At 40.2% G+C, this 288,358-nt stretch overlaps 2 protein-coding genes across 16 annotated transcripts; one reads left to right on the forward strand and one right to left on the reverse strand.

The window, feature by feature from the left end:
- Positions 1-6,014: 6,014 nt before the first annotated feature.
- On the forward strand, positions 6,015-206,620 carry CALD1 (caldesmon 1). Of its 10 annotated transcripts, none has more exons than XR_012633385.1 (16): positions 6,015-6,289; positions 89,398-89,491; positions 112,756-112,867; positions 174,110-174,256; positions 175,706-176,771; positions 177,429-177,512; positions 182,479-182,627; positions 187,382-187,637; positions 189,236-189,376; positions 195,785-195,828; positions 195,922-196,000; positions 198,229-198,366; positions 199,338-199,433; positions 200,113-200,168; positions 201,617-201,697; positions 202,024-202,054. XR_012633385.1 is itself a non-coding variant. In XM_074902189.1 (16 exons), exons 3-16 carry the CDS (start codon positions 112,797-112,799, stop codon positions 203,673-203,675), a joined length of 2,418 nt encoding a protein of 805 aa, XP_074758290.1. In that variant the 5' UTR covers positions 6,015-6,289; positions 89,398-89,491; positions 112,756-112,796; the 3' UTR covers positions 203,676-206,620. The 10 variants fall into 10 exon arrangements, 8 of the variants coding, with proteins under 8 accessions (XP_074758290.1, XP_074758294.1, XP_074758296.1 ...); XM_074902189.1 differs by lacking the exon at positions 200,113-200,168 and adding an exon at positions 203,644-206,620 and having other exon boundaries at positions 202,024-202,057; XM_074902193.1 differs by lacking the exon at positions 200,113-200,168 and adding an exon at positions 203,647-206,619 and having other exon boundaries at positions 202,024-202,057.
- Positions 206,621-206,913: 293 nt separating this feature from the next.
- LOC141959002 (aldo-keto reductase family 1 member B10-like) lies at positions 206,914-216,046 on the reverse strand. Of its 6 annotated transcripts, XR_012633387.1 has the most exons (11): positions 215,892-216,046; positions 214,952-215,119; positions 213,768-213,884; positions 212,968-213,045; positions 211,976-212,098; positions 210,173-210,279; positions 209,890-209,971; positions 209,546-209,633; positions 208,727-208,810; positions 207,751-207,833; positions 207,374-207,405 (listed from the first exon to the last, which is right to left on the reverse strand). XR_012633387.1 is itself a non-coding variant. In XM_074902201.1 (10 exons), the coding sequence occupies exons 1-10, from the start codon at positions 215,958-215,960 to the stop codon at positions 207,363-207,365; spliced, it is 954 nt and encodes a 317-aa protein (XP_074758302.1). In that variant the 5' UTR covers positions 215,961-216,045; the 3' UTR covers positions 206,914-207,362. The 6 variants fall into 6 exon arrangements, 5 of the variants coding, with proteins under 5 accessions (XP_074758302.1, XP_074758300.1, XP_074758299.1 ...); XM_074902201.1 differs by lacking the exon at positions 209,546-209,633 and having other exon boundaries at positions 206,914-207,405; positions 215,892-216,045; XM_074902203.1 differs by lacking the exon at positions 207,751-207,833 and having other exon boundaries at positions 207,293-207,405.
- Between the last annotated feature and the right edge of the window lie 72,312 nt (positions 216,047-288,358).

Genomic DNA, 288,358 nt, shown 5'->3' on the forward strand with positions numbered 1-288,358 from the left:
TATTTTCCAAAGCAATCCAGAAGAGCATTTTTTGGTGTTGTGGTTTTTTTTTTTTTCTTTTCTACTAATGAGTAAAGGTGCTGTGAAGTCTCTGTTCTTTGGGGGGCACTGTGTACTTGTAGCTAGGCTTAGTTTTGTAGTGGAAAAGTGCAAGTATTCTGTTTTCTTTTGAATATGGGCCATTATGTTGTTTGTTTTGCTTTTAGTAAGGCAAAGTCACCTGTGTCCATGATTAATTTTTTTTTTTTTATTGGGGTAAAATGTCTCTTTCCAGCAGGTTTTGGGATCCCCTTTTTTTAAAATTATTATTATTTTTAGTATATAAATGTGTTTTGCGTATATTTAGCTGGCTAAACAAAGAGAAATAAAATACAACAGCTAGCAGAGATGGGCAGATATGACACACCAAAATCAATGGCAATGATACATAGTTATATGCCTACTTTTTAATTTCTTTATTCCGAGGTGAGGGAATGCTGCTCTTGGAAACATTGGACTGATCCCTACTCTCAGGGTGCTAGGTAAGTCTCTATCCTAGCTGAAACTGGTACCATCTTCTGCCCTGCATTACTTGCTTGGTTATGATGGTGTGCACTAATGCATGGCATGGTTTTTGATTCCTACACCTGAAGCAGGATCCATTGTTTTTTTCACTTATTGCTTTTGTTAGCACCTAGAAGACTTGTAATGCTTTTCAGGAAGGAAAGAGGACACAGCACTTGCTGCTCATGGAGGATTTGTGGCACTTTGAGTGGGAGGCTTGGTGCCTTGGATTTCCTATTTGTCAGTGCAGCTTTTCTGGATGTGTTGAACATCCATGACATGAATAGCCTATTGGAGAGCTCCGTCTTCCACTGGATATACATGAGTCCTGGGGAGACTGAGGCTAGCATCTGTGTTTAAGACATGCATCCCTTCTGGTATCTACATTCTAGCCTTTGTTATTGTGTCTAAGCAGCACTAGCTTTTTATTTCTGGTTGACTGACGTCGTACTGCATGCAGTCCTGCATTTGAAGAGATGCTTGTATACCTCTGCTCTCTTTTGTGGTAGCTTTTACACCCTTTTTGAGTACACTGGTGGCTTTGAAGTCCTATGGATTGTGCTTTTCCAGCCAAAAGATATTGCCTGAAGCAGCATGTGTAAAATTTTCCTAAAAAGTTACCTCTGCCTCTCTAACATAGACACATCCTGTGCCCAGGAGGTAATCATAAGGATGACCAAATCTGCTCACAGTGTGTGGGCTTCTCCCTCACGCACTTCGAAGCAATTCACCAGACAGACCTGCCAGCTGGGTGGCTCATGCACAAATCTAAGCTTACTCACCTTCATGTCAGACATGCACAGCTGTGAGCACCACCATCTGGGCTGTATCCTCTGTATATAAGATTAGGCTGATTTCAGATGAGCTGTGGAAACAGCATAGCCATAGTATCATTTAGAAATCATCTGCGGGGGGGGGGGGGGAACCCACACTGTGCTCTTTTTATGTTACAAGGGGGTATGAGAAAATGTGCAGAGCCAAACCATGCTTTCCACTCTGGCCTGGAGCAAGGGAGATGTGAGCTAGCCCAGGGTTCAATGGCACATTTCCTGCCTGCTGCTCTACTGCACCAAGGAAGGAAAAAAGCAGTCTGTTGGAGAGGGTGCCCCTACCTATTGTCCTGTGTCTGACCAGGGTACAGATGGCAGAGAGCATAAATGTAAGTTGGTGTCTCAGTTGCTCCTAGTGCTGACTTTTCTTTGGGTATGTTTCTCATCTGACTCAGTTCCTACGGCAGAAGTATCCTTTGGGGCCCAATGGAGGCTTAGTCCTCCTTCCTTTCTGTCCATGCAAACAAAGCAGGTCTCATCTATCTTGGTAAATGCAACAGGACTTCCTGCAAGATCTTGCTAACCTAGACATCTTCTTGTGTAATCTCACAAGAGTTCCCCTCATCTTTGATCATGACATTCCACTTAGAGAGCACTTATATTTTGGAGGGCTGAAGGTGAAGAGTAATGAATTTGGGACTGGTACTTCAGGGGTCCTTGGAGATATTCAACACTGTGTTGAATGCTCCAATATAAGGTGAGGAGCAGGAGAGGTTTGTTTAATGTGGCCAGGGAAGGGAGTCCTACCTCTCTTCACAGGATGTAATCTTTTGATACCTCCTTTAGCTTGCCACAGGGTTTACAGGGTAGGACCAAGGCTCTGCCCCTGCCATATGCAGACATGTGACTCTTCAAGGATATATTTTGTCATTGGAAGCGTTAAAACTCCCTTCACTCCCTGTCCTGCTCACAGACAAAGAATGGCAGACTTCTATTTACAATAAACAGTTGCACTGCATAGCTGTGCAGGGAACTCAACTGTGACAGACAAAAGTGCTCCTGGTCAGGTCTGAGGGCATTTGCTAGAGAGCAGTGTTCAGCTGTAGCTGTGGTTGCCAGACGTAATGGATACTGACCTGTGCTGCTGACAAGATTATAACCGTTTGTATCTGTGACCCACTCCAGCATGTCACACCTTTGTTACTGGTGCTAGGTTTGGAAATAAAGATTGCTTTCTTATCAACAGGGCTGAGTGACACATCTTCATTACCCCAGTGCAGGAGGAAGCCTGCTTCTTTGTGTCTATCTCTGTGCTAGGGAATAAGATTGGTGACTCCTAGCACTGACCTTGTTACCGTGATTCTCCGAAGCAGAGCTTTGGTCTCCCAATCTAAACAGAGCATCTGTGCTAGTCACGGGACAGAAGCTCCTTTCTAAAGATTTCTATCTTTATGCTGTGAACACTAGGACAGTTTGACCCACTGTTAGCTGTAAAGATGACCAAAAAATTAGATTTTGGGGGTGTGAGGCAATGGAAAAATTGGTTTGGTACAGATGAGAAGAATGGCCTTCCCCATGGTGTATTTGATGCTCTATATGCATCTTGCAGTATTGTGGGAATGTGCAGGGGTGGGGAACATATTTCCTCTGTTTCTGAAATAGCAGCTGAAGACATTGCAGTGACAGCGGTGGCACTCAGTGCTACTCAGTAATGGCCATGTGCACCGTATCTAATAAAGAGAAGAAAAATAATTTTTGGAAGCTCAATAATAAAAAGCAACTTCATTTTGAAAAGCAAAAAATTATCCCTCCCTAAATACCCTGAAGACTTTTTCCAGGCAGGGAGCACAGCTCTGCTATCACAGCTGCTTTGAGAAGGCAGCACTCGGAGGTCTGGAACAGCAGTAATACAAGTGGCCTCTTTGGCCACTGTTGCCTGCTGAGTCTTGAGGGCTTTGTGGTGCCAAAATGCAAGTTCTTCAGAGTGGCTGTACACAGCAACCAGACCTGCCTCCCAGTGTTGATTTATAGTGTACTTTCTAGACCACAAACTTACCTCAGCTTTAGATTGTAAATTTTGTAGGAAAAATTGATAAACCTGTAAGAACCACGGTCTTGACAGAGATTTCCAGGTACTTCTAACACAATTCTTTTGAGGGAGCCACCCCGGGCTTAAATCTCCAAGAACGCACTAACAGCCCAGCACATACAAACTCTTCGGCTCTTATCGCAAGCAGTCTCACCCTTGCCCTGAGTTATTGAGCTCAAGAGTTTAGCAATGAGCACTTGCAGAGCCTGTGATGAGGTATCGATATTAAAATTGTGCTTGGTTTGGGGGTTTAATTTCTGCATGTGCTATTTTTTCTATGTTTTACATGTGCAATCATAAACCAGGAGTTGGGTTATTCAGCCCCCAGAAAGGTTTTCAGCTCTGTACTATGACATAAAGAGTCTCTGATTGTTAAAGCAAAGGTGATAGGAAGGTGTGACTAGAGTGGCAATCCTGGTGATGAGGGCAAGGACTACCATGATAGCTCCCTAAATTCCTAACTGTGTATTTACAGCAGGCATTTACAGGTGGCTCCTAGTCATAGGATGTAAAGGGGCACTCACTAGAATTTAACTCTGCATTATCTGTAACTCAGGCTTCCAGTAATATTGCAAGGAAAACTATGGTATCTGTGCCAGTTCATTGGCTTTGAAATATCAAGTCATGGAATTAAAAAATTTCTCTAAGTGAAATTCAGTTCATCAAGAAGGATGCAAACTTTACTTTTCATGATGTCATTTCCCCAAAGCAATACTGGTCTTTTTGCAGAATTTTAATGTAAAAGTGACTTAGAACACAAAGAGTTTGGGTACATCAAAATTCTGGTATGTCTCTTTCAAAAAAACCTCTAGTTGCTTTCAGTTCTGGGTAGTGTATACCTGCTAGCTCCCTGTTGCAGTGGACACTGAGATTGCAGAGGTCAGTGGCTATGCTGGAACAAGAACCTGAGGGTACTTCTAACATTCAGTTTTATGTTCTGTCAGCATCCCTTAAACCTGTTTATTCCTCAGCCTCGATTCTTTAGTGTTTTCTGTTCTGAAAATCTAGGGGATGGCAAAATCCAGTAGATTTGTAATTTCTTCCTAAATGATGTCACTACCTCTTTTTATTTGGTCATTGATACATAGGCTAATAATATTTATAGTTAATGGAATGACTGAGAACAAGGATTTTGTTCTCCCTTGTCCAGTAAATGCTGCAAAACAAAGTTACGTATATGCTGCATATATGACTTTTAATATTTAAAACCATCACAGCCACATCATGGGAGATGTCTGGCTTTAGAAGTTTCCAAAGGGTTGTTAAAGAAAAAACCTCACCTTCCAAAAACAAACCACCACTTTTTACTTCATCTAATAAAGCTGCAAAATTTAAAGTGACACTAGAATAATTATGATTGCTTGCTGTAAACCTGCATAGATTTGGCTCTCTTTGATTTTTTATTTTTTTTTTTTTTTTTTAGTGCTAGAAAGATTAGTTTACTGTGGACTGAATCCTTCTTGCATTACACATGTGACTAAATCTGTGAGGCCCAGTGGCCAGAAAAGACCCACAAAGGCATTAAAATAGTTTAGCCCATCCAGCTGCAAAGTCATCTTACACATATTTTCTCCCTAACTGGCTTTGTGTATGTTATTGTCAAATATGAATCTGCAGAATATCTCCTGGTCTGGAATCCTGTCCCCTTAGAGCAGTCAGCAGTTCTCCTGCAGCCTTGCTTAGTGGCTGGTACATGTGTGTGTTAGGATCTATGTACTGTGCTCTTTTCCCAGGCAATAATTTTTATATTTATTTTTCACACTTTCTTAATTAGTTTATGTAGCTCATCTGTTTCCAGCATAGAGCTGCATCTGTTCTTTCATTTTTTTCAGGTGTCTGCATAATTTGGAAAGTTATCAATAGTGTGCAATCACTAAAGCAAAACAATGAAAGATAAAAATTAATGTTTACTTTATCTCTGGTATTCAAAGACAGAGAAAAGTATTGTTCATAATATGTAGATGTAGAGCTATCCTCATAGTAGATTAATCAATTTTAATGTCTAGATAAACAGCTGTATACCTGTAAACAAAACCTGTATATCCAACTAGTCCAACTTGCTAAGTATCATCATCAAAGTTTTGAACCCTTTTTAAAAGTTCTTTTTCAGAACACAGATATTCTATATGTAACTTCTGTTGTACTATTTGAAATGGAAACGGGCTGTGAAGCCTGCCAACTCATCTTTCATGTGCGTTTCCCACTGGTGTCTCTCTTTCTGCAGAATCAAGCTGCACAGCAGAGTGTTTCTGTTCCCTTTTACATGTGGTCCTCGTTAAAAAAATACAATGAAGTTTAGCTATGGTGAAATTATTTGATTTTTTTTTTTAACTGGTGCAAAAAAGTAAATATGTTTACTGTGTTCCTTTCCATTCAGTGTATTTCCTTTTTTAAGCTTCATTTGTGTTCAACAAGACAGCCTCTTTCTCCAAGATTAACATTTCTTATGATTGTTCCTGACAGAGGATTTACTTTCAGAGGCCCTGCTAAGGATAACCAAAAAAGGGCATGTAGCAAGACAGTTTTGGCAGCTTGCACGAATTTTCGGAGCTTTTTAGGTCTTGGTTTTCTGATGAGTGGCTTCCTGAGCATGCCTAGGGAATGACAGGCATCTCTGCAGGCAGGCTGAACCCACCTTGGCTTGTGTGTAGTCATTGGCTGCCTATTAGAATAAATTGAGGACAATGCATACCGCTGCCTGCCAATTGTAAACATAAGGGATATGTATTCACTTAGCATTGACTTTTGGGAGGGGCCAAGGAAAAGCTGTAGTTTTTATTCAATAGGGCTGTGTGTGAGGCTGCTGGTGTGCCTTTCTTGCTGTGCTCCTGCCCAAGCAGCCAGTTATTCATTTCCTTCCTACTAGTTGAAAACTTTTCAGCCAGAGGTAAGGGCTTAAAATATGTATTTGTTTGGGACTGAGCTGGTCTGACTGCATTTGTGTTATGGCTAGAGATTAAGCAGCACGCGAAATCTAACGAGCTGTGGAAATAGTGCAAAAGTTCGGATACTATTTTTCCTCCCCTCCTCTCCCCTCCTCTCTCTGTGCCCCCCCCCCCCCCTTTCCAGATGTTTGCAGTGAACTAAGGGAGATAACTGTGCCGGGCGGGTGGAGGGGGTGCATGCTTGCCTGCCTCAGTGGGGGACCCTAATGAGGAGGTGTGGGGACAAGGCTTTGGGTGCAGGGCAGGATATGTGCTGGTCCCACACCATTTGAGACTCTGCAGCAGGCTTGTTAGTGGAGCAATAACATATCTGTCCTTTTTTTTTTTTTTTATTCCCCCCCTCCTTTTTTTTTTTTTTTTTTTAAAAAGGAATTGCGATGGAAAAGTTTTTACGGTGGTAATGGCTGCTGAATTGCTTTTAATTTTGCAACTTAATACCTGGGCTTTCAGAGCAGCCCAACTGTAAGGGCAGTCTCCCAGTGTAACTGATACAGATACAGTAAAGCTCTGGTTAACGTTACTGATCTGATACTTGCTGAAGCTGATGTCCGTCATGGCAGCCTTTCATAGAAGTATTGTTGACAATACATGGCATCCGTTTTTGTCTTCAGCATTCAACATCCGCAGCCGCGTATTGCCAGAATGTTTCCTGTGAAGTTGTCTTTCCTGTTAAAAGAGGGAGAAAAAATGCGCTTGTGTGGGACTGGAGCTCTTAAAAGTCTGGATGTGTGTTTGTGTCAGTCAGAGCACTGCTGGGGAGAGCCAGTGAGCAGGCTCTCCTTCCCAGCTCCTTTGACATGTTCGGACAGTTTCAAAGTGTTGTGCAAGGCTGGCTGCTGATAGCACGATGTTCTGCATAGCAGGGAATCTCTCAGAGAAGGAGCTGTGAAAATGAAGGGAGGGGTGAAGTTAGCTGCAGATGGATACTTGGGAGCAGCAGACATTGACCAAATTAGTAACCTCCGGCCAGACTTGCAGCCATAGAATTGATTTTTAATTATTTTTTTTTCATATAACATACATTGTTTGGAAGAATGGACAAGATAACTGTGTTTAATTTTTTTTTTTTTTTTTGCGAAGTATTTGTTTCCAGAGAAGTACTTATTTTCAGAGTATGCAGTTTTTATGCAAATTTGCCTAGCTGAGAAGACTTCTCTTGCTAAAAGGCATACAGGAGAATAATTTGTGAAAATAACACATTCGGTCCTTGGCAGCAGCTCAAAGAAAATAAGGAGGCAGAGTGTTTCTTTTGTGAGAACAGTGTATTTATTATAATTTGTCTATTTTAGGTACCATACTGTGAATGATTGTACTTGTAAGGTTTGCCATCAGAGAACCCTGGGACCCTGCATCCCTTCTTTCTCTGTCTCATTAAATGTAGCAGTAGGTTCTGTGTGAGCATATGCATCTGCAAGCAAGTCTCATACCCTTTTCTGCTGCCATGGATAGGATGGGGTCCTAAAACTACCCATGCCAAAACTAATGATATAGACTGTTTTAATATAAACTACAAATGGAGTGATGCTTTCAAGGAAGTGGTCCATTTGCTTAATTAAATTGCCTTTGAGGTAAAGTGGGTCTGAACTATTTTTTCTCTACATATTTGAAGAAAGTACAGGTCTGCCTTTCTTGGAAGGCTTTCTGATAGCCAGGTATCTTAGTCAATAAAACCTGCACATGTTAATGTAATATCTAAATCATGACGGCAGGGAAGAAACACCTGATAAGATGTCTGTGAACAGGAGACAAAATTGAAATAACTTGTATTTCCTGAAAACTCCTCTTTGTTGCAGCATGTAATGACAAGAGGATCAATTCTACAGCCTTCATTCACAGGATTAGCCTTGTGAAATCAATACCATCATTAATGGATGCAGGATCTGATGCAAGGGGAGTCCTATGTACTCTGAATATGCTTTGACAGTGAGTGATGTAAGCATGTATTAGAATAAGGGTTTTGCCACAATTGTTTCATGTGCTCACAGGATTATTCTGACATGAAGTAGCCTGACAAAGGAGTAACTTCCCTTGTGCTTTTTTTCTTGTCTAGCACTGGTACACAATGCAGCAGTGACACTGAAAGCTAGATGATTTGAAAGGGAAGGGGGGATGTAAATTCCTCTGGATTATGTTAGATGGAAAATTAAAGTGGATCGTGATGGAAAGTTCATTCTAGGTCTCATTCATGGGCCTTCACATGTCATGGAGGCATTCTGGTCAGCATCCGTCTGGACCCACACAGGGTTAGTGTGCAGTGCTACTGGTTCCAGGTAGTGAGACTAGAAAGATAGAACAAGGGTTTTGGGTTTTTTTTGCTGGTTGCCTGCTGGGAGGTAGCTTCTGTCATATGAAGAGGAAGATGACAAAGGTCTGTCAAGAAGTCCTCGTTTCACCCTTCCCTGCGTGCAGCTGGAGTGGCCCTGCCTACATAGGTGATTTTTTTCATTACAGAAAAGTGAGAGCCTTCAGGTCTTCCATCCTGCAGGACAAACAGCATTTGAATGTCCTGGTACTATTTAAAATACTCTGATTTCTCCATAGTTGCTTACATGAGACCTATTCTGTTGGCTGCCTGAGTTATAATTTATATGAAAGATCAGTGGAGTTGTTAATGCCTATCTGCCAGGCATACAACTTGGTACGTTTGATTGCTGTGTGTGAACAAAGAGGGACAGGAAACCATATATGTGTAAGAAAGAGAGGGCCAAGAGAGCAGTGAAGTGCTTGTCTGGACACTTTTGGGTATCAGAGAAAGCACCAAAAAAGGTAACATAGTAGAATAGGAAGCACAGTCCTGTGAACATTTCATTGCCTTTGAGAGGAGCTTTATGGGGAGTTAGCAGGATTGGGCTCCAGGTGTACAAAGCCTGAGGCAGACAGGCCTGTGACTGCAAAGAGTGGGAGTCTATCTTCAAAGCAAGTTTTCATTCTTTAAAAATTGCCTTTTATTGGTAACTACCCCTTGGCAGCTTGTAACAAGAAAGCTGCTTCCTTACTAGAGCTCCCACTTTCAGAAATGTGCATGTGCAGAAAGTCTGGTTTGCTGGTTCTGTTTGTAGCTCCTGGGTCGTTTAAAGCCCCATGACCTGGTGAGAATGGATTTTGGGGGCGTCTGTACTGGAAACAAGGTGCCTATCTATATGCTGGCACTTACTCTTTCAGCACGGGTGTTTGCTGGGAAGCTGTAGCTGTTGCATGCCTCCAAATGGTTTGTCAAGGATTTGATTTGGCTAAGGCTGAAATTTGACTCAAAGGCATTTGAAGATCAGACTAGATCTGACCTTTCAGGATAAAACATTGAGGTCTTAGGACAGTTGAACTATGTACCAATTTCTTTTTGCCTTTCCTGATGCTTTTGTACAGTTCAGCTAGCCCAGCTAGGAAGGACACTCAATACATTGTAATTTGGGATCCCTCCCACCCCTGGGGGAGCTTGTTCCTACTTTTGTTGAAACAGATTTGATTAACCAAAAAGATTAGAGCACATAAACCCATTACTTAGCTGTAGCACTGGTATGTTAGCTGCAAGGTTTACATCCTGCATAAGAAAGTGTTTATTTTGATGTTGATGTGTTTTTTCTTTGGAACTGCACTGAGTGCTGATAAATGGTGTGGGACTGGCAGTCTGTCTCTCAAGCAGATACCAGCGTTAGCAGCTTGGTCCCTACTGTTCCCCTCTCCCTTAGCATCACTAGCTCACCCTGTGAGAAATGCAGCTTTCTGGACTTTCTCACTTGAAAAACCCCCAGGTTACTGCTTTGTCCTGCAGCAACTGCTGTGCATCCAGATACAGCAGTGCCCAGGCTTGCTGGGCTCCCCAGTGGAGAGGCGAGCGGGCTGTGAGCTGGGGCACCCACCTCCTCCACCTATGGACAGGAAGAACTACTGTGAACTGATGCCTCTTTTCCCTTCCCTGGTCTTTGTGTCTGCCCCCGGAGAGGGGAAAACTGTCCATCAAGCATAGGGGCACCTCCTGATCAGAAGATCCTGCCTAAAGCAATGTTTATGGGATTTGGGGATGAAGACAGGAAAAAGGCTTATGGGGACTGTCCTGCTGGCTTGCAGTGAGGGCAGGAGCAAATAACTGAGGAAGCAAGGGGAACAGAGAAAGGAAAAAAGTGGCCATATCTTAAGCCAGTTTACCCAGTTGGGGTAATTTTTCCTTTAAATTTTTTCCCGTGGTCGTAAATACCTGGTGACTCACTTAATAGCTGTGTGTCTGTTTCTGTATCTTCAAGTAAAGGATAATCCATGCCTTTTTGTATTTAGTCCAGGGGGCTGCTGGGGCTTATTTCATTAGTGTTTATAAAGAATATGTAATGCTAAAACCTTGGTTTTGACTGATTTCCCAGCAAGAACATACAGGGTTTTTGGTTTATTCAGAGATATGTATTCTACTAGAAAGTAACTTCTTCTAGATTGTGGGTATAAAACTGCTGAAGCCCAGTGAATGAGGTTGAAGATGGGCCAGGGTCAGTAGTGACAGTGTACTGACATGTCTGGTGGGAATTTCTTGGGTGCTTGCAGATTTAACTGTGCTTGCTGCGTCTGAGACAGAGCCTTCCTGTGAAGTTGTCATGCATGTAACAAAAATGCAGGGTGAGAGTTTTTGCTTACAGATGTGCCACAGTGTCTTAAACTTGGAAGAGAAGCTACTAAGCAAGCTGCTGAACCTTACCTGCTTGTCCAGTTTCAAGTTGATGAGAGCATTTGAAACTTAACTCCTGGGGCCAGGCCAGGCTGCAGTGGGGAAAATATTAGGGAAGGATTTCGGGCAATGGAAACAACATTACATGTTTCCACACCCTCTTGTGTACAGAATACAAATAAAGAGCATTTCCCTTGAGATTTGCTGTGGAGGGTGTGAAGCAAAGTGGAACCCACCCGTTTGCACATTTTCTGGTTTATGTCCTTAAATGGCAAAAAAAATCTTTGGAATTTAGCTCATAGAAGGGTTATAAATAGATTTGTGGAGATAAATTTTTGCTGTACATGCTCTGGTTTTGGATCTATTCAGAAGAGTAACTCCGTAGGCCAACAAATATGAAAGGCGGCGGGGGGGGTATGGCTAAATGCAGGAAGACAGTTTCATTGCATATAGATATGCAAGTACGTGTGTGTTGTGTGCACCCCTCTCCACCTGCACTGACCCTCCCAATCTTCCTTCAAGTATGTGGAGATCTAAGGGGCATGAAAATCGCTGTGTGCACTTTAAAAAGTTAAATAACTGGGGTGAGGGAGAACTAGCATTCATGATTGCTAAGGGAGCCTGAATTTAAGACAGCTCTGTAAACAAAGGTCCTGAGATTTGTTGGCAGCTTGGTTTATGTCCTTCTCTGAAGCAGCTGGCTGCAGCTAGGGAGAAGCTGTGCAGGGCTGGACAAACGGTCATGGAGTGAGAGCAGGAGCAGCGGTTCCTGTGCTCCTTCAGAAGTCAAGGTTTGGTCCTGCAGACCGGTGCCAGTTGGATTCCAGTCATCTTCAAAGGGAGCTCTGCCCAAGTGAAGGAGACTGTGATCAGGCCCTTGTTTGTTTCTTATTTGCAAGGCTTTGATGTTCCCTTGTCTTTCTGACTGCCATAGGGCATGTTACTACCCTTTTCCCACTTCATTCTTTTCTTTGACAGTAAGCTCTCTAATGGTAAAATGGTCCTCCTCCCCCATTTTTTTTTTTTTTTTTTGAGCCACAGTGTTCACCCTGGTAAAATCTCTCTCACCCCAGAAACAAAGGCAACGCTTTTTCTTTTTTGCTGTTTCTTTTTTCCTTTTTCTTTTTCCTTTTTCTTTTTCCTTTTTCTTTTTCCTTTTTCTTTTTCCTTTTTCTTTTTCCTTTTTCTTTTTCCTTTTTCTTTTTCCTTTTTCTTTTTCCTTTTTCTTTTTCCTTTTTCTTTTTCCTTTTTCTTTTTCCTTTTTCTTTTTCCTTTTTCTTTTTCCTTTTTCTTTTTCCTTTTTCTTTTTCCTTTTTCTTTTTCCTTTTTCTTTTTCCTTTTTCTTTTTCCTTTTTCTTTTTCCTTTTTCTTTTTCCTTTTTCTTTTTCCTTTTTCTTTTTCCTTTTTCTTTTTTTTTAATTTTCACTGTTTCAGAGGACCTAGCAGTGTTTGTTTTGATCGCCCAGATCATCGCTTTCTAATACAAGCTGTTTTACCGAGGACAATTTCTGCACAGTCTTCTGGGATCAGCTGAAAATACTGAGGACTTTCTGTCTGCATCTTCCTAATGACCGAGTGATAAGCTGCTTTCTCTCAGCAATTTCAAAAGCTATTGAGCCAGGGGATAATTTGGCATTTGCTCTGGCCTAGTTAAGGCTTGTAGGTTTGGAAAGGAAATTCCTAGAGCTTGGCTAGAGTGTTTGGGCATGGCAGCAGGTTGAGTTAGCTCTGAGATCCGGGTAAGAGTTTGGTCAGCTCTCATTTATCTGCATAGCTTAACCTATTGGTGTTGCAGGATGCCCCTGGTCAGCATCCTTCATGGGAGGCTTTGGAGTGCTGCACCCACCCCTGGGTCCTCAGGAGAGCGTGTGCTGCTTTGTATGGCTTTGGGAACTGCTTAGCCCCATCCACAGAGCCAGCCACACCCCTGCTATGAAAATGAGGAGTTTCATTCAGATGTCTGATAAGCCACAGCTGTTGCTTTGCCACTTCAAACAAAACTTGGATTATGAAGACTGAAGTGCAGCATTTTAATTGCTGTAAATATGAATAAGAGTGTTTAGACAATCCAGATGATACTGAGCCAAGCATTTCTGTGGCTAATGTATATTACGCTGACAAAAGCAGGCCAGCTGAGAATTTCCCTACCGCTATCCCAGTAAGTTAAAACATCAGTTGTCTTTTTTCTGCTGCATTGGTGAAAATGAGGGAGAAGTTTTAACCTGGGCATCAGTTGGCCTGAATCTGATCTTGTTTTCAGCAGCTGTACAGTGATATAAACCGTATTGTTAGTGAAAAAAAAAAAAAAAAAAGGCCTGATCTCAATTATCTTAGTGCAAATCTGTTTGATTTCCTTGAGTTACTTGGAATTCACTGGGCTGCTTGCTATCAGAGACTGGTCTTTTATGTTTGCTTTCTACACATCCCCTAACAGACAGCAGCAGCAGGAAATTGGGTCAAAACCCCAGCTATGAGCATTCACTGGGAAATGATATTTCATACAAGAGAGGGCACTGCAAACCTAAAAAGCTAGTAAAATTCCACTGCTCATTTGCTCCCTGGTGATTAAAAGGCTCTGCCATATATGGGAAAGGTCTGAGCTTCATTCACTGCAACCACAATAGTAAATGGCTTATTCACTGGACACAGTATGCAATCAAGGAGCAGTGCCTTATGACAATGAAAAGGAGAAGCAGCAACTTTTACTTGCAGTTTGTTTGCAGTTTTCTCTGCTGTGTTATTAAAAGCTCTGTAGCTATTTTTTGTTGTTGTTGTTGTTCCTTTATTTAGATCCCTGTAAACTGCAAACAGTTGGGTTTGCCACTTAACCCTCCCCCATAAAACCAGACACACCAGTCTGTTTCCTCTCCTTCCCCCCTATACAACCCAAACAAGAAAAATACATTTCCTCTACCAATATATATAAAGCATAGCTCCTCTGTCTTCAGTACATCTACTGTGGATTTATATGACTAAAGACTAGGATTAGCAGACAAAATCTTATTCTCACCATGTATAAAGGACTAACAAAAGCAGTGATTAAATGTCAGTATTTCAGAGTCAGTGATGGGACTGCAGGAGTGAAGCAAATAGGAAATGTGTGTGTATATGAATAGGGATGAGTTTTGGCAGAGGAAGGGAGTAATGTGCTTTGGATGGGACTTGCAGAAGGGGTCCCCAGTGCTCCACACACTCTTCAGGGATTTTACTTCCACCACATCAATTTCTGCAGTGAAACCTTACACAGATGGCATTAAGATGCAAAGTCATTGAAGCACAGTTGTGTTTACATTCTTGCTTTTCAGTTTATTTTGTTTAGGGATCAGTACTCTGCCATCAAAATCAAGTAGTTGGTCTAGTTGCATCTTATTTCACAAGGAGAAAGATAGTTAAGTGACTACGTGGAGATACGTAAGGTTTTCTGCTTGCTGGAGATTTTCTGGAGTTTTTATTGTTCATTTGTGTTACACTAAATACTTTAGAAATATGATGTTTGTGTCATATTGGTAGATTTAGAGATTATGTCTGGGATCATACCCCTATGTAATTTCAATGAAAACCCACATCTCTGTGGCCAGAAGGATTGATAGATCAGTCTTATCTCCCAGACTACATGCCTCATTGCACACCATCCAGTTACTCATGTTTTGGGGCCACTGAAGATGACACAGTTAAAATGGATGTTGTAGTCAGCCACAGGACATCTTGGCTGTATTTGAAGCCAGTCTCCTTCTCCTTCTCCAGAATGATGTTGTGCCTCCCAGGAAGGATGACATCTCTGTGACACAGGTGTGATTCATCCTCTATTTTCATATACATCTGGGTGCCTCTACAATTTTCAAAAAGTGTAACTGATAATATGAATTTTTGTCCATGTGACCATTGTGGGTGACCTGCTGTAGGGCAATAACAGATTTACCTGGCAGTTCAGGCTAGCTATTGACCAGCAGCCTTCAAGTGGTTTGGCTTCTCAGTACCAGAAAATTGCTTTCTGACACATGGCACTGCTTCTGTTTCTAGTGTTAAGGAAAACTGATCTTTCTGTTTGGTAGTCCTTTGTCTGATACCTCTATTTAATGAGGGTGGGTTTTGGATGTTCTTATTTTGCTAAAGGTGAAACTGGCTTCCTTAACTGCATATGAAAGGTCAAGATCTTTTAAGTCAGAGAGGGAGGTTGTAAATTAGGCCTGCTTTGAGATGTTGCTGCTTTTAATGTCTGGACAGCAGTACTTCGAAGATGTCATTTGACCATTATCATAAAGTCATGCTAAGACACACCCACTGAGGAACCCTAATGTGGCCAAAAGAAGCACTGTCAGGTTGTGACAGCTAGGTAGTGCAATAGTAATGCATGTAAAGACTTCTGTTTCCAGCTCTTAGAAGGATCAGAGATAGCCTGTTTGGAAACCAAAACAACTAGATACTTAATCTATCTCGTATTTCTATTTAGATTGTGAGAAACCTTGCATTATATCAGCTTCTTAAATGGCATCTGGAGCCCCTGGGAAAAAGTCCTTGAATAATCACATTGGATGCAATAAGTATTATTGCATGGTTGAAAAAACTTTTTATTCTATTTTTACCATCTTTGGTCTTCCTGAGCCCAAATGGAAGATGTAAGTCTGCTTTGTTTTTCTTTTTCCTCTTCAAAGAGGAAAGTGTAAATGACGCATGCTTTGGAGTAATTTTACCCCCATTTCCCCCTCTGCTTAGTGATTTGTGGCCAAGCTTACTGTTTGTGCAATCTTGTTCTGGCTACCTTTAGAGAAGCTTTGTAGAAGTTTGTGTTCAGCTGTGCTGCTCTGCACTGTCCACAGCTGGGAGTTCCCCTTCCCTTTGGGGTCCTTCAGTAAAGGCTGTCAAAGTCGTCATTTTACAAGATAAGTTTTTTGATTTGTGTTAATACTTTTAGAGCAGCACCCTTCCCTGTTGTGCTGCTTGTGGACTGCCTTAAAGCCTTCAGTCCATTGTCTAAGGATTTCCATGGTCAGTAAAGATGTGTGTATTGTTTCACCTGTCAAACTGAAAAATTAGGGTGTCATTCTTGGGCCATCTACTCCGACAACCCAAATGTTTTTCCAAAATAAGCTTTTTTTTTTTTTCCTTTTCCCTACCTTCTGTAATAGATGTGAGCCCCATTCTTGGAGTCAATATTTAGCTAACAATATTAACGAGAGGGGGTAATGGTTTGCCTTTGTATCAAAGTATCTGATAAAGATCGGTTCATCTTAGTAAAAAATGAAAGGAATTTACTATATGTGCAGGAAGTATGTTTTGTTATAAATGAACAGATTGAAGTGGTGACAGACTATGAATATGACTTATATGACAAAATACGGTTATACAGTTCTGAAAGCTTGGAGACTGGTGTGATGAACTGGAAAGAACATTATAATCTGAGTACATTTTTTCTGTCTCTCCTGTGACCCTTCAAGGCAATGGAAAGGCACTGATGGAAAGGCTGTTGGCATTAGCAGGCATAGAACTGGTTTCATCGATCTTGGGTTCAGTGCTTACAGGTCACTGAGGCTGAATTTAAATATTTACATTCAAGGCTTTTCCCCGATTTAGAATTAAATACCAGAAGCTACAGACATGCACCCCCCTTCCCCAAACCAAACTCAAAACTAAAAATGAAAACCTGCTAAGGACATATTAGGTCATCTTGTCCTTTTCCTCTAGGCAGTGCAGGATGATTCCCTAAAGTATATTCACACATGTTTTGTCCATAAACACCTCTGTTTATTAACAAAATACAATAAGCTGTAGTTTTTCAGTGAGGATTGGGATAGTTTGCTGCACTTTCTAGTTTTTAGCAAGGGGAAATAGCTATCATTCTAAAATGTGTTTTTTGGCCCACGGATACTGGTCATGTGAATTCAAGCAAAAAGCCCCTAATGAATGGAAACTTGTAGAAGAGTTAACAGCAGCTGGTTTTATTATGGACCATGGCTTTGACATGATCGCATGTGAGTTTAATACAAGTGTTACCTCACTGCGTTCAATGGAACTGCTTTCTATTTGCAAGGGAATAAATGAGACCAAAATTAGACAGAGACCTAGGGAGACTCTCTGGGAGAGGGTTTAAGTTTGGAGAATGTGCTTTATATACATACAAAATATATGGGCATATCTGCACGTTGCAGTAAATGTGTCAGACCACCTGGGAGAAAGGGGCCAAATTCTGCTTTGCATAACACCTGTGTAAATCCAAAATGGAACTGTAGGACTAACGTGCCATGAAGGGCCAAAGAAATATCTAATTTTTCTAAGTGCTGCACTGAGTTTCTTTCTTACTGAATCTCTGATGTTTCCTTGATGAAATGATTTGGAAATATGAGAGACTAGAGTGTTCTGCAGGGAGCTTCAGGTTATTTTCTTCTTAATTTCAACCATATCAAATTAAAAGAGAGGTGGTGTTGACTCCTATAAAGCCAGTTTAGACAAAAGCACCACATGTGCAGCTATTCTGCCTTGAAATTATCAAAGTAAGCAATGAAATAAGAACCATGTATTTCAGGAGTCAAACCTCTCTTCAGAACTTTGAAGAGAACTTCAGAACTGTGAAGAGAACTCCTTCAAGCTCAGACTTTGGTTTAGCTACATCTTGCAAAAGTGTAGGAAGGCAGTTGTGCTCAGCTGAAAGTGTACTTTTGGTTTCAAAAAGAGAGAAGAGCTTTAGAATTCCTTGAAGTCTAGCAGAGGTGTTACTTTACAAGCAAGGATACTCAGGTGCTAGAGCAACAGTCTGCAACTGTGAGATGGGCTTTGCTGTTGCTCTGTGTATGAGGAAATGCAGCTGAAGGTATGGCAGGTATTGATTAAGAGAGAAGAAATACCAGGGAGAGATATTTTTTTGTCTTGGTTTCTTGCTGCCTGCATTTTGGTGGTCCTGCTTGCTGTTCTCCTGTACAGCAATGCCTGAGGTTCAGGCACGTCTGCAGCCTCTTCAGTATGAGTTTTGGCATGCTGTTTAGATTTAGAGTTTAACATAGCTCCCTTGATTTTAGCAGGATTTCCCACCAGTATAAACACTGATTTCAGATGCTTTTTCTTTGCTCAGTGTTTGAGATGGTGATGTTTACAGGTGTGTGGTGTAAAGGTTCATTGTAATGTGGTTTGCAATGTGATGCTGTGCACTCCCACTGACAGAGGGAAAACGTTTTAAGACTACACAGTTATTTAGTGTTAACTTTCATTTTTATTTTACTTGAGGTCTTGAAGAAAAGCAGAATGATGCAGAATGATCAAGGGGATCGAGTGCACCCTCAGTCAGTTTGCAGATGACACCAAGTTGGGTGGGAGTGTTGATGTGCTCGAGGGTAGGGAGGCTCTGCAGAGAGACCTGGACAGGCTGGAGCCATGGGCTGAGGCCAACTGGAGGAGTTTCAATCAGGCCAAATGCCGGGGGCTGCACTTGGGCCACAACAACCCCCAGCAGCGCTACAGGCTTGGGGAGGAGTGGCTGGAGAGCTGCCAGTCAGAGAGGGACCTAGGAGGGTTGATTGACAGCTGGCTGAACAGGAGCCAGCAGTGTGCCCAGGTGGCCAAGAAGGCCAATGGCATCCTGGCTTGTGTCAGCAATAGCGTGGCCAGCAGGGACAGGGAAGGGATCTTACCCCTGTACTCGGCACTGGTGAGGCCGCACCTCGATTCCTGTGTTCAGTTTTGGTCCCCTCACTACAAAAAGGACATTGAATGACTCGAGCGTGTCCAGAGAAGGGCAACGAAGCTGGTGCAGGGTCTGGAGCACAGGTTGTACGGGGAGCGGCTGAGGGAACTGGGGGTGTTTAGTCTGGAGAAGAGGACGCTGAGGGGAGACCTCATCGCCCTCTACAGCTACCTGAAAGGAGGGTGCAGAGAGGTGGGGATGAGTCTCTTTAGCCTAGTAGTAAGTGACAGGACAAGAGGTAATGGCCTCAAGTTGCGCCAGGGAAGTTTTAGACTGGATATTAGGAAGCATTTCTTTCCAGAAGGGGTGGTTAGGCGTTGGAACGGGCTGTCCAGTGCAGTTGTGGATTCTCCATCCCTGGAAGTGTTTAAGAGTCAGGTCGACATAGCGTTGAGGGATATGGTGTAGTTGGGAACTGTCAGCGATAGGTCAATGGTTGGACTGGATGATCTTCAAGGTCTGTTCCAACCTTGACAATTCGGTGATTCTGCAATTAAGCTTGATCTGTAGGCCAAAATTGAGGGGTAAAATGCAGTAAAGTATGGGGAATGTTTTAAATGGGTCTATCTGCTTGTTTTAAAGGGAGTTCTTATGGAGGTGTTACAGGTCTCTTCTCAGTCTATGATAGGATACTTACTGTTCACTAACTGAGCCAAAGCTAATTTTATTGTCCACAGAAAAAGTGCGGCAGAAGCTACTGTCCCTGTGGTTCATGCAAGTGCTAATTATTCCCAGTGGTGATGCAGGAACGTATTCTTACAGAACTGGTCTGAGATCACCAACTTGTTTCACATAGGATGCTGTTCTGCCATCAGACAGAAATGACTTCTGCTAGTTGTGATCATTCATGTGGGTAAGCATGAAGTAGAGGCCCCGTTGCTAGAGGATTTGTGATGAGATCTTTAGTTCTCTCTGGATCTTCCTTCTTAGCAAATCATGTACTGCTGTGAGAGAACACCACCAATGGGAGAGCTCTTATTTGAACACAGTACCTAAAAGAGTTTTTTTTCCTGCTTGCTTCCTGTGTATTTCTGTCCAAACACACACCCCCCACCCCACCCCCCATATTCCTATTTCAATACTGTCTTTGACTGAACAGAGCTTGCCAAATTCAGCCTGACTTGTATGTGCTAAATAATACTGTGTAGATTGTATGTCCCTTCACTGAGACAAAAATCACTGAGTTCATGGGGAAAGACAGTGAAAGAGGTAGGAGCAGACACCAAGGCTTCTGACTCCTACAGCAAGATTCACAGCTCTAAAATATGCTGTCATCTCAGGTCATACTATTCATAGGTCTACTATTTACTTACCTTTTTTCTCATAGCTCCTGGGACTACTATATTGACAACAAAGGAAGAGAGAAGTAAGCAGGGGAATTTTTGTCTGTAAAGAATGATTAGTATTTAAGAGCTTTTAAAACACATTTAGAAGTGCTGGAGGAGGGTTAAATGCTGTATTCAATTTCTTGGGCATCTGCTGAACAATCTCTTATGTGAAGAAGACCTAAATATAATAGATGTTGTCTAGTGACTTGGATATTACAAGATGTGATTCCTTTTAATAGATGCTGAATTTCCCCTTTGTTACTTAGTTAAGGTTATTATGGAGTATTACAGTATTCTGTTTAAAGTAGCCTGGCCACCCTTGATTAGTTTTGGTTTTGATCAGTAAAAGTACAGAGTAAGAGAAGCTCAACCAGATTTCTGCTGCTGGATACTTGCTGCTACTGGGAATACTGAAATGGTCTATATCCATGGAGTTGTATTAGTTACCACACTTCCTCTGTTGGACTGCTTTTATGAAATTATTTTCTTTATAATTTCCTGGAGGTATTCTTAGCAAATGGGCAGTAGACTCTGTAGGCAGTGCATCTGTTATGCTGGTTTCAGAAAGTAGAAGTGATGCAAAGTTCTCTGGCACTAGAACTGGAGTTCAGTGCAGGAATGAAAACTGTGGGATGGAGAGTAGCAAAAGCTCAGATGGTGTTACATCCATTTTTGCCATATCTAAAAGTGTCACATTGTTGAAATGAGTGTGTCAGAAATGAACAATTGTAATTTTTATGTGAAACATGTTTGACAGAGAAGGACATGAGTCTACATAGAAATAGCTGTGTTCCTCATACAACTTTGCTGCTGCACAGGGAGCATTAAACTATCTGTCTGAAATACCAGAAAGAAAAGCTTTATGTACCACGTGTGACTTTGCATTTACACAGGTGCAAGTGGCTTCAACTGAAGGACCGTTTTGATGAGAGATGGAAGATCTCATTTATATCATTGATATAAATTACATTTTGACACTTAAATGAGTGGTAGAAAATAAACACACTCCACTTGTGGTGTTCTTGTTGTGTGCATAAAAGAAGACCTGTCCTCTTTACCTGTACGAATTTTCTGTAAGGACATAATGCCCCTATTCAGTATTGATAAAGGACGGTAGTGGCTACCAGAGTTGGCTGCTTGATGAAGGGAGGCAGTTGCAGAATTCCACCCAGCTGAAATCACTGATTTTTGCAAATGGAAATTGTTTATATATTTTTTCTTTGTTAAAAAGAAATGCAATTAGTGGTTTACAATGTTTATATGGATAGCATCAGCTAAATCTTTTTCCAGTCCACTGCATGATGTTTTAACATGACCTACAAATACGCATTACGCAAAAAATCTGACTGGGATACCCAATGTTAAGTGCACATTCCCAATGCAAATATGCAGCTTTGTCAAGCTGAATTAAGCTCCTTAGGCAATATCAGGAAGGGTTTTGTTGATTTGTTTATTTTCTTGCAAGGGATAGAGGTGAAGGAAACTGAATAGAAGATGGTATGCTGCTGCTCTGAAGTATTAGATCTTGAATTAGACTTGTATTAAATCTAAAGACTTAAATCACTGCCCAGTGTTCACGGTTTCAATTCAGTAATCTCTAGAAACACTTTTGGGGAGCCAGCTGTGCTCTCAGCAAATTTCTTCCTAACAAGGCAAGGGTGCTTGCACTCCTGGGTGTGCCAGCAGTACTAAGAGGGCATCAAGTCTCAAATATGCTTGTTTGTATGAAACTGAGTCACAGCGCTATCCCAGACTGTTTCCTCTTTTACCCGATTGCTTTATTTTGTATGTGTTTTACTTCAGCTTTATTGATCAGATATTACTTCTGATTTAATAATGTCACAGCAACATAAGGCTCCTGGATGATTTATTTAAGTCATTTGGGGGCAATTATGCTGTAGCATTTTACTGCTTATTACTTTTGAAACCTGAGCAATTTCAGGCCAGGTTGAAGCTTATTTAATTTCTAAACACTTGTCATATTACAGAATACATCTCTGGAAGTGATGCAAAAATAGCAGTTGTTTCCTTCCTCCCTCCACATTAAAACAAGCTATTGTGTTGACTAGAGCACTAAAGAAAGAGTTGAAAAAAAAATGAGAAAGAGAATGAAAATTAGAAAGAGTAGAGAAAAAATGCCTGTTCTGAAAATCCCCAGCACATTATTCAGAGACGAACCATACAGACAGTGAAATACCTCACTAGAGGTGTTGCACATCAGAAGTGCGATGTACTCTCCTATTTATACTCTGAGGTGTGATATTTCCAACAACTTTATAAGTAATCATTTCAGTTTTGGGGTGTCCCATGACACATGCACAATAAAATCTGAATTTCCCCAATAGAGTGCTTTTAGGAAATTTTAATTGTTGTAGTTTTGATTGGGAGTTACTCTCCTAAAAGAGCAGTTCTTTGGCGGTTGTGGGGGTTTTCGTCAATGCCTGTTCAATTCTGTTTCAGCATTGCTTCTCCTACTAACAGCTGTTGCTACTGCCCAAAGAAACATGTGCCTGGCTTTGACTTTTATGCATCTGAATGTGGTCGGTGGCTTTACAGTTCCTAGTTTGTAGCTGTAGTCACCACTGGTGACTGGGGGGAACAGGACTTGAAATTTAATTCTGAATGCTGCTTTCCCACTAAGCAGATCAGTCACTGCTCTATTGCCAGAAGTAACAGGTTTTGTTAGGAACCTCAGAGGTTGACTCAGAATAATGTAATTGCTTGCACATAAAATTATGTGGATTGGAAAAAGCTTGATTTAAAGGAGACCAAAGATTTAGACATTTAGGTAATTGCTGTCTAATTATCATAGCCTTGTTAATGTGACGGGGCAGACAGAAAGGAATATAAGGAACTTTGAGCTAGCACTTAAGAAATATAGATCCTGTAGTACATGCTAGCTATAGTGTTTTGTTTTTTAAAATGTATGTATGGTTAGCAGCTTTAAGCACTGGATGCTGTCTTTGATTGTAACAGTGCGGAACTTTATCTGCAAAATTGAAACCTCTGATTTTCTAGTACATGTCAGTGAAACCTAAGCACATTTAATCTGTAAAAATAAATGTAATTACTTTAGCAAATGTATTACAGCTGGCCAGGTTTAACGTTAAGATACCTCTTTCTTAGAGCTGACTAGTGTCAGAAGACAGAGGTGATGGCTTGGGCTGTGCTGGACAGACAGAATGAAGGAGAAAAATTATTGCTTTGCATTCTGCTACGTGTACATTAAAGTGAATTAAACTGAGTAGCAGTTCTGACCTTTGACATTTCTTCCCACTATTTTCTTCTGCTTAAAGCATCTTGGTGAGAGTAGCTTTTTTAATTTTAAAAGCTCTGGTAAAATTATAGCTAAGTGGATTGCTTCAAAATTGAACACTTGATAAAATCTTCAAGACATCTGAAAGCTGTCACTGATCTCTTTCAAGGTGGTGTGCCAGAGCAAGAGATGGGACTGTGTTGCACTCCATTTCTGGTGCTGCTTTTGTTTAGCTTTAATAGATGTTTTGGCCTTGTCTTGTTTACTTCTCTATAAACCATGTATTTCAGATTTTTTGCGTGGGTCAGTGATTGCTATGGTGATAATGCTAAGCTCATGGCAGGTTGTGGAAGATCTCTCTCTGGTCAGACCACTGGCACAAGGCACTGCTTGCATGGGTGTAGCTCTATTCATTATTTTACAGATTCTTCCCAACAAACTTTGGCATCAGTTGCTATAGTGACCTTATTCATCTGCTACAAAAATATACTTATTTCCTGATCTTTTAGAAGTTTCAACGACTAAAAGTCCATTTGCTCACAGGAATGTTGTGGCTTGGGACTTAATCAGTGTCTACAAAGTGTTCAGAGGTCCTTTAATGAAAGGTGCCCTGGAAGTGATAAGTGCATTGTGATATTGTTAATTAAAGTGATGCCCCCAAGAACTAGTGGCTAGATAAGGCTATCATCAACTGCTAAGCTTTTTCTGTTCCTGCTCTTTGATCTTGCAGTTTTCTAATTTTTCCTTTTCAACAGTTTTAAATTCCCTTTTGTAAAGAATGCCTGTTGCTGAAGTAATGTGGACCAGCTGATTTTGGGTCACCAGTCCAAACAATTGAAGCAAATTATTAGGTTAACAATTTCAGTCTCAATTTAGAGCACTGGGATTTTTAGAATTGTATTCTGGGAGGTTTAACAACTTGTAGAAATTACTGCCGCGAGGAGCCAGTGTAAGTTACAGGACAAGAATGCTACTAATAAAATAAATAAATTACTCCATCGATCAATTCAAGTACACCTGCCCTCTTGGAAATAGAAAAACCAGTGTCAGATTTAAAAGAAGCAAGGATCTTGGTATTACAGCCAGGTCCAGCTGGGGTGTGATGGCTACAGGAAGAGAGGACTCGGAGGGACTTCCTATGAATTTCAGACCATTTCAAGCAGCAGCTATAATCTTAGCATCTGTACTCCTGTGGATGGATGTGTAATCATCCCTCAGCATTACACTGGGAGGGGGAATCATCATTCCTGCTGTGCGGTCCACACTGAGGGCTGGGTGTGAGGAGTTGGTTGCAACCCTTCATTTCCTACCCCTACAATAATTCTGTTTCCTGAGGAGGCTTTTGTGGCAGTAACATGAGTAGTAACAGTCCTTAGGGGTCTTCTGTCTCTGACTCAAGGGTGCATAAGTTGCTACCTCTCTGTCTTTGCTCCAGTCTTGGCTCTAGGACCAGAATGAACTTGGCCTCTGGTGCATAAGAATTGAGGCATGTATGGCTTATCTCTCTTTGGGCCACTCTGTAGGGAGTTAGAGAGAGAGTACACATGGGACCTTGCTGAGAGGTGGTCTCATTCTTGTACTCACATATTCTGGTCTTTCCAAGAGTTGTTTTCCTCCTGTGATTTGTTACTGGGAGTGTTTTGTGGTGTTAGTAACAACTCTGTATCTTGATATTACCCACCCCCCCCATGCCTCTCATGCAACATCTGGAAATAAAAGCTGCAGTGGAGGCCTAAACTATATGAGTGTGGGTTTTTTTGTTTTGCTTTGGATTGGTTTTTGTTTTTGTTTTGGTTTGTTTTTTTTTAAGAAGAAAAAATGTAGGTTTTGCATGTTGACCTGCAGACATTATGTGGGCAAAATTCCTGCTTCAAATTGTTCTCAGGGTAGTCTGCATTGTATATGGCCCCTAACACCAAGCAGCTTGTAGCTGAGATTTGTTTTGTTTGCTTGCAAAAGAAAATTAATATATCAAGATGGGCAATGCATGGCACGTAAGTCAAACTACACAAACCACTGAGGATTCTTGTGTTCTTATATCTGTCCATGGATAATATTTAGAAAACAAAGACCTTTAAAAAACCTTAAGGAATTTTGGCTGCCTTTCAGAAATGGTAGAGTTAAGTCAATAAAATACTCAGTAGAGATTGTATGTCCCCAAACATATTTTATCTTGACAGGTTATACTGTTGAGAGCTGCAGCCATGACTTGAAGCCAAGTTAGGAAAAGAAGACTTCTATTACAGGGCTGCATTTGATGGGAATCTGAGGAGGGGAAGGGAAAGAGTAGTGTGTGCTCTGAGAACACCAAGTGCAGAAAGCTTCTCTAAGCTGAACTCCTGGGTTGTGTAAATCATTGTAACTCCGCTGGCATCAGTAGGTCTTTGCTGATTTGCATCTCTTGGGCATCTGGTTTGTTTTTTATTTTACACAAAACTTATTGCTCTGGATGTATGAAAGCATGGGTTTAAATAGAAGTTATATTGATGGGTTGTAGCTTGGAGTCTAAGTATTAAAGTTTTTAATATCATTTGCCTTATAAATAAATAAATGAAAATAAAATGGACAAATGGGGTAATGTCTAGCCTCTAAGACCTTTGCCTGATCCAAATCCATACATTTTGTTTCTCTGCACTGATGTTGCTTTACTGAAGTTTGCTCATTAAAGAACTTGCTTTTATACAAGAGTATGACTGGAAAGAATAGGCTTTCTGGGTAGGAGACAGGGTGTTACAGATAATTTATTGCCCTTTGGGTCCTCTGACCTGAAAGGAGCATGAAGAGTTCATTCTAATAGCAAAGTGGATTAAATCTGGTTCTCAGTGATACCTGTTGAATGAAGCTCAATACATCTAGTCACACTATTGCATGATTATAACTCTCTGGGTGTGTAGAGACAGAAAAGTGGGTTTGTGTAACAACAAATTGCCTAATCTCTGTTTCTAAAAATTATATGCAGACTGTACAGAAAGCATATGGGCCACAACAGCTTACTGTGGAGGGTAGCGAAGAGTATCTCTGTGAATTTGGGTGGTATCTTTTGAGCCATTTCATTACCAGAAAATGGAATGGGTTTGAATTAAAGTAGTGAAAGAATTACAGAGAATTTAAATTCACTTCTCAGTCATCCCATACGAGCGTTGACAAGACTTTTAAGAAGGAAGTTAAAAAATCTCTGACTTTGAGAGAGACTGCTGCTGAAACCCTTTGGTGCTTTGGGAAATATTTAGTTTAGATCTTGTAAGAAGACAGTGGACTGTTGATGGTTGGTGACTTCTCCTTTTGCCTGTCTCCTCAGAAGCTTGATTTCTAAAAGACTCTTAATGTAAGAAGGAGCTGTGATATGAATGTTTATCAAGCTGAGTGTCTTAAAAAAGTATGATCATAAGTCATACAGCAGTATTTATTGCCTTATAGCATCATGTGGAAAATTTGTATTAAAAAATCAAATTATATTTACACATGTAGGCTGAATTTGTTTTCTTTCATAAAAATACCTTGAGAAGATGTATTTTTGTGTTGCTACTATTAAAATAGATATTTTTTCCTTCATTTGATTTTAAAAAGTTGGAAGAATGTTTATTTTTTTCTTCCTTAGATGTTCCATCCTTCAAACAGTGGTTTGAAGCTGATAAGGAATGCAGTTGAAAATGCAGCTGTTGGCTGCAGCATGGAGGTAGCTCTTCAGGATTAAAAACCTTTGATGGCTACCACTTCAGCTGGCATAAGATGGCAATAGATTTTGGTGACTTTGCAGTATAGGTCCAGTGCTTGGTAGAAATCTCTGTATTTTCAGTTCTCTCACATTTTCATTTAAAGTTATCCTATGATTTATATAATTGGAAGAACTTGGTCTCTCTAAATGTCTGATGGGGAGAAAGGCTGTAAGTTAGAAGCACTGACTTGGTTTGCTGCAAGTTTCCCAACAAGTGACCTGAAGAATTGCTAAAGTGTTTTTTTTTCCTCTCTTTTTTTTTTTTTTTTTTTCCTGCCCCCCATATCTTTCCCCACCATGGCTACACATGTTGGGCTGATGGGGGGTTTCATCTTTCCCTAGAAGTCTTCCTTTATCCTCTTAGGTTCAGTCACATAAATTATATTGGGGGGGAACTTTACACATAAAGTGAGATTGACCACTGTGAAATTATTTCCCCACTATTTAAGAGGTGATGGCAACACATATGACTTGAAAATGTATCTGAATTAAATACTCACATACCCATTCATTTTTTGGGGGGTGGGGGGGCATCCAAAGCTAATGATGACATTACTTACAGGGAGATTTTAACAGGAAGGAAAGTGTAGCATTCTCCACTCGCCCTAAACTCAGCTAGTGCTGTATGGCATGGTGTGCTCTGTGTCATGAGGTAAGTACTAAACAACCTTCTCTTCTTCCTTTCCGTGGCTACACAATGGACTATGTTGAAGCCACTTCATTAGGGCTGGGTGATTTGTCTTGTGTTGACTTCAGTTAAAGCAGAATCAAGTCCTTCAGGTTCAGGAGTAGCAATTATAAAGCACAGCATATTCAGTAAAGTGCAAGATTTTTTTTTTCTTCATGGAGAGGGCCTGCGTTTGCATTAATAACTCTCACTACAAAGACTTTATTGAATCTTCATTCTTTTTTAATTCTGATGTCTCTCAGTGCTGAAAAATATTTAATTGAATTGGCTAACTAAAAGATATTAAAACATACCAGGAGCTTGTAATTGGATACTCCTTTTGAATTGTGTTCCTAACCTATACTTGAATGGCTTGTTTTTAGAGACACATCTGATGAATGTGGACACATCTACACGACCTGGAGTTCTGAGGACTGAATGGCATAGTGTAATGCAGAATTGTAAGGTCCGATCCAGCTGATGTCAGAGAAATTGCCAAAGGTTGTTGCTGCCTGACAGCTCCATGGTGGTTTAAGGCATGCAAAGCAATATATTCCAGCAACATTCAGGAAATGCTTTTCAATTTACTTCTTAGGACATATTCTTCCACTACACCCATTTATAGTCATTCTAATCATTAGTAGATTATAGCTCAGGATTTAGTTTTGTCTTTAGGGAAGCATAATGAAATCTGCATTGCTTAGCCTCTATCATAACTTTTTTTAATAGAGGACTTCACCTTCAAGTCCAGCTATCCAGCACCTTTCATTAGCACTAAATTTACTCAGTTTGTTGTGCTGCAGTAACCTCTGAAGCATGCATATTCAATGAGGTTGTTTTCAACATTGTGCTGAAAGAGTGAAACCTGTAGTGCTATGAAACAGTAATATGAAGTCAGGCAGGTCCCCCAGAGAGAAGATAGTTTATTATGATGCATGTACTTAAACAGACATGTATATGCTCGCGTAGGACGTGACTGGCTTTTTCACTTTTAAAGCAACCTCTTGATTTTTGTTTTCACAGTGCCATTTGGATTAATTCCTCACAATGCAGAACCTTTCATTGTTGGACAAATTTTGCACTCAGCTAAAAATGTGCAAACATCATCTGAGGCTTTCATCACATTTTTATTTCTCCCTAGTTGTTGAGAAGTTGTGTGAGGGTGGCTTGCAGGATAAAGAAAATTCAAAGCAAAAAGGCTTCAGTGACTGGTTGATATATGATTGGTACATTCTTTAAATGTGAAAATTGCCACTATGAGCAAGCTGAAGGCAGTGCTGTTATTCCTGAAAGTACTACTAAAATGATGAACCAGTTTAAGTGAAGTAGCGTTTTGGATGTGGAGTCAGAGCTTTTCAGAAGTTACACCTCACCAAAACAAGACATTCTGGTTTTTTTGCTTTCACTGGTAGAAATCCAGATGCGTGTTTTGAAACTCAGTTTACTCTGGATCTGTACTTAAGTAAGCAAAGACAGAATATTGGTCCAGATGAGGATGCTTAAATCACCAGCTCATATCTTCATTTCTCCTCTTTTCCTTCAGTTTATCCTCCCTTTGAAATCATGGCCACCCAAGAAAATTTCTGAATGCTGTGATCGGGAATACTCTCTTAAAACAAAACCTGCAAAGTTATTTTAGATTGCTGATTCATTGCCATCTTTCCTAGAGTTTTTAGCTTTTCAATTCTTTCTGCAATGGTTCTTGATTGTTGGCAAGCCCAAGATAGTAATAAAAAGAAGCAGCTAGTCTTTCACTCAGTACTTGGTTGTCCTATATCCTCTAATTTCCCTCATGGCAGAACATGCTTATGGTAAGGTACCTCAGTACTCGGTGTGATGATTCATATCATGTTTCTTTAAAAATATAATTTAATGGAAGCTTGCTTACAAGAAGTGCTGGACAAGCTGTGTTGAAATGAGATTAATTTTCTTTCTAGAAGACAGCCTAAACAGAAGCTTTTATCAGACTTCCCTCATGCCCTGAAATAGGCCAGCAACATGTTAGGAAGAAGGAAAAGATGCATGCAGACTTCATACTCATGCAATGATTGGCCGTTTTTATGCAGACTGTCAGTAGGGCTGCTCGTTTATAACAACTGTAGTTGTTTTTCTAGTAAAGTAAAAAACTGTCAGGGTCCTGTCTAAGGAAATCACGTTCTGTCGGTGCAAAACATCATCAGGTGTCATGAGGTAGATTAGAAAAAATAAATTTGCAATTCTTTCCAGCCATTTAGTCCTTGACTGTTATTGTAAAAAGCCGAAAGATACTCAAAATACACATTCTGTTGGGTTCTCTTTCCAAATCTGAAAAAACAAATAGTCTATCTAAAGCCTCTTTAATGGAAAATGATTCCCAAGGGAATAGAGCACTTCTGGTTCTTTTCCAGTAACTAAAAAGCTAGGATTGAAACAGGAAGTGCATATAAATATCTACTCAGTAAAGACGCTGCACATTTATGTAGTTAAGACGTAAAGGTTAAGAGTGTCCAGTTGGCACTGGGAATGCTCCAAGTTATCTAGTCTTACAGTTTCATTATTGTGTTTCAAACCTTAGGGAAAAATATGAGTACTTATCAAATATTTGCATTTATCCACTCTTGCAAATCACTTGCAAGAATGACATTTTAAAGATTTCCTTGAGCTGACTTGGTGGTTGTGGAAATTGTGGTCTACCATGTCCCAAACTTACAGGTTTGGGGGTTTGTTTAGTTGTTACTTTTTAAATTTCCAGGACAATTCATTAGAAAAAGAGGAAAAATTAACACACTGGAAAAATGAGAGAAGCAATCCCCTTACCATGTCCCCTACTGAAAAGAGTTTTTAGAGTGGAGTGGTGGGAGAAGCGGGGCTTGGAAGCCTTGTACATAAAATCAGTAGTGGGATATATTCCAAGATCAACAAAATATACTGTGGATCAACTTCTGTAACACCTAACTCCCATAAACACGCCTCTCCAATATGAAAAGTACCACATCTCTGGTGGGATTGTTTGAGTGAAGTGGGTTAGCAGGAGAGGCTTGGCTTTTTCTGGCAGTAGTTATGTTTGGTAATCTCAAAACAGGTTGTGTCTCAGGAATTCAGATGTGTTTTTGGGAAACATGTATCAAACATGCTAGCCTTTCTTGATAACACACAAGAACTGGAAACCTCAGGAAAAAGTGAAGTGTGGAGCAAAAGTTAAGGAGAGCTACTATGGGGAAGATACTACAGCTGCTACTACTTATAATTCAGATAAAAAGCACAGATGATACCAGGATAAGGATGGTGGGCGGATAGTGAGCAGTGGTGAAGATAAGGCAGCTGTATAGTGCAATCTGTATCACTCAATAAAGGGAGTCTGTTCAGATAAATTGTTGTAATGCATCCAAAAGCAAAATTTTATATTCAGGAACATGAAAAACAGAATGAGGGATTGTATCTTTTGTGTATGAACAATAGAGAAGACTCTAATAAAAATCAAATCTTGGTACATCCTTGGGGAGAGATCTTGGCTATTAACATACTCTACGATTCTAGCAGAGAAAATCCAATCTAATAGCTTGAATCCAAAGCTGGACAAGTAAATTAGACACACATTTTTACTCTTAGGGTGATGAACCACTGAAGGAATAAGGTTTGATTGATTCTTCATTTCTCGGTACTGTTAACAATACGTGACATCTGCTTTATGTTGCAATGTCCCACAGGTTTTTTTTCTTCTTTCTTTCACTTCAGTAGTCCCCTCAAGTGTGCTCCGTAAAACTGATTTTGGGCTACGCGTGCACTAGGGTCACGAGTCCTGCGAGACAAGTTAGAATCTTTCTGATCATGTCTAAAGTGTGTGTTGTAATAGGACTGTTGAGCTTGTTTAATTAAAACCCTGATAGGAATACTTTCTTACAGTGTTTAGTAAACTGTGCTATAGAGCCTGTCTGAAGGATTTCTCACAGAAAAGTTGTTCAGAGACATCTTGAAAGACAAATGCATGAAATACAACACATGGAAAATTCTTACAGAACAAACATGAAGGCTGATGCCGGCCTATTGCAAAATGGCTTAGAAGTCCTGTGCATTAGGGAACCAGAAACTGGGAGCGACCAGCAAGGCACATGCTAGACTCTCTTCTGAATGCAGGCTTTCATGGGAATGTTTTAGAGTGGAACTTATTGTAGATTTAACTTCACATTAATGACTCACATAAAATAGAGATCTTTCTCATGATGTGAGATGTGCTGCTCTGCTGCATCTCCAGAATGAGAACAAGACATTTTATTAACTAATAATGATACAGTTTCATAGAATCACAGACTATGGGACTCTTTTTGACTATTCCCCTACTCTGGCTGCTTCCCATCTCCTCTACCTTAAAACACTACCCAAGTAAGCTGACAATATCCCTCTAATTACAAAATGCTTCAGTACACAGTAGGTACCTCAGTGACATAATAGAACAAGAAAATGTTATTTAATACTTATTTTAATCTACAGTTTACACAGAATGGAATGAATTCACTTTGAGCTATCTGTGCCTTTTATATTAATTTTGCTTTTAGAGTTTTGGGAATAAAGCATTACTATTTTGTCCTATGTATTTATCACTAGAACCAATTAGTGGCTGCTTATTAACATGCCATAATGTGGGCATGACTTAAAAAGCAAAAACCAAACCCCGTTCCTTTTTGAATCTTTATATGCTTTCTAACTTTTCAACAGGTATCAGGGCAGATGCATTTTTCAGTATTTTTCTTCATGTGTGATATGGTCAGAAAATGCGGGTAGATGGGAAGGAAGGCTAATTCTGCTGTGGCATTTATAATCCCAAGTAATTTGGAAAGTTGCAAAGACAAGCAGCTATTAAGAAGCATCAGCAAAGTTTGTGGTGTTTCTTGTTTTTTTGTTGTTAGGTTTTTTTGTTAAGTTTACATTCATACTCCTGAGGAGGACTAAGAGAAATGTTAGAAATGGTAATGAAATTTAGCAAGTAACTGTTGTATTTGGGAGGAAAGGTGAGGAAAAAATGAGGATAGAATTGGATCTGCAAGTTTGGTAGAGAGGAAGGAGGGCAGAGTTGTCAGGAGTGATAGAGAAGACAGGCAGAAACAAGAAAGATGGGTGCCGTTTTTGAAGAATCAGTCTGAAATAGTGCTGTGTAAAAGAGGGTAAGAAGGAACAAACAGAAGATGAGCAGGTGATTGGAATGATACAGTTCTGAAACTGAGATCAGAAATACAGCTCTAGGCACTACTGGAGTTGACAAACTGTAACAGAGATCTTGAAAGCTGTTGTATTTTCATTAAGTGTGATGTTGTAGCCTAGTAGTGGTAATTTTAATTGTGGCACTGTTCGATCTGGCGGAGAATATATTTTTCTTGTTTAGGATGGACATTTCACATATGGCAAAAAGTGATTCTGAGTGGAAAAAAAGCCCGCTATATTTTAATGGACTAAAAGAAAGTAATAATTTCCAGTCCTGGAAAAAAAAATAGTGTAAGACACTTATACATAACCACACATCTAACAACATAAATTCCCTGCTCTCTACTCCCAAATTTTTGATGATTATGCATACTGTCTTCCTACTCATCATCAATCTTTTGGTAATGTAGGTTTGTGTCTTGTACTCTTCTGCAAATTCAAGTTGATGGCCAGTGCATTATACCTGTATGCTTTGGCAGGAGTGGAGGTAATCATGTTTTTTAAGCCCGGGACATCCTTTGCCCAGTAGAGCGAGTCATTATTTGAATGTCAGAATTTCCTCTGGTATTAGTTGTCTGGTTATAACTTAAGTGTAGCACAGTGAGCTTGCATTATAATATCATCTCTGGTTCACACTTGATGATAGCTTGCCATGCACAAGAAGTTGGAACAGATAGGCTTTAGATGAGAGAAGCTGGATATCATCAGTTTTGTCCTTATATGTCCTTAGCATAATAGAGCTGATCCTTGTGTTCAGTGTTATCTGTCATTGCATACTTGGTGTATGCAGGCAGCATTGACTTGCTGCCTTCTGTGATAGGCCTGGTTGTAGTTCCAATGTTTGTGTAAGCTTAGAAAACACTTGTTGATAGCATTCTCTACAAAATGTTAGGGTTTACAGATTTTTCTTTCATTGAAAAACACTAAAAGATGTACAGGCTAAACTGTTTAATCTATTTCTATGAATCTGGCCCCAGGTCAGTGTTCCACTTAGTTGATGTTCCACTTAGTTCCACACATGATGACAAGAGTATCAGTCTTAGCTCTGACCATGACTAACTGGCTAAGTGTGGACTTCATGCAAAGTAACAGAAGGTGGATCTGCCATCACATGAAACTTTAGAAATACGTTTTCATCAAAGTGGTTTTGGGTTAGCTTGAGACAGATGGATCCATGTTTAATATAGAATGTCATCTTCTTTGTATCTTCAGAATTTTTGCTTCCATTCTCTGCCCATGAATTTGATGAGGCTTGACTTCTCAGTAGGACTCTATGACACATTTTTAAATTGTTCTCTTGTGACTCAAAGCTACATTTTAAAATGAGTGCTTGTATAGGCTTCTCTGTCATATCTTTCATCACCTTTTCTTGATGTCTCCCTGTAAATGTCAGGCACTTCATCAGTTCTATGACTTCATGTACCTTCGTGCAGGGCTTGTGACCCGGGATGTTCTAGAAGTCTGCATAGATCTTGTCAACACCAGTTGTGCTTTGGACTGGGCCTGCTCCTAAATAATGTAGACAGATGACTGGAAGTGATTTCAACAGAGCTCTTGTTCTGTGCCATCCCTCTGCCTAAACTTGCGTTGTTTGTTTTGCCTGCTGTTGGATCTGACAGTGCTAGTGTCCCAGGAACAAGGACAGGGGAAACAGTAGCCACCTGTGACTGTTAGTAGAATAGTGTTTCCAAACAAGTTTCTGGCTGCTTCAAGTATGATATTGTCTTAACATCTTTGCAGGACCTGTCACTCTGAAACTTGCAATGCATCCAGGTTTCTGTTTGGCCATCTTCCTGTAAACTCTGTTTATGAGGATTTTTATCAAGATGATTAATCTGGAATTCATTATGTGTCCTCTCTGTGTGTTTTCAGTAGACCATCGCACAATGATTGTCAGGATTACAGGGTGGTAACTGTGATAAGATCCATCTGATCAGCACTGCTTAGGTTTTTGTGGTCACTCTCAGCATTTCACAGAAAGCTTTGATGTCTCTCTGCTCTTTTTAAACCTTATGTAACTGCATGGCTTTAATCAGTTATTGTTCAGTTGTACTCTATCAAATTCTCTTCATTCTCTTCATGTATTGCCAAGCTATAAATACAATTTTCTCACTATCTTCCAGTTTATGTAATATGTCTGGGTCTATGTATTATATTGCATTGTAGTATTTATTACAGATATATACCTTTCCAAACTTTGTAGTCCAGCAGAAATAGTACTGTGATGTGGATTGGTTCGTGGTGTATTTGGTTGGATGTAGTGAATAGAGATTGATCATGTGAGGCGGTCTTCTTCCCTATAGATTGTCGGTCAGGTTTGGCAGTGTTGTCCCAAGTTGAAGTAATGGACAAATATTTGCTGGACTGACACTGTGGTATATCCCATTTTTAATGAACATTTAACTATAAGGGGTAAAATGGAGAAAGTAGTAAGTGCAAAAGATGTGATTTCCCTCTGCTGTGGTGGTTTTTGGTTCACATAGGAACTGTAGTTGATGCTGACTGGAATTAAGCCTGGATTAAAATTTGGACACTAACTGCAGTCCACATGCATGGAAAAGAATAGAGAAATAAATTCCTTTGTGATAGCTGCTTTTTGCAGAAATGCCTTTTAGTTGAAGCACTACATGCATTTTATAAAGTTCATGTACCTCTGTAGTTTATTTTAAGAGATCTGAATTTATTTGGTGTAGATTTATTTCAATTATCTAATCAGAAACAGACACATAACTTCTTAGGCTGTCAAAGATATTCAGGAATGTATGACAAACTTCAAAGGAATGCATATGAACTTGCTACACATCTTACCGTACATTTTTATAGAAAAGAGTTAATTAAATTTTCTCTTTCAGCCCAGAAATTACTTTTCGGCTAAATTAAGTACATGGGGTTGTAAGGCTATTGAGTGTTCTCTCTTTCTGCTTTAGCTTTGTGACTGATAAAACAGCCAAATGCTTATCTGGATCAAAGAAGTAATAAGCAAAGTGGCATCCTTAGGCCAGTTGTTAGTTGAAAACAATCTTAGCTATCATGTATCCAAGTTTTAAAGTGCGTGCTCAACTGAATGGATTAAGCAATAGGGACAATGTGTAATACTGATTGCTTGCAATGAAGAAACTTCCAGAGGGAAAGAAATGCTGTTTCCTAGTGTATGTTTCTGCAGGAATGGGCTTGCTGGGGGAAAGGACTGTACCACCCTTGCGAGTCTTGCCTGGTGTGACCTGTGGTCCCAGTCAGATGAGAGATGAGTTTCCTTGTTAGAGTACAGCCTTCCTCCCTGCCTCCACACTGTGAATGCAGTTTATTCTTGGGTTAATTCCTATGGAGACTTAGGAATGAGTCTAATGAATGAATGAATGACTACATGTTCACTCACTGGGAGGGAAGGAAAAAAAAAAGAGTTCTAGTTATCTGAATATGCAGCATTCAAGTATGTTTGCAGGGACAATATTTCAAGTTATTAGTCTCAGCAATTTAGATAAGAACATGTACTTTCCTATGAAAGACAAGGCACAGTGACTTAATATTAATACCTGACACAGAGTAATCCCATGTGATAAAGTACCTAGATAGCTCAACAAGGGGTGAATTAGAAATGCCTGGGAAGATATATGATGCCATTAGTAAAACATATAGATTTATGTATGACATTAACATCTCTAAGGAGGCAGAAGCAGAGTTGTACTACTAAAGCTGCATAAATGTTTTGCTTGCCCCCAGATACAACAACAAAGAGATCTCAGAGAAAGTGTTATCTAATGAGTAAAGTACTGCCTGTGATTTGGCAGACCTACCATTCCCTTCAAGTTTTCCTGTGTATCCTCTGACAAATGACTAGGATTCAGTTTTTTGAATCTGTGGCCAATGGCCATAATGATAATGGCATTTTGGGTGTGTCTGAACACAAGTGTTGGGGTGCCCTTTCTTGTTGTTTAGGTATCTCATGGGAATGCCTGTGTACATCATGGGGGAGAGTTAAGCAGAAAAGGTGGCCCCCAAGGAACAGGACTGTCCAACAGTAAGCACCTAGCATAGAGGTCTTCTGAAGTCCATTTCTTCTTGAGGTCTTCCACACCAGTGCCAGGAAACGGATAAATGTTAACTCTGCTAGTTGGCTTTGTGGTGCACTTCATTTCCAGTGGCTGCAGGCTCTAGGGGGATGACAGTTGCTGCATCCTCTCATCTTTGCTGTTTTATAGTGACTACTGCTGCTGTGAATTACTTATGTTCTTTTTGCCATGCCCATCAGGCTCTGTTTTGCATGCACAGAGTAGGGTCAGCAGTGACGCATCCTTCTTCAGCCATGGGGCAATCCTGTACCTCCTGCCAAGAGGCAGGTTTCATTGTCTCATATTCATTATAATACAGAGATGGAGCCACAATTATAACCCTCCCAGAGCCCTGGAGTTTGAAAATGTTCTCTTTTCTGCTGGGAATTTCTTGCTGTACAAAGTGAATTCAGCTGAGCAACAACTTATTTTTTGAAAAAGATACCTTTTCAACAGCGTAGAGGAGGAGTTAATGTTCTAGGATTGTAGTTCTCACTTGTTGAGAGCCAGTGTGAAAGTCAGAAGTCAGTCTGTATTGTGTTGAAAGCAGAGAAGTAAGAAAAACTGTCATGGCGCCTTGAGCATGGAAAATTTGAGGAATAGCTCTGTTTACAAGTAGAGAAAGCAGGTTTCTTGAGCCAGACCATCACTGTGTAGTAAACTGAGGCATAATTATATATTGAAGTTGTTTTTTCCTCCTCTTTGAATCAACTGTTAGCATTTAGATATAAATAGAAATTCTGCTGGGTTTGAGGTAAGGCAGGTTAGTTTTCACACAAGGTATTAGTCATTTGGGAAAAGTGGGTGCTGTGGTAGGTGTGCAGCATACTGAAGATTTTTGTTGAAACAGTTGGTAAATGTCCTCAGAAATTTTGGGTTCAGAAGTTAAAGCTGACCACACCCTTTCAAGCAGATGGTTAGTTTGCTGAAGGTTAAAAAAAACAAAACCCAAAAACCAAACCAAACCCAACAAAACCAAAACTTCTTAGAATAGGCAAGGATAATATTCTGGCATTCAAATATGGAGTCCTTTTACATTTGGTGAAATTTTGTTAATAATACATGTAAAAGCAATTTTCATTTAAAAAGTCTCAAAGATCTTTGCAAAAGTGAATTTTGTGCCAAACCTCATTGAAAGTATCATTTGGATTGCGCAGAAGAGACTTGAGGCATAGTGAGCCTGAGGATTTTGTCTTAATTTACACATGAAATGGGAAAGGGAAAACAAGAAGCCTAATTCAGGACTAGTAAGGTAGTTATATAACAATTTTTTGGATGTTTTTTTTTTTTCTTCTGTCAGCTGGAAACCAATCCTAATATATGCAACTGCTGCATACAGAAAGGGTACAGAGAAGTTGACAAATATCAGAAATGCTAACTGTGCATTTCTGATGCATTTTTAATTTTTTATGAGGAAAGTTGACCAGAAACAACTCCATGGTGCATAACCCTTTACTGTTTAGAGGTTTATAGGTTCCATGTTATTGTTCATGGCATAATTTTTTTAATCTTGTGTTCTACAATGCAACAAAACCTCATTTTTATGATGTGTAAGCATATATTTTACATTTTTTTTCATAACTTCCAATGTAAAGAATCCCTCCAAGGAGCTGTAGTCAGGTTAATAGAGCTGGAGTCTGAGGCTCCACAGATGAGGGAAGTCCTTTAGCTCCTTTCCATAGCATGGACGATCCTGACTGCTTAACAGAAACAAAGGTGTAAGGGTGTAATTTGGCAGCACTTGTTCTCAGTAGTCGCAGGATGAAGGGCCTGATGGAAGGTCTTAAGTGAGTTTTGGACTGGATCATGAAATAGTTTGCCTATGAAACATTACAGAATTTAGATTTTAAAACAGATTTTATTGGAGACTAAGCTTTTCATATAAAAAAAAGCCCTTCAAAAATATGGTCAGAATAAGTGTTTGTGATTCCTTTAAAATCAAGAAATGAAACTATTCTGGTGATTCTAAGAAAAGTAAAAGTTACTATGTAAGAAACAGATGCTGAGTTTTTGGCCCTGTTGAAATTGATGACAAAGCTTCTCTCCTATCCAGTTGTAGTCCATTCTTAGATTTGGCAGTCTCACTGATTTTTGGCTGTTGACTGTTTTTAGCAATAGACTCTGGCTGTAATGCACCAGCTTTCTGGATGTCTACTACCCTAGGCTACTACATGTCTGTAAATCCTGTATGAATGTTAAGAGCATAAATGCAGAGCATTTTCATTTCACATCCTAGTATGTCTGATGCTTCGTATTGATTCCAATTGAATGCAGTGTCAATCAGTGCAGTAGACAATTCTAATATAGAAACATTTCAGACATTTCATTTTGACTTGTCATTGTTGACAGATTTTAGAACTCTGCACAGAAATTGCAATGGTTTAGTCAAAAGTCACCATTCTTCTAGAGCAAAATGGACCAGTTGGACAAAAGCCCCATAAAAATCTTGACATCACTAGAATGAGTATGCATTCATAATTTAAAGCTCCCAAACAGTCTTGTTAAATTCACATTTTATACTGTCACAGACAGTTATGGGATGTAAAACAATAGTCTGTCTCTTGTGATAGGTCAAAGTTCTGTTTGCTCTTTCATATTTCTCCTTACTTAATTTGGCAAATGGACACTCTTTCTGTCAAAGAGGAGAGGACAAAACAAAGGCCAGGGTTTTTTCCAAACTGTTTTTGAGATGTCTTGACTCTTGTATGTCCGATCAGGATATTTTAGACCTGACTGTTATGACCCTTAAAATCAAATGCTGTTACAGCAACTTAACACAGGTAGCCAAAATCATTAAAAGCTTTGGAAAAAAAATCTAAACATACTCAGGTTTTGTTCAAATGCACAAAATGGCAAGGCACTAGTTATAAGCTTAACAGAGGATTCATATCTTCTCTCTTACATATCAGTTTTTAACCAAAATTAAGTAGTGTGTACTTTAAAGACGTAGAGATGAGGTCTACTGTGTTGTCCTTTCTGTTGCCCTCATGCACATCTATATACCTTTCTCTGTATCAGAAATCTGTTTCTGTCCTTGGGTTATTTAATGTTTTATGTGTTTATATAATACGCCAAATGATGAAGAGCTGTGCATGATATTTATCTGTCATTGATATTATCTGTCATTGATTGACAGCCAACTGAACAGGAGCCAGCAGTGTGCCCAGGGGGCCAAGAAGGCCAATGGCATCCTGGCTTGTGTCAGCAATAGCGTGGCCAGCAGGGACAGGGAAGGGATCTTACCCCTGTACTCGGCACTGGTGAGGCCGCACCTCGATTCCTGTGTTCAGTTTTGGTCCCCTCACTACAAAAAGGACATTGAATGACTCGAGCGTGTCCAGAGAAGAGCAACGGAGCTGGTGCAGGGTCTGGAGCACAGGTCGTACGAGGAGCGGCTGAGGGAACTGGGGGTGTTTAGTCTGGAGAAGAGGAGGCTGAGGGGAGACCTCATCGCCCTCTACAGCTACCTGAAAGGAGGGTGCAGAGAGCTGGGGATTCTATTTAACCAAATCGTAAGCGATAAGACAAGAGGGAATGGCCTCAAGTCATACCAGGGAAGGTTGAGACTGGATATTAGAAAGCATTCCTTTCCTGAAGGGGTTGTTAGGCGTTGGAATGGGCTGCCCAGGGAGGTGTTGGAGTCCCCATTCCTGGAGGTGTTTGAGAGTCGGGTCAACATAGCGCTGAGGGATATGGTGTAGTTGGGAACTGTCAGTGTTAAATTAATGGTTGCACTGGATGATCTTCAAGGTCTTTTCCAGCTTAGGTGATTCTGTGTATTCTGTGTCGTTCACACAAGGCAGAAATTGAATTCTGTGGGAGCCTGAGCTGCAGGATCTTGCCCACTGTAACAAGCTGAGCTGTGTGCTTTCCCCCCCCTCCCCATCAGTGATGAGGAGTATTTCCATGGGGTGGAAGCACCTTATTTGGTGTAAATCTTGTTAGCATTGTCGGACCCTAATGGAAGAAGTTGTTGTGAGCTCAGGTCTCTCTGATGCTTGCAACATGGAGCACTTGGTGACACATGAACAGCATTGTTGTATTCAAAGGAAGAGGCTTTCAACAGCTTATTTTCTTTTATTTTATGCTGGTCCTCAATTGTCAACATGAGATTATTCATGATTTGTCACAGATCTGATGACGTAGTCCCTTCCTGCATTTTAAAGAAAAGGTTGTTCTTGGAATACATTGTTTCATAGACATTTTTTCCTCCATATTTCCACAATGTTTTGCTTTCTTTATCTGCTCTTGGCATAAAAACACGAAACTGAACCACTCTAATCAGAATTATTTGTTGAAGAACTGATGAAGCAACAATCTATTTGCTATGCTATTATCAAACTCTCTTTTAGTCCCCAAGCAAGCGTCGTTACAGTGAACGTCTTTGGGTTTAAAAAGTTTCCTATACACTGGTGCCAGTTTATCTTGCTTCAGGCTCTGGTAGGTCATCTTCCCCAGACTCAGGTTATCTACCTGCAGAGAATAGATGGTTGTTCTTAATAACTTTCAACGTAGTGTAGCTGTAAGATGTTAAATAGCTTTCTTATTATTTATTTTTAAAGACATTTTTAAAGGATACCTTCCTTCTATAGTGTAAAATGGCATTAAGATCAAGGTATTAGGGACTGCTTTTTCTATGCTGATCTCAAGAGTTCTATACAAAGGAGCCTGGCATAGTTTTTTTGTCAGTCTGAGAAATTGAAGCAAAAAAAGAATAACGACTCCCACGACAGCATCAGACTGGAGTTAATGCCAGCCAAGTGCTTTGTCCACTGTGTCACGCTGTGCTTTGAAGGGCAGTAATCTCACAGTTGAACTAGTATCAAACATGCTACTATAACCATTGACATCAAGGAGATTGTTGGGATATGAAAACAGGAAAAATACTTTTTACAATAGGCCATGGCATCATAGAGCCATAGCAAATGACAAATCTTCTGAAAAATCCAGCAAAGGGCAGAATTTAGATTAACTTTTAAAAGGAGATTCAAATAACAGCATAACTTGTGCTCTGTCACATGACATTTTAGTGTGCACAAGTGAGCCAGACAACTGTTATTTTAACCCACATTCAACATTTCTATCAGTAAATCTGCACAAAGGGCTCCATATTCATATCTTGTGTGGTTCTGTCATTAAATCTCATTTTTTGCTACTGCCTGGAATTTCATTATGAACCATTAGTGATGTAATACCAAACCTATGGAATCTTAAACATGTTTTAAAATCTGTGGAATAAAATAGACTTGTACAAAATAAAAACCCACAGTTTTTCAGATGGTTCATTGCATTTTTTTTCCCAAACATGTTTCAACTAAAATGTCTCAGAATAAACTTGCTTCAGTAGATCTGTTCTCCAATAAATATTGTTTCTCTTTTCTTCCCTCCCCTGTTCCCAAGACACTATTTGCTGGTTCATTTTAAATACAAAATGTCTGTTATATGCTGCCCTCTTTTGCATGAAGTGTTTGAGCTGCTTCTGGTTGCTGTAGGAGCCTGCCTTTAGATTTTTCCTGGAATTGTGGGATTCTGTGAGAGAATCTTGCTTTTATATTCTGAGATCTTCCAATGTACATGATTAAATTATGGGAACCATACTAGTCTGAAATGAACAGGGTGAAATTTGCGTCTTTGAGAAGCTCCTCAGTTCATAAAGGAGGGTATGATTTACACTGCAGCCACTAGTAAAAAGGCAAAACAAAAGGCTTTAAACACTGAAAATGTACCTTTAATTACATGGGGAGTGATTTAGGGATATTCCAGATCCTCTGTGAAACGTTTAGCTGGCACAGAATCATGCTTCCATCAGAAATAGGAGTAATAATTGAAGGGTGTGCTTTAAAGGCAGCTGATCTTCAGCAGCCAAACAAGAACAGGACTGCCTGCTTCTGATGTTTAGTCTATAGAAAAGCATGCACATGTGTTTTTCTGGAAATGCTACAGAAGCTGTTCTGATGGAGTCAGTGTTTAGCATTGAAGCAGTGCTGGCTAGAGGTTGAAAAGCGGGATGGAGGGTACTGGCAAGAGGGCAGCATGCTCCGGGTGTTATGAACCTGCTGACTGTGGTGAGGTGCTACCCCACAGGCTTTCCTTGCACTGTGCAAGGATGTGACAAGGAGGTGGTCTCCACTCGCATCAAAGCCACTGCCAGAAAGAACGTGGCAACCTAGACAGAGCTGCCACGCAAACATGCAGAGGTGCAGGTCCCGGGCTGCAGGGAGTGCCTGAGCCTGTCAGTCCTGCCGGAGGGCAGCAGGGACAGCACCTGTGTGCGCTGCTATCAGCTGGATGACCTGCTCAGCCTGGTGGCTGAACTCAAAGAAGAGGTTGAGAGATTAAGAAGTATTAGGGAGTATGAAAGGGAAATAGATTGGTGGAGTAACACCTGAGCACCCCTAAAGCAACAGGAGCTAATGGAAGCTCCAAACGAGGCAGGTAATCCCTCATCCTCTTGCTATCAGGCAGAAGGAGGGGCCCTAAGAGACAAGGGAGGCTGGAAACAGGTCCCTGCTCAGGGAGGCAGGAAAATCCTCTCCTGACCTACCTCACCCTCCATGGTGCCCCTTCACAATAGATTTGGCACCCTGGAACTTTTGAACGAAGAAGAGAAGGAGGAAGAAAATGAGACAAACGAGGAAGACCAAGGTTCACCAAGGCCAGGTCATTCTAGACCAGGTATTAAAACCAGCTCTGAAAAGAACCTCGGAAGAGTCATTTTAGTGGGTGACTCCATTCTAAGGGGTGTTGAAGGCCCCATATGCAGACCAGACGCGCTTCATAGGGAAATCTGCTGCCTCCCTAGGGCCCGTATCAAGGACCTCACAGCAAAACTTCCTACCCTAGTGAGACCCAAGGACTAATAATCTCTCCTGGTTTTTCAGGTAGGTAGTGATGACATCGCCAGGAGAAGGCCTAAAGCAATGAAGAGAGATTTCAGGTCCTTGGGAAAACTGCTTAAGGGGTCAGGGGCACAAATTGTTCTCCTCCATCCCTTCAGTTGGGGGGATGGATGAGGAAGATTACAGGAGAGTTCAGCAGATGAATCGGTGGCTCCAAGACTGGTGTTACCATCAGGGCTTCGGATTTTTCAATCATGGGTTGGTATACAGGTCACCAGACCCTTTGGCATTAGACAGAATGCACCTGTTCCACAGGGGGAAGAGGATCTTGGGGCAGGAGTTAGCTGGGCTCATTGACAGAGCTTTAAACTAGATTTGAAGGGGGAAGGAGGCAAAACATCGGCCCATCTGAAGTGTATGTATAGCAATGCACACAACATGGGTAACAAACAGGAGGAGCTTGAAGTTGTGATGAAACAGGAAAATTACAATGTTGTTGCTATTACAGAAACATGGTGGGATGTCCCCCATGACTGGAGTGCACCAGTTGATGGCTACAACTAGGAAGGACAGACAGGGAAGGAGAAGTGGTGGGGTGGTGCTGTATGTTAGGGACTGTTACGATTGCTTTGAGTACAAGAGTAGTGAAGACAGGGTGGAGTGTCTTTGCATTAGAATCAGGGGGAAGGCTAACAGGTCAGATGTTGTAGTAGGAGTCTACTATAGGCCACCCAACCAGGACAGAGAGTTGGATGAGATATTTTATAGGCATTTAGGTGAAATCTCACGATCTCTTGCCCTTGTTGTTGTGGGTGACTTTAACTTCCCAGACATCTGCTGGAAATACAACACAGCAGAGCAAGACCAGTCCCGGAGATTCCTGGAATGTGTGGGAGATAACTTCCTAATGCAGCTGGTGAGAAAACCAACCAGAGAAGGTGCCCTGCTGGATCTCCTCTTTGTGAACAGAGGACTGGCAGATGATGTGGCTGTCAGCGGTTGACTAGGGCACAGCGATCATGAAATAATAGTGTTCTCTATTCTTAGAGAGTCCAGGAGAGGGCTAAGCAGGACTGACATACTGGACTTCAAAAGGGCTGACTTTGTCTTGTTTAGACACCTGCTTGAAAGGATCCCCTGGGAGACTATCCTGAAGGGTTACAGGGGCCCAAGAAGGCTGGGCGCTCTTTAAGAACGAAGAGTTAATTGCTGAGGAGCAGGCGGTCCCCAGGTGCTCTAAGAGAAGCTGGTGGCAAAGACCACCCTGGCTGAACAGGGAGCTTTGTCTGCAACTCAGGGAGAAAAGGAGAGTTTACAGCCTTTGGAAGAAAGCTGTAATCACACACAGTGACTACAAAGATGCTGTGAGACTATGAAGGGTGGAAATCAGGAGGGCTAAAGCCCATCTGGAAATTAATTTGGCCTCAGCAATCAAGGATAACAAGAAATGTTTCTGTAAGTATGTCAGTAGCAAAAGAAAGTCCAGGGAGAGCCTCCATCCCCTGCTAGATGTAGGAGGAAACATGGCAACAAGTGATGAGGAGAAGGCTGAGGTGCTTAATGCCTTCTTTGCCTCAGTCTTTAATAATAAGACTAGTTGTACTGAGGGAATCCAGCCTCCTCAGCCAGAAGACAGAGACTGAGAGAATGACCCCCCCACAATCCAGGAGGAGACAGTCAGTGACCTGCTGCATCACACAGACACACACAAGTCTATGGGACCGGATGGGATACACCCGAGGGTGCTGAAGGAGCTGGCTGGGGTGCTCACCAGGCCACTTTCCATCATTTACCAGCAGTCCTGGCTGACTGGGGAGGTCCTGACAGATTGGAAATTGGCCAATGTGACGCCCATCTATAAGAAGGGTCGGAAGGATGATCCAGGAAATTACAGGCCTGTCAGCTTGACTTTGGTGCCTGGGAAGCTGATGGAGCAGCTCATCCTGAGTACCATCACACAACACATGAGGGACAACCAGATGCTCAGGCCCAGTCAGCATGGGTTTATGAAAGGCAGGTCCTGCTTGACAAACCTGATCTCCTTCTACGACACGGCAACCTGCTTATTGGATGAGGGAAAGGACGTGAATGTTGTCTACCTTGACTTCAGTAAGGTCTTTGACCCCATTTCCCACAGCATTCTCCTCGTGAAACTGGCTGCTTGTAGCTTGGATGGGCACACGCTTCGCTGGGTAAAAAACTGGCTGGATGGCTGGGCCCGAAGAAATGTGGTGAAAGAAGTTAAATCCGTTTGGCAGCTGGTTACAAGTGGCCCCCCCAGCGCTCGGTTTTGGGGCCACTCCTGTTTAACATCTTTATTGATGATCTGGACGAGGGGATCGAGTGCACCCTCAGTCAGTTTGCAGATGACACCAAGTTGGGTGGGAGTGTTGATGTGCTCGAGGGTAGGGAGGCTCTGCAGAGAGACCTGGACAGGCTGGAGCCATGGGCTGAGGCCAACTGTAGGAGTTTCCATAAGGCCAAATGCCAGGGGCTGCCCTTGGGCCACAACAACCCCCAGCAGCACTACAGGCTTGGGGAGGAGTGGCTGGAGAGCTGCCAGTCAGAGAGGGACCTGGGGGTGTTGATTGACAGCTGGCTGAACAGGAGCCAGCAGTGTGCCCAGGTGGCCAAGAAGGCCAATGGCATCCTGGCTTGTGTCAGCAATAGCGTGGCCAGCAGGGACAGGGAAGGGATCTTACCCCTGTACTCGGCACTGGTGAGGCCGCACCTCGATTCCTGTGTTCAGTTTTGGTCCCCTCACTACAAAAAGGACATTGAATGACTCGAGCGTGTCCAGAGAAGGGCAACGGAGCTGGTGCAGGGTCTGGAGCACAGGTTGTACGGGGAGCGGCTGAGGGAACTGGGGGTGTTTAGTCTGGAGAAGAGGAGGCTGAGGGGAGACTTCATCGCCCTCTACAGCTACCTGAAAGGAGGGTGCAGAGAGCTGGGGATGAGTCTCTTTAACCTAGTAGTAAGCGACAGGACAAGAGGGAATGGCCTCAAGTCATACCAGGGAAGGTTTAGACTAGATATTAGGAAGTATTTCTTTCCAGAAGGGGTTGTTAGGCGTTGGAATGGGCTGCCCAGGGAGGTGGTGGGGTCCCCATTCCTGGAGGTGTTTAAGAGTAGGGTCGATTTAGCGCTCAAGGATATGGTGTAGTTGGGAACTGTCAGTGCTAAGTGAATGGTTGGACTAGATGATCTTCAGGGTTCTTTCCAACCTAGATCATTCTTTGACAAAGGGTGGACCACTGGATAAGGCAGCATGTCCTGCATGCTCCTGTATATGCTTGTCTACTAGGATTGATCAAGAACTGTGCTTAGGAAAAATGACTTGCTGCTGGATCCCTTACCTCAATGCACTGGAATGAGCTGAGGGCCAGAGTCGTCTCAGCCAGAGTGTGAAAATCCATTAATGCTCCCTCATCAGTGTGCTCACTGCTATATCTGCTTGTCTAGCTGTCCTCCTTGCTCTGGAGCAACAAGTTGTAAGGCTTTGCTGTCAGTTTGGTGCCTTATCTTGGGATGTGCTTTTATCTCTAGCTGCATGGCTTTGACAGCTTTCTGACAATGTTATGCCTTCGTATTGCTGACACAATCTTCAGTCCCATCCAACTCAGCCTGTCCTGAAGCTATGCTGGGTGCCTGCTGTCATCACAGGATTTGTTAAAATTAAGTATTTGATTTTCACTGCGTTCCCCGCTTGTAGAACTATAATTGTCCTACTGATGCCTTTAAGATGACCTTTCTGTCAAAAACCTTAAATTTGTATGAGCAAAGGCTAAATTTGAGTCAAAATGTTGTTTGGCTTGTATTTTATTCCTTACATCAGCACAGATTGAAACTCTGGAGAATTAAGTTAAGAAAACAAGGGATGAAGTGAAAATTACACATTTTATAATATAGGCTAGTAATGGTCAGTTTAAATATACAGGGAGCACTCATTATGTCTGCCAGCGTGTACCAAAGTAGGAATAATCCCAGGGACAGGAGCTGGAGTATGGGTGAGGTGTTCAGCATGGTGTGACTGGGTGCTAGAGATCCTTCAGAGCAGATGATGCTTTAAATTCCACTCTTTGTAAGCCTGATGACAAACGTCAAAAACAGCTTTGCAGATTTAAACAACAAAATCTCTCTCCCACAACCCCCTGTCTCTTCAGCATTTTCTTTTCCTTGAGCTATAAATTCACTGCTGATATTGGCTTAGGAACTGGCTGGCTGCCTAATGCAGTTGTCCCACAAAAATGTACAGAATATCTATCTTTCAGTCTTCTATAAAGAAAAACATGCAACAAAAATGTCAGGGGAAAAATGTGTAAAATAGGACATGACCTTCTTTGGAGTAAATACATGCAAGACTTAAAGGATCCTTAAAAAAGCCGTTGTCTTCTAAAATGCAAATGTTTCTGTAAATGACTGATAGAGAATTGATAGAGGCAGTAGGAGAGATGGGTGAGTGGTGGGATTTTTAACCAAAAATGTCTGACCAGATTTTAAAACAGGGTTCTGCCTACATTTGCAGTATACATGCATATGCTGTGTTTTTGTAGGCCGAGAAGGATAGCCTGAACTGCTTTTTTTTTTTTTTTTTCCTGTTATATAATTGTATTTCACATGTTGAATTGTCCTTAAATTATTGTTAACACAAATTGTCAGAAATTCAGTTTCATGTCTGGGTCATGAAAGAGACTAAAAGGTGTACTTTGAGCAAGGTTATGCCTAACTGCTTTTTTGCATCAGTGGTGAAAAGTGCTGTGAAAAAAGTGCTACTTTAGTTCAAGTAACAGGCAGAACTGCTTTAAGTCTCTTTTAAATGCTGTTAGAGGAGAAATTACTTATTTTAATAGGTGAGATAAAAATGTAAAAAGTTATTTCATTGTGGCAGGCAAAAATATTGTTTTGCCATTTTGTGTCCTTTAACCAGTTTTTTATGTGTACACATATATATATAAAAAGCATGTGAAAAATAACATCTTGAGAGATTTTCAAAAGCACCTGAGAAGTATATACGTTGCAATCTATTACACCTTTCTGTCACATTTCTGTCTTCAGCCTGGTTAGCTGTAAGGGTTGGGAATTTCCATCTGAGCATGACTACCCTATTGAGCATTTCAGATGTGCTGTGTATGTGTGTGATTCTGCACTATGAGTTGCTTGCTATTAGGGCATCAAAGAGGAATTGCTGTCTGTGACAGGTGGTGGTTTTAATGTTGTCTCTTCAGGTGATCATAAATGGAAGATGGTGTTGCTGGTTGCACTGCAAGATATTTTTGGCATTTGTCTACTTTAAAACGTCTGCAACCCAGATCCACTTGGGTTGTGATGTCTTTTGATCTCAGGAGCTGAATAAAACTAGGCCAAGTATTCCCTGAGAACTTCTGCAGCCAGAATCGTTGGAAAGCAGGGTAATTCAGCACATATAATACTTTCCTCTGAATCAGTGCCATACCTGATACAGTTTTAATGAGTCGCTTGGCTGTTGTTCATGCCTTCTGCTTTAATAGCCCTGAGCTAGGGCTCCAAAGAGAAATCAAAGTTTTATTTCTATAGGTATTTAAATGTTTGTGTCATGATGGGGGGGAGTTGTCCTCAGCATTTTGGCCAAACAGAACTTCAAAGGGTATGGCATTTCATGGGTGTGGCAATGAAGTAAGGCATTTTGGTTCCTTATTTAGGTTATAGAAAAGAGGATCAAGCCCCTTGCAGGAGAATGGAAGTAGGTAGCCCTCACTGCCATTGTTTTTGTTTGCTAATGCAGGCTCTACCATCTAAGTGTTCCCATGTTTAATACCACGGAACAGGCCCACCATGATTGCCCTGCTGTGACAGACTATGGTGCATCAACCCAGTTTCCAATTGGCATGTAACATACTGACACTATTACTTACTCATGGAGGATGGGATCAGTCCATAGGTCCCCATCTTTGAGAAAAGGATGTGTGTGAAGCCCCGCAGCTCTTCTTTCTCAGAGCTCAGGTCTGATTGTGCAGCTCCTGTGCTCACATCACCTGGGTTGACCTGATACCAAATAAGCAGCAGTGTAACAGTGAATGAGATCTTCTGTTCATTCATGTTGCCAAAATGACCTAAACTATTAAAAAGTTGTGCTCTGAGTTGATCTGGACAACTTAAAGACATTCCAAGTTTTAAGGACTAGCTCAGACAACTTACAGATTTTTTTGTAGTGTACCATTATTTTTTGTGTTGAGGAAGGGGGGAGATAGACAATGTATACCTGGTTGTTTTGCTTGACCTACAAAGAATTGTGGTGCTATACCATGTTTACATGAAGTTTGTTCCAGTTTGCTAAAGTAACTCAGAGAATCCAGCTTGCTTATTGTAGTGGTCAAGTTAAATTGAAAAGAAGGAATTTCTCAAAAATATTAGATTAATGCCTTGTGATCTAAGCTGTAATGACTTTATTTTCTGAAAATGATAATTTCCCCCTTCCTGTGGAGAACAGAATTTCACCTTGGAAAAGAGCAATTGAAAAACATGCTTTAGTTTGCTTATAAAAACCGTAAATGGTCTGCTTCTCTGTTTACAAGTAACTATTTCTAGCAATAAAATTATGAAAGAAAGATAGTACAACTTGAAAAGAAAGTTTATATTTCCACAACTGTTTGGATTTTGTATCTATACCTCTATTTCCTCAACCTGATAATTAGTTGATCAATATGTAAGAAATAAGGTAAATTCATGTGGATCACGCTTTGGCCTCCTTTAGGAAAGAAGCGCAAGATAATTAAGTCTCAACTTTTCTCTAGGCATCCAGAGATTGCTTGAGTATGAACCAAATAGATTAGTTTTGTACAGTCTTTTTAGTTGTTGGTGTCACTTGACTTTGATATTTTGTAGGCTATATGATATAAACCGGTACAAAAGTATGTCAACAAGTGGATAGAACACTCCTCTGACTCATATGCTGTCTAGTCATTAGTGTTCACTCATTTATGGTCTTTCATTTCTTAGATGTTTTGTTATTGTTTTCTTTTAGGAGAGAATTCATCTTTTGATAGCTTTGAGGACACAAATACAGACTTTATGCATGGAAAATATAATTGCAATTAGGAAAGAAATAGTGTAAAATATATGAATTAATTTTGTTTGAGGAACTCTTGAAGAGATGTGGCGTAATGGGTTTATTTTTATTTTACTTTTTTTGCTACCATGCTTTGGACTACAGAATAAAACCAGCCCATAAAAGAAAAACATGTCTTTGGTTGGGTATATGTGTATGTATATGTGTTTTGACTCCGCCTCAACAAATATGTGCCTAACTTCAAGTAGGTGAGCATGCTGAAGTACCTTTTGAATGTGAGCACTTAAGTATGACTTGATATTAAGATGTCACAAGAAACAAGGCTAAGTGAAAGCCTTAGAATGGAAAGGAAATGTTGAGACTAATGTTCACCTTTGATGGAGCTTTATCTCGGAAATATCTCAACAGTCAAGAATTTAATGTTGTTTAACTCTACTATAGTGCACCTCTTGATTTGATTTTATTTTTTTATTTTCCTCATCATATGTAAATTATAGTGTATTCCTTTTTTCCTGGCTACAGTAAGTTATGTAGGGTGAGCAGTGTAAAAGCTGAATTCCTACTTGAAAGAACTGGATCACCTCATGTAGATACATGACTCCTGGACAGTATGTCAGTCATTTGATTTTATTAATGACTGGAGCAGTTTTGCATTTTATTGATGCAAGGATAGACCTAGATTTTTCTCTGGATTAGAATATTCAAATCCTGTTGATTTCAATGCAAGATTTATTGAGGATGAGATAGTCCAGAAACTTGTGCCTCTGCAATGCTCAGACGTATATGCTGTATTCCTTTCACCAAATCCCCTTGATTTGGCAAATCTCTGAAAAATTGGATCTCTTTAGCACTTACTGCAATGCAGTTTTAAAAAGGTCCAGAGTAGAGTTTCCTGTGGGAACCTCAGCTGGACACACCTGTGATTTTCCAACTTGGTAGTTCTTAGGCCAATGAAGGTGTTTCTTGTTTTTGCAAAACAGGGTACAAGTTGTGTTTAGCCATGGTGGAGCACAGTACTGTATGTGTTGTGGAGACTTTGACTCCCCCATCATCCAGAGCACCTTCTCAGTTGGCTTACATTACTCCAAGTGGGATATCTATTCTCCCAATAACTCCCTCCAGTTCTTTTGCTGAGGCATTGCTCAGAGGCAATTTCCAGTCTCACTGCACACTGCCCAAGCTGTTATTATTTATCCTGGCTATTACTCAGAGGTGGCTGTTCTATCATCATTACAGACACAAAGTGGCTGAGTACATGTCGAGGCAGACAAACAGCCTGTCACTAAAAACAAATATACTCCAGCAGCTATGCAGAAACAGACAAATATTTTTGCATTTTTGACTGGAGGCAGCCAGAAATCAAGGAACCATGCTGGTCTAAAGCCAAAACAAATAGGGAATTCCCTCAGATATTTTTTGTGAAGTGAATCATGGGGGCATAATCAGGTTTGGCTCCATATTAATAGGTGCAGTTTGGCTATTAAAATTCTTAGTTCTGTGGCTGATGCTTCCCAGGCTGTTCTCAGGATTGCATTACACTGATTAGGTTACAGTCATAGCAGCAGGATCAGGTGAATAGGAGCAGTGCAAGTGGAAGCAAGTTTTTTCCCTTAATGGGACTTGGGACGCAATAGTGCACTCTGCCCTTTCTTGCTAGAGATCTTCTTCCTCATGGGGGTGTCACTGGAAGAAGAAAAGGAGCTGCAAGTTAGCTTAGTGGTGCAATAGTATCTAGCAACTGCAGCAAGGATTGAGAGCTGGTCTGCTTTCTGGATCATCCTTACTGTAAAGTTGTTCTGTCTTTGGTGCCCTCTTCATTCCCATCCATAAACACTTCTGTATTTCCAGTGCCTGGGATAACCGATTGGTTACTCAATCTCTTGAGAGCTGAAGAGGCAGCATCTTCAAGGCTCAGGGGCATCATAACTGGTGAGATATGCTATTAATGGTTATTTTATTTTATTTTATTTTTTCCCCTGGAGGTATTTTCTGTTCAGTTGAAACAATTGTTATCATGAGCAGCATTTTAGTATGTTAGCTTAGTTTGCTTTGAAGCTCAAGATCTGGTGTGGAAAGGGGCCATTCTGGATGGTTAGTATTCAACCTAATTTAACACATTGGGAAGATATGGTAGTCCTTGATTGAACTCACTGTCAGAAATTGCTTGGGTATTTGGGAGTCTTCCACCCTGATGTTTCCCTTTGGTAGTGTTTTGTGTGCTAAGGATTGTATGTATGTGCATGGTAATCTAGCTCTCTGAAACACTGAATAAATTCTTCTGTGGTGTGGCTCCCGTGGTCCCTGGACATTACCTGAACGGGAAGGAGGGACCATTTCTTACCTTGAGAAGGCCTCTTATTTGTCTTTGTTGTTAAACATACACGCGGTCATCTTTATGCACACACATTGGATGTACACAGGGTGTACAGACTGAGGTAATTAGTATGGATGTTGAGCTGAAATAGTCTTTCTCCTGGTGAAAGGTTACGAATATGGAGACTATTATATGTTATTAAGATAATAATGTTGCTGAGTATGTTAGCAAACTCAGTGATTCTATATTCCCTAGGTGTTCTGGTCTGAGTTTGATAAGGACATGTAAAACAATTCTGCTTGCCAGGTGGGAGGAAATTTGTCTTTCAAAAGATTGTTACTTCAGCACTTGATAGGAGTCTTGCTAAGCAATAATGATAATAATAAATGTTCCCAGGCTACACTTGTTCTATAATTGGCGTTTAGCACAAATTGCCCCAAGTGAGGGAATTCCATCATTCTGACTACATAGGCAGAAGTTATGATGTCATGTGTAGCAAATTCACTGATCCAAAAGGATGGAACATTAATATGAAATAGTAATACAGTACAGAGTTAGAGTAGTGAAGACTAAGGAAAACAATTAAAAGGGATTTAAAACTTAAGTGAAGAAGCCAACCTCAGTGAGGAGTTGAGGAAGGGACTTGCCTTGAGTGATTACTCTGTTGAACACCTCTCTGAAATGACTGGCCAGTATCAAGGGCTGTGTCTTAGTTGAGGAATATCATGGATTTGATCTTGACTTTTCACATAGGGGTAATGTCTTGTAAGTATCCCAATAAGTCATTGTCATACATGTGTCAGAACTGGTGGCTATTGTATCCACATTAACTCCTAGTGAGTGAATAGCAGATAAAGGCTTGCCTTTGAGTCGTGTGGCCTGTCTTGTACCTTTTTTCTAGTCCACTTTTTATGATGACTGGTGTTCCTGAGTCAGATCCAATAGTCCCAAGCAGTGCAGAGTCCTGAGAGCATACTGAGTTTGTGTGGTTGGCCCTAGCTTGCCTGCTTTTCTGCGCTCTGGCTACCACAGCTTGTGTCAAGACATGAGGGAAAGGAGAGGCAGGGTGAGCTGGGCTAAAGGAGCAATACAAACCTAAAAGTCATAGTTTGTTGGACAGTATTTTTTTTATTTGCACGTAGAAGTGTAACGGCTCTAGTATCAGTCCTTGGAAATAATCCTTAAGCAGTGGAAAACAACACAATATGCAACTGGTGAGCTGTCCTGAAAAAGGCATGTCAGAGTAAAATTTTTTTTTTGAGGCTGTTAACTATGCTGACTAACAGAGTTGGTTAATTCTGTAAGAATAATGTTTTGGGCAAATTCCCAGCCAAATGCCTACATGCACACTTGTCCATATTTGTGGTATGTTTGAGGTCTAGTGTTCCTCCTCTAGGCAATATATTTTAAGAGGAAATTTTAATGGAAGGAAACATTGTTGAAGAGTAACAGCCTTCTCTGAAGCACCTTCCAAAGAAATGTTAAGGCCAAAGGTCCTGGTTTTTTAGGGCAAAAGATGTGAATCCTCTAATATTTACTCAGTTATAAATAGCAATGGGCTCTGAGGGTGGATTCCTGGGAGATTGTGTCAGGGGTGTTTATTCCCCAAACTGAGGATAAGCAATGGTTGTCTTTAATTGTTGCATCCTCTTTGACTCAAATAACAGGATTATCAGTAAACAGATATCAAATAAGTGTAATAAATCTTTGAGTTTTTCATTCCTCTGTTCAGGTGCCTCTTATTTCTCTTCAGTCCCAACAAGAGCAAAAATGTGGTTTATCGCTAATAAGAGACGTTTGACACTGGGAGAATCTTCATTCTAAATGTTTTGGTTCTTCAGCTGTGGCAGTAGTGATGCAGATTATATTAACATTAGGACCGTGCAGATGGTAGGAGAAAATGCAGTCTGGTGGGGGGAAGCACTTAACTGGGATGTAGGAGGTGCTGCTGCCAAATGACCAACTGGACTTAGGTAATTGCATTTATTTATGTGCCTCTTCTCCCATCTGAAAAGGATAAGATTATGACTTCTCTTTGAGGGCTGCTCTTTGAAAATGTCATGTTACTTTCAACTGAAACCAAAATCTGCTAATATCATTGCTAATAAATAGATGAATGTTAGCTAACTCAAGTAATGGATTAGTTTTCCTCCCACAGTGCAATTCAGCCTCTTACAGTTCAGGTCTTATAAAGATCAGCATGGAATCTATGCATTACCAGAGTTAATGTGAAACCCAAATGATTCATAAGCCTTGCTAAAGAGGGTGAAGGCCAGAAACTTCATAATGCCTTGACACTTTCAAACAGAGTTACAGCATTTGAAGTGTGTTTATAGACTCATGGGTCTGCCTGGAACCACAGGGCAGTCCTGGTGAATGTGAGGCATCTGCCTTGTTTGTATGCATCACCAGGAAAAGAACCCCTAGATGTAAAATTTTAATAAATAAGAAAATGCACAACATTAATTCTTAGAAAAGGAGTGTTGTTCTGGTTTGCTTTTAATTTTCTGTATCAAGAATGAATGTATGGTCATTAAACTGACTAGAAAAAGTGTTTGGTAGTAAATGCATAAGCTAAGACTTCGAATAGCAAAAACTAAAAAATAGTATTTTTCAAGCATTGTTGTGGTTTTGTGTAGATCTATGTTTTTCTGTTAGTGGAGAAAAAAAATTGGCTTCTAATAGTTATTAGGTATAATTCAAAAATCTTGCAATGTAGCATTTTTTTTTTGTCTACCTATGTAAGACAGGTATTCAACTTTTTACAAAGTTGTGGCTAAACTGTGTAGGATGCTTTAAAGTTTAGGGAACCTAACAACTATCCCACTGTAATCTGTTGTGAGATATCCACACCCAGAAAATTACGATTAATACCAAGTACTAAAAAAAAAAAAAAGTCACAGGATTAGATGACAGAATTGCTGCTTTTTTTTGGTGGTTGTTGGTACTGTCATATATGCTAAAGACATTCCAGCCAAGGGCATGTGGCTGTAATGGAATCTGATGTACAATCAGTTTTAGGGAACAGCCTGTGCCTTGTTAATATAATTCATAAAAGGCTTCCAAACTTCCTGAAAACAGTCCTTTCTGTCTCCAAGTCTGCATATGATCTCATAGGAAATGATCTGGGAGAGGCTGGCTAACCCTTTTGCATAATCAAGGTAGCATTGTTCTTTTAGTGCATAGTGACTTGTTTCACTGGTACAAGCTCAATGATCCACTTTTTTCCTCTGTCGCCAAATTGTTATCAGACTTCGCAATGATTTCAGTGGCATTGGATTAAAGAATGAGAGGACTGAAGTGTGATTTAGAGTGGCCTTGATAATGTCATTCATTTGCTTTGTCACCCTTTTTTGTCTTAACTTTTTAAAAAATCCTAAACCACTTGCTGCCTGGTGAAATTTGAAAAATGAAAATGCACATACATAACATGAGTAGGCAAGGTTTAGTTTGCAGTGGGCTTAGAGACAGGTCATCAATCTGTGCCTTGCCAAGTTTCATAAATGGCAGTAGTATCAAGGCAGATAGTGAGGAAAATACCTGCCCTGCATGTAGATTTGATATTGTAAAACCTCTCAGATATGCATTAACGGTAGATAGAGGAAGTGTGTTCTTGTACTGGAGCCCTTTAAAACTTCCACTTTCTGGGATGTTTACACAAACGTGGAATGCCTCATACAGTACATGTTCTCTTATATCCTCGGGATACTCAGGATTTCCTTAATATATCTAGCCCAAGAAGGGAAACACTTCAATGAGCTTCTATCTCTGAAAGCCTTGTATGGCAGCCGGTGTTAATCTTCATTGGCAGGGGAGAGAGAGCAGAAGTATCTGGGTTTTGTAACTGTGCAGAAGTACAATTATGGTCTAGTTCATGTGAATAGGTAGTAACTACACCAAACTGAAATTACAGTGAGCCTAAGCAGAGGGCTCTGTGGTACTCTGCTTACTGCAGAGTTGTTAATTTTGGCACTCTGCTCCGGGCTTCAGTAAAACATTTTCTTAACCATATTAGGTTATATGGAAATTGTCCAACCAGCAATAGGCTTTTGATGTACTTATTGTTTGTGCTCATATTTTATGGAGTAGACAGCCACTGCTTTTCTTAAGAACTAGCTGGCTTAATAAAATAAGACAAATAGAACCCTTTAAAATATGTCATTAAAGTTTGGTAGCAAAAAAAGAGCATTTACAAAGACAAAGGAACCCAAAGTTGACATTGTTACAGCGCAAGTTTGTGGTTCCCTTGTGCTTTTCATCCATAGATCTTGATCACTCTGTAAATCAGATCCCCGTAAAAGCCCAGTAGTTAAATATTATACTGTTATTCAGGTGAAAAACAGGAGTGCAGTGAGCTTGACTGCTCAAGGCACAAACATACCAGTTCCCTTCAGCAGACTCATCCAAGGCATGATAGCCCCCAACAGATGGGCAGGTGAATGAATGGATTGGGGTGTCTCTAAATTGTTGCAACAAGATATGCTTCAGTTTGCAGATGGAGCCTTTGTGTCCTGATGGACTGTCAACAAGGTCCACTTATGTGCCTGGCCTGTTTCCTGGTGAAAAAAAAGAGGAGAAACAGAAAATACAAAATATTGAGTTTAGTTCCTTCATCAATGCAAATTATCCCAAAGCCAAACAGAACAGGATCTGGCATTTATTTTTATGATTGTTCTTCAGGATGGTTAGAGAGACAGGAGCCACTGGTGAATGCTCCATTTGGGACATCGTTCATTATTACTTGCAGGCTGGTCTACTTTTGTGTTGGGGGGTTCCTAGTCAGAGTTGTAGCTTATACCTGAGGTAGTACAAAAGCAGTGGGCCTGACATGCCTGTGTTGCTTCAGGGTTAAGGATGTTTGAAATTTCCCCAGCCAGGGATAGGCTATTCCACTGAGGAAATTTCAAAACTGGTTTTCAACCTAAAATTTCAAAATAGAGTGTTTTCAGGATTTAGCTGACATTTTTTTATGTCCTTAAACAACAAAAAGTTGAGAAGCAGTAGTGTTGGTTAAGCATATTATCAGGTCTACTCCATACTCTAGTAGATTTTTTGCTATTAAAATTACTTTTTTGATCAGTTAATGTTTTCATAATTTTTAATTTACTACTAGTCCCTGTAGTTGTGAACTCTTGTTTCACTAAAATGATTCTTTGCCCTTGCTAAGGCTCTTCCAGTGCTTGCAGACAGTTTTCACATCCCCTTGTTAGGATTTAGTCAACTGATGCATCCTTAGCTCTTTTAATCTCTCTTTGTAAGTCAGTCCGTCTCTGCTTGCTTAACATTTTTATGGCTCTCTTGTGATCTTCCTCTGGGTTGTTATTATCATTCAGGAAATGAGTTCTCCAGAGCTGAGTTAAGTATTCCAGGTGTGATTACCACGGAGATGTGTTAGGGGTATTACCTTTCTGCCCTGTAAGATTGCCTTTGTATTTCATTTAATATTGCTTGGACTTTCTGCTACCACATCATGCATTATTTGATGTGTACTCCTAAGAAAAGGGATTAAACAAGGCCAACTTTAAACCCTGCGAGCATTTTGATTGTGAATTTTGGTAACATCTTTCAAAAATGCAAAAATGGCTGAAGCCATGCTGATGATTTGTAGCTAAAGACAGCATTGTGCTGCCAGGAGGCTGGAATCATCTCATGAGTTCTGACCCTGCCTTTTGCTGATGATGTGTATTATATTATACAAGTCATTTGACTTCTTGACCTCTGTGTCTGTATGTGTTAAAGGATGATAACACTATAGTAGCTGCATTTGGTAAGACTGCTGTGAGGGTCAGTTCAAGTTTGTACATGATATGGAAAACATAAAGCGCAAATGTATAATATTTGAGCAAAAGGCTGCAACAAACCACATTACATGACCTGTAAGCTTATGTTGTTCAGGCTTGTTGAGGAGGACCATCATTAAAAATTCTGTTTGTGCATAATCTTTTGTCACCTTGTTTGCTAAAAAAAGAGGGGAACTAAATGAAATGAAAATGGTGAACTTTATATCGAATGTAACCTCTGCAAAGTTCACTAGAGATCCATTGAGAATATTGCTTTAACACATCCAAATTTGCTTTGTTGTTTTGCCCACCTGTTGATTTTTGAGACCTGCACAAGCAAGTATACAATCAGCCAAAATCTTGGAAAAGAAAGTGAGCCTGTCTGTTGTTTAGGTGTGTTTATATCAGCGCAAAATGAATGCAATATCATCAAAAAATGTAGCAGAGCTTGGAGTGGAGCATGGAGAGAATAAAATACTATTTTTACATGTACTCTGAACTCATGTAAATGATGACATGCCATAAATGTTGCTTCTGAACCCAGGCTGGTAGTCCACTCACTGACACAGCATATGGATTAACTGGATTAAAGAAAACTGCGTGATACCCTGTTGCATGAAGCAGATGCAGCTGGAGGCAGATTTGTCCAACTCTCCTCTGCCCATCATCTTTGGGAGATACAAAGCTGGTGAAGTTTTCACTGCAGAAACATCCAGTTGATATTAATATGCGAGGAGCTGATGTTTGTAGGTGGTATATATTGGTGAGGGGATTTCTGGGTATTGTAACATACCTGAGAGCCAGGCTGACTCATGGGCTGTCTTAATAATTAGATCCGGTACTGTTTATGTGAGTTGAGCAATTTGCAGTAATGGTCTCTGAGGTTTACAAATACCCCCATGTTTTATAGTTTTAGTAAACTAAGTTTATATTTGGTATGGAATGCTCTGAGGTGGCTGAGAATAAACATAGTTGAAAAAAAGCTTTCTTAGTGATAGTTGCATTTTTCACTGTATATAGCTGTTTATAGATTTGGTGATTGAAAGATTACAGAAACACTTGTGTGAAAGTTTCAGCTCAGGTGAAAGCTTTTACCATAGAATGGAGACATGGATGAGGACTGATAGGTAGGCAAAAGTCTTGAAAAGTGTAAGGAGGATGTGTAAAGGAACATGAGCTCATGGGGCAGGAGGAAGGAGGTTTTAGGGGACTGTTTGTGTTCTGCATTCCCACGACACATCAGACTAAGACGAAATAGATGGAAATGCAGCCTCAGTGCTAAATTCACTCAACAGAAAGGGGGAAGGTGTAGAGAGAGAAACACTTCTGTTGGTTCCCATTTTAGATCCAGTACAGAAAGGAGCTCTGCTGTAGGGCTGTAGTTCAGTTCTAGCAAGAAGCTTTTCTATGGAATTTTGGCCTTAGGTGGACTTCCCCAGGGCAGCTACTGTCCAGCAGGTAATCCAGCTAAAATCTGAGAGCAGTTTGAAAATGTTGGCACCGTTTCATCTGAACTCTGATCCAACTTTATGAGAGATACATAAGAGGTTCTTATTTGGATCTAAGTGCCTCCTTCCTACACTATCCAGCTTGCACATAACATGTGCAAACGAAAGAACACCCTAACCAAGCAACGCCCCCAAATAGCCACTTATAAAGAATATGAAAGTGAAAAAGTTGTGCAGAATTTATATTTGACTAGACTGAGGCACAGTTTTAACCACAGATAGTTACGAGCAGAAGACATCATCTCCTCAGCAGTGGGAGGGGAGATTGTGGCAAGGTAACATGGCACAGAAACCAAAGTAACCCACACTGCACTTGCTGAAAGTGTAGCCTGTGTTTTGGCTGGCTTTGAGCAGCCTTAGCTGAAATCCTTTCTGCTATAGTATTTTTGAAGCACCACAACCAATTCAGTTGTTACTGGCATCTGCATGTGGACCTTTCCTTGACTTAATCCTAAACCACCAGGACTGGGTGAGTGGACTGAGCTGTGTGAGCTGAGACAGGAATTCAGCAAGATGCTTTGCTTTTCTGTACCTCTTGTTTTTCTGTTGGGAGTAACCTGACAAGGCATAACCAGATTAGACAACATATACTTGATCAGGAGGAGTATTTTCTATGTCAGTGACACTCCACAGTTCTGTTCACATGAATATTTAGTGAGATGCAGTTCCTGCCTGAAAGTGTTTCCAACTTAACAAAAATGAACAGAGATGTGGACTGACTTGTCTAGGGGTCATAGAGTCTGTTTAGAAGAGGACTGGGTTTGGAGTCTGGTCTCCAGAAAGGTCTTCCAGTGGCTGACTCAGTAAACCCCACTGTGGCCTAAATATTAACTATCCTGATATAGGCAAAAGGCAGGTTTGGTTCAAGCTAAGGGGCTCTTGGACCCTCAGAGCTGGTCTCCTTTAAGGCTGGGTGACTTTGCTAAAGGATTCACCTGTATGAAATGAACATGCCTGTGACAGCAGAAAGGCTGGGGTGTCTGGGCTTACAGAGAATTTAGGTCTTGCCCAAACATGAGTCTGGATGAGCTGGCTGTAGCCTGGATCCAAACTTCAATGAACTTACAAATAACCCAGTAGGATTTTTTTGGGTTCAATTTATTTTCCAAGAGTGAGCCAGCAGTTTGAAGCTGAGGTCCGGATGTGTTCTGGATCCAGCCTCCTGTATTATGTGAATAAAAGGCAGCTATTTTGAAGCAGTGATTGATTATAAGGCCCACCTGTGTTCTTCTTGGGACACAATTATGGTGTTTGGATGTTCATTTTCTGTATACCTCCTTCCATATGAGCTAAAGAGTTACTACTACATTTACTTGCGGTTTTGGGCGAAAGGCCTTCCTATTGCTGTTTTTCCCCCCATCTGTTCCAGAATTTTAGTTAATCATCTTGCCAAGAATTTGATTGAGTAGCTTGGATATAAAAGAAGATTTTATGACTCTTAATCAAATGTGTAGATGTGCCTGTGAAGTTAAAGGTAAGCAGGTCTCATGCTCCAGAGTATAAGCTGAATGCTGAGGGATTCAGAAAAAGAATTCACCTGTCCTATCTTGCTGTTTAGAAGAGAACTGAGTTTGGAGCCTGGTCCCCAGAAAGGTCTTCCATTGTTCCATAACATTGTCTGCATGTTATTGCATGATTTGACAGGTGAATTGTGGATTTGTTTCATCTTCGTCTGAGTATCTCATAGCCACTGTTGGAGACAGAATGATGATACTTGTAGAGTAGCAGCTACAGCTGGTATCACATTATGCTTATGATCCAAACAAAAATAACAGATCAGAGTTCTATAACAATAGGAAAAGGAATTTTATAATCAAATATGTGGGGAAACTCAAGCGAAAATAGTAGTGGTTAAGGGGAGACTTTGAAGGAGAGGAAATAGTCACTCTGAAATTCAAAGCTAGTGACTGTCCATTGTATCTCTTTAAAATTTTCAGGTTCAGGTTTTTTTGCTTTGAGAAAATGAAATTTAATTAATAGACTTTAAAACTGTATGCTTGGCAAAAAAATTCTGCATCTTGAGTTCATTATACTACACAGCTATCCCAATCTGGCTTTAGATTGGGCTTTTGTATGTTGATTTGATTGTTATCTATGCTTAACAGAATGTCCATAGTCGAAGTATCTTGGGTTCTGGTTTTGTTACATCTGTCATCGATTTTTGATACCTTTTGGCGATGAGGATATGCTGACTTGCCAGTTGAATCCTTAGGAATCTCTGCAAGTGCTTCTGTGGAGAAAGTAATGACTGTGCACTTCTTCCTCCTTCCTGTGGTCTTTTGATGGGCTCCAGCTTGCTGTTGTTATTGTTGCAGACACATATATAGCACTTACGCTGAAACTGGAGGGTAGTATTACAAAATATAGAAGGCAGGCTTGAAAAACTTCTGGCAAGTAATCCAGTGTATTCTATTGGCCAAATCCAGAGGTTACTAAAATAATTTTTGACTAGTGTATTCTGTTCTGGAAGTGTCCTGTGCAGAGCTTTGCAGTTTGCCTCAGCTGACCTACAACAATGTTACTTACCTTCTCTCTACAGTTTCCCCAAGTGTCTTAATCAGTAGGGAAATTGCTAGTGTCAAGGGACAAAATCAGCCTCCATTGCTTCATCTTAAGCACTTTATGCCTTGTCCTGCCCTCAGTGGATATGAAGAGTTTATCATTCTCTTCTTTAATATACATGAGGAGAATTGCCATGTCTTTTAGGCTCAGCAAACCTGACCCTTCCAGCCTTTCCATGGAGACCGTGTTTCCTAGATCTCTCAAAACTTCTGTTGCCCTCTTCTGGACCTTCTTCCAATTGGTCCACATCTTTCCTAAAGTGATGTACACCTGCAGGTAGACTCAGGACTCCAGTCAGGAAGTGACCAATACTCAAGAGTAAGGGAGTGCTGTTTGTAATTGCGGTGTTTCCAACCATATGACATTGTTCTTGCAGTGTAATTCACTGTCAGCCCTGGGTGTTGGGGTTTTTCCCTTTTTATTTTTAAGAAATGAGAATTTCTGCTTGTTTATGAAAGCAATTACCAAACCACTATCATGATTTTTGGACAGATTTAGCCTGCAAGTCTAGAATGCTCAAAGCTGAAAAATCTCTGGGTTTGCATGTTCTGATATTAGTCAATAGTGCCTTCACCTGCAATTCCCAACTTTTATATATTTTTTAAAGTTATTAACAGCAAAATATTTGTCACTGAAGAATCTTGATCTTTTTGATCAGTGACTTGGGCTGCCTAGTATATTCAGCCATGTCGTGACCAAGTGGCTTCACAGGATAGGTCAAGCTGAAACACAAAATAGGCTGAAATAGGGAGGTAAGCCCTAGAGCAATGAGAGAAATGGAAATGCATGCTCAAAATACTTCAGTGAGTTTTTGCAAGTGATTAGAACTGCAATTAGAGAAACATTTTAGGAGACCAGGATGGATCTGGAGCCAAGTTTCTTCAACACCTGTGAGTGTGCTTCATATTAATATTTTTAGTATCTGGTTTTAGAAATCTTGAGAAAGAAGAGGCACTTCTATGACAGAAGAATGAACATGTTTTCTTGAAAGTGAAGTGAGTCTTGTGGAAAATGTCATGTCAATAGAGTGGAAGCCATACTCATGTTATTAGAGTGGAGGCCACACTCCTTCCACATAAGATGAACAGCTTAAGGTGAAGTGCTTTCTCCTTGTTACCCTATGACTTTGGAGTCTTTGAAGTGAAATTACCATAGCAGTGGGACAATCATCAAGATCTCCTTAAGTTTGGCCTCCTGGAGGTTTCCTAGATACATACATCCCTTAAAGTAGTAAATTGAGAACATCCACATTGGTAGCAAAGAGATTGTCAGTTTCTAAAATCCATTTGCCACAGTTTGAATATGCTGAATTCAGAATAGCAGCCTTGCAGAGAAAGGTCCATATACGTTCTTTAATGCTGAGCTATTAATTCAATTCAAGCCAGCTTTTTCTACTTTGTGAAAGAGAGGGGGAATGAAAAAGAGTGTCCATCAGTATAACTATGCAGTAGAGAAAAAAGCTTTGGAAATACAAGGCTAAGGAAATATAAAATTGGACGTGTTACTGTAATGAAGCATAATGGTAAGAGTTCACAACAGGTCTGTTCCTATAATCAAAAAGAAAAAAGGCTCTAATCCTTTGAAGAATACAAGTTTTTTACTTTATTTTCTCAGGTGTGGGTGTGATGGATGGGGCCAGATGTCTGTGGTGCAACTCTGTGGGCTCTGTGTGGGTCAAGATGAATCTAGCCAATATTCTCAGAAGAGACTTACTAAAGGGATAAGATTTGTGTGTTGGTGACTGCCTAGCTACAGTACTCACCTTTAGAAATACCACAATTTACCTCTTAGGGTGATAACTGAGCTAGCAATAGGAAGTGTAACTGCTGTTTCAAATTTTCCCATGCAAGGAATGAATAAGGATGTATGTTTTTAAGCTTGCCACCGTGTCTTTCTTTTTGGAACTGTGCTGAAAGTTTTCTTTCTGAACCTAGGAATATCTTGTGCATGTTACTGAGATACATAGACCTCAACTGAGTGCTAGGTATTGTTAATAAAATTCCATTTGCGTATTATGCACATTTACAAAATGTTGATTGAAATCCATGGAAACATGAAATAGGCTTTCAAGTGGGTTTTGAACCACGCTCTGAATTAAAATAAACATAGTGATAGCAGTCAGTTGTGTGAAGATAAATACTTGCTTTCCCGTTCACAGCATAACAGTAGTGTAAACACACTGAGCATTTACTTAGTAATGCAATATCTTATTTGTGTAGACTTATGAAGAAAAATCAAGTGTTTTCCTTTTTCCTCCCCATGCTTTCCTCTGGGGCATTGTTAGAGTGTGTGCTGATCCAAACCTAGGGAACTGAAACAATTTTTGTCCACTGACTTGTTAGGTTTTGGTCATTTCCCTGAGACTCAGGCATGTTAGTTGTCACTTTTCTTTCCTCAGAGCTGCCTTTAAGAGTTTGTCTCTGTTATAAAGGCCGTAATGGATATTCAAGAAACAGTTGAACATGTGGAAGCTGAAGCCCCTATCCCACCAGTAGGTCATGGTTCAATGATAAAATAAATTGCTCTTTAGGGCTCCTAGTAATCGATAAAAAATATTGTATTTGGATGGTGTAATGCATCTGTGATACAAATTCTCTCTGCTGATTCCTGTTAACTAGCAAGCAAACTGACAGGTTGACTTCATACTGACAGATTTTTGGTGGATTGGGTATTGCCTTTGCTTGCAAAGTGGCCATAGAGCTGGTACAAAGGTGCAATGCTAGTGTAAACTCCATAAGCTAATAGGACAAAAATATGATCACAGATGATCGGATATGCAGGCTTTGGTGGTATGTTTGTGTACAAACCTAGTGATTGTGAAATCTCAGTCTAAGTGTAACTGGTCAGCCAGTTATGAATTCAAACTACTTTAGTTACCCTTAGAATTACAGGTGAACTAGTGCACTTCCAAGAGTGTGTGAATGAAAGAAACTAACAGCTCGCAGTTACAATGTTGTATGAAGGCCACTTCCACTTCTACACTTCAAGCACTGTAACCACCCGTTAAAGACTTTCTGTATGGCATCAATAGTATAATTTTTAATGTTATTTCTCATTATAAAGCATATGTCTACTCTTGAAATCTGGTTCAGATGACTGAAATGCACATGTAAAAATAGAAAAAGGGAGAATTGTTTTAGATACGAATAATAACAATGAGACCTCAGATATCAGTGTCCCTCTTTTGTAATTTATGAAGTTTCTAGGTGTATCTGTTAGATCAAGACCTCATAGGGTTAACTTTTTAAGACCTCAAAGTGTTTGCTTTTGTCATACTGGAAGTGTTGTCTGTGCTTTGCAATAATAATGGTCCTAGGAAAACCAAGATGAGTTGTTTAATGATACTTAGGTAAGGTTGGCATTAGACTCGAAAGTCATTGCTCCTGTAGATATGCCTTGGGCACATGTTTTTCCTGTCTCTACATACATATAATGTGAAATCAGCTAAAACACATGGCCACTTAAAACTTCCATGATGAAGGACAGCTTGGCAAATAGAATGCTGGATTGCATCTTAGAAGACCAAGGCTATTCCCTTGCTCCTTCAGACCTTTGTGTTAATTCCTTGGGATTTGATCTCGTAATGTGTCTTAGTGAGAAGCAGCTTGAAGCAGGTTTCAGCATGTCATGTTACTGAGCTCTTCATTTCTAGGTAGATTGTACAGTGCTGGTGTGATTCATCCCGAAGTTTATGTCTCAGGCACCCTTTTGGTTAGTATGTTGGATGCTGCATATTTCATGGCTGATTTAGCTGTGTTCACAGAGCTTTCTGTAAACCATGCAGTTCTAGAAAGAAATTTATGGGTTTGAATGAGTAACCAGTTACATAGGGCAAATGGCACTGTCTCCGATTACTGTATGAAAGGAAGTTTGGGTTTACCACTAATTGCAGATAAAAATTAATATTTGCAAAGGAGACACACATGATTTATTTGTAAGTGTTTTCTGTTTCCATAATGAAATTTCCTTCGGGTTTAAGTACAGTCATTTGGAGGAAAAAGTGGAGGTCTGTGGCTCATTAGTTTCTGGTGGTTGTCAGAAGCTATTAATCAATTGCCCCTTTTACCAACATAGGTCCTAATTCAACAAAGCATTTAGGCACAAGTTTAACTGCAAGCATGTGTTTCAAAGCACTTGGCTAAATCAGGGCTTTAATGTGGTTCAAGCTTGCCACATTTCTTTCTAAGTCTAAGATTACCCTGAAATGACAGGAGTAGCTAATACATCAGCTAAGGTGCCATGTACCTTCCTCACCTGTCTTTCTGAAAAGTCATATGCAAGGGGAAAAAATGGGTCAGTTTTTCCCTCTGCCCCCTTTCCCTCATCCTCTTCAAATCCTACCTCAAATGGAGGCTTTTGTGCGGAATATTAGGGCATGTGAAATGGCAGCAAGTCAGGAGCAAGGAGAGTGAAATGATAGGAAAGTTGTTTCCACTTGATTGTTTTGAACTCTCCAATTTCTGTTTTTGCTAAAGCACACTTCACTATGTGGAGGAAAGGGGAAGGCAGCAGAGCTATGTTCTGATATGGCCAGATGAATCCTGATATGCAGAATCTTGTAAGTCTAGATAGGTATGCACACTTCTTAATTTACAGAGGAGATGTAGAATAAGGGAAACTTGAATTTAATTCTCCCAAGCATTTCTACTGTTGTGAAAAATTACAGTGGGACTTTCAGTGGTGATGAAAGGAGAAGGCTGAGGTTTATGATCTCCGTCCCAGTCTTGTCCACTTTGTCTGGTGCAAAACGCATGCAATCCAACTCCCTGGCAGAAGCAGCATACCAACTGGCATGATGCCACCGTAATTGGCCCCCATGTCCACCCTTACCATTTCTGCTGCAGTAAGAGAATCTAAGGGACCTGAGGAATTTTTTTTTTCCCTTACATTTATTCATACATGATTCATAATTTAGTAGAGATGACTGAGAGCTACCAGACATTACAGCAGTTACTAGACCAATATGATTTTTATGTATCATCAGAAGGTTGGATACTTTAAGAGTAAAAGGAACCAGTCTTCTAGTCCCTTCAGGATTTGATTAGCATGGGAGAGAGTACAGACCGAACGCACTTTTTTCCCTGTTCTATGAAAGTCAAAGCTCCCTAGCAGTGGCAGCCATGTATCACACAAAGACCTTGATTCATTACAAACTTTGCAGTAGGGATGCTGCCTGTTTAACTGTCAGCACCACTTTTTGATAAACATAGGTTTCCTTTAGATTCCCTCCTCTCAAATGTAGCTGTCACTCAAACTTGTTTTGCTTGTGAAATCTGACATCATCTCAGCCTGAGGTTGTATGAGGGAAGGAAAATTACTCAATTGATTCATGTTTCCATTTTCTTCCCTTTCCATATTTGACAGCAAGAACAACATGTGATGGAACGTTGCACGTAAACCTTTGCTGTGTACGTTACATAGATGGAAATGACAACCGAGCTTTGCCTTTCAGACTGAAGCAAGGCCTCCATTGCTCATAATGAACTCAACTCTGCAACATGCAGTCAACAGATTAGTGTGGAAAGTTTTGTATGCTTTCTTTAACTTTATATCAGTATTTTCTCTATCCCAAAGAAAATAAACCAAAACACTTTCTATTATATGAATTAATAGTTTTATGCCGCACTTTTGAGGAGCTCAAGCACTGTTTATGTTGAAAAGCATTCTAATACCTCAAAGACTTAAAATCTGACCAGATGAGAATCAGAGGGCAGCAGGGAAAGAAGTAGTACTGAGGCAAACCCCTGCCCCTGGTCTCAGCCCACACCCTTTCACCAAATCACACAGCAGTTATGCAGATAAGTCTTGTCTTGAGGCTCAGGTCATGGTTTTCTCTTTTGTTGGTAAAAGTGTGTCTTTCAAAGGCTTAAACTGTTTTCTGTAGTTTGACTGATAATGGTGGCAGTGGCTGTCTCCTTAGTATGCTTTTCATCTGGAACCCTAAATAGAATTGTCATCCACATTAGTGGTGCAATCTTTTTAATAAAGATTGTTTTGTCACTCTAGCGTGAGTTACTGAGGCAGGTAAAAGTACAGACTCTTTCTGTTGTGCTTTGTTTTCATTTTGGAACATGTTCTTTGAATGGTTTTGGTTTTGGAAAGTCAAAGCAACACTTATGGAAGTTTTAAGATAGTTCTCAGTTTTCCTTCATGCTTTGAACATGTGGTTGCTTAGAATTCTTGCTGCATTGTGCTTTTTTAATGTCCAAGAGGTTTAGGGGGCTTCACACCTGATATCTCTGCTCTATGGTTTGCAGAGCACTCTGTGTTTGGGTATTGTAGATCCACAGTGGGCTCTGTGCAAAACTGCACAGGGCAAGTCAGTCTTTTACAGAATCACAGAATCATCTAGGTTAGAAAAGACCTAGAAGATCATCTAGTCCAACCATTAACCTAACACTGACCGTTCCCAACTACACCATATCCCTCAACGCTATGTCAACCTGACTCTTAAACACCTCCAGGGATGGGGACCCCACCACCTCCCTGGGCAGCCCATTCCAACACCTAACAACTCCTTCTGGAAAGAAATACTTCCTAATATCCAGTCTAAACCTTCCCTGGCACAGCTTGAGTCCATTACCTCTAGCTTACTACTAGGTAAAAGAGGCTCAAACCCAGCTCTCTTCACCCTCCTTTCAGGTAGCTGTAGAGGGCGATGAGGTCTCCCCTCAGCCTCCTCTTCTCCAGACTAAACACCCCCAGTTCCCTCAGCCGCTCCCCGTACGACCTGTGCTCCAGACCCTTGACCAGCTTCGTTGCCCTTCTCTGGACACGCTCGAGTCATTCAATGTCCTTTTTGTAGTGAGGGGCCCAAAACTGAACACAGGAATCGAGGTGCGTCCTCACCAGTGCAGGGGTGAGATCCCTTCCCTGTCCCTGCTGGCCACGCTATTGCTGACACAAGCCAGGATGCCATTGGCCTTCTTGGCCACCTGGGCACACTGCTGGCTCCTGTTCAGCCAGCTGTCAATCAACACCCCCAGGTCCTCTCTGACTGGCAGCTCTCCAGCCACTCCTCCCCAAGCCTGTAGTGCTGCTGGGGGTTGTTGTGGCCCAAGGGCAGCCCCCAGCATTTGGCCTTATTGAAACTCCTCCAGTTGGCCTCAGCCCATGGCTCCAGCCTGTCCAGGTCTCTCTGCAGAGCCTCCCTACCCTCGAGCAGATCAACACTCCCACCCAACTTGGTGTCATCTGCAAACTGACTGAGGGTGCACTCGATCCCCTCGTCTAGATCATCAGTGAAGATGTTAAACAGGAGTGGCCCCAAAACCGAGCGCTGGGGGGGCCACTTGTAACCAGCTGCCAACCGGATTTAACTTCTTTCACCACATTTCTTTGGGCCCGGCCATCCAGCCAGTTTTTTACCCAGCGAAGCGTGTGCCCATCCAAGCTACAAGCAGCCAGTTTCACGAGGAGAATGCTGTGGGAAATGGGGTCAAAGACCTTACTGAAGTCAAGGTAGACAACATTCACATCCTTTCCCTCATCCAATAAGCAGGTTGCCGTGTCGTAGAAGGAGATCAGGTTTGTCAAGCAGGACCTGCCTTTCATAAACCCATGCTGACTGGGCCTGAGCATCATTCTATGTGTATATAGAACTTTGAAGCAGTCACTACTTGTTGCTCCAGTAAAATCCATATCCTTGCCAAGAAAGCGGTATATCTGAAGAAAGCGATCATTAATAGTAAATTGATTAATTATTTTTCAGGATAAACCATCCAGCCCTGACAGATACTGAGCAACTATAGGCATTGTTAGAAAGTGTGAATCCTTAGCCATCTGTAGAAGATACTCAGCAACAGCAGAGATATGATCTTGAATAAGTAAATAAAATGCCTGTATTTGTTTCTGGGCTATGAAGTTCAACAAAAAAAGAAAAGGGAAAGGATAGACAGGGAACGAAAGGAGAAATAACGGGCTATGTGTGATTAATACAGATTTAACTTTGCTGTCTGTGATGACAGTATGCAGTGATGAAGTGGATGTGCTCTGTGATTTATTTTCTTCTACTTTAAAGTAGTGGAGCTCTAAAAATGACTAATGAACTTCCTTTCAAGGTTCATATCTATGACCTAATTCATATGTGCAGGAATCTTGTCTTCCCCTTAACTGCAGTACATAGTTGAGGGTTGCTCATCCAAATAGCATTAGAGGCCAAAGCAGAGACCCTGGACAAGATCCAGCATAAATAGCTGCATTCCAGTGAAAACAGGAATCAGATGTACAGTGCACATGATAGTCTAATTGGCAGATGCTATTTACCATATGTTAATTGCAAGTTGTATTGTAAGTTATGATGTTGATTAAGGCAATAATTAGAGCAGTTCTATGTAAGATGCTGAGTTGTTAAAAATAATTGTTCTGATAGGAGTATTTTTATCAGGATACCATTGAAACTTATTCTTTAGAACAAAACCTTATTAATGTGCATTGTTCATAACCTCAACTGATGCAAATTGGAATACATAGGACTAGTTTCCACAGTAGTTATTACCTAAAGAACTGGCCTGTTTGTACTTTTATACTATGGAAGATAGCATGGTTTGTATGTTTGCACAGTGTATTTTTGTGCTACATATACTGCAAGATATATCAGTATATAGTCATCGCAGAACTGTACTGTAAATGCAGAATCACAGAACAGGTGAGGTTGCAAGGGTCCTTGGAGATTTTGTAGTTCACCCCCATTCTGCTCAAAGCAGGGTCAGCTAGAGTAGCTTGCACATGCTTATGTCCAGTTGGGTTTTGAATACTTCTAGGGATGGAGACTCCATGACGTCTCTCAGTTGAACTTCATAAGGTTCCTGTTGGGCCATTTCTTCAGCTTGATAAGATCTTCTGAAGCAGCATCAAACACTCTTTCCAGTTCTATATTGTCTGCAAACTTGCTGAGGGTGGACTCTTCCATCATCTAGGTCATTAATGAGGATGTTACACAGTATTGGTCCCAGTGTTGACCCTGGTGTACACCACTAGCAACTGGCCTCACATCAGGTTTTGTAACACTGATCTTAACCCTCTGGGCCTGATAGTTCTTCCAGTTCTTAATCCATCTCTTTGTGTGAATGTTATATTCTATGAAACAAATGTCAAAATGTCAAAAGGCTTATTAAAGCTGAGACACTCCCTGTACTCTCCTGAATTCAAAATAATCTAAAAAAAATTAGACTAATTTGTCCAGGCTTGGAGTGTTATGTCATCTTTAAATGAGTATAACTGGTTACGCTCAAAATTAGGTTATCTAAACCTAATTCTTTTAGGTTTTTGTTAAAGGCGATAGACTATTTTCAAACAAAGAAACCTCTTCCAGGGTCTGTGATCAAAGCTGCTCTGTTAAGACCTCTTTAGTACTTCACTACCAAGTTTATTTTATAAAGGACTGGTAAGTGATCACAAGAAGTTACAGTCAAGTTACTGATATGAACGATCTGTCTTATAGATACCAGTGGAAACTAGTGTTGCTTGTTAGCCATGGCAACTAACAACCCATTAACATGCTGATTTCTGTTTAAGAATATGTTCTATTCCATTGTAAGCTGCTTATGACTAGACCCTGATAAGTCTTAGTAGCTTGTTTATTAATGTTTAATATTAGTGTTATATGTGTTTTGCTTCTTATTACATTACCCTGCATCCAGAATGAAACTCTTGACATTGAGAGTTTGTCTGTATTTACTCTGAAGTGGTTGGACTCAACCATTCACCATAAGTGATCTTAAAGGTCTTTTCCAACCTAAATGATTCTATGAATGTTTACCGTGCTTTTTGTCTCCTTTAAAATGTCTAATTACTTGATTCAGCCATCTGTAGGCATAAACAGGGATTACTCTCTTAGTTACTAGGAGTGAATATTATAATACCATACCATAAGCACCATGCCACCAGTTTGCATGCTAGTATATAAACGAAGCTCATGTTATGTCTTATAGACAGATTTCACTTACAATCTGGAGGCTGAAAATCAGTTTTTGGACTGTGCAAAGCATGTGGCAAGCCTCTTATGTTGTATTGTCTGTATGGTGTTGGCTATTTCATAGTAAAGGAAAGAGTAGGGGAAAACTAGTGCATGAAGAAGATCAAAGTGGTGTTCTCATCCTTCAGACCAATCCAGCAGGCACAGTGTTCTAGTTCCTTTCTAATACAAAGTGGTCCCAGGATCTCCTCTTCTGGGAGACCAGCTGCAGCTATGGCCATGGTTGTTTGTCGTTAAGGCTTGAGCGGTGTTTCAGCTGTATCTCACTGCTCATATTCTTGAAGCGACTTCTGATCAAGTAGCTGGGCTGGTCACCTTCACATGGGACATCTAAAGATATCCCCAAAGGAACAGAGCTAATAATCTGTTTGCACTAATGAGCATGGTGGGGAAGTAGCAGAAAGTTCAGAGGCAGAAATCTAATTACTTTCCTTTTAGCATATAGTCTTATTCTCAAAAATGTACTGAAAACCCCACTGTTGGCACATGCTTGTGTGTACAAGAGTACTTGTCATGTGTCACCACACTTCCCTTATACCACAGTGCTGAGGTTTCTATTTGCATTTAAATTGGAAAGAAGCTGACTTTCTATGTTCTACAGTCAAGTAATCAGCCAGCACCATGTCATTATAACAAGATTTTTGAACAGTACCGACAGACACAAGTAAAGAAGCTCCTTTTTCTCTCTTTAAAAAAACCCAAAATGGTACTTCACACAATCTGGTGAACAGTGTGTATTGCTTTGAGAGATTGATTTATATCCATTCTCTCCAAGTGGAAGGAACTCCAAGAAGGGGAAATCACAACGTTGAAGGAGAGGCTACTTTGATTTATGTCATCTTCAAAGTGTTTGGACTTTCAGTCACGGTCTAAGCTCTCAAACTGAAATAACTATGTCTACCTAGGGATTTGTAAGGACTTAGCTGCATCTGTTCAGAATTGTACCGTATTGAAGTAGTGCAGCTTTCTCTTCCTAGAAGAAGCTGTTTGCATATCAGCCAAAGGCTGCAGTTGTAAAGGCAAGATTGAACTGGTGAAATTTTATGTAGGTTTGGTTTGTTGTTTTGTTTTTTTCTCTAGCAAGAGAGTTTACTTTAATGGTGTGGTCCATAATTACTTGGCTGTGGACATGTTACCAGGGAGGTGATGTTCAGGGCACCAGAAGAGAGCAAACAGTAATATGACTGCTCTGTATGACCAAACAGTCTTTGTATTGAGGCAGGTATTTGAAAACTGTGACAAATCAATCCACAGAGAACTCTGCACCTCTGAAAATGAAGTAATTTTTATAAGTGTTGGTCCTAAAACTGGGAGAGCTTGGTTTGCAGTTGGTTGGTCTGCTCATGAGTCTTACGCCATGGACACCTCATGGAAGCAGCGCAAATAGTTCAAGAAGACTTGAGATTTGATGTCAGAGTGTAGATGTTCATATCACATACCACTTCTGAATGCACACATGGAATATCTTCCTCTTTAAAAGGATGAAGAAAGTAGATAAATGGATACTTTTAAAGCTTTGTGTCCTGATTTCGAGAATCCCAGTGAGGAAAGGACCCTTAAGGCTGTGACATAGAAATTTTTGATTATAGACAATCTTTCAGCTTTCTCATGTATGTCTGTCTGAAGTTCTATTAGATCTGTCTTGAAGTAACAATGTTGCACAGTTTGGGGATTGATAAATCACAGGCTCTATGTTAACTATATAGAGATTTTTAACCATGCATGATCTTCATAGATGTTTGGTCAATTACCAAGCACAGGTGATTCTACTTGCAGTTCCAGTGCTGCTGCTGTTTTGTATGCTTAGAACATGACAGTACTTGGGGCTTGTCTGAAGCTTCCTCTCTTTTCTCCTTTGTCCTCCTCCCATTGTTTTTAATGGTTTGGATGTCATTTATGGATGTGTGAAGATGCACTTCAATCTGTGTGAAGTGTGTGCTTTGGTCGTTTTGACTCAAACAAGGAAGCCAACAGCAACAGAATTATGATTTCTAGAGAAGACACCGGTTTCTCAGCTTCTGCCGCATTTGTCACTGCCCTCTCCCTTTTCAGACCATACCACTGACAGAATTTGACAGGAAACAGTTTTGCGTTTCTAGGAAATGAAGTATTTGTTTCTTTCAGAGAAAGCTGCTTCTCCCTCCCTTGCCCCCACCCTGGGTAAAGAAAACCAAATGGGAAAAACAAAAAAAAGCTGGTCCACTGTCTGATGCACTGGGAGGCCCCCATGTAAAGTCTTCATTCCCAAACATGTCTGTGACTGTACAAGTTATTTATTTTCCCTTTGTTACAATCACTCTACTGTAAAATAAGAAAATACTCAGTTCTTCATAAGTTTGTTGTGAGATTGAAAACTTTGAATCATTCAGTATTACAGTGGCAATCATATGCATGCCACAGAGATAAACCACATTTACTGTGGTTGAATGCTGACTAAAAGTGATTAGAGATGTATTTGTGCTTGTGTATTGCAAGAAACCATACAAACTTAGCCAGGGGAAGAGATAATGTATTACCTGAAGCATTCCTTGTGTCAGGTTTCAAACATGTTACTCTCATGCTGGGATGCAGATCTTTTTATTTCCCATAGATATGGGGAGGGCAATGCTGTATATGGAATCAGGGATTTGCTACTAGAAGGATCACTAAAGCTACTTGCCACTCTGGCACCCTGGATGAAAAATGTAAAGTAGCCAAACATTAATTTGGAGTCAGTCTGTGCCTAACTGGGCTGACATAGCTGTCCCTGCCCTCACTGTACTCTGTCAGCTTTCTAGATCAGTGAAAGACTTCATGCTATGAGACTGCTAACCCAACATCACTTAGAAAACCTCATGATTATTTATTTGGTTGCCCCCTTCCCCTTCAAATTCACCCTAGAAACAAGTTATCTCTTAAATACAGAAATGGAAGCATACAATTAGTTTTCACGCTCTTGCTGCCAAGTGATTGAATTTGACATTGTTGCACAGAAGGCTAATTTTTGCAGCATGGAGCTGGCATTCCAGGCATTGCACTGCAATAGTGAGGTCTATGGGAAAAAGTCAAGGAGCACTGTCTGGAGGAATTATGTAGGCAAGTCCAAATTCCAGCTGAGAAATCCCTAGATGATAATTATTTAGAAGGTTTCTGCTCTCTAGCGGCTAGAAGTCAAAATTAGAAAAATATCCAAGATGATGAATGGCTTGAAGGAGAACAATCCAATTGTTCTGACAAAAGTTGTTTTGTAGATCAGACTTGGAGCTGCTACACTAGCCCTCTAACTTCTCAACCCTTCCTGGTTTTCTTTTTTTTTTTTTTTTTCTTTGATTATCTATTTTTAATCTCCTGTTTCTGGAAAGAGGTAGAATGAGCCCTTCTGCATGAAGTATTTGTTATCATAAGGCTTTTTGTGCAGTCCTATCTGACAGTAAATCAACAGAGATTCTTCCTTTGTTGGTGTGTGGACCTCTTTTCTAGATGCAAAATCAGACAGTGTAGATCATCTGCCTTTCTGGTGTCTGTAAAGGGGACAAGCACCACTGAGGATACTATAAATATAAAAGAATAATATGCTGGTGTCTTGAATGTCACACTATGCAGCTGCATCAAGCCCCAGCCTTAAACTAGAGGAGCTGTAAGAGTTGCTTTGGGCCTCCAGTGTAATGGACCTAGCTCAAGCCTATTGCTAAATCTGTACCTGCTAACCATTTCTCACGTTGGTCTCATTCCCTAAGTGCCAACCATTCGCCCTATCTTTTTAATATTCTTTGATGCTTCTGTATCACTGTGGCTCTTCTTCAGTTTTTAACATTCTCTTTCCCATTGCTTTAATTTTCCACATCCCCTTTTCTTCTCTGTGTTGTGTATTTTGGGTGTATTTCTTATCTAACACATAGGGCAGATTTCTTTCTATAGCTACTCCTTCTGTCAGCTTCTTTCACTCAACCACCAGTGGTAATGTTATTTTTAGTCTGCAAAAAACAGATGCAAGTTGTAAAAGGTAGGGTGGTCTAATAGTGTTGAAAGTATTGGGACTGTAGAGACCAGAGTTTCTTTCTCTGACTTATATCAAAAACAAATGAAACTAAACTGGTGCTAACTTCATGTCATTGTCATGATGTGACACTTATACTGATGGTATAGGGCTCTGCCATTCCAGGTGAAATAGCTGCTTTCTGAACTTGGCATCCATTGAATGGATGAAGCTAGGACTCATTTCACAAGTGAACTATTTCATTTCCAGATTTTCAGCAGGTCCAGGAAAGGAAGATGGACCATATTCAAATAGGAATGTTCTTTAAACCGTGGTTTTGTATATTACGTGGTAGGAGAAATTAGTGATGTGGGAGACTGTTGTTTAGTTTTGTATATTGCTACAGCTTAAAGATCATAGAAATCTTGAGGCTGACAAGAGACTTCTGTTTTAAAACAAGAAATGCATAAAATTTAAGTGTCACTCTTCTTGAATTCCACTTAGTGAATGAATCCCGATGTCTATATGACACTTTCCTGTTTATTAGTCTGTGACCATTATAGAAAGGTTGATTTTTACAAATGGCATGAAGATATAAACTTAATAAACTCTCCATGAGTGTTGTTAACAATGGGAGCTGGCAATAGACAACATCAACTAGTTTCCCATGAGAAAACAAAGAAATATCAAAGGGCTGTAAATAGCATTCCATTTTCTGTTTGTCAGATGAAGATGGGACATGTGGATGGCCTTAAATGTTTTGCTCATTTTGGCAAAAGCTTGCACTTTCAGTGGCCTGGCTTCTTGGTCTGAGATTTAAAAGACAAAATAGTGCTACTCTCATATGATGATAATAGGCTCTCAGCCTTTTAAAACACAGCAGAGTCATTGAGTTATTCTTCACTGATATGACTGATCTGAATAAAAAGGCTGATGGCATTTCAAAGTGATTTATTACAATTCTTTCCCACTAGACAGGATCTCTTACCTTCCTTCCATCCATATATTTGAGTTTCAGTTTGGTTTTCCTGTCCTACGTATTTGCGTGATTTGTATGCACCTCCCTGCCATTATACAGGCAATGGAACAAACCTCACAAAGCTTTTGCTTTGTTTTGATTTTTAGATTGAGCTGTTGCAGACCTTGAAGAAAAGCAAAAATACTGTGGGAAGGATAGTAGAATCCTCTTCAGTAGTCAGAATTAGGAAGTTCCTGTTTTGATAGTCACCTTATCTGGAAAAGGAAGAGTTGAACTGGGAAGCCTCTCTGATTTCTCTATTTTTGTGTAACCCTTAGACTCAAGCAGCACGTAACCATCTGGAAGATAAAACCACTACTCCAATCATGTTTAATTCGACTAAATTCTAACATGGAAATTGGTGTAAAACTCAAGGAGGCTGAAGCATAGCATGTTTAGGTTCTGCCAGTGTCAAGCTATCCTCCTGCCCCCCCCCCCCCGCCACCTTTATTTTATTTTCTATTGCAGAAACCAATTTTGTGTTGCCACAAAAGATAATTAATGTTCGTAGAATGTTTCAGCTCTGCTTTGATGCTCAATTACCTAGAAAAGTCAATCTCTGTTGCACAGTTGGTCACTAAGCTGTTGGATTGTTTACATTTGATTGAGACAAGGAATAACATTTCAGTTCCAAAGGCATTTTATTTTTTTTTTTTTTTAATATGGTTTGGGCAACAATGAGTTGAACTCTTGACTAGTTGCAGCAACATTTCTTTGTGAGCCAATGTTCTTGAGACAAAACGAATACATTCATTGCTTTGCTGAATGTGGTTTTCTTTCCTCTTCCAAAAAATATGCAAAACATAAAGAAAAATGTTTGGCAACCGAGTATTCTCTTTCTCTTGTGCCTACTGTTGCATCACAAATAATATGCATTAGGCTATTTAGTTAACGAACCTTATGTTCTGTGGCCAACCAGATTTTCTCTGGAGTCCATGGAAGATTCTGATACTAGAAGAATCTGGATTCGAGTCAGCAGATACTGACCAGAGCTTTATGTTTTCACATATTCAGAATCTTTCTGGAAATGCAATGGGATGCATAAAAGACCTCATAAAATAGAAAAGCAGAGAGACACTTTCAGTCTAAACCATTGGCTAGGTCTTGCAAGATTCAAAGTTTAAATACCACTCTGTGCAGCTGGGATGGAGGTTGGGTTTTTCTCTTGTGAAAATCTGAGTGTGTTGACTGCCCTATACTGTACTATTCCTGTTCAGGACTCTTCCTTTTTAGAGTTGTCTTGCACTGAATGAATAATTAAATAATCTATTCCCTTTGTAAATGGACTTTTAAAATGCAAACTGAAATGACCCAGATAGATGTAAGCAAGTCCTACTCCAGAACAGCTCTTAGGCTCGTGACTTGCTGTGCATGAACAAAAGCTGCTGTAGTATTTGATTGAAGAGAAGCAAGGCTGAACTTAGGAAGGTTAGTGTGAGTCTGCTGAAACCTTCATTAAAAGGGCTGTTCAGAGAGGGCCTGTATCATTTACACGCATGCAGCCTCAGGCAGAGAAGTCATGCATACTTGTATAGCTAGCAAGGAGGTCAGCAGCGAAGATAAAATAATTAACAAAATTAAAATTATAGTCTATGACTATTTTTAATCAAGGAGGCATTCATGTGAGAGAAAGAGAATGCCTTAAAAATAGGTGGCTTTCTGTAGTGCTGCATACTGACCTAAATTTTATGATCATGTTTTTTCTGCAAAATCTATAAATACTTTTTGGAGGGGGGGGGGCGGGAAAGAGGGGACAGAAGAGGGGAGGGAGGTTAGGAGGGGAATGAGAATGAAGTAAAACAAAATGACTTTTTTTTTTTTTTCTGTTTAAATGGAATGCTAACCAATCCCTTGGCAACAAAGCCCATGTTTATTTTTAATTAAAAAATAACATAGCTGGTTTGACTTCAGTTTTCCCAGCTGCTATTCTTCCATCACAACAGTGCTCTGGCCTCTTTTCCCTTGCTGATTTCTTTCATCATTTGCACTTAGCTTGTATGTGTTACATGGATTTTATGTAATATTTCCTTCCATTGAAAGCACGGCTAACAATCTAAACAAGTAGCTGGGTCTCAGTCATCTAAATTCTCAACTACAGTACCTGAGCATGCCCTTCCTCTTGGAAAAGTAATAGGTGGGACCAGAATAACTTTTTTTCATGTTTTTTTCTTGCTGTTTATATGGCTGCCAAGTGAGGAGAGATTTAAACTGCATATCAAACTTATGGGTTGTAGTTCATTAAAATAAATTGAGTGGGTTTGGCAAAGCTCAGGTATCACTGAGCACATAGGTAGTATTTGAAGGTTGACAAGCATCCTTAGTGGTTTTTCTTTAGATAATGGATTGTAAATTGCCAGTTCTGTGTTTGCACATTTGGTGAAAAGTTAGAAAATACACATGCTTGCCATACCTTCTCCAGCAACTTCATTTCCTCCATCCATGGGACAAAACAGGAAGAAATCATGGTGATGATCCATGTTGTGACAGAGCTATTACTTCTATAATGTAAAAGATGGTGTCCATCTGTAACAATCTATCTGGTTTCCTGAGTGGACTAAAATTTAAGTTTTGTGTGGACATTTAGAGGTCCTTGAGTATTCAGGAGTATCTGGCACTTTCTGCAGGCATTTTTAAGCTAATTAAAGTTGAGACAGTAATGCTGTATCCTTAAAGGTTCACATACCAGTCATCCATACTATAAACATTGCCAGCAGGAGTGGGAGCTGACAGCATCAAAGGTAGAGCTATTCCCAGACAGAAATCTAGTAGCTGGAATAAAAGTAGTGGTTTATTGGGTCACTGGTACCAGACCATGGAAGAATATATAACTATATGTAGTAATCACCAATAATGTTACTACTGGGACAGTCTTTGCAATGCATGATTTGAAAGCTTTCTATATATAATATAATCACTTTAAAAACCAGTTATTTGCACTGGTTATTCCTGAATAAGTTGCAGCATTCTGGTGTACTATGATATTTTTCCTCTGTGGAAGTTTAGCTCTGCTCATCTTGCCTCAGAAGCCAGAAAGGCAAGGACAAATGCATATGAGTGATAATAATCTGAAGAAATAACGTTATCCAAACATTTTTAACACCAAAAAGGATTTGAGAGAGACTGGAGATTTCTGGAAAAGCTTCTGTGATGACACTTATTTTATTTGGACCAGTTTGCTCTTCCAATGCATAAACAGGTGAAATATAAATAAGATGGTATATGCCAGCCTGGGCTAAGGTGGAGCTAACGTAATACATGGAATGGTGGACATCTGTTGTGATACTGCTGTGAGCCTTATGATGTTTGCTTTGAGAGTTCTTAAAAAATGATTCAAGACTTCTCATTAATTTCTGATTTCTGCCTCAGAATTTGCAAATATTTTCCCTGATCCAAAATAACCATGGTGGGACTGAATACATATGTTACTTAAGAAAAGGTGCTTGTCATGTTAACCTTTCATACGTGATAGTTTCTGTCATGATGAACTGTGGGATCAAGATAAGAAACTGAGAGGTATCAGGAGGATAGCGAGAAGTAGTAGGAGGAAATGGGGCAATAGGATCCAGGGCAAGAAAATAGTCAAAGTCTGGTGTAGAAAGAGTGTGAGCAGGAGTGAGTGGCAGAGAAACTGAAGAACAGTACGGTGGGAGAAGCACGATGGATATGAAAGCAGGAGAAGAGCATGGAAAATATGGGGCAAGAAAGTGAAGTTATCATGCAGATGAGGTACCTGAAAATTGCTGGGAAGAAATCACTGTATCTGAATTACTTTGTTACCCTGCCTGAGAAAGGTGACTGAGAGGGATGGAGTAATCAGAAAAAAAAAAAAAAAAAAATTAAAAAAAAAAAAATCACCTTTTTTCTTATTTTCTTCATCCATTTCACAGTTTCTGGGAGATGGTTCAGCAAACTGGTGGGTGCTTCCTGTGTGAACTGGGGTGCTGTGGTCCTTGCTTTTGAAATGGAGCAGCATTATTAGCTTATTTGTAGTTTCTTGTTTTGGCATGCAATGCTTTACCCCTTCTAAAAGATGGCTTGCTTGGGTTGGTACTTAAAGATTTAACAATAATCAAACAAAATTAAATGCTTGTGGTCAGTTTAATAATTTGTCCCAAGTTCATATAAGACATTAGAACAGTGAAATTGTGTTTTGTGTTGAGTGCTACTAGGAGGAAACTGGATTTTATAAGTAGGAAGATGGTATGAATTGGAAAACTAAAAGAAAAAGGTATTCAGTACAAACCTGAAATAAATCCCAAATGAAAGAAAGTGGAACCAAATGTTCCTCTCCATGAAGTTTGGGAACATTCATTCTGAGAGTTTCATTTTGTCTCATTATAGAAACATTCCCCAAAGACTAACCTAGAAAACTTGAATCAAACCTTCTGCACCCAGAGGAAGGTGTTCTCCAGGGACTTTCTGCTGTCCCAACTCCATGGATAAACCCATGTGAAGGGAAGCCACAGAAGAGGTTCACATGAACCTTCCCTGCTGAGGGTATGCCTTCATTTGTACAATACTCTTTATCTAAATTGCTTTGTTCTTACGGGAGCTGTGAGCTCCAGGATCCACAAATAGTATCTTTTAGTGATGGCACTAATCCTGTCAATCAGAATTCTCCTCAGAAACACCATTAATCAATCTTCGCTGAAAAAGACATAGCTCACAGAATTTTCCCTGCAGCTCCCTCTCTCCTAACACCCATCCCAGCAGTGTGTTTACATTCAATAACTGAAGATGACACAGGAGAGAAGAGAATCAGATCTTTTACAAGAGACAATCTTTTTGTTATTACACTTATTTTAGCTGCCCTACTCTGCTTGTTTTGAACAAATGCTTTCATTTCTCATGTTGAATGATGCTAGCAGCTGTCAAAATATGCTTTAAAGCAGCCAGTTTCCATCTGCTGTCCATTGCAAGTGACTAGGTTTTGAATTATTATGCAGTAGTCTTTATGGATTATTAATAATTTGGAGTAGAACTCTAAGATTTCTGTAACCCTTTTTGGAAAGGGACAATGAATTTGCAAGGAATTTGGAACTTCTTATTAGCAGTAAATGGTTTCCTTCAGTAGTATGTTCTGTAGCAGACATGCCTGTATCCACTGCTGGCGATGTATCAGGGCTTATGTTCAGTCTCCAGATTATTGAAAAGGGATAAGGCAAGGGGGTTTTTTTGAACTATAAAATGTTCATTCTTCAAGATCACAATTTGAAAGGGGAAAACCCACCTTGAATTGTCTTTTCCTTGCTGTGCATGTCGATGCTCTATTACGGAGATAAATTTACATGAGGACAAATGGCTACTCTGGAAAAGGCTTGGCCTGTTCTTTTCACCACTGATGCCCATGTGAGAACAGCAGGCCCTGCACGGAGCAAGTGAAGAACACGGCCCTCTGTTTATTCCTGTGGGCAGCAACTGCTGATCAATGCAGGAAGGGACGAGGAATGTGGTTTTCTGCTAATGTGAATGCCACTGCTTCGTGGTTAGCAAATGGTTTCTGCTTAGTAGCATGAATGTGGCCAAAGAAGGAAGCAAGTGCTATATATGCATGGCTGAGGATGATGTTCCAGCCCACATCTGCTCAGATGCTCACATATTTTACTTAATTCTTAGCCTCTACTTTCAAGAATAACCAAAGATCTTGCAGTCTACTTCCACTTGGTATGAGCTGTGTCTAGTCCTCCTTTTGGTTGTGTTTAAGCTCAGTAAGCAGTGTTCTTTCTCTCCTGTTTCATGTCAAGACGTGCCTGTATGTAGGAGAGTCATCTCCAAAAAATGTTTGCTTTATTGAGGGAGTATCATTGTGCATGTGAGAGGAGTGACTGTTCTCCAAAGTATTATAGTTCTCTACTACTGAGGTCAGTGCCAAGATGACTGGTATTTTAAGATGGTGGAGAAGAAATATGCCATTTTCTGAATCTTTGTAGGTCAGGTGAGTTGCTCTTTAGAAGGGTATTAGCAGATTGGCTGAAGTGAAGATATAGATACTTCTTCACAGATTTTCTCCCTTAATGTGTATGGCTGTTTCACATTATTTTAAAGACCGATTGTGATTATGATCTCTGATTGAAATTTGTAATTAAGAACATTTGTTGAGCAGCTTAGTACGTGGGGTAGGGTGTGATCAGGATGCCCTCAAGTCGTGCTCTGGAAAACCATTCTGTGTGCTGCTATGACCATGGCATTGGGAGTGGATTGAAAGTGAGGTCCAGTGGGGCCCCAAGTAGTTGAACTGTAAAGAGTGGGTGCATGTCAGAGAAGGATTTCTTGCCTTCATGCTCTTCAGATCTCCAATATATTCTGCAGCTGGGCTGGAAGAGGCACTGCGGATGGCATGCTTTTCCTCTCCCTGACTCTTTACCTCCAGACTCTGACCACATCTGGACAATCAGGACTATCAGCCCTGTATGTAATGCAGCTTGTGTGGTTCAACCAGAAAATATGATGGGGTGGGAACCTTTTTCCTACAGCTCACATTCTCCTTATGAATCTGTACTTACTGATACCTTTCTGCATCATTGAAATCCTCGTCAGATGAGGCCACAGAAAGATGAAGTTGTAATGGTCCAAGGGCTTCATAACATCTGAAAAGTAACAATGGTATATACACGTGGCTAAGCATTTGAAAGATGAAAGTATTTCTTGAAGACCTTTGGGCTGTGCCTTAATGGTTATTCTTCAACTGAGATTAAGATGGCACTTGAATTCTAAACCCTTTCTTTAATACCATAATAACATATTTAACATAATGTTATGTTAAGCTCATTGAGAATAGCTATTAGATCAGGAGTTTATAATGTGTAGCTTCATCCCTTTTGTACCTGGATAATAAACTCGTTGGGAATAAGAACTACCTTTTTGTGCTACTGTTTGTATAGCACCCAGAAAGCTGGTGCTTGGTGATAATATTGCACTCCTACCACTGACAGAAAAATTGATAACTAGGAGATGGCTGCATCCCTGTGGGAAGTAGAGCTCAGGTATAACAAACTGTCAGTGTTCAGCAGAGCATGTAAATGTGTTCTTAGCCTGAAGTTAATGGGTTTTAATTAAGTTTCTAAATTAAACTCTAGCTTAAGTGTATTTCTGCATGAGAGGTGTTTTTATGAATGCTGATGTTTCGTACTGACAAGCTTCTTGTAAGTGGTTAGGTGAGCAGTTCACAGGAGACAACGCACCTCCCGTTTTTAGGTTATCCTAGAAAACAAATTATTTGGGTACCTGTTTAGATAGTAATGGATGAGTTCAAGGCTTCCTGTTCCCCTCTTCTGTTGGCAATGCTTGTTTGCCAAACACTGTAATGAAAACCCTTCTTTGTGCACATATCACATTTGAGGAGAAGTTGAAAAGTTTTATTTAAGTGCTTCCTCTGTAATGTCTTAATAAGGGAGTAAACTATGTGGCAACCCTGACAACCTAAAAATCAAAAGGAGAAAAGGACATCTGGAAGAAATGGGTAAACAAAGAAATACTTCATCTAGACCATTTTTTTAAAATGTGGTTTCCTGCTCTCATTTTCATGACTCAACCAAAACTAATTTGCACAATAACCAATACTGAAATCTATGGGTAAAAATTCCTAGCTGTAACTGGAATGAGATTAAAGTTTAACAGACACTCTATAGCTATCACACACTGACTAGGGGAGGGGGGAGGGATGATGACATAAAAGACAGAACCAGACTCAAATTGAAATACAGAAAATTCAATTTAAATGTAGGGAAAAACTTTATTACTGTAAGTGATCAACACTGGAACAGATTTTGCAGGGGGGCTGTGGAGTCTCCCTATTTGGAGATATTCAAACCCCAACTGGACATGATCCTGGGAAGTCTGCTTTGAGCAGGGAGTTGGGCTAGATGCTCTCGAGAGGTGTCTTCCAACCTGAACTGTTCTGTGATTCTGTGAAAGGATTTTCTATTTTTAAAGACTGGAGGAGGAATCCTTCTTTTATGTAATAGATTACTAACTTGGAACTGAGTAGCTAGTCTGGGTTACCTCCTTTGTCCAAAAGAATTGTAAAGTATACTCTCCCACTATTCTTTATAGTGCTCCCACTCTCTTCTACTGATATTTCGCTTTCCTAAATGATTAAATATGTAATTGGGACTTAAACCCAGGTCTGCTATTTCCAAAACAGCTTGTTAACCACCTTGCTGTTGGATAATTTGGGATTGTTCCATTATATGTGATGAAATGAGGAATACTTCCTATGTGCATATCACACCTAACTGTGCATGAGGTGAGTGAGCCTTCAGCTGGGAAGTGGCATAGCTGAGTCCTAGTGTTAGTCTGAAGGTTTAATTATTTGTCCAAAATGAACTATATCTTCACATAGCACGTAATTAAGTTGTGGGACTCTCTGTTGTGGGATTTTGCTAAGGGTTGGCAGCTACTGGAAATAATAATGGAAAAAAGCTGCCATGGAGATCAGTAAATACAGAGATTCCACCTTTGACTCAGGCATTCTGGAAGTCACAAGCTGGTTTAGAGTATTTGTGGGAAACATTGTTATATGCTTTCCGTTCTACCCTAAACATCTGATATTTGCCACTGCTGGAGCACAGGATACAGAGCTAGATGGACCTTTATCTAGTGTGTTAGAGTTCCCTGAATACTCTTAGCACCAGCACTGATAGGAAAGGATGTGGAAGAACATCCTAGTGCTAGTGTCCTGCAAGAAGAGATGAGATCTGAACCCTGTCAGAGGCCTATCTGTTCAGCTGTTGGATAAAATGGAGCAGCACATATTTTCGGTAACTGGGCTCCACAACTTTGTTTTCATTCAAAGCTACCTGGTATAATAGAACCAAATTCATTAACAGACTAGAGGGGAGTGAAACTAGGCTTACCTTTGTGTGTGCACGCATATAGTTTCAATCAAGAAGCCACATTTATATGTCACAGGTCAACTTCTGAATGACCTTAGATACAATTTAGTTTCCCTAGTTTCTGTAATCAAGATAGTAACAACTTCTTCATTTCTTGTGACATAAAGTACTTCTGATAAAAGCACTTCTGTTATTAAAATTACTTTTAATAGACATTAAATAATTTAAATATAAATTAATTTACACTAGCTGAGAATCTAGTACCAATGTTATCTGGAAACTGAGTTCCACTGTGTGCTTGAATGTGCGGTGCTGGGTGTGTGCCTAGGTCTGCGATGCTGTAAATGCCATTGTGTGAATGAGAGCAGAACAGGAACCCAATGTTTATGGTCAGGGGAATTCGAAGGACTGAAGAATCAGTAAAAACTGTGCCAATTTTACCACTGAAGATTACAGCCCAAAACGTGTCCAAACCCTAGTAATATTTCTGGATTGGAAGGTTTAGATTTATGGAGTCTGGTTTTCAGCCTGGACCTGAACTTCCTTCATGCTTAAATTGTATGGAAATTTCCTGTTCATTAAATTGTTCTTAGTCCTTCATAGTCAGCTCACAATGGAATTGTGATGTGTAGATGTTCTTTCAGATAGCAAATAGTGAGAGAGTGTATTTCCGTCATTTTATTTATTAATTACATTGATCTCAATTCAGAAAAATGTTGCTTTAGGACAGCGCAGATGGAAGGAGAATAGCAGAAGAGGGCTTTGTGACTGTGGGAAAGAAAATGAAACTCTTTTGGGAGTTGTCTCCATTTTTTAAAAAATCTTGAAGAGATTGAAAGAGAGCAAATGGTCTGAAGTGGAAAAAGACTTTTAGACCCAGGATCCTCCTAATGCATAATCTGAATGTCATGAAGTTATGCCTACTGAGAGTCAAGTAGGACACACTAAAAACTATAAATGGGCAACGTCAGCTTTTCAGGTTAGTGAAAAAGTTTGAATGAATTCAGTGACCTGAAAGAACTTTCATGCTATTCATGAGTTGGAGCTCTGTGGACTGACAGAGCCCAATCTGCGCTAGCTGTAAGCAGGAGTAACCAGTAAGAGGTGGATGATTTGAAGCTCTTTGTTGTTTTTTTTCAGACCTTGATGATTAGGGATGTCCTCTTCCACTGTTCTTTTCTGCTATGTGATACACACATAGTAACGTTAAGCAACAAAACGGGATTGAGATCTCTCTTGAATCTAATACTGAAACTTCTACTGGAATGAATCATCATCTTGGCTTTGGCCACCCCAGAGTTTTCAATAATATAAATCACTGGGAGGTGTCTATAAAACCTAGAGATCAGACTGTAAAATTGTTTTTGAAATTGCTGAATAGTCATTTAGATACATCAAGAGTCCTCAAAAGTCCATGAGTTTCTAGGAAATAACCAGCAATTAATACAAATCATGGTCCCACACTATGATCGTGAATTACTTAAAATAGACTTCAGTGATTTTTAAATAATCTATTTCCTCTGTTGGCACCAGGATATTATGTATGAAGGTCCTTGGGTCTAAAGAAAATGGACCATGTGAGGCCCTCTGAAGAAAACTTACAGTTTTTACTTTTACTCTGGTGGGCCTGTATACTACCAAGTGGTAGCTGAATGGAGAGCGAGTCTTTAAGAAAAAAAATAACCCCTTCCAATGAAGCTCATTCTTACTGTGTTTCCTGGTATCCATTACGCATTCGTACTAGATCACCTACAATTTCTGTCATTGTATAAGGGTGGCAGCTCATTTGTTCTGCTCTCTGAATTGACATTTAAAGAATTGTTGTCATGCTGGCTCAGAGCAAGGATCCATCTAGGTCAGTATTCTATCTGAGGCTTTTCTTATAGAAAGGATAGCCAGAACTTAATGTAAAACAGAATGTAGGTATACCATGTATTTATACGTGTGACCTAGACAGAAGCTAGATTTTTCCCTAATGATTCTTAACTTGCCTTTTAACAACTGCTGCTTAGTCAAATAATATTTTCAGAGAGCTCTTCCTCAGACTCCAAGATGTCTTTCCTGAGGGTTATTGGCTTATTTAGAGTTGATTACTGTGTGTATACAGATATAAGGGTTTTTTCCCCTGCACCTTTACTTATGAACACTGAATTCAGTCTGCCTATAGAAATTCATTACTATGAACTCTTTCCCCAGTTCTTTATATTAACTTTAAATTATAATGAATAGTTTTGTATCTTCTACAGACTTTGTCTTGTCACTGTTCAACTGCTTTTATAGAGCGCTTTTATGGATATGTTGAATACTACAGGTCTCAGGAGAAACCCTTAGGGAGGTATGCTGGAAACCTCAGTAATGTGGAAACCTTTCTCTAATTAAAACTCATCACTGGTCTGATGCTTTGCTTCATCTCTTTCTAATCACAAGAGAATATTCATCTTAGCCTGTGTCAGCTTCACTTCTTAAAGAGATTTTAGTGAGTGACTTTGTTGAGAGATTTCGAGAAATCAGACTGCTTTGTCAAACTCTAATTTATATAGCTGTTAATAGTGAGTTTTGTTGGTCTCTTGCAAATTTTCTCTGTTTTATTCCATACTTTAAAAAACCTTTGTAGGGGTGTTGTTAAAGAAGACTTTACCAAAGAAAAAATAAGAATGCACAATAACGATGCCATTGCTAAACAATGTTCTTTATTTTCTATTTCTGTAGTGATCTCCTCTATTTATTGGAGTCATCATTTTGAATTCATCAGCAGCTGGTCTGTTGCTGAAAGGCTCAGAATATTTCCTCTGATTGCCTTCCTGTGAGTATGATCAAAGTAGTTACCTCACATTTCCTTGCCTGTGGAATTCAGAAGGTTCTTCTATATTGGGTTGTTTTGTATTGAGGCTTTTATATTGGATTTTTTTTTTTTCCTCCTGTTTGCTTGCTTGCTTCTTTGGGGTTTGAACCAAATCCCTCTGAAAATCAGTGAATAGCCCTGCAGTCAGACCCTTGACTTCTATTCCTCTGGGATAATGGTCACCAGAGATTACTATCTCCAGAACTGATAGTAGATTTAAAGGATTTTATCTTGAATTTTATTTTCAAATCAAAACCTTTGAATTTTACCTTAATCATTTTGTGGGTGTATGACCATTTTTTAACAACTATATTTTTCTGCTGGATTTCAGCAAATTTTTTTGCTTGCAGTGGGAGTCTTAAATTATATTTCCTTATGTGAAGATCATGTTACTGTCCTGTTGTGTCTTCTGTTCTTTTCAGAGCAAGCAGGCTCTGAGGAGTCTCTTGAGAGTCCAAGTAACTGTGTTCACTGATTATTTACAACTTGTAAGACAGACATTTTTTACAAACATTGTTCTTTCGCCGTCAGAACAGGTGAAGGCTCACAAACCATTTAAAGGAAGTGTTTATAATGTGTGTAAGCTTCAGCCTCTGAATATATGGAAATTCCAGACTGGAGACAAACTGAGGACTAGCTCTAAGTTTAAGTAGTGCCTATGAGAGCTAACTGATGGGGTCAGAAATACTGCACCAGGGTCAAGGCAACTCCCATATATGCCATCATCTTCAGTTAATTCAGGGTACAGCAAGCTGATTACTCTCACTGATGAGTGACCATGTTCTCTGTGTGCCTGGACCTCCCATACACCTCTGCTCCATTGAGGAGGAGACAGACGTGGCAGAAGGTTGAACACTGGTTGCATCGCCTTTCATCTCCAGCAGCCTTACCCCATCAGGAATGTTGGGTCTGGGCCCGTTTTAGCTGGTTTTATCATCATCTCTGGGAAAGTGAATTTAAATTTGTCTACACTTTTGAGAAGGTTTGTGCAAGGGCTGAACGGGCTGATAATTGTTGCAGGTGGTTCTCTGCCCTGATTGCTGTTTTGGAGTTCTGCATTAACTTTGAGCCTTCATGTCTGGCTTCAGTCCTAAATACTCCCCCAAAATCTGGGATTTCCAGTTTGTAGAAAATGTTGATATTCCAAAATTAGGATTTCCTTCTGATTCAGAACAAGCCTATATGTTCTAATATCTCCCATGAAGCACTTTTTCTAGTGAGATAACTGAATATAAGTTCCCATGTGCTTCCTTGGGCAGTGCATTTATGAAGTACCTAAATTCCTTAAAAATTTGACCCAAGGAGAGGGAGGCCATACTATCCAAAAGCACATGGGATCAGAAATGCAAGTGCTCTCCTTCTCTGCTTGGGATAGGATATTCAAAGAGAGCAGTGACTGCCCTCCAGAGGTTTTTCTGTCAGCCCAGCAACTGGAGTTGTATTTGTAGATATGTCTGACCTTGCAGACTGTGGTGTTGACAGAAGACACTTCAGTCCCTCAAAACTGAGACTGTGCCTCAGTGTATTTCTTAGTTGGTGCCTTATTTTGATGTATAAATTGTATCTGAAAATCTGTCCTTCAGAGACTCATTCATCTATTTCAAGTGTTGTATACAGGGCGAGTATCATCTGTCTCATGCTGAAGTCCCCATGGTGCTTGCACAGCACTTGTGAAAGTGGTGAAAGAATTTTGTTAGGAAAAAGGAAAGGCAAAATCTAATACCTTCCACAGTTAGCCTCCTCTTTCACATAGTAAAGCTGGTGGAATAGGAGGATGGTCTTTAGGGACATGAATTAAAATACCATGGAAAAGGTCATTAATTGCCTTTGGAAAATCATTGAAACAAATGGTGTGGACCAATACACTCATTTGGAAAGGAAAAAACAAGCATTAACTCCGTAAAGTACTGGAAACAAGGCACATCTCTCTGAGTACAAAAAGCAGTAATATAGTTTAGTATTGTCGTGACAGTCCTGTAACTCTTAGTCCTTGAATACAGCCAAATTGAACTTTGGAAGACAATCTGAGCCATCCTTATATAAATTACTTTTAAAAGTAAGTGATACCCTATAAGGCTAAGGTTGAAAGTCACTGGCCTAGTGGTGATTGTTTTTTATCTTCCTTGGAAACGTACATTTTGTTAAAAGTCAAACTTTGCAATTAGGAAACACTTTGTAAGAAGGGTTTTGATAAGTTTTAAATATTCAAGAATTTCTGTAGAGTCTCTGAAAATGTTTTTCTATGGCTTTATTGTGATGAATTAAACTAAGATGAGCGTAGTGTCTTCCTTCTCTCGTCTGTCGTCTCTGTTGCTTGGAAAAGGAGGTGCAGCACTCAATCTTGCCTGAGTTTCCATGTAGTTTCTGGGACTTCAGGTGACCTCTACAAGCAGCTGGGGCACTTTTTGGTAAAGTTCTTTTGTGAGAGATGAGAACCTGGTGGGTTTTGTGTTATGCTGCATTCCTGAAGAGGTGTTAAAGACAACTGTTTGGAGTTTTGTTTAGTTTAGTATCTGGGGATCAAGCTTGGGAAGTACTAATGTGTTCTTTCTGATGCAATTCACAATCCCATGAAAATGTGATGGCTGCCTTTGGCTGCCAAGACCAATTGGTGGGTGTCATTTGCTAGAAAAGTCTTACTGCTTATAAGAAATTTGGAGCGAACAGTCAGCTGAAACAAAGAAAACCAGAGAATCATTTAGATATAGAAAGTTATGCTTCATTTAAGGGTGAAGCAAAACAAGTAAACCTTCTGTGACTCATCCAAAATTTTGGATGACGAACATTTTTTATTTTCCAGGAATTATACCACCTAGGAATTGTAAAACTGACACACTAAGTAGTTGAAGAGAAATCTGCTTCTAATAAACCATGCCTTGCCAGACAGAGGTTTAAGAACTTTTTTTTTTTTTTAAATAAAATCTGAACAAGCACAAGGATCATATGTAGGGGCAGAGCCACTGCTGTGTTTGGAGTGAAGGGAGTGGAGTTGATTATCTGCATCTTCCCAGTAGGTAGAGAGCAGTTATAGCTCGCTGGAGAGGATGTGGCAGGATCATGCTGCGCTTTGGCTCTGTTTGCTGGCAAGGAGTCCATCAGAGAGCAGTGCCAAGCACAGCTTAGGCACAGCAGAAGCTGTATCTTACTATCTTCTGTGCAATATTAACCTTCTAAGGCAGGAAATGCATGCATTGAGGGAGAGATAGGCTGGGAGCTGGGATTCTTCAGTCTTCATTGCCAACTGCTCTTTTTCATCTCCATCACAATAAGCTCTCCTGTCACTTTAAAACTGCATTACTGATACTGCTGCTTTGACCTTCCCAGGGATGTTGTTCATTTGGTGTATGTAAGTTTACTGAGCAAAACCGATGTCTTTCTGACAAATGGGGCCAATTATTCAGAACCCTGATAATCATTATACTGTGCAACATTAATTTTTTATTTTTTTTTAAATTCCCTACTTTCCAGGATGTTGTGGGATTTCCCTTTCTTGCATTTCAGTGATGCTTTCAGATCGGGAGATGAAGGAGCCTTGGTCAAATACTTCTAGATCATCTGGAAGTGGGAAATAGCTGAAATCTCAAAAGAATGTCGTCTCCAGCTCATGTTGTAGACTCAGGTGCTGTGGAGGGTAGCTTCAGAAGCACACCAGCACTGTTAGATGTTTTTCTGAACTGTGAGCTTGAACTCCCAGTCTCTGGAAGTTCACCAATGCCTGTTTTCCAAGAAGAGCTTAATCTTTGTGGCTCTTTCTCACACAAGCACTGCGGGTTTGGAGCTGTTAAGTCTTTGGCCTGACACTCACTTTCACTAAAGTCCCTTTATGCAGTTCAGGCATTCTTCTTCGGGTATCTTAAAATGAAAGTAGATGACATTTAATAGCAGAAATGAGAAACAGGTCCCTTTTTTTAGAAAAAAAAAAAAAGTTCAGTTGTTCTTCCCTAAATTGTTGAGTGCTGACCTTGAAAAAGCCCTTAAAGTTCCTGCAGCAGACTGAATTTTTTTTTAGGAGAACAGATACCCCAAACTGCAAGAGATTACCTGAGACAAGTAAGTTATAGGGGTTTTTTTTCTTTTTCTTTTTAAGAGAAAATTCTTTTCCACTCTGTTTGGTACCCATATGCCTGTCTTAAAGCACTATTTATTTGTCACAGAACTTCAAAATTGTTGGTGTAATTTTCTTGTCCTTCTTCCGGATTTTTTTTTTTTTTAATGTACTGGTTTTAAACATTTTCATATATTCTGGTCATATAAAGATTCAATTTGTATTTAATATTTTTTTTTTATTTATCTGGGAGGCAGTGTTTAAATGTGTTTTGAGAAGGGGGAGGCAAGAAAAGCTGTCATCCATCAACTGGTATTAAGTCCAACTTCGAAAGTTTGATACAAACTGAATCTGACTGTTAGTGCAGACATGATATAAATTAGCTGTGACTTTATGTTACCAGCTGTTTCTCTGACAGGGTAAAAGGGCACATAACTAGAATAGCATCTTTTGTTGAAAGCAGTGTTTCCCTTTGTTAAATGTGGGAGCCTCAGGCAAAAAATCGTAGTCCTTGGTTATGTGACATGTGCAGTGTGCAACATGTTCATGGAGCTCGGAGGGCTTTTTACTGATGTTTTTCAAATACAGGGTTATCTTAAGTGTTCTATTTTTGCTAGTTTTATCACTGAAAAACAAATCTCTGTCATGTTTTTGCCTTGTGTTAAAACTAAGGATAATCTAAGTGCTATTTTCCTTACAAGTACAAAGAAAATACTGAACAGCAAAACCTGAGAAAAGTCTGCCAAAAAGAAACCACAAATCTCAAAGTTCTGGTTTTGTTGTTGTTTGGGTGTTTTTTTTTTTCTTACCAGAGTTTTCAGGGTTTTTTATTCCATACAAACTAAGTCTACATAGTCTTTAACAAACTAACAATCAGTGTTAACTAAGTAAAATTTATTGAGACAGCAGAGTAGTCCTGACACAAACACAGGTATACCAGAGACAGCTCTCTGCAGTCACATCTTGGGTCTTACATTTCTGGTGCTAGGTGGCTGTGGGCAACTTCCCTACCCATCCAATGCCTGAGGGAGGAGGGAGCCAGGAGCCTAGGGGATGGAAACACAGAGTTGATGCACCCGAGGAGCTTTATGTAGAAGCAGTCGGGGGGTTCCCTTGTTACCAGAGCTCATAAAGCCTACTCGTAAACAGAAATGGCTCTGAGCAAAGCCATTTGTGTGACTACATCACTGTACATCTGTGTCCTCACTGTGTATCTGTATGACCTTAACATATCCCCTGACTACGTCAGGCAACATAAAGTTGTCTGTAGCATGTAACTAAACTGAAATAATGTGATTTATTAAGCAGTCAAATTAATCTTACTTCTGCCACTTGACTAAGAGCCAGTAAGATTTCAAAATTTATTACCACAGGTAACATACTCCATTTGAATCAATCAGGAAAGGGTGAATATCAAGAATGGAGTTTTGTTATTAGTTGTGCATAACTAGGAGTACTACGAGGAACAACATTTAGGCTAGAACTAAGAGAAACAATTTAGGCTGAATATCTTATAAACTTTCTTAGATTAATGGTTATCAGAGCTAAAGCTAAACTGAAAAAGAAAGCATCTTGAAAGGAGGTACCTTTCAGAACTGGATTTTTTTTTAAGAGGCCATGCAGTAACTTTAGGACTGTGAAGTGTGAAAGTCATTGCTCCTTCCAAATTTTAAGTAGTACTCCACAAAGGAAGGATGCCACTGCTAAGGTGAAGAAGGTAGGAAGTTTCTCTGCAAAGCATAACTTCTGTTTCAGACAGGTGGAAGTTAGAACAACTTGATGATATTTTGGCCATGTCAGAAATTATAACATGAGTCCTGCATGCCTTTCTCCATTGAGGAGAGAAGCTTCTATGTAAGTCATTATGTGAGATGGTAGAGCAGACAGACCCAAACACTACTGAAAATGAAGAAAAGAAAACATAAGTGAACACAGAATTGTAGCAGGTGTATGAGTGAAAGGGTAGAGTTAAGAGTGCTGAAAAATAGTAACTTCTACTTATAAACCTCTTGGAGTAAATTTAAAAAATAAATACATTTTGAAAGGAAAATTTAGGATGTAATAGCTGTTGTGTGTTTCCTGCATTGCTGGCGATAATATGAAGAACAAAATAGAAAATTCTGAGTACTAATAAATGTCTTGGCCATTTCTGTTGCAAACATGCAATTTTACTATCTAGCATCTGTTTCTGAAATTATGTGAAGTATTTATTTTAAATGTTTTACCATTATGGTCTAAGTGACTAGAAAACATCTTGTTTTCATGAGTGTGTAGAGAGGTATGGCAACAAAGGTCCGTACATGACATTCAAAGAATAAAACCCAACCACGAAGTTCTATATTCTGAATTGACTTTTTTGTTGATGTAAAAGTCCTCTTGGCCAGCATTCTGGTTATAGTTATATCCCTGCAAACCTGGAGTATCTCCAATGAGAGCTTAATGTATCCCTTCCATTCATGTAACCAGGATGAATATGGGAGCACAGGGCTGGCTATAGGTGCAATCAAAGTAAAAATGTGCAGGAGATGCTGGAGAATGTGTTTATTCCTAATATGCAGTAACCATTAAAAGGAAAAAGAACACATGGAAAACTTAAACCAGTAGCATTGTAGCAAGCAAATGATATGCTATCAAATGTATGGTAGCTGCAGAAGCCATCATCACAGTTTAATTTTACAGCCATGATGTCAGAACCATCATAGCCTTTTGCAATATCATATTCAGAACATCTCATAATAACTTCAATAAGAGATGCTAGACCTCCAGTCCCAGAATGTAAATTAATTTTTTCAGTCTCTGAAAATACATTAGTAATGAAAATGACATTTTTCTCATTTTGTATTCTGAACTGTTGAGTTGTATTGTTCTGAATTTTAATCAAACTTCCATCTTCCTCTCCAAGATGGTTATATTCTGTGGTGAAACGTTGTTGGATCCTTTGGGTATTTGGGAGAGAGCAGACAATATATTGTTCTTGGCTGGTCCAGCTACCTCCCATCCTCTGAAGGGAGAGGAATTTGCACAGCGACTGAGTTACAGTTGAATACTGGGGGGACTATTTCAAGAACTTAAGGAGTCCTGAGACTGCTGGAAACCTCTCTTCATCCATGTGGCAGACAGGAGGGTATTCCTCCTGTTGAGTTGCTTCAGGATTTATGGTTTATAAGGAAAGTCCCTTTAAGTGCCCTCTGTTTTGTAGATACTAATAATACAAAATGACTCACTGTGTTGCCCCTCTGGCTGGTTCACTACAATCCTCGTATTCCTTTGTGTTTCAACCTGATTAACTCATAAGAGTCAGCAACTATTTACTTTTTATGGTTATTTAGTACCACATTCTGACTTGTCTCTGTGGATGACTCTGCAGGCAAAACCTCTATTCTCTATGAGTAAAAAGGGCAAAATTTCACCTTGAGAGTAAACATTAGGGACTTAATTCTGCCAGACAGTGTCACACTGAACATTAGGTTAGTCCTTATATCATTGTGTTGATGATATGGGTTCTTTTTCCCTCTTTTCATTTCTTTCCATATCTTCCTTCCAATTTTCTTTATTCTTTTACTTCCTTTCACCCAGCCCAAAGCAAGATCTCTAAGCAGTGATCTTGTTCAAAGTATGGAAGCCAGCTCCAAAACCAACCTGATCTAAGCTTGCTTCAGTTTTAAAACGTTGCTTGAGGGAAGCCAGAATCCCTTTACTTAAATGGCTTAATTTTCAAGCAGTATGAATCATGCAGCAACTGCACAAGCTCTGGCTAGAATATATTGTACATATGTTTGTTCTTTAGGCAGGACGAAGAGAATACAAAACTGGAGGTCATTTGAGTTACAACTACTTTGGGGGATTTTCTTTTTCCTTTTTTTTTTTTTTAAACATTCCTCCTAACAAATGCAGTTTAAATGGGTTTGTATATATGGCGTGGAATTGGAAAGGCCCAAACTAACCAGGCTTTACACAATGTGGCCTTCTTCCAAATTAATCTAAAATATTTTAATCCCTCTGGAGTTTCTTTATCCTCTGCATCTGTGCTATACTGGAGACACATTTTTAACATTTCTTTGAGGAAAATTACCTTTCTTTCCCTCCAATTGTACTCAGCAAGGTCAACAGAGCAGTGTTATATGCTATTTAAACATCTGAGATTCATCATATATCTGCACAACAGAAAGAATCATCATAAAAGGTCTAATGAATCCTGACTGCTAGCCAAGCGAGGGAGTTCCCTTACGGATACTGGGTATTAGAAACAAAGAATACACACAAAATACTGTTTTTACACTTTAGCTTTATACAGTTAAGAATTACACTGGCCCTTAAGAAGGGGGCAGGGAATGTTTGTGACCCCCAGAACAATTTGACAATTCAAAATCTGAGCCAAATTCTGAAGTTGTTGCATGGGCCAAGACGGTTGCTGGGTCTGCCTGGGAGTAAGGGGCCTGCTTACCTTGTGAGGACCAGACAAAGCCTGGAAGGGCTTTCTTGCTCCTGGGGAAGGTGATGCTTTGAGTCACAGTCAAGCTCCAGAGCTCGCTATCTCAATGTGCCTATACTTGGTTTTAAGGCCTTTTCGTTTTTGGGTTCAGTAGCATGTTTATGGGACTGAACTCATTTTACTACCAGGAACTGAAATCTAAGGAAGGCCTAGGTGGTGAGGTTTTTTTTCTGTTTGAATTTTTAAAAAATATTTTCCAGACATTTTAAAAGACAGTGTTCTTCCTTTAGCTGCCTGTAGTTCCAGTCAGTCTGAAATGGCCATGGGGAACTGATACAGCTCTGGTCTTTTGGAGGTTTTATCTGGAAAACTGTTATAGGGGCACATTTTTATCTGAAATACTGTTGAATAATTGTTATACAGTTACAGATGACACCAGCACTGATTTAATACCAAAGTTTATTCTAGACTCATTCTTCCTTTGAATACTGATAAGTCACAAAGTTCAGATAGCTTTAACAAAATTCAAATGAGCATTTGAACCTCTGAAGGAAAAATTATATGCTGCAGGCCTCTGTTCTGTGAAGGCAGATGGTTTTACTATGTTTTTTTTTTTCTTGTCACTGAAGTCCTGCAGGGGCTGCAGAGAAACGAGCTTCTCTGCCAACCTGCTCTAAGCTGGTTTTGGCCTTGTCCTTAATCCTAGTGTGCTCTGCTTTTCCCAACTATAATGTGCAGGTAACTGCTGGTCTCCAGCACAAGGGGCTGCCGGGCATGGGCTGTGGGGTGGCATGCCAGCATAATGGTGGTCTGAATGAAATCATCCACTAAGATCAATCACCCCAGGCTGTCCCTGTTTTTGAATGAAGAACCATACCTACCCCAAACAAACGCACTTTCCCTGTCTTTTCATGTAGTCAGAGGTATTTTGGGACCATTGTAAGCCATACGGTAATGGAATAAATTCCAAGTGCAGCAGGAGACCACATCGGAGGAAAAACTCATTAAGTGCCAAGGGCATTTCTTTTACTTTTCTTACTGGGACTGGAAAATATTCCCTAAATAATACATCTGGATGTAGAGGAGTAGAGAGGGAAAAGATGAAAAACAATCCTTTAAATTCAGTAGAAGCCTACTTTAATGGCTTGTTTAATCTGCCAGCTGGCACAGCGTTGACTTCTTGCTACACATACTTTAAGGAGACCTATGTAGTTCTTGGAACCAAGTTCATATTAAGTTGTAGAATCTTAAATATTAATAAATTGGCAGGACTGCTTTTTGGTGCTTAATAGAAATCAAGAAACTGCTTAGTCATCTCCAAAAATATTTCTGTCTCCTTTTTAATGTAAATACCAAAAGAATATGGTCTTAAAGCAGTAGCAAAGATAGTAAAAATTCAGATCTGTATGTGCCCTCTCTGCAGTCATGCACATCCTTCAGACTTTGCTATTGTATGTATTCCTTATACAACACTTTGCTTTGGGCAGAGTTTTTCCAATGTGATTTGTGACACCATTTTGTTTGAAAGAAGTACATTATGAGTTTGTGTCTTCTCAAGCTCTTCCTCGCCAGGAGAAGAACTGGTGTCATCTTTATGTGGATTTTTGTTTGGGGTGTCTTGCAAGTGGTATCACTTAATAGATGCTCTAGGGTATACTGCATGTGTATTTTACATGACTGTAAGTGTTCATGCTTTTGGTTTTTACCTGCCTTTGTGTGAAGGTATGTGGGTACAACTGAGTGCAAATCTGAAGTGTCAGCTATATAGATAACATTTATACCTTCTCTTCCTAAAAAGTTAGGCTGCATTAAGAAGCATGTCTTCTGTTTTCACTTACTTTCAGCACTGGAAATGCAAAGGAGAAAAAAAATAACTGCAGTCCAACCTGTCTTTTGTATTTAGGGGATCCTTTAATAATATCTGATGTGACACTTGTCAGTATTTACAAATTGTAAAGGTTTTATTTGGTCCAGGTAAGCACTGAAAAATCTGTCTAGTTTACTCTTGTTTATGTATGAATTTCAGATCTGGCTTTCATTTTCTTTGTTCTCCTTAAGGGTGCAAGCTGTTTTTCAGGATTTTTATCTTGGATATGGACTGTAAAAATTCTCCCAAGTTTGCAAGCATTATGATCTGGGTTTTTAGCTTGATCCTTCTCTGTACATCTTTTCCAGAGTCTATTTCTATTTTCAGACCTCTTTTCCCATTCTTGCCTCTGTTCCCTTGCCTTCCTAATGCTTTTTCCCATATATTTAATAGGATATCCTTGCAGAGATTGTCTTTGTAGTCATACTGCACTCTTGTAGAGCCATCAGATCTGGTAAACTGTGAATCATCCACCATCAGGAGGCCTCAGTGCACACACACCAGTCAAGTGGAATTATTTCTGCTTTCTTCATTTTGAAGAAGGCATAAGATTTAAAGGCTTGATTTTTGTTTCTTTCCAACTAGCCCATAAGTAAAGATGAGGTGACTGAGTTACAGAAATCAGTTTACTTAGTAAACATAGCCTGCTTTCCTGTTTGTGGAGCATTTACAAACAGACTGGGAGATGTCCTCCCCTCCTTCCACTTCCACCTTTATATTTTTGGTTTTGTCCAACACCTTGTACACATACAACTGTGCTCTGTGGGTTGACTATGAAAAATGTGCTTCATGTGCCTTTGGTGTCCAGAACTTAGACCAGCCATGTGTGCTCTGTCTCATTCTGAGCTGGGTGGACCTAACATGGCAACAAGGGAAGCTGGAGGAGACCCCATAGGGGTTTTGGATCCTATAGAAGAGGACTTGGGGAAAGGTAGTAGATAATGTGTGGTACAGATTTTTTTTTTTTTTTTTTTTTTGAAGGGTGATTAAACATTTCTGGACCACACAGACATTGTTTGAGGCGCTGTTCCTAAAAAAATTAAACTGTAAAATTTATTGGCTTGATTCAGTGCTCAAATGTAACTTTCCTTTGTTGCATTAATACAAAGTAAGTATGTGTGTCTGTGTGCTCTCAGTATTAAGTACATAGGATACTGTCAGGCCTCACCTATCTTGTTTAATTGACTCTGAGCCATGATCTGTTGAAAGTTTTGGTGATGCTGTTCCCATGCAGGGCAAAGCAGTGCACAGTCACCTGCAACATTACTGATGTACCAATGCATTGCTGTCACAGAATTTCTTGGCAATAAGTGTTTGTGCGTGAATGACTAGATAGCAGTCAGATTATTGTCAATATTATTTAACAGCTTCTCTGTGTGAGTCTCATGAGGGGAGCTGGCAATACTGTAATCTTGCTGTGTCAGGTTTTATGCTGGCTCATGCACAGCATGCAAGTGTGTCATCTTGCCTATATTTTTTTGTTGTGACAAAGCCTTGCTGCTCTTGGGTCTTCTGGTTTGGTGACGTGTTAGTGTTTCCTTGCTTTCATCTAAACTCAGCATAAAGTGGAGTCTGCGATGTGAACTTCAAATATGGCAAATGGTTTGAGGGACATCTATTTTGTGGTACCCTGTTTGAGTTGTCCTGTCAAAAGGCTTTGGATTTTTGTTGCCCTGCTTTATCTCTTTAAAGCTGGCACTGACCTCATGGTCCAATTTTCAACCAAAATGACACAGAATTGCTACTTATTAGAGATAAATTTATATAGCTGCCTGGCAGGAAACAATCTGGGTTTCATTTGTAAGGATGACTTTAAAAGAGTGAGCTGGAAAAGCCCAGTAGAAATTTCTGTAGCTGGATCCATTCCTGGTGGAATTCCACCGATTTCCATGATGCTCTGCCATTCAGTAACTGGAGTTTCAGCAGCAATGTATCTATCATGGTGACATACATTATGTCTGTGCAAAGTAAGTGTACAGGTACTGTGAGGGAAGATGAATTAAAGTTCCAGAGCAACAGGCAACACCCTGAAAATTTATCATTCACTTCTGAGGAACTATTTGGATTCAAAATACTTAGCATCTCTTAGGACACAACTAGTAAGATCAGCAAACCAAAAGACTTTAATGAGCTGGTTTTGTAGTATTTCTTTTTTCTTTAAAAATGCAGGGAAGATGACTAAAACTTGGTATTGCTGGTTCAATACAGCAAGCAAGACCCCTCAACTCTTATTAGAGTTTATGGTGTTCAGCAATAGGCAGGGCTGGATCCTAGGGCTTCATGTTTTAACAGGAAAAGAGAGTTGAAAATGCAAAAACGAAGCCACAGTAAGCTGGTTGCATGTATCTTCATATTGTTTTCTGTTACTTTTAAATGACTGATTGTGTAGCTTAATATATCATGATTTTGTATTTTGAAATGTGTTCCAGAAAACATGTGGAGTTTGAAGTCTGGCTGAGTGAATGTTGCTGTTGGAAACTTACCTTAGACTTGCTTCAACATTTTATTATTTTTAACAGCATTACCTTAGCTTTTTAATTTAGGACCTGAGAGATGCAGAGAAAGAGTGTGAATAGAGTGCTAAAGCTCTCATAAAACTACTTGGACACAAATAAGTTCAGACAACATTGTTGAAATATTGCATGTGAGCGTGAAGGTCAGCCGGGGTGGTGCAAAGGTAGGACAAGAGGGGAGCACCAAATGAGAGGGATGGGAGCAGAGTAACAGGGAGGCAGAGGCAGATACTTCCCATCCTTACTGGTTGCTGGCCCTGATCAGCTCCTTGCCTGGAGGGGAAACCCTTCTCTCTAGCAGAGAGGTTAGTATGAAGAGTTCACTGCTACTGCTTTCTTCCTTACTGGTTCTGGTGTAGAAGAAATGCTCCTGCACTTGGACAGAGCAACATCTTCCTTGGCTGACGCCTCTCCTGCTCCTAGCCCAGACCCTCTGCTTATTGCCAGAGCTGTGACTGCTGCTCTCAGTGCAAGCCTCTGCTTAGTCATGATGGACACCAGACTGCCCTCTCTTGTGTCACCCCTGCCTGCATCACTGGGTGACTAACTCCACTAGGTAAGAGCCCCCAACATGCTTTTTGTTCCTGTGGCTTGTCCTGCTTCACACCACTGTGTTGGTACCTTGCCATGTGGGCTTATTGTGACTTTGCACATCGACAAAGGGCTAATGCATCACTGTGATTAGCACTCAGCACATGGTCATCAGCTCCTGTGGGCATTTCTGTCCCCAGCTGCACCTTCACTGCACCTAGCTCCAGTTCAGGGACAGGCTCTACCCCTCTCCCAGATGGTTGCTGTCCTGGCCGACTCTTGTTTAACTATCTTTCTGTCCTCATGCACTCTCTACTTGCAGCTATGCCATTTCTCTCAGAGGGGTGGCAGGCAGAAGCACCAGGGCACAAGGTGCACTGTGACATCTGTCAGCTGACCTAGCATGAGGCTCCCTCTCCAGAGGATGTGAAGTCAAATGAGGGAGCATTGAGAAGAATAAGTAATTTTTCCTTTTCCCTGTGCCTTTAAAGGCACAAATTGAAAGGATATAATGTGGCAATTTTGTGTAGGCCAGAAATGAACACCAGCTTCTCCATAGCTGTGGCAGCTGCTTCTGCCTGTGTGATATTCTTTCCTATGCTCTGATTTCACTCTAACAGAAATCAGTGGGAAAACTGGCATTTGCCATTTATAGGAGAAGAGGAAATACATTATCCTCTTTAATATGCCTTGGTCATCTGAGCTGGTTTTAACCTGTTTCTTAGTGATGCTTGTCTATTCTTTGCTATTATTAAGAAACAAATAGCTTCAGACTGGAAGCTGTTGGCATGGGCACTGATTTTCTACTCTGAGAGATGAAGCTGGCCAACAGCTGGGCAATTGCCACAGATTTCAATAGCCAGGCCACTGATTCGCAACAAAGCATGCAGGAGGACTAAATGCATGATGTGGGCATTCTTGTGATTAGATTAACGTGATGAAGCTTAAGGTCTTCACTGGTAGAATCAGATAAAAGGGTAACTAATGAATGATAGCCCATGGACCTGCTTCCCAATATTTGAATGCAGAGAAAAAGTGAATGCAAGTCAGAGCCCATTTTGGGACTAAGCACTTCTACAAACTGTTTTGTGGACTTATAAAATCCCTTCAATTTCAGTCGTCTTTGTTCTTTGAGGTGGGGGCCTCATTGTTACTACTCTGGGATATCTTCACTTATGATTAAGCAGTAGTAAAGGGCAATGAAATTTTCAGCTGCCTTTTGTATTTGCAGCAAAGACTAAGTATTTCCTCAGTGATAATGATACCAGGAACAATAATTTGTTTCCCATAAGTAAGCATTGCAAGAGTAAAAGAAATTCTGCCTTTACATGTGTGTGCACACAGGAGAGGATGAAGTAGCCTATATTAGCATAATCTGAGATCACACTAGTTTCTGACATGCAGAGTAAGCTCACTGATCTTTCGTAGTGTATATTAGATGAATTTGGCTTGCAAGGGTGGAATCCAGTCCTGATTGAAGTCTCTGGGAAGTCTGCCAGGGATTCCAACAGGACCAGGACTTCAACGTTAGTCTGTATACAAGTAATATTTCAGTATCTTCTGAACTTTGGGGACAATATATTTGAAATACTTCAGAGGACACTCGAAGGGGGGAGAGACAAGTATCAATCCTTCTAACATGAGAACCAGTGGCTGTGCCGGCAGCTTTCAGCTATGTCTTGTTTCTCCTTTGTCTGCTAATGGGAAATGATAGGGAAATGTCACAGAGATCAGGGGCAAGACCAGTATATGCAAATCCAAATGTCAAGACAAAACTCTGCCTGGCCCTTATGTCAATGTGCAGTAGGAGAAAGATGAGGAAGGAAATGGGAGGAATGGAAATGGCATACCCACACTCAGCCTGCCCAAGGGAATAAAGACAAATGGGGACTTTCCATTGCAACTGACTGGCTCTGAGATGAGAGGTCCCACTGCTTCATGCTTAGAAGTGTACTGCAGTGTTAGCAGCAGCATGCTAGATGTTTGCTCTGGGATGGGGCAGCTCTGTAATTCTTCCCCAGTGCTGAATTAGATCATGGGTACGAGCGATGTACCTGAGCAGGTATTTAAAGCCATGGATCTTTTAGTTGCAGACCCAAGGAGTGAACTCTGTAGCAGGGACAATATCCTATAAAAAGCTCCATGTGAACACTTCCATGTGGTTCACCCTACAGCAGCAGGAGCTGACACAGGGCCTGGCACCTGCAGGGACATGTGTGGCTCTCACTGTGGTAACCTAGGCTGTAGCCAGGGTCGGTGAAACCTGTCCAGCACCTGTTTGAATCAAGGGCCGGGCCCATGTGGTCCCATGGGCCATCAGTAGTCTGCAGAGCACCAGATGGGAATCTCTGTTCTATGTAATTGCTACATAGTTTTGCTCAGGGTGTCACAGAGATGTTAACTAATATGGTAATCAGGTTTAAAAATGCACCATCAATGTATGTAAGTTGTTGGGTTTTTTAAGTCCTATGGAAGACAACGTGGAAAATGTACCTTATGTTACAAGCAGAGATTTCAGAGTGGGTTTTTTGACTTTCTTGTCGAAATTCTAGGTAATTCTCTGACTCCTTTTCATTGAGTCAGTGGTTTGGACATACACATGTAGATGGAAGTGAAATGTTCTGAGGACAGAAATTTGGACTTTGAGAAACCTTCAAAGTTTGATTTTCTGATGCTAAGTATGAACTGCCCTTGATTGGTTTGTCATTGATAAATATTGCTTGGAAGTCCTAAGAAGCATGGTCAGATGAAATAAGGCACAGGCTAGATTGGAATAAAACTGTGTGTTCACGTGACCTAATACATTTATTTTGCCTTAAGTCCCAAACAAGCTATTCTGTTTGGGAAGGAATAAAGCTGGTTGATACCAGTATATATATGTGTGTGTATATATGTACAAGAGTTCATTATCTGAAGCCAGCATGAATAGTTGGTCAAGTTTACATTAACAACTGCAGATGTGGTTTTACATGAAATGAACATTAGAAATGAATTTATGGGGGAAAGAAGAGTCTCTTTAAAAGTAAGCTTTACTGTTTGTAGTAGATGATGCCGGCAATATCTGAAATCTCAGATTAAACAAATAGCATGCATGAGGTATGACAAAGGACAAATCAATCTATTGAACTCCACCTTTTGATTTCAATAAAGTTGTACCTGTTTCTGAAAGATCTGAGTGGCATTGAATGCTTCTAATGCTGAATTAAGAGGGGAGCAGGAAAAAAATAGTTTCCAAGTGTTTTCTGACAGATTTTCATAGAAAACAGATTTATTTGCTTTGACAAAAGATAGATTAAGGAACTCTAATTCTTGAAGATATTGCATTAGAATGCTTGTCATACCTGCATTTCATGGGTGCCAGATTAAACAAGTCACACTTAGACAATGAGTATTGCCTGCTGAGTTGCTCTCAGCTGCAAAAGAGGCAGTGAAGAGGTTCTGTTTTCACTTCTGAGGTGAAGGAGGTAGTAAGAATGGGCAATCGTAGTCCTAGGGATACAGCGGATGTCATGGCATGTAGTCAGCTGAAGCAAAATACTCTTAGTGCTTCTCACTGACCAGTCCTTTACTGACATTTGAAAGGTCCACACCTTCATACCAGGGCTTTGGGGCAACTGGAGACAGACAGGAATAGGAGATGTTTGTATTAATGGGGTGCAACTCACAAAGCTGCTTGCAGTCTCAGTTTATGTCAGGCTTTAGTGAGAAATTTGATCATTTTTGTGGGGGTAAAAAAAAAAAAAAGAGGGCAATGACAGAATAAGTTCTGTGTTACCACCTGATCCTGCAGTGAGGACAGGTCAGAAGTCAGAGATCCAGCTGCATTCATGTAGAAAACCTTTGCGTAGTTGGACTTAGAAGCGTTCCTTTTACTATCTCATTGTAGGGAAGTTTCAGAAATAATCTCCCATCATCACCTTTGTTCAGCCCTTCTCTGCAGCAGACAATTCTATTTGTAGGATATGGCTTTTTTTAGTACTGCTGTTAACAGATACATCTAGTGGCTGGGACCAAACTCTGGGGCCTGCTTGTGCTTTAGCCGTCTGCAAATGAATAGTGAGAAGAATTTGCAATTTGCAGAGATAACATAAGGACTAAGAGACACAAAATTTACCAAGGCTCCCTCCCTAAGGCTGCAAGTAAATTGGAGGTAGAACCAAGCGGAAGTATCCCCAGTTGCTGAGTTCACCTCGAATGCAAGGTACTGGGCTGTGATATCTCATTGACGTCGTTGTTCTGCACTATATTACTTGAGTTCTCTTGGAAATCCTGAAACTGTTTCTCTTTGCGCTGTTCCTGCTGCTCAGGATGAGGGAAGGGAGTGGTTAGGAACTGGTCGTGGTTTCTTTCATGAAGAAATGGAGTATTGTCCTTTTTACTACTCTAGACCTTTTCTGTGTTTCCTGTGGGTCCTAAAATTTCTACCAGCTCCTGCAGAACTGAGGTCCTACAACAGTGCCAGATGGGTCTGCTCATACCCTACCTCAGTCATCAGTGTGATAGGCTTTTTATGCTAAGGAAGGAATGGGAGGTACCTGGTGGACTCTGCATGCAGATGTCTTCAGTCAGGAGAGAAAGTTTAGCAGAAAATCTCTCTTGTTACAAAGAAACCAAAGGCCAAATCCCCTTGCTCTCCTTCAGGTGAATGAAGCTATGTTCTGCACTCATTCTTTAATGAAGAATAGGCCAAACTGCTGAGAGGGGTCTAGCAAGAGCTCTGATCCAGGGTTTCTTGCATAGGCTGTTATCACAGCTTGTAATCTGCCTGGCAGTTGTCTGCATGAAGTTTGTGCTGGGCATTCACAACACCAGAGCAATGAGCAATCATGTTAAGGAAACAGGCATGACTTTCAGGCTCTTTGGGCCTGAAGGTCACCAAGAGGAAATCCACAATTGTTTCATTGTACTGGGAGGGAAGCAAGATGGCATGTACTTGCACAACGCTGTCACCAGCTGTGGCCAGTATAGAGCCCTGTGTAATACACAGCTGTGCTATATTAGGAAATGTGCTCTGGCTTGAAGTTCCTTGGCTTGATTAGGTTGAAGCTGGTGCAGAGATTCAGCATAAACATCGCAGTTTAGGAGCACTCATTCAGTGTATTGGAAAGGTGACTGGCAGGTCTTGAAAGACAGATGTTTCTGTTTGTTGGAGTCCTGAGTAGCAGTTTGCATTTTCACTTGCTTGTTACCATTCTAGCTCATCTGTTTTTAAGGCCCCCTGGGTACTGAGTTGTCTCTGAAATCAGTGCTGAGAGCAGAGTGAGGACAGTATTAAATCTGAGCCAGCACAGGAGGTTATTTCACTTTGCATACTGGAATTATACAGATATGTGGTTGTGTGTGTATTTCTGCCAAGCCAATTTATTGTTTGTTTTCAAAGAACATATTCCCATTGATTGCTATTAAAATATTTTGTCATATATTTACAATTACTGTGCGTTCCTCTGATTTTTCATGTTGATGAAAGTTGAAAGAAGAAGAAATTTTAAATTCTCTCGCGGGATGAGACATAAAGGGGACTGGGATTTGCATGCATGTGTTTTGTACCAGGAGGGATTAAATGTGGCAGTCCTTGAAGGAAGCACTTTTTAACAAGACAATGAAAAACTCAACAAATTTTAGCAATAAACCATAGTCAACTGAAGATCAAAGCCCTTATGTGAAGTGCAAAGATGAAAAGGAGAAAGACTGGTACTGATTTTGAAATGAAGAGTGTTTTTGCAGGGAGATGGTATTTGCAGGGCACATACTTTGCTATGATTCTGATTCCAGTAACATGGCAATGCTTGTGAAAATTGTAGGTAAATTAACATTGCTTATCTGTCTTCCCTTAATATTTCTTAGCATATCTTCACAAAAACCACAGGGTTCATTAGATATCCTATGATCTAAAGGTTCAGTTTGAGAATCAAAAGGGATAGGGACACTGAGAACACCCTTGTATGTGAGGCTGTGGAAAATCTGAGGTCCTGAGGAAGAATTATCTTCAGTAGTTTCTGACAGGCATTTAAAAAAAAAAAAAAAAAAGGTGAAAGATCTTTTTAATATTCTTCCATAGGTCCCCTTTCTGAGTCTGGTGGTGGAAAACTCCTGAGAGTTCACTTCAGATTCTCTCAGTATTATTTCGGTTGTGTAAAGGTTGAAAAGATGCTGAGGGTTTGTTCTGAGGTAGAAGAAACAAAATGATAATTTTTGTAGTGTACCCTTTCACAGTGTAAAAATAGCCTATATTCTAGTAATTTGCATGTGTGTGTGGATGTCAAGGGAATGAAACTGGTCAAGTTTCAGACACCTACTTCTATTTGCTAACACACACACCCCCACAGACACACACCCCCTATATTTCTGCTTCTTTAAAATTTATTGATGTCTTCTGGTTGAATTAGGTGAAAAACATACATGGAAATGATTCAGAGAAAAAAACTGTGATATCAGAACATTTTCCATCATACTTTGAAAACCAACATTTTTACGTTTAAGATAAAACCAAATAACTTTTTTTTTGAGGTTGAATGAAACATTACTTCTGATTTAAAATATTCTTAGGCACAGCTTTCCTCTTTTCAGAAAAATGAAACTTTTTTGGTCTGACACCAAATTATTAAAAATGTGTAATAGAAAAAAGAAAAGGATGCAATCAAAGAGTAAAAAAAAATACTTTCTTTGCACACCTGAGTAGGTCACACAGACACATTTTTACATTTGGCTCTGAAAGCAGGCCCTGGACTGGAGCTGGGTGGAGTGCTACATTTTGGCCCAAGATGTTTTCACTCATGAACAATTTTCATTTAAAAAAAAAGAAGCATCAAAATGTGCATTCTTCCGAAAATGGTTTGTAGAAAATGCTTCAAATAATTGGTACCTTCATCTGTAAACAAAGCAATCTTCAAATCTTCTGAGAGGCAAGAACACTCTGAGAAACTCAGATTTTATACTCTTTTTGTGGAAACAGGAAACGTTTTTAGAGAGACTGATGAAGTTACTATCTAGTAGTTTTCAGAGGCTGAAAGATAACAAATCATTTTGGGGAAGACAGCACCAAACAGCAGACTTCAAATGGACCTTCTAGCTGATAACTCATTTTCTTGCACTGATATGACTTTGCTAACTAAAGGCCATACTGCTGACCTGAAATCTATTTCCTAAGTGCCTTCCTCATTTTTGAAAAAGGGATTTGGCTTGCAAGTCACCTGAATGCCAGGAAGTGGCTTGATCTTTGTCCTTTGAGAGGAGAGACACTGTAGTCTAATAAACTGTAGACCTACTCCCAAGACATCCATCTATCTGATCTTCATCAAGAACAGAAAAACACCCTGTAGATGTAGAGAAAGGTTGTTGCATCAGGGAACTTCTTCCGAGTGCTGTGCAATCTCCCATATGCTCCTGGGATAGAGAGAGGCAAGGAAGAACAGAAATAGTTCTGGATTGTTATTATCATCTTCCTCAGCTTTCCTCATGTGAAAGAGAGCTTGAGCTTTTGGACATGAGAGATGGTGCTGAGGACCATGTAGAGAGGGAAGGGGTGGAGGTATTGGCTTGGACTTTTGGAAGGGGGATGGGGTAAATGTGAGTGCACAGAGTCTGGAGCTGGAGGGAGGGAAAGAGTTTACATTAGGAGAGGTGGAGAGAAGGATGTACCTGGCTGGGTAAGAAGTGATGAAGGTGCAAACAAATCAGATGTCAAAGCATGTCTGCTTTTGGGAGGCAGAGTGGGGGAAAAAAAGATTCTAAGTTTTAGCTTACGAGGTCTCAGCCTAAGAGTGGGCTCTTTATATTTTAAATCCCTGATGATGACTATACTCCACAGACTAAATGCTGCTGCCTGGTGCAGTCTTAGTTCCTGCAGCACAGTCATCTGCCTTCTGTGCACAGAAACCCATCATGCTGCTTCAAACTTGCTCCCTGTAGTGTACCATTCTTCCTTTGATCATTTCCCAGCTGGGGGGGAACTACATCAGTTCTGCAACTCACAGGCTCTCTAGCAAAGGAACTGAGGTAGGATTTAGCTGCACACGTAGGCTGAGATGAAAACACTTCACAGGAGAAAATGGCAGATTTGCTGCTCTGTGTTCTTCAAGGTGTACACGGTGGTAAGAGTAAACAAACACAAGATTTGAAAAAAATGTCTTGTTACAACTTGCTTTTTATATATATTGTCTGATTGTGCATTTAAAAAAAGAAAGTAGCAGCAATTGTAAAGTCACTATTAGATTAGCAAAATTAACATTCCCTTTGAACCTCTACTGAAAAACCTCAGCCATCCAAATGTGAAGAAAATCACAACAACAGCAAAATTTTAAATTCCCCAATCCAGGAACAAATCAGAAAGAAAAACACCCCCAGGAAAATAAACTAATAAAATAACCTTCACATCCCCCTGCCCTCAGCAGTTTTAATCCAAAAGAGGGGGCAGAAAAAGCAATGGATGCCTTTAAGTCATGAAAGGCTTTGCTATTGCCAGTGATTTTATGGGGAGGGCTCTTGGCCGCTGCACTGGCGGGCAGGAATATAAAGCTGCAAGACAGATCTACAGCTGCAAACAGCACCTCAAATAAATTACAAATGCACCTTGGCTTTGTTTCTCTTAAACTGCAAGCAGTTCATAAGCCACCTTTGAAAATTTCAGTCTGCTTTCTTTGTAGCGTAAACGGCTGGTCATGTTCGAAGGGGCTGGAAAATGTTTGGGGGGGGGACATGGGGGGGGTGGAAATCCTCTGAGTGCAGCGCCTAGGCTAGGATTGCAGAGGAAGCTGAGGCCTCCAGCCCTGCACAGGAAGCAATCTTAGAGCAGGCCTTAAATGCCAGATTCCAGGCAGAGTTTAACTAACCACTGACAGCTCTGTAAACAAAGCAGGGACAAAAAGAGAACAGCTTTCCCTTTTCTGGTAGTCATTTTTGGTTTGGGGGCTGCAGGGGAATTCTGTAATACTCGGCTTGATGGGATATAAACCAAGGCTGGAAAGGCTTTGTATATGAAGAACTGTAAAGGGGAAAATATTTCATGGAGTAAATCATAAACAAGAAGGTAGGGCACGGGAAAAACATGTGGATTAAACTACAAAAAGAATATTGCAACTTTTGGTTCTTTGGGCAGGATTTATACACAGTTTGGCTTCTCCTGGGTGGTATTTAAAAGCTCTTTTCCTTTTATCTTCGTTTCTCTTTTCCTTTTCTCTTTGTTTCTCTTTTCCTTTTCTCTCCGTTTCTCTTTTCCTTTTCTCTCCGTTTCTCCTGTCCTTTTCTCTCTGTTTCCCTTTTCCTTTTCTCTTCCTTCCTCTTTTCCTTTTCTGTTTCTCTTTTCCTTTTCTGTTTCTCTTTTCCTTTTCTCTCCGTTTCTCTTTTCCTTTTCTCTTCCTTTCTCCTTCTTTTCCCTATTTTTGCAAGGGGGGTAGGAACAGACAGTTGGCACTAACTTTTGCAAAACTTTTAATTATCTGTGCAACTAAAGAAAATAAAAAATATCTTGTGCAGCATTTTTACTGCTTCCAGAAGAAATTGGAAGCTTAAAGTTAAAATCCTGCTGAATTGTTGCTTTTGTAGGAAAGACTTGTGATGTTACAAATAGCTAGTCTGCAACTAGCAGATGTATACAGTCCTTACTTAAAGCATGTTGATTTAATTTTAACTAGGAAACTAAATGCAGGCATGGGCTATGTTTATCCTACAAGGCATTTAATTAATCTTGTTCATCTCAACAATACTGAGAAAGTTACATTTTTTTGATGGAAAAAGAAAATAGTTACAGTGAAGTTAAGAAAGCAAAAGAAAACTAAATGGATTCGGTTAAATGCATCCATTGTGTTTTCTCTCTCATCTAAGTGGTCATCTCCCTTTTAGATTTGGATCTTTCCAGAGCTCTGAACGCTTGAACACACACCATGGATGACTTTGAACGCCGCAGAGAACTCAGGAGGCAAAAGCGTGAGGAAATGCGCCTTGAAGCAGAGAGGTGAGGTATTACGCATGGAAAATGGTGGCGGTGGCTTGCCTTTGATCAGCAGTGGCTTTGAGAATTTCTGTCTTAAATTCCAAAGTATGCTATAGCTAACCAAAGAGTCCTTGCTAATGATATGTGCTGTAAAATATTTTTAGTTAATATTGTGGGAGAGGCTGGAAGTCAGTGGTGTCTAGTGTCTAATTCCCTTAGGCTGTTTTAAGTGCCCTAGCTTCTAGTTATTTTGTTACATGGATAAATGTAAACAGTGAAGGTGGACTATGGCCACATGAAATTACTGATAGGAAAATCATGTTCAAATGCCATGTGAGTGAGTGCTGTGCAGAAGGGATTGTGTTTGCCTTTTCAAACACAGAGCTAAAATCACAAGATAACAGATGAAAGCTGAGATATGCTTGTAGTATATGTAGTATAACATGCCTATGAATTGTCTGCCATTACTGTGCAATTGCTGTTGTGTCTGTACAACCTGTCACTTTTTATTCATTTACAACCACCCTAAGTGGGCAACGAGGGCAGCATTTGCTATCAGTTATTACAGAATTACTCTGGTGCAAATGAGAACAGGACTTGATGCACGTACGATGACAATTTATGAAAGAAGCAGCGTGAAAATACTGGGAATGACATTTAATTAACTATCCCCATTTTACACCTGTACAGTTCCATTTGTTTTAAATTGAATTTCCCATGATTTACACTGGAGTAAGCAGGGAGAAAGGCTCCATTTATTTTTCTAATGTCTTCTTTGATACAAAGATTTTATTTAGTTTATTAATACTGCAGTGATTTTTTTAAAAGGCATTTACGTTAAAGCACATTTTGTTCTCCTTTTAGTATTTAATTTTGATTATGGACTTCATTTTTGTTTCTGGTCTTTCTCATGTGCTGACAAAACCATGGTGTTTCAGGTTCTGAATGCTGTAGGAGAAAATACCTTTTCAGAGGAGTTTTAAATGGAAGTCAGAAGAATGCAATACCAAATATATTTTACATGCTTGCTTTGAGTTTTTTAAATAAGGACCTGCAACATAAGCAGGGCTCGCTGATGGTGGTTGTTGATACTTGGCAGGGAGGAAATCCCAAGTAGATGAGATGCAATAGCTGCCTTTCTTTCTGAAGGAAGTGTTGCCGTTCAGAACTGGGTATGTGAGCTCTCAGGCTGTAAGCTGAACCCATGAGCTGTGGAAAGCAGCAGCATTGCCTGCAGATAAATAAATTCATGTGAAGCATGGTGGACAAAGGGAAATGAGATGCCAACCTCCCTTTGCAAAACGCAGTCATCACCTGGTTGGGGTGACCTCCCCAAAAGGCAGAGGAGCAAATGTGCCATGGCACTAAACTGCCTTCTCATGCCAGAAGGTTTCCCCCCAGGCCTGGGACAGTATGTTTTTGTTGGGCAGCATGGGAGGAATTGCACAACCCATGCTAGTGCATGGTATATGGTATTTATACACTGCTGGTGTACTTCTGCTTTAAGAAAATCTTTTTAAGGAAAGGCTGAGACTTCAGGGTTTGTTGTTAATAGAGGCCCTGGGTGGCCTGTGGAGGATGCTGGGAGGTGTAGTCTGGGAGGTGTTTTTCTACTACAGAAAAATGTCTCTTGAACTTCTCTGTCAAGGCATCCAAGCTCTTGAGTGAGCATGCAGGAACTGTGGGGTGGTCTGGGCATCAGGGATGTGGCATGGCAGGCTTGTGGAGGCAGTGACAGCCACATTGGGTAGGGGAGAAGAGGCTCTGCTTTCACTGCCATGGAAACCGAAATCCAGGACTTCAGGTGCATCCATAAGTCACTGTGCAGCCTGCAATTTTATGCATGAGCCCAACTTGGGTTCCTGGACATGCACGGGGAAACTGGAGCCCTGAGGCAGGAAAAAGCTGCAGCCAGGAGTTCACCTGAGTCCCTCAGAGGAGCCATCCCTGGGGAGCCCTGTAGGCTGATGGAGATATCTGCCCCAGCATGAGGGGGAAGCCAAGCCAGGGAGTGACAGCTGCTGACATGGGAAATAGCCTCTCCCCACCCAACCCATGCCTGCTTTTGGGAAGTGATTTTTCCACATCTGGGACATCTTTGCTGGGGTTTTGTGTGGTAACCTTTGTGGAGGAGGTGAGCTCAGTGGCAGCCCAGCTGGAGGAGAAGGGCTTGGGCCTGTGTCCTTGTTTTCTGCCAAGTTACTACAGAAGCACTCCGTGCCCTTTCCCACACATTTTGAAGGCTTTTAGCAATAAATTGCTGTACACTAAATACTCCCTCCACTGCTGCCAACTTGAAGCATTCAAGTATCATGAGTCAGACCCCTTAAAAGTCACAAGACTGCTTTAAAAATCTTGAGATCTTAAAAATAATTTAGTCTGGCCTTTTTATTTTTGGTTTGCTTTAACAATAACAGAGCCTCATTCGCAAGTTCAGATGTGACTCTGGGAGCTGGGACCTCCCGAAACCTGCCCCAGTTGCATTGCACTGCTCATGTCAAGCTAAGGGCAGCAGCATTTGGGCACTTACTAACAAATGAATGTGTCATGGTGGATTGCTTTTGGTGAATTCAGATTTTTAGGGACTTGGGGATCATTTTTGCCTTTTAAAAATACAACTACAACGTGTTTATGTACACATCTTAAGCCACAGCAATCTGCTCACCAGACCTCCCTCTGTCCGAACGCTTTCAGGTGTTTTATCAAGCCAATCATGCAGTCCTAAAGAGTGGCATGGAGGCTGAAAATGCTCCATATGCTCTGAGCACTGCTCAGGCACAAGACATTTCCCTGCAGCCTCCCATTGGTGGGTTGTTGTCTTGCTATGGGGAGACCACTGCTAGTTGTAAGCATTTCTGCTGGGAGATGGATAGATGAATGATTATGTGTAGGCTGTAAGGTGTTTGATAGGTCTCCCAGACACTGTTTAGGCTTCTTTGAGTCAAATGGTAAACCCAGAAGTGCAAGCAGCCATATCAAACAGCAGTATTTGTAACTCAGCCAGCCGCAATGACTCATTTTGCCATTTCCTGGGATAAAGGCACATGGAAAGCCTCTTTCCAGCCTGACGCCCATGCCCAAGACAGATCAAGGGGTGAAGATGCCTTGTAGCAGCATGGACTCATGCACCACATGACCAAGAGTGAGTGACTTGAACTTATTGTGTCTCCCCATGGGTCAGAGGCCAGTATGAGGACTGGTCAGGGTACATGTGCCGTCAGCTTCCCAAGTGTCTGTCATGCTGGAGCCACTGATGTTCAGCCACTTATGTCTCATGTTTGGAGACATTTAGTACAGGTTGCATACTTGAGGGCTTTTTGGTTTGGGTTTTTTCCCATTAGAAAGCTGTTGGAAATGATGCTTTGTTGTGCTGTGTAGCCCTGGCATTCTGGGTTGATACGCTTAGGATTAATCATGAGGGTAGGCCGGCTTTGTCTTTTAAAGACTAGCAGTGTGGTTCACCCTGGCATGTGATTTGGCTAGTAATTCATGCTGTGGCAACTCAGATATAGATTGCCATCAACTCAGAAAGCTAGTGGGTTTTTGGCATTTTAAGCTCTTATCATTTCAGGGTACCCACACATCCTGGATTCCCCACACATGCTTTCTCTACCCACCAAGAAATTTTGTCCAGCCAGAATTTTTTGACTGTTTGTATTTTTGGGATCTTTGGAGGACTATCAGCATGTCTGGAGTAGCAGTGCAGACCTGTCTAGGAGGTATATGTTCAACAGCAGGCATAAGGGGCTTTGTCCAGCTTTCTCCCAGGCTGTCAGATTTATTGCATGCACTCAGGCTGACATGGACTCAGCAGCTCTTGTACCTCATGGAGGAACAAGGCTTTCCAGGCATAAGCTGGAAAACCCAGGACAAAGTATGGTAGTGTTAAGTGTGCCAGTCTGCTGGCATTTTGTATGTGGTTTGTACTGATCAGGTATGAGGTTAGGGAAAACAGGTCCCTACCAGCTATTTGGGTGATGGGATGTGCTACCTCTCTAACTGCTCTGTAGCAAAGCCAAGGCTTTATCCTGCTCCTCAGAGTCAGAGGGAGTCCTGTGCCTGGGACAGTGATTGTATAAAGCTCTGAGGTCCCAGTTCAGAGCTGTCTGAAGTCAGTGGGAAGCTTTCCACCAATTTCGATGGGCTTTGGATTAAGCCCTACCTGAGTTATTCCAGCCAGATGATTTATGAGACAGTCTCAGTGGCAGCCTTGAAGGAGCTGGATGAAGGCTTTGCCTTCCCAGTCACAGGGTACATACTGTGCTGGAGTGTCCGGGCTGTTACAGAAATGGGTTGTGCTTAACTGTCAGGAAAGATCCCATATGTAATTGAAGCACAGGGGATTGACTTCTTTCAGCACAGTAAAAAACAAATGCTACCTGCTGCTTTGTGCCTCTTCCTAGGGAGTAAAAGATGTTCCCTTTAACGAAACCATTAGGTTTTATCATTTTAATGTTGTAACTGACACTGGAAGAATTTAGCCTGGGGATGGGTAGAGTATGTATGTATGTGTGTCTCCGGGGGGGGGGGGGGGGGGGGGGGCGGGGGGCGGGCAGTGCTGTGTGAATATTTTGCTGATACACTTTGGTCTGTCACAGCTGCATGCAGCTACAATGAAGAATTGAGATGAAATACTCACTGAAGTGACAATAGACCTATTTCCTTGACTTCAGCATAATTGAGAGCAAAAATTGGCCCCTTGAACTCTTTAAAGAATAGCTCTCAGATTAACCTAGATAGCACTTGAGCCACAATTTTACAACTGGCTGACTTGCCATTGCCCCAGCAATGTATTTTCACCTCTCCTTCATTTTGGGGCTCTTTGAAAAATTATGCTAGAAAGCTTCATTGCCATACCGTCACTACTGTGGACCTCATGAAGGTCTTTAGGGTCATTGTCAGACTGGTCTCCATTTAGTTGAAACTGTGAATCTGAACCACAGCTTTGCCCTGCATAATGCTTTTCCCTAAGGGATTGCAAGTCATTTCGTGAGGAAGGAGAAGTATTGGTCTTCCTGTTGTAAAAATACAGCAAACAGAAGTGGCTATCTCGTGTCAAATCACAAGTCACTAAAAAGACTCTCTAAACCCACCATACTACTCTGTAGGCTGTGTAGGATCTCCTGACAGGGTCACAGCTGTTCTGGCTAAAGGGCTTATCTTCTTACAGACCAATCAGGTACTACTAAGCATACCCTAAAAGGGTATATGGGTAGGATGTACAGAAAAACACTGCCTTTAAGTGTTATGCTTCCTGATAAAATTTATTACTAAAGGCAGTAGATAAAGATTTTTTTTTTTTTCTGAAAAAGTATTCAACAGTTCAATCACAAACTCTCTCTGGCCTCTCATTTTAAACAGTTTTATAATGCAGTGTGGTTCATATTCATAGACATAGGTTGCGGAATGCTCATAGAAATAACCCCTTTTGCAGGTCAGGGATGGCAGCAGCCTGCAGCAGTCTAAAAGTCTCCTGGGGTGGTAACTTGCTCAATCTAACCTCAGTTAAAAGAGGATATGTGATTAATCCCAAAATTTATCTTGGTACAACTGAAAAGAAGTCAAGTAAATTTCAGTCCAGACCTGTGAAGGTAAGTACAGAACCAGCAAGGCATTTAACATGCCTTTTACTCTTCTAGTGCTTCTGTTGAGGCTGGTGTAGCTCAGGTAAACATAAAAAGGGCTGATGGGCTGATTCACCAAGTTAAGAAGGTAAAACTGACAGGATCAGACAGGGTACATCTTTGCAGGACTTAATGAGAAGTATGTTGCTTATCTTGTGGATGGGTAAGACAGGTTATGTTTGTTGCTACAGCATCTTAATGCTTCTGGAGAACGTCAACCTTGTCAGACACAGAAAGTAGACAGTTTCCATTCTCCTGTCCAGGATATTGAGGATAAGTGAGTGTTCATGTTAGGTCAACATTGTATGACCACAAATAGCTTTCACTGCTTCTCATTCCTGCAGTGAAGTTGTCTCTGGTATAGAGTGTACATTAGTGACAAATGTTAAACAGTGTTGAGAGTTTAGGGATGAACACAGAATGTTCTTTTTTAATTATTCCCTACTTCTTGAAACACTAGGACTTGCCCATGTCTTCTTCCCAAATGTCTGGTTACATTTTTATTAAGAGTTTTCAGAGGGCATGCTTTGATTCAGGCTTGTGTAACAGAATGAAGAACATGAACTTATACAAGTTTTCAAGGAGTGCATGTTTAAACATAAGAGAAGCTGACTGCATATGCCTAATGTCATTTCCCAATGTTCATGCTTTATTTCAGAACAGTACTTCCAAAAATGTTAGGCTTCTGTCTTCCTGAAGAGGGCTGTGCTCTTTTCTGGTCCAAGCCTCTTTTGCTACTAAAACAAGAGCTACGGTGGTTTTATTTCTCCATGAACTTCCTATATCCTGAAGTTCCAAATACTTTAAGGGTTTCTCCTTGTCCTTTCATAAAATGCTTCTGGTAGAGCTGAGACATGACATCTTCTGCCCAGGAGTTAAAAATTAAGACAATGAATAAATAAGATTAGAAGTGCGTGAGGGTTGAGAACAAATAGAGGCAAAGTGCTCCAGCTGTTAACTTGTCTTCACAGCTCCCTTGAATTCCAGGACTGACGGGATGTATTTGGATTGTTGAGGTGAGTTTGGCTCTTCACATTGGATTGGTCATTGCTCCTGCAGTTCTTGGAGCTCATTCTTAACCCAGACAGTAAAGCATGACCCAGTGGCTCATTAAAGCATGCCCTAGTGCTGTCACTCTTGTGAGGGCGGATACTAGCAAATCTTTGCTATTGTAGCATTTTAGATGCCCTGGAGGAAATAACCAAACATATGCAAAGCTGACTAGAACCTACCACTTAATTTTACAGCCATTGTGTGTTTTGCAGACTATATTTTCTTTAAAGTCCTTATGGAGAAACGTTTTAGAAAAGAAGCTTTGTTCTTCCAAATAGCTAGACATACAGAATATAAACTTCACTGAGCTAACTCCACTATAATTCCTAAACACACAACAAAATCAGCTCCTTAGTATTTCAGATATTAATCCCACATGTACGTTAAGATAATTCTGTAATCTCTATACTACATCTACTATACCAGCCAAGCTTTTAGGAGGACAGCACAAATCTGGCACCCAGACACCTGGCAAAATGCCCTGTCTTTCAGCTGTTTTAGCTGAGTGGCAGGTATGCTTTAGAAGCACCAAGGAGTCTGGGAAACTCTTGGGTGAAAAGTGCCCCCTCCTCTAAGCCTATAACCAGGTAACCCACCTACTGCCAAAGGGAAGTCTGCCCTTCTGTTTCCTACTGTATTTTTATTAGCTCGAACTAGACTGAAGTCCTTGATAAACTGGATCTTATTTAAATGCCTAATAAATATGGGCATTGGGGAGGAGCTTTTGGTGCTTGTTACTGACAATTTTGGCATGCATATTTAAAAGGGCACTATATGAGGAGTATTTTATCATGATTTTCAGAATTATAGTGAAGCATAGGCACTGCACCAAGAAAATCATGAGGCTGAAGGAATGTAGCTGGTGTAGTACTTTCAATGTGTCAATGGCTGTCCTGTCACATTTATGTTGAAAAATAAGATCTCTTTAATATCTTACGCGCAAATTGGCAGTATACAGTCAGTTAAGCTAGGGTAGCCTGCAGTGCTCTTGAAGCTCTGTGCATCTGTCATTGTACCTTCAAATGGTGTAAATCATATCTGCCATCAGAATTTTTTCATATAAGAGACTTCAGAAACTTGAAATGCTGCTTTAACTGAACATTGGCCTAAGGTTTGTGAAGGCACAGTCTTCAAACTTCCTGTACCAGCCACACTGGAGCAGTGTGGTGCCTATGTCTATAGGTATGTATGTCACTTGGAGGCAAACATAACACCTCAGTTTCCCCAGTCCCATCTTCTGTCCCTTGGCAAGGAGTACATCAGCCCTTGATGTAGGTTACCTTCAGTTAACTCAGTATGGTAGAGACCAAAGACACTGTCCTAAAACAACCTGGACTAAAGGAGGTTCAGTTCTTGGTCCCTGGGTCTACTTTTGTTGGACTCTTTCTTAGGCAGGGCAATCCATCTCCATTGATCTGGATGGCCAGTGTCAGTTGTCAGAAAAACCTGCATGAACCATTGCTAAGTCTTATTAGATTCCTAACCCAGTCTGTCTTCATAAATTGTATTTCTTTCTAGACAGTAAGTGTATGATTGAGCTCTCACTCCTTTCTAGACAGTAAGTGTATGATTGAGCTTAGTCACTTCCCATGTGCCTGATAACCACAACTAGTACAAGAGGCAGGGTTAATTTAGTTCATGGTATAAAGCCTTCTCAGGCCATAGGATTGTGCATACTCAAATGTATATCCTTACAAATGAGTTGGCTGAACAGTCTACACTAACCTTTCTCTTGATTAAAAAATGACCTTATTAGTAATAGTAATGTTCTGCAACAAATTTCATTTACCTTAAAGAAAAGCAAGAAGAATATTGTGTTGGTCCCATAAAAAAGAAGCTGATGGTTCAATATCCCTGTATCTTAAAAAATGTTTTTAAAAATATTTGCAGGCAAATACATTAGTATATTCACCTGCAAGAACATATTCTATAGCCTGCATGTGCTTGTTGCTAGGTGGCTGATGACCTACATCCTGGTGGTTCAGCCTCCCCACTGAGATGGGCCATATGGGGTTGGGATGCTTTGTTGGGTGGAGGGTCTTCAAGGGCTGCTCAGACAGCTGGTTACTTCTCATGGGCCCTGCCACACAGGTTGATTGCTAGTGCAGCCCTCCTTGCTGGTGACAAAGAGGGAAGGTGGGAGCAAAGTGAGCAGGGCTGCCTTGCGCTGCCTCCCTGCCACAGCAACTGCACCCTGGCCCCAGAAGCTGAGCAGCTACTTATGGGTAGCATGCCTGGGGCTTGACTTGGGCTGGGAGTCCTGAGCACAAGTGCCGAGGTGTCAGCTCCCCTTTGCAGGTGGGGACACAACATTGTGTCTGGAGGACAATGTTGAGTAGAGGCTGCTGCAGGAGGAGAGCATTGGTGGTATTTTATTTGCTCTTTTGCTCTAAACAGAGAGAGTAACTAAAAGCTGCCTCTAAAATTGCAAATTTCCAGACTTGGATGGGTATGATCTCTTAGCTGTTACATTGCAATGCCTTCTTTTTAGTGAATAAGAACATTGTTGAATTTGTTGTTTAGTTCTGTTACTGTTCTTCAGGACATTCTGGGCTCAGAATGGTAAAACTTATGGGGCATGATAGAAACTACAGTTACTACCCCACAGTGAGGCTCTTTAAGGAGTGACATGAAAATGAGTTTAGCCAGTGGGTTTCTAGGATCATCTGCTCCTCAGTGTGTGCTTGCATTGGATTAACATCTTTATCATCTAATATCTGAAATTAAACCAGATAATCAGAAGGTTAGATTTTCCTTTAAAAAGCTGAGGCCAATTTAATTGCAGGGATAATAGATTAAATGAAGTCAAATGCTAAGCAAGTTTTACACACGAGTAAACAGAGTATGTAAACACTATCAAACTGCTGTCTGGTTGGGCAAAGTCACCCTTTCACAGCTCAGTTCAAAGAACTATAGAGGAAAAATGTGATTTGTAAATGAAACTCCAAACTGATTTCAACTTGAAGAAGCATCTCATTTGGTCAATTAGCTCCTGCATTTTTGGCTTTGTGCTTGTAAACAAAGATTTAATTAATTAAGAGAAATGTTTATAAGCAGCTTTATTTCTCTCATCATAACCTACTTATTAGCTCGCACTAAACAGAGAAAATCCCCCTGTGCAGCGGATTGTCCTTGTGTGATCAAGGTCTTTCATAGAATGAAGGCAGATATCAGGTGGCTGTGCTTCTTGGGCAACTTAATTCATCAGCACACAGATCAAGAAATACTCCTGGCCAGAAATAAGGTCGGTGGGTAACTGCCCTTTAGAAGTCTAGTGATGGCTCTTTCCCCGGGGATGCTGGCATGCCTGACCAGAGGGTTGGATTAACAGAAGTGATACAGCTACAGGTTAGAAGGAGCAGTAATTGTGTCAGCCTTGCAATTGAGCCCTTCTCTTCCTGGGGAGCAGCAAGGGTGATGGGAAGCGGAAAAGTAAGCAGCATGCTTTTCTTTCGTTTATTGGAAAGTATAAAACAGTGGGTAGTTTATTTGACAGTTAAAGGTCAGCCTCATCTAGGTTGACATTAAAAAAATGTAAATAGATGTTGTTTTTCTCCCCTTTATGTCAAAACCTGTTGGTTGAACTAAATAAACTTGCTTATTAATAGTCTTTGCTGGGTAGTCTGTTGAAAAAAGGCCATCAAGTTTGTCGTCCTGACAGAAAACCAAGGGAAGGCTGTAACTCAACAGCTAGTTGTGGCTGGGTTTTTAAATTATTTTTTTTTTTTAAATATATTTATCCAGGTTTTTTTCCTCTGACATTTGCTGAAAACATGCCTGGGTTTTCTTTAAGGTAGCTCATGGCCTATTTTCAGTGAGGACATTGTTTCAGCCAACAAGGACAGTTCTAGCAAGAGATTATCTTCTAGGCAGACTGCATTCTTCCTGTGCTGAGGCCGTAAGAGAGGTACTGATAATTAGTACTCAAAAGCAGAGCTTTGTCAAAGGCTTTGTTAAGTTACTTCTCCATACTAGTACTTCCCTCTTCCACCAGTACAAGACAACATCTTGTCTACTGGTGTTTAAACCGATTAATTTCAACAAATGCTCCCTCCTTGTATGATATCAACCTGATGTACACCATGGTAAATTTTTGAGTCAATTAAACACACACAGGGGAAAGTAACCAAATTACCATGACTCGATTTACTGCTTGTCAGCTGAGCCTCTTGCAAGGGAGTTGTCTTATTGTGAAACAGCATCGGACAATAAACCCATTTATGTTTGGACTGGGAGGTTTGCACAGATTTAATGCACTTGGTTTCAAACCAGGTTTGAGGTAAACTTCTGCAGCTTCTGTGTACAAACAAGGACTTTGTGATTGTGGTGAGATGCACTGGTGCTGGACTCCCTGAAGAGGAATCTCTGTTGATCTTCACTTTCCATGCAAATCCTACCTCTTCTTTCAGCTGCTTGTTTCTGCTCTTAACGTGGCTCTGGAGAGAGATGGGAGGCACATGTGATAATAGACAGGGAAGATCAGACACTGACCTACCTCCCGTTCCTTCATGTTATGTGTTGTATGAGGTCAGGTACAGATCAGGGGAAGTCTGGTATTAGATGGGTGAATCAGATGTTACACACATCCACCAACTGCTACTGACCACATGTCAAGAAACGGAGAGCTGAGGGACTTGCTGCAAGCAACTGTGGAGTCAGCAAATGGCTACAGCTATTCCTGGTCCTGGCAGCTGAATTCCTGCAATAGCTTGAACTGATACATTTAGCTGTTTCAAAGGAGTATCCTGCAAAGATTAATAAAAAGAGAGGCTAGAAAGAAAAATCTGAGCAACATCACTTTTAAAGTGAGAAAAACACTGTAGAAGTGACTGAGAACATATACACTTGTTCACAAGACATACAGCTTCTTACCACAAGGGGGGTTGTTCCTATACGTAAGAGCTTAATTCTCAAAAATATGTCTTTTTGGGTTGGGAGCAGGGGGAATGTTTTTGTTGAGCAAAATTCCAATAAGCAGACAGTGCTTACACAAGAGCAAGCTGGTTTCATTTGTAAAATTGCCATCCCTCTAGTGATAAGGAGATACACTCTGTGCAAGTGGTGACACAACATTGTGTCTGGAGGAGGTGTTGAGTGCACTCTGTGTATCAATCCTGGCGATTTCTGAAAGGCATCACTGTAATACAGGGGTGAAGTTGGCCCCAGAGCCAAATGCTTCCTTAATATAAAGAATAAAACTTTTTCTATCTGTATTTTTGAGCAGAGAAGAAGAAGATGGTGATATAAATGGCTTTTAGTGAAATGGACTTTTTGGTGAAAAAAGAAAAATCAAAACGCAACCACATAAATTTGTTTGTGGCCTTCATGTGAATTCAGAAACTTTTCAGCAAAACTTAGCAATCAGGTTTTCACAAAAATTCTTACAGTTGGAAAGTCAACAACTACAAAAGACTGTTTCCACTCCTCTCACTTAGTGGTTATCATTTTGTGAGAGGACCAGAGCACAGTGGAGACTGGACAGGAAAGGACATCCTTCTGGTGATCTGTATACAGCTGATTTTTCGGCTTTATGTCACCTCATGAGATGATTATGCCATTGCATTCATATCGTGCCATCCCTTGAAATGAAGTTCTCAACATCCAGTCTGTTTTCTCTGTTTTCCCATGCAGAAAATGTTTATGATCAGATTGAAAGGAAAAAATCATGTGTGTTTCCACAGGAATAGCATAATTGTAGTTTCTTTAGAATAGGTTTCTTTTACAAGCCTGTAACTGCTAAGCTGAACAGTCCTCACAGCTTTTTCATATTCAAGCCATACAAAATAACAAGGTTTTTCTGGGTGCTGTTGCTCAGAACATTCCTGAGATTCTCCGGTGGCTACTACTTCAGTGTCTTAATAAGGCAGCACCATAGCTGGGAAAGACAAGGAGATGGCTTTTCTAAACACTGGCTACACATGGCTTCCTTTTATGGTCCAGCTTGCACAGTGGGGTATTCCTCTAAAGGTCAGCAACATGGATAACAGAGTGCTTCCCACTGCAACTTTTTGAGCGCAGGCATCATGTGTCTGGTGCCACATGTTCAGCCTGTTCTGAGAAGGAGAACGAAATAGTTGGGTGGGGAAATGTAGAAAGAGGGGAAGAAAGCAGAGTGTGAAGTGCTGTGTATTTTGTATTGAAGCTGTTGCTGTCCTCACTGTGGCTGCAGGATCTACTTGTGCATACCATGTAGAGAATATGTGTGCATGTGCTTAGCTGATATTTCATAAAAAATGCCCGTAAGAAACTCCTCAGTAGGGTTTCAGGGTTCATGTTGTCCCACAGCAATAGCAAGGTCAAATTTTCATGTCATGCCTATGAATTTGGCTTTTCATCTTCCCAACAAAATGGGATAGAGTGCTAATGACCTTTTCAAACCAGTGAGTTATGATGGCTGGAGAAGTTGTCTGAGTCAGAATGCCACAAGATGAATTTGTTTAAGGAAAAGTTTAATTCCTCCCTCCCCACTGTCCCCCATTTTCTCTCTTGGATGAGCCAGTGAGTCTTTTCTCTCATTAGCATGTAATTGTTGTCTTATACTGAAGGGTTGCATAAGTTCCTTCAGGGCTGTTGTCTTTCTCATCAAAATTTTTAATGGAATGGATGAGTCATTTCAGTATTCTAAAGAGAATGAATATATTGGTGATTAATTTGAGAAAACCCCCTGCTAAGTAATGAAAATCTCATCGGGTTTTCTCAGGCCTGAATATATGTACAGGATATACAAACTGAATGAAGAAAACGTATCTTCAAAGCAAACCAGAAATGCTTAGGCATATTCAATGGGTCTGTAATCTGATTTTTCATTTACTGATTATTGTCAGATGGACTAATATGGTACCTAATAAACCATGAAGACAATGAAAGACTTTAACTCTGTCACCAGCTCTGACACTGAGAAGTGCTTGAAGGTGTTGTTTTGGTGACTCACATCTTTAAAGTCTAACTTCCTTCATTTGTTTCCCTGTTGCTTCGCTGGCTCCATCCTCATTTCACCTGTTGTGCTCACATCATACTTACAGTGAGATCCTGATGTACTGACTTTGATATCATTAGAGGTCTTGCATGCTTGTGGTATGCTGGCTTTGGAGGGAATGTGATTTCTCATTCTGTTGGTTACATGGTTTTGCTGGATATGTCTTGCTTTGAGGAGATAAAGGCATAAATACACAAAAGTGGAGCAAAGGTAAAAAAACATGTAGTTTGGTTGATGAAAGCTTTTAAATTCTTGTCAATGCTTCCTGATAACAGAAGAATTCTGAAATAAACCATTATTAATGAATATGTTTTAAAGCAGGATAGATCTAGGAGGGAAGGGTTGGCCTCTAGTTAAACTCAGAGGACCCATTTAACAGGCTGTGTCATACCTTCTTAGCGGTTCCATATTATGCTGCGTTCAGTGTTTTGAGACTTGCTTTCACTCATTCAGTCTGAATCCTGTTTTCAGTGGTTGTGCACTTTTAGCAATTACTCTAGATTTAAGGGATTGGTATAACTGAGAGCAGAGATCATCTGTCCCATCCTCATTATATCCTTTGGAAGAAAATATTGGTAAGATGTCTTGATGACTAGGAATGACTTTTCTGTCACCAACCCATCTTCCTTTATTTATTGGTTGTTCTTCCCTCAACTTGGGCTGTACCCTGTCATCAGTTTTTAAGCCAAATTCTTTATGGAAGTCAATAGGGAGTCCTGCGCAAAGGGAAATGACATAATGTTGCCCTTTAGTTCTACCTACAGAGAAGCAGACTTGGGACACATGCACATTTTCCTAATTACCAAGCACTGAATTTACAGCATGTGTTCATTTTCTATCGACATCCGGCAGCTACCTAACATATTGTAAATTAGGTCGTTTGTATTTAAGACAATTGTTTTTAATAAAAATATTCTGAATGTTGTCTTTATTTGGATTACATACGGTAAGTGTTGAGGTCTTCACTGCTTTGAGGTAAAGAATGTGCCATTTTTATGGGCAACATTGGGTGTTCTTAGCTAAAATGTCTCCCTGTCTCACTGGAGTGCATGATTTTGTAGGCTGCCCACCTTTTACTCAAGCAGTAACTGCATTTTGCTAGAGATGTGTGTCTAGTTTGTATAACACTTTTGATATGAAAGATGCTCTGTAGATGTATGCTATTATAATGTGAACTGTCAGCTTTTACAGGGGATGGGTTGCAGGTTCATGGCCCACTTACTATAGTGCTTTGGAGCTGTTCTTCTGCAGGTCAGGATAAACAGTTGCAGAAGAAGTTTAAAATGAAGACTTTTAAGATAGGATCATCTCTTTGCTAGTTGGAGTTCAGACTCTTTAAACCTTAAGTACTTAATTAGATGAAGTAAGGATGTAAGAATAAAAGCATAAACATGAAGAAATTTGGCCAGAAGAGACTGCTGGAAAGGTAGCTGAAAGTGATTCCTTCTTTTTCAATAGTAATGCCATTTTAACTATTTTTACTCTTCCCTTTAGCACTGTAGTGCCTCTCACAATATAAGATGCTTTTGTGCATCCCCATAACCAGAGCATCTGAGATCTTATCAGTTATTTACTAATCTCTGCATCATCCTTGTAATGTGGTAGTGTTGTTTCTTTAGATTTGCTAATAGGGAGTGAAGTACTCTGTGGAACAGCCAAAAACTTATCAGAGGGGGTGTATGAATCCTTTTTGCTTGCATATTTGCTTATTAGATCTTCTTCAAGCTGTAGCTGAAAAATTTAGAGAATGGTGTAGAAATCACCCTGGTCCACAGTTTTTAGCACTATCATTTTGGTATGGGCTATTTTTAGAAGGAAAAGCCATGAAAAGCAGCTTTGGCGATAGGCTTCAAGAATCATCCTCCATAAATGTTAAGGTCTTCAGATTGGGGGTTGGCCCACCTCTGTTGATTACACTTAATAAGAGCTCCATTTATAATTTATTGCATGGAAAATTGGATGCAGAGACTTTGTTTATCTCTGCCACTCACTGTTGTTTCTTGGATGTTGATATGAGATATTGCAGTGCATGTGCTGATGATTTTGTCTGGCAAGGGAGGATGATTAGGTTGACAGCCTCATAATACTGGACTTGTTAGCTGTTTGGTGGCTGGCACTGAGATGGCATGAGCTGATTTGCATAGCCTATCAGGTTTTTGTGAAGCAGCTCTGTTCCTAATAAACACTTCCAGAAGTTGGAGAGGAGTAACATCACCTCCTTGTAACCCTTTTCCACTGGATTTTGTCAGATTTAACATGGTATAGATTTTGTTTAAGGATAGACTGAGGAGTCTTTCAAATGCATGTGCAAGCTTTAGAGTCACATGTTGAATGGTCAGTGGATAGGGCACTTTAATGCGTTGCTGAGCATCTGTGTGAGAGAAGGACATGGAAGACATCTGGAGACTTGTTCTGGCCAAAACTAACAAATATGATGCTTATTTTTTGGGAAAGCAATCAGAAAATTGGGCAGGAGCAATACAAGACCCTTTGAAGGTACTTTTCTGCCACTTGTGAACTGGATTCACCATCTGTGAGAGGAGCTATGGCCATATCAGATTATTTTTTTCCCTGGTTTTGTCTTTTTTTTTTTTTCTTAAACCAAAACCACGTCCCTGTTTTCTTGTAAATGTGCCTTTGTCATCATGAGTCTAGGCTGTCATAACACATTTTACCTCAAGCTCCATCTTTAATCATTTAGTGGTGGACCTGGGAGTAGAAGCCATGTCTCAGCCACAGGACCACATCATCTCTAAGGCAGAGAACAGCTGTGAGCTTTCCTACTGAGCAGTCTGCTCTGCAGTTTGCTTTCAAACTGTATTTCCAAACACAACTTTACCTTTTAATAAAGAGCAGTATGAGTCTCAAAAGACACAGAACTGATTGCAACCTTGTTTACACAGAGGAAGGGAATGTGGCAGTTGAGCCTGTACATTTAGTGAACATTGTGAACAGATAATAAATTAAGGCATTTAAGTAAAAAAAAAAAAAGTCACTTACGTAACTCAACTTCATTTGCTAGACTTCCTCCTCCCTAGCCCTACTCCCCATTATTTATCAATTAAATATGCTAGGAGTAGTGAGCTGCTGACCACAGAATTGGGAACAGGGTGGGATAATAGTTATTATCCTGTTCCAAAAGCCAGAATACTGGATACCAGAAAGAATGAGAGTCAGATGTAGATGATGCTGTTGAGTTGCCATTGGTAGAACAGAATGTACTATACTCTCCAGCTATGGTCCTTGCTGTGTCTAAAACCATATACTATGACTGAAATGTGGATATCAGTCTGTAGCACTTGTGTGGTTTATAGGCTCCTCATTACATCGCTAAACTGTGTGCAATAGATTAAACTACTATTGAAATTCCATGTCTGAAAACGGCTTATTTTGCTGTGCTAACTTTCCTCTGCTTCCACAGAGCATTGCATGCAAGTGAAGAGAGTCATATTCAGGCCATCAAAAGTTCCTGTTAGTTATATTCCTTCTGTGAGCAAAATTCTTACTAATTTCATCCTTACAAAAAATGGATTAAATTCTTGTATGCTTCTTTTTCATGAAAACCTGTATTGGCAGGAGCTTTTTGCGACAGGGAGTTAGAAAAGAGTGCTGAAAACTGGGAAAGTTTATCCCAAACCCTTTTTCTACAAATGCAATTGGGGAGGAGGGGGAGGAGGGAAAGTTCTACATTTCCTGCAAGGCAACAATGAACAGCTCTGGTTTTCTCCAGATGGAGAACGCTCTCTGAAGTGGTAATTTGTTCCATTAAGAAATAGGGTAGAGAGCTTGCATCCTAGTACTGAGCTGTGAAACCCTGAGAGGGCTGGGGAGCAGGGCAAAATGGTCTCTGTGGTGGAGGGCACAAGGGTCAATGTTATTCCTGTGAAACATGCGCTGCTGCAACATGAACTGCTTTGCTGCTTGGCTTCTCTCTGTGTCAGCTGAATCAGGCTCAGCAACACCTCTTTTGCTGCTAGGTGTACTTAGCTTCAAATCAGTGGTATTTCAGTACTATCTGGAGTCACAAATTAGAAACCAGCACCAAAGATTTAAACTGAATGTGAAAAACTGGTTTAAGCTAGTTAAGTTATTGGTTAAGTTATTCTTTTCTTGAACTCCCAACTCAGTCCAAATATTACTTTAAAATGTATCTTTTAAATTCAAATCTTAACTTGAATTGGAGGAGCCGAACAGAAACCAAAGCAAAGCTAAGCTTGCTAATTGAACTTTATGGGCAGAACTGTTCTGCAAAGTCCATTACACATAAGCAGTAAGGAGAAAGGACTCTGCTCTGAAATTTTTTCAGTCTTAACACAGAGTGTGCATGGCTGATTGACAGAGAAGTGTAAGAACATACAGTCCAGAAATTACAAATAGCATAAACTGTGATCACAACTCAGCTAATTAGCTGTGGAGTCATTAGCAAATGTGACCCAGACACAGTGACTGAGCTGAAAGACAAGCTTTATAGGGACATCTGGAAAGAGACAAAGCAGGATCTCTCTCACCTACTTTTGCATCCCAAGATGCAACTGCTTACCTAAGATCAGGAGATAAACTGAAAAGATACAGTTCCTGGGGGCAAGATAAGGTGAGCTGTTGGTCACCCGGTTAGTCCCATCTAATGGGACACATACACTTTATCGTGTACAGGGTGTACGGGTACAGGCCCCTTCCCCCATTCATATCACAGGTGTACCCTGTCCTAAAAAAACATACCAGCACAACCCTCAATCTGATATGAGTTATCTCAGCAAAGACTCCCATGGGTTTCAAAAGTATATTCAGAAATTGGGGAGGTTTTTTTGGTGGTTTTTTTTTTTTTCTACTAGCTCAAAGCTGAAGGCAACCAAAACAGTAAGAACGTATGTTGGCAAGTACTCCTCTTTCTTTCAAACTCTACATGTCATCCCTATCCTTCCCTTTCTCTCTGTTCCCATTCTGTTTTGAATGTCAAAACCACTCAGGACTCCCAGGACTGAAGTCAAAGCCCTCCATGTAAGCCAGTGTCTGCTTACTTTTACACGGTGATCTTCACCTTTCTGGAGATTATGTGGTGCTTTGGGTTCTGTTTTCTTCTAAATTAACCATGTTCCACATATTTTCAGCCCCACCTCCAAAGACCCAACACTAATGAAAAGATTTAAAAGTATAAGAACAGACAAGGAAAAAAATGTATTTGTAAAGCATCTCCCATCAAATAAGCTGCTGGCAAACCGTGCCACATGGCTTTGCCTTGCCTGGTTTCCCAGTGGCGCAGGGTCGTACCTGTGGTACCTGCCTTGTGTGTGGGGCCCTGGCACGGTCCCTCCCTGGGTTATCCCAGGCAATCTTTTCTCTGTGTCCTTGCTCTGTGAGAGCCCCTGAGCACCCATGGAGGTGCTGAGCAACTTGCACACTATTTCAGCTCAGCACCTTGCCTCGCAGGTGCTCAGGTGTTGGCCTTTATGACAATGGTATTTGGCTTGTGATAAAGATATCAAGGATTCTTCCCTCACTTTGGTACTTAATGCTCAATTGTCAGCATCCAGGAAAGCCATGTTTACACTGCATTGCAACAGGTACCAACATGATTAGTTGACACGAGTGGTTTATTTTCCATTTTAATAGTTCTTTAAACAGGTCCTGCATTCGTATACAGTTCCTTTGTTGGAATAAAAATCTTTGTTGTAGGCTACCAGACAGCTATAAATAGCCATTGTGAGTATTTATGCTGAGCGTAATCTCAGGAGAAGGTATTTTTAACTTTGCACATTGTTTAGAATAGGAAATTCTTTTAATGCCCACATTTCCATTCCAGGTGCCATTAGCTTTTCCCCACCCCCTCTTCTGATGTGTGCCTTGCTCATTCTTTTTCCCTCTCGTTTCCTTTAAGGTTCAAGGTTATAGCAAATCTACTCCAGAGGCAGACTTGAGTTTTTGTTTGGTTTTTTTTTGTTTTTTTTTAATGAAAATGCTAACTCTGGCCTTTTGTGACTGTGTGGGAATTCAGTTCATTTCATGGGGCTATCAGAATGTAAACGAGATATCTCACTAGGCTGTCACCGCAAATTGGGTAATGAATGAGCACTTTATTTCTTTTGCACATGGAACTAATGTGCTTGTCAGAATAACAGTGGCCAATGTATTTTATACTCCCACAGAAAGTATTCCACTTTTTCTGGCAAGTTTGTGAGAGCTGCTACTTGTACCAATACTCAAGTTAATGCTGGACAAAAAAAAAAAAAAATTATGCTGCACCATAATTGTAACTTTAAAATATGGTCTCTAGCAAAGCCTGTTCTCATGCAAGTCAGTAAATAATTGGCATCTGCAAAATCATCCAATACTGTATTGAGAGAAAGTGCTGTGCAGACTGTGGGATGCATTCAAAGCCAGGTATACGCTGACACAATTTAAAGTGCAGCCTTTGAGAGAAGTTCACAGTTGATCTGTGAACAGTTGTGCAAACCAGTCAGGCTTTTTATTTTTTCTATTTTTTAAAAATTGTTTTCAATCTTAAAAGAGACCAAGACATGCAAAACCTCACAGTTAGTGGGAATTAGGTTGCTTCTAGACTGGGGAAGCCTAGATCATCAGTATGAAGTTTTAGCTAATTATTTGACAGCTACATTTAGGTGAGAGATACCCTGTCCGGAGAGTCAGATTTGGAAAGGTATTTCAATACCTTGTGAGATTGTCTTTGAAATCTCTGTTGATCGCTAATGGGGCTCTGCAGAAGCCAATCTGTGCACGCTTTGAAAATGTCATCCAAGCTCCCCGCCACTGCCAGCAGCCCCAGAGCATTCTTTTAGCTTCTATGAGAGAGGGTGATGTTTTTGGAGGTGAGAGATGGGTATTTCAAGCCTTGCTTTCTCTGCAGAGTTGGTAAGGATAGGATTTGTGGCCTGTTACCCACCCACTCTGTAAAACAATGGACTTCACTGAAATTGAGTTTGTGTTTTTGGCAGCTCGTGTTACTGTTAATTTGGCTATTATAATGTTTGCCACATAAATATGTAGGTAGATGTGTACACATAACCTGCAGTTTTGAAACACTGCTCTGTTTGAGGCAAGGGCTAGAGGCCACACAGTCCAGTTGCTGTGATAATAAGAGAGAAGAAATTGGGAGGACAGGAGAACTCGAGCAAACACTTTCTGGTGCAGACTGCACTTTGATTTGAGCTGTTCAATGAGCAATATCATGTTCACAAAGATTAGGGCTTGATTTCTCAACTGTAATGTTGTTTACCTGAAGACCGCAGGTTATTAAATGTTACCGTTAAATAGAAAATTTGACCTTCAAGACTTTGTAAATGTTAGGAAAACATGCTTGCTGCTTGGTGACTGGAGAGAGGCTGAATGCTTTGCTACTCCTTACTGGAGAAACTGGTATATGTCAAGTAGACAGGCAAAGGGCAGGGTCTTCTGCCCAAAGGCAGTTTGTGACCTACCCCAGACAGATTTTTGTAGTCTTGGAAGTCTGTGCTGAAAACCATCAACGGTCTACCAGGGAAGAGCCCTGGAAGGTACAGTAACAGTGTGTAGTAAGTTCAGCTACCCTGGGGGGGCTGCTGCCCTCTGCAGGCAAAACCCGGGGGGAACAGCAGCATCCAGATGGATGCAGGACTGTTTCATGCCTTACCCAGAGTCAGTACTGGCCATGCTATTCCAGTAGAGAGGCCAGAAACCATTGGAGGTCAGCAAGAAGAAAGGTGATGGATCACAGCCACGTTGACATTTTGACTCCCAAGCCGAAGGTGGCAGGGTGCGTCATGAATGGAAGTTTTCTGCGTGTGCCATAACCTTGAGTGAGAAGTGGCTTTGCTGAGTTAGCTTGTAGGTGTGCCAGGTGTAATGTCTCCACTAAAACCTGGCTGCAGACCACCAAGTTTCTCACATTCTCAATTTATGGGATTTAGTCAAATGATTTCTTTCGCAGTTACCTTGCCTTTCTTATCTGATGAAACCACGGCTTTATTCAGTCTTAGTATTTTTCTCCTTTCTCTGTTGTCTAGAATGTGAGTAGATCAAATTTCTCCCTTCTGTCATGGACATTAGGAGCTAATTTTTTTTTTTTACATGAAATTTTTTGCAACAATAAAATCTCTCCCAGACTGCAGTTACATAATATTCAAGGTCACAGTAATCATAACAGAATTCATCTCACTTAGCAGGACTGCACTCATGGAAATGAAAATGCCCCAGCAGAATTTTTTGTGGGATTTTGCTACTGCACACAGAATTTATGAGACTTGATCCATGGAACATGATGCCATTTTTAAGCCCATTGCATTGAGCTGTTTTGTATCTTAAATTTTTATGTTGTGAGGTAGAAGTAAAAGGCATTTGGGCTGTTCTCTCAGAACATGAGACAGTATTGTAATGGCACAATTTCTTTGATGTTGGTGTTCTACACATATTCTTAAGGGGCTTTGAATCCAAAGTGGTGTGAAATTAAAAATTAGCATATCTGTAGGGGTACAGGGTCTTCTCAGAGATGTCTTGTGCTTTCATTCCTTGTGTTCCCTCTGTTTCCTCCCCACTATCTTCTCAGCACCATAGTCCTCCATCTCTAGTTCACGATCATCCTCCCAGGAATTAGTGTTATCAGAGAAAAAGCTGTAATGTGCCTTTGGTGACTTCACTGTGGGTGGAGGAATGGCAATCTAGGGGAAAGATGACCAGATGTAAAACTCATGGTGTTTTCTTAATTCATATTTTTCTCTATCTGATTTTCTGTGTCCTCTATCCAGGATGTCTGGGAATGTATTTTGTCTTTAAAAATTGTGAGACCATACGTGACTATTTTCAGAGAATGACAGGACAACAAATTTGGTGCAGTTTGACTGAAAAAAGAACCTGTTGCTAAAAGGACCTCCTATTCAAGTGAGACATGGTCATCTGGACATGAAAATACAATGAATCCCTCAGTATTGAAAAGTGCATTGTAAACAAAGAGCCATGTCCATTCACTTGCTGCTTTTGGGCTCCTCTCCATGAAGTAAATGCCGGACATGATTGCCTGGAGCCACTACCATCAGTGAAGCCGCACAAAGATTGAATTAGGCTTGATCTTTGTCAGGGACAGTCTTGCATAGCTTGGTGCTCAGAAAATATAGCCACTGCTCGATCAAACCTTTTCTTTAGAGTCTTCAAGAGCAATTAGGGCTGGTAATGATTTATATAACACTTATGGGTAAGAATCTGTGCTGCAGGTATTCTTCTGTGCCCAGTCTATATGGGGAAGGGGAAATCCTTTACTTGGTTAGTGTTATCTCTTTAGGATGAGCTGTAATAGCCTGTGTGAATATCCCTACAATCCTTTGTGTTCCCATTGCCAACATGGCAGTGGTCCCTTCAGCACAGTCTAGAAGTCTGTTAAAAGTCTTCCGCTGCTGTTGCTAATCCAGATTGAGCCTTTTACTCTTGTAAAAATATCAGCACTTTAATAGCAGAAGTAGATGTGTGCATCTTTGGATTTTTCCCTAGGTAAGGATGCCTTCAGAATTTATGTGGTGGGTTCTAATCCATCTGTGTGGGCTACAACACTTGACATGTACAGACTGATTGCTGTCAACAGGATTTAAGGAAGTTTTGAAGAGCTTTGCTGTGTTTGGGCCAGATGGTTTTTTGCATTCCTGCAGGAAATCTGCACAAGATTAAATTTTAGTCTGTTCAGCCTGTTTTGATCAAAACAGGCACTAATTAATTCCGCTGATGAAAGTATGGAGAATATATGATTTCTGGCACTGCACAGGTGCGCTAGAAGAGGCATAAAGCATGGGGAGTCTTCCTTCCCATAATACAGCAAGTTGACAGCATACTATGCAGTGGATAGAAATTGCTAGAGAATAGAAAAAATGTCAGAACAAAAGAAATTTTGCTGACTTGTCTGTGTTGAAGGGGATGCCTGGCTATGCTGTTCTAGTGCATTTGGTGAGACATTACAAATTTCTTAAATTTCTGTGTTGAATTCTGAAAATACAGTCTTGGTGACTACATTTGTTTATAATGTTCTGTGTGATTTAATGGTAATTTAAAAATACTTTTAAAAACTTGTTTGATATAAAAAAAGTTATTGGTTTATTCTCCCTTCAAATCTTATGGGTAGCTTAACTTCAAAATTAAACGCAGGATCTTGTAAATGTGGACAAAGGTAAAGGTACGGTAGAGTGTCACAGTAACAGACTCAAGACTGTGCCAACAGTGGTTAATTTTGAAGGAAATGTTAATTTCCTTTTCCTGTTTTTCAAGAATTTTTCCTGTTTTTCAAGAATTTTTATGTGTAGGAGAAATGCCTCTGCTGCATAAACATTTTTTAAAATGATGGCTTTAAAGGGCACAAACGAGAGCCTCAATCTAAATGTTTTGCTAGTATTTAAAGAATTTTTGTTTAACTTTTGCTTTCTGTTTTTTGGGTTTTTTTGGGGTTTTTTTATGCTATAGAATGGCTGGAGCCAAGATCAGTATAGGGCAGATGTGGACAGAAACCAGTGATGAAATAATAATACCTGCCTGTCCATCATAACCTGTTCTGTTTGTATGGCTAGTATTTTAGCCAAAAAAAGCCAAAGCAGGGAGAGGAAGGATGATTTTCTCTTTCTGCCTTAGATACAAGAAAGTGAATGAACACAACCAGCTATTTGAGATCCCAGGTTTGGGTACACTCCTTAGAATATTTACTCTGGGTACACTTGTCATCCAGCTTCAGAGGAACTAGAGATACCAAGTGATATTTGTTTCTGAGAATACCATTTAGAGGTAGAAATCACATGGACTACATCTGGTTGCCTGGATAAATAGTTAGAGGAGCACAGTTGGTCTAAACTGGGGCTAAAATAGACCCACAGACAAGAGCTGAAGCACCTGATCACTGCAAGGTGATTTCACACCACTGGGTGTGGAATATAGACCAAACTGGAGTACCTTTCTTCACTGTTGCTCTTCACCATCAATAACACCTTCTTAAAACAGGCAGAGAGAAACTGCTGCATATGTTGGAATATAGGGAGGTTACAGAATTAATAAAATCCTTTGTGTACTCTTTCAGGCTAGCTGTTGGGAAAGTGATAAAATCTATCACCCAAAACAGAAGAACTTGATCCACCTGAGACTGCTCTCAGCCATACCATTGCTGCCAGCATTTGAGCTGATGTGCCTATTTGCGGGTGATGAGGCCATCCATCTGCTTGCTCTTCCTGCCACGAATGCAAAGAGCCAGAGAAGCTCAGTTGCTATTCTTAGGTCTTAGTGTGAGTCTGCATGGCAAGTAGTGGACTCTAAACATAAACTTTGGGACTGACTGGGACAAAATGTGTGTAGGTATCCTAACCTTTCAGGGTCATAAATTTATTCAGCTGGTAAATAGTCCAAACAGGCAGTTCCCTTAGAGTTCTCTGCTTGGCTGTGACCATATGCAGCCAAGAACTTGGTGTTTAGATGCATTCAAAAGATGGGAACAAATCAGGTTTTTTCCATGTAGAGTTACTAATTTCCTTAACAGAAGTTTAATTACATTGTTAAAGCATTCAATAGACTTTCCACATTTGGTTTCAAGATCTGCTTGCCACCATTTAGAGTGCATTATTTTCTGATCCCACTGTTGTCTTAAGTCGATAGGAAAAAAGCTGTTGCTTTGAGCTAACTTTTGTGCATGAGCTGCCCTAAATGACACTGCCATGGAAAGACAATGGATAGAGGAACCGTGTCTGTGTCTTTTCCTTATTACCAATTCTTCCAGTCCATCATATTGTATACATCTGGGTTCATAAGGTAGCAAAGGACTGTAATGCATAGGGCAAAGATTGCAGAATTAAAGATGCTTTAGCAATTCAATTTTGGCATATTGAAGGTGTATTTTTACCATAACAGGTTTTTCTTCTTTGCTCTGTGCTTCATTTTTCTAGACAGGTGGGTACAATGACGTATGTCAGACTGACATAAAATAATACGGATTGTATGTGCAGGGGCTACTATTATAAGCATGGATAGTGTACATGTACATGAAAAGAGCTTCATATATCTCTAGCCAGCCACACTGTACAATTATTTCTGATCTGTCTGATAGTTGCACATGCAGCTGAACTTTGTGTGTTTCACCTCTGGATGAAAGCTACCCTTCTTTATTCAGTATTAACAAGATCAAGATTACTAGTGTGTACTTGTTTTGGTTGTTTTGTTGGGCAGGGACTTAGTACTTTTTATAGCTTTCAGAATTTTTGCCTGTAGAAATTTTTGGACAGAAAACCTTTTAATAAGGTTCTAACTCCTACTTTCGAAACAGTGTTTAACTTCCAAGTGAGGTGTAAGTGCTTTTGGAGAATTCAATGTAAGTAATTATCCTATTATATATTAAAGATTATAGGAGAGAAAGCTAGAAGTAACTTGTTGAAATTGGTGTAGGTAGAACGTGCTGTACGTTGAAGTAAACCACAATGTACTCTCTAGGTCCCTCAGCTGCTGTTTGCTTTTAAAAATACTGTTTGTTCTTCCTTTCATTGCAATATTTTGGCACATCACACAAATGGGGACCTCAGTAATTGCTACTTAAGAAATTGTAGCTTATAAGGTGATAGTGCCCTCTCTTCACTGGGGCAGGGAACTCTTGAGAGTAAGGGAAGAGACCACTGCCTGTTTGATGCTGAGCATATGAATGGGAAGCTGCCTAGTCTTTACATAGACCATGCAAGATTGAGCAAGGCTCTGAACACCCACTCCTTTAACCGTGCTTTTAAGGAAGGATCCTGAAATATCTGGCCTTCAGCTAGAAAATCAGAACACAGGAAATGCCTTTGTTCATAGCATTTGCCAGTTGTGGTTTCTGGTATGTTGGTGGGTGGGTTCTGAACATGGCCATCTTGATAAGAAAATGCCTAAGCTAGACCCTGTTCGTTGTTCATCAAAGGATCATTTTCTTTATCTTTTCTTTCAACTAAATGTAGAGTTTTAAAATAAAAATGCAAGGTACTCCTCTCAGAACCACATTTAACCTCTTAAACCTAGTCATGTTCATCAGGAGTAGCCAGGTGAGTTAAGGATCAGGCTTATCTTCCCAGCTGAATTAATTTTCCTTGACTTTCTCCAAAGAATTTTGTATCTCTTGAAATTTTTCATGTCATGTCTTATCATAGATTAGAGTTTTTTTCTGGAAGGATTTTAGAGGGGAAAAAAAACCAAAAAAGGTCATAATGTTTCAAAAAGTGTCCCTATTTTGATTTTGTAAATTGTAAAAATGTAAATATAAAAATATTTTCCTGTCTAGGCATTATTATTTTTCATATTTTTCCTCCTAAGGAAGAATGGAGAAAGAAAACATCCCATAATTTGATTGGGTTATTTGAGAGGTATATTGTCTAGGTTTTGTTTTTTGAGAAGTACACTTTTTAAAAATGTATTTGGGATTCAAATAGAAGGGTGTGGACAAAGCTGGGTTTTGGAAAGAGATTGCATTTAAGAGGAATGCATGTTTAAATAATACTGATAGGAATAAAATACCAGTGAAGGATCACACTATGCTTGTTTTCTGTACAGTTTCTTACAGTCCCAAAATGTCTGCTATCTGCTGTTCTTTGGATTCAGAACTGGTCTAGGCCAGCTGTTTTTGTATAAGATCTCAAGTGTTGCAAATGTTCATTTAAATCCCATCAAGTGATGCAGGAGTCTTTGTGCATGATGGTGTTTGGAAAGGCAGGACCTGCTGTTGGTCCCTTCCACATTGCTTGAGGCCTGTGGAGCCACAGTGCAGGGTGAAGCCCATGCAACCAGAAGTGTTTCTTCCATCTGCCTTAGTTGCATAAATGCCCAGACTCCCACCATGTGGGGTCAGGGTACTTTTTTCCTGCCGCATGGGCTGCACACACTGCTGTATGTGAGGACGGTGGCTGGGACATGTAGGTGAGGAGGAAGGGAGCAGGACGTCCTGTGGGCAGCATCCCCTTGGAATCGCCACCTCAGTAAGACCTTTGCTCTCAGACAGGCTGCCCAACCTGGCTGCAAGGAAGGAGCCTGCTTGCCTGTTAGGAATCCTGTGCTTGGTCACAATGATAGACACAAACCAATGAAACACTCACCCAAGATCTGTCTGGCTTTGATTGCGCAGTGTACTTTGCACTGGTATCATTGTCCTTAGCAGTTTTAATGAGCAGACCAGAAGTTTGAATCTTGGCTCCTTTTCCCCTTTCTAAACACACTGGGAAAGTCCAAAGATCCTTGATTCATTTTGGAGCTCTTTGGTGGCTTTAACAGCCCTTGCTGAGATAGCATCTGGCTTATCAGAGCCTGAAACGGTCTTTTCAAGACCTCCAACATTACAAAAGAGCTAAGTTTTATCACAGAACATCTCATCAATAGCTTACTGGTTGGCAGACTGCAACAAATTCAGTTTAATGCTTCCATTCTGCTTTTAGGCTCTACCTTGGCATTTGCAGTTGATGGGATTTTTCTGCTTTCTACAGGGCCAAATCCTGAAGTCCTTGCTCAGTTTTAAGCTCAGAATTTCACAGCAGTTTCAGTGTAAGCAACTGAATGCTGATGAAAAAAGCTGCAATTATTTTTTGAAAGGAAAAAAAAAAAGAAAAAGATTGTTCTCAAGTATTAGAAGCGTTTGAAACTCTGCCAGGTTTCTGAAAATGCTTCTGGTTTCTCTCTTGCTTACTTTTCTGAAATGTTTGTTGGAAACGTGATTTTAATAGTTTTGAAGAGTTTTAATGAATTTAAATTTCTAGTGGCTGTTTTAGTGAGGTGTTGCTAATTATTACTAGGAAAACCTTGAAATGTTGGTCAGAAGCTAAGTGCCAAGTTGGTGCTCTATGAACAGGTTTGTCTCCAGTTACATGCACTTTGGAGTGATAGAAAACGCCCATTTTCTGAACATAAGTTGTTTAGATTGGAAGGGCAAGTTCCTGTTATAATGGCTTATTTAGGAGGAAGGTTGTAATACTGCATATGCATTAATCACTCCAGAACCTCTAAATCCAGTAAGAGCCTGTGGAGGAGGAGTTCCTGGAATCCTTCCCATCCCATGAAGTTTATTCATAAAACGTGATGCTCTGAAGCTTTCTCTCAGGGCACAAAACATCGTTATGAAACTATAGCCACGGCTCCAGAGCTCAGGCTGCAGCTTTTGGCAGATCCAGAGGTGAAGTTTTCCAATTGAAAATGAAAATTATTTTTCTTTGTAGCTAGTGGTCGATATTTCTCTATGCAAGTTGGACTGCTACTGACTTTTTTGGTAGTTACATTATTTAAATATCCTTGAAGACAAGTCTGTCTGCTGTTGTTGGGAAAAGGTTACAGGTCTGTTAAGCCACTTATTGACAGTTTTTCCATCTGACTATGAGGACTTGAATGGAAAAGGGAGACCATTTGTTAGTGACAGATTGCAGAGGATGCAAGACCATCCCAGTCGGTGAGAGCTGATAAAGGCTTCTTTTATGTTCAGTAGCAGTGAAGGGCATTTGCCTGTTCTTTGCCTAGTGAAAGAACAGCTGAAGTTCAGGCACTTTCTTCACCATCTTGTAGCATGCCAAAAAAACTTTACTGGCTAGTGCAAGTTTGGGGAAGGTGAATTTTCATACCCAAGTCAAGTCCCAAAGAACATTGTGCAGTGACATGAGAGATCCAGGAGAATTGTACAGGGATGCTGATCCTTGTGAGAGTGGTCCAGTAATTGGGCTTTAAAGATTGTGGGAAGGAAACGATTCTGTATTTATCAGTTTCTCTTAAACACAGGTGAACACATACATTTGTTTTTCCTACTATCAGATCTGTGAGGCTTTTCTCACCCTGTTACCCAGCCGCCTGACAAACTGCTTGGATGCTTACCTAGGCACATGGTCAACATCCTCACGCAAACTCCTGTGTTATGCCTACAGAAAAGAAGAGGGGACGAACGCATGCCACCCTATTCCTGCTCAGGTGTCTCTGAGGTTACCTCATCGTGTGACTCATCTCTCCAATCAGTGTTAAGAAAGCTTTAGGGTGTTGTGATGGTGGTAGGTTTTGAAGGAGGGATGTGACCCTGCTGTGACAGGAAGGCATGCTCAAGTTGCTGGCTTGTAGTTTGGGGACTTTGCCTGTCACCCACATTGGTGCCACTTCATCTCTCAGTCACTGGCTGCTGGGCTGATGGGGGGATGATTTCTTAAGTTTGTGAACAGTGGTGAAGAAGCTTTCCTAAGTCCATGAACAATGCTGAAGACTGTCTTCAAATGGAGATCACTGCACAGATGTTTGTTTATAAATGCATTTCTTCATGGGTACCTTAATGTATAAGATGTTTAAAAATGAAAATCAAAACAGACCTAGAAAAATAGCAAAACAACAAATGTACAGTTTAAGGGGTTGCAGCTGCCCCTCTTCTTCCCTCCCATGCGTCTACCTCCTGAGTGGCTTATGGTTTTGTGCTGAGAGGGGGGATCCAAGGCTATGCATAGGTACCGGGGGCTTAAGCATGTTCAGCAGAAGATCAGAGCTGAGAGGCTTTCCTCACATACCATTACCTCTCTGGTTAATGGTTCAGACTGTGGTCCAAGTCTCCATGGTGCCTGCTGCTGGCCATGCTGGCCTGTGCTTAGGAGGTGCTGAGCTGGGGTGGTCATTTGTAATGGTCCTTGCACTTGTCTCCCCCCAGGGCATCTTGGTAGCATGGATGAGGTCTGGAACTTCGACCACACTGGACTGTCCTTCTGCAGACAGGTCACCCTTAACATGGGATTAAGAGTGTACAGTGTAGATGGGAAGAAATCATGGTCTTGACAGTCTGCTCAGACCTGGCCTATCCTGATAGTGTAAGGTGTTATCCAAGAGCCATTTTCCAGGAGAAACTAGGAAGTAGATGTGCAGTGCATTAAAGAGTTGTTCTTGCTATAAACTTCAGTAAACTGCAGTATTAGCACTTGGATATACAGAGAAATAACAAAGAAAAAATATGGTTGGGTCTAAAAAAAAAAACCACCCTGCAGTACACCAGCTGCCTGCCTGCAGGGGGCAGAGAGGAACTCTGCTGTGCAGGGAGAGCTTTGCTCAATGGACCAGGTGCAGTGTGGTTTGCCTTTTCTCTTTTTCCATTGCTTTCCTCTAAAACATTAGGCATGAGCCATGGCTGGAGGCAAGAATCCAGCCATGACAGAGTGCTGTCCTGATCTGACATGACAGGCCTTGTGGAAGTGTTCAGCCTTGACCCTTTGTTGCTTTCAAGAGGGAAATCCCATTAGATAACAACTGTACTGATAAGACTGGAAGATTTTGTGTTTAGATTTCCCTAAAACCTGAAGAAAGTGAAGAAATAAACCTTTTCTATTTGGGTTTTTTGTTTTGTTTGTGTCTCCTTCAAAAAAGAACTGTTGGAAAAATAGATGTTAGATGTATCCTGTTTCTTGAATAGTCCACAAAGTGTTACGCTTATAACAGTGTTTAGTTTCCTATTTGGTTCCTGCCTGGAAGAAGTTGGAAAGGCTTATTTCACAGAGAGAGTAAGTTTCATGGGTTGCTATGTCATCTTGAAAAGTGAAAATGACTTGGGACTGGAGTGCTAGGGAGATTTCTCAGACAGTGGGAGTTGTGAGTCTAAAAGTTAGGATAGAGATTAGCATGATGAAGAAATCTCTGTTGTGTACCACAGAAGTTAAGGGATAACAGGGACGGTTCAGATCCACTCCTTGCCAGTTTGCTGAAGTGGATTTGAATGAAATTGAATATATAGCTAGCCTCTAATTTCCAAAGCATTTTTGTGTGGGTTTAGCAATCTGATTCCTGTCAGACCCAATGACTGTCATATTGACGCAAACACCAGGCAATATTTAGAAAATCTGGGAAAGGTATTTTGCCAAGCAAGAAAGAAAAAACAACAAAAACCAATTCTCCCTTAAGATGCATTCCTATAGGAATCAGAAATACAGAAGAAGGGGGAAAAACATACTGAGATATTGACCATTCTATCAGAAATCATACTGTACTGGTCTTTTTTGGGGAATTTTTTTTAAGTTTTCCACTGTCTGGAGGCTTTTGAAGGAAAGGAAAGAAAAGAAAAGACTCATCTTCTGTCTCGAGTTAACTTTGTTAATGATTAACAGAGCAGTGCAGTATATGTGGTGTGTTTTAATTAAATCAGAGGAGACATGATTTGGACAAGATTTTAGTTTCACTTTGAAAGTTATTAAATAAACTGACACTGTTTGCTCTCTGAAAGTTCTTGGGAGCATCCAGTTAGTCAGTAATCCCTGTGCAGCTAGTGAAATAAAGCCCCTTCCAAAACACCTAAGGGCTGTTACCAGAAATGAAAAATGAGCACTCCAGTCAGACAGGGGTATAACCATTCATTAACCTGCATGAGGCACAGTCCTGGCCTGAGGCTCCAATGTCATATTTTTAAGCTAAGTTCAGGGATAAGAAAGGCCCAAACTGAGTATTCCTACTTGAGGTTTGTGTTTTGAATACCTCTGAGCTGTTCAAGTGGCTAAACTGTTGAGCAGTCACTGCCTTCAGTGGAATTCGGATGGCTTTTGCTAGCTGAGTTTATTGGGTTGTTTGTGAAGTCAAGATCCTGACCAGGGCTTGGATGTTGTTCACCAATAAAATTTAAAGTATCATAAGATAGGAGCTTTTGGTACAGGAACGTCTCCATAAATTGGCCCAGCAGGAAATGCTCTTCTCTTTCCAGAGCTGCGTGCATGTGTGCCTGTACACACATTTATATTAAGCCATTCCAGCAGAGAAGGATTGAGCCTGAAGCCCAGACTTGGACCATGGCTTCAGACTGAAGCAAGACAGTGGATGATGGTATGTGGTGGCACACAAGGGTAAATAGATCCCACGCTTCACACTTAATGAGTTTACTGGGGTGTCTGTTAAGGAGTTGCGGCTTAGGCTTCCACCCATGCCCACTCAGCAAGTAAAATCAAGGCATAACCTGTTTTATCTAGAGATGCATCTATACTCTGTGTTTGTATTACAGCTACCACACTGTGGCTCTTTCTGGCTTTTGTGGCTTAGAGTGCATAATAATGTTTGGAGCATGCCTGTTAATATATTAAAAGTAACATTAATAATTTTTGTGTAAAATCTGTTGTTGAAAGTGTTGAAATTCAGTATTGCCAGAAACAGTTGGGGCAGAGAACTTTAATCTACATTATTGACAGCTTATTTATTCAACTTTATGTTTTGTGGCCTCTGCAAGTATTATCCTACATGGCTATAAGCAAAAGTCCTACAAGTCCAATCACAGGTTTCTGAGCTTTGAGTACTACTATCCTTTGCACTACTGAAGCTGAAATTTATTAATAGCAGTTACTGCTCCATGCAAGCTACAGTTCAGGTATAAATGGGAGACAGAAAATTTTAAAATTTGTCAGCCAAAATAATAGATTGCTCTTTATTGCTGTGGGAATTGGCATGTGTCCCTGAAATGCATAAAGCACAAAAGAATGGGTGCATAAGTGAATGGGGAAATAGTGGCCCTTCCCTCTGCTGCTGCTGGCGGCTAGAGAAAAAACGGGCTTCTGATCAGAGCAGGAGGGGACCACAGTCTGTCCCTCACTAGTGACAGTGCCCAGGCATGGGGAGAGGAGATAAAGACAGCCTTTGTGAATGCTTCCCTCATATGGCTTCCTCAATTTCGGTTGTTCAAATGACCAGAAGGTAGCTATATCCTGGCTGTTATATGGAAACTATTGTTTGGATCTTAATGTTTATTTGAAAGCAGTGAAAACATGACATAAAATAAAAGCTATGCTTTGGTGGAAATAGTTTATCACACCCATGAAATATTATGCTTCTTTATTTCTGGATTGTGCTTTGCCCCATAAGTAACTGATAGGGAATGCAAACACTCGCAAATATGTTTTTCTAATCAAGTTTCAATTTACAGTGGAAGTTCTCCTTGGAATATCATTTTATCACTTGTCTTGGAGTTTGTTTTGTTTACTGCTACAGCCATACATGCAGTCAGTAACTTTTCCATGTGAGAAGCAGGATAATATTAATACCTCAAGAACTGAGGACAGTCAGAGAAAATGAAATTCTTTTCCTTGCAGAGAACTAAACTATCCAAGGCCAGCCTGTCCCAGCAAAGCAGGCATCGAAGTGATACACGGGCTCTATATGGATCTCCAGTATCTGGAAGTACATTTTTGCAAGTGTTTACAAATTCAGGCTTCAGGCTTTTGCGTTTTCATGTACAGGGTTGTGTTTCCAATCATGCAGAACTTGTCTGTGCAAATTGTCTGCTAAGGCATTAGCTACCTGATAATGTAGCCATGTCAGCATGCAAACTGTGTGCATGTGACTCTGTGATTTGCACATGCATATGTCCAAACCTACATGTTCCAATCTAAGTATTACTCATGAGTTTAACTGAACACATTAAAATTTTGGGCATTGCTGCTGTTGATAGACATCCAGGTAGATGTAACTACAAGTTACCTTTTAAAAATAAGGGGAGGAATAAATGTCATAGCCGTATGATGGTTTCTTAGTACTGATCCCTGCAGGAGCACAGAAGACTTAACACTGAGAAATGGCAAAATCTCCATTACTTGAGATATTTAAAACTGGACTGGAAAAAAAGTACATAGTAAGAGATAGTTCAGCATTATTTGATGATGAAGTACATAGCTTTGTTTTTATGAGTACTCAAGAGATTTACTCCAAGACCTTATATATGCGTTGCCAGACTTTACCTACTGCATATGATTTAATATGCCAAGTGCTGCTCATCTGTGAAATGAGGTCCCTGCTCACATGCCAGTGTTCCAGAGTGAAATCTCATAGGAGGGCGAATACAGATGCTTTTTTGCCTTGTGAGATGCATACGCTGAGTTCCCTGCAGTGAACTGTATTAGGGAATTTCAGAACAGTCCTTAAAATAACCAACATAGTTTGTCTACTCTGTGAGAACATGAAAGAGACTGTGGCATCCTTCATTTTCCCAGGGAGGGAAGAGTTAAAAATATTCTTTAAATAAGGAGCAGATGTTAATGTCATTAGAATTTCCATAAAAAACAGAGTTCTGTTTTGCAAAATGTCAGTAGCTTTGCAAGTTCTCTACAAGTCTGCCTACTTATATCAGACTAGTGGCACAGAAGAGGGGCAGTGTAGGGTGAGCTATTTACTGTCTTGAACAAATCAGATGTATTTCTGTAAGTTATTTGCCTGCCCGCTTTCAAATTGTCTCAACTTGGAAAAGGGCTAAACAAAGAACTAAAGGAACATGAAGGTATTTGAATAACAGGATGAGAACAGTGAGCAGCAGAGCAAATCTGCTGTTGACAAACAGGTACATAAAGAAACAGGCTACATATGGAAAGGCATGGTCTGGGTGACGCATGTGCCTATGACAGGTTCTAAATTCACTATAATTTCAAAAGAAAAAGGATTCACAGGCTATTGTGATAAGCTCACTGAAAACTCTGTCTTGCATGCAGAAATAGTTAAAGTAAAATTAACAAACAAAATATTAAGTGGCTCTCTGGATAACCTCTGGACATATTCCTGTTGTTAGTATGAGTAGACGTTGGAACCTTCCAGTAATAATTTCCTTTTGGAAAGCTTTCACGTTTCCTTCCTCCTCCTTATTTTGCTGCTTTTAATATTAAGAAGCTAGGAAAGCCCCTGTAGTTCCTTTCATTGTTGTAATAGATGAGCCTACACTTTTATAGAGCCATTCTTGAATTAATTGGTGTGAATGACACCTCTCAAGTGCCCTAGTTTAGTTTGTGTTTGTTTACTTAGTTTTTTTCTCTTTCTAGTGTCTTCCTTAGGGGTTTTGGTGTCCTAGAGCCAAGTACTAATCTCTGAAGCACCAGAACATACAAGACAAGCAGGTCAAGGTGTGCATTCATGCCCCTATCATTTTTCATGCTTTAGATGCCCATATGAGTTTTTGAAATGGTCTAGGGGAAGGTGTTTTGCCTCTTCCTGCTCCATATACAAGATCTTCACCTGTGGGCCACAGTGTACTGAGAGTATCCCTCTCAGGTTACTGAAGAAAGTAAACAACAAACATTTGGATTTAAAATAATAAAGGGATTATTAAGTGCAAGGATCTATAACTCAGATCCTCTTCTCACTTCTTTTTAAAGGGGCCGCAAGCATGGCAAAATCTTGACTGTGTCAGTTCTGCATTGCTGTAAACTTATGGAGCTGCTGGGTCCGCACCCAGCTGAATGTGAATGCTTGGCATTGCATGTGTTGACCTTGGCGGAGCCCTGCTTTGTGTTGCAGACTGAATCACAAAATGCCCCTGTAGCTCTTGCTAAAACAGTGATGTTCCCCAGCTGAATGGGCCTTATGATTTAAATGATGGGGACAGCTTTGAGGACAGCTGAAGGTGAAGCCTCCTGGGCACTCATCAGTGCAACTGCATGCTGCTCATACAGGTCAGCCCAGGTCCACTTGGCAGTATGTTCATTGCCTCTACGCAGTGGATTAACATGCCTGTGTCCAGAATTGCACATTTTATTTTGCAGCTTTACAAATGTGACAAATCATGGTTGTAGCAAGGTTTTTTGGTAAAAACAAAACAAAACAAAACAAAAAAACCAACAGCAGTGCTGTCAAATTAATAATAGGTGGGATACCAACCTGCAGAGTATTTCGAGCAGTTGTTGACAAGGATACCTCTCACAGATTAACACTAGAAGCAATTGGACAGAAAGGCTGATACTGTTTGGAAGTGGGATTTGCTCATCTTATTTTTCTTCAGGTCTTCATTTGCAGGCATAGGTGGCATGAAGATAGACTTGCATGGCTAGCATTGCTTGCTGCTCAGTCAGTAGGCAAATCACATCTATTCTCAGTAGTGCTATAGAGGTATGTGCAAGAAGATGCAATTTGGTGTTAGAAGCCTTGCTCCAAATAAAAAATAGGCTGACCATGTGAATTATTGTGCTTCATCTAGAGTGAAGTTCTCCTCCAGATTTTTATAATTCAAAACATTATTTGGAAAAGCAAAGAAAAAGAATTGGGATTTTTATGGCTGTCCTAGTCCAAGTGGGACATTTAAAGATGGTTCTGAGGTTTACTACAAGTGCAAGAGGCTTCCTCTGTTCCCAGTGACCCAAGAAATAAGTCAGATTTGCCATCTAGAGTCAGAATCTGCATGACAGTAGGGGCAGATTTTTGAAAAATCTGTAACTATTCTTTGAAGATGTAGAGCATATGTTTTAGAGGATAGTCAATTTGCTTTTATTTTTATCCTGTGTGGAAGCAGTTTTGTTTGTGAGCACTGCAGTAATCTTAACTATTCCAGGTTGGATTGAAAAGAGTGTAGAACTCAAGTGGAAAAAAAAAGTTTTTGTGACACAGTAGTAAATACAGACCTGTATTAGAAATCTGTAGGGCTGCCTTGGAACCTAGTTTATAGTTTCATAAACAATGACATCTGGCATCTGATTAACATGTGTATTTTGGCAGAACAGCAATACAATCTCTGATTAATTAGTGTTCTTCCAGAGGGAAGAATTCCGCTTCTGTAATTCTGCAGCTGTAGTAATGCCTTTTCCAGGAAGAGTAAATATGATACCCTTCTCACCAGTGTTTTTGAAGGACTTTACACATTCACACTGCCTTACATGCTCTCTTTCTCTTGAGGTCAAAGAAAGGGAGATGGCTGCCTGCTGCACCCTCATCTCATTTGCAGATCTCTCTGCATTGACAAAAATGGAATCCATATTTTTTTCCCTTTACAATCAGCACTATTGGCCTTTCCTTGCTCCAGACCAGAATTCCAGTATATTTTATACACAAAAAAATGGGGGGGTTGCAGGTACTTTAGAACAAGAGGCTGGGTCTGGAGAAGGTGTACATGAAGAAACAGCAACATCTTGGGGTATTGCAGACTTGTTTCTGAGTGTGCCAAAACCCCTGAGCTTGTACATTCTTGCATGGGATTCACTCAACTATAAAGCACAGAACTGTTACCTTTTCACAAAAATCTATCTCCTTGAAACTGTGGAGGGAGTTTTTTGGAGGAAAAAAAAAAACAGTTATTGACCGTAGGATCTGAGCAGAACGTAAATGAGTATCAGTGCCCCAAGAGAAGTGCAGCTGTTGGTTTCTTGAAAGCTTTGAAAAAAAACTGCCGAGGTTGGTGCCTCCTTGGACATGCAGCATCCTCCATGGCTTCGGGCAGAGAGGGTTGCCTTGGTGCTCGCTTCAAGGTAAGAGTGCCACCTACTGAACCCACACACTACTTCTCACAGAAGGGCGAGTTTGCAGTAGAGATTTCCTTTCGGAGTACCACCCACACCCACCCTTGTAATTTATGAGGTTTAACAAGATCAGAGCCTGGGGCGGAATGGCTGCAGGACTGCACAGTAAGCTGTTTAATTTACTCACATATGCGGGTTTAAAGGGGTATGAAAGCCAAGTGTGTGAAATCATGGTAACTGATGGTGCCTCCATTTAAATCACTTTGTTTGCACTTCTATTTCCTGCCTCATTCACTGGATTAGATGGAAGAATATTGAGGGGAGTATATTAGGTTGGATTTAGTTCCAACCCTGTTTTTAATCCCTTTGCTATACACAAAATGGTTTTACCTTGACTGCAGTTGAGTTTGCAGCTACTTCCTACCTTCCTGGATTTGTTTCTGTTCAGTAATCTGCCTCAAGTCTTCTGAGCTATCTGATCCAGCTTGACCTTTCACAAGTTAGACTGGATCCAAGTGCCCACATAATGCTTAGGCAATGATTTACGATCAAAAGGCAGGACTGTTTCCTGGACCATTGTTTTATATTTTGGTCGTCTCCCCTCATCATCTCTCGGCTAGCTGGAATGTGACTTTCCTACAAGCAAATACTTGTGAAGGCACTTCTGTGCAGTGCTCAGGCTGCTTGGTGCTCAGACAAGCTCGATAAACAGAAGCGATTCTTGTGAAAGCTGAATGGGAAGCACGCATTTGTTGGTCAAGTTGAGCAGCTGAGAAATCTGCAAGAATTCCTGTAACAGAGGGCCGAGACATAGAAGAGGATCTATTAGAGAGAATACAGTAAAAAAAAAAAAAAAAAATCATATGATCACAGAACAGAGGGGGGCGAAGGGGAGGGGAGGAGGATACAAGATAGATAATGAGCTTGACAATAGACAGATAGAGAGTGTCATTTCAGGAGCTACAGGACCGACCAAATGGTTAACCTGTGGGGTGGAAAGAGCATCCAATAAGTCTCACATGCCTGAAAGGATAATGGCATTTTTATTATTTCATTCCACACCCTAATCATCTGTCCATTTGCTCCCTAGAGCTGGCAGCAGTTTGCACTGATTCATACACTGCAGACATGATCAGCAGATCATACTGCAGGCAGAACTTGTCAAGCCTTTCCAAGTGAGTTGCCGATTTATTATGATATCTGTATGGAATTAGCCTTTTGGTGTTGTGTAGGAAGTGTTGGATGGTGGTGATGGTAAAGGGGGACAGAATCGTGTAACGAGTTGGGAAGTTGGTTGAACTGGGGAATAAGCATTGGATGCAGAGAGAGTTCTTTTGTTCCTCTTTTTGCTGTATTGTGTTCTGTTGTCTGAAGGAAAAGTCTTTGTGTTTATGCGTTTCTCTTACCTAAATTACAGGATTTAATTTGCTTTGTTCAGTGGCAGAAGTGTATACTGTAGGGACTGGTTGCTAACTGAAGTTCTGTTAATGGGATGTTTGCTGAAGTTTCATAGTTTGTGTCAAAGCTTTTGCATAACTCAGATTGCTTAATTCACTGAGTAAATAAAGTCCTCATGGCACATTCATCTTTGAATGTGGGAGGGAAGCGAGAGAAGAAAATCCAGTAGCCTGTTTAATATCACCAAAAAATGATCTGCTTTATTTGGGTCCTGTGTTGTTGTTTTGTTTGTCTGCTTTCTGTGTTGAGGGGTGGGAAACAGGACATGACTAATTCTGAAATACTGTGATTTATATCGGGGTTTTGTTTAAAATTTGGGACAGGTTTTGAAAAGCAACTGGAATTTCTGGGTGCTTGTTTTTGGAGTTTCCAGCCTGAAATCCTGTGCTCTTGGAGGGAGAGGGAGTTCAGGAATTTCTGAAACTCGGCCCTTCCAAGAAGTCCCTTCCAGGAATATGAAATCCTTCATCATGATTTCAGAAAATGGGCAAGAAATAATAATTTAACTAAGAGTATGTCAAATGGGTTTGTTTTGTGTTGGTCTGTGTGGAATAGAGCCACAAGCCATGGTAGCCAGCCCTCCTGTACTACTGTACAGGAATGGGGAGCAGTCATGGCAAAGCACTTGATTTCTCTGCAACCAGTGCAAAGAGAGAGCTAGGGAGGGGAAAGGGCAGAGCGGGTGAGATTTGAGCACTTTAGTGCTGATATAACTGGTGGAAACCTTGACTCTTGATGCGTACTCTGCGGAGCTGGCCCTGAGTGCAGTGATCTGCACTGAGGCTGGTTTAGCTAGATGTCAGGGTCTGGCTGTTTTGCTTAAAAACCTAGAAATTGTTGAATATCTTTGCTGAGAGAGATTCTCCTCTAGTCCCCTTTGGGTGAGAGAGGGAACCATTAGTGTGCTAACTTTATGCCTGGCTTATCTCCGAAGTGTTGGGCAACTGCTGGGAGAAAGGCATTAGCTTTTGTGTGCTGTGGTGCCTGCAATTATGTTATGAGAACTAAGTTCACTGAAGTCAGTGAAATTATATCTGAGTGAAAATTATTCAATCCTTTTCTCTTGAAGCATGATTAGCTACTATAATGTTGGGTTCCTGTATCTTGGGAATTTGTGTCCTGTAGCAGCTTCTAAACAAGAGCAGACACACCTTGACAAACAGACATGGGTTTTCTTTTGTCAAGACTCACAGTAGCATATTTAGGGAAGAAAAGCAAAACTCTTTTTGGTGAGGACTCTTAAGAGAAATCAAATATGTGGCCAAAATTTGGAAACTGATTTATTCCCTTTTGACAAACATCTCCATGACCTCAGGCCAAAAGCGGGCAAGACACCTTTAGCATTACCCACAAATGCTTCTTCAAAGTGAAATACATGATGAAATACTGCCCTTCCCAGGCTGAGGCATAACATAGTCATTCCAAGTGCTCATGTCTTCTCAGGAGATTGTAATGGAAAAGAAAGTAAGTATTAAAATCCCTATAAGTTAACTCTCTGGAGACTCTCCAGGGAAAAGGAGGCGGCTGTTATTGCACTGTTCTGAATGAGGTAAAATATGATTTTTAACTTCTTGCGAATGTCTTCTAATGCACCCTTTATATGACCATTTCAGCTGCATCATTTAGAGATACTCTATGCTCAGTGTACTCATAGTATTTGTAGAAAATTATCTAATTGCTAAATAGCTTAATATAATCCTGTTAAGATTTTGATACACTAGAAATTAAAAGCAGAAGCTTTCATTGTAGCCAAGATAATCATTCTGATGGCCTGAAAATATAAAGACTGCTTAATAAATGTTTAGGAATTGAATTGGCTCACTTTGCTAAGGTGTTTACTGTGCAATTTCCTAGGGAAAGCAGAAGTTGGCTTTGCCAACAGGTAGAAGATTTTCTTCCAGCAAATTATAACTTTTGTTCAAACTTCACAGATCATTAATGCACAGTTTGGTTGTTGGAAGTTCACTCTTTCACAGCATTTTCTTCATATTGTAGATTCTCTTTTCTGTTTCTTGGGTGGATGTTCAAGAAAGATAATCAGCTAGTTTTGTTAGGAGAAGAGAAGGGTTGAACAGAGGATGCTTCTCCACAGACAGCAGCAATATTGGTAGCACTATATTATGTGGTTAATTCTGCTCCAAAAATTGATGCTGTTCATTTTCACTTGAATCCATAGATTTCCTTCCTTCTGGTCTTCTCTGTTGGCTGTTCTTTTCATTCCTGTTCCCCTGTGGGTAATGGCCTGAATCCTTAATTTGTAAAAGTCTTTTTTTTACCTTACTGAGGTAAAATAAGATAGACATAATGTAACTAAAGACCAGGTGCACAAAGATGTTAGCCAGTAGTGAGCCTGTTAGTCTCCATTTTGAAAGCTAAGGATGTCAGTCAATTTCTAAAAGTGGCTCTTCCCCAACAGTGACAAGTATACCATGGGCTGAGAAATAGTCACTGCTCTTATAATGTCCTGTCCATTTGTGAGCTGCAATGTTTATATAAAAGTTGCACTTCAGTGCTTACTATCTAGGAATGAAGTCCAAAACACTTGGGTTGGTAAGTGAGTGGTTTTGATGCAAATATGTTTATCTGTGGGTGGACACAGATATTTACGTTAAACAGTGTGGTAACAATACTGCATGTATGTGAAGCATTCTTGCCATATTAGTTGTCACCACCTGAATGAAATACATGTGCTTTAGTGTCTGGTTTACACATCAACCGGGACAGTGGCTACTGAAGACTGAATGTCCAGTTCAAGATTTTGTTGCTAGACACAGGAACTTTTCTCATCGTGGGCCAGATGAAATTTACTGGAAGAGCTGAAACATTTTTTGAATGAGATAGATTATCCTCACTCAAAAGAGGAAGAAACATTATGGCAGAGAAGCAACAGGTCTATAAGGAAACATCTCAGATTTTGCAGCCTTCTTGCCTCAGTGAAAGAGGCTTTTCTTTTTCCAGCATAAGCAAGGGATTGGGTGTTGGGAGCACAGAACTGGGTTAATCTGTGGGGAGTTTTGGGCATCCACCTGAGTCTGAAGTCATGACTCTGCAAGAATCAAATTTCTAAGACTTTGTTAGAGAACAAGTGACTCCAGAGAGTTTAATGAAAACCCTAAGCTGACTTCTCCACCCTGTCCAAGCCTGGGTTCATGCCAGGACAGTGGTGCAAGACATCAGACTCAACCTAGTACTGCGCTCTCTGAATCCAAATGCCTGAAATGAGCTGTGAGAATTGTTTCTGATTTAAAGGTATATTTAACGAAACCAACAAAAAATTGGGAGAGTTCTGAGCAGAGCAGAGTTGGGAGTTCATGTCAGGTTTCTGAGATTAACTTAATCTAAATGAAAACAAGAGGAAATACTTTTTTAAATTAAAATGCCTTTTTTGACACTTTCTAAATAAGAAATTACTGAGCGCTGCATCTTTGCAATATTTTTTGAAATAAAACATTCTGATCTTTTTTTGAATCTCTTGATTCAAATTGACTTACATTTTAAAGAAAAAAGTTAAAAGAAAAAACTTAGGTGAAGGATATGCCTTCTTGTTTCAGGCTGAATTAAACCAGCCCTGAACATTTTCCATATCACTTCACTCTGACAAGGGTTTTTTTCTTCTACTTCAGCAAAACTAGAAAATTCACTGTTAGTGCAGATCTTAAACCCAGATATCTCCTCCACAGCTACACTGTTGGGATAGGTGTTCAACCAGTGTGGGATGGGGGCGGCACAACTTCATCCGGCTTCTTCATACCCCTGTCTTTCGCTTTCCTGCCACATCTGCAGTCCCAGACCCTCCATCCACCCTGTTCCCAAACAAGGAGGTTCAAAAGAACTAGGGAAGTTCAGGGTGATTATTTTAGGCCTTATGTGTTCTTTAGTCCGTATATATATATATGCATATATGTCCATGTAATGCAGATGCAGTATACTAGATAATCCAAAACCATACATTTAAAAATCCAACTGAGAAACCTACTTCCATCAATCGTTGAAATAACTGAAACATGGAGACCTGACTGTAACTTTTCACTCCTTTTGCATTTTATTTTGTTAAATATTAAAGAAACTTTCTTTGCGCTATTCTCATGTACTGACATTCGATTTATGTTTTGAGCCATCTAAGTGTTTAAGTGTAGTAAAAAAGTCTCCTTGCTGTCAGTAAGGCTACTTACATGTATAAGTAGCTGCAGGGCCAAGTTTATAATTATATATATCTGTATAATGTTAGCCTTCATACATTTATCCATTCCAATTTTAATTCTCCTTTTCATAAAATCTATGATCAAATTTTGGAGCCTGAACTAAGCTGATGTTGTCCCTTTTAATTTAGGACTCAGCCCTTTCATTTTCCTCCTGTGTTTTATTTTTATTAGTTGCTTTATTTTTGTGCTGATGTGCAGCACATATTATTAAAGCCACTTATTAGAGCCAGAATTTTACAGCACGGAGACTGTCCTAATAAGGGAAAAAAACCTAGCCCTTTATTGGTGAGGTAAGAGAAATCAGGCAGCGGATAATTTTTTTTGCTGATTGAGAAGGATAAGGTGCGGTTTGGCAGGTATTGCGTTGGTTTGGCATTTGCTGACATGGTTCCTCTTTTCTACAGTTCAAATCCTTTGCAGAGTAGATAGCCAGGGAGGTCTTCCCCCACACTCGCCTTTGCCTTTCCCTCCCCTCTTCCTTCTCTTTTTCAAAAGTGTTCACTGTTGCCATGAAATCTCCCTCTGACACACAAACTGGATATGGTAATGAGAAGTTTTTGCAAATCCAACAGTGCCATATTGTAATCACCTTTGTAAGGAACAGCGGGCACGTTGGAACAGAGTTTTCCATGTGGGTTGTTCTACATCTAAAGCATTTAAACAGTTTGTGAAGCTGTCAGAAAAATCTCACTTTAGTCCAATGTATTACAATCCAATTTCTCTCTTCTCAAAAATCCATCATGGAAGAAAAGTACTAACTACAAGGTTTAGTTGATGCTTTAAATTGCTCAGCTGTTTGTCTTTCAAATTGCTTTGAAGGCTCGTATTGAATTCCAGAGATGAGTAATGCATGCCAGGCTTAAATACAGACTTCAAATCTGAAGTCAGTATAGTTCCTCGGGTTTTAAACTGAGTTATGATGAGCAAAGTTTCAAGGGAGGGCAGAAGCTGGTATTTAAATTTTTTCCTTCCTCAGTCTCTGTCTCTTGGTAACTAAAATATTAAGCCAAGTACCTGCTCTGCTTAAATTCACTCTGTGCTGTGGCTGGAAGACCGAAAGTGATGTAGTGACTCCCCCCTTCCCACCTGGTGCTCTGGTGCGGTTCTTTGACTGTAGGAGGAGTAAGAGTCACTAAATGCCCAATTTTATCTGTCACTCATTAATTTTCTCTTGAGTATTGTAAGTTTGATTGTGTCATTTGTGAAGCAATTTTTTTCCTATCCCCCTCCGCCCATCATAGTAATTCTGGAGTACATATCCTGTTATTGTGGAGGTTAGCTTACTGTAGGCAAAGGATGTGAAAGATAAACTTGGATGGTAATAAACCAGAAAAGAAAAATAAACAGCATTAGTAGCAGGGATTGGATGTACAAGTTTGCATTAAACAAAACATACAGATGCACCATTAGGAGTAGGCTACTCCCAAAAGTGCACAACTACTTTTTTTGGGTTTGATAGGGGTTTTTTGTCTGATGCCTATTTGTATTTAGACCCTTCTTCCTCGAATTCAGAATCTCTCTTGAAGATCAAGTACTTGGCTGAATTTGTTGTCTTATGTTTTTAATTTCCATCCACCACTTTTTCATATACCTTGAGTAAGCAACAGTGATTAATACTCAGATTCTTGTGAGCAAGACTAACTCCAGCAGAAACTGGCATGCCTACCCAGGAGAATTAACTCTGCAAGTGATTTTGATTCTGAACACTGAATCTTTATTAGATCACTTTCAATCTGCTTTATACTTCTGCTTAGGAGGATCTGGTATTGCTGTGGGTCCTCCAGGTAAAGGTTGCTGTATTACAGAACAAAAAAGATGATTCTTGTTCCAGACAGCTTAAAACCTTATTCATAAAATATCTCCAAACTGTCATGCTGTGCATTTCAAAAACTTGAAAACGTGATCCACATGCACTTGTTTTCTTTTCCCCAATACTCTTAAGAAATGTGGAGGCCTGTCCTAGAGGTGTGTTCTTGAGATCAATGCACTTGTCACTGCAGGATGTGAGATTTTGGCTTCTGTTCAGTTTGTCATAGCCAAATTGCCTGCAAATTTTTGAACATGTAAATAAACATTATAAAAACCATTATTAAAATGCATTATAAAAATATTATAAACATAATAAACATTATAAAAATATATTACATGTTTCTGAATAGGAGGTGTTTGACTTGCCAATTCCATCTGCAGTACATTCAGCACTGGAGTTGCTTCAGTGTAACTAAAGAAGTACCATCATCACAGCTGTTGCTTCCTGACATGATCCTTACTACAGGTTTTTGTTGTGGTTTTTTTGTGGTGTTTTTTGTTGGTTTGGTTTGATTTGGGGTTTTTTGTTTGTATTTTTTTAGTGGCGTTTGTAACTCAGCAATAGAATCATGGGATGGGTGAGCTTTACAAGGCGCAATACACTGTAGGTATCTGCATCCACAAATTATGTGGATCATCACACACTGACATGGCCATGGTGGAACCTTTATAGTCTCTCTTCATTTTCAGATTGTTCCTAGCTTTCCACCTCCCATGAGCTACAGCCTGTCCTTTGCCATGTGCTTTCTTTCCCTCTTTCTTTTGTTCTTCCCTTTCAGCTCTCTTGCTACTGTGTTAGATGATATTTTGCAAAGCCCAAGTGTTCCAACCATACCATATTCTCTTGTATACTAATTTCTTCAAAAGTAGCTTCCCATTTTAAACTAGTGTTGAATGTGCAATTTGTGTAACACCTAACTTTCCTCTGTGAAGCGGGAGGTTTTTAGGATTGCACTTCTGCTGGAGGGAAATCACTGGCATAGATTCTGGGTGTGTGCAGTGGTGTTGTACATCTTCGCCTTTGTCATCTGCCTGCTTCTGGAACAGGAATGGTCAGACACATCCGTGTCAGCAGTTTTGTTTCTCAGGATTTGAAAAAGCCCCAAAGCCTAATTAGCAGAGGTCACATCTGCTTCCAAAGCTAGCTAAACTTTTACTTGAGTTAGAAAGATTAAGGCTGAGGACTGTCTTCTAATTCTTGGTACATTTTCCATAAAGGCTGTAGCAAAGCAGTTTTGAAGTTCTCTGCAAATGCAGCTTTTCCTCAAGATTTCCCAACATGCTAAAAAGCTCCCTTAACACTGTAGGAATGCTATCTGGGTATTCCTGCCAGTCCTTATCTATATGGTCTTAAAAGCTTCCCACTGACAGAAGGTGCATTAGTGATAATTTGCAGCCCATACAGTGAAGACAGATACTTCTGCCTTGTACATATCTGAAAGCTGCATTTGGTCCTTTGTCATTTTGGGATAGCCACAGGGTTAATTCCATATTGGATTTTCTGGATTATTCTCTCTCTTTCAAACTCACCCAATGCCCTGTGGAGTGATCAGGTAGGAGACAATCTGCCTTGGTACCTCCCATTCAGTCCTATGCTTATAGCACCTGAACTTCAAAAGGTGAACGTTCTGAACCTATGGAACAATATTTATTTCTGTTTCGTTCTCTGTGTACTAGTTGTTTTTTGTGCTGTTCTGCCCTGATAATCATACCAATGTGTTTTCTTTTCCCAAAAAGGATATAATTATGGTTTTCACAAGATTATAATAAGTAGAGATTTTGCTGTTCAGCGCCTAGGTCCCTTCCAGCACTTCTCCAAATCCATGACAGCATTTCAGTGAGGGCCTGAGTCCTGAAAAGGCTCTGATAGTGTTTCAAGAGTTAGGGAGGTTCAGGCTTGGGAGAATTTAAGGCTCACAGGTGTGGAGGAAGAAGATGGAGACACCCATTAAAATGCCATTAGATGAGGAGTGACAGGGGCTGCCTGGAATGTGAGAAGAAATTGGAGAGGGAACTGGAAAAGCTTCTGGGGAGCTGAAATAGAGGAGAAAACCATTTGGAGGTTTTCTCTCTAATGTAGGTAGTGGGGCCTTCCCTGGAATTTTCCAAACCTTTGGCAATTTTGTGGGAGTATTTTGAGCAAACATTGGGCAAGGGTCCAGAAAAACTGTATATGCTTATAGCTGTGCACTAACACTGACTGATAGTCTCATACTCATCTTGAGCTGGCAGTAGCACCTGTAAGTACATCTAAGATCACCTCATTGGCAGAGGATTGCTAGTGTTTGAGTTAAGTTTTATGCCTGTGTTTGCATTAGACCAATTGGTCTTATAACACTTTATTGATGTAGGTAACACCTGTTGTGCTAGCCTCTGAATGCCCCAAATGGATGATTTTTTTTTTTTTTTTTTACTGAACATTCCTGTGCTTTGGCCAGATGGGAACTGAAGTTCAAGGGAGTTTGAACATCTCATGCAGGAACTTGTATCAGAGAGGGGCCAAATGAAGCCTTCTAAATCCCATATTTAGCATCTTAACTGCCAGCATGTTAGCTTGAGTTAAAAGCAGGATTAACTTATTTTTCCAATTTGGAGGACTGCTGATCCCCAGACCCTTTTGTTGCCTCATAGCTGCTAAGTTTATCTTCTTCAGATGGATGATTACCATATTGTTACTTAGTAATCTCAGTCAGTTGAGTTGTATTAACAGGTTGGACCACACTCTTTGTGAGCAGGAATTCAAATTCTCTTATGCTTGCCCTAATTCTTTATTGTGCCAAATATCCTGCAGTTTACATTACCAAATCCTTGCCTGCCAAATGTTATATTTTCACAGGAGTTTATTAAACATAGATTTGCTATGCAGTTTTTGGCCCCTCTCAGTGCCTTTCAGGATGCATGACTTAAGTTCAGTGAGAACTTTCATAAAAGGGTAAACAACTGCATCTCCATTGCAATAGTCTTGGCATGTGTATATGAATAGTTACCATGGGATGCTGAGAAGAGGATACTTGTGTGAACTGTGACATGTTTAAATCAAGTCTAAGGTCTGTTCTCTCATGGTGTTATTTCTAAGGATCCATCTGCTGTGCAAATGCCTTGTTATAGGAGTCTCAGGGGCTTCCTGTAACACTCTCTGTCTTATAGTGCAGGTGAGACAGGTAGTGTTTTGACTTTGAATCAGGACAAAGTCCTGCAAGAGCCAGTGTTGGAAGGATTGGCTGACATTCAGGTCAGTCCCATCTACGCTGTGGGACTGGAGAGGGTGCAGTGAGAGCCGTAGTGCACAGAAACCTTCCCATGTGATGTCTGCTACAGTTTCAGTAGGACTAAAATCTCTCTGTTGTACTGCTGTTTTTTTCTCAGTCACCTTTTGGAAGCTCTACTTCACCAAGCTGGCTTTCTATACCTGTTGACACTTGGAAAGCAGAAGGGCTTGGCAGCAAGCTAACTCCTTGTTTCCCAGCTGTAGGGTAAGGACGATGCACCCCATTTTTCATGCTTTCAGGCACTTAAGCATATCTCAATTTACAGCCCAGTGCTTCAAAAAGATGCCAGGCTGTGTTGACACATGCTGATCCCTGTGCAGAACCTGAGGTGCTTTCTCAGTGACAGTGCTGCAAGATCCCCTGGGTTAAACTAGCTTTTTGCCCTTCCTTTCCCATTTCCCAGCAGGCACAACTCTTTAAAATGTAAACTGCTGATTTGGAAGGACCTAGCAACAGAAGGCATTACACAGAGGAGAGGCAGGCTATCACTTGCTCAGAAAGAGCTCAGGGGAGGATGTCTCTTTGTTCAGTATGCCAGCAAAAAACATCCCAGAATAATCAATTCTGCCAGTGGCTTTCACACGCTTTCAGGCACAGTGATGGAAGTCAGCACAGTGCAGCTGTTAGAGATGGGCCTGGGAGGAGAGAGTCCATGTACCTGCAACAACTCCCTTTGGAAGTTGCTGGAAAAGCTGCTGGTAGCTTCATCAGGTTTTGGAGCAGGTATGAAGTAGTGCAGACAAAGTGAAAATCTTATCTGGAACGAGGTTTACGATAAAAGAAGTGCATTCTTCAATGTGTCTGTTTTCCATTCCATTAATTGGCATTATAGTAGTAATAATACCTACCACGTAGAAGTCAGAAGGGGTTGCAAGGATTAATGAACGTTTGTGAAGCACATTGAGATCTTTTGATGGAAAGAAGTTAGCAAGTGCCAAGTATTAATATAAAAATGTGGGGAAAATACCCATTAGTCTTCATTCACTTCTGGAATGTAATGGATTATACCAGAAGCAGTGGCTTAAACATTTGTGTGTATGCATCTAATGATGAATTTTTCCATTATCTTCTTTAAAAATGTCGGTTGAATCTGAAAAAAAGGCTTTGCTGCTTGGTGATGGAAACTTATCTCTTGTCTCCTCTTACATTTGGAATTAGCCTCTCTTTTGCATGCACTTGCAGTCTGTTCCCATTAACCATATCACTTTCTTACCACAGCAGCCCTTCATTGTCCTCCTCACCTTGTTGTCCACCTCCTCTCACTTTCCTTCTACTGTTGGTCATACTCCTCTCTTATATAGTCCCATCTGCTTTGCTTCTTTGCCTTTGCTGCCTTGGACTCACCTGCCATTTCTTTTAGCAGTATGATGAAATGCAGCTAAAAGAAAGTGTATGTTGTGTGGCATCAAACAGATGCTTTGTAGACCAGTGCTTTGGTTGTGTGCAGAGGCAAGGACAGTCACAACACAAAGCAATGCTGTGCTCTCCAACATGGGGACACTCATTGCTATCTGGAAGCAACCCAGAGCTCATAGGTCCAGCCCAGGTTAGTGCTACTCACCCTCTCCTGTAACCCAGGTGCCAATGCAGGAGGAGTGTGAATGTGTGTTGCTTGTTGGACAGGCTGAAGGTGGAACAAGGTCTGAAAGCTTGAGGCAGGGGTTTGTATCTGATGAACTTGAAGCACAAAAGGGGCTGAGGGAAGACTGACCAGTCAGGACAGAGGATGTCTGTTTGACAGTGGAAGATTTGCCAAAGAACCAACAGAACCTGATCAGTAACTTGCTGTGAACTTACAACTGACACTACCACTCATTGTCCATGCAGAGCTCATCTGTGTGAGGATGCTACAGTATAAAGCATTTTGCAACAGGTATTACAGACTGGTTCCCTGTGTGGAACTGCTATTCCAGAATGAAATGAAAAAAAACCCCATGCACCATAATAATTGCTGTGGTTTGGAAACATGCTGTATATTGCAGAAAAGCCCCTTACTCTGGCGCAGTATCTCCACAGGGCAGTTTTTCTGTGTTAGGAGCCTTATGCCTCTAACAGCTGTGTATGTATGTCCCCTTGGAAGTCCACAGACCATGGGGACTTCTAGGGCAAGCAAATTGTTTTCTTCCATTTCCTAGTTTTTATCTGGGTATTTTCTGTGAATAACTTGTAGAAAATTTGTTAGTGAATCTTCAAAATGCGAGAGGTTTTTCTTGGATGCTAGGTTTCTGTGAAAAGTTTTTTACCCTTTTTAAAGAACATTGGCTTTTACATTTGTATTTTCAGTGTGACCGATCAGCTTTCATAAACTCAGTTTTCCACAGACTTTCTCCAGTAGTTTACAGTGCCTGAGTTGTTTGGTAGTTCCTTATGAGTAACTTCTGGAATAAGGATCACAGTGGAGCAGTGTAGGGGGAACGTGCACATCTAAGGGAAAACTAATTGAAAGGATAAAGCCAGGGTATTTCATCGTGTTTATGTGGGTGTAGTTGCAATGGCTGCACTTCAAACTTCCAGCTGTTTAAATTGCACAGTGCTGTTATACGATGTCTGCAAATCATTGTAACATAAGTCTGCAGTTCAAAGTGCTGTACGTGACCTTGCATATCTGTACGGGCCTGTTTTATGGAAGGGTATTTTACCTTTCATGAAGGTGAAAGATATGTTGGGAACAGCTTTTGGAGAGATGCATGGAATGTATCTGCCCCTAATCCTGTTAGCAAATGACAGGATCTGCATTCGTAATTTCTCCACTGTCTCGCTGAAAATATTTCCTAATCACCTTGGCTGTTGACAGTAGGTTTCTTAAACACCTGAGAAAGAGACAAATGTTTGTCCATGTTAAAAGTGAGCAGCCATGAATTTCCCTTGAAAGCCAATCTGCACCTGCACAGCATCCACGAGTTGTGTGCATGAGGAATTGGTACTAGAAAACTTTGAGACATCTGATTTTCATTATTTTTTTTTCCCATTCACCATATGTTGTAGCACTGAATGTATTTGTAATGCCATATCCCCCCTAAAGTGGTTTATTTCCGTTAGCATAAGGCTTCACAGTCCACTCTGGTTTGGTGCATATTCTGCTTACTTTTCAGCTGCCTTCCTGTTGGCAGCATTTATTTCAATATTTAGTCTGCTGCAGTGTGTTAGGGCTGTGTCCTCTTCTTGCATATTTTGTTGGGAATAGTGAATGAAAAAAAGATTATTCTATGATTATCTGAATGATAATCTGGTAAAATTATTTTTCCAGGCTCCTTGTGTGCAAATACATGCCTTGTACTTTGTTTGTGCGGCATAGTCTTTACTGTATTTCTGAAAGTGCCAGCAGACATCTTCAGTCTGGCTCTGGGCAATAGCCATTTAGTTACAATTTCTAATCACCTGGGAAATACAGAGGGGTTTTGACACTTCACAGAGCTGGGGTTTAATGCTAACACCCATACTTTCGATGAATTGAGCAATAAAAATAGTGGGTTCAGACCATTTGTAGTCAGAAAACATTGCCTTCTTCAGAAAACATTACCTGCTGCAGTTACAGGTCTAAGCTAGACACTGAGCAGGGAAGAGTGAAAGCCAATTCTCCTTCCATCCAGTCTTTTTGCCTTTGACTCTATTGTGAAATGTTGCTAAAATATCCCTTGTTTCTGTCACTGCTGTAGCTATGCTAGGGTGGAGGCAGTCTGTTTGCTCAGCACCACATTCTCTAATTCTGGTTTTAGCTCACCTAGCTGAGGTTGTGTTTATAGTAGCAAGGCTTGTCTGGAATGTTCGTTTTTTGCTATTGCTGCCCTCTGAATTGAACAGTTAGGAAGGAACACTGGGATGCTCTAAAAAGCTTGGCATAAAAAATGTTGAAGTTGCTATTGCACCCTTATCCCAAGTATAAGAAACCCAAAAGTGCAATTCAACTGGAAGGTACTTAGACCAGTCTAACAAAAAATCTGATTCTGTTGTATTTTAACCCCTCTTTATTTATTAGTTTACCCCTCTCAGTGTGTATCCTCCAGGTGCAGGGCTAAGACCCTGTTCTGCTTAATTGGTAACTTTGAGTTGCATTTTGGGAGTCCAAGATGGAGGAATACAGCTATGTTCAATAATAGCACACTCTTGCATTTAAAGGAAAGTGGTTACATAAGAAAACTTGGCAAAAACAGACCATTACTATAGGTATAAGGAAAGAGAACAATAGTAATTCAGAATCCTCTTGAAATGAATTATAACTGTTGTGCTTGAATAAAAGGAAAAATTCCACTTCTTAATGACAACACAGTTTCCACTCCAGCCTCTGGTGGAAAAATCATCTTGCATGTGATGTGAGTTTTTTATTTTTAAATAGAAAGAGGAACTGTTTCTCATATTCATTGCTGATAAAATATTTATATTTTATATATGTAAGCATATAGCATGTAGAGAGAGAAAAACTGCTGTTGGGACATGAAAAATGGTCCTGTGCTCTTTCTTGTTCAGGTTCCTCCCCATAAGGCTGCAGAGTTCCTTGTGTGCTTTTGCTCCAGATTCCTTACATGCTGTCTGATGGAGTGTCCGTCCCTGCCTCAGTGTCATAGTTCAGTGGCATGACTATGCAGGATGGGAAAATGGTCCAATAACAAAAGTCCTCCTCATGTCTTCCTTCCCTCCCTTGCCTTCATTTAAAGATGGCTGATAGATACCATAGATCATGACATTAATTTTGTATGAGTTAAAAGATGTTTGGGGGAAATACAGAACTTTGTAGCTTTAGCATGACCTATTGGAGACATCAGTTTGCCTAAGGTGTCTGTAAGAAAATGTAGGTTTCATTCCTCAAATCTTTTGCATATTTTCTAGGAAGACCACTATTATCAATATACAGGGGAGCTTTTTTAAGTTACAAATACTCATGTCTAACTTCATTTTTAATTCCTTCTGTCTTGAGTAAATCTCTCAGTCATGTCAGCTGGAATTTTATTCACAATGAAATATAAAAGAGAAAAAGTTATATTTTAACTTTGTATATATTCAGTAAGCTAGCAATTTGAGGCATGAAAGTGCCTTGAAAGCCATTTTGAATACAGGGACCCAAAACCACAAGAAAGAAAATTTCTGAGTTGGCTTTGTAGCAATTGTGGATTTTATATTCTGGAATAAATCCTGTAAGTCTTTACTTATGCCTCAGCTAGGCAAAATGCCCATTATTCTCAAGTCATATGCCTGAAATATTACTGGGTAAGGCTGTGGCATAAATTATTTTGGATTTTAAATGCAATAAAGCACTAGAAACGAGGTGGTGGCAGCAAGTAGAAAGCAATTTGCTACAGAGTCAACAAATAACCACATCAACCACAGTGGTATGCACAGTGACTGGGTTTTTCTTCCACTTTTTAAAGTTTGAAAATGTAAGTTTGTTTTGTACACTTTTTTCTATGTTTGTCATCTGCCAGGGAAACAGATTTCTGGGTGAATTCCACTAAGCTTCAAGGAAAGCAGTAAAAAAGTAATAGTTATCAGCTAGAGGGCACTTGGCCAATCATTGTATTCTGCCCAGTTACTTTTTTCTTTTCATGTGAAACTTCTAAATTAAAACAGGTTAAATATACCATACTGCTCACTGACAGGTCAATGTCAGGTCTGTTGTGGATGAAGTAAAACTGTAGAGCATTACAGGCTTCACATATTGAGAGAATTACATGCTTTTCTCTGGGACGTTTCCAACAAGCACTTTTATCTCAATATAATGTATGTCGAAGGCAAATTTGACATTGTTTCAGTAGCTGAAGGTTTTTACCCTTCATGTTAGTGGCCCTGCATGCAATTTATGCTGAGAAGCGATTTACCAGTTATTTGAATGTGGTTGGAGAATCTGCTTGCATTTCATATTATGAAACAGATCATCAGTTTTCAGCCATGAGGAAAGAAAAAAAGTAGGCGTGTGCATGAGTCATTCTGCCTTTGTGCAGAATGATGCAGTGATATTACAGACTGGCTCTAACTCACAAACCAGGTTTTAGAGCTTGAATCTAAAACCAAAGCAACAGTGTTGTTATGAGCAGAAAACTGCAAAAAATGAGACAAGCTATTGGAAATCCTGGGTGTCTATGCAACTGAAACTTATATTTTCAACAGAAAACAGTAATTGGGGAAGCCAGGATCTGTGTTAGAGGCTGTAGTGCCATCTTCATCAATTAAATAAAGTCTCTAACAGCTTTTGGCATGAATTACTTGGTAATCACCAAGTATTTTTGTTGTTCGTATGGAGTCATTTTCCAGTTATTGGCTTGCATATATCACTTTTTATACTTCATTCTTTGATGTGGATTGCTTGCACCTTAGTTTTTCAGAATCCAACTAAAGGGATGTGTGTACCTACTCTTTCCTTACCTGTGAAAAAACCTAAATGTCAAAAACATGAAAAGGAAAGAAACCACAAAGAAGAATGTACACAAGCTGTACCTCTCAGAAAACCTTTTCTTTCCCATACTTAACTGTTCTCTCATGCAAACAAAATAATAATCTCACAGCAGATTCTTAACCAGTATAAATAATCTGAAGATTTTTCCTCATCTGAAACAAAAAATTACTTGTTAAAATGCACATTTTTTTATCTTTTAGGTATTTTAGATCAAGGTTTAAATTAGAGAAAGGCTTTAAAGGTATGGTAGGAAATCAAGGGTGCCAGATCTGACAGAAAGAACATTCTTCTGCTAACCCATTGAATAGGTGGTTGCCCAGCAGAAAAATAATAATCCTTGAACTCTTTGGAGCTATGAAAAATAAGAAAGGATATTAGAAACACACCATATAAAAATGATGTAATTGAGAAGAAAATACATTGAAAGGTATGTTGGTCTCTTTATTTTTCCCTGAGAACTATGTGGATATCTGGGTAATTTGCCCACTCAGGAGTATAGGCTGTGTAGCTCTGGAGAATGTGTGGGTGAAAAGAGTAAAAATATTTGTGAGACAGATAAATTATGAGCAGAATGAGAAGACATGAACCTTCTGTAAATGGAAGACTGTAGTGTGTAAGTCCAGCAGGTGCCACTGTATAATCCACCATACATAAGAAATAATGGAATTTCACCAAATTGTATATATAATGAGCCCAAGAAATGGTATTTTACTGTAGTATAACTTCCAGAAATGCATCCATTCTTAATGTGGAAATGCAAGAGATGGATGTTCCATCATTTCTTGTATATTTAATCACCCTCGCTGTTTAAAACATGTGCTTCATTTCCAGTTTTAATTTGCCTGGGTTTAATTTCCAACTGTTGGTTAATTTTATTCACTTGTCTCTCCTACATTCAATGTGAAAAAAATGGTGGATGTCAAATTGAGCAATATGTGAAAAATCTTGGTGTTAATAACAGCATTCATGCACAACATTGGATTGAGAACTATAGTGGCATGTCTGTATGTCTTCAGCATAATCCCCTGTTTTCACTCACTACATCTTTTTGAAACATGAGCATTTTGGATTGAAATTCTGCTTGTTCCCTCATAAAAATGAATCTTCTTGAGCAGGTCAGAGCAGAATGCTGGCACCTCTTATTGAATTATGGAGGAATGATTAGAAGAAACAGTGTTCCCCACAATTGCCCCCCACCATTCACCACAGTTTTTGATATGATGAATGAAATACAGCTGGCATTTGACACGCAAAGCTTGTCAGAGGCATAATTCTCTGGAAGCATGTGCATTTGTTACATTTTTTTGAGGTGAAGATCAGTAAGTTGTTTATATCCACATTTTGAAGTGTGCCTATCATAACACAAATTAAATGAACAATAAAAAAAATTAAAATATATCCAATCATAAATAAGACAGGACTGAATACCAGCAGTGACACAAAGAGCACTCCCCAGTGGGCATCATAAGAGTCCATCCTCACCCCACCCATCCTTTCAGGAAGAGCCTGGGTAAATAGAAAGGCTTTCTAAGAGTGCAGAAGGTCAACAAATGCATCTTCTGTAGACTGAGTCTGGTGGTGAAATTTGTCATCAAGGATGTTTTACTGACATCCTCCATCTGCCATCAATTTGGAGATACATAAGTCAACAGATGTCACTTCAACTGCTGTGGTGTTAGGTAATGAAGGGTGAAGGTCTTGGAAGTAGGACAGGCTGCAAGTGGAGGTGCAGCAGTTTGATACAGGATGAATGTTCTCATTTGCTGGTGTGGACCATGGAGAAAAACAATCTGTAATAGATGTAAAGGCTTTGAGATAAAAGAGCATGCTGAATAGATACAGTTGCATCTAATTGAGGTACATGTTGGGAGGACAATGCTATGAATGGAAGGTGTTTTTGCAAGTAAGGGAAAAGAAAGACAGACTGGCATTTCAGTGAATCATGTAGCAAATAAGAGACAAATCTGGGCTGCCTGTTTAAGTTAAAAATCTAGTCTTAAAGGCTTTTGTTCTGTTTGGAAATTTTTCACCTACTTCTGACACCCTTGAGGGGTGGAGTCAAAGCTCAGATCCAGAAGTTGTCTTCTCCCTGCCTCCTCTAGAATGGAGTAGTGTGATCCAGCTTAAATTAGACATTGTAGTGTTTTTTTTTTTCTACCCCTGTGAAAAATGTAGTTTACAATTCATCTAGGGAAGATAGTGCTACAAATAATTAAGTTTCTCTTTAATCAGAATATACACTGTTTAGAACAGGGACCGGATATTCCCCTATCTTTATAAAATTCTTGTTGTAGAAGGCCCCTGAGCTTGATCAGGAAATTTCAGTGCTATCATAATTTAGACAATAATAATAATAATAATAATAATAATAATAATAATAATAATAATAATAATGATGTATTAGTACTGGGCAAGAAACTCTAAAACCAAAGTGCCTTAGATAATGTTTGAACTAATTTATGGTTTCAAGTCAGAACCAGTTGAAGCTGGATTGTATGAAATGGTTTCAGTCCCATAATCACCCTAGCTGTTACCAAGTTTCTTACTGAGTTATAACTTTATTTAAATTCAGTGCTTGATGTAAAATAGAGAGGGTGACAAATCTCTCTGAAGAAGTTCTGAGGCAGATGGCCTCATCACCTATATTCCCAATCCATCAGAATTATTTTCCCACTCTAGGCTGTAGAGTCCCTCCATTCAGTCTGAGGGTAACATTTTAGACTTACTCAAACAATCAGGAGATTTGATGTTGACTTTGTCAGGTTTGAGATTTCAGTCCTGGAGATATAAATCTGTCCTACCTGCTCAACAGGGCAGAGCATCTGTTGTTACTTGTTATCCCTACCTAGCGTGGTGGGAAATGTCCTCTCACATAGTTGAGATACTCAGTCTCCTGTACTTGAGTTGTGCTGTGTGGGAAGTATGATAGATGCAGCACTAATGCTTTACTAGAACAACTTATCAATAACACACAGAGGTTGCACTTTTCTCATGTCAGAAACATAGAGAAGGTAACAGGAGAAGCAGCTAACACTCTGCTATTTTTTATTTTTAATTATTTTTTATTTTAGTTGATGTTTAGACCAAGAGTGTGTTATCTTTGGTAACAAGGTGTAGGACAGTTTCCAAGTAATCATCTTTTCATCTGAATATTTAATAAGAGGTGTCACCTATCAGAAGGCTTGGCATACCTCTTGGTGATCATGCTGTGCTGTGCTTTCATTGCCTGAGATAGCTGGAACGGCTAACTGCAGAGGGAGACTTGCCTGCAAAGATTTTGAACAGTTATGCAGAAGGTGACAAATGGATATAAGGTTACTTTAATTTACTTGTGGGGTGTGTATGCATGCTGGGCAACAAGGCTGTTCTCCAAGGGTGGAGAAACACAGACCAGTGTGGATCATTGGATTTCCATCTGTCTGATATACAGAGCTGAAATCTTGGAGTCATACTTTCGTATTACTAATTTATTTGTGGTCTAAAGAATGTCAAAAGATGCAGGCAAGTGGAAGATAAGCTCTGAAGAACTCCCAGATTGATTTTGCTTGTGATGGGTAGCTAGGGAGAGGTGTAACAGTGGGAAAGTGAGGGTCAGTCTTCCCACTTCTAGTGGAGGGTGCATGAATTCATGGGTCTGCCTGTGGTTTACTTTCTGTGTGAAATTAGTTTGACACCCTAGGCAACAGAGGAGGAGGAGGCTGCTTAGCTAACTAAGAGAGTGAGTGATATGCTAGCTGAGTAAGTGTGAATGAACTCAGTGCATGAGGATTAAGTGAATGGGGAGATGAACACTAGTCAGAAGAGCGTATTTTTCATGGGCAGAAATGACATTTGTCTAACTTTTATCATCTTTTCTATGACCAAATTTCTTATGGAAAGTCGGTGGCAGTTAGGTGACTATGTTGAATCATTTCATAAATGATCCTGCTGTCAATTTGCTCACAGTGTGGTCATTAGCCTGTTAATTAACATAGCCAACCTGAACCTGCATTTTCAGCCTACTCTACTGTCAGTCTATGGTAGTCAGTCAGGTCCACTCCAGCAAAGCTTGTATTTCTGAGGCAAGCAAAACAGCTTGTAGAAGTACAATCTGGGAAGTAGTGTTAACATAAGTGTAAAGAAAATACAATACAGATACATAAAATATTGTTGTTTGTTGCTGAATGACCATTTCCAGATTATTGCAAATGTATCATGCATCCATACTGGTGAACAGAATTGAATACTTAAGGTGATCCTTATGGGTGGAGACCATATCTGGTGTACTTGCTCACTGTAGGAAATTGCTGTGATATGGAGTGAGGCAGTGGATGTATTTAAAAGGATATTGAGAGAGATTGTCAGCTTTCTTAACAGATGATCTATGTGATGTGTCCAAGGACTGGAAATATGTATCTGTTTTCATTTGACTTATTTAATGGGTACCATTTTGTGGGAGTTTTTTGCTTAGGGTATTTTTTTTTCTTTCCTTTTTTAGTTTTCTGAGCAACTGGTGGTTTTAAAAAGGCTTTTTAAAGTGGTTGTTCTCCTTTTGTGTAGGAATGTTCTGTGTGGGCACAGAGAGCAGGATAAACTACTTCATTCTCATGTGGTCTCACTGCAAAGACAAATCCTGAGGTACAAACACTGGGAATTGACTCAATCGTGGCCATTATCCAGCTGTCATAGTCTAAGAGCAGTGTGCCCTCTCCTGTGCCCTTATGTTTGGAATTCAGAGCTGAAAAGATCATAGGCTTCTTGTAGCCAGAACATCTTACTAACAGGTGGGCTTTCTGTCGTCAGTTTGATAATGTAGTTTTATTCCAGAGAGAGTCTCTTTCTTCTGGAAATTAAAGACCCCATTGATTTATTATTGTGTTCATACGCTCTCTGTTCTAGACCTAAATGAAATGTTAAACTCCCTTTAAATTGCTTACAAATGACAAGAAGTGTTTTTCCTTGCTTTCTCTGCAATCATCTCTAGTGCTTTTAATTTGTCTCCTTCCTTTCTTCCTCTTCACCCTACTGTGATCCTTTGTAGCTGTGCTGCCCATGGTTATAACCCTCTTTGAGAAGGAACTGTTTCCACAAAGAAAAGGTTTCAAGCTCTTTAAGTGGAACATGAAAATAGCAAATCAAATCCTTCAGTGCACTGGGCATGAAAATGCTGTTCTAGGTCTGTCAAGTGGCATAGCCATGTTGGGTTTTTAACTGTCATTTTTAATTTTTAAAGCAAAATTGGGATGATTGAATCTCCGCTGAACCTGTATTTTCACCCTTCTTTCAGCAAAGGAGAAAAGTAGTACCAAAAAAAGGTGATGGGAGAGGCTTTGGACCCAGAGAGTCTAATCCATGACTAAATCAAAATGTTTTAGTTGCTTTTAGTGTTAAAATATTACTTGAAATGCAAGCTTAAACTGTGCTTGTTTTTCCTCGATACAGAGCTCTTTTATTCTCTATGTGCATGGCTGTACAGCGAACTTAAATGTGTGACTACATAAGGAAGGGTGACTTCTTAACCATTATGTATCAGATCACTGCTGGAAGCAAAGTAAATGAATATCCTGCCTGTGTCTGGCACGTCTTAGGTTTCTATCTCACTTTCCCTGCACAAAAAATAAGAGGAATGAAGGCCTTTCTCTTTATCTCACGCAGTAATAATGCACCTCAGCAAAGATTTGAATGGACCACAGCATTATTAGGATTGTAATGTCTTCCCTTTTCAAGTAGGATGAAACTAAATGTAATCATCGGTTGGGTTAGATGAACACAATGGGTTCTCAGCCATAGGCTTTCATCACAGCAGTGATCCTGTATGACTTAGCCTGGCAGGGCTCTGGAACTGCAAAAATTTTGTAGGTGTTACATGTTTGGCACTCAGAACCTGACCACTGAGAGTAGTTGTCATACTTGTGTCTCCCTGCTTTCCAGTCTTTCAGCTTTAGAATACTGTCACCATTTTCAGTGTGTGATGTTTAGAGGAGGCTGATGAAAAGCTGCTTGGCTAAGTTCAGTTTCAGTTATGCAGGCTTCAGCAGTAGCCTGCTCAAATACCGCTGTGTGCATTCTGGGAGGATCATGGTGCAGTCTAGCAGGATGTTTGCTCAGCTACAGAGCTGGGCTTTTATGGTGTTGGTATTTTCTAGGAGCAAACTGACAGTGTGGTGTGGCTGCTGCCTTCACTGTGACTATTTTTTCAAGTTCATTTCTGAAACAGAAAACCAGGCTTTGAAACTATGCATCTCAACTTCACAGCATATGGAGCAGACACTGCAGCCATGCTTCCTGTGCTCTGGACAACTGCTTTTTGTAGTTTTTCAGTCACAACGTCCTATATACTATAGCCCCTTTGTTTTCCTATCCTTAATGCTCTGTTACAGGCTGTCCTACCAAAGAAACGATGACGATGAGGAAGAAGCTGCCAGAGAGCGTCGCCGACGGGCTCGACAGGAGAGGCTGCGGCAAAAGGAAGAAGGAGATCTATCAGGAGAAGTAATGGAGAAATCAGAAGTTAATGCCCAGAACTGGTAAATGTCTGATGTTGTTTCCTGACAAGACAACAGTAATTTTTGTTCAAGAGTAGAGAAGTATCTTGAAGAGGCCTGGTATACTATTTAAGTTTTAAACACCAGTTTTGGCCATCCTTGCTCTGAAAAAGGCCTAACACTGTGAGGAACACCACTGGCTGTGTCTACACAGTGGAGTGGCAGCATCACTGAAGCTGTGTTTGAGCTCATGACCCCTTCCCAGGGTGTCCTCAAGGTTCTCTATAGGGTAACTCAGCAGGGTCTCATGGAGGGAAATACCTCTGTTGCATCTTGGTGTCAGGTTGCCACAGACATGACTGTGTCTGGCCTCATAAACCTCCACATCTTTTGTTCTGCTTATAGGGGCCATGGTGTCAAGGGGCCAAGGTACATGGGATTGGTGGGCACCCAGTCCTCAAGTTGCAGCTGAAACTGCCTGCAAGGCGCTGGGTGTGAGCACTAGCCCTCAGCTGTCATCTGGCATTGTCAGGGTCATACAGCTATAAACAACAGAAAACTTAGGGAGTGAGACACCACTTGTCACAAATTGAGTGGCAGAGCTGGCCTTCCAGTCTGTCCATTGTTTATTTAGTTTCATATAGTCACAAATAATATATCCAGATTCCAGTAGCCATAAACAAAATTGATAGAAGAGACCAGAAATAAACATTATGGTATCAAGCTAATAGATACTGAGCACAAGTAGCATTCTATTAAAGACAGGGAGAATGGATATAGACAGGAAACGAGCAACATTTCTGATTTCACAATAGAGGGGGGGGGAAAAAAGCTAGAAAGAGGGAAGAAACCTGTACACAGGAGAAGTAAACAGATGGATTTTGAAGGAGACAAAAAACCTCCAGGGACTGAGGGTGAGATCCAGTCCTGATACCTACAGGTGCTGAATAGCATGTCTTAAATATGGTGCTGTGCTCACTCCATTTTCTAACAGATTATTGATCCTATACAGACAATCACAACCTCACTGAACCCTTAATTGCAAGGCTATCCCCTTATCGACTGTATCTGTGGATGTTATGCTGAACAGGAGTAGCCTCTGGTTGCTAGAGAAGTTCACTGAAGTCACAAACTATCTTGCTTGTCTAGCATCTTCAGAAATTTTGCCTGGTGGGCAGACCATGCAGAAGACATGTATGCGTCAGGCTGAGCTGAAGGGGGCCTTAAAGCAAACTAAGTCTTCCAAGTATTCTGCTGCATTCCTGGAAGGGAACCCTTCCAGGCTCTGACATTGTAAAACACCGAATTCCTATACATCTAGAACTGCTAAAATTAATCCCTGGAACCATTTTGTTAAATTTTGAAGTATGCAACCTGTTGTGTTTTCAAACCATGGAATGATGTTACAGCAAGTTTTTTTTCTAGAAACAGCTAAGTGTGTACATTGTTAGAATTTTTTTTTTTTAATGCAAAATTGTCACTTTTATGTAGTGTGGCAGAAGAGGAGACCAAGCGTACTACAACCACAGGGGGAACAGATGACGAAGCTGCATTGTTGGAGAGACTGGCAAGACGGGAGGAGAGACGCCAAAAACGTCTACAGGAAGCCCTGGAACGTCAGAAGGAATTTGACCCCACAATCACAGATGGGAGCTTGTCACTGCCCAGCAGGAAGGAAGTAAACAATATGGAAGAAAATGAGACCACGGGCAAAGAGGAAAAGGCTGAAACACGCCGAGGACGCTATGAGATTGAGGAAACGGAAATGGTTACCAAATCATACCAAAGGAACAACTGGAGGCAAGAGGGGGAAGAGGAGGAAAAAAAAGAGGAAAAAGACAAGGAGGAGGTACAGGAAGAGAAACCAAAGGAGGTCCCCATAGAGGAAAATCAGGTAGATGTGACAGCAGAAAAATCCACACGTAAAGAAGAGGTAGTAGAAACAAAAAATATAGCTATAAATGCAGAGGAACACAAAGCAGAGAATTATACAAATGCTGTGCTGGAAGGGGAGCAGAGTATATCTGATGCTGTAAATGAAGAGAAGTTTAGGGATGAGGAAAAGGCTCAGGAAAAAAGGAAGGAAGCAGAAGAAGGGGAGAAACTTGAGGCAGAAGAAAGGGAGAGGTTAAAAGCAGAGGAAGAAAAGAAGGCAACTGAGGAGAAACAGAAAGCAGAGGAAGAGAAGAGGGCAGCTGAGGAAAGAGAGAGGGCTAAAGCAGAAGAGGAGAAGAGGGCAGCTGAGGAAAGAGCAAGGGCTAAAGCAGAAGAGGAGAAGAGGGCAGCTGAGGAAAGAGCAAGGGCTAAAGCAGAAGAGGAGAAGAGGGCAGCTGAGGAAAGAGCAAGGGCTAAAGCAGAAGAGGAGAAGAGGGCAGCTGAGGAAAGAGCAAGGGCTAAAGCAGAAGAGGAAAAGAGGGCAGCTGAAGAAAAGGCTAAGTTAGAAGCAGAGAAATTAAAGGAAAAACAAAAGATGGAAGAAAAGAAAATAGAAGATAAACAGGTAAAAGAGAAGAAAGTACAAGAGGAAAAACCTCAAGCAGCTTTCCTAAGAAAACAGGTACAGTAAACATTTTGCACCAAAATAAGACACCTGTGGTTTGTGAGAAATGTAATGCAAGAAAAAAAAAAAATTGGAATTTCCTCACAGATCTATTCCTACATTGAAATGACTAATACTCATGCTCTCTCTTGCTCTCTCTTGCTCTCTCTCTCTCTTTTAAAAATAAAGCTCCTTCCTTCTGCTTACCTATAATGCAGTACACAACATGCCTGACCTCACACCATCATACAAAGAAAACCTTGCATGTTCAGACCTCTGCATGTTTTTTTGGCTGTCTTTTTTCTCAGCTGCTATGAACTGGCCTAATGCAGTAACACATGAGGTGGAGGCAGACACATCTTGGCACAAAGTATTACGAGCACCTTGTAAACTGTGTGAGGAATGTGTGTGTTAAATGCAATCACAGGAGAGGGCTCTCTGCTGGGACATGTGAGCATGATGCCATGCAAGGGAGAAAGGCCCAGATGGGGGAATGGGAGCATTTGGACAGGGTGGAGGGAGCACCACTGCACATGGAGATGTGGGCACAGCAGCATATGATGGAGATGTGGCTGCACACAGGATTGGTACATGAACACAGTGTGGAGAAAGAAAAGTGCAAACAGATGCGATGTTTTCATATTAAAAAAAGTTATTGAAAACCCAAAAACAAAGGGGGAAGAAAAAGAGGTTAAAGTGGAAGCTAAGAAGGAAAAGTTACCAGATGAGAAGCTCCGACCTATCTCCAAAAAAGATCAGGTAACTTGTAAACCATTGATTTAGATGTTGTAGAGAAACTTGAGTTAAGAAAATAAATAAGGGACCTATAACAGAAAGTTACTTTGTTCAGCAAAGTACTTAAGCATGTATTTCACTTCAGGAATGTGGGTAATCCTGCTGAAATAAATAGGGATGAAGCTACTTATGTGCTTAAAATGAAGTAAATGCTTAAGTATTTTGTTCTTTTGGGGCTTTAGAACCAAGTCCTGTTTGTCTTAGAACAAATATTTCAGGAGGCTCAGTTCGGTCAATAATGCAAGGATGGTTTGCACCCTAGGGATGAGTTTTTCAGGACTGTCTCAACTAATCATCCTTCCCTGATTTTCTCCCACTTTACTGTGAATTTTTTCCCTATGACTGAGACCTACTCTTACAATAATAATAATAATAACAATTATGATAATCTGGGCCCTTTGGCTACCTGACTGCCCTAACTAATGATTTTCCCCCAAACTGCAATGCCCCATGATATAAACTGTGCATACCAAGATTCTTCTTTTGTTTTAAAGAGAAAATCTACAAAATTTACTGCATTGCATTTCCACTGTAAACACAGGAGCTGGTGCCATGGTGTTTTACTGTATGGTAAGTAAATAAGATTTGGGGACCATTTGCTCTTCAGGTTACAGCTGTACACAGGGAGCCATGTTCAGTGTTGTGTAGCAACCGTGCTTTTGGTTCAGTGCAGCAGGTATCAAAATACCCCTTGGTTCTAATTGAACATCGAGACTGGTCAGGGCCTTGGGGGTTTGGACCTGTTGGGGTTCAGCCAGGTCTGTGTGGTTTAAAGGGAGCCACAGCACAGAGATCTAGTAACAAGCAGCTTGCTGCCTGTCCAGCTGCTTGGGAGCATTGAGAGTTGTAGAGGGTCTGGTCCAGGGTCCTTAGTTGTTGGATTAATTTGGAACATGCTGTAGATGCTTAGCTCACCTTCAGAGAGTGATGAAGGCAAATCATGTCACAAGGTTTTATGTCCAGTTGCCTGGCTTGATCATCCAAGGTATCATATTTTGAGTAAGGTACGTGTGAGATTGAAAAGGTAAATGAAGTGATGAAGATAGTTAAAAGGAAGGTTCCTAATGAGCAGGGAGAGAGATTGGCAAGACTAGAACAAGTTACTCTAGAAAGGGGAAGAGTTAAATGAGACCTAATGGAAATGCTTCAGAATAGTGCACTAGAAAAACAGAACAATCACTCTAAATTAATCTGATTGCAAAAGCAGAAGAAAGACCTGTGTGAAAAATAAGGGATGGATTATATTAAGAGTTCTTCATAAGACAGAACTGGCTTGTAACATTCACCATTGCACACAGTCTTTGAATATTACAAGTAAATATATAAAGGAAGCTGCAGCTGACCACAAATACTGATTGGGGGGTCAGGACTTGAGACACAGTCATCCTGCTTGTGTTTATGTGGAGCTCAGTCAACTGTCTCTGGAGCTCTCATCATGCTTTTAAATTGTAGCCACAGGGCTAGATTATTCCAGGAAATCGGTAAGACTTTTAAAAGTGACTTGTGATTTTAGTGCTTCCGGTTTTGGATGCTCAAGCTGAGACAATTTTAGATAGTCCCACTTTTAGTGCAATGCTGAATACCCATCCACTGAAAGCTTAATCTTCTGGATGTTTGTCAAGCTAAGCATTCAAAGTGTTTTGCTCACTTTTGAAGATCTCAGTTGTTGTTTCTTGATTTGTGAAGAGAAATTGAGAATCTCAGACTCCAAACCAAGTCAAGATCAGGATCTCTGCTCCTCACCACACTTCAGGGACATACAAATTAAATGAGGCCTATTTCTGAACCATATATGCAGTTAAGAGGATGGCAGTATATCATGAACAAGATCCTGGAAGAATATGTATCTACATAATCAGATTTTGCTTCTGCAGTTGTTCAACTCAAGCATGTGTCCTTTCTTAATGTGACCAGAATCTGGCCCACAGAGTTCAGGTTTTGATCAAATTAGCAAGCACAATCTTGTCTTCTTTCCTGTACTGCCCAACAATTTTTGGTTCTCAAAAGTGGCCTGGAAAGTTCATAAGAACAATCTTTCTCATGATGTGAGACTCCTGGTATTTCCTGCTTCCAGTTTGGCTAGACGTGCTGCAACAGTTGCTTTTCTCATGGTATTTGGGTATGGCAGTTGGCTCTAAATGGAAGCCCTAGAGCCAGATACCCACAGTTTTTAAGTTACCAAGTAATTGAGCCTAAATAAGGAATCAAATTTGCCAAATGGCCCTAGCTTCAGTAACTGATTCACTGTGGTCTGAAGGTGTTCAAACTGGATTTAGAAATCTCAGCTCTTGAGTATTAGGATAACACCCTAACAGGAAAGAAGTAGTGTAGAGAAAGATCAAAATACAAATAAATAAAGCTGGAAATTAGCTAAACATGGTTTTGGTTGTATTTTATCTTGATTTGGTGGTCAAGAGTTGTGACGACATGTGAACTGTTTTCAGTTCAGGTAATACCACCTGTCTACTCCAACTGGATTCAGTGTAGTCATTTTTACAGAATTCAGCACAACCTGAATTAGCCTGTAATTTAGGGAAGCACTGAGACAAGGGAGGGTACTTCTGTTGCCTGCCTTTGGAATGGGTTATAATAGTTTCTGCTTCAATCAGTCTCTGGCATTAAAATTAGTAGGATAAGGATTAGGCCCAGAAGCTGTGAAATGTTTCTGTAATATCTTGTTTTATCATCTTTTTGAATAAAGAAGCCAAGCTGTATTAAGGGTTTTCTCAAATGCAGACACATTACCATAAAACCTTCTGGCTTCTGAAATGCTATTTCCTAACCTATTAATTTTTGAACTATATTGTTTTAATATTAGTTTTCTCAGTGATTTCAATTAAGATGTAAGAGATATGACCCTCCCCGGTGGACTTCAATACATCAGGCAGCTGGAAGTTTTGGCTTTTTAATAAGACTTAGAAAGGTCTTGATGAAAATCTCAGCAAAGGAAATCCTATGCTCTCAAAATCCCCACACAGACATCCTGGTATGTGAAATCTTGCAACCATCAACATTGCTGGTTTCAGTATCACCATGACTGCGACTGAAGGGTTAGGAGATTGCTAACAGCATAGATTTTTGCTGTGAACATGATCACTAGCTACAATCTTGCCCAGATTTGGGAGCACCCAAAAGATGTTACTGTCTGATGGCATTCATTAGGCTCAATGAATAGCCCTGGTTGTCTCAGTCCAGCTCCTAGAAAACAGAAAACCATCCCCTGAGACTGCTAGTAATAATGGCCTTGTTTGCTAGTAGTTACAGCATCATGGCCAAAGAATGCACGGTCATGGAAACTGAACTCCCCTCTTGTCCATCAGGGCTCTTCTGCCCGGTCATGGCTAAAGCCCCTTGGCAGGAGGGGGTGGGAAAATTCTGCACTGCCGCTGTCTGCTCTCCAGACAGAGCAAATGCCTTTGTGTTCAACATCCCTCACCAGTGGCAAATTCGCTTGAGTAGTTTAACCAGCCGGTACGCACTCGTAGTGTGTCACTTTGGCCTTGTCTGTTGTATCAGTTTCTGTGAGCGAGCAGACTGGCCTCAGGTAAAGTCAGAGGCTGACTTGGGGACTTTGCTCAGCAGTTTAATTCAGTGCCTTAGGAGAATCTTGAAAATTCTGAACTTGTCCTTTATTGGTATTATTGTAATATGCAGTATCCTTTATATTACATCTCCAGAAGTTCTTCTTTGATTTGATCTGGGGATGGGTGTGTGTATTGTTTTTTTATTTCAAGGTGCAGCTTGGAATGCTATAAAAGCAGTTGTGTTGCAGACAGGTTGTTATGGAAGTTCTTTTTCTTTCTAGTTAGCAAATGGGATGGCAACAGGCTTCCAAGGGACAAAGGTGTTTTTTTTCCTAAAGGTCTTCATATTAATTTTTCACAGAAGGTGTTTCTTGCTTGCCAGCTAGAATCTTCCTCCAACATGGTAAAAAAAAATATTTTGGAGGTAAATGTTTAAACTGCTGCTGTTGAAAGTTTATTTAGGCTGGTAGTCTAACTGAAAGGGAATAATTCTACCTGAGGATAAAGAACTTAAATCAGTCCTTATCCTCCTCCTCTTATCAGCATCTAGCCATGACTCAGCAGGCTGAGATCAGGCCATCTGCTGTTGATAAATGCTTCAGGCTTATAACTCTGAAGGAATACTGGAGAGTGAAATTCATGCACTAAGTATACTTGATTATTATGAAGAATTATAGGACAAAGCTTTTAAAGATAGAGGGAATTTTTGCTCTCGTGTTTCCAGAGAGAACATTTGCTTCTTCATAGGATTAAATATTCATGTCTTCTAACACTATCCATGACTAGCCCCTGGTAGGATTGTGCTTTTTGTCAGAGTAAGTTTTACTCTGATATAGAGATAATTTTGTGTTTTGGCCATTATTCATGCAATGCTGAAGTATCCATCTGCTATTACACTAGAGTGTGAACTTTGTTGAGCAAATCTGACAATTGGTGAAGGTTATGTGTTATTTTTATTGTGCGAGTGCCTATAACCTTGTACCAAGAATGTATCAACAAGCCTAATCCCAAAGAGTTTGCAACCCAGAAACTTAATAGGCAACCGGTGAATGACACTGCAGGGGAAGGGAAGAGGGTTGGGGTGCCTTGGTGAGTTGCAGTTTCAGAATGAAGCAAAGTGGTAGCATAGTCCCATGGTCAAAACAAACTTTCACACAAGACTGATAATTTTGTTCAAGATATTCTCATCTTGAATTCAGAGATGCAGAGTGGTGGTTGATCACAGTTTAGATCTTTGCAGACTACTTCTGCCATAAAGCACATAAACATTTTGAATACGTTTCTTAGTTAATCACTAATAAGAAAAAATCTGTGTTCCTCAGCTGTTATTTAGGATGCCTTATTGTGACTTCTTTTGTTTGTTTGTTTTTTGGTTTGTTCTATGATTTATGGTATCTGCTGATCAGGTAAAAGATGACAAGGATAAAGGAAAAGCACCCAAAGAGGAAATGAAAAGTGTCTGGGATCGTAAGAAGGGAGTTCCTGAACAAAAGGCACAGAATGGAGAACGTGAACTATCTGCCTCAAAACTTAAATCTACTGAGAATGCTTTTGGGTAAGTTTCAAGTAAGCATTGGGCTTGCTTACCTTGTAGCAGAGCAGGGCCTCTGGGCCTCTGCATAATAGCCTTGTTGTAGCACCTTTGTGGAAGACTTAGGTTGGCAACATCAGCAGAGGCTCTACTGTTCATTGGTTTGTAGGTGTGAATTAAGGCTTTTGGCCTATATTCTAACGAACTTCCCCCACATTGTTGCAGTAACAAAGTGAAGTACAGAAAGCAGATATAAATAGTCTTGCTCCCTCAGTAGAGACAAGTGGCTTATTTTTGCTCTGTTGGGGTTTTCCTGCCTTGAAGAACATTTATTTCTAATGTCTGGACAGAGACCAATAATGACAAGAGCCCAGATTTTGTTCTCTAAAATTTTTTAAGTCGGGTCTCAACCTTTACTAAAGTAACATATTTCCAATTATCCACCTGCTTTTAATCAGACTCTGCATATCAGTATGCATGCAGCACAATACGTTTGGTAACTCTTCAAAGAGCTGCTTTCTTGAAATTAACCTTGAAATTAATGGCTTCTCTATAAAAGTAATTTTTCAGTTAGGCGAAAATCTCTCCTAGACAAAATGTTCTATTTTTTGTCTTTTTATAAGCTGTATCAAAGTTTGATTTTTATTTTTCTTTTCAAGGAAATATTTGCCTTATGGCTATATTGGGAAATTCAATGAAGGTAAAAAATTTCTAGTGAAAAGTTTATTGAAAAGGATTCTGCCTGCTAAAAGGAGGGAATACATGAAGCAGAGCAGAAGTTTTTCCTTTTAGCAGAAAAACAAGAACAAATAGGTTAGAAAGCCAATTTTTTCTTCCTCTTTGACATTGACAGAAGCAAAGAAAGGGTTAAACTCTTCAGGCACTTTGAGAAATCTCTGCATGGCAGATGGGATTTTCTGTTGTATCTCAGCATTCCCCTTGGATTCTTCCGGGAAAAACAGACTTTCTCAAAATAAAATGCAGTTCAAAAGTCCCTGGAGGCATCCTGACCTAAGGCCAAAAGACAGACAGAGATGGAGATGGAATAGCAGGAAACTGGCCTTGCTCAGAACTGTCCTTCTTCATGACTTGGGTCACATCATCAGTAACATGAGAATGGCGTTCTAAAAATATTTTTGTTGTGTTTTCATTTGCTTTGCTTCCTGTGGGAGACAGGCCTTAATGGCAACATGTAGTTTTTGAGTTTCCACTCCTTTTTTTCTTTTTCTGTTTTTCTTCCACTGTTTCCCAAATGTGGGAAGAAGCCGGTTAATAGCCTTTTATCAGCAGAGTAGAAGACTTGGGTTGGCAACATCAGCAGAGGTTCTAGTGTTCATTAGGTTGTTAAGTATGAATTAAGGCTCTTGGCCTATTTTCTAACAAACTGTCCCCACATTGTTGGGCTTTGTTTGGAACTATGTTTCTTCTTGTTTTTACATGAACTTATCAGATACTAGTTAGGAAGCATGTAAATTTGCTAACACTCAGTGGTGAGGATTGAGAATAAAATAGAGTAGTGGAGGCTAAAGAAAAATCTTATCTGTGTCATTTGTTTATATCAGTAAGAGAAATACAGAATGAAACCCCATTTTATGACTTCCCCTTCCATCTTCCCTCTCACCTGACTTTCTCCCCCTTCTCATACAGGACAACAAAGTTCCTAAATATGATGCAGCATGTTTTTTCACACTGTTCTGATGTTTTTGGCTCCCACAAACCGCTTCTTTCCTTTCCCTCCTTGTCTGAAAGCTGGCAACCAACTTAATTTCTTAGCACCAAAGAGATGCTTACAAAACTCTTCCTTCACCCAGCATCTTGATACTAATTTCCCAATGTGGGCAGTAGGGAACCAGAGGTTCTGAGAATCTGCTGAAGGCAGAGGAGTTTGGGAGATGGACGAAAAGAAGCAGAATCACTGCCAGTTTATTGTTTGATATTTTGGATTATGCAGAACCAGTAGGGGGAGTCCTGTAAACTGCACAAGAATAAAATAAGCTAGAAACTTTCAATGTCCTTCTTTGTAAAGAGGACAGAATAGTCACCTGAGGTCTCCAAACAAAAATGTTAAGAATAGATTCTACCTTTGGCTTTTATCAGTTGAAAGTGAGAGTAGCTTTTAATTTCATTGAGGCTATCTGCACTGGAGTCTCTGACAATTAATCTTTCTTTGGTGCTGATATAAATCTGAGTGGCTACTTATAATCTTGGCAAATGTTATGTTCTCAATTCTCGTAATTCTGGTCTTGCCAGGGATATCATTATGTCTGTCAGAAGTGACCACTTGCATCTTCTTTGGGCCAAAAACTTGCAGGTCCAGATGGGCTGGCAACACAAACTTCAGAGACCGCGAGGAGAAAAAAAAAAAAATTAGTGAGGTTCCTGGGATGTTTCCTATAGAGGCTACAACCTTGCAATGAAGCAGGAAAGCCTTAAAATAGCCAGGGATTTCTCATGGCCCCTTCACGATAGGTGCACTGAACTCTTAGAAATACTTAGTGCCTTATAGAGGCTTGTGGAACATTTTGGGTTCTCAGTACCTCTGAAAACTGAATCAGAGGTATTTCAGGCTGGACACCCAAAATGATACCTCACACCTGAGGTATTGGTCTTCACTTTGTTTTTGAATGGGCTAAATGAAATTTCAAATAAAATTTCTAATGTTTTCTCACAATGCTATAGTTAATTGTATATGTATTTTTTATTTAAAAAGCATGAGTTCCTTTCTTTAATTAGACATCACTACCTGATGCAAGCCCTCATTCGTGACCACTTACATTAACTTGACACATATGACTGAGGGGTGATCTTGTGGTTCTACTTTCGTGGTTTAAGTGATTCCACTGAAAAGACACGCTCAGGAATAGGGTATGGAGCAGAAAAGGATTGTGTTATAATAAGGTGATATTAGGGAAATATGTATTATGTACTTGTAACTCTAGGTTAGAAAATTAGGCACAAGTATGTATTGGGGGAACATACATTCACAGACCTCTAGGACATTTTTTTTTCTTTAGCTTTGCTTTGTGGTGTTACAGTTTTGCATAGAAAAGAGTTTCTAAAACCAAGTAAACACATTGCAAATGAAGTGCCAGGTCCTACTACTTTATTGTTGAACTTGGACATATGAAGTACAGCAGCTGAATTCACATAATAACATTGGTTTGGTTATGCTAATTTGCCATATGTTTTTTTAATTATGCCATTCCTAAATCCTGCATGCCATGCTAGAACCAAATTTCATCCAATTTGGTAAGATCATGTGGGGGAAAAGGATTCTGTGTTAGTAGATTCTATTGTGATATTGAAACCCCAGGCAATTCAGCTCTGGTCCTATAGCTTTTTTTATTATGGTTAACTCCATGTAGATGAGGCATCTATCTGAATGAAGAGCACCTTTGCAGGATTGGGTGAGATTCACCAGATTGCAAATTTATATGATATTTGTTCTTCATGTTCTCATCTCTGATCCTCTCTAACAGTTATTGTTATTGTTGGAACGCTTGATTTGTACCATCTTGTGGTATTATACTCTGCAACACTCTGGTTGCATTAAATAAATCATTAATATCAAGCTTTTTTAAATGCCAACAGAACAGAAAGTGTTTTTTTAAAAATCTGTAAGTACGTTCCCTTTCTGTCTCTTGTGAATAGCACACTGATACCTCTTAGGTACCTATTTCCTTGTCAGCAGTAATATTAAACACACTCAGGGAGTAGACATTTGTCCAAACACTGGTGTGGTAATTGTTTAACTAAGTGATACTGTCTTGCTCTGTTGAAAGTATTGCACTTCACCTATGCAAATTCTTTGGGGTTTTTTTTGGTAGTCTTCCTCATATGTTCTCTGTCTCATATATTACAACTGGTTGGAAAACTTCTGTTTTTTGCCTGTGGAAAGTCACCATTAATAAATAATTTCCAGTTCCTTAATAAAAAGTCATACTTTCCCTGGAAAATGTCAGGAAAAGATCTGATTAACCTTTCTGTTCATACAGTCTGGGAGAGTTAAAGTAATAGGTGTTATAGATGAGATAGGAACCCTTTTAGGTTTTTAAAATACTGTCGAAGCTGTTAAGATTCTCTTCCATCTCTTGGGTCCTTCGTTTTCCCCAAGTCATCTGTTCTGTCCCCAAAGATACTTGTCTTTTTCTAGAGGGCTTATAAAAATTACTTGTCTTTGAAAGCAAAATATTAGTGCATCTTTTATTACACAGAATATAGCATAATATTTTTGCTATGAGTTTTTATATGTAAATTTATCTCATTTAAAATCAACAGAGAGGAGTTAGTTATGGCTTTCCATTGCTTTTTTGTCTGTATGAAGTACAGTATGCTTTTGGAAGAGTTTCCTCTGTACACAAACTGCAGAGTAGAGGTATGAAACTGTAACAGTTTACTGTATACCATAGAGATGCTGGTGAGATGTGATACCACTTGCTGAAGTTACATCAGATGTTAAATATTTCAAGCTTAGTTACTGAATTCTCTTAAAAATGGAGGTGGCCTGAGTTCTCAGACAGGGTGGTGCAGCTCCTTTGCCCACAAGCACATGGAGACTCCTTCCTCACTGGCAGCAGATGGGAGAGGTGCTCCTTATAGTATTGCAGCCTATTAACTCCTGATGAAAATGTTTTGAGCCATTGTAGTTTGTAAGGAGCAAAAGGTCTTATAAAACAACATCTCTGAGTGCCAGGCTCTCATGTTGCTGGTGAGCGCATGTCTCTGGCCAGGAAGAGAAAACCCATGGTGCATCACTTTCCCTTTCATTTCTTTCCCAGCCGCTCCAGTTTGAAAGGGACTGCAAGTGCCGAGGAAGCCAAGCCAGGGTCTTTGGTTGAGGCTGGAAAGCGGTTAGAAGATCAGCGCCATCGCCGAGGCGAGAATGAGGAGTTTGAGAAGCTGAAAGAGAAGCAGCAGGAGGCAGCAGCAGAGCTGGATGAGCTGAAGAAAAGGCGGGAGGAACGCCGGAAAATCCTGGAGGAAGAGGAGCAGAAGAAGAAGCAGGAAGAAGCTGAGAGAAAAGCCAGAGAGGAGGTAAGTGTAAAATATGAACTACTGGACTCTGGTTTTATTTCTTTGTTGTTACTACTTTACTTCCAATGGCCTTGCATTAGTTCATAACTACAGCAGTATCTGCACAGACACTTTTAGGCAAAGAAGTTGGTGGCTGGAGGTCAAAGGGCAAAATGAAGCCATGGTAGACCGGCTTATAGCTGAGGAAGGAGCATGTCACAAAGAAGGCAAGACCAAACCCAAACATACAGGCCAAAGTGTGCTTCTCCTTTTTGGATCTGATGTTGCTGTCTGGGAAATTACTGCTATGTCTTTGCTTCAGATTGCACCCTTTATCTGGACCCTCTAGGTGTGTGCTTTTCTAGGCGTTACTGTTCCTCAACATCTGTCAGGAGATGGTCTGTTGCAATAGACCTTGATTTCAAATGTGCTACCCAGCATTAATATCACCCCATTTTCTAACCTTCATATTTAACTGCAAGTATGCCATATTTGTTATCAAGTGACCACAACTCATAGATGCTCTAGTGAGGACTGGAGTTAAAACATGCAGTCATCCAGGGTGGAAAGAAACATTACAGTTCTAGCCTCAGGAAAGAAAGGGCTCTAATACACATCTTGGCAAGTCAAAATTTCATCATGATCACTGCAAATTTCTTATCTCCTTGGGGATGCAAAATGTTGGGGTCAGTGTTATAGCCACAGAGTTCTTAGTTTATTCAGGGTGTCTTTGACATTACACAAATTGAACTACAAAGTGCATGCCAAAATTTCTCTGCTGTAGATGAGCTGGACTGCTACTGTTGTATATAGTTATGATGGGCTATATCTCATTAGGAAGACAATCTTGTCTATTTAAATATTGAGTATCCAAGCACATCTGTTTGCTTGTACTCCCTCTGACAAGAGACTCTATAAATAGGATTTCCAAATCTCTGGTGCATCATTTAGAAATCTTAAGTGTTTGAAGAACAAATGGTAGATGAATAATAATAGTGTTTGGCAGCTGAGTGCCAATTCATGTAGTATACTGAGCTCTTTAGAGTAGAACTCAGTAGATGCTGAGAGTGTACAATACCTTGCGGGTCAGACCCTGCTGACGAGTGCTCACAATGGTTGTGCTTTGAGGGCTTCTGGTATGACTTGTAGCTTATGAAGTGAAAAATCATGGCATCTCTTTGGATGAAAAACTGTAAGCTTTTAATCTTCACTTTTTTTGGCACCTATTGATTTTTCCTTGTGAAGTATTAACCTTAGCACAGAAAGTGCCAGAGTAGATGGACAGAAGGACAGTACAAAGACGATATATGAGGATACAGAGGAACTGAATATTTGAATATTTTTGTAAATGTGCTTTTTTCTCTCTTTAAGTGACACTATATGGCAATAAATCTGGTGTCTTCACTGTGATGAGACAATAAAGCAGGACAGACTAGATGCCTTACCTGCTGCCTTAACACTGTGGTGGATTAGCAGCAATACATTGCTAGATTTCAGATGAACTTTTTAAATTGACATAACCTGTTCTTAGAAAATTTGGTAAATGTTTGCAGGACTGCAAAGCCCTGTAATGGTGATCTAGTTTCTGAAAGAATAAGTGACCATTTGTGTTTTTTAAGGAGGAAAAGAGGAGGATGAAGGAAGAAATTGAAAGGAGAAGGGCTGAGGCTGCTGAGAAACGTCAAAAAATGCCAGAAGATGGTGTATCTGAAGACAAGAAGCCATTTAAATGTTTCAGTCCTAAAGGTTCATCTCTCAAGGTAACCTCCCCACTAACATCTATATAGTACATAAAAATTATTTGGGGTTGCAGTCCAAACCAACAGCCAAACACCAAAGCAGTGTGGAAATACTGGAAATCAGACCTGGGACAATGGTCTGAAATAGACCTTAGCCTAAAACCTTGGGATGATTAAAAATGAGAGATTCTTTCCACAAATAGTCTAGACTGGAAGTTACCTGTTCTTTTTGATGAAAAATGTCCAAAAAGGATCTTCACCTTCAAGAGAAAATTATTTTGAAAACTTAGAGCTGTATTACTGTGTTTATTTATTATTAAATTTATTATAGAAGTGCTTTGGGAACTGCAGTACATAAAGATCACAAATGTTCTCTCTCTCCTTCCACATCCACAATTACTTCCTTCCTTGCCAGATTACTTTGTCTTTAAGCATATTCAGCCTAATCATCATTAATTGAAACTGCCCCATATGGGAGTTCTAGCTTATGTCTAATCCCCCTAAAAATAACATCTAGAAGTACTGGGCTAGATTTCATTTTCTTACATAACAAGAAAAAAAGTCCCTTCTGTGACTACAGGAATTTCTAAGTGGTCTTCTGTGGCCAATATTATATTGAAAGTCAGATAAATCAATTAAATGGCCTTTCAGCATGGAAGAGGAATCCTGGCCCCTCTGAAATGATTGGGAACTTTGTTTTGGTATTCAACCCAGTTGCTTTCTCAGCTCAAGCTCAAACTGCAGATCTATTATTTATTTTCAACTATCTTTTCCTTTTCTTGTTTTGTGTCATTAGTCATTTAAGAATCCCAATAGTCTGTCAAAAAAGGCCCCTTTATGGACACTAGGAGAAAAAAGACCAGGCGGGAGTTTATCAGGTAGGAGCTCATCCAGCCATGAAGTGGATGATCTTGATGGAATTAAGAACTATGTTTGTTGAGTGACAAACTGCATTTAGTCAAAATTATATTTCTGCTCACAGAGAGCTACACTTTGAACCAATCTGGAGCTTTAGCCCTATACTGTTTTGGGTCCAGTTCTGGCAAATACAGCATCCAAATGCTTTTGACTGGACTTGCCTTTGACTTCTCAGACATATTTGAACCTGAAATACAAGGACTGAATACATACAACTGTAAACGAAGATTGCCAAGCTTCACGACTTGCTCCTATTAGATAAACCTGGTCTTGCCATTTTGGTTGCAAAAGGCCATGTCAATAACAGACACTATAAACGTACAGCTTCTTCCCAGCCCTCCTGGGAGGGCTTCCTTTTTTCTTCTTTCTGTTTATTGAGATGCCTTTTATGACGTACATTTGGAGCTGTAGTTCACAGATGACTCAGAAGAGAGGAAATTACACGTGAAAACACAGAAACATAGAGATCATAATTTGGGGAGAGTGGGGAAAAAACACTGGATTTTGCAGGAGGTTAATAGCTTTCAGAGAACTTTTTGACTGATGCTATACTCTTCTACTGTGTATTTTTAGAGGAAAGCTGGAATTTTCCAAATGTTGTTAAGCATCCAAGGTCCTATTTCTTTTATGATTATAATTACTGCTAGTTCTTATGGCTTAGGTAGAAACGGCTTGTTACAAAAACTGATACATGCAACTCTGTACAGATTTTCTTTCTTTCTCTGTTTCTTTCTCTGAGAAATTGGTGATACTGTACATATTCCAGTCTGGTGTCTGTGGGTGGTCAGAGAAGATATGTAATGCTGTTGAACTTCACACTGTAAACTGTCTCTTAGCCTTCTGTGGTTAACAACTGAGGAGAGAATAATCTCATTTTAATAACCTGACATCAAACTCAAGTTTTTAAAAGACAGTGTTACCTTCCATTTGGACAGGTTTCTCAGGCTGGTCTAACCTGGATGGTACACAGCTTTCTCATTGCCTGTTATGTACTGTCCAAGTTAACTTTTGACTTGTAAAGCATCTGGCACATATTTTCTCCCTTGATGAATGTATCGTCTGGTTAGATGTGTCATGAATCATGTGAGAACCCTAAATGCACAATTGTTGGTGGGTGGTTGGAATTAATAATGAAAAAAGGGAGGCTCAGTATTAAGATACTGTATGATACATGTGCACATTCTGACTTCTAGATCACAATCTGGCAAAGCATCTTTTTCTCCTTCCTTGTCCTTCCTTATGCAGTAAGTTTTTGAGAAGAAAGTTCCTGGGAGCGTCTTAGATGAGGAAAGTAGGGTATGCTATTTACCAAGTGAACTACAAGAACAAAGGAAAAAAGGGAGACAAACTGAAAAGCAGTTTTCTTTGGGAAGGAATGTTACTGACTTCTTGTATAACTATTCTCTAGTTAACCAGAAGAGAACAGGATATTTCAATACTAACCCTCCTCTTGGGGGTAAACTCCACCACTACAGAAATGCAAAAGCAGTTAGGCATTGAGAGGAGGAAACAATGGCAGGAGGCTGGGAGCATGGGATATCTCCTGTCTTTACAGAAAATGTCTCCTGGGAAACATGGGCTGATGTGACAGCCTGGACTCTGCAAAGTGATGCTGACAGCTAAACCAAAATATAGGACTTTTCAGGGCTTGAGATTATTATTTTTTCTTTTCTTAAAGACCTGTAGTGTCCTATCTCATCATTGTGTTCAATACCTGACAGCTGGAGCAGTGACTGGAAAAAATTAAACTCCACACAATCAGTTCTTCCTAGATGAGTACTCTTGAAGCAGAGGGAAGATAGATAAGAACAGGATCTGTGACATTTTTTTTCCCCCCATCTTTGATGCTGATTGCAGCACTCTAGTCTGGCAGGTAAACTGGAGTAAATTGGTACACTCTGCACAGATGCTGCCGACAGCATAATGAAGCAAAAGAGAGCGTGAGCCACTCAGGGAAGATAAGGAGAAGCCACTTTACTTCCAAGGACTATCATTCCAGATAGATTTCCACTAGGTTTTTTCACCTGTTGGATATGAGGCAAAATTATAATAGAGGGATTACTGTTTTCTGTGTGCGTTTCTTACTCCTCTTCCTCCCTGACCCAGTTTTTGAGAAGACTTTTTCTATGTATCACTTTCCAACACCTTCTGTTGCGTAATATTTAATACACAGTTTAGAATTCTGAGGAATCATTTAATACCTTTGTATGATATAAGTTTTACTGTATCATACAATGGGAATATCTAGATGTTTTGTGTTTCCCGTCATTGTCTCAAATTGTGTGTTAACTCATTCCTCTTCCATTCTGTTTGGTTTTGGAGAATGTACAGAGGGAAGACAGTGCACTTTGACACCCACACTTCAGTTGCATTTTTGATATGCAAAACGCTTCTTGCACGATCAGTGAACAAAATATGTCTATATAATATTGAATGTGGATAAACGTATACATATATCTCTGTATAACATCTTGCTTAATTTATTCCTTGCCACCTGTATGTGCTGACCCCATTGAGTTAAGTGCCTAACCAGGTACGAGAATCTGCATGGGTTTGATTTATGTCCATTGGTTTAATTTCATCTGACTTTACCAGCAGAAGGGTAGGTGTCTGTCTAAGTATTTTGTTGTCTAATCTAATCTTCTTTGGTAGTTAATAGAGTGAGAGTCACTCTTAGTATGCAAGAAATTCCACCTTGCCTGTGGTGAGGTGAGCTTCTCCACTCTACAGAGGAAACCAAAATATTATAAGTAATTTTGACTAAATGCTTACCTTTCAAGAAACTGAGGTTAGATGGGAGAGATGCAGCCTGAGATCCTGTGTTCTTTCTCTCTGGTCATAATTTAGAGGCTGGCAGGTTGACTTTCTTGGAGTACATGTGTATTCTGTGCCAGAGGCTTTGGAAAGTATTCCATGGTGACAAGACATAGTCCAAACTATTTACCAAGATTCTGTTTAAATGAATGCAGGAAAAAGATTATTCTTATTTCCTATCTTCAAACTGAGGAAATACCTTGTGTTTTTTGTTAACCATCTTGCTTTGCCTGTTTCTCTTACAGATCTATTTTGTAATACTCTTTACTGTATGTGCCAAACGTTTTTAATTCTTTGCATGGAGTTTGCGTGGTGTGCAGTGGATAAATGACCTTTAGATGTTGCTGTATAGTCTAAATGTATTTGACCTATATGTTTAATCCATGTGTGTATACATGTGTGTTTGCTCTAAGTGTATCCATTGTACGCTTCTGTTTCATGCATTCTGTGTTTTGAGGAAGATGCTCTAGAACAAATTCCCATATAAATGTGCAGAAAATGTGTTATTCATCCACACAAGGCACTTGCTTTCTTGGGAAGAGGACCATGTTCAGCTCTGAGAGTTGCTTTCTAACTCTGCTTTCCTGTCTGGTTTGCTTCCTCACTCTTCTGTTCTGAACAATCCCCGACGTATTCCTGATACCACAGCAGATGCTCTGAGAACTGTCATTTCCAGCAAGTGAAGAAGGACTCCACCATGTCTTTTTACTACAACCCCAAGAATATGTTCCTCTTCCCCCCAACCTGTCCCCATCTTACACCAGTGCCTACTGAAGCCAGGTTTTCCTGCTTTGTAGAAATATCTCCTTCCTGAACATAGGAAGACTATGAAGAGTCTATTCTTAGCATCTTTGAAGATCTGTCCCTTTTGTAAGATTTCAAGTGGAATCTCAGTTAATCTGAAATAGAAGATGCTGTAAATTAATTACTAGAACCTTGAGTCCTTTGACATAGTCCATATTGTCTGTCCTTGCTGCCAGCTAGGTTTCCCTGATGCGGTTGGAGAATTACCCATTCATGCAGAGCTGGGGAGAAACCCGCAGCTCTTGTTGGTCTAACTCATCATTGTGATGCATTGCTGGTTATGACCCAGGAATCAGCATTGTGGGAAACTTTTCCTCCTATACCGTAGTCAGGGAGAGGTGATGTGTTTTAAATGACCATTGAAGGTCTGTTCAGTCACTTTTAATCACATAATTTACTTGCTCCTTTTATGGCAATGCCGACTGTATTTCCTCCGCGTGAAACAAGTCATGAACTGGCAAGGCAGGCAGAGGAAGAGCCGCAGCTCCCCACCCGCGTGGTTGTGGAGGGCTCTTCAGCTCCTGCCTGGTGTATTGGTGCCACCTTGTGACAACAGCGCCTTGGAACAGTTGGTACCTATCCGAGCAAAGCCCATCTTTCCACTCGGGACTGTGTTTAGACCATATATTGGCAACTAAAACTGTTGATGTAATTTACTCTGTAAACTGTATGTATATTTTTTAGAGCTTTAGAGATACCTTTGAGCTGGACTGATGCTAGCTGGGGTTCCTCCAGTGAGCTTGTTTTGCAAATTCTTCACTGAAGTGAACTGCCTGAGTTTTTTGCTTGTATTGGCTTGAGAAATAAAATGTGCATGCCCTTTGATGGGATTGCTCTGGGATTTAGTATTCTGGTACAGCCTGGATGCGAAGGGCACCAAGGAGAACCATTTAAAGGAATGGCTGTCATTGCCTTATTTTAAAGGCATGAATGCCACAAAGTCACTGTTAAAGTAATTTGAAAATGGACAACCCGTACTGAGACTGGGGAATCCCCAGGAATCCAGCCAGGCTGATTAATAGTCTTTTCTATCCCTTGGAGCTGCTTGTGTATATTTTACTCTTAAGTGAAACTGTAGAGCCTGGGACAAGAAGTGGAACAATGCAACGTGGAAGAGACTTGAGAAAGTTTGATTAGAGTATTTCCTGGCCCAGAATGCAAATATCTACCCCCGATCGTGACATGTTTTAAAACATTATTCAGGGATGGAGTCTTTTTGTTTTCAAATTATCAGGAGATTTGACATATGTCTTATGAGATCTTCATGATTCTTTTCTCCTGGAAACTTTACAATATTTTCCTATGCACAGAGTAGAAAATAATGATTAAGTGTAAGATACCAGTTTGCATAATAACAGCTGGTAGATACTGACTCAGCAGTGACCCTGCTTGAACATGAGCAGAGTATAGTCTGATTGGTTTTTGCATGGGATAGAGTATATGGCTGAGTTCCAAACCTGGCTAAGTCTGTCTCAACTCAGAAAAACTTTATTGAATTTGCTATCTGTCTCAAGAGATAACATACTTGCTCTTATGTGGAAGACAGAAGAAAATTTGACATAGGTTTTGGGAATACCAACACCTTTCATAAGATGAACTTCTTCCCTTTTCTCCTTTCTGTATTGGTGGTTTATTCTCTTGTTACAAATAAGGCACTGAAGAAATATACAGGATGCAAACATTAATGCAGAAAATATATCCACCTGTATGAATCTGTAGCATAGTAAGCTCCTAACTATAAAACCTGTGTGTGTGTGTCTGTGGTGATTTCCATTAGAATGCATCTCTTTCAGATTGATCTTTTGACATTTAAAATGACATTTTAGCCTGGCCTTGTACAGCCTGCATTTTTATTAGCTGTAAACTTATAGTTCTTGTTTATCTCTCTTCTAGATAGAAGAGCGAGCAGAATTTTTGAACAAATCCGCCCAGAAGAGGTAAAGGAACAAAACAGTGGGTTCAGTCAAAACAGCAGTGTTTAATTGAAGGGAATAATAATTTCTTTCTCACTTTTTTCCTACTTCCTACAGTGGTATGAAACCTACCCACACAACAGCAGTTGTCTCAAAGATTGACAGTAGACTTGAGCAATACACTAGTGCAATTGAGGTAAGTTAATTCCAGGTCATGATTGCTGTAGTTTCTAGTGGCTTTTGGTACTTTAATCAGCCTATGTTTTACTGTTCAAGAACTGCAGGGATTTTTGGTCACAAACTTCTAATGTGACTTCAAGAACAAAATGCTTGAGGCACACCTATGTGTGTCATCTAGATATATATCTAAACAAAACCTCAGATTTGTGTCTTCCCTTTCATGCTACAATTTAGTCTGTTGCTGTGTAAGCTTGGAGTAGCTCTTGGAGGACTCAGTCAGCATCTCTTGAGTGACAGTTGCATCCTCTTCTTGGGTGATGAGAGTACTATCAGCAGAGAGTGACAGTCATCCTAGAGTAAAGCTGACTTAGCAGCTTATTTAGGGAGAGCAGGAAACTGGGCCTCTGTTAATGGCTGCCACTTCAGAGTGAAATTCCTTGGCAAAGACAGACACTTTAGTGAACTAGGGAGTTAAATAGTGACAAAGGAAAAACAGAATCAAAACAAAATGCAGGATTTAACCCCAGGTAATTTTGACAAGTAGTGACTGATAATGTGTTCTGAAGCCAGAATTGAGGGATTTTGCTTTCATAGTCCAAGGGAAAATATGTTTGCTTTTTTGTTTTGGTTTGGGGTTTTTTTTGCTGTTTTTATAAATCAGTGAGTATAGGCAATGTGAAAGCTACTGTGATAGCAGGCCATCTGGACTCAGGAAGTGTCATGGGACCAGAATAATATAAAAAGGGATATTATCTTGATAGCTGTGATTAAGGTCTAGCACTTCTTCATTCCCTCTTGGATTTTTTTTCTTCTCTTTTTCACATACAGAGTCTAAGCATGATAGTCCAGTAAGGTATTGATTGGTTAGGCTTTATTATCCTTTAACTTAAAGGAAACTTTAGTAATTAAAGATAAATTAACAAAGGGTTTTTTTCTGTGACTGCTGTCCGGTTTAACCTTTCTACTAGGAAGCCTATCCATACTGGTGCATTTTATACTGTGTGTCAGTTCCCAATGAAAAAAGCACATGCATGACGGTGCTGAAGGCTCAGGCTTGCCTCTAGCACCTATGTCAAGCTGAAGGTAGCACAAACCCCTCCATTAGAGATAAATGTCAGCATGGCACCCAACAGTCCCCATATCACTGAAGTAGGAGCATACAGCTTCTGTCCTCCTGCTTCAATCTGTGCCTTTTCTGGATAAGATATAACCACCCTAGAGTGACCAAGGGCTTTCATTTGGCACTGGGGTTTGATGTTAAACTCCTTAAAAAAGAGTGGGTAGGTTGGAGGTACAGCTTCGTCTGTCGTAAGAAATGTATGTAATAGTGAAGGCAGGCTTTGTCAACCCATAAACACCGGACCAGCCCACCCACCAGCTTGTATTAGGTTCTCCAGTATTTTCAGTAGGGCTGTGATAAGGTTCTGAGTCTTTATGCTCCATTTATATATTAAAAAGCATAGCTCTATAGCAAGGAGCAGGCAGTGCAGCTTCGCAGCTATATACAAATTATTCCTTTTAGTTTCTGATTTTTCCAAGAGTTGCCAAATCTGACTTTGCAACTAAAGAGGCAAAGCCTCAGCTTGTACAGGTTCTTATTCTTTTTTAATCTGTGTTATGTAAAATATACATTAATTTTGAAAAGAAGGAACAGGAGAAGTTTGGTCCAGTGTTTTTGGTAACCATGAAAAAGGCACACTGCCAAAAAGCCCCCAATCCCACAGTCTTTAAAAAACCACCTTATTCCAAATATACTGTAATAGCTGAAATTTATCCATAGAATCCCAGATAGTGAGGTTAAGTTGTCTGGAACAGGTGGAGAAAAGTCTGATGCTGAATGACAGAGCAGCCTTTTTCCCCCATCTCTGCATGAAGATTTCCTTAGCTGTGTCCCTAAAAGAGCCATGCTTAGAAGATGCAGGTGCTAAGACTTGAAAGAGGACAAATGAAAGGCTTGGAGCAGTTGTGTGCAGATCTGTGGTTTGCCATGAGCTTTAGAAATGTAACAAATGCAAAAATCTAAGTGATTGCAGTTTTCATAGCTGGTTGTATCAAGGGTGCAACTGCAAATCAGAAGAAGAGTGTCAGTGGTGCCTCTTGGGCTGGGTACTCCCTTCCATCTTTGTATGATCATTGTTAGGACCACTTAGAGCTGCTGCATTCCCCAGTCCTGCCCCAGAGTCAAACCACCCTGCAACTCCAGCTCTTAATGCCAAACACCAACTGGCCTCAATTCTTCTGCAGGGCACAAAGGCTGCAAGACCAACTAAGCCAGCAGCCTCCGACCTTCCTGTTCCAGCTGAAGGTGTCCGTAATATCAAGAGCATGTGGGAAAAAGGGAATGTTTTTTCATCACCCTCTGGTACAGGAACACCAAATAAGGTATGTATTTAATTTTATATAGTGATTATAAAGAATTATGTTACGGACCTGACCTTGCCATTCATGTTACTGAGTAAGCCTGGCTGCTCCTGTTGACATCACTGGTGAAGAATATCCCAAAGGATCCTGAGGTCCTCGGAAACCCACAAAATTGTGTGACTGCAATATTGAGTATAACGGGAGAATTCAGTGACATACTGAGCTAAGTTATGAGATGTTCCAGAGCTACATCAGATATCTTAGACAAATATATCTGCGTAGTTCAAGGGGAGTACAAAAAAAATATTTCTGTTGGGAAAGATTCTTTTGGGGGGCAGAGGAGGATTAAATAGGCAAGATAATTATGATGGTTTATAGATAATGCATAGAAGCATTTGTGAGACCTTTATCTTTTCTATGTAAATTCTTAAGGCAACATTTCCTTTCTGTAAATTTATGTGAGTTGATGAGCATTCATCAAGCCAAAAAACTGAGCCATGGATTGAAGGGGGCTATTGCAGATAGCGATGAAATTTCAGTAATTTGTTCTAACATTTTAAAGATTTATTTTGATCATTTAAATTTTAGGCCACTTAAATCTTCTATTATGTGTTTTTTTGGTAAAATTTTAGTTCAACAAAACAAAAATGTAGACTTAGACTGTTGTCTTTTAGGCTAAAGATTTTGCTCCTTCAAGTTTGGAGTTATGATGGAAACAGCAGGTTTATGTCTAACATGAATTACTGGGTTAGCACTAAAGTGGAAATGATTTTGTCAGCCCACATTTATCAGTACTGAAAACTAGAGGATAGTAGTACTGTGTAGTTCATAGGGACAATATCTTCAGAGTACGCAGGATGACTCTTAGCTAGCCATAGTCTCAGTGAAGACCTCTACCTTAAACTCAAGCTTGGCTTTACTTTTAAATCTAAACCATGGAAAACACAGTAAAAGCTATTCTGAAAGTCTGATTAGATTTTATTATTTTGCAGGAAACTGCTGGACTGAAGGTTGGTGTCTCCAGTCGTATCAATGAGTGGTTAACCAAGACCCCAGACAGCAACAAATCACCTGCTCCAAAACCTTCTGTAAGTAATCTTGCAACAACTGTCTCTTCAGTAGGTGGGTTCTCTCCTGGGGCAGAGGTGGCAATGGTGCTTCCTCAGCCAGCTGATGGTCTTTGGAGGAACCTTGCTGCATGTTCTCTCCTGGAAGCCCACAGAAGCCCTCTGGCTGCAGACTCCCAGGTAGTCAGAAAAAGGGGAGATGAAACAGGGCAATTCTCACCTTAAAGCTTAGGGGTGCTCTAAAAAGACAGTGCGCAGAGAAGCACTTCTCTGGTAGAGAAGGATATAAACTTATCACATGTGAAAGGCCTCTGTAGTGTTTTTCTGCCAGTCCACTTGCCCTTTATAAAAGATACAGCCTGAAAAACATTTTCTCAATTCGCACTCCTATTTGCCCCAAAGACAAGCTTGAAATTTGACTCATTGCCCCCAATGTCAGTATTTACTGGTAGCTATATGGAGATTGTGTCCTATGGACATGAATATAAAACTAAAAGTCATTGTGGTCACTGTGTTTAATCACAGTTGCTGAAAACCAGCACAGAATCTTCCTGCAGATTTTCTTCTCTTTAAGTTGCATCTTTTAGATAATGTAAAACTAACCTCTTGTTTTCCCCTCAGCTGACTGTTTCTGTCTATGTCTGCATTTCTGTCTTTCTCAATAGATTGTTCTTTTTTCTTTCAATATCTCTGCTTGAAGGAACCTGCCCATCTCCTGTTCTTCTTCTTTGGGGGTCTGTTTGCTAAATTGGTCAGGTAAATCTGTTTATAATTGACTATGAAGAATGATATACATCTGTAATGTGTAATTTTTACTTTTTTTACCAGGATAAATCAAAGGGAAACCTAGAATTTCTTAGTTAGCAAATAACTTCCTACCTCCATCACATTCCCCCAAAATAAAGAGTTGTCCGAAGCTTTTGTGACCATCAAGATTCTTGTGGTTTTTGGAACAACATTCAATTAAAAGTAGAGGGAGCAAAGATTCAGTAGTTTTATGGGGAACCTAAATCATAGATCCCAAATGATTTCAGGATTATGGAAGTGGTCTTGTGATAAAGTCCACTACAATTTTGCTGTTTTCTTCCTTCCTCTGTTACTGCTGAACTTGCTTTTTGAAGTACAGAATTGGCTTAAAGTCTTAACCATCAGCAACCCTCTTTGGCTGCAAATTATGATCAGTTCCAGAGTATCTCTGTTGGGTACAAATACCTCTTGCAGAAATTGCATTTCCATTCATCACTGGGCATTTTTCTATGCTAAGTTAGAAATTCTCATGCAGAGAACTACCTGTCTAAGGATGGCAAGAATAAGACTCTGGAAGCCGTGCAGGACTTGAATCCTTTTTTGAAAAGGAGAGTACTCTTTACAAAAGTGTTTCAGGTCTTTTGTTTGTCAACCACAGAGGTAGATACCATTCCATTTGTCCTTAAGCAGGTGCATTGCTACTAGTCTAGCATAATTTGTAGTCCTGCTTTTTCCCAACAAGCAGCTTGACGTTTTTACTGAGTTTTGCTTATAGTCTCCAAATATACTCATTTTCAGAGAATGTTACTATTTTTTTAATGACTTTACCTCACCTGTTTTTTTCTGTCAGGCTAGTGATTGGTACCTGCTAAGGTTTTAAAGGATGCAATGGAATTTCAAATTGATATGAAGGACTACAGTGTTAAATCCTGATGCCTATATTTAAGACTGCAGAGGAAGATCTGCTTTTCTGTTGTATTAGAAGTCCTACTCTATTTTTTTTACAGTTTTTTAAACAAATATTTTGATTTTGATTCTGATCTAAAATAACTGAGACTAGATACTTCTGAATTCTTCCCTAATACAAATACTATTTCTGAAAAAAATCTTTTTTTCTGCAAAAATTGGAATTGTCTTTCTTAAAAACTCGATGGTACAGTAACTGTTCACTGTACCCCCTAGGATGAACATAACAAGTTATGGTCAGCTAGTCTGTGCAATACTAAACAGATGCAGCAGGATTGTTTTTTGTCCTAAAGCATATATATGTTTGGAGTCATTATGTGAAATGTCATTCTGAATAGCTTTATAATTGATAGACAATGTAGTATTTACCACTGGTGGATGCTCCTCAACTCTTCTTATGAGGAAGTCCCATTCTAACTTTTCCTCTAACAAATTAAATAAACTGGAACTAATGTTGGTTTCTGTTATCTGACATTAATTTTAAAATACAGGATTTAAAACCAGGAGATGTATCCAGCAAACGTAATCTCTGGGAGAAGCAGTCAGTTGAAAAGCCAGCTACTTCTTCGAAGGTAACACTTCAGTGCATTGTTAAAAGGATAACATCTCTGTGGGAGGCTATCTAGGGGGAAGGTGCCATTCACCTTCACTACAGTCAGTCAGTTGGAATTAGGCCTCTACATGTCTTTTGTTACTAACCTGTCTTTTTATCTGTAAAAGAAATTACAATGAAGTCCAGAAAGTCATGTAACAGCATGTAGCTTTTATATTCCTATTTGGCAGAGCTGTGTTGTGCATGGAAATCTGTCTTTTTCATGGAGTTGATTTTTTTCCTGTTATAAATAACTATGTTTTCCCATATTGAACTTTAATAATGGATTATTACTTCTTCAAACAGGTATCAGCTATGGGGAAAAAAACAGAGACAAATGGTAAGTAATTCTAATAGTACACCTGCCTATTAAACAGGAATGTTGCCACATTTTCACACAGGCATATCTGTGTTTTAAAATTCTACATCTGTTAATGTTGATGCAGAAAAACCCTTTTTGCCTTCACTTTTCTAAAGAGCCATTGCAATATCATCAAAACAAGAATGTTTGAGAAGTAAACCTGAATCATCATTGTAGGAGGACTGAGGAGTGAAGAAATGCTCCAGCCATGTTTGCGAAGCCTCATTCAAGTGACATGCGTAGCATGTTTGCTGTAGCTGGAGAGTATCATTAAACTGTGTGAGGTCTGAGGAGTGGGATGGTCATTTAACTAATGCAAGACATCTGGGAAAGGTTCTTTTAAGGCTGCAGCAGCGATGGTTATGCCTTTCATGAGCAGAGGGTGGGATCCCAAAAAGTGAGTCTGTTGTGGCAACATTATTTGAGCAGAAATGGAAGATTTCAGTACTATTGAGAATGAGACCTGCATCTGATTTTAAACACTGTCACTGGTTAATAGTGAAGCCTATTGAAAATTCAGCATGTGAGTCTCATGTGCTCCTGCATACTCAGACTGCACTGGAATTCAAATACATTCAGCGGCAGCACTGCTTTTGTTGGAGCAGTACATTGGTGTTTTCTCAAGGCAAAAAGTTATTTGGAAACTTCTAGTTTAGGAAAGACAACCTAGCTGTACAGAAAGAAATCAGCAAAATTACCCTCCTAGCTTTTTTTAAATTATTATTTTAATCTAAAACACTACAAATAAAACCAATTAAAGGAGTTCTGTGCCTAAGGATCAGTGGGGAAGAACGGAACTTCACTGGTTGATTTAATAGGTTTAAATATAACCGTGCAACATCATCTGACTCTTCAGTAGGAATGAAACGATCAAATATAGAAAAACTTTTGGTTTTCTACACATTAATATGTGCAAACATTTTTCTTCACATTTGTGTGTGAAGCCAAAAGGTATGGCATGCCTCTAAACTTTTCTTAACAGTTTAGAGTAATGCAAGATTGAATGGTCTTCTTTCTCCTCCTTTTTAAAATTAAGATGTATTAGGAGAGGGGTTTTCAGGCTTGCTCAGGGTTAGCGCAGCTCTGCTCCCATGGAAGGTGTTAGCAGTCGTGTGTCATTGATCACAAGAGCAGACCACGCTGAGTGGTTCAGACACATCGCTGAGTGAGAGGAGGGCTGCAGCAGAAGGGTTGCGGGAGGAGGCTCTCAGGAGCTGGCTTTTTCAGTCTTGCTGTGGTCTTGGAGTGCGTGCAGCAAGCACTGCAGTGCCGCCTGCTTTGGAATGGCTGGGGAGCATGCTGGGTGCAGCACCCCCGGTGTTTTTGGGTGGGAAGCTCCTGAGCTCTCCTTGAACTGCTTCCTAGGGCTGGCAGAGGCAAGAGAGGTGAAATCCTGCTTGTCCTATTGGAGGCCACCTCTGAGCAGTCCCAGTACACGAGCACAGCAGCATTCAGCTTGTGTCTTGCCATCTTACATGCTGTGTGTAAATCTAGAGCCATACCTTCTCTATTTTAGAGATACGTTTGGGTTATTTCAAGCCATCTTTAAGCTTTCTCTTTCTCAGCAGGTTTGAGACAATTTGAGAAAGAACCATAGAAGGCCACTAAAGACGCTGGACCAACCAGTTGGGCGAAGAAAAAAAAAAAAAGAAAAAGTGCTAAATTGTTCTTTTTATATTTATGTTTATTTACCAAAATGTCTTTTTGCATTATCCCAGTTAAAACCATGTATATTAGCACTGTATTTAATAATCAGTCTAGACATTCATCATAATAGTACTGCCTTTGCACAAGAGCCTTTATTCCTAAAGAAACCCATGCTGTGAAATATATAGACTCTCCTACTGATAGTCAAAACTATGTATCTGAACAGTGATTTCAATAATGGCATAACTGGTCAACCCAAAATGCATGTAAAGTGAAGTTGCTTGGGAAAGGTGTGCAGTAAACCTATAAAAACAACGGTTACTTTTGTAATACAGAAGTCTTTCTTTCTGCACTTTAGACTAAGGCATGGAAGAAATATCTTTAGTTGACAATGTAATATTTTCTGTAAGTTGCCCATGTCATAGAAATACTGCATCAATAATGTGTTTTAATGTTTTTGTTTTATACTTTTTTTTTTAAGTATCAAATTTTCCATTCCAGTTTAAGTTAATACCTAAATTTGGACGATTATGTTAGCTGACAGCGGTACTGATATTTCTTTTTGGTGTTAGTGACTAGTAATTGAATGCGATTTAGACTATATACACACATAGCTTTACAAAGTTTAGCCTAAAGGCACTACTAATGGTAGAATGCTTTAATACGTGCTAGAGTATTATATTTAGTAATAAACATACATAATTAGCCAATATCACAGCTTAAAAAATAAAGATAAAATCACACACTTTTCTATAGTAAGATTTCATAATTGCCATTAGAGGTATGGTGAGATAAGTATTAAAAAATTTTAAATGTCAGTTGCCCAGTGATGGGTAATTAAAAAGAAAGTATAGTTTTTAAAAGAGGAAAAGGTAAGGGTATAGAGGGTCAAAAATAGGTCACTTGTATAAAACGTTGTAGTTTAATTTATATAAAACTACCATAATTAAAAAGAAAAAACCCTAAACACAGTTGGAGCTTGTTTCAAATGACTGTACACTAAATCTTGCTATCCATCAGTGCCGTACACTAAATCCACCTAATATGAAGTAAACCTCTGTCTTTATAGTGCTTCTTTTTAACTCTCTCTCCTGAATATCTTATTTACAGATGTTTTCATTTGTATATAGTAAACACATGGCTATAAGACATCAGCTTGGTTTGAATTTACATGCCATATACAGTTTAGCATTTACATCCTACAGTGTATGGGTGGCATAAACTGAGTAACTGAAATAGCCCCTGAGCATGTTGTTAACAGCTTTGTTGTGCATCAGAGCTACCAGGATCTCCCTTTTCACCACTTCCATCTCTTACAGCATCTGACTTCTTCCTAAACAAGAATAATGTTATATTTCAACCCAAAGATGAGCTCCCCTGCTTGGCTGAAACATCTTGTTTACATATAGAGATGCATATAGTTATCTGTAGGGGGTGAAACTGTGCCTGACATTGTCTGTGAGTTGTCATGTTTTTGTTTGGGGGTTTTGTAAATGCTCCTCTGAGTCTTTCAAATACATCCGATAGCTGCAATAAAAATGATGTGTTCAATGTATTCTGAAACTGCATCCACAATAAATGGAGTATTTCCATCAGCAGCCCCCTGTTTGTTAATGAGTAGGAACAAGCCAGTTGTAACTGGGACAGGAGGTATCATTGCAAAGAAGCTCGAGGGATGTCTCGCCTTATGTATTATCCTTTAACAGACAGCCAAGTTGTAAAATCAACAGCTTTAACTTACATATTCTTAAGGGAGGTGGGGGGGAATCTTATTTGTTGTGCCTATCAGTAGAAGATGGGAGCTGTGCATCATCCAGAAGTCAGTAGGCTCAGCAAATAGTTCTAACCCAGTGGTACGGCCATCTGCTTCCCTGCATTGAAAAATGTTTTCTGTGTGAGAGCTGTCATGTTTCTTCTGTCTACCTCGGTGGGATCAGCTTCCAGGCTTGGATGATCACAAGCCTGGGGATCTACTATCTCTCCTGTCATCCTCCCATCTCCTTCATTTTTACTCTAACAGCAGCACAGCACACAGTGCCCTGTTCTGACTAGGTCATGGTCATCCAAAAGAGCCCCCAGCCTGCTGCCAGCTCCATGGGAAGCAATGGGAACGCTGCAGCAAGCACAGCTTTCTGAACTACTGGGGGAGTAGTAATTGGATTTATCCTGAAAAGAGCTTGTATGCTTGAAAGTGTGCCTGTTCTCCTGCTTCGCGCTGACTGACTACGTTGCTACATTTCTCTGCAAGTTTTGCTGAAGTAATGCTTTTACTTTTTGATGTGGATTAAATTTCTTTTGCTCCTGGCTCTTGCCTTTTCTGAGTGTGGAATTGTGCTAGGCACAGTTTTACTTTTAGGAAATACTGTGAAGCGGCACAATCATGGTTTGTTCCCACCAGCTGGCACCACCTCCTGGCAGAATTTGCTGAAGACAAGTCCTTGTGGCAATCAGCAGCAATGCAAGGTTTTTTTAGTGTTTTGTTACCATTATGAGATGAAGATTTTTCAGCCAATACCAGATTGTCACCTTAGTTTCTGAGCATGCTTTTCTGCAGCTCATTCAGCATCCTAGCCACTTTCTCTTGTCAGTGTGCAGAATACCACAAGACAGCATTTTTCAAGCTTGCATTTGCTTTAGCCTAGCATTATCTCCCTGGAAATACTTTAAAGCAATTTTGAGTCTACCTCAGGGTTTGCTTTGTTTTTTTTAAAGAAAAGCTTTTCTATGTTTTCCTCAGAAAATTGTTATTATTGATTTGTTTGAGTATATTGTTCTGAATGCTGCCAGCAGAGTTGCAAAAATGTAATTTTGTGTTTGAGACTTCTAGAGCAAGTCAATCTGATTTTGTAGGTAGCACTTATGTTTAGATGGGTAGATTCTGATGTGTGCTATCACTGCATATGATGCTGACTTCAACTATTCACCACTAATCACACAAGTTCACTTTCTGGGTGTTGAGAAGGATGGCTATGTGAAGTAAAATAAGTACAACATTGTTCTTTAGGTTCTAGCTAGAGCATGATCCTGTTTGATGTGTAAGCCACGAAGTAGTCTCTCTGTATTGCCCTTGTACAGGAATTACAGCAGCTCATATCTGTATTAAAATTCAGAAAAACAGACTTCAGGCATGTTTTTATAATTAACTGTATGAAACAATATAAGCACTACACTAATTAAGTTTTGTTGTTATTCAAACTTTATTAATATAAAATGTTAAGGCATTAGAGATTTACACTATAAAAAAATCAGAAATATGTAAAAAGCAAAGTAATTAAACAGCCCATTCCTTGACAACAACTTATAAGCCAGTATGACTGACCGCACTGGAAATAACATATAAGGAATCATCTAAATAATCAGGTTTTTGTTAAACATGTCTTTAATTAAGGAAGACAAGGAAAAAAGGAAATGAATAGACAGTGTCTTTTTACTGTTAATCAAAACCAGATTTCTGTTAACCATCTTTACAAAAGACTCATCCCTACTGATGCATTCTTATACTAGTGGTCTCCTAAAAAAGGACAAGTAACTGCTTGTAATGATTGTCAAGTACAGAAGAAGAAATCAAGACCAAGCTCCAGAGTACATAATCTAATCTGGAAGGATTTACGCAGAGGTCTCGCAGAAACCACTGGCATTAATATTCTGCTTTGAATGGGTAGTCCTTGTGATTGACAGCTCTGAAAAGAGAAAGAACTGGTTATTTTAAGTATTGTAGAAAGTACCTTCAGCAGCATTTCCCTACTGCAGTTTCCTTTCCCCACTGCCAATCTACTCAAGTTTTGCTGCTGTTATTAATTTGAACACAGGCTTGTGAGCAAGCACATGCAACACCAAGATGCTGGGGAATGCCCTGAATGAATCTCCCTCCAGGTACCAGTTCCAGAACATGTCTTGTTACCTGGGATCCAGGGTTTAAGATAGGAGCTCTCCCTGGGTTTGGTCATGTATTTTTTCAAGATATGGGGAATGAAAATACAGATAGAGATAGGCCTAGTAGATAATAAGGGTAATAATGAACATACGGGAGCACTGGAACTGCCCTCCAGTTCCTGTTAAAGCTGAAGATTACATCCATCTCCTTTTTAGATAGTTCAAAGTCAAACACCTAGCAGAAGAAAAAGAAAAAAAAAAAAAAGGCTTTCTTCTTAGGTTCGTGAGTAGTTATAATAGCTACTAAGTGTGCTTCGTGCATCTACAACTTCAGATAAGGACATACTGCATCCACACTAAGCACAGTTAAGAAATCCTCTTATTTCTCAGCCAAATACTAATTTACCCTTGAAGTAATCGGTCCTTTTCTCTCTGAGGTGCTGTTCATAGCAATGTCTTACAGTTCTGGGTGGTTGAATGCAAATCTCACTGCAGTTTATTGTTATGCAAAGACGGAAAACTTAAAGTGCTAAGGATGGATTACTCGATATGTCACAAATACTGAACTAGCAGTAAATATTTCTGCTACAACACAGGACTACTGGGTGCCAACTGCAAATAGTTGTCTCACAGTTAGTCATCTAAGAACTCCTGCAAGCGGTTAACAGGTGAAGTAAGTCCACAATGTAGCAGCATAAAATGAAAGTAACACAGAGATATCTAAGATGCCAGGCTTTATGAGCAAACATCCAGCTGAATCTCCATGCAAAGGGGAGCCACAGCCTCAAAGTGAGACATAAACCGTAACAGGTCTGGTGTTCACAACTTTTTCCTTTTTCACCCTAAAGAGGGGCTTATTAAGCATTTCCCAGAGTCCAAAACTGGGATTCCCTTTCCAGGGCAGCAGAGCTTGGACCACCCTGGTGTAACCCGTTTCTCTCCTGGTGAGAACAAAATGCTTTTCCCCAGAGAACAAATGCAGATGGTTAAGGTAGTGCTGAGCTCAAATCTTTATATCTCTGCACTCCCCTTCTAATGCCTCTTAGGTGCTGCTTGATATAGAGGAGATACAAGTGTTGGTGTCTAGCCTGTGTAAAAAGGTAGCAGCAGTCCTAATGGAAACTTGACCTTGATGTTTTCCTCAACACGTTGTGGTTTGTCAGACTTGGGAATGACAATCACATCTCTTTGGATAAGAAACCGGATCAGAACCTAGGAAAGGACAAGGAGGAGCATGAACACGTGGGTATCAAGAAGTCAATTCAAATGCATTTTGTGTTCTCCCTTCCTTCCTGCCCTGCGGTCGCCCCCCCAAGCCAATTTCTTTTTCTACAACAATGTTCACTCTTTGCAAGACTCTACCACTTTGCACACAGGAGTTTGATGTGCCAGCATTTACTTGCAGTCTACTGACAAGCTATAATTTTCTGGCCTATGTTGTTTCTATATCCTGGCTTCTCCATGATTTGGTTTGTTTTCATTTATGTTAGGAGAGGGAGATAGAATTGATGATACTTCTGGCTTGCATTATATGGCTGCTCAGACCAAATAAGCATAGTGATGTAGATTAATTTGGGGTCACAGGTAAGTACTTCACCTAGGTTAAGCTTTTTGAAGTCCTTAAAAGAAAAAATATATTTATAGACTTAAAAAGCTTTCCCCCCTTAAAAGAGGACTGTTGTATACAATTTTTTATCCTGCTCTGCCCATCTTAAAATATGACTGTGGCTGATTGATTGTGAACATGTGGGTTTGAAGTGCTGTTTCTGCGCACCGTGGGCAAGAATTCATTTGTGTGACTAGTAACTAATTAAAAAAAAAAAAAAATTGAATAATCAAGCAACTTTCAAGGATTCTTTGTGAACACAAGCAATAAGGGAATAATCAAATAAGTCTGCAAACTACAAGACTTTTCTGAAGAATAACATAGCTAGAGAAAAGAATTACAAGTTGGCTTGATGACTTCTAAGTAAACCTCAGAGGAAAGGCGTTCTCCAGGAGCAAGCACTTCTCTCTGGGAGTGGAAGAAATCTCCCTAGGAAGGGGAACACCTAAGGTAAGAACATACCACTGCTCATCAGCGCCACCCCCCCCCCCCCCCAAGCCTGCACTCAAGACATCTTAGAAAATAACTGATAATTCATATGAATGATGGGGCAGTATCAAGAGCCAAGTGCAGTTCAGCCCCCTTATACTGTATCTCTAGAGAACACAGCATCTGCTAAAACCAGCTATCAGCCTGTAAAAATGTCTGAGGAGGAGGAATAGTTTGCCCTGACAACCCTGCTTACCTGGGCAGGGGTTTTATAATGTCTAACTGCAATCTCTTTAATCTTGGGATCATCCAGCAGCACAGGCTCCCCTGGCTTGGCCCTATTAAAAACAAAAGCCAGGGTATTGATGGCAGAAAGATACTAGCTTCCCTGCAGGAAGCCTGACATTTTGTGTGAAGTAATCTGCAACAGCACAACAGCACTTTTCTCATTATACCTGTATTATTTACATCACTTGCCTCAAAGATTCAAGTTGCAAATGCATTGTTTTGTGTACAGAAAAGCTGCAATGCTTTCTTACCATGGGCGATTAGGAGAACCAAGGGGGCTGTATGCAGTCACAGCAATCCCTTTGGATTTACAGTACTGGATCAACTTTTCCTGGGTTAGGTATGGATGACATTCAATCTGCAAGCACAGAATCATGGTGGCTGATACAGAGGCAGACTGCACTGGGCTCAGAGCATAACATTTTAATTCCTCTTGTGTCACAGAAAATGTGAAGAAAAGACTCCCAATATCAAGATTAAAATCTGTCTCATAAAAAAAATTATTCATGTCACAGCAATATCTAGAGCCCTAGCATATGTAGCTCCTGTTACATGTCACACAAAGTTAGTGAGAAATAGATGAGAAGAGTGAAAGTGCTGTCAGGAATCAGGAAGATCAGTCTTCTTGGACTACTGCAGAGCAGGACTGCATCTTCAGAGGGGCAGCTCAGAATACCTGAAGTTTAGTTTCTGCTCTGAGTCACTCAAGCTCTCCTCTCCTCAGGGAGTCTCCCCGATTCCTGAAGAAGCCTGGCGACATGAGCTTCCCTAGGTTAGCTCAGACCATATTGTGACCAGCCATTCAGGCAAGGTGTCCTTTAACTGGAAACAAGAGCCTACACAGGGATGCTGCTCAACTTGCCAGAAGCCATGGTATGACCATGACATATACCCTGCATAATGTGGCACCACGCATATACCCAGCTGTTTCTAAATGCTGTAGCTTTGCTACCAGGCATGGTGACATGAAATTAATGTACAGTAGTTCATTTAGGTCTGAGCTAGATTAGACAACTGCTGTAATGACAGTGTGTGACGCAGGCACACCCACGCAGAAGCAAACTGGAGTCAAAGCCTGAAGTTCTTTAAACTGCTGAAGCTGGCACAGCTTTTAACTTGGGGGTAGTTGGGTCCATCCCCACCAGAACTTTAAAACCTGAGGGTTTTATGTAAAATCTTTCTAAGTCCTATGTCTCCCTTGTGCTAAGCCTGGCCGGTGCACACACTAGCCCCAAGCCTGGCACTGCAGCACTGGCAGCACTGTGCCTGGACAGGGATTTCCCAGGATATTCCTAAATCAGCAGAGATGAGCATTAAGCACCTTCACCTGAGTGCAAAGTCACATATGGAAGAAAGTCAGAAGTTCCTGATGCCCCTGCTGTCCTGTGATTTCATTCATGAGGTACATAGTGAGAATTTGTCAACCCTCCTTTTTATAATGAAGTTCACTGAAATGGTTTATTTTGTGCTGAAAAATAAGCAAGTCCAGTGAACGAGTTAGAGCGTTCGTGTACATATCTATAACTGTGCAGTAGCTTGCAGTAAGGATTTTACTGGTTATCCCATGGCTGGCAGAAATGGGCCTGTGGCAACTTGGGCTGTGACATCCAAGTCCAAGTAGTGAAATAGGATGTGTATTAGAAAGTCACAAGGTCTTATACAAGGTAATGGCTATTTTCAGTTTTCCAATGTCTAAAACTAATCTGTTTCATATTACTGTGATATGCATAATCTATACTGTTTTGTATGATACTGCTCTCAAATCTCCACTGCATTATATACATGCAAGTCTACAAAAAATCTTTCAGTTGAGATCCCTGTCAGCTAAAAACCATCAAGACTGACACTGTACCAAAGCCTTGCATATCGCAGGCAGCACTGACTTGAAGGGTCTTTCAGACAACCAGAAATAACTAGTGCTTTGCGAGATCTTTCCATGGCACCAAAACTATTTAAAGGTCATGGCAGAAGTCAGTTTTAGAATTGAAGTGGAGCATGAATATGTTTAGGAATATCACAAGGTTAGATGATATCAATACAAATAAAAATCTTACCTGGTTATTTACCGGCTTGTATTTCAATGCCGGCTTGTTCAAGATTCTTTCAATCTGCTCATGGTTAAAGTTGGAGATACCAATGGCTTTTACCAGGCCACAGTCCACCAGCTCTTCCATGGCCTAATAAGGACAACCAATGCGTGTTTATGAGGTAGTATTACTGTCAACTACATTATTTTATTTCACTAAAGCTAGTGATAAACCAACAAACAACTCACACTTGGTTTAAATAACAGTATCTCAAACAATTACAAGTTGCAAAGCTTATTTTTTTATTACTGTATGTTTTATGACCCATTGCAGGTGGAAAAGTAATGTAAGAATGGCTTGGCCGAGCCTTTTGTAGAGGGAAGCGAATTTCTTTAGCTTTGACTTCTTTGGGGGTCATTTTACCAGAGCTAAAAAAGCAAGGGAGACCCCTCCATCTCCTCCCCTGTCGCACACTACCTCCAAGGTGGCAGAACACAGCAGGGAGGATGTTATCTTAAGCTCAATTACCTCAAAATACTTTCTTGCAACTGTAATCTGCTATTGTATAGCTACTGTAGAGAAATTCCCAGAGCTGCAGCATCACAGAGGTGCAGGTAGAAGGAGCAGACCCTGAATCTTCTCAGTCCACAAGGAAAGGAGGATTGAAGGACAGCCTGAGATGCTGATGCCCAACACTGAAAAGTGAGAGAATTCCCTACCTTATGAAACACAAAGTAAATTAACAGCCGCACCTGAATTAATCTATGCTTCGGTTCCACCATTGTGTGTATTCAGATAATATTTTAGAGACAGCACCTCCCATTTAGTCTTAGTAAAGACATCACCCTCTTCCTCCCCAAAACAAGTGGCAGCTGCAGCTCTGCTCATACTGGTCATGAAATACAACTTTGTGTGACTATCCTCTGTACCCAAACCTATCTCTTAATTTCATCATGCACACAGATCTCTGCTCCATCTTTAGTGCTGACACCTGTTCTAAAAAGCAAACATTAACTTACCTCCCATGTGTCCAGAAAATCTGTATCACTGGGAATACTCATACCCTTGTCATCCACAGGATGCAGTTCTTCACCAGCCTGTTATTTCAAGGCAGATAATACATAGACTTATTTAAACAGTTGAATTTCCTACTGTCTACTAGCACTTCTGACTGGATTTATAGGCAACAAGTTAGCAGGTTATTTAAGCATATTGCATAACTAAAACTTAGGCATATTCATCAGTATTCTCTTTTGGACGAGGGCCAAATTTCTACAAATTAATCCCTTCATACAAAGAGTGGGAATTAGTAGTAATTACGTAATTCAGGCAGATCTAGAGAAAAGGGAACAGACATTCCCATACCTTTATTCTAGAGTTTTTATTTATTTTTTTCCTAGTCTACACCTGTGTAAAAGAAGCATGTTCTTTCTACATTGTGCTTCATTTTTCACTGTTGGTTACTCCAGATCAAGCCAAAATCTGCAAAACCTGAGAAGTTCACACTGTTCTGGCCCATCAGAAGACCACAATCCCAAACAGCACCATCCTGTGTTGGCTACAGTTTCCCTGAAGACCCAGGGACCATTAATAGTGCTCATACCTATGACTATCTCACTCCAATGGGTGTGGATAGCCAGACCCACATGCTAAAACATACTATTACCTAGTTAGTGACTGAACGCTTGCTACCACCAGGTTCAGGCAAGAGCCAAATAAACCACAGCATATCCCAGCTGCACAATGAAGATGGTTACAGCATGGGTGAGAGATTGCATAATTTTTCTAGCCAAATAAGAGAGATGTAGAGCAGGACTACCTTGAATCCCATAGGGAAGTGCATCAGGTAGAGGTCAAGGTAGTCCAGTTGCAGTGCAGCGAGGCTCTTCTTGCATGCTACCTTAACCAAGGACCTCTCGTGAAATGTGTTCCACAACTGTGGGGAAGAATCCAAGTCCAACCATGACTTTACAGTTTCTACAGTCCAGACCAGGGGACAGAAGCTTCTCCCTTGGTGGTCTAGGAGGATAACTCCCTTCCCATGTATTCAGTGCATGCTGAAGACAAGGATCCTGCTATTTTAATGGTAAGGTAGTACAAACATACCACAAAAAAGGGAGTCAGTAGTGGTCAGTCAGTAATCCTACTTATGAAAAGAGATTCTCAGAAATAAATGTAACACTCTGACAGGTGTCTGTGACACAGCAAATTTGTTAGTGTTAGAAATTTTTTTTCCCCATGCTAAATTTTGAGTCTTGAGCAGCTCATAGCTACCCTACTTTTCCCCTTTAGCTGGCCAAAGTGAGAACTGTTGTCAATTTTACTTCATTTATTAAATGCAAATTCATGTCATTTAAATAGAAGAACATGCAAGTATTACTCAAAATCTGTTCTTTAACAAAAACTAAGAGTATGTGAAAAACCTTAGTTATACTCAATGTTTTCTGGTTTTGCTGGTGCAAACCCCAAGTCATAGGTTTTTTTAGTTGAAGTGTTCTAAATTTTTGGTAAAGAGCATTGCTGAAATAAGTGAATGAGATAAAGAAATTGAGTAAATACATGTAAAATACTTAAGACTGAAGTCCCATACTTCAATTTCTATTCCCTTTTAGGCTTACATTTTGTACATGACAACATCTTCAAATGTCTTGCACACCAGTAAGCAGCACAGCACCTTTGAATTTGGACGTATGTCTTTTTTTTTCCTGTCTTCCTAGGGTGCATGCAAATGAACCTTCGGTATAATTGACTTAATAGATGCAAGGAAATTATTAAAGGAAATTAGATTATTAGCAACAGCCATGGTACTTTTCCTAAATTGTCAATGGTTCCTGATAAAGCTCTGTTCAAATTGCAAATAAAGGATGGAATTTATAGCACACAATAAGACAACCATGAAGTGAATGTTAGAGAAGGGAATAGGTCCTTACATTACTTCACAGATGGAACAAGTGTTTCTCTCTGAGAAAAGCTAAATGCCCCAGTAATCCTGCATCCTTGTACCTTAGTGACAATGAAGAGGTCTTCCCGTTTCACAGCCCCCTCCTTGATCTTCTGCTGGATTGCATTCCCTATTTCATTTTCATTCTGGTAGAAATAGGCACAGTCAAAGAGGCGGTAGCCTGCATCAACAGCAAACTTTACCACCTCTTCCACCTTTCCCGGAGGAGCCTGAAAGCAAACACAACCAAGCCATGAGCTCTTCCATGGCCTTTGGTCAGCACTTGCTGCAGTAATAGCTCCACAAAATCCCAATTTCATTGTCACCTGCGTTTAAACTGAGTTTCAATTTTCCAGGCAAACAGCATTTTGGTAGGGAGGGGAAACAGAGCCACAAAGAAGTGAGTTTCTGTGAGACATTTTACTGTCATTTCCAGAAGCATAATACCCAGCATCATTTCCTTTTACTTGCTCTCAGCGTTGCCCAAGCAGTTTCTCCTGTTTATCTTCCCAACAAAGGCAGTTTCACGGCACAGGGCTCCCATCAGTCCGTGACACCCTCGAAGGGCTACACGGGGCCACTGCCGGGCCCAGCAGCCTTCTGCAGTGTACTCTGGGTTCTTTTTTGTTGTTTTCTACTTTTGCTTCCCTACCTTTTTTTTTTTTAGCTTGCCTCCTTCCACTTTCTTCATTCTCCCCTCCCCCCCCTTTTTATTTAAAAAACCTTTTTTTTCTTTGCTTTTTGCTCGGCGATCCCTCTCCTCTCCTCCCCCCCGGGCCCCCCCGCCGCCGCCTGGCAGGCCGCCCGGTTACACAAGCAGCCGCGATCGCTGCAAACGGGTGGCGAGACCGACCGCCCCAGCCCCCACGCGGGGACGTGGCTGCCGCGGGACCCCTGTTTTTTGTTGCAGTTCTTCATTTTTATTTTTTTTTTACCCTTTCTGCCCCCCACCCCTTCTTTTCATCTTTGCAGCGCCCAGCGTCCTCCTGCCCGCTCCGGTACCTGCCAAGTTCCCAGCCCCAGGGTAGGCATCTTCATCTTGTTGCTCAGCTCCACGCAGGGGCTCGCCATGGTGCCCGCACGTAGGTAGGTGGTAGGTAGGTAGGGCAGCGTGTCTGTCTGCCCGCCCCTCCCTCCGTGCCCACCAAGGCCTTAAGGCGCGGGGCCGCCCCGCCTCGGCCCACGGCCGCCGCCCCGCCGGGGCCGCCCCCCACACCTCCCTCCCCGCCTCCGCCGGGGTTTCGTTAGGCGTGAGACGCAAGATGCCCGTGATTTGGAGGTTTTGGCTGGCTACAGAAGCCTGATGCTAAGAGGATTTCTCTGTTTATTTTTGCATCGACCAGAGGAGCGAATGCCATAGTGATTCATCGGGCGCTTTGCCCGTGCTCTTCTGCCGCCGAGAGAGCCGGACGGTGCCAGCAGAATTGCTGCATGAGGCAATGGGCGTCCAGGCTGTTAAAGGATTTTCTCAGTTACTCTCAAGTGGTGACAAATGGACTGAAATGTCCATCTTTTATTCTAGAAAATATTAGGTTTACCTACTGTTTGCAGAGGAATTAATTAAAAGGGGACGTGGTCTTACTTTGTTATAGACTCAGCGCTCCCCGGCTTTGCAGAGGGGTGGGGTCCCGTCTCGCTCCCTGCAGGACCCTTGCAGCAGCCCATGTTGAAGGCATCGGTTCCCTGTGCTCGGTTAAAATGTCAGCCAGCACCAGTAGGGTGTCAGAGGCTGCAAATGGGACTTGTGATCACAGCTTGTCTGCATGTAGTCTTTAGTCCAAATAAACCCCCTGCTTTTTCAGTAGGGTCAAAAAAAAAAATCAGAGGGCTGACATTGAAAGGCTGCAGAGAACTTTGTACAAATGGATTGCCTCAGAAATCAAGAGCCAGGGGCCTGGAAGGGCTGGGCTACTTAACTGACAGCTGTTTTGAGGAAAAAGTGCTTTACGTTAGGAAACTGATGTGATTTCAACACCCTACCTTTGGCATCTCACATGTCACAGAGCCTAGGCTTTGTGTTTGTCACAGAGTCTAGGCTTTGTGTTTATCACAGTAGGGATTCTCTGCTTCTTGAGCCTTTTTTTTTCTTTTGCTTATATTGCTACAAACTCTTTCTTGCTCATTGTTGACCCCTGATTACCAGTTTACATGTTGTGTAAGTTCCACTGGTGTCTTCTTGCAAGTTGTACAGTGTGAGTGAAGAAGAATGAAATATTTTATGCTTGGACTGATAATGTTTCCCTATCGAAATACAGAGGCAACTGTGAACTACTGCACCACTAGTGCATTCTAAACATGATGTTTGATGTGATTTGTTAGAATTTTTGTGCACTTGCATTATTTAAACTGCTTTTACAGGACAGTATTTTCAGTTGATTGGCAGATTCATGTTCTGGGTTTATATTTTGAACAAAATACCTTCTGGCTCTCCTTGTCCTGGTTTCTAAACTATTGGTTTACCCAAGCTTTATTGTCATCTTTCTGCTGCCTTGGATGTTAGCATACTTTGAAGAATGAAAGGGTTACCAAACTGATATGAATCAGAGAGAGAGAAGCAAAATGTAGGCAAGGAAACAAAATTTTCAGACTGACACGACAACTCCAGTACACTCGAACTATAGCAGTGGGAAGAGGTCTCTTCTACTGAAAACAAATATGAAAAAAACCCACCAAACCAGCCCCCCCCCCCCCCCCCCAAGAAAAAATCAAAGCTACTGCAAGAGATATGAGGAATTTGACAGGAGAGAGCAAGATCTACAGAAAAAAATAAACTAATCTGTAGAGATCTACAGAAAAAAATAAACTAATCTGTAGAGATTTTGTAAAATCAATAAAGGTACATTGATTTTAAGGCCAGAAAGGACCACACTGCTCTTCTGTGCTGACCTCTGATTACATTGACAAACTTTTACACCCAGCCTATAACATATAGCTATTGCTTAATCTATTATTAAAGATGCTTGGGTGCTACAGGAATAGGAGCTGACTAAAATCATGTAAAGAACAGACGAGAAAATACTGAGATTGAGCTACAACTTACATTTAATTACATCAAATCTTAGTCTGATATGTATAAGAATGAACCATAATTGACCTTTTTTTTTTTTAACCAGGTGCCTAGTCAGAGTCTTCAACACTCTTCCTCCTGCTAAACCTTTCTTCTAAGATCGTAACGCTTTGGAGTGAACTTCTTGGGGATCAGTGAGAGATTTTGGTAACTCAGCCACAGCATGGGTTGGTGGGGAGGATCTGCTGGAAGGACATAATTATGTGTACAGGCTTTTCTGATCTGTTTTACCTGATTGCTTTATCTGCATGGAGAAAGATAACTATCATCATATATATAGCTGCATAAAACCTGACTTTGAGGGAGTATAAAAGCCTTTGTTGTGGGGTTGGTTTTTTTTTTTGTGTGTGATGACTGAGGCCCACCCACCTCAACATTTTAGCTGAGTCACAGTGATTTTACTCTCTGGAAGGCATGGCAGCTTCCGGGAACACCCTGCCATGCTGTTTCATGAATCAGAGTGTGCAGATGCAGGACATGACTTGTCCGTAACCTTATTAATTGTGGCTGTGGATTTCAAGGTATTGCTATCACCTCACTGGATGTTTACTAGTGTCTGATTTTGCCTTGTCCTTTCTTTAGAATTACTCTTCCAGAGAGTAACCATGCTCCTTTGTGGTCAGCCTTTAATAAAACACTGACATGCAAAAAGCATATCTCTTCTGTGGCCAGTCTAATGTTACTGGGAATGATTTTGTTCAATGAGAGTACTTAGAAAGCCCCAACATGAGGCAGCCTTCCTGTTAGTTTTCTTTTGGGAAGCAGTGTGAATTGTTTTCCTGAACTAACACTAAGGAGCCTGTCACAAATGTCTCCAGCAGAGCTGACGAGTAGCCACACACTACTGGGAAGGGCATAGGAATGTGTCCAGAATGTGGATTTTAGGGGGGTTTTTTTTGAAGAAAGGCATGGAGAGTCAGTTGTGTCAGTGAAAAATGTAAAAGGTGGTACACACTCCCCATTGCAATGTGTTGATTGCAACAATAATGAAATGACAAATATGAAATAATGAATAGTAGGAAGGTAAGTGTTGCCATTTATATTTTAATAAAACCTGTTGTTTTTTTCTGTGAGTCAAAAAACCTACTGGGTGTCTTTGTGGAATTCAATGTGGGTGAAGATTGAGACATATCCACAGAATCACAGAAGGGTGAGGTTGGAAGGGACCCTAGAAGTCATTTTGCCCAACTCCCCTGCTCACGCAGGGCCACCTAGAACTGTGTTTAGATGGCTTCTGAATATAACCAAGGAGGGAGACACCACAACCTCTGTGGGCAACCTGTGTTGGTGTTCAGTCACCCACACAGTAGAAGAATATTTCCTACTCTTCAGAGGGACCTTCCTGTGTTTCAGTTTGTACACATTGCCTCTCCTCCTGTCACTGGGCATCACTGAGAAGTCTGGCTCTGTCTTCTTTGCACCTTCCCTTCGTATATTTATATACATTGATAAGATCCCCCTGAACCTGTCTTCTCCAGGCTAAGGAGGCTCAGTTCTCTCAGCCTCTCCTAACACAAGAGATGCTTGTGTCCCTGCATGCTAACCTCAATCCGCCTCTGCTTTATCTGAGCCAAGCCCTGGCAGCCTGGCAGTCCTCCTGGAGCACCAGTCACACTCACCCACAGGCTGCAGCATGAGGATGTAAGCAGGGACTCACCTGCAGGAACAGCAAACACGGCAGCAGCATTCAAAGCATGGCTGTCACTTCATCGGGTGCTCATCAGCAACTGGATTTGAGCTTGTTCTCCCGAAGAATGGCTGCCATAGTCTCTTGCAGCTGGCATTTCAGCTGTGAATTTGTCAGGCATGCGCTCTATGCTTATTTGGAAATAAGTATGTTTTGCTAAACTGACAACTGCCAACATGTTGCAAATCCCTTCTCCTGCAGTGAGCATGGGGAGAAGCAACCATGGGCCTTGGAAGCATGTTTGCTTTTGCTGTTCTCTGGCCGTGCTACCTGCATAGGAGCTGTAACAGTGCTGAGCCCTTCCCTGTGCTTGTTGGGGGCTTCCTTTGAGCAGCTTTGTCATGGAACCTGCGAGATGTTTTGGGATGTCTGGAGGTGCAAAGTCTAATGTAAACTCAAAAAGCTACCGAGCTGGCAGGGAGTGACACAAACTTGTTTATAAAGCCTTTACACTTCCTTTCCAAGTAATTACCTTATCTCTATAGAAGATAAATATTGTTGTGAATACCCTAATAAAACCTGTTTTTATGGGAGCCTAAAACCCTTCCAGGCTTTTTTTTTTTTTTTTTTTTTCAATGCTTAGTACAGGTGAAGGTGAAGCCACTTCTGCTTCTGTGCTTTAGCTGAGTCATGGCCCTGTCATGCCCTGGGCTGCCTGGCAGCCCTCCTGCAGCACCTGGCCCTGTGCATCCCCATACTGCAGCATGTAGATGCAGGCATGATAAATGTGGCAGTGGTGTTCAAAGTGCGGCTGAATCCTTGCTGGATGTGACTGTTTTGTAGGTGGTCTTCCTGTAGGATGCCTGTGGCAGTCATTAAAGCCAAATTGTTGCCATTCTGCGTTATACTCTGGCACTCCCAGTCTTCGGAGTGTTTTTGAATTGTTGTATAATCTCAGCTTTTCTTTAAAGAGTACTTAAACAAATGCCAGTAACATAGCAGGAAATGTCTACTCTAACTGAGACAGAACTACTTCCATTGCTCTCATTCGCACTATGTCATGTTTATGGATTTGGCAATGTCAGTATGAAGTGATACTTCAGTGGTGATAAAAGTTGGGTGTGTGACAGAGACATCTCTAAAGTGCTTTGACTGATCCTTGCCTCGAGTGCAATGGACAGTACACAAATTTAGCAGCATGTCATGGATTTTCAGTACTTACAGATATCATCTACCTGCAGCAGCTGCCTTTGGGGTGGTTGCAAGACAACAATTTTACCAACGCTGAAGTGAAACATTTCACCAAAACTAGACCATGGTTAGAAATTAATTGGACCTGAATCACCAGAGCTCCACTGAATCCCAAGTCAAGTGTGTAGTGTTTTTCCAGAACCATGTACTTCAACGGTGTACAGAAGAGCCTTGAGTTAAATCCTGTGAAGGCTTTCTTCAGTTCAGTTGTGCAGTCTGATTGCTGCAAATTCCTTGCTTTTAGGGCCCTTCCTCTCTTCCTTTCCTTCTTTAAATTTTGGGCCTCTTCCATTGCAGTTCACTTCAGAAAAGAGCTGAGATAGCATCTTTGATCCAGATAAATACCCTGACAGCTCTGATTGCCTGAACTAAGCAGTACAAAGCGAAGAGCAGCAGCTGGTCATGGAGAAGAGTGTAGGCAAGTTGCGGTCTGTGAGGAAATGTACTGGTGTGTCTCTGTGTTGGGTTCGTGTGTGGTGGGGTTTTGGTAGCTCAGGAGGGACCACAAAGGTGGCTTCTGTGAGAAGCTGCTAGAATCTTCCCCAGCTCCAAGTTGGACCTGCCTCTGGCTGAGGCCAAGCCAATTTGTGATGGTAGTACCGCCTCTGCGACAACATACATAGAAAGGGGAACCTGCAGCAGAGGAGGAGTAGTGAGGAAAATACCTATGAAAACACCAAGGTCAGTTGAAGAAGAAGGGGGTGGGGTGGGGTGCTGGAGCAGATGCCCACCTGCAGCCCATGGAGGTCACCAGTGGAGCAGATGCCACCTGCAGCCCGTGGAGGACCCCACGCCGGAGCAGGGGCTGTGCCCGAGGAAGGCCAGCACTCTGAGGGCAGCTGCGCTGGAGCAGTCTGTTGCTGGGAGGATCGCAGCTCGTGGGAGGGACCCATGCTGGAGCCGTGCGTGAAGAGCTGCAGCCCGTGGGAAGGATTCACATTGGAGCAAGTTCGTGGAGGACTGTCTCCCGTGGGACGGACCCCAGGCTGGAACAGGGGAAGAGTGTGAGGAGTCCTCTCCCTGAGGAGAAGGAGCGGCAGAAACAACAGGTGATGAACTGACTGCAACCCCCATCCCCTGTGCCCTTGTGCTGCTGGTGGGCAGGAGGTAGAGAAATCAGCAGGAAGGCTGAGCCCAGGAAGAAGGGAGGGGTGGGGGGAAGGTGTTCTAGGATGTGGTTGTGTTTTCTCACTCTCTTACACTGATCTGATTGGTAAATTAGTGGTGGGGGTGTTCAAATTAAATTGATGTTCTTTTTTTTCCCAAATTGAGTCTGTTTTTTGCCCGTGATCATAATGGGTGAATCATCCCTCCTTGTTATTTTGATTCCCGAGCCATTTGTTATATGTTCTCATCCCACCTAGGGTGGGGGGCATGGGGGAGGAAGCAGCCATGTGGTGCTCAGTTGCCTTCTGGTTGGGCAGTGATCTACCTCTTTGAATTCTGAAGCACTTGATAGTGATTGTCAGATACCTGTCAGCTCAATCTCATGCAGTTATTTCTGAATATGAACCATCAGATAGGCCTGGGTAGCATCCAACAAATTATCTGAAAAGATACTTACATTTAGTAACTGAATATAACTGATTTTGAAATGGCTTACGTGATGTCTCATTGCTGTCTTTGCTGCTGTAAGAGAATTAGCAGTCTTTTAATTAAAGGGCTTATTAAAATAGATGCGCTTTTGTCAAGAAGGAGGTATACTTAGAAGTGATGAGATAACCATGTTTATGTAAACAGTGTTGCTTGCTTTTATTACACTGTTACACTCTTAATTTAAATTTTTGTTTTCTTGTTCATCTACAGACTTTTTTACATCAGACTTTTTCTAGAGTCTTAAACATGATTGGTGTTTATGGGTAAAGAGGAAGGGTCCTGTGACTCTCTACAGATCAGCTTCCAACTGCAATTTTACAACCTCGTTTGGTAAGAGAAGACAACCATGAGCTGGAATCAATTCAGGATAGGTATTATGAAGTTTTCTTTTATTCAAGAAATCAAATTATTAACAAAGCTGGACTGTGTTAACAATCCCATTGCACAGAAGTATTACACTTCTAGATCCTTTGGTTGTGAAAATTGAGTTGCAATCTTTTTACCTAGTCCATATTATCTACTAAGGTTTCTGTACCTGAAAGGCATAAATAATGAATTCTTCCTTAGCCCGATACTCTATAAAGCCTGATAACAATGCTTTAAGAGAGTGACTTTGTTGCTGATCTTTAGTAAATTGGAAAGAAAATGGAAGTGTAACTGGTAGAGAAATCCAGGAAGGCCTTAGGAATAGCTTCTGTGTAGGAGGTGCAGGTTAGACATGAAAATTGTGAGATGTGGAGAGAAAGGAGAAGTAGGTAAAGTAGGGTGGTCATACTCATAAATATGTTTTTCATCTGAGTCCTACTGAAAGCAACAAAGTACTTTAAATAACCAAAAGCACAGTTGCTCTTCAAGCTCATCATATTTTATTGTAGATCTTTTGCTGACATTGTTTTCTTATTGACGTCAACGGAGGTTTCAAAATCAATTGAAAGCAGCTGTCTGTTTCAAATACACATTGAAATCATCAGCAGAAGTGGTATACAGTCTTTCCCTGTAATACACTTGACACTAGTCCAAAATGTCTTTTCATCACAATTTTTTATCATCTATCACTGACTTTGTTTATATTTGCTGCGGTGTAACATGTAGTAGGGCAGACGTATCAGATAAGGGTGCACTGTAATATATATTCTGTTTTTACCAAATCCATCAAACTCACTTTCATCTTAAATACAATATTATTTATTTTGCTCTTTTGTCAGCCACTGTCAAGATTTTTCTCTTTTTATATTTTAGAGGATGACTCTCTTTTGAGGAAATAAGGTTCAAAGTCAGTCAATTTAATTTCTTTTATCTATTTATATTGATTTTTGTGCTAGTATATTAGGTCGAATGATTTTTTTACACAGTGAGTTTTCATTGCATGATTACACTTATATATTTGTTAACTTCCAATATTGACCCCTTTTTTTAGAATACAGAATATCTTTTTGTTGATTCCTTCCAAAGTGACACTGGACAAAGGTGTACTTTGCCTGAAAAATCGTCTTATCTCTACAAGAAATAATATATGATTGCTGCTATTTTTTCAGTCTTATGATATATGGTGAAAAGTGTCTCATGCAGACAAGTACAAATATGAACTAGTATATGAAGAAGAAAGACTGTCTAAATATATAGTGAAGTGCAAGGTGATTATGTTTAGGTGAGGCTAAAAATGTTGTAGGCTTTGGCCGTCATTTAAAACCCTTTTCTTCTAGTATTACCAAGTAACAAAGAACTTTGTCTGAAGGAGGCATGTGGTCACTGCAAGTGCCCTGGGGCAAGCTAGCAGAGTAGTGCTCTGTACTCAGTTGGAGCATAAAGGGGAAAATAAATATCATATATGGCTTGGTTCTTGAAGGAGAGGACTTGGGAAGGTCTGAAAGGGGGAAAACAGGCATTTCCCAATAAATACATCACCCATAAATACCCCATTCAAAACCACCACAAAATCTGCTATTGCTGGAACTGGAAATTATGCCTATAGCTGTTGTACTTTATTACAGGATGGGTATATTTGTAGTTTCTTCATATCTTTCTGGACCTCCAGAGGGTGCAAAATCTCCATATAACTGACTTAGAAGAAGCTGAATTACTCCTTCATTCTCCTTGTATGTTTTCCTTCTCTGGTTACTTGTAGGAACACTTCACCAGCAGCAAGATTCTTGCTAGAAACTTAATGGTAGAAAAAAATGCAGGTAAAAGTATTTATTGTTGCAAGCAGGGCTGTTGCCATTTCATTTGCAGAAGTCTTTTATTCTCCGATGTCTAAGCCTAGTGCCCAAGCTGTTCTCTCTAGCCTGGTGCTATTCAGAGCCTTGTCATAATTTTCCCTAATAATATAATTTCCTCTGCATTGTCTCTATTTTTCTTCTTTCTCTCCAGCCTTTTATTTTAATCTTCGTATTTCTTCTGGCTAACTGCTTCTGTTTGAGAGCTTGGTTACAGTCTAAACTTTTATTCACACCATAAATGCAGTGGAGGTAAATGGCCAGCTACATTGCATTGGCTACACATTTTCTTTTCGTGTGATCTCAGCAGTATATAGAATAGCAGAATAAAATATCTGAGACATTATTATATTTTTACTTCATTGATTTTTACTGATTTAGCAGAGGTCTTCCATATGAGACAATGAGAAGCCAGTGATTAGGGGAAAGACTTATTTTAAAGAGTTGGGGTTTCTGGGATAAAGCTTATCTGCTATCAGAAAAAGTCATTCTCTTCTGTAAAACAAAACATATGCATACCTACCATTCAATTAGACCAGTATTATTAGGAAAACCCCCTCAAACATAAAATGCCTGCCAAGGGAGGTGCAGGCACATTTTTAGCATATGGTGGTAACTCATCTAGCTTGTCTAACTTTCCATTTTCATAATAAGTTTTTTTCCTGGGTTTTGTTTTGTTTTTTTGTTTTATTCCTTTTAGTTGGCTCCATTTCAGCTTGGAAAGAGTTGGGTTACAATGGGGTTGGATCTACAGCAGCCATTCAGATTGGTAAGATTTACGTGATGTCTTTGTCTAGGGATGAATGGACACTTAAATTGGGGTCTCTGTATTTGGTCAAGGAGAAACTTCTGGGGTTTTTTGAGCAAGTCACATTAGTTTTCTGGCTGTAACAAAAAATTCTTTAGCAATCACCAGCTTATATGTCATCTTTGGGTTGATGGAAAAAAATCAGCATGGATGTCAAGAAGCAAAATGGGTATCGTTATGCTAAGGCCCAGCGCAGTTCCTCATGTTCCGTGTGTCTGCGGATGATGGTGATATCAGAGACAATAGAAGCAGCTCCTTGAGGCTAGTCCTGATCCCACTGGAAAACAGTAGAAGCTGAGACATTACATTTGAGGGATGGAGCTGCACAGACTGATTTTAATAGCAAAATGTTGGCAGAAGGGGATAGACTTTTTGTGTCTTTTATACAAATATTCAGTTGTTTGTTGTCTCTGTCATGTGGAGAGTAGTTAAGAGGTGTTTTAGAGCTTTACTCAGTAAGGGTGAAAACACACTTGATGGTGTGTTTCAGTTCCTGTTTTAAGGACTGGGAAACAATTTATTACATGCAAAGGATTATTTACTTGTCTGAGACCTAACAAATTTGTTTCTTATAAAACTATGAGTTGGTGTGAGAATAGCAATCTAGCAGGAAAATTTCTCTCGCTTTTGATACTTATCCAGTGCAAGCCATTTTGGAAGAAGTTTCCAAAATAGCCAGTTAGCATAGTATAATTTGTACTTGAAATTTTTTAACAACTTTGACTAAGTGTGTACATACAGTTTTCTAAGATGAAAATGATTATTTGTAAATACGATGTTTGATTATTTGTAAATAAGATGATATTATTAGGATAACATCGTAATAGCTGCCTTGCATCATAATGACAATCTTCTTGTGTACTTTGTATCCAAGAACTACAAGATTTAGATCTGCTAGAAAGAACACAGCTTCAGTGGTATAATTTGGTAGGGAAGAGGAGTACTACTCTTCACAAATGAAAGATTAAGGGCTTGGGGCTATTATGTACCCATTTGCAGTTTTCTTATAAACCAGTAATATTTGAATAATTTAGAGAAAGATCTATGAATAGCTGCCTACTGTTGTGCACTATTGTGGCCTTCTCCTAGGATTGGAAAGCTGGGGATTCCCAGTTGTAATAATGTGCAATTGCTCAAAAAGCACAAATAATGTGCAATGCAAGGCAGTGTCATGGAGGAAACACTAATGATACAGCTTATTGCAGTCGATGGCACATTAAGTAATAGAGGCCTTAGGATCAGGGAATTATTTTGCAGACTTCCTTGTTCATTAATCATAGATACAGGGGAGTACATGAGAGAGCCTATATACAGCCTAGGGCAAAGCTACAAATGATGAAGAATAAAATAGTGCTTTTTTGTTTATTTATGTGCCTGTCTGAGATTGTAGGAGAATCACTTCCCTGAGCAGCAAAGTGCTTCTTTCGATTTGTGCTCCAAATGCAGGTGGCAGAGATGACTGGTCGGAAGGGACTGGTGCAGCATGGCAGCCTGGCGTGGACCCACTCACAGTGGGCGTGAGGCACGTAGGGACGGCAGGATGCTAATAACCGAGCTGGATACAGCTCCGGGACATTATTTTAAGAACAGCTTGGCCTGAGTGGAGAAATTTAATGTGTGATTATTTCAACGGTGTATTAAGTAATATTTTATTAAGCTCAGAGTGGTCAGAAGGGTGCCATAGGGATTATCTTCCCCTTTGGGAAACTTTACTCTCTATGTAGGACAATTTATTGTTTACATGTATTATCGTAATGCCCTTCACTATCAGCTGACATTTTAAAAAATCTGCCTGCAGCATTCATTTTACTTTCCATGTATCCTAGAACATGAGAATTGATGGAAGGCCTTGCCAGGAGAATAAAAACACATTCATTTTAGTCCTTTTTGCTGATGTCTTTGATTCTTTCTTATCTGTACTAAAAAATTATTTTAATAAAGAGACTGATAGAGCATCATATAAATTTGGCAACCTGACATCCATCAAAAGTGGAATTAGTAACAGGGATAAAACAGAATTTTTAAATAAAAATAGATGTAGGAGAGATTGCTGAAGAAAGGCAGAGGAAAATAAAGGTCTTAATTTGTAATCCATTCCAAGCATGCTGCCTTCAAAGAAGTTAATTATCTAAGCTCTTATTACAAGAAATGATTTATAAAAGCATCTAGGTTTCTGGTACTTCGAGTAGTGTTCCTGAAATGCATTTACCATTTGAAAAAAACAGCCATTGTTTCATGTTTACTTGTGTTTATGAAGGAGAATAGATGGGGAAGGGCACTGCAAAGACAACCTTCTGGTAAGACAGGTGCTGCTGCCACTGGAGCCCCAGTGTTATTAATGGCAACTGTAAGCCCAGATATGTAGCAGTGTGGATTGTTAAACTCATCTTTTTAAAAACCCACTGACTAAAATGGGAGTATCATGGGGCCCCTTAAGTAGAAGATTTTTAATAGATTTCTTGCCTGCATAGTTTGTAATGACACAGGGAAACCCCTAAACCGTGAAGTTAATTTCCCGAACTGGATTTGGGCACAAACTCTTGGACTCACAGAGGGCAGTACCTCTGGGACTCAGTTTGGGTAGATGTAAAGCACAGGATGTGGACAGGGTTTTAAACACCGCATTTCTCTGACAACTGACATTGTTAAAGACTTTTTAGCTTTGTGTTTTCCCTCTTCTATAAGCTACTCGGCACTGCATATGGGTTCATTTGTATATGCAGATAATGTCAATTTTTACAAGGCAGTAGAATCCAGTGAAAAGCAATTTCCTTCCCATATGTAACTGCTGCCTGCAAACTGCTGGCTCTGTAAAGAGAGCACAGTTTCACACACTGGCTCCACACTCAGGAATAGATGGTTTAGAAAAAAAGCCTGACTGTTTCTGCAAGAAGAGCCTGTGCACTATGCTGTGACTACTGAAAGGATTAAATGTCTGAGAGAATGCATTTAAAAATGACATTTGTCTGAATGAGAAGTGGAAGAAGCTCTAATATTTTATAATTAGGCAAAACCAGGCAAGATTCCAACCAGGACCCTGCATTCTGCAAAATCAATATATGGTCTGAGGGAGAGAAGAAAGGTTTTTGTTTTAAATGTCATTGGATTCTAACTTAATTTCTATTAGCAAACAGGACACTGTTAATGTCTTAAACAGTAGGAAGCAAATACTCCCTTCTCCTTTCTAGGCAGTTGTCTTCATTATGTTCATTAATTTTGGCCACCTTTTATTTTCCTGTAATGATTTAATACCTATTAGGGCAAGGGACATTATATCAGTGATTTAACCTTTTCTCAACGAAGTTGTGATGTGTTTTGGAGACTTGTTGGTGCATGCAGTTTCTACATTAGAGATCAGAACAGGGGATCATCATTTCCAGGCTTTGACCACATGCTCCAGAAGGCAGACGTACACAGTGGTCTTTGCCTTGTAAGGCAGAAAGGCTTATGAAGAGCTGATAGAAATAGGTCAGCTCTTCCCCATCCATAGCTCAAAGTTTTGATCTAGCCCAAGCGTATGTGAAGAGAGGGAGTGCAAAGGTGTGTTGTGTAATCTCCAGTTTCCCACTATGGATCTGGAGCTTCCTTCCTTCATTCTTCTTTTCTGTCATTAACAGTTTTGTTTTGTTTATCCACTTTGCTATCTCCTCATGGTTTCACAAAGAAAAAGCTGGTATATTTTAGAGCTGAAAATGTCCAGTTCAAATCAGGATTGCCTCTACTCTTTGCTGTAGCTACTGTGATTAGCTTCTGTCTTACAAATAGTACTAGTAAGTCACCATGTTTCTAGGAGCCTTCAGTTTTTAATATTAAAGAAACAGAAGTCTGCTAAATACCTTTTTTTTTTTTTTTAATAACAGCTTTTATTGTTTGTGAAAGAAATTATATTGAAAGGTCTAGAAACCTGAAATCCTTTCATCAACTTCAGATTAGATACATCAAGTCATCCTCACTGTGAGGTTCCAGTTCAATCTGGGATAAGATTCCTGTGATGACCTGACTAAGCAGAGGTTAAGTGTATTCCTAGCCTGGTTTTGTTTGGGAAATCAACACACATAGTATAAAATAAAGCATTTTGGGGAAAACTTTTATGATGTTTTTGTGATAATCATTCAGCCATTATCTTTTTGCAGTTCTTTGCAAATACAGATGAGAACTTTAGTCAGATTCTTATGCAAGAAAGCATTGTCTGAAATATATTGGTTCTTTCTGCAGAAAAGAACTGAGTATAGAGAAGGACCAAACTCCTGATTCATCTCTAGAGACAGGCAGGGAGAGAAAGAAAGGAAGAGTGTGTCTTCTCTAAATGCAGAATGCTTCTCTAGATATGTTTTTAAGTGAACTAATAACTCCTTATAAAGAGGAGCTGAAATCCTTGTAAGGTGTTTCTTACAACACCACAAGCCTATGAATTTTAATAATATCAGGATATACAAATATTCACCAAATAAAAAAAGGACTTAAGTGGGGTTTCTCATCAGAGCTACAATAATATTTTTCAAAACTTTCATTTTTGTTTTACTTTAGAACCCAGATGTTCTCTGAAATACTTACTGAAAAACAGATTCTCAGGTACCTGAAGCTGAAATACAACAGCTTCTAAACACCTGCATTGCATTTATTATAAGGCTTATCTGAGGCTGAGTTTTAGTTCTCCCTGGGCCTGATTAAAACCCTATGAAAATCAGGGCAAATGTTTCTATTTTATTGAGTGTGCTTTGGATCAGACCCAGAAATTTCACTTGCTTATTGATGGTAGCATCAAAGATGGCTCAAACCCAGAATGCTGGGTTGCATCAACAAGAGCATCTCCAGGAGAGATAAAGAAGTCATTATCCCGCTCTACTCAGCTAGGTTAGGCCACACCTGTAATACTGTGCTCAGTTTTGGTCCCTGCTACAAAAGAGATGTGGCCAGGCTGGAGACGGTCCTGAGGAGGGCCACGAAGATGATCAAGGGACTGGGAAGCCTGTCATGTGAGGAAAGGCTGAGAGAACTGGGTTTGTTCAGCCTTGAGAAGAGAAGGTTTAGGGGAGACCATGTTCCAGTATCTAAAGAGTGGCTACAAAGAAGATGGAGACTCCCTTTTTACAAGGAATCACATGGAAGAGCCAAGGGGTAGTGGGCACAAGTTACTTCTGAGGAGATTCTGATTGGACACAAGCGGTAAATTTCTCCCACTGAGAACAGTCAGCCACTGGAATAATCTCCCCAGGGAAGTGGTGGATCCCCCAACATTGGACACTTAAGATTCGGCTGGACAGGGTGCTGGGTCATCTCATCTAGACCGTGCTTTTGCCAAGAAAGGTTGGACCAGATGATCCTTGAGGTCCCTTCCAACCTGGTATTCTGTGATTCTATGAAACCAGCCCAATTCTGTGGTAATCTGATCCTTTAATCTTTTCTCTCCACCTTCACTTCTTAATGCACAAAAATATAGCACTGGTGAGTTGTATCATTGTGCTTGTACTGATGCCCATAATGTGTCAAACCCCCATCTGGTGCAATGTGACCTTTTCTGAGGAAAAATTTGGAGGGATTAGTCTCAAAAATAAAGATTGGATTATGCATGGTACCTTTTCTCTAAATGTAAAAGTACTTCAAAGAAAAAGTTTAATCTTCACTTTCTCAAGCCTCTGCTAATTTGGAGACTTGTTGCTGGCCTTCTGCTGTATGGTCTGCTCACTAATACATTTTGACTTTAAATAAAAGCTGTGATGTATTGGGTGAAGTATTTTCATTAAAATTTGAGGGAGAATTAATGCCATTAAAAAGCACAGCAAGCCCTTATCTGAAACGCTACGTAAACATTTAGTCACCTGTGTTTAGAAGGGTGAAGTCCAGGTGGAATCAAGTTGGAGTAGATATGGGGAAGCATGGCTTGTATTACTAGAGGAGATTACAAGAGCCTGTCTTTGAAACAATCCAAAGAGAGACAAATAAAATAAAGGGACATGCCAGGGATGGAGTAAGAGCTATTAATTGAAAGTTGATTTGAGGACAGCTATTGCAAAAGGTAAATTTTCTGGTCTTCTTTCAACAGCTAGTTCAATAAGGGTGTAGCCCAAAAGTAACTAGGTGTCAGTACAGTTGCAATGATCAGCTGAACTAAAACATACACTCAGATATATCAGCCATTAGCTGTTTGACAGACTTGGCAGAGAGGAAGTAATCCAGATTAGAGCAGAGAGAGAAAAAAACCCTTTGGTGGTGGATTTGCTAATGAAAAAAATAACTTCAGAATGACTGGGTGGTCAAGTTGCAATGCAAATCAGATGGTAGTTTTCATTTCAGTCATGGAGTCAATATAAACTCTCATGTCCTTTATAGATTTTATCCTAACTAAATAACTCATATAAAAACAACCCAGGTTTTAATTTTCACTGATTTTTTTACACTGAATTTGCTGTCTAGAATGAAGAATATTTTATCTCTTTGTGAAGATAAACTCTTTGTAGTGCCTTCAAACAAGGACAAGAAATTTAGCATATTTATTTCTAACCATCACACAAAATACTCTCTTTTTTCCAGAAGAAGTATAAATTGAGACTTTTTCTAAAAAAAAACAGTGAGAAAACTTTAGCTATTGAAGGAAACTCCCATTACCCATGCTGGTATTTTACGCCCTCTCTGAATAACAGAGGTTCATGCTTGTCAAATTTTGAACATTATATATGAATCAGCTTCATCACATCTTAAAAATAGATTTATGTTATTGAAAGGGTAATTATCTTTCTCCCTTTCACTGTAGGAATTTCAGAGAAAAAGACTATAGCCTGAAAGAGAAGCCATTTGTTTGGTCACTTCATGTGCAGCTCAAGAGGAAAAACCCAAAACACGAGGAATAATCAGAGTATATCTACTGCAAATGATCTGAAAATTTCGAGCTGCTCAGTGACTTGCTAATCTGCCTGACCCTCAGGAGACCCACCTGAATGGAAGATTTCAGTTGTGTGTTCTGGCAGGGCTGAGAACTTGTCTCTGCTGAGCTGCTGCCATAGGGTGGCACTACAGAGCTCTGTGATGGCTTTTCTTCTATGATCTTGCCTTGGTAGCGGAGACAGTAACTTCACCAACACTAGCATATTCATCAAACTTCCATGTTGATATAAACATACCAATTAAAAAAAAAAAAAATCACTTACAAGCCTCCTTGCTATCAACTGCTGAAATTCTAATGACTTTTAAAAATGTTGCTGTTTTACAGTCCATCAAGCTGAAGGAAGATTATACTGTTCTTTGTTTTATCAGAGCATTACAAATGCTACTTTGCTGAATTCTTGTGAAGAAGCTTGTCTATCTTTTCCATAAATAATTAGTTTCCCGAAACACTGGATGCACTTTCATTAAAGCTTTGTTATACTGTCTCTTTTATTTCACACTAGTTGAGTTTATGTGTGGAATTTCTTCTATGCTGCTGATTTGCAAACAAAACAGATTGCTAATTTGACATGTACGAGAAAATTGGAAACTGAGCTGACATAAAATACTTGTCTGTTTCCAAGTATTTTGTTGTACATGCTAGAAAACATCCATACAGTAAGGTGTGTTGATCAGAGACTGATGTGTCATTTTGCGAATGTGATTCTGAAGTACTGATCACATCACCTCAACTGTGCTTTTTATTCTACTGTTGTAACTTACCTGTACTATACATTACTACATTTACCATTTCACTGACTTTCATAGCCTTGTTAGCTGACTCCTACTCATAGTCACATGAAAATATACACACAAAGAAAGAGTTTTGATTTTTAATCTATGGAAGCTTTTTAAATTGCCTTTTCTTATCTTTGTTTCCTATCATTCTGATGAACTTACCGTTTTTAAATTCTCGCCATGTCACTATAAATCAGAAATCTTTCTTGGCTAATCCATATGTACTTTGATCCAATGGCATAAAGTATAGCTTTGTAATATTTATATAGTCTGCCTTAAAATGGTAACTTCAGAATTATTTCTCTAATGCTAACATCTCTCCCCTGAAAATCAAGCATCTTTCTCCAGCACTCCTGTAAGAACTCATAATATGTGCCAGCATGTGATTATTATTATTATTATTTTATAGTCTGGTCTGAACCTTTTCAGGCTGCAGTAAGACCCACAAAGATTAGAAGAAAATCTGTATGTTTTCATTTCTGATGATGTCAGCCTCGATTGTGCTACTCCAGACAACTATCAGCTATTTGCAGAGGTGGCAACTACTGGTGTGATAAGTAGGTAAGGAAGATGAGGGAGAAAATGATTCTTAACTAGCTGGAGTCAGTAAGAGTCTGACGACCTCTAGATCCATGATACTACAGCTCAGCCTGTAGTTTCCATTCAAAGCGTTTTCCTTTTACACAGGAGGGTCCCTCCCAAACTTACTCAGATTTCATTTCAGGGAAGGCTTGACTCTAAATGGACTTTGTGATCAGGGCCCTTCTTTGATGTCCTGCTAGGAATTCAAACCTTTTTCTTGCCACTTAAAATAGGCTACTTTCACCCCAGTTTTTATCAAATTTTTTCCTGTTGATTCTTTCTTTTGCTTAATGGTCTTACATACTGTTGTGAAGATTACTCGGCAAAGTAACACAGAATGATCCGTTATCTGTGCTTTCTATTAAGTAACAACAGTCTGTGGGAGGTGCAGTCTGTATGTCCCTGTTATGAGGGAACTGTACCAAGTGCTGAATGAAGTATTAATCTAGTTTGTTAATGACTAGCCACAGAATGTTTCACTGTCTTGTCTTCATCATTTACTATGAATACCAGACAAAAATCTGAAGACCCTTGGTGTGGGATATTGCCTGCAGGCGGTGGCTGGCCCCACAGCTGTGTGTGGCTCTTTTTGTTTAATGTTCCACAAGATGTGTGGCTTTGGTTCTGGGAGAAGGCTTTTTGAAAAACCACAGCTACAACTGAAAAAAAAAAAAAAGGTCTTCCAGCCAAAGGGCTTCATTCCTATGTAGAAGGTTTCACAAGGGGGTACCTGAACCACCCGTGAAGAGCTTTTTAGTCGGCTGGTTTAGATACCTTTGGAATTAGACTCTCTCTTGCCTGCATTTGCTGTCTCTCCCCCTTAGCCATATTGCTTTCTTACCACAGCAGCCCTTGCTATCCTCTCTCCCCCTTGCTGCCTACCTCCCGCCTCTCACTTTCCTTCTCCTGTTAGTTGCACTGGTCTCCTCTACAGTCCCATCCATTTTGCTCCTTCACCTTTGCTGCCCTGGACTCGCTTGGTACTTCTTTGAGCTTTATAATGAAACACAGTTAAAAGAAAGTATATGTTGTGCGGCATCAAACAGATGCTTTGATCATGGAGTCAGTCTTCTGTTCCTACCCACAGTGGAAATCTGTCTGTGTCATATGCTTTTCCACTGATTTAATTAAAAGCAGCAGTGCCAGAACTGGATACCCCAGTTTTGTATAGTTGTTTTTAGGTGGGTTTTTTTTGGGTTTTTTGGTCTTTTGCCTGTTGCTATTGTTTTCTCCTTTCCACTTACAAGCCCTTAAGGGTAGGGGCTCTGGCATACATAAATTTGAAAAATAGCAATAGGGAAATGGCCATGTTACAAGCCTGACTGTAACAGGATAGGGTCATACTTGGAGAAGTCAAGTCATGGGGAGACCAAGCCCTCTCTTGTCTTCCTGCTCAAAGCAGACAGCAACTTCTCTTTTCTGACATGTTCTTGTTCTCCTTCTGACCCTGAGCTTCTGCAAACACCTGAAAAATCAGTCACTTTCACATCAAATTTACTTGAAATGCCAAATGTTTTCTAAAGATTAATTACTGGACTGGGTCTCCAGTGGGCATCATTTTCCTTTGATTTGGCTGCTGTGGCTCTGAAGATCCAATTTGCCTCAGCATCTGTATCATTTGCAGTCCCTGTTCCTGTGAGTCACCGGGGCTGAAAAAGTAACTTAACATGTATCATGGGTGTTTTTACACATAGCACAAGTCAAAATGTGTTCTTTTCTAACTGTGACACTCCAGTAAATTCCTACCTGAGGAGAACAAAGGGACTTCTCTGCTGTAATAGGGACTGGGGTTTGTATGTCTGAAATACAAGGGAATTTACCCTTGTTCCTTTGCAATTATCTTAGGATAAGCCAAATGGTGGGAGAACTGGTCATTTGAGATATTTAGGTCAGGTCCCTGCAGGCACAAATAAGCCTTAATGGCTCTGATTAACCTCATCTGGGGCCTTTTTTACACCCCTGCCCATTTAAACATGGTGCTCCTAAAAGCTAAGGTTAGTGAGGGACAGCAAAGTCTGTTAGTACTATCAGAATCCTGACAACTCAGTTAAGTAACTTCTTTTTTCATTTCCCTCCTCTAGTAACAGTTTTTAAAGTAGCTGAACATTTACTGTATGCTGAAATGCTATGTTTAAAAAAACCAAAAAAAATCCAACACACACAACACAGGCATCTTCCCTTGTATGAACTGGGTATTGTGGGTGTCCTAGGTGGTGAGCTTTTGCTACTATTGCTGCAGAAATCCCATAATCAGAAAGTAGACCAGCCTCTTCAGTAGATGTCATTTAATTGGTACATAGCTCAGAGAAGATGGAATAGGTTGGCAGCTATTTTTCTAGTTAATGCTGGGGTTTTTCCCTATTCCTAAGGCCCATAATTAAATTTATCTGTGTTTTGTTGTATACAATCTGTTGCAATAAACTTTTGAAAACATAAGTTAGCATTAAGAGAACATTTAACATTAACACTTAAGAGGTATCAGCAGCAAATGTAATACTCTGATTTCTTTGCAGATAACTGGGTTTTAAAAACACAAGTAAGTTACGGTGTCATAAGTGCAAACAGGTTTTTCTATACTTTTCATGGACTGTGATGAGTGTGGCTATTTATTATGGCATTTATATAATGGTGGCATGATATTTCTGGACATAGCTTTTGTATTTCAATGCTTTTAATTTTCTTGCCTGTAATTTTACCTATTGGACTTTAAAGAGTAGATGCTAAGCAGTCAGTAATTTGAGAGACTTTGGTTTGTGTCTTCCGTCTTGTTGCCCAGTATTCTGAAGAGGGCATCTCTTGCTCAGTTTCTATGTTAGATGAGGCAAGGTATCAAAAGAGAAGATTAAGTCTGAGTTTGAAAAACCAGTCAGGTTGGAGAAGGTGAACCTAATAAAAACTGTTCTGGCTCAATCAGCACTTCTAGCTATTTGGATTATCTGGTAGTAATGGTAAGGCTGAAACACATGGGAGAAAGTGGGGAAGATGTTTTCTTCCATGTTATGTGTCTGAACCTGAGAAATTAAAGTCTGTAACTTTTCCAGTGCCTTAATAAGGCTGTAACAGTGATACCGTGTCATTAGCTCCTATCTAGCTACAGAGTTGCAGGTTTCTGTGTTATACCTGAATCAAAGCATACGTGTTTTGTGGTGGCTGTCTGAATAAGTGACACAGCAGCAGTTGACTGGGCTGGTTTGCTCCTAAAATCCATTTTCATAATTGTCAGTCTCATGTGCTATCAGCCCTGCTCCTTCAAGTGCTCCTGCAGCTTGAGAAAATGGCAGACAGTAAAACTGTCTTGTCAGAGACTGCTAGGAAAAAATAAAATGACAGCTAGAGTTTACACACACACACACCCTTTTTTTTTTTTTTTTGTGTGTGTGTCTTCATGTCATCTCCTGTCAGTTGCTGTTTCTATTTCATACCTCCAGCCTGCCTTCCTAGATCTGTAAGTCTGCATGTTGTACTACCTGTACTGGTGTGAAGTGTGAATTAGTCTTAAAACAGAATCAGCCCTTCTCCTGGTAAGTGGCTGGTCTGGTCTGTTCTTTAACTGAATGAATCACATATCACTCAACTCTGAATTCAATTGCAGATGCTTTCAAATATGCCTTTAAATTAAAAAAAAAATAAATTAAAGTGCTGATCTCCACAACCTTGGAAATACCTACAGCTTTTATTACAAATACTTGTCGGGTAAAACTATTTCCACTGTTAATAGAGGTGGATAGGAGGCAAAACAGTTGTCACAGTTCAACAGGCAGAGAAAATTGTCTGGTTTTCTTACTCTTACTGCTTTCATTAAAGCAGTGCTCTCACTGGAATATCCAAGTAGTTGTAATACTTGTCAAAGGAATGATATTTCTTTATTACAGTCTAAATCAACTCTGAGCACAATTTTTAGTACTAACATAAATAAGATGCTTCAAAAAAACCCACCATAATATAAACTGAATTTTCTAGTGTTACATTTTGAACAAAGTGTGTGTGTAAGTTATAAACAGGGGACCAAATTTTATTCCAACTTTTCCTCTGGCCTGAAGCCAGATTTGCTCCTCATGCTGGGAATACCTGTGCCCAAGTTGCTTGGGCTGGTGGTTGGACACCAAGGAGGTCTGAGAAAGCACTTCAGGGGGCTGGATCATGAACAATGGTTTGGGGAATGGGAGGAGGGTAAGTCTGCCAGGACTGTAGAGCAGCTCACTTTCTTGGTCTCACAGGCACCCAGTTTTATAAAGACTTTTATGAACTTGCTGTGAATTTATGGGGTTGTGTGTCTTTTATGAACTTGCCGAAATTGCAAGCAGGCATTCAGATCCCATGGTTTCTCTGTCTAGTTGACTAGACTAGTTCATTTTATTAACTAGTATTTCCAGTTTATCAAATCTTCCCTTTTAAAACAGAAAACTCTTCTTACCAGTATTAATTCATTTTATTTATCTTTTACTTTGAAAAACTTTGAATTACTGGCTCCAAAATTCTTTTTAGTGATGTTCATCCTAAAATATCCTTATTGCTTACTGCAAGTAAAGGTGTCAAACACTGTCACATCCTCCAGGCTGTGATTTTTGATGAAAAAACTTGCCATCTATCATGATGTTGGACTTGGTGGTATCTGGAGAAAAGAAGACTGAGGGGAGACCTTATCACTCTCTACAATGACTTTCAAAAAAGGTTGTAGCGAAGGGGGTGTCGATCTCTTTTCTCAGGTAATAAGTGATAGGATGAGAGGAAACAGCCTCAAGTAACACCAGGGGAGGTTTAGATTGGATATTAGGAAATATTTCTTCCCTGATAGGGTTATCAAGCACTGGAACAGGTTGCTAAGAGAAGTCGTTGAGTCACCATCCCTGGGGGTGTTCAAATTACCTGTAGATGTGGTGCTTAAGGACATTGTTTAGCGGTGTCAAGTGGCAGTGTTAGGTTTACAGTTGGACTGGATGATCTTAAACGTCTTTTCCAACCTAAATGATTTGATGATTCTATGACTTCTGGGTCCTAGCACTATTGGTAGCAGTCAGACCTGTTGGACATCAAGGCCTTGTCTGCTGTATTCCTGTAACTGAGCCAGCAACTGAAGTGTGGCTGCAGTGCATCTGGCTCAGCCTGGCTCCAGGGCAGAGTGGCTGGGGACCCTGGGAGCTTTCTTGCCTTCCAGAACTCACTGCGCAAGGCTGGGAGGGAGCATGTACCCCCTCTTGCACCAGGAGAGCAAATTGCTGGGATCTGCGTATCTGTTCTCCTGTGTTCATAGTTATTGTCCAACTGATATAATTAAAAACCACAAAGGTTCAAGCTAGAAAAATGATATTAGATAATATTGTTCACTGTTTTGAGGCCAGCACAAGATTGTTTCCTGTAAAATAGTTCATGGACTTCAGGGGTAGTTAAGATCTATAAGCAAGATGCAGACTCCGGCTCTTATTGAAGAGCTGCAAGGCTTGCATATACATTTTTATTACAATTTTTATTTTAAAAAAGGCATTTCCATACCTACTTGCTCTTGCAGATTTCAGCAGTGCTACCTTATTTCTCTGTGATAAAAACACATTTATTAGTTTTGTGTGCTCAAAGGGAAGTAGAAAAAAGTAATAAAGAAAAGAAATTGGAAATGAGGAAATGCTTGGCATTATTAAGTCAGTGGAAGCCTTCAGGTGGCTTGGAGTTTCACCCAGAGCGTCATCCTTTTTCCAGCTTATTTCACTTAGACAAAATAGCTGTAAAAGGGACTTACTTTGTCCATTTTCTTTATAATTTTAAAGAGGTGTCATATAGTCCATAAATACCTTAATTTTCAGGGTAAATGAGTCTTTTCAGTCATGATCAACATGGAGTCCCAAGCTGTTTTAGTAACTATAGCCATAGCAAGAAACAGACACTGGCTGCTCTCTGAAAATTCTTCAGCTAAGTTCACTAAATGATTTTTAAAGTTTTTCTCTCTATCCTTAAGTTACAAATTTTCAAGAAATATACTTTGACTCCCATTCTGTCAACCACAATATAAGATGTGATCCTATATTGTGCTGTCTTTACACTAATCCTAGATCTTGCTGATGTGGAGTTGCACTGAGGCTATGGTACTGTGTCACACCAGACTGAAAAATTTATTCAAATCCCTATCAAGTCTCAGGTGCTTTTTCCACATCTTGCTTCCACATCTACTCACTCTGGGATAGTGTAGAGTTATTAGAAATTGCCACACCACCTTTGTATGCAGCAGCGGTGCTAAAATTTCTGTATAGCCACAGTCACCAATCTTTGGTCTAAAATAGTGAGGCACTTTTCTCCAGATGGAAAAAAAACCTCACACGTAATCACCCAATGCAGCCTGTAAGTCATGTACTAAGCAGCTCACTCTCATACCTACCAAAGTCTGATTGTTATTAAAGTTTAAAAGAAGAAACAAAAACTAATAAAATACCTCTGCTGTGAACAACACCAAGTCACATTGCTGCAAAGACTGGAATAAATGGGTGTAGTCACAAAACCCTTTAGGTAACCTGGTGGTGTCAAAGTCCCAGGATCTGAGATTCTGCTGAGATGCTCTGAACAGTAGTGCTGTGTGATGCTGTGTGGGTATATGAGGGCAAGAAGCCTGAGGACTTGATGAGGAGTAGATGTAAGAAAGACATCGCATGTGTGAAAATGAGGAGGATTCCTTCACTCCTGAAGGAACCTGGAAAAATTAGCAACTTAAAGTGTCTATCTTTCTATGCATAGTGATGTAGGAGAATAATATGTTTAAAACTTTGCATACTCTCAGCCTCACTGAAACTTAAGAATGATAAATGATTTGCAGCAAATTAGTTCCATCTCACTACTAGGTGAAGCCAGCAAACTGAAAGCTTGTCTCTTCTAAAGTGTTATTGTGCTGGGATGCACAGTGGTAGGCCAGAGGTTTCAGGTTAAGTAAACTGTGGTCAAATGCTGCCTCTAAGTGCTTACAATGAGACTGTGAATCTAGCAGTAGGCAGACCCAGTACTCCTATCCTTTCCAAGTATGTATGATGAAATTTGGGGTATGGGCTCTCTGAAGCTCCATCATACAGCAGCAACAAATGAGAGCTGTGGCTCCTCTATGCAGCACAAGTTGGACTTGATTTCTTTTCATATAGAGGTAGAGGGCTTGACTGATGGTGGAGAGAGTTCATCTGGATCATCAGCCTGTAATTCATATACTAAGAAGCTTTCTCCCATATCATCAAAGTCTGATTGCTATGAAAAGTTAAAATCAATGCTTTGTGCTTTGCTGTTGCTCACAGCAGACATCAGAATGGTTTGGCACTTGCTAACAATCTGCTATGTGTCAAAGGCAAGTTAAGGCTTAGAAATCAAGTCTACTAACTGAGAAAACTTATCTTACTAGCTGGATCAGTTCCTGCAGCCTGACAGTCCAAAAGTATCACAGTGAAGCAAGGATTCATGACCTTTATAATTTGTTATAATTGCATGAAATTAATAATCCTGGTATACATACAGCACTGGAATTCAGACAGAGTTTTGCTCCCTATTCTTTTCAGTACCTTGGATCTCTAAACTAGAGTAACTTGATGATTCAAACTCATTTTCAGGTTGTGCGTAAAAGTAGGGATTAGAGTTACTGCTATTTAGAGTAATAGCCTAAGTAAAGTCTCTCTGTGGCAGACAAAATAGTAATGGCCAAGTAAGTCACTCAGAACTTTATAAAAACGCTGCCAGTATCCATCGGAATTTTTCAGTTTGCTTCAGCACTCTTGTAAAAAATTGCCTGAAAAAGTTATTTCTCTGTTCTGTACTGGAAACTAGTCAAATAGTTAACATTGACCTTTGCTTGCAAGGTTTTTGTTTGTAAATACGTTGAAGAAAAATCTCCTCTCTGTGATAAGACGGTGGTATGGGAAGCCTCAGTGTTCTGAGAAGTACTTGAGGCTTCAGGCTTTTGAGTGCCATAAGGTTTCAACTCATTGTATTTGCTAGTTCATGGTACACTTCTGTCAGGTGGTAATTCTCATCTGTAAACCCTGTCTGTGTGAGCTGGACCTTTGGACTGTATATCAAGTCATGATACAAGCCTAACATTACCACTTAAGGTTTTTAACTATACTCTTAGAGCTTAATGTGAAAGCAGAAGGACCAAAAATCATTTCGGGCTGTTTTATTCCTAAATTTTATTCCTAATCCTTTTGGAATGCCCAGCAATTGAGTTTTCTGTGCCTGCCTCTATTTCATTTTCTCATCTTTACAAAAGACTCCCTGGCCTTTTTTGGGGCTGACCTGACGTGTCACTAGATGAGGAGGAAGTGAATGCACAGAAGGAAATACAATCCCAAGTGAGATGGGGAAAAGGAGGGCAAGAGAGAGAGAGGCAGCCTTTGAAACCTCATGGCTGCATTAGTTTTGGTCTGGAAACTTTTGAACTTTTGAAATATGGGCACACGGTCTCCATACTACATGTTTGAGACTAATGTGAGAGATTGTGTAGGTTCCTGCATTGGGTGCAGCAAACCCAACGCGTGTGTCTGGACCATCCAGACACAGCATGTGCAGGAGGTGATAAGCAGTGTCTTATTTTCTCTGTGCATGCTCTACACAGAAGAATGCATGTGTAGAGAGTTTCTGGTTGTCTACCACCACATGAAAGGTAGCACTGAGGGTACCCCAACACTGGGCGGGGGGAGTGGAAAAAGCTTGGTCCCATGAAGGTGCTGGCTATCCTACCTTTGATCTTCCTATTAATTCTGTGCCCACTACATTGTTTCAGCCTGAGGAAAGGGCCCTCACACTTCCATGCAGCAATCAAATATCTTGTACCAGGTTAGACTTGTAAATCAAATACTGTATTCAAAGTGTTTAGTCATTGGAAACTTTCCATGAAAAATACTTCTGCTTCAGCCACTTTAGTGTTATATTGTTTAACTGAAGGACTCACTATGATTTCTTCCAAGACTAAAAAAAAGTATGAAGAAAATTAATTTTAGAAGGTTTAAGCAAGCTTAAGTGATTGAAGAAGTTGTAGTTGGAAAAAATCAGAGTAGAAGCATTTTGGGAAATTGCCTTAAAGCATAAATTGTGAACCCTGCAGTAGCAGGTATATGCTAGGTACTATAAACTGCCAAAATCCTGCCAACACCTCAGCACACTTCTGTCCCTTTCATGGTTTACATAGTCAGTAGAAAGGGTTGCCTGGGGTTTTGCTGAACCCACATGTGTCAGTCAGATTGTGGGTCATGTCAAGGGCTAAGAAGTACCTTTGAAACTAACCACAGAACATTTGTCTGTTAGATGCAAAACCTGAAAGAAAAGTCTTGAGTCTCTAAGTGCTACTATAACACCAATCAGTAACAATAATAATAAAAATATTTTAGAACTAATTACTATGTAAGAGCAAGGAGTTAAAATGAAAATCAGTAGGCAAACCCAACTACAACTGACTGCCAGATACATGCTATAATTTACAATCTCCAGGATTTGTTTACATATTTATCAGTTTATGTTGACATTTAGGTAAATATACATACACACAGAAACATGCAAATATACATATATTCATTTAGAACTACAAGGGGGACTTTCATTATGTAGAATATCTGAGAGAGTCATGTGCTGGCAATCAAATTCTAAAACCCTGGCTACTGCAAAACTATACAGGAAAATGAAATCTGTAGAATCATTAGGAGTTGTGACCTTTCTTCTGAGTTATCTCTGAAAGACAAAAGCTGTGAACATGGTGGGACTAGTGTTGTGTAGTATCTAGGATTTTCACATCTGGTTTTTGTTGCTGTTGTTCTGAACTTAAATTCAGAAATAAAAACATCTTTCTAGAAATTAAAAAAAACCAACCCTCACCTATTTTGGGTAGGCCAAGGACATCTTCTGCACTTACAGGTTGTAAAAGGATACAGTGAGCTTGTTGCATGCCTAGCTTGCTGGTTAATTAATGGGTTTTCACTTTCAGTAATCTGTTACACTGAAGATCTGCTGAAGTGGGCGACTTAAGCAGCCTGAGGATGTGGGATGCTCACAGCCCATGGGATGTGCAGCCAGGAAGCCAAAGGTTGTAGAAATAAGTATGTTTTTGCCTTAAGCTATGAGCCGGTTTCTGTTACACGGATCTGGCAGGGTTAAGATAAAGCTTGAATACTTTAATTCCTCTGTGCCCTCTGAAAATGAAGAAATAATTGGATGGAAAGAGATTTGAATCTATTACCATTTGAAGAGTACCAGGATTTGTGGATATGTGTGTTTTACAGTGAGTTCATACCACTAGTCAGCTTTCTTCCTGACCATAAATTCTTTTTAGAAGAAAGTATATTGCAGGATTTGTTCTGAGCCTCAAGATACTGGCTGTGAATAGACCATAACAGTTCAGAGCTGGCATTTAGATGTCCTACTTCTGCCACCTTATATTTTTGGATCTTCAGATTTTCCATAAAATACATGGTAAATATTTTACTGCACAATATTCCAATGAAGCAGCAACATCAGTTCCTCCAAAGGAAGAAGATATCTCATGTCATGTGTTACTTCTATCTAGAGCTCTATGAAATCTGCTGCTTTATTCAGGAAAATTAGTTATCTATTTCTCAAGAGGTTGCATAAGGCATTTTACATTTTTGATGATTGATTATGTAGGTAATTGAACTTTGGCTTTTCAGATGTTGAGGGGAGAAAAAGTTCAAAAATCAGAATTCACATGCAGCTCAGATAATGTTGATGTGCCATAGACATAATCCATTTGCACTTAAGAGTATAGGTGGTAAAAGAATGGTAGTTTGGTTTTTAGTTGGTACTCAAGAAAGAGATGCTGTGCAGCTTCTAATGCACTGAATTTTAATTTTGATTAAAGCCACTAGGCAGCGCTATGTTATGACTACTTTTACGCACTCGCCCTCATGCTTGCTAGACTCTTGACTTTGGAAAATAACGCTTACCAGTGTCATTTAACTGTCGGGTACAGTCACTTGCAAGACCTCAATGACATAATGACTACGAAAAAATTGTAGGAAGTAAAGCAGGAAGAACACGAGAAAAATACCCATTTCTTCCCATCTCTGCCTCCCAACATGAATAAGTAAACTTGGAGAAGAAACCTTACTCCTGAAATGCTGGAGGTGAAATAAGTCAAGGCACTCCTCCCCACTGATAGCTGCAAGATTAGCACTTGTTAACATATTGACTCACGAGAAAATTATCTGTTTTAATAACCAAAGGGACAATTCTGATCACCTACTTACACCTTACAGAGTGCTGGCTATAGTGTTTCATGGGACAGTTTCTGCGCTGACTCACTGTTTTGGAGTGAGATAACTGAGTTTTGAAATACATGCTATCTTCATCTTGCAGATAAGCTTGTAGCATCAGTGACTCCCAGTTACTTACTCTTGGTGAGCCCATAGTGCCAATATTCTTCTCTAGTCTAATGTTATGGCTATACTGGCCTCTATAGGTATTCTCAAATTAGCTCTGGATTAGGTATTATGGTTACCCAATGTGGACAGTCTATAGTAGCATAGAGCTTGGTGTAAAGTCTTTATACCCTGTCAGAAAGCAGAGTAAAGACTGCAAGAGAGCTTTGCAATTACTGTTAACTGCCACAAGCACCTGGACCTTGATGACCTAAGGAAATTGAGGTTGCTGATTGTTGGCCTCTTATTAGTAGACTTGGTAGCTACAATTTAAAGACACATTAAGGCAAATATCCCATATCACTATTGTAATTAGCTTAGCAGCAAAATTGGCTGAGCAAGAGGAGACAACAAGGTCACATTTGTGATCAAGTTTCTATGCTAACAGCACAAAATGTAAATAAAAATAAAGAACTCTTTTTGTCAAAGGGTGGCCAAAGATTAGCTTTCCAGCTCACATAATTTGGTCTCAAATTACAGACATGGAAATAATAGGCAGCTGGTTTCATTTGGAGTCACACGATACAGTTCTTCTGCAGCCTTTTCCCTGCCACAAATTTAGGCAAGCTTTGCATGAAGAAGAAATAATACTTGCACTGTGCTTTTGAAGAGATTGTGGGCCAAGCCAAGAGAGCTGGAGTGGAGCAGGAGAGCCAAAGGATAGCACAAAGCAGTAATGAAAGCAACATGTGATATCATCTGGCCATAGAAAGATGAGAACAGTAGTGGGATTTAACGGTTCATTATGAAATGCCCCTTGCAAAAAGAGGAATGTGTTCCCCTGTTAGCATGGGGTCTTAGGAATTAAGAAAATTGGGTTTTATTTCTGACTTTGTCATGTCCCATATGTATGATCTTCTATCTGTGCCTCAGTTTCCCAGCCCGCATAAGTGCTCGCTTCAAAGCTGTTCTGTGGGGTACTCCATTGAGGCCCATAGCCTCTTTTGGCAAGACAGCTGAAAAGCTGAATGAGAGAAAATAGTTATTTTAATTGACTATTCAATATTTCATATTTCAGATGAAACTAAAAGTTAAATAGAGTGAGAGCTCTTTGTGTTTTAAATAGATTCACCTTTCTTAAGGCCCTTTTTGAGCAAGTCTAGTTCAAACTTCTTACAAGCACTCTGTAAAGCCTGATTTCTGCTAGCAAGTGTGTTGGGCGTGGATTATCTCAGATACATTAAACACAGATGAGGTGGAATCTGAAGTGAATTCTGCCATTGCTGATACACACTCATGTCAGTGTTTTGCTGGTTTTAGAGCCTCTCACGATACTGAGGTCTGGTCTTTGGGTCTGAGGTGAGGAGGAAGGGAGGAGAAGAAAGAGGGAAACCGTTAAATGGTCTTTGCAGTGATATATAGAAGACTCTTGTTTTTTTGATGATGAAGTCTTTTTATGGGAATGATTTCAGAGTAGGTAAGAAAGAAATGATGAATGGCATCTGCAAAAGAAACCGTTAAGGCCTGACAGTATATGCAGAAGTTTTCCCTTAAGTGTGAGGACAAATGCTTGTACTTTTCCTACCAGAGGGTAGTGTCATGCTTTTGAAATGAACCTGAAGAATATTTAGAAGACAGCATAAGGAATGCAGTTCCAAAACATTTATTCTGTGAGAAAATCAGACCCTAAAACCACGTTTATTTTTGCTCATTATTGCAGCATGGTCAGGCTCTGTTCCAAGGGTATTGAAAGTTAACCTATGCATCTCCATTAGGAAAGACCATTCTCAGACTTCTTTTCCACCGGACCAAGAGGGAAGCTGGGCACACCTTAAAAACCATAGACTGAAGACTTTGAGGGAAACTTTAGGAAAGAGGAGCTATTTTGGGGTACTAGGATGAAACATTAAGAAATATTAGGTAAAGACTTAAATTAGCTTGTTGCAAAGAAATAGAGAGCAAGTGAAGTTATTTCTTCGCATTCAAAGAGCCTATATTTGTCATCCCAAAGTGTCACCTATACAAGAGCTTTTCTGGTTAGCTCTTTCCCACCTTTTCTGTGTGAGAGAGTGGGAGTCACCACTCGCAACACGAATTTTTGGTTCATAGCCATCATTTGGTTAGCTTGACAATCGGGAAAGAGGGAAATGTCCCATTCAAACAGCCACCACTAGAGGCCACCACAAACCTCATTAAAGAGCTAAAAAGCCTCTAATTTCTAGTACGGTACAAATTTACAGAGAGAAACCAGAAGACCATAACCTGTGTCCCATATGAGCATGTGTTTCATGTCTTCTGTAATGAAATAAAATGTTGCTGAGCATACATCAAGCTTATGTATTCATCAGGCTTTTAATCTTTTTCTAAAGGGAAATTTTCACTGGGCATAGAGATTAGGTACAAGAAATGTTTTTCATCATCATAGTGATTTTTTTGAGGGTAATACACATTATCCCTATTTCATGGAGGGGAAATATTGGGTCCAGAGAGATTTACAGACTTGCACAGATTATTAAGTATTGTTATCAAGTCTTGCTGTAAAAGCATAACCTGCTCTGGGCCATGGATTCTTTATAGCATTTTTATTCAGTAGGCTCAGATATTACATATTTATGAAGAAAATGGACCACAACTCTCTTAAAATCCGGTCTTTATTTAGTACAGTGAACAGCCTTGCACTGAAGTGCTGTCTTTTCTAGAGCTGGCTACTGACATCAGTTTCCAATATTCCCTGAACTTCTTTTATAAACTACATTCACCTGTGACACTGCAGCTGCAGGATCAGGAATCCTACTGTACCATTTTCCATGGCTGAATGCAGGAATTTGGCTCAGCCAGAGTAAAGGGCACAGTTAAATAAAATCTGAACTAGGAGCAGATACCCATTCCACCTTTCACTCCGTTTAGGAGTGTGCCCAAAGCAATGAATTTTACTGTGTCCTACATAAGAGTAAATGGGTTATATTACACTTTGTGACAAATTATTTCATATAAAGTTGGCTTTCGTCCATAGAATGCCTCTATCTATCACTTTCACCAATAAATATTTGCGGCAGCTACCCAAGGTTGCCAAGTCAGACTTTCACGTTACCTTGCTTATTGTTTTGCAGTGTATCCTAGGACACATTACCCATTAGAGTCCCATATTGGTACCACATGCAGGAGATGCATTGGTTGAGGCATCATCAGCAGATAAACACCATGTTAGGTGGGCACGGATTTTTCTTTAAAATTGAGTAATCTGAGCTGGTCTGAGTTGGTAAGGCATGTTTTAGATGTTACCTGTGATTGGTTCTTCTCTTTCTCACTCCCTCTCATTCTCCATGATGTTTGACATTTCTGATGTAACATTTTGAATGTACAAATCCCTGGCCTGCAACTCAGATGACAAAGCCAGGTCGAAGAGTTGATTTAGGAGGTACTTGTGCAATCACAGAGGGCACAGTGTGGTAGGAAATACCAAAAGGAGGCAATGACAGGAGTACCGAGGGTAAAATAATTGTCCCTGATAGTAAAATGGGTTAACTAGTGAGCAGAGAGGGAAATTGTAGACTTCATGTATTTGGACTATGTTGTCCATCCCCATTACTGCTATTGTTGTTGACTCTTCCACCTACTCCTTTGAGGTGGAAAGACCCTTCTCTAAGCAAAACAGTGTTGTCTTACTGTTGGGAAGAGGAACTGCTTTAACTTTGCCATGTCACTAGCTGCATAAAAATCCACCAAGTGGATGACATAGCATAGGAAAGGCCTGTGGTTTACCTCGGGTAATATGTGCAAGAGGATTATACTAATGCAAAACCTTCAATTCTGTCAGCTGTATCTGAAGTGAAGAGTCTGACATTTAGAATCTGGGTATTTTAGAGTGAAGGGGCAGATTACATGGAGATGTCTTGAAAATTCACACCAATGGGGTAATTTATTTCTTTTTCTAGGTCAGTAATGAGAAAAGAGCCAGGGTTGGTGCTGCAGATGTTTTTTCATGATGAGAACAGTGGGAACTGTAGAGTTGGATGTTCCTTACTAATTTTGTCTATCTATATTTCTTCAGGTTTTTGTATTATGCCTCTTATTATTGTGACTATTAAAACCCAACTGATATATCTCAGGTTTAAGTGGTCCATTTCAGGAGAGAAAGAGTTGTACTTCTTTCCGTAGCGTACAGAAATGGAGATCTGCTACACACATTATGCTGTAATTATTTTATTTTCTTTAATTACATATGGGATGCTATCAGATCTGCTCTAGTAAATCCTCAACTCTCTTTGAATTTTTTAGATGCTAAATAAACCCAACCAGTTTCGTGTGTGTGTGTGCTGCTTTTCTCCTTTGAGCCTTTGTTTGTTTATATTTAGCAAAGGGTTTTTTGGGACTTTAACAGATTCTTTTTGCCAAAATAAGGATATTTTTATCTTGCAAATAAATACACAAGCCCTTATCAAGCATGGTATTGTAAAGGGTTAAAGTGTTCATATCACGGAGGTGGACTCTGTATGCTGTTACTGCATTGTGCCCCTCTGTTCCCACTGAAGAGGAACACTGTCAGCTGTGACATCTAGGGCTGCTGCTCATGGCTCCTTGACCTTCATAAATCACATCAGTCACATAAAAACAGGAGGATTCTCCAGTAGCCTCTGAAGTGCTGGAAATACCACCAAGGTAATGCAATTTTCTCTCTTCCCAGACTGTACCTCCTCCCATAACTTCCTAGCTGTTCTCCTTAAGGCATTCAGTTGCTCTGTTGATGTGCACAGGCTCCCAAAACAGGTGAAAAACAGGGGTGATATTTTCGAATGAGTTCTGGGGAAAGGTGTTTTTAAAGTAATTATTCACCAACTCCCAGTGAATTCACTGGGAATTAGGTACCTAAAAACATAACATGGGGTTTTAAAAGCTTTTTAAAAGAATGACCTGTGCACAGAAGCACTTTAGGTGCACTGATTCTCTGTAAATGTTAGGCTCTGTAGGTCTGCGCTCATCTTGCTTAACTTTAGGTACATAATTGATGCACTTCAGTTAGGAAAATAATTGTCCTAAGCCTCCCCTGTAGTCAGTAGAGAGAAATAAGCTGCTTGTACCACTAAGATCTCAATTGATGTCAGTAGGTGCCTCGTTGTCTCCTAGGATACTCAGGGTAACTCTAGTTAAGTGCCTAAAATTAGATAATAGGGAGCTGGGGACTACCTGTCTGTCAATCACTTTTAAGACTGCAATGTAGATGTTTTTGAAAGGCAATTTGTTAACTTGAAAAATGTTTCTTTCAGAAAAAGAGGTCAGAATGAATCTTGCTTTGCTTTTTTTTTTTTTTTTTTTTCCTTAAACTAAGGAAAAGGGAACTGAGACTCTTCTTACAGCAGATACTCAGCCCTACACTACAAAGCTAAAACAATAAAAAAGGGTGGTTTTGGTTGTAGGCACTCACTGATGTGGTATTATGACTATGGTGCTTTGGAGAGGATAGGCTCCGCACCAAGGAGCTGTGGCATAGAAGGTGTTCTTTCCATGGTGAATTCACATTGCCTGCCTTTGCTGCCCCCTTCAGGTGTTACATACCTGTGGAAAGGATGCTGCTGTGAGTATATATTTTTAATAATTTCTTTTGGGCAAATCATTTCAAGAGGCTGCAGAATTTGTACCTTTAAAAAGGAGGTTTCTGAACAGCAGTCAGTGTCATCAGGCCATGTCACAGAGCCCCAGATAGGTTGCTGAATGGATTTACCTATTACCTGTAAAAACATATTAGTTGGAATCTTTCATGAACTGGGTAAACATACTTTCCTATGGAATCCAAAGGGTATAAAGTAAGATGATCTTTTGGGTCAGTGGTTCTCTTATTTCCCCTTCTGGTACTCAGTGTGCACCATAATGTCTCTACTGTTATTAGACCCCTTTGCAGACACAAACACAAACTCATTGGCAGTCACTACTGGATTAAAAGATATATCTCAAGCAATAATCTGGCTGACGTTGGAGAACGGATGGTAGATGACAGAAATAAAAACAGTCAGATATGAATAATGTGGTTTCTTTCTTGATTTTCTTTTCTGCATATGATCTGCTTTCACACCAAGTCATTAGTATTAGAGACTCAAGAAATGGTTGTACAATAATTTACATAATAAATCCTGGCACTTAGTCTGTAGTACTCACAAACATATGTTCTAGTGGGCTGAGGCTCATTAGGCATACTCGCTCTCACCCGCTGCTCTTACAGATTTTAAAGGCTGCACTTAGTTTGAAACTATTCTTGCTCTGAGTTAATGGTATGAAAATGTAAAGACATTTGAAATGGTCCCTCAAAGGTTTCTTTTCAATTCATAAGAACAATATGAACAAATTAGTAGCAAGATCATGGGTTAAAGTGGCTTAAATTAACAGGGCATCACATTGCCCTACAGTGAGAAGAAGAACGTGCACCTCTGAACTGCTTCCTACCAGAGCTTTTGCATGACGACAAATTAGAGATCTGCTGGAGCCTGCTTGTTCTGCCAGTGGTGTTTTTAGCCAAGCAAAGGCAAAGCATTTATTCCTACTCTTTAAGGATTTAATGTAGCAGCAGCAGATTCATCCCTGGAATCATCCCAGTGACATTTGCAGAGTTACAATGTGTACAAGGTGTGTCTTGGAGAGCAAGTAGAAAAGAAGCACATAAGCTCTCTTCCATTGGCTAGGGACCTTTGCAGACCATTAAAATTCTTATCTAAGTTAAAACATGGCTTCAGGCTCAAAGAGACTGAAAGACCCAATTGTGTGGTAGTTGCTCTTAAATGAGATTCTGCTCCGTTACATGGAGTGATACATGGGCACAAGGTAAAGAATGTCCTGCAGCACTGTGCACTTGGTCTTTTAATAAAGGACTTTATGAATGTGTATTCATTATCATGTTTAAAAAATATATACTGTTATGAGACAGGGTAGACCGAATTCTTATCTGTATAACATTTCTAGAAGCCACAAGCATGATTCCCATGTAACCCTCCAGAAGAAAAAAATCTCCAACTCTCCCATGTAGCAAGACTTACATTATCAGTTTTGAAAACAGCTTGTACTTATGAAGAGTGGTGCACAAAATACACTGCAGGATCAAGTTAGCTTTGAGTGAAGCAGGATTAGAATTGTGTATGCTGTGCATTGCTGATTGCAAGAGGTTGATGAGGTTAAGTTGTGAGTTCCTTAATCAGTGCTTAATAAGTACATTAAAATATGTAGAAGTGTTGCCCGACAACAACAGGAAACCTATGGCAAGGTAAAGGGGTGTATTCTTTCCCCGTTGCCCCCAGCAGAAGGGTCTGGAGCTGTGAGTGAGAAGAAAGGGTCCTTTGTGTTCTCTGTCTGGGTTCTCAACTGATATTCTTGATCTAAATTTATTTTCTCCATACTTTTCATTCAACCTTTGCATTTTAGTTTGCCTTTTTTATGTAAAGAAGGAAAAATAAAGGTAACTTCCCTATTCCAGAATTTGTGACTATCTCTCAGGTGGGTTGATGGGGGCTTGAATTTCACATGGGTCTCTAAGGATACAAATGGATCAGTGCTTCTCCCTTTGATAACTGTGACCTGTGTGATTTCTTTGACCCCTGTTTCTCAGAGCAGCAGAGGCTTTAGCATCCTGATTACTTGCTTACTTTCAGTCTGAGGTATGTATTTTCTTATTTCTCTCCTGTATCACATGGATTTCTGGCTCTTTGGCCTCTTGCCATTTGAGGGAGGAGACTTGTTTTGGTGGACTCTCTTTGCCCATCCAAGGCAGCATTTCTCTGCACAACGTGTGCCAGCTACTCTTAGTAGTTGTAAAGGAGGAACTGCTCAGGGTAGTCTCCTTGCTATTCTTTATCTTGTCCTTCGGGCCTTTGGTTGCTTTCAGTGTTTGACTTATCTTCTCTTAGTGGATAATAGAGTTCTGGACTATATTCACTCATGAATGTGACCTATTCTTCTGGCTTTATGCCCAACTTTTACAGGATGTTGCTTTCAGTTATAACATTGATTTCCTCAAAACATTTAAAACAGCAGAACATTAAAAAATGGATTTGCTTTCCTACCTAAAACAAATGTGAGAAGCTAATTAAACTAAAATTCACATTTTTCTAAGTCATGAGTATTTGCATCAGCCCTTTAGTCTGACTGTTTTTTTCTTTCTTCCCTACTCAAGAAGAGGTAGGGTGAAAGTTTCTTAAAAAATCTTGAAGATTGCCAACATGTTCAGACTCTCAAAGCTTTTATCAGCCATGCTAATGGAAATATTACAATGTCATGCAAATGTGAATTAGTTGGCAGAACATCTTGTTGCAGACGGGAAAAAAACCCCCCTGTATACTGAGTGGCATATTTATACTTTTCAGGGGCCTACTTATTGGTTAAAATGGAACACATGTAGCTGTACTTTGTAAAAATAATGAAGTCAAGGATATAAAATAACTAGGCTGCTCTGGTTTTCAAACACTCTTTCAGATCAACAAATTGAAATGTTTTTTTCAGGATTCTCTTGTGTCTTTATGCATGAAAGATGAAGTAATTCAAAGAACAGGGCATACAGATACCATCAGATACATGGATCACAATAATGTGCTCTATGCTAAGAAAATAAGGCCGGTACAGAAACAATCTTGAATGAAGTTTAGTGTCCATTGTTCCCTATAAAACTGATTGACAATTCCTTTCCAGCTGTGTAATTTTTAAAAGAGCTACAGGAATTGTTCAGCCCAACCTCATTTATATTGTGAAATAAAGCTTTGTGTGCTTTTATTCTTCATGGCAAGCATAAAAAAAATACCATCACTTATCTGATCCTGGCTTTACATAATGTTGCATTAGTCAATACAGTTTTACCTGCATTCCTTCTGTAGGTTACTGGGTCAAATACTGGAAGTCATTACCATTTCATGGCTGCTTGGTATCTTGTTTTAAAAGAAGCTGGAGAGCTCAGCTTAGCTCCTGACAGAGCTGTAACAGTGGTGCGTAGGCTGTTTTGGACAAAATGAGAACAAACTCAAAAAAACCTGAGCTAAACCCCGGCTTTAGGCTACAGTCCAGCAATGAGTTCCATTGATGTTTCCATGGAGCTCAGTGCAGGATCAGCCACAGTTGTTTTTTAAAAAATATTCTCGAGGCCACAGTGTTTCCTGTCTTGTTGGGAGTATGGGAGGAAGAACAGTCATTTTGTGTTTTTCTGGCAGATCTATGCCTTTCCGTGGAGCACAGAATGGAGGCAGGAGCAAAAGGCAGATATATTGAAGCATATTCTTTCTCTCTCTTTTTTTTTTTTTTTTTTTAAACCCAAAAGAAGTTCAGACTTGCCGTAAAGTGTAAAGAAAGGATTGAAGCAATAGGCTGAGACATTTCTTTGGGGGAAGATTGCCTTCTCTCTTTTTGTTTCTTTTTTTTCCTTGAGAATTACAGATTAAAGGTATCCCCGGACAGAAGTCTGGATCAGAATAACCATAAGTGATGGATGCTGCTGCATGAACCTAATTCCTAGTTTTGTAGGTGTAGTTTAGCTCTGCAACTGCCAATCAACATCTCAGATCTGAACATCCCCAGCTGTGGGAGCTATATCATACATTCCTAATTTGATTTCAGCTGACATGGTTGTCGTGGCAGAAAGGAAGGAGAGGCATCTTGAAAGAGAAGCTTTTCCTTATGCTTACCCTCAACCTGGAGCATATTGCAAACACTTCCAGAACTTTCACAGCTCTGCTGCCCTTTCTCTCAAAAAGGCTGTCAAAGCATTAAATAAATTAAACTGCATTCTGAAAGTTTATCCAAATATTCCTTGCTCTTTTCCCAAAGCTATTGAACAGCTTTTGAGTGGGTAATGATGCTGCACCAACTCCTGAGAGGAGGGGTGTTATTTTAAGCCAGCTATAATTCTGGGTTTCTGCAACTGACAGCTACGCTTACTGGCTGGGGTGGGAGCTAGCTCCTGGCTCTGAAAAGGAGAACAAAAGGTCCTGCACACACTGGCTTCTAATGTTGCTGATGCCACGCAATTACTGCACAGATTAACGACACAGTGGTGCAAGTCCTCTGCACTTTGAGACATCTACATCATGCACCTCACCTGCTCATGTGGACTCCTCCAGCAGGCAAAGGAACCATGACTACTCCCCCACAGTGATTCATCTCACCTTAGGGTAACTGGCCAAGCCCTGTCCTGCAGATCAAACCCTGGCAGACGTGTTCATTTCTGGTCTTCAAGTGGGGTCTAGTCATGTAAGTCTACACAGCTGTTTTGATGACCTGAACTCTGTTCCTGCATCTGCATGCATCTCACTTAGCAAAGGGATAAATCCTTCAAAAGTATAGTGGACTGTTGCATTTTTATCAGAGTTACCTGCAGTAACTTGTTTGGAGTACTTACGTTATTTGTTTGGTTCAAAATGCTTTCTCACCTTTCTGGGAGTCTGTTTTTCAGTTCTTCCATGCTCAGACTGCAGCAGGGGTTGTCCATGCAGCTCTTTATTATACTTCCTTCCCCACATCCCTGACATTGTGCAGCATTTCAGGTACTCTATAGACATACAAAATCACAGAATCATCTAGATTGGAAAATACTTTGATGATCACCTAGTCCAACCATTAACCTAACACTGACCATTCTCAACTACACCATATCCCTAAGCACTATGCCAACTCCACTCTTGAACACCTCCAGGTATGGGGACTCCATCACCTCCCTGGGCAGCCCATTCCAATGCCTAACAACCCGTTCTGTAAAGAAATGCTTCCTAATCACAATATCACTGCATCATGATGCTAGTGTTCAAGAATGCTTTTTTTCTCTCTGCAACTTAGGTCTTTAATTCATCATTAAATGTGCTCTGATTTTCTCTCTTTCAAAAAATTCTATTTCCCATCTTAACTTCCCTGTAAAAGAGTTAAGCTTAATCCACAGTCTGAGCATCTTTGAATGCTTGCCTGTACCATAAAATCTGACTCATGAGCTGCTTTTTATTTCAAGGGCACTGTAAACTAAACAAGCTGCTTAAGGCTTGCATTTGGTTACTACTGACATGTATGCACAGAGAAGCATCTCCATCTGTGTGTGCCCTTCTGTGTTTTGATCTGCATTGTGTATCCTCCATGCAGAGCTGCAGGTGTTAATAGATTTTTCTTTGGGTTCTGGAGAACTATGTGCTGATGAGACAATGCCCAGTTGTGGAAAGTAAAAATGCAGATCTCACTTGAAGCATGAAGATTTCTGTGGTTTAGGTTTGACAAAACAGTAAAAAGTATAACAAGGGATACTTTAATAATATATAACTGCCTTTTATAAGTAACTCAGAGCTGTTCATGTTGGAAATAGACCCATCAAATCAGGTAAAATTTAAAAGTCAACAGTTAAAAAAGATATTTTTACTGTATATTTTAGATTTGCCTTTTTAAGACATGTTCAGGCATTTGTGACATGCACTATTTATCCCACTATGTTCACTAATTAGAATAAACATCTAAGAAAATTAAGGTTGTTTTATTATCTTTTCAGCTTGTTGTACATATATCCTGTGGAACCTCAAAGGACAAATAATTTTAAATTTTTTAATACTTTTTTATTTAAGTTTAGATTCCCCCCCTCCCCAGTTTCAAAGGACAGTCAGTGCTTGCCTGGGTCTCTGTTTCAGTCAGGGAAAAATAAAAGAGTGTAGACAAAATAAGTAGTTATTCTAATACCAGAGGCAGGAAAGATGCAGAGATGTCACAACTTCTGTGATGACTTGGTGAGTTTGGTTTGTGTTTTACTAAGGAGTGTGATTTTTATCGTAGCTTCTCTTGTGACAGCAGTTTTGTGAAGCAGCCTGTTAGATACATTAAGGGTAGCTGAGTAGCAGATGTGGGAGGTTTTGCAGTCCTAAGGCAGACAGTGTAGCTGTGGATCAACTCTACTCTTACACTATAGGTTGAGAGAGAGAAGTCTTTATCTCCAGAAATCCTTAGCATGTCCCTGTTTACTCAGCTTGTCTGTGGCATTAGGCACCGTAATGTACACAAGAGCCTGTCTTACATACCTTTTTCTTCTGACATAAATCCTGCTAAGCTTCACCTCTATTCATCATCTCCCCTCATGTTGGTGGGATGAATAGGACCAGTTAGAAGTCCTCCAGTGTGAATTACGTTCCTTTATGTCAGAAGAAGTTCCTCTGTACCTCCTGGGTCTCTGAGCAGTTTGAAACCTGCAGAAGCTGCTGCTTTGGTTAATGTTGCTCTCCCTTTCTTCTACAGCTGAGACACTGCCACAATTTCTCCACTGGTAAAATACTATTAATAAAACGTTGTCACAGCAGCCAGAGAAAGAGAGAACAGACAATTCATTTTCTCAGTGTTCTGATATCTGTTTTTCTTCAGTTTGTGGTGTCTAGCTGCAAGTAATGAAGTGAAAGAAAGCCAAATCCTCATAGTAAGCTGAGAACATGAACAAAGTTAACATTAAAGGCTGAATATCTAACTAAATGTTCCAGGGTTATACCTTTTTAATGTTTATGATTTCAAGTCTCTGCATTTTCTGTTGACCATCATTTAAGATATTTTATGGTTAGTATTCAGACATGCTGATAAGGTGAATGAGATTTCTTTCACCTCTTTTCCTCATGATTCAGGTCTCCCTAAGCTATCTTTCACAGGTGTTCTGATTTTCAAAATGCTCAAAAGATTATGCCTGTTAGGGCTGACAGGAGTTGGGGTTTGGTTTAGGTCTACAGAATATTTGAGGGTGGAGGAAACAGTGAAAGTGAAGGGGAAGACATCAATCCCTGTCCAGCAGCACTGTATGATGTTATTAAGAAAGGAAGCAGGTGAGTCTTAGAACAGGGGTTTCACATGATCAAGAGTGTGGGAGAGTATTTTGCATGATTTTAAGTTTCCTCCACCATCAACAACTACAGTTCTGTGTCATATTTACAGCCATGGTACGAAACCAAGGGTTCTTTAAGCAACTGTTAGGACAATTTCCTCTTTTTCTAAAGTATTTGTTCATCTACTAACTCCAAATATAGTTACTGATATTTTAAGTTGTTCAGTTTTCTAACAAGCTTAAGTTTAAAAAAACTGACTAAAAGTATAATTACTGAGAATGTTCTAAATTCAGATGATTTGGCTTCTGGAACAAAATTAGCTTGTTTCAAACCATATTTAGAAGCTGAAGAAGCAGTTGTCTGAGCCTCTCTTATCTCACACTGCCACAGGACCCTGGAAACAGCTCCATAGTAAGGTGATGTCCTCCTGGAAAACTTTGGTGCACTTGGAGCAAATCCCTAGAGTTCAGGCCACTTGGCAAGGACACTGTAGTCTCCACCCAAGTAATGCAGGCAGTGGGAAAAGACGACTTCTGCTTGGCCAGAACAAGCCCCTTGTATCCAAAAGGGCAGGAGATGAAAAGCAAAAATGGAGAATCACAGACAGGAATAACAACTAAGATTTTATATTATTTGTCTCACCTTGATTTATGATCTGTAACAGGACATATTATTCTTGATGGTACTCCAGTTAAAAGGAAGCTATTGCAACACCTTCAGCTAAACTTAAAATTGGAGCATTTTCACACAGCTAGCGTGAAAAATGTACTGTGTGATTCATATTATTATTCTTTTGTATTATGCTATTTATTTTATGTTGTTCCCACATTTCCTGGTACTTAAAGTACTTTGGAATAGCTGCCAGCACATAATTATGTGATTATGTTTGTCAGGAAGAGTAGTTGTGAGTATGGCATTTAGGATTTTGGAAGTTGGGATACTACCAGATAAAGTTTGGTTTGCAAAAATGCTGAATAACAAAAAAATGAATATTCATCTATAAATAATCTTGATAGACTTCAGAATTCCACAGTGGCGAGGTAAATAAGGCAGCAGCCTTCTTTGTTTTGGATATGCTCTGTGTTTAGAAAGTTATTCTGGTAAATATAGACAATAGAAACTTGACTTTTCAGTGAAATCTTAGGACTGACTAGGGCACAGCAATCACGAAATAACAGTGTTCTCTATTCTTAGAGAGGCCAGGAGAGGGCTAAGCAGGACTGGCATCCTGGACTTCCAAAGGGCTGACTTTGTCTTGTTTAGGCACCTGCTTGAAAGGATCCCCTGGGAGACGGTCCTGAAGGGTTACAGGGGTCCAGAAAGGCTGGGCACTCTTTAAGAAGGAAGAGTTAATGTCTCAGGAGCAGGTGGTCCCCAGGTGCTCTAAGAGAAGCTGGTGGCAGAGAAGACCACCCTGGCTGAACAGGGAGCTTTGGCTGCAACTCAGGGAGAAAAGGAGAGTTTACAGCCTTTGGAAGAAGGGGCTAGCCACTCACAGTGATTACAAAGAGGCTGTGAGGCTATGCAGGGTGGAAATCAGGAGGGTTAAAGCCCAACTGGAAATTAGTTTGGCCTCAGCAATCAAGGACAAGAAATGTTTCTATAAGTATGTCAGTAGCAAAAGAAAGTCCAGGGAGAGCCTCCATCCCCTGCTAGACGCAGGAGGAAACATGGCAACGAGTGATGAGGAGAATGCTGAGGTGCTTAATGCCTTCTTTGCCTCAGTCTTTAATAAGATGACTAGTTGTACAGAGGGAATCCAGCCTCCTCAGCCAGAAGACAGAGACTGAGAGAATGACCCCCCCACAATCCAGGAGGAGACAGTCAGTGACCTGCTACATCACACAGACACACACAAGTCTATGGGACCGGATGGGATACACCCGAGGGTGCTGAAGGAGCTGGCTGGGGTGCTCGCCAAGCCGCTTTCCATCATGTACCAGCAGTTCTGGCTGACTGGGGAGGTCCTGACAGATTGGAAATTGGCCAATGTGACGCCCATCTATAAGAAGGGTCAGAAGGATGATCCAGGAAATTACAGGCCTGTCAGCTTGACTTTGGTGCCCGGGAAGCTGATGGAGCAGCTCATCCTGAGTACCATCACACAACACATGAGGGACAACCAGATGCTCAGGCCCAGTCAGCATGGGTTTATGAAAGGCAGGTCCTGCTTGACAAACCTGATCTCCTTCTATGACAGGGCGACTTGCTTATTGGATGAGGGAAAGGCTGTGGATGTAATTTACATTGACTTTAGCAAGGCCTTTGACACCGTTTCCCACAGCATTCTCCTCGCGAAACTGGCTGCTTGTAGCTTGGACAATTGCACACTTCTCTGGGTAAAACACTGGCTGGACGACTGAGCCCAGAGAGTTGTGGTGAACGGAGTTAAATCCAGTTGACAGCCGGTCACGAGTGGTGTCCCCCAGGGCTCGGTTTTGGGGCCACTCCTGTTTAACATCTTTATTGATGATCTAGACGAGGGGATCGAGTGCACCCTCAGTCAGTTTGCAGATGACACCAAGTTGGGTGGGAGTGTTGATCTGCTCGAGGGTAGGGAGGCTCTGCAGAGAGACCTGGACAGGCTGGAGCCATGGGCTGAGGCCAACTGGAGGAGTTTCCATAAGGCCAAATGCCGGGGGCTGCCCTTGGGCCACAACAACCCCCAGCAGCGCTACAGGCTTGGGGAGGAGTGGCTGGAGAGCTGCCAGTCAGAGAGGGACCTGGGGGTGCTGATTGACAGCCGGCTGAACAGGAGCCAGCAGTGTGCCCAGGGGGCCAAGAAGGCCAATGGCATCCTGGCTTGTGTCAGCAATAGTGTGGCCAGCAGGGACAGGGAAGGGATCTCACCCCTGCACTGATGAGGCCGCACCTCGATTCCTGTGTTCAGTTTTGGGCCCCTCACTACAAAAAGGACATTGAATAACTCGAGCGTGTCCAGAGAAGGGCAACGAAGCTGGTGCAGGGTCTGGAGCACAGGTCGTACGGGGAGCGGCTGAGGGAACTGGGGGTGTTTAGTCTGGAGAAGAGGAGGCTGAGGGGAGACCTCATAGACCTCTACAGCTACCTGACAGGAGGGTGCAGAGAGCTGGGGATGAGTCTCTTTAGCCTAGTAGTAAGCGACAGGACAAGAAGTAATGGCCTCGAGTTGCGCCAGGGAAAGACTAGATGTCAGGAAGCATTTCTTTCCAGAAGGGGTTGTTAGGCGTTGGAATGGGCTGCCCAGGGCAGAGGTGGAGTCCCCATGCTGGGAGGTGTTTTAAGAATCAGGTTGACATAGCACTGAGGGATCTGGTGTAGTTGGGAATTGTCAGTGCTAGGTTAATGGTTGGACTAGATGATCTTCAAGGTCCTTTCCAACCTAGATGATTCTATGATTCTGTGACCTGAAGGAACTATGTGGCAATGGGCATATGCCAGTGCCATGCCCTTCTGATCATGAACACTGCCAATTAAATGTGTGAACAGAGATTGAATGTCACCATTTGATAGTTCTGTGAGCTCCACATATGGGTGTCAATTGCTGTAGCTGTTGATGGGGTGACGCTGCTGATGGATGGTCACACCAAATCCTACTCAAAAATGTACAGTTTCACTGAGTTTTCTAAGTGGCGTGCTCATTCACAAATGGGATTTTGGTTTAACATTTCCATCGTTCACACAAGCACCTTGAGAAACTGAAAGTTGGCCATTTCCTCAGGGAAATGAAGTGGGCTTTTGTGTTGCAGTGCCTCAGTTTGCCTCCCTGTCCTGCCCACCACTGAAGAGGAAAACGGTTGTGAATTAGGCTGAATTGACATTCTGAGTGAAATTATTTGGCTCACTTTGCTGGTCAGACTTTGCTTTCCCAGTACCGTACAGAATGGAGATTTATGTGTTTATATATCTGCTGGCGCTACTATTGTACATCTCTGGGAACAACTGTTGTTATACAATGGCAGCTACAGGGACCCTGTGTGGTGTGCATACTTCTGAAGTTCTAGAAATCCTCTGACAGTGTCAAAAAAAGACCCATTCAGACAGGGCCAGGGTGGAGGAACTGAGGGAATAACAAATGAACCGACAGTAATGACATCTGGAAACTGCATCACCAAATGAAAGATATGCTTACCAGAATTAAAGTACGAGGCATGGTATGTAGTTTTATGATACCTACAAGTAGTATAACCTGCTTTTGGCATAAAATCTCTGTAATCACTATTCCGATGCTTTATCTCACAGCTAGAGTTTAGAACAAAGCAGATGTGAGGATTAGGTTTAAAATGCAGTAAACTAGATAATACATCAACCCAGTGTATTGAAATATCTCTCATGTATTGCTAAGGGTTCTGATTTAATAATGTGTCTCCTCTGAAAAAAGCCAAACAACTTCCCTTCCAAATCCCCACCACTACCACCAACCCACCATGTACTTTCCAGCTATGGATTACTGTTTACCTCTGCTTTGGAGGCATGAGACATTAACTGTGTAATGAAATCAATCTGTGAAATATTCCTATATCTGTCTGTCCAATAATTTATGAATTACTTTATACTATGCATATTTTCATGACAAATACTGAACATTTCCTCTTAAGGAGAATAATCTTGTAAGGGCTACCTAGTGCATGGACAGATTATATGATACTTGTTATTCATCACTACAAACTCCTGAAATGTTAAGATCTGAAAAAAACCCCCATGCAGCTATAATAATAATTACACTTATGCCATCAATGTAATATGGCATACATCATATTAACTGTTATAATGTATTTTATATGTTTATTGATATTTTATATAATATAGAACCTATGGTATATAATTAGAAAGGTATTGTTTTTTATCAGTATTAGAAAAATACATAGTATTTCACATGTGCAGTCTGGTATAAGGAGTGTCAATGTATGCAGCATATCCTGCTGATGGCTGAGCAAATGGCTCAGGATAGACCTAGTGGTTGCAAATAAGTTTCTGCTGAATGTGAAATGGATGATTAGCATCCTCAGCATGCAGTACAACGTCAAGGTGTATCTTTGTAGTTAGGCTGAACCCTATTAACATTCCTAATCACATCAACCCTGGGGCTGGGACTGTGGTTTCCCATCTTATGACTGGGAAAAATGAAGAAAAATAGAAATGAGGTAGCCAAACTAGCAGAAGATGGAGGTGTTGGAGTTCTCATCTCTGACCTCATGCTCAGATCATGACCCTTCACACTATTACATGACACAGGAAAGCATCTTTGGTGCTCTGAAATATGTTTTATTTGGGGAAGTATATTTATAAACCCAAGAAAGACATCTGGACTTTTTTGACACTTCTAAGCAAAAGGATGAATTAGATGTACAGACACAAAAAAACCCCGAAACACCTTGCTTGGTAATCCAAAGGCAAAGCTTCTCTTTTGTCCCAGTTGATAGATATTATTGATGCCATGACTGAGTCCTTTCCTGATTACAGCTTGTGAATGCTCATAATCTCAGTGGGATGTAGGAGATGAGGAAAAGCACAGTATCTAAACCTGCAGCTTGGTACTGAGAGAAGACTGTTGTAAAATTCAGAATAGTCTGGTTTCTGTAAATGCCACTCCAATGAATGGAGATAAGAATAGATATTTCTGGAAGGCTGCCAGGAAGTAGCACAATTTTAACTCCATCTCTGATAGTTTTTGGAGGGCGCTTATTTCTTAGGGATTTTGATGGTTATCTTACTCCTAAACAATGACCTTCACTAGTAGTTATCACTGACTAGAGCCAGATGTATAAAAGCATTTCAGATGCTTTACTCAAGCCCCAGAGGAAACATGGGGGAAAAACAGTGTGTGCATGATGCATACTAAAGGGGAAAAATACTAGAGTAGTTGGTTTTTTGGTTTTTTTTTTTTGTTTGTTTGTTTGTGGTTTTTTTTTTGTTTTTGTTTTTTTTTTCCCTTTAGTAAAAGCAGTAGACAAAAAAGGTGAGATTTCAGTTTGATACTCCCACAACTATATTTGACGTTCAGGTCTTTATGACTTTTAGCTAAGCTGTCCTGTATATGCACCTGCTGATCATGTAAATATCATTATATCTACTTTCCACAATGCACTGCATTACCTTCTGGTCCAACCACCACATCACTTTTAGGCACATTATTTCTGAAATCCTGCAATTAGCACCAGAGACCTTTCCAACTGCAAAGTTCTGTTGGCATCAGTCAGTTTCAGTTGGATGTTTCCCATAATTCTCAGCTGCCTGTGGCTGGTTAAAGTAGTTGTTTCTAGCTATTGCATAGTTATCGTAGTTATTTTACATGGGGGTTAAATGTACGGTAAAGTAGTTATTGAAGTGCCTGATGTTTATGTGAGCCAGAATGAAACATAACAATGGGCAAGCACCTAACTACAGAACTGCCTTCACCCAGATTATGAGCAAGTTTGGTCTTGGATGTGCACTGAGCAGTTTGACATGTCTCTAAATGAATGTTATCACGTTGCTTTTTAATATAGCCTGGACACTTCTTGAAAAGTAATTGTGGCTCAGAAAGACATTTGTAGATGTTTTTATCTTTGTTCATTTCATGATTTGTATTCTGCGTTAGTAGCTCTGTTATGACTCGTTTAAAGAGAATGCAAATTTATTGCATTTTGCAGGAATGAAAACATTGGTCAAAAGTGTCTTGGTTTACCACTGTTTTAAACATTTTGCCATTGGCTCACAAGGAGAAAGGGAAGGGAAGTACTGGTTCAAGAGAAGCATAACTCAATACGTTTGTACTATGCTCAAGTCTACAAAGCCACTAAACATTTTTTTTTTTCACAGGATGATTGCATCAGTTTTATTTTTCTGGAATCTATTGATTCTAATTCCTTGTATTTAGCCTTATCTAAATTTTATTCTCTTCCCTTTGGCCATTAAGGTGATTTATTTTTTTTCTTTAAAACTACTTAACAGCTTCTTCCACTCATTAGAGACCATGCCTAAACACAAAAAACTCTGAAACTGCATTTTTTGCTGTCTCACATTGCAAATTCACATAATGTGTGTGCTAGTTTCCACGTTTCATTAGCCCTTTGTATTTTAGGTAAATTTTCTCAGATTGATCACTATCTAATCTCTTCCTGGTGTTCTGTTTCCTCTGGGATCATCTTGCATACTGGAGATGCCTGAGCTGCATGAGTTCTTCATCCTGATGTGTGGAGAGGTGGTGCACCTATCAGCAGAAGTGGAAACACCTCTTTAAGAAGGTAAGGTCCAGCATGTGAGTTGAAGAGTCCTGGAAGCATGAACTCTTGGAGGAATTAACTGCAGGAAGCTTTCACCTGATTTTTAAAAAATCTGTCTTTCTACATGACAGGCTTTGCTCAGGCTTGCTAATGGAGACTTGAGGAAAGTATTACTGTGTGAGCGATAGCCTTTCTGTATTTCTGTTATTTCTTCAGGTGTTTTAAACTAATCTGTATTTTTGTTGCACTGCTTCAATATGTATTATAGTAGAGGTTTTCCAACACCTAGGAATTTTTGTAGTTTCTGGTTTTCCAGTTGATGCCTGCATGAGCCTAATGACTTCAATGAAACGTAGTACCACAAGCAGTATCTGCTCACTACTGCAATGGATTGAGTCAGTGCTCTGTGTGACAGAGGCTAAGGCAAAGAGGCATGAAGAGTTAACACCAAAAAGATCTTATCCATCTTGCCTCATTCTGCAAGTCTAACTATAATGTACAAGGAAAAATGCAAAGAGAAATCTGGCATCTATAGGGGACATACTGAAAAGGGGGTTTTTTTGTGTTCACCTGTCCTGCTGTTTTGAAAAAGTACTCAACCATGTTTACCGCACATATTTAGAGACCTTTTACTTCTATATTCAGCTTTCCTTTATGTCTTGCTACAGCTCAGAAAAAGTTGTCAGAGATATCTCCTTGAAGGTGCATCTCTGGGTCATGGAATTGAAGCTAATGGAAAGCCTCGTACTCATGTCAACAAACTGCTTCTCTTCCCCCATGATCAACCTGGGAGTGTTGCGGATTTATGATTTGATGCAGTACCTCACAGGAGAATAAATGCATCTTTATAGCTGCAGCTGGAACAGAAGGGAAAAACTACAAAAGATTAATTTTATCTCTAAGTTACCATATTGTCATTTATTTGAAATTCACCTATAAAAGGGACACAAAGCACTGGTGATTATTAAGGAATTTGACAGGGCAAATAGTTTAAATATTTGTGATGTTTGAAAAAAAGCACATTTAAATTAATTGAGGAACTCTGTAGGGGGGAATATATAGAAAATAGCATCACAAAAACATGGAAGCAGGTAGGGGAGCCAAAAATCAAAAATTAGTATAACTAAGGATTTCTAAGCCTCATTTACTCTGTCTTTTGACTAAGGGCTCTTAAAACTTGTGAAATTGAAGTGGCCATTGCGTCGGTAGATCCCAAGCTGCCTCTGGAACCTGGAAACCCTGCACTGATACACATTGCCACTGTGGAAACCTTGTGTTGGGTTTTGGTGTGCTGGGGACCAAGGAGGACGAGGACTCCTATGGACATTGCCTGTGCAGGAATTGCTGAGGACACAGAGATAAACCATGTGACCTGAGTTATCAAAGAATGAAGACTTCATCAAATTGAAGATAACTGGTCTTGTGAAAACATGTTGCTCTGCTGGTGCAGATAAGTGTATGTCATAGCTAAAATGTTATTATGGGAGAATAATAACATTATGAGAGAGAGTATGTATATACTTTGCTATATACAGCTTTCAACTGTTATTTTTTTCCCTGAGATGTACATTACAGTCAAGTTCTTGTCCTGTTACCATTAAACTCAGTCTAGCTTTGAAATGGGGCAGATTTCTGGAAATGACAATATTTCTCTTTTTTATTTAAACATATCAATTCATTAACGTAGACAGAAGTCAAATATCACAGTACTTGACAGTCATAATAATTCACTTGGAATGCAGCACTATGCTTTGGTGAGATCACTTTATATAAACCTCTCAAAGTATTGATAGCTTAAACTTTCCAAAAGGCAGAAAAAAATTAAAGTTGGTTTGGTTTTTTTTTCATTTTAAACTTAATCAAAAGATTAAGATGCTTCAGAGGGCAAGATTCTGCAGTAAGTCAGTTAAATTGGTAATATTGAGTTGTTTCCTTTCATCCTGTCAATGTTATGTAAGACAAGTTTTAAAATTAAAAAACCCAACAAAACATACTCCAACTAGTAAGACTAAAATATTTGCTTCAGAAAACTTCATAACCAAATCATTTGCTTCTCTTTAAAGGATGCTGAAAAAAAACCTCCTCTGGCCACCCCTTGGAAAATTAATTGAAATTTTTGTGAAATGTGTGAAATGTTTCACTCTGAACCTTGATGCGTTTGTTCTCACACTCACTGGGAAGCTTGGCTCACAGTATTTTAGGATCTTCATCTATCTGCAGGCTTCAACCACTGGTTAAGCCAGGTAGGTATGACCAGTAATGTAAAACTAGTCTATAATGTGGAATAGCATGCACAGTATAAAATAAGTGGAGAAAATATGTTCCTCTGTTTATCCTTACATAGGTCCAAGTGTTTTTCTTAGTTCTTTTTTTCCTTACCTAACTGTTGACTGCTTTTATTGAACTTCTGTAGGATTAATATGTTTTGTTTCACCACCTCCTCAGCTTATTTCCTTTCTAGATGACTCAGAGCCAGCTACGCAGATTGAGTCACAGAAAGCTATGATGATTTGGATGGATCACACTGGTGCAGACATGGATGCCATTTAATTCTTTGGGGCTTATGGAACATGCCTATTGTGTGGATATCAGAATGAGGAGAGATGACCTTGCTTTGGGGCTGTGCTTCCACAGAGTTCTAAAATACTTATTAAAACTGCATTATAAATAAAAGAGTAGAGCTTTTGACATTTAAAGGCTTCAAGACATGCCATACGCCTTACTGCAGTGCATTTATGTGAGTCATCTGCTGACCTTGCTGCTCCTTCTTAAGGTATAAACTTTTTTGTAAAAGAAAATAAAAAGAACATGGCAATGGGTGGTAATTAGACCCAGCAATAGGTAGCAGATGGTACTGTTTCATGCCATTCTCATGCTTATTAGCAATACACGTCTTTAACACAATACCATTTCGTTTGTGCAAGTGGGTGAAATGTAACCTTTTCTATAATATAACATGAATGAAAACCGGTACTTGTCCCAGAAAACACATACGAGTCCTGATTTGTACCTCTTAAGCCCTATCTTGCGGACTGCAAGAGAAAAGACCAGTTAATTGTTTTGAACAGGAAAACTTCTCCTCTCTCCCTTTAACTTCAGCATTACAGTAACAAGACTCCATTACCTCTGGGAGAAAACAAATCACTCCAAAACTTAGGATAGTAAAAAGGAGATGAGATAGAAATCTATTCCCTTTAAATCATTTAGTGTATTTGCTTGTTTCTCTCCCATTTACTGTGAGCTGTTTATTCTCTCCCAGTAGGTTGTTGCAGCCATTAGTACCCTGTCTCTCTCTTTTGACTCTTGCTCCCACTACTTTAATGGCACCTACTTGCTTGGAAGTTGGCTTCAGCCTTATGGGTGTCTGCATTTCCAGTGTTAATGTAATTTGTAAAACCAATCACACATGAATCATACCAAGAAAACACATGCTGGGTCCTACTGCTGATTGAGGCTTGGGACTGGGTTAATTAAGTCCCTGGAAACACTAAAAGAGACTTATGAAGAGCTGCAAATAACAGGAAGCCTCACAGCTTGAACATTGACCATGACTCTTTGGAAGTACCATTTTCTTAAACACAGAGGATGGAGAATGTCAGAGGAGGAAACAGTTCTCTGTACATTGAACATTGCCATATGCATAAACAACAGAGCAGATGGAGTAACAGAAGGTCTGCTTTTGCTTTAGCCCAAAAAAGCAAAAACTTAAAAGAATTGCTAGTCTTTCTCCAAGAATTAGTGACATTGGGTAGGTTTTAAATAATGCAGTGGCAAACAGTCCAGTTGTCATTAATCGGAGATCTGATGGCAAAATTTGTCCCTTTTCATATTTCTAGTTGGATAGTTTAACCTGTACACAGTACACTTATTACAGCATACTTAAGCTGACACTTACTAAAAATTGTGCTACAAAGGCCAGTTCTCTGTCTGTCACAAAGGTCATTACTGAGTTGACCACCATTATTTTTCAGAAGGTTAGCCATCCCAATAATTTCCAAAGACTCAGCAAAAAATTCTGTTGAATAACATGTTTTGTGATATAATGTAGAAGCAAAAATATTTGCCATTTAAAAACACAGTGTTTCACTAAACAAAGCCTATGATCTAATGTAATCTTGAGATGCCTTTGGGTAGAAGCCTGCTTTCTTCAGAAATTAATTTTTTTCCTAAAGCACAAGGAAAAATTCATGATTTTATCATCAATATCAAATTGTTCAAACCCAACATTTTTTAATTCAATATCTGTGTGATCTCATGAGAACACAGACCTCAGAGGATCCAAGGTTAATGCTAGGTTTTGGTGAGAGCTGGCCAGAACTACAGCACTTGCAGTTCAGATTTTCCCAAATGTCCAGAAGACTCTTATCCAAGGGGGTTTTTGCCTGGAGGGAGCTCAAATACAGCAGGGTTGGGTTTTTTTTTGCTTCACATCAATAGCTAACTGAATCCTCCAGATAAAATGCCAAGACACAGCAGTACAATCATCAAGCAGTTTCAGTTCCAGTGCTTTGCTGAAACACTGAACCAAACCCTGGTCTTTTCTTTATACAAGTATCAAAATCTTGGTCTCTAGAGGCCTCTAAATCCTCCTTTCTTCTCCACACAACTGCCTTTCACACAGATACTGGATTTTCGGTAAGCTTTTTAAAGCAGCTGGGGAAGTGCTGCCCCACACGGTACTCTGGACTGTGAGACAAATGACTTAATCCCTCCTTTCCATAGGATGTCAGAAGCACTGACAGGTCACTGACCACTGACTGATGGAAATTTCAGGAGACATGCTGGATATTCAGCAGTAAATCGGCCATAAGGCCCAGGGAAACTCAGGAGTAGTTATGTCTATTATAGTAATAGTTTTGCAGTAGTATGAACAGGCTTCATTCTTATGGTAGGGGACATAGTCAGCTGGTCCCCTAAAGAGAACATTCCCAATGCATTACTAGCTAAAAAATCCCACTATTTTGTTTTTTCTTTTTTGCTTTTAAACACACAAAGAACTAAAAAGCCTGTGATGCTAAAATCCACTGTTAAACCCATGGAAGGAGACTCCAGCCTCAGCAAACAATAGAGCATTTTTACTTCCTTGATGTTTCTCATATTGTTACTTTCTATGAGTAAAAGAAACTCTGCCATCATTTAAATAATTGAATTATTTAGAAGTGTCTTTACTAATTTCTGTCATTCTGCTCTCCTATTAGTTTTGAAGTTTCTAAACCCATGCAATTCTTTCACTGAAGACAAATAAAACAGATTCATAAGACTTTCCTTTCCCCTTCATGAAGAAAATTGAAAGGTATCACAGAGGTTGTGGCCACAGATTTGAATTACTAAAAATTATCTAGGAAATGTTAAATAGTATCATGTGAGAAGAGCAGGAAATAAAAAGAAACCCACAAAACAAAAACCTCTCATTTTCTCAGCTAGGGACATCCCTATCAGCTGATAGTCTGCCTTAAGACCAAAGCTCATATTGCACAGATGTTGCATCTTCCAGAGTCTTTTGCTAGAAGGGTTTCAGTCAGTTCATCTCCATGGGGTCTATGGCTGAGAGTATCCAGCCCTGCTTCCCTGGAAAGGGTTATCCATAATAAATTTCTATTGTAAGCACAGTTAACATGAATCACAGAATGGTTGAGGTTGGAAGGGACCTCTGGAAATCATCTTGTCCAACCTCCCTGCTCAGGCAGTCTCACCTAGAGTAGATGGGCCGGAGTGCAACTTGGCTGCTTGTTAAGGTGAAATCTGAGAGAGAGAATGACAGGAATCTTGGAAGGGTAGTGTTTCTTCTGTGACTGCTTCATTCTACTTCCTACTTAGGGTCAAGGGAGGTGCATACAGGAGTGCAAGTGGACGAGTTATGGAAGTCTGGCTGATTTATCAGAAGTGAGGGAAAGCTTGCTGGGGCAGAGTAGCCTGTCATGGGGCCCAGGTAACTCACTGGAAGCAGGTACATGAGCCCTTGAACCGGTACGGAGCAAGGCCAATGGCTCTTGGGAGTTTTGCTGTGTGCTGCTGTATTGTGCTGCTGTTGCTTAAGGTACAGGAAAAAGATGTTTCAAAGGATTTTTATTTAGCTGGTCTACATGAGCTTTTTCTCAGCCTACATTTTAATGCTTGACAGCTGAGCTTTTACAAGTTTTTCAGAACCATTAATCAGAGCAGTGTTTTGGGAAGCTTTTGCAATGTATGTTTGAGAATTTGTATGTCACTGGTTTAAATTAAAAGCTAAGACTTACTTTGAAGGCTGCTTTTGGCCTCTTTCTGTAAAGCATGGAGCCATGTATTATTGTTCTAAGAACTCATAATTAGTAGCAAATGTTTGCAAAATGCTAAAGGTTGTTGCTAGGGTGCTCCTTCAGGCTGGGATGTGTGAGAGATGGTTAAACCTAATTTAGATCTATTTCAAAAACTGTTTTCTTAAATTGCAAGTATATATCATTTTTATGCAGTACAGTACATTCTGACTTTTCAAATGGGCAACAGGAATAAAGGCATTCCTTCAGGAATAGGTATGACTTCGTCTGAGCAGAAATTAAGCTCTTATTCTCTGAAATAACTTGGTAGTGAATCAGACACAAGATAGGAAACAGGACTTCAGACCCAGGGTGCTTCTTTTTGTAGATGTGTTGATTTACTTGCCCAAACCCACTCAAAATTCTAAGCTATGTTATCAATTCAAATAAGGACCAGAAGCATATATTTATCTGTTTTGAAGGTAAATGATAACTTTTCTAAACTTGTAGTAAAAAAAAATGGTTGAGAAGCATTGAAGTACTCCCCAGAAATCTCTCTATATAACATTATATGCCTCTTGAACATATACATAAGGTTCTATGTAACAGTATGACAATTGCTTTTTATTATGTGTGAGGCTGAGTTTTGAAAGACCCATGTAAAAGGTGCGCTGTTTGTGCCAAAATGTCTCAGAGAATATTTTGCTGTACATTACACTAATACTTAACCTTAAATACTTAGTGGCTCTACAGGTCAAAAGATTGCCAACAGAGCAAGCTGATGACCTGCAGACCAGAATTGCTGCCATCACTCTCCTTTAGGTGACCATCCCATACCTGCTGCAGTGGGTGCTGGTTGCTCCCTCTGAAAGAGGCAGGGTGTTACAGCTGGGCTGTGACACTCAGGTGTTGCCTCCAGTTCTGTTGCAGGTGTCCTGTGTGAATTTGTTTAAATGAGTTAATCTCTTTACATTTCATTTCCCAGCCTTTTCCCTGGATGTTTGAAATGTCCCTTCCCTGCACCCCCTTTTCTCACAGTGCTCTTGCTTCTGATGAAGAACTTGTGTGGCCTGTGTCAGGGCCTGGAGGGCACCTGCAGGTGCATCCCCTGTCCTGAGCCCCCTCAACAGGACCCCTGCCCGCTACCCATGCCCACTGGCAGTGGTGACCCATGGTGGAGCTTTGGGGCTACTGGAGGTGGGAACAGAGAGGGCAGGAACCACTGCAGGAGCTGGATGGGGTGTCTCATTCCATGCAAAGAGTCTGGGGGCAGGGAGTGTCACTGAAACCTGTCCCAGGGGGTGGATGGCTCTGCGGATATGGGCAACACCTTTTGTGTGAATGTCTTGCTGAATTAATGTCTGCTGAAAAAACCCACCAGCTGAGGGATCAGCAGAGGGGGGAGCATTTGTGTATTCAGGGTGAGTCAGGCACTGACCCAGTACGAGCAGGAAGCCTGCCACAAATTGTGGTCCTTTTCATAAACGGGGGTGCATGTGGGCTGGCAATGTGACTGAGTATTGGATTTGGCCTTGGAGAGGCAGGTCTCTGTGCTCCAACTCAAATAATATCAGAGTGGAGACAGGTAGATGTGCATATTACATTTTTAATGCATCTGTTTTCTTTTCCATTAGAGAGATGTGGGAAAAATGTGGAAAATAATGGTGTCTCAGAGGCCAGGAACATGAGTGACATTCAGCATGCAAATTAGGTACTTACTTAAATAATCCCCCTTTGGCCTTACACTTCTGTTTTGGTGGGAGTAAACTGCTGGGCATGCAATAGTGACATTACAGCAGATCAGCTTCCCTGGCATTCCCTCTGTGTGCAAGTTCCTTAGCTTGGGTTTGCCTGCACAGCTCTCACTGTCTGTGCTGAATGGCATCCAGCTCCTAGTATGCCCTTGCAGGATGGTAGGCTCTGGATTATGAAATGGCAGAGACCCTTTTGTGCTCATTTAGTTTTGTACTTTAATCTTGGGCAGCCAGACGCATGTGGAAGCATCTGTGTGCAGTGGATGGAGGGCTGTAATGCTTTTCAGGAGACTTAACTGAGCTGATTGATTCATAATTGTTCTCCAGATACTTGGATTGTTGAATTGGAAAAAAATCCACCTGCTGGTGTACAGTCAATTCTTGAACACTGCTTCTTCTGTACCATTTTGTCATGCATAATCATTTGAATTGATAGGGATGATGGGAGTCTGTCATTTACAAAGAATATTAAGAATGCTCTCAGTGTCAAAGGTGAGACCTCTCTTCTGTCTGTTCATCTCCTCCTCATCTTTGCTGCTTCTTTTATAAATAAATAAATAAATAAATAAATAAAGTTTTCTCCCTTTCAGAGAGGGAGAAGGAGATTGTCAGATATTTAAAGTTACCCTATTTTTGCTGTTGAAAATAAGATCAGGATCTGGCTCCACAGAAGTCACTTTATGCTGTAATTCACTGTAAAATGTGTATTCTTTCTTTTACCTAACCTTTTTAAAAAACTAATCTAACTTTGCCCTATCTTTCCCTTTGTACTTTTAATTATGAACAACTGCTTCCTGTCTTCTAAGAAGACAGACCCAAATGTGGCTTCCACGGAGTATGAAGGGAGAGGAGAAAGAAATGGGCCTATCCAGGAGGGGATGAGGCTCAGCCCCAGCACTCTGATTTGTACTGTCGTGTCCTAATTAGCATTCAGGTTAGAAGCAGAAGAGTTCCCAATGATTTTACTTCCCACCCAGTGGGAAGCAGGCATCAGCTATTGTAAACTAGCCCACTTATCTGTGAGGGCCTGACCGTTTGCACTAGCAGACGATCTGTCCAGCCCTAAGCCATGTCTTCAGTGTCAGGAGGAGCATCTTTCTGTTCTGGTCTTTTCATGGCTCTTGTCAAGCACATTATGGGTGTGTGGATACCTGTGTTTGTCCATTGCACTGGAAATGCCACACTATCCTCTAATAGCCTAGGATAATATCACTCTGTGCCATCCTTTCTGTTTTGCAGGTGCAACAGTCCAATGTGAGTTTCTTTTGCTTTGCCTACCTGGACATCTTAAAGGGAGTGAATGGTTTGCCCTCCATCCGCTGTCTGTCACTTGATTTTCTATAAATATAGAAGTGCTATATTTAGCAAAAAGAAGTGCTCAGACATCAAATTTATCTTTATTTAGGTAAAGGAAGGAGCAAAGGCCATGACTGAGATGCCTGTCAGTGGTGGTAAGCCAGTTCTGACTGCAAATGAGTTTATGTGTGAGAAAACTGGGGTAAAGAAGCCATCATCTATGGGAAGTATTGTGCAACTCAAATTACAGACAAATTTCTGCTTCAGCTCCTGATAAAGTTCTGAGCTTTCCCTGAAGATTTGGTACTTCTGAAAAATTTATAACAGATTCTCATCAGTGAAAGTTATGTGATTGCTTCAAGACCTGGACAATCTAGGTAATATATATGTTGACTAAAATCATCTTGGAAGGGCAGAGTAGTCCATGCCAACACAGTATTGCGTTCCTTACAGGCTACCTTAAACATTTCCAAGTTTCTTTTAGCCTTTGTTGAAAGGAACATGGGTTTTCTCTCACTTTGTAGGGTGGCCAGCCTATGGGCAGCTGGTGGTGGGTTGGAAATGCTGTGTCCTGGGGCTGCAGTACACCATGCTTCTGCTGAGGGTTGCCAGCTGTGCCATGTATTGCTGCAGGCCATGGGCAAAGAGGTAGATGTGACTGTTTCATCTATAATTCGTGCAGGATTTATTTTTCCCACTTGCATCTTATTCTAAATGTATTTTTAAATTTGCTGTAACATTGACATCATCACATGCCTGGAATTCAGACATGTTTATTGTGAGCCCGTCATAATCTGCCTCTGCTCAGTGGTGGTTCTGCATTATTATGAGAGGGAACCAAGTCCAAGGAGATAATCCGTGCAGTCAGCTGTACAGAGGGCCTGTTTTTAGCCATGTAAAATGCCAGAGCTTAAGTTTTGTGTTGTGGTGTTGGTTTTTTTACTACTCTGCTTTTAATTCTCTTGATTCCAAAAGAAAGCTTTAGCATTTTGCGTTAAAGCCTGTGATCAAAGCTTCAAAGCCCGTCCACATTTAGAAGTAGATTTATCTTTACTCTAAGCTCATGAGTCAGGGCAATACTATTATACCCATTTTGTTAGTGGAGCACGGATAAATAGCGTAGCAGGATTTCCCCAGGGTGCATGAAGTTGTGATGTAGCCCATTTGTAATTAAACAGGATGTACTTATCACAGATTATTACCTTGTTTTTTCCTGATAATACTCAAGTTAGACCTAAAAATTGTTCTAGAGCAGTTGTGTTAGGGTTTTCTGGTGTTGTGTTTTTGTTTTTTTTTTTTTCATGTCTACTCCACCACTTTTTATCTTAGTGAAGGATCAAGGATAACCACTGGGATTTAGAAGCCCTTCTTGCACAACTGTTAGCTACCAAAATGTTGATTTTCAAATGAAGTCATCTGAATGACATGGTGCTGCTAACCAAGGAATCAGAGGTATTAATTAGAATCAGACACAGGGAAGTACTTCTCTCTAAGCCATGAAGTCTATAAAGAGACCCCAATTACTTTCTCTTATTGCTTAGGTCAGGAGATGCCCTCTTTTTATTGCCTTGAAGAACTCTCAATTTAATATCAGTCATCAGCAAGGCTATGTAAACTCTAAGTGGTAGTTAGAAACAAAACAAAAAGATCAGACTGATACATGAGGAGTTTGGAGTTAATTTCATTTAAGCTGTAGGAGTAGTTTGTATTTTTGAGTTATGTTTTCAGAAAGTTTTCATTCAGTGTTCTGTGTAGTGTTTTGGTATGTGAATATCTGATGTAGTTCTAATGCTGAAAAGCTGTAGCTAGGACAATGCTTGGTAGTCTTTGGAAGTTTGTCTTTTCTAGATTTGTTTCCCTCTGGGGAAGGAGCTTAGCCTTTGAATGTAGGTGAGTGTGGGTGGTTTTTGAAAAATGTTATTTTCTGTATGTGACTTGGCTTCTTTATCTTGAACTTGTGAAAATATGTTTTAATGGCAGTAGTAGAAATAAAAGGGAAAAAAGGGGGATGTCAGAGCCCACCACATGGAGGACAGTACTGTAGGTTAAAAATGATGAAAGTGATTTTTCTTCCTTAAAAATAACTTCTCTAAATGTGCATATACTGAAAAGAGGTTGCATGGCTTGTGTCCTGATTCGGTTGTCCCAGTCCCCTACAGGCAAGGCTGCAGTGTGTAATTTCAGCTTTTTTTTTTTGGATGAACTCTACTTGAAAAGAAATGCACAGGGCTTCATCTGAGATTGGGGGACGCATACATCGGGCAAGTGCTGTTGCTTGCCTACCTCTTACTGTATGTACAGACTGGACAGTACTCATCTTGTTGATGATATGTTCTGCTCTACACGGAAAATACTGCTACATTTTGGGGTTTATAGGTAGTTAAATTAATATCTTGAACCTGTCTTACAATATTTCTGCAAGGAGCTGCTGAGTTTCTAGTTTCACCAGTCTTACAGACTGGAGTATGTAAAATATCATGAGAAATAACTGTTCATTAAACTGTGCTTTACACCCAAGTCTGTGCTGTTATTTTGATGGTTGTTGGCTGTTCTTGTTTCTGTTAGACTGGTTAGAATATAGAACATATTACCTTTAGTGAACAAAGTTTATAGTATGGCTGCTACTACCTATGCATCTCTGGAGAGTCTGTTTGTAAAGTCCTCCTGTTATGCGGCAGAGAAAGGCTCTTCACCACCAGTTCCAAATAGGTTGGATCTGCAGGGTGAGCATACTTTTCAGAGACTCTTCTAAAGGCACATGCAATTTTAGTTTTCCATCTTCAGCGCTTATTCTGGCACCTTACTGCTCTTCAGAATGAGGAAATATCCACAACAATAATTGCTGCAAGTAGCATTGCTTTGTGTCATGGTTTTGTAGCCTGCTGTCAATGTCTTTGAGAGAACTGTTATAGGATCTTACTGGCTACTGTGTGTTGTCTGACTTGCCCTACCCATCTGGTTAGGATGCCACCTCTTTCCGATAAGGAGCAGTATGGAGAAAGGTGACATCCCTAGAAACAGTTCAGGATCGCATTAGGAGTCTCTTAGTGAGGACTCTAAATTCAGGCGTGGTCTCTGCTATGTGATGACAGGAGGCTTACCTGCTGCTGACACACAAGAAGAGCATGCTGGTACTGGTAGATAAGCTATTAAGAAGATTTATGGGCAGCTTCTAGATATGATTTAGTAGGAGATTTGATGGGATCCTTCTCAAATGTCCAAGGGTGGGGTGGGGAGCCAGCAACCTGTCTTGGGTGAGAAAACTGTTTTGGCAGACATGGCTGATGTTTTCACAGTAAGAAGTGTAGCTGGAAGAGAATATCTGAGGCCTGATTATGGCTTAGATTAGGTACCCTACTTGGAAGCCAGGTGAAAACATTCAACTGAGATGCTGTGATGTTCTAATGTTTTGTGGAAGCTCTCCAGAATGTTAAGCTTCAAGAAGAAAGATGGAAAGTTGAGATAACGGTAGTGTACAATGCAAGGATATAGGTTTATAGCTGCTATTGCCCAGCTGTGACTTGATTAACACTAAAATGTGGCTACAATGTAAATATAAACTGAACCTGATTCCCATGTTAGTAGATTGTCCACCTCTCCCTGAGCATATTTGTTTGCTGTTGTTACTGGGCAATACAAAGCAAACAGGAGAATCTGGCAGTTCTTCAGCGAAGGCCTGATAAGATAATTTCCTTCATCTTGTGTTGACAGCAATGATGCAAATATTGTAAATGGAAAAGTTGCCTCTTAAGCTCTGCTTTCTGGTAGTGACTATGATACTATAGTAGCTTCGATACTGACTCTCCCAGCTGTTAGTGCTTGTGGTATATCTGAAGACAGAGTTTCTATCCCTCTGGGGGAGAAAAACCATTCCCTCTGTGTTGTGAGATGAGATGCTATCTAAAGTCTATAGGCTAAATGCAATGAAGCTCCTTGTTTTGTGAATGTAACTGGTGCTCCAAGTCACTATGCTGGGACCTCACTGTTGGTTGCTCTTTCCATGCCATCAAATGATAGATTCTGGGGAAGGTGATATTAGACACAAGGGAAAAGGCTGTGCAGGTTAGTGTGAAGATCACCAAATTGGTCACTGACAGCATGAGTGTGATTGGAGTCAATAGGACAAGTAGCCACAGAAGGAAAGGCAGCAGTGCTAGATAAATACAAAAAGCTGGTAGATTGCTGTTTCCTAGTTTTAAAAGATGAAGATTCAGGCAAGTATGTAATATGGTAGTTTTTGGCTTACCTATCTACCATCATAGGTAACACTGACACTCCTTAAGTTCAAAGTCTGTTCCTTTGGCTTCCATCAAGCTATATGCCTCCATAAGGTGGTCTGGTTCTGTAATATTTTCAGTTTGACAGAGGGATGTCTTAATGGAGGAAAGTATAATATTACCATTTCATTTGTTGTAGTAATGATAGGAAGAATGGTAGTAAAGAGGGGTAATTGTGAGTGACTTCAAGTAGTCACACTGGTACAAATGAGTGTGTGAGAAGGAAACTGGCTTGACTGTGAAAGCCAGTTATAATCATAAGACTGAAGCGAAGTGATACTAGATATATGCTATAAATCTCTCTTCAGTAAAGTATTTGGATAATGATAGACAGATAATGCTGTACAAATCACTTTTTCATTCATGTTTGAGCTCTCTCTCTGAACTAAAGAATGGCAACTATTTTTTCTGTTCCCTCAGCTGAGCTTCTGCAATCTCAGATGAAGGATCTTGTGCACAAGTACAAAAGCAGAAGGGTTAGGGTTAGTCTGTGCACCTTGGTTCCTTTTAATTTGTCATTGTGCTTACAAGTATTTTCTAGTCCAGATGAGAGAGTCTCAAGACTACATTCAAGAGTGTATCTTATTCATCAGATGTGCCATCTGGAACATCAGGGTCCCTTTCACGGTATTTTTACCTTGGCTCGGAATTCCTAGTTTCTTCCAATATTGCCAGAGTTTGGTGATCAAAATTAAAGATGAGTTTGCACCTATAAATGAGACAATGCTCCCCTCTCTACTACAACTTATTTTTCAAGAAAAATATTGTTACTGCAACTCATCTATGAAGTGTGATGGGACCTTGATCAAGATAGAAAGGCCTGTCAACTTACTATGCTGAGCATCATTTCAGGAGCCCACAGATATGGGGACAAGTGGAAAGCAGCTTAATAATAGAATCAGGTGGCAGAGACTGATTTAGCTCTTGCATATTGACGCCTTGCCTCACAGCTTCAATGTAGACAGTCAGAAATTGGAAGATGCCCAAGATGGGTTGAGTCAAAGATGGCAAAAATGTTACAGAAGTCTCCCAAAAGGCAAGTGAAACATAAGTCTTTTGTTGCAGCAATGAAAGTTTAATGTTTCTGTAGTGCTTAGGAGCATGGGAGGAAGAGCTATACAGGAATCGAAACTAGTAACTGATAAGTATCAACAGTATAATTGTGGACAGTGCTGCTGCATAGTTTGAGCATCTGGTAAGCTCTTCTATTTCCAGGTTCTAGCTTGGACTCTTTAATATCTGCATCAGAGCAATTCCTCTTCTCTGGAGCATAGTTCCTAAATTTGCAAACACAGATCCTTTGCTAATAGGATCCACATCTTCATTAAGCCCTGTTCAACCACTTGGAGAGTTGTCTTAGTCTTGTCAGCTAGGATCCATTTTCTGTCTAACTATTGCTAACAGAGGTGGCATGCATCTGTAGGACGACAACTCTGAAATAAACTAATGTAGAGTTAGAAGCAAAATGAATTCTAATTTCTTAGCAGATACTGCCTCAATTGTTTGTGGTGTCTTGGTCTAGTATCCACAATTCAAGCCCTTCTTCATCAGGAATGCATGAGGAGGATTTTGGCCTCCTCATTGCTTATTCCTTTTAAGACTTCTCTGGCAGTATCCTAATACAAAGTCAAGAGAAGGTGATCAGGTCCTGGGGAGACACTGAGCTGTTGATGATTGTGACATGTAGTGCTTGCAACTTGAGTGATAGACTCACTCATTCTTTCAGGTTGTTGTGTGCAAATTATGCAGCTGCACAGAGCAAGGAAAAGAAGCCTGAAGTTAGTTCCTAACAGATCAAGCTCAAGCCTTGCTTTGCCCTCTCAGGAGAACTCTATTAAACTGCAATTCAGACTGGTTCCAATGCCAAATAGTACACTTAGAGATATTGCTGTTGTAAATAAAGCTGCAGTCACAGACAACTCCTAAAGGGGATTGTATAACCTGAGTGGTAACATTAGTCAAATGTTCCTTTTGATTTGAAATTAGAATTTAAAATACAGAAGTGATTGCTGGAGCAGTTGCACAGTCAGTCAAGTCTAGCTCTGGCATGGCTTCCGTAAGAGGCAGTGGGTGTAACACTTCATGCACTTTAATAATGAAACAAAAATTACTCCTACCTCAGATGTTAATAATATGTTTCAAGATTGAATGCTGCTATCGAAAATGTTCTTATACCCAAACAAAGGATTAAAATCTGTCTTCTGGTAACTATTTCTGTTTAGACACCAAGGCTTGCAGCTCCACATGATGCCTATGCCAGTGAGCCTTTGAGATGAGAAACCAACAGCGTTAAACCCCTAAACTATAACTTCTTGAAAATACTTAGGCTATTTTCCTCTTGAACTCTGCAGGAGTGAATGCAAGATTTAGACATGCATGTTACTGAACTAAGCAGTGCTTTAACCTTTAGTGGGTTCTATTTAAATCCCCTCTTTCTGATTCCACATGGATGTGCCTCTCATTGGCACTTTGATTTTAGACCTCCTGGAACCTCTTCCTCAGTCTAAAGAAGACAGGACCATCTCTCCCATCTTATCTCTGCTGAAGAATGTGGATTTTGTCAAGAGTAAGAAAAGTCACTGCATTTATGTTGGACTTGTATATTCAACTTGACAGTTTTACTCTTGTATGCTTACCCGGACAGTTTTCCTCTTCTATATGTCTAGTTCCATTAGCCCCATGTTAACACCTTGGACCATGTTGACACAAATTGTCTGCACATTTACAAGAGAGAGAGCATTCAGATTATTGGCTTAAAGCTATTGTTGATCTTATCCACTTCATCTCTACTTGTGGCAACTTAAAAAAAAATTAAAAAAAAAAAAATCTTTCTTCCTCCACTGCAGTAACTACTTGTGTCTCCACTGGCACCACACTATCAATGTTGTCATGGGCCAGATTGGAAGAGCATTTCTTAACAACTGTATGACCAAGCCCACACATATCTAAGCGTGTGATTTATCTAACATCATAGGAAGGTTGTGTTAGTGTAGGAACAGACACTGGAGCTTCCTTACTGCTGAATCTGTGATAGAAAGTTGATTCTATGTCCACGTCCCTTTCCTGGATACCACATAAAAGTATAGATAACTACCTATAAAGGAGATTGGCAGCTAACACAGCTGTTGCTATTAAATTCAACAACTGTAATATTAGGTACCAAGTCACAGTTAAGGCTTAGATACCCCTGCTTCTGCTCTAAGGAGAGCCATCAAGGTGTAATCTGAAGGAGATTTTTACCCATAAGGAATGCTTCCCTCAAGGAAGATGTATGCTTTTGAGAGAACTGCTTAAATGTTACAAGGAATTACTTCAGTGCTAACAAAGCTCTTCTAGTCCTATACTTCTGGTTGTCATATACCATCCTTCTCTGGTACTTGCATGGAAATCCATTAAGCATTCACAACTGCACTAGGGAAGCCCATGTATGGAAAGAAAGCTTCCCAGACCATCTGTGCTGGACTTCATACAAATCCTCATTTGCATTAAACTGAGCACAAGCAAAGCTCTGTATCCTTCATAACACACCTAAAACATGACTGAGAAAAGACACATAGAACTTGTCTTTCATCTCTGCTATTCTACAGCAGCAAATACGCCCTACAGAAACACTGTTGGCATCCCCAGATCCTGCATCTGCTGTTCCAGAAATGCACCCAAAGTGCTCTTGCAGTATTTGTGAGGCTAAACAACAATTCTGCAGCAGAATGAACTCTCTCAGGCAATCTATAAAGGGAAAAAAGTCATACTGATGAGTAAATGTTCTGTACAAAACAATCTCTCTGGTCCTAGTCCTCAGCCCTGTAGGTACCTTATTACAAAAATAACTGAAGATGAGCCTAAAAGCTAAAAATCATGATGCTACTAGATTCCAGAAATATGGACTCTAATGAGTAGTTCATGGCACATTAAAATCTATGTGGTCCACAGGAGATACAATATTTTGTCTTTATGACCAGCCTTTGTTTTCCTAATGGTGAAATTACTGTATGAGTTTTCTTTCTTTCTCATGATCATCACCTCACTTTATTCCACAGGGATGCTAACTACCTTTAGTCTCCAAAAATTATCCTGCAGTTATCCTTCTAGCTAAACTTTGAACAATGCATTTATCAGCTTGCATTTTGCTTTGAAAGCCACTACTTTTATTTCAGGCTTTCATACCTGAAAACTTGACTAATTTTTCCAATCATATGATTTGTTCAATATAAGTTATTACTTTAACCTACAAGTATCATCTTGCCTCTGGTCTTGTCCAAACTTGTTACTTAAACTCAGCCTTTTTCCTTAGCTAGCACAAGTAACTATCCCTCTGGTGTTTCAGTTATAAGTTTGAGCCCAAACAAAATGACTTAGTTATGAAATAGTCTCTCTTTGCTCCAAGTACAAGTACACAGTCTCTTCAAGAGGCTTCCGATTTTTCCCCTGAAATTTCATAGACAACTTTGTTTCTGTTAAATACAGACAAAGACTTCTGCCCATGGTTAGACATGTGAAATAAGTTTACATGATTCGTGTTATTATGAAATGATGTTAGGACTTTTTAGTCCATTTTCACCTACCTCAGCATATGGTTTTGTACAGTGTAAAATAAGTTTAACATATTGCTCTTTTTACATGTATTTTTGACTGAACTGTTTTTGTATAACTGCAGGTTTGAGGGGGCAGGGTGACACAATGTGTAAATAGCTCTCTTTGTTTTTCACAAAGCCATCCTGACTCCGTGTTCTAACGGGCGGTCCAGCTGGTTCTGTTCAGTGCTGTTTACAGTTATCCGGGCCCAAAAAGAAGTTGTTTGTAAGACGCATGCGCGAAGTTCGGGGTCACCAAAAGGGCAGGCCGAGGAAGAGTGTTTACTTCATCCCACGACCACCAAAGAGGGGCGAAAAAGACCCCAACAGACAAAGAGAGCATGCGCGAGAAAGAGTTCCGTAAACCCGCCGTTTTCCCAGCAATCCTATGAATATGTATTAAAGGTTATAACTATGTATGAGAAGAGAGAGAATAAATACTGAGGAGGGAAACCAGTCGGTGTGGGCCAGGTAGAGCATGGGCTCCCAGTCTGTCCAGCGCTGGTTTTGCTTATCTTTAATTATTTAATAAATTGGAAATTTTGTTTATGACTAAATTTGGATGTGATCATTTATAACAGACACACACCCAAGAAGCCCTTTGGATGACAAATACCAGCAGTTTTGGAGCCATTGATAAGAGTGAGGATATCAGGGGTCAAAAGCAGGTAGATTGTATAGTGCTAGTTTTAAGCAGAATTAGACTAATACTCTGTATTCCAGCCCTGCTACAGCTACTCCATATTATTCAGAGTTGTTAATTAAAGGTGCCAGAGTTGTGACAGATTGCTGTTACCTGTAAATCATGCAAAGCCATTTATCTGGGAAATTACTCAGCACCATTCTTTCAGTGTCTGCTCTTTGTGAGATAGCAAGATAAACTTCAAATTAGAGACCTGTATACAGGCCACACAGTGGGCTTCTGCAGACTCCAGATGAATGAGGGACTGCTGTGAATCAGTTTACCAGATGGATGAGTTATTTGTGAGGAAAAAAATTATTATTTTTCCAATCTTTACAATTTCTGCCTGCTAATCCATTCACTCATCTTGATAATATGCTGTTTTATCAGTACTTTCATGTTTTTTTCTTTTTTAAATACCCCTTTTCTTACATTTTTTACATTCCTTGTGGATTATTGATATAAGACAGGGAGAGAGGTGTTCCTACATGGCATTTTCTACAAAATAATTGTGACTCTCTCATTGTCTCAATGGTTTACAATGCATTTTAGCTCCTCTAGCTACAGAGGCTTTCAGCATTTAAAATTTATAATTCAAGGGTTTGTTATATTTGGCTTTCATAACAAGAATCACTTGAACAGTTTCCTTATTTAGTATACATGTAATTGACAATGTGTAGGAGGATGCTTGTCTTTTTTTAAAAAATATGAAGAAAATAGTTCCCTCTTGTGTGTGAAATATTTATCCTCCTTGTCTCTGCAGCTGCAAAGAAAGCTCTAAACTTACAAAGTTGCTATTATGCTCTGGGGACTGGGGGGTGCATGTGAGAAAAAAATTACACTGCTTGGCAAGCTGCTCCCTGGGTCACTTTGCTCTGTTATGCTCACAATATATCAGGCACCATATATGCTGTAAATGGAGGAATTCTGAATATATATTGATATTTGTTCTTTGTCGTATCCAAATCATCACCTGAATCATTTGTATTTTATTTCGGCTAGATCCCCATGTTAAACCTCTCTGGCAGTCTGATCTAGACCAGGCTGGGATTTTCTTTTTACAAATGCTCTGATAATAAGTATAGAATGCTGCTTTAGTATTCTTGTGCTGCTGTTTAGTTTGTAGGGTTCAGGATGCTGTTGTTTATTCCTCTATTTGACCTTCTGCTTCTTAATCTCGTTTTTCAGCAGTATCTGCCCAAAATCTATCTTTGCAGCAGAGTATAAAATTGAAACATGTTGTTACTTTCAGATAAAACTTTTGCCTCCATAAAGGAGATAATGATCTGAACTTCTGGGTGTCAGCCAGCAAGGGTGTTGCTCCACTCTGTATTAACACTTTAGTAGAAGTCATTTCAGTTACCTGCTGATTGTTGGTGGTGTCGGCGTCTCAGGACCGACCACTTGGGGACTGGATGTTTTGCAGGAATTTAAATGGTTTCAACATGCTTATTTTGCATTAGAACCAAATCAAACCTGTGATATAGTTTTACAAAACAGAACGGCATTGAAACATCCAGTAGAGGAGCTTGTATAATGGTTGTGTAACATGAGAGATTCTAACTTTGAAAACCTTCCCCAGGAAATTTGGAGAAACAGACGTCTCCCTGAAATGCTCAGATTTGAGAGACTGTTCGAAATAAATAGCACTTAGTAAAATACAGAGCAAATGTGGAGAGGCAGATACTGATGTGAATGAAGTATGGCAATTGAGTAGTAACGCAGGGAGTCAAACTGAAGCAAAAATCTTGGGTTAAGTCTCAATAGCATGGTGCAGAGAAATTGGAGGCATCAGTTAGCTTAACTTCTTACTTGAATATGTCAACCCAGATGAATGCTATGAACTGCTTTGACATCTTGACCTACCACTGCTTTGCAATCTGTAGGCAGATGCACACTTTGCTGAAGCGCAGTTTCTGAAAGTCTTGTCATCAAACCTAATCCCAACGATCTTCTGATATTCATCTGTAGTATCCTAATTTCTAAGGGCAGAGTCAGTTTTCAAACTCATAGTGGGAATGTGTTTATGTCCTGGGTTGCAGTGTATTCTATTACCATCCTCCTGAGCCGTCGAAATCAGGTGGGGCAGTGTTTCCTTGCCTCCCCCCTCTCCAGACTATCTTTCTGCTAATGGCCCATCAATGCCATGCAGCTTGACTCATTATCCCATTGTGAGATGCTCCACCCAGAGGGAGAAAACCAGCATTCCATCCTGGATATAACCTGAGATTCTGAATACCAGAGACGCTCTCTTTTCCACTGGATTTCCAGAGGACAGGAGCCACTTAGCCACCACTGGACTTTTCTGAGAAAGAGCAGATCTTTCTACAGGATCACTGCTTCGGGGGAACTGCAGCCACCACCCTGATTAACAGGGTGCCAGGTTGTATCCTGACTCTGTTAGTTTAACCCAGTGCTATCTGCCTTTATAAGTTTAAATTTTCTTTTTCTTTTTTTTTTTTTTTTTAATTTCCCTACTAAATTGTTATTCTGACTTGGTGTCTCTCACTAGTTTTCAAACTAGCACAGCTTATGTTCACTTTGTCTCTTCCTCTTACCTCATTCCCTCTGCTCCCTCCAACAGTTTTTGTCTGCATAGTAATAGAAAAATAATTAGGACTTCTGATTCTTTATATATATATATATATATATATATTTATATATATATATATATTTCGACCTTCTTGAAATCCTTGTGTGTTTTTTATTTAGATTTGGTCTATAAATTGAGGATGAAGGAGATTTTTCAAGCACAGGATTGTCAGTGTGAGCCTCATACTGGGCTAATAGGGAGGAAACATTAAAAAAAAACCAACTTATTTCTCCAGTTTAGGAGTCCATAGTCCATGTCGTCAATTCCTTGTCTTATCACTAGATTTCCCAGCATAACAAAGAAGATAAATCTTGGTATTCTGATATTTTTAAGACTTTAAGAACAAATAATCTTTTATCTATGGATTTTTCCCCTTTATACACTCCCTCAGGTTTGTGAAGATGCTTTTCCTTTGAAAACACAATAGAGCTTTGCCAGTAATACAGACAGAAAGCGAGTCATGAAAGATGTTTGCCTGCTGTTAACACCTGCGTGTCTACCCAGATTTAGGATTTCTATCATCTTTGTTTACAACACATCAATCAATTGAAACAGCCCACAGAGCTCTCCTCTTCGTCCCTCTGCTTTCTCACCGGCCTGAGCTGCGTTGCTTCAGAGTACAACTACATCATCTTCACTTGTGCTTGGACCTCTGGTATGGAAGCCAGGGCAGAGAGTTGGATTCTGGGCAAACTTTCAAACAAAGGACAGGGGTGGAGTGTGCTGCCTTCCATGTGGAAAATCTGCAGCTGGGTGACAGCGGGAGTGTTGCTGTACATCTCTGCCTTGACTTTCCATTTTCTTGTAAAGTAGACATAATTTCTAAGTTCCCTGATAAAGTTACCTTATTTGTCATCTTAACGTGTGTTATCATCCTTGGTTAGGAGTAGGGCTGAACATAAAAAATAATTTGTAAATGGAGAAATGCAAGGGTAACTGTATTCTGTAGTTTTCTTATACAACTGTGATAACAATTGGTTTTGGAAACAGAAGGAAGTTTGCTTAATAAAAAAGGAAAGATAGTGCTTTACTCATAACTCTAAAGAATAGCAACATCTTCAGTGCAGAAATGTCAACATATAGTATTATATTTTGATGTTGGGTAAATTTGTTGCCTTTTTTTTTTTTTAATGCAGTTAAAAGTATGGTCTTGAAACACTCCTGTTCCTTATGCTATTGGATTTTTGTGCTCTGAGATACCTGCAGTAATTTTTTGCTATGCATAGAGAATTAAAATAAACAACATAAACTTAAGTTCCAAAAAAAATGCTTCAAATGGCCAGTGACTGCAAAAAGCCAGTCTGAATTTATGCTGGATTTATTAGGATCTAATGCTGTATGACATGCAGATCTACTACCATTCATAAGAAATATTTGTTTGTCCAGCTAAAATACAATCTAACAAATTGAGGTGGTGGAACTATTTTCTCATGAAAGTGTGCTTTCAAAGTCAAAACTCTGAAATATGAAGGCTGAGAAACTGAAATAGCATCAAATAAGTGACTGCCAGTTTCCAAACTGATAATTCACTGTTTCTGTTCTGCTGATTAAGGATACCAATTAAACCCAGACACCAGAGTGAAAAGAGCAGGCGTATTTTACTAGTGATAACCAATGTAACAGTGTAATACAGAAAACATGCAGTAAGAAAAAGCAGAATAGTGCACTTAAAGCAGCAAACAGGAGAATACAGGGTAATGCATCAAATCATTACTACACAAGAGAGAGAATAGAGATTAAGAAAAATACATCACCACTTGCATATATTATCATCATCCAGATCCGCAGTGGCTGGGCAGCCCCGGTTACAGCGAGGGTTTGGAGAGCCTGTCCCGGCAAGTGGGAAATCCTACGCGGTGCGTCCACCGATAGGTGAGGCTGCCAAAGTCGCTGTGAGCGGGTCCAGCCTTATATACCAGAGATCGACAGGCCAGAACAGCCGGCACCTTTGTTCTGAGTGGAAA

The sequence above is a fragment of the Athene noctua genome, chromosome 3 (genome assembly GCF_965140245.1).
Source record: "Athene noctua chromosome 3, bAthNoc1.hap1.1, whole genome shotgun sequence".
NCBI classification, from domain to species: Eukaryota; Metazoa; Chordata; class Aves; order Strigiformes; family Strigidae; genus Athene; species Athene noctua.

Coding starts and splice junctions, on each gene's coding strand:
- CALD1 (XM_074902189.1), top strand. CDS start 112,797: ATGGATGACTTTGAACGCCGCAGAGAACTCAGGAGGCAAAAGCGTGAG. Junction 187,638..189,235: donor AGAGAAAAGCCAGAGAGGAG/GTAAGTGTAAAA, acceptor GTGTTTTTTAAG/GAGGAAAAGAGGAGGATGAA. Junction 196,001..198,228: donor AATACACTAGTGCAATTGAG/GTAAGTTAATTC, acceptor ATTCTTCTGCAG/GGCACAAAGGCTGCAAGACC.
- LOC141959002 (XM_074902198.1), bottom strand. CDS start 215,960: ATGGCGAGCCCCTGCGTGGAGCTGAGCAACAAGATGAAGATGCCTACC. Junction 215,120..215,891: donor TGGGGCTGGGAACTTGGCAG/GTACCGGAGCGG, acceptor GTTTGCTTTCAG/GCTCCTCCGGGAAAGGTGGA. Junction 213,885..214,951: donor ACCTCTTCATTGTCACTAAG/GTACAAGGATGC, acceptor TCTTCCCCACAG/TTGTGGAACACATTTCACGA.